Source organism: Carettochelys insculpta, chromosome 4 (genome assembly GCF_033958435.1).
Source record: "Carettochelys insculpta isolate YL-2023 chromosome 4, ASM3395843v1, whole genome shotgun sequence".
In the NCBI taxonomy this organism is placed as follows: Eukaryota; Metazoa; Chordata; order Testudines; family Carettochelyidae; genus Carettochelys; species Carettochelys insculpta.
This window is the reverse complement of record NC_134140.1, coordinates 105,015,737-105,245,082: the sequence shown is the minus strand read 5'-3', so window position 1 is coordinate 105,245,082 and position 229,346 is coordinate 105,015,737. Positions and strand designations below refer to the sequence as shown.

Below are 229,346 nucleotides of genomic sequence, written 5' to 3'. Positions count from 1 at the left end.
CCAGGGCTTTGTTTTTGTGCTATTAAAAAGCTAGATAAAAGTTGTTGTTTGTTTTCAAGGAACAGTACTTGTTCCATACAATAGAAGACGCAGGATGAATCAGCAGAAATAATGAGGCTATTAGATTGTGATTGTGAGCAGTATGCTGGGTCTCAGGCTCTTGACAATCAGCATAACCGGATTCCAATTAATCACAGTCTACCAGGACAAGGAGCTCAGTGTTTAAATAACAGGGAGACAATACTTTACTGATGGTATAAATTATGCAGTCCAATCTCAGTAAGGCTCTTTAACTGCAGGAAAGGCAGTGTATCAAAATGCCATTATGCCATGTGCATAGCTGTGCCATTACCGCTAATGTCTGTGCAGGTTATTGCCGATTTGGTTTTGTGATGAATTAAATGATGAAATCCGGAAGAATGACTGTTGATTGCTCTTCACAGATTCATCTCAGCAATTCTTCTCAGGAACACACGTATAGAGAGACACACACAAATTGTGCTCTTAATCACTTTCCCAGCCTCCATGGCAACACATTTGAGAGGTCACTTGGAAACATACAGATGAAGCAGGGAGGAGAAGGGAAAACACTGGGCCAGATTCTTGCCATACACCCATGCAGAAGACTAAGGAGCTGCTTATCTTCCTGAGCAGGATACAGATTTATAGGTAACAGTGCAGAAAAGAGAAAGACTGGTCTTAACCCCAGGCTCTTATTCCCATCCTACACAGGTAGGTGGGCAGGAACAAGAAGTGAATAGAACTTTGACCTGCCCCTCAAATTCATGAGCCAATGGTGCTGAGCTGTTGCAGAAGGGCTGGTGCCTCTTACTTGCAGCTAGAAGGATGGAGAAAAAATGTAAAAATGACTTGAGAGTCAGTTCTCTTCCAGATCAAAAGCTTGGGAAATATAGCATGTGCTACCTGTGACCTGATGTCCATTCAGCCCAACATTATTGTATTAAAAAAGTTTATTTGCACTCTCATGTTGTCTTAGCCTGATCAGGCCAATTTTTCCTCTCAGTTAAACTAAGGCAACTTCATTTAAATCTAAGTGGGCCAAATCCTACCTTGATATCTTTGCAAACCCATTGTGTCCCATTGACCTATACAAATCTGATGACTCCAGTCATGTTGAATGGGGTGTGAAGTTGGTTGATCTGATCCTCTCCAAAAGCTAAGAAAACCCTGCTATGCAGTCATAAAGCTCATTTTTAAACCTGTACCTTGACAGGGACATTGGATTCTTTTATACACCCAAATCTGCTATCCAAATTAGGCTTGGGATGCATCTTTGCAGAAGCAGAATTATTGGTTGGATTTTCATTGCACAGCACCTGATCCAAAGCCCACTAAAGACAAATGAAGTCTGACTAGTTCGACAGAGGAGAATTTGGCCAGTTGCATTTTAAAATGACAGAATAGCTATTTTGTCTTTGAGCTTTGTTTAGCCCAGTAAAATTATAAATGTTTTCTCTTAGGGGATTTTCTCTCACACATCTGAATAAAAGATATCATTTCTGTTTTGCATATAAAGAAACTAATGAGAAACACAGAGCAATTCAATTTCACTTTTTTTTTTTTTAAATAAAATGACAATGTTCCTTCAAGATGGTTTGGTCACAGCAAGAATCACTGGTACAGTCCAGGCAACTTGAAAGATTTTATAAAGGTATTCTCAATACTTTTATCACTTACAGTATCCAGATGCTATTACTTCATGGCCTTTTTATATTCCCCAACTTGATTACCACAGGTAGTAAAAAATATGTTCTCCAGCTCTGATGGAAATGCATGCAGACCCACCTATCTGAAACATTCTGGCATCTGTTTCCACTCAGAGCAGCATAGAATTAGACACCTCAAAATTCTACAGAGAAAGAAGTTCATAAGGTTGCAATACATTTGGGAGCATCTATTAATTAAAGCTGCTGTACCTCATATTCCTACAGAAAGTGTAATCAAACACTATAGCACCAGTGTTTGGAAATTAGATTATAGATGTATCTACTTGTAATGTTGAGAGCCAACCAGAAGGTGAACATGCACATAGCATTATATTTAATACCTGAGTCTGCAAATTGCCCATCCTTCTATCCCTTTCATATTGAATTGCATTTCTTTCTGTAGAAATAGTTTCCATTTCAATCTGTTTATCCAGCATCAATCTATTAGGGTGGACAAGTAACTTGTGTCACCAAGACTGTAGGTAAATTAATTGCATCTATCTCACTCATTCCAATAAGAAAGGATCTACTGGACTCTTGGCAAACCTTTCCTTTGACTTCAGATGGCTTTGGATCAGACTCACTAATCTTTTTAATGATAATAACAATATAGGGGAAAACCCAACAAAATCCTCAAGGATGGTCATGCAGCCAATAATTCTGCCATAGGGCAAGTGTTACAGGGTGTATCAACCCTGCACTGAGTGGGGCATGGGGGCCAGGTTTGTTGGGTGGAAAAGGCCCCTCATCTGAGGCCATGCTGGGCATGCTCCAACTGCAGCCCAGGTGTAAAGGCCAGGGAGGCCATTTAGTTGGGGCTGGCCACCCGGGGAGCAGGAGCTCTTACCACACAGTGGGGGCAACACTCACTGGAGGTGAAATTGTGACTGCCTGAGGAGCAGCAGCAGCAGCAGCAGCAACCCGGGGAGATGCAGACAGAGCCAGGACAGCCCCTCACATCCAGAGTGGGGTAGGAAGTAGTCCAGGTCAGGGAACTGGGAGGGCCCATGTTATGAGCTCAGCATATTGCAGTGAGGATCCCCGCTGAGCTGGTGGCTAGCGTCACATGCCCACCACCAATGGGGCCCTGGGCTGGAGCTTGGTGGAGCAAGGGGGCCCAAGCTCCCCTATCCCCACCTCCCTGTGACCTCAAGTCAGGGAGAACCAGGGCTGCTAAAGCCTTAGCTAGGCCACTGGGCTGGGAACTGTGACAAGGCTGTTAAGCCTGCGAATCACGACTAGGCCATGGAGGGTGGGGCTAGGTCACTGGGACCTGTGAACTGTGACTAGGCCACGGGGCCTGAAAACTGTGACTCGGCTGTTAAGCCTACGAACTGTTGAGACCTTGACTAGGCAGCTGGGCCTTTGAGCTGTTACTAGGCTGCTAGACTTGTGAACTTTGAATAGGCCGCTGGGCCTGTGGGGATAGATGGGGCCACGGAGGCCTGACCAGGCTATGGGGCCTGATAAGAGGGATACAGATTGGGCTGTGGATCCCTGAGGGCAGTGCAAGAGCCCTCGGGAGCAGTGCAGGGCAGAAGACCCCACCACAGGAAATCATACATTTACTTTATTATGTAAACCAAAATTCAGCCATGTGGTTGTAACAAGATCCATCACTACAGAAACAGTCTTTTATTGGGTATTCCACTGAGAATATGTGTTTTAAGTATTACGTACAAAGCCTATATACATGACACAAATATTTTAAATGAAAGTTACATGGAAATTCTTACCCGAAAGGTCTTGAGGTTTTGTAAAACATTTGAGTTGCATTTTCAGTTATGTGTTTTTTGAAGAGAGGTCCAGATATGGATATAAGAGAGCAGAATATTGTAATGAAATCACTGTGGGGCTGATCAACAGCCAACTAACATCAATAAAATTCTATTTACTTTAATAGGCTTTGAATGAGACAGAGACTGATTTGAAGCCCAGTGAAGTCTCTGCCAGCTTTGCCATCAACAACAGAGGCATTAGATCTTTCTCAGGGTGAATAATAAACAGAAGATTACTGAATATCTGAACACAGTTATCCTTTGTTTCTGTGACATCATCCTAATAAAATTGGATTATCAGTATTGAAACATGATTGGGAATCTAGATTTTAAGATCATGCCTTCTATGGGGAAGTCAGAGTGTTTGAAGATGGTCATGTTGAAAACCTTTTGCTGTGATTATTTTAATGAAATTTTGCTCATTTAACTTTAGTGTAACCAATTTATTGTTCAACCTACCATTATTCTTACACCTTTAAAAGTTAAAAAAATGCTTTTTTGTTTGAAGGATATGAGGCATGTCCAAGTGGACTGGGAGCATCCATTTGAATTCTCTAACAAATTCCATGACACTAAGAGTCTTTGATTTCTGCATTTAATTATGTCTCGATTGGCTTAGGATAATCCTATTTTCTCTCTGTTTTTTGTACTCAGTTTTTCATACTTGTCTTGCACTTAATTAAAATGCTGGTGCTGCGGCCAGGCTGGCGATGAAATTAAGGATGATACCCAAGAGAGTTTTGGATCTGGAAGAATCTTATTTTTAACCTTTAAAACTCTGCACTTATGGGAATCTTTGTGGATGGACTTTTAATCTAATATTTTGAAATCTGACCCCAAAAATACATCCATATTACTCAAGGGGGAGATAAGGTTTCCGGAAGAGCTATCCTAGAAAATGCCCAACTTCTAAAGGGATTTTAAACCTAGAGTACCATACATCATTTCGACTGCATTTTGCTCTTTAGAATAGTAATTATAGATGTGCCTGAAGGCTCAGAAAATGTTTGGAAAGTGACACAAAGAGATAAGATTCACAGGCTGGCAGATTGCTAGAGCATAGCATGCCCTCCATGATTCAATTATACCTGCTGGGGAAATGAAAGCATTATTACAGTTTTTATTGTGATCACACTAAGTGGGGCCTGTCACTTTATATGACCCTTATAACTAGGACAGTGATTTATTTCTTTCCAGAGATTTTCAGCAGGAAATTAGGAGCAATGGGGTGTTCGATGGCTCAGTAAACTGGTAATGGGATCCTGAACCTTTTGCCTCAAGGTCAGCAGTTTGAATACAGCTCATGTAACTGGCTCATTAATATCTTGTAACTCTTCTTGGCAACAAAAAAGATGCATTCACTTGTCAAAGGTTTTCCTTTGGAAAAAAAAGACCTTTATTGCCATTTTGAGCCCCCATTCAGAACCCTGGGAAACTATATACACTACCCTGAGTGTCCCTGATGGTGCCTGTAAATGAGGAAGATAAGCCTGAGTCCAGGGTTACAACAAAAGGAACTTTATCTGGAAGGCAGAAGGAAGGGGAAAGAAGACAACAGAATGAATTTGGGAGAAGCAGCAATTAAATTCTGCTATGCAAGTATCTTCCCCTGGGATCTTAACAGTAATTCAAACCTTCATCTTTGACCATTGTGAGTGGCTGATGTGTATTTGTCACTTCGTCACTTCGCACTCACGATTAGCTGTCTCGGGTAGGAGGAGTCCAAGACTTCTAGAAGATCATTGCTGCCTGGCTTGCTTCGCTACCTAACATAGCTGGAGTGGTGTTGTTGTTGTTGTTTTTGTGCAGGGTAGAGAGGATTGCATCCCTGAATAGGCTGCTACTTTCTTGGTAGTTTCAGCCCAAACTGTCTAGTTCTTCTGCAGGTCTGGGTCACCTGTCCTCTCCACTTTCTGCTATCTATTGGCTTGAAGAAGCTGTTTCTGCTGCCCTGCATCATCCATTTTCTGCTCTGCAAAGTCCAGTGCCACCAGCCTGCCACTGCTCTTCATTGCCCACTATTCAATTGTCTTACCTCAGTTCTTGGGGAGGAATCAGTCATATCTCAGATCCATGAAAGAGTCCTAGCCATTGTGGAAACCTAGTTCCTAACAACAGGCAGGAGGGTGTCTCCTTGCTCTCTCTTTCTGAGCTCTGTTGAAGTTTCTGGACATCAGTGTGCCTGAGCAGTCATATGAAGTAACTGTGGTGTTGCACCCCTATATTTTTGTGGAAATATGCTGTTGAATATGAATTATGTGTAACTCAAATAGGCTTTATGCAAAAGGGGTACGTAACCCTTCATTGAAGAGCCTGCAAACTACTGAAAGTGTATATTCTGCAGGTGTGCTGTATCATTCCTGTACTTGAAGTATAAACCTGTTTATTAATCTAGGTGTACCAGTGAAAGCTATTAGTGGTACTTTAGGAACTTAATGACCGGGTGCTCAAGACAATCATCTGTGAATAGTCTTGTGCTTCCTCCAAGCCTGGATTATACTGGGTCCTGTCAAGACATGTGACCAGGTCACCTGATGTTGGAACCCATTTTGAATGTATTACATTTCCATGGGGGTGTGAAAGGGTTGAAGCTGAATACAAAGGATTCCCACTTTGGAAAATATCTATTTACAGGTGTGGAACCAGACATCAGGGGCAGTGGCAGCTGAGACACACCAGGACACCCGTGCTTAACACCAAGATGACTGCTGGGAACATGTTAGACTGAACATGAAAAGAAAAATCAAGGTCAAACTGGGAGGCTGCCTAGCTTGTGAGAAATGGTAAGCAAAACTGCTGTTAGGATAAGGAATTGGATGTAACAAGTTTCTTAGCATATTAAGAAAAACTGGTATGTTCTGTTTTATTTAGCTTAGTAACTTACTTTGATCTGTCTGGTATCGCTTGCAACCACTTTAAATCCTACTTTTTAGATTAATAAAATTACTTAGTTTATTAACAAACTCAGTTTAAAAAAATCACCTGGGTATGTGGTGTGTGTGTTGTGGGGCCGGGGGGGAACAACAGTTGTGCATCACTTTCATTGATAAAGGAGGTGAACTTCTGAGCTTGCTCTAAGTATAATTTTATGCGGTGTAAAAGGGATTTATCTGTGATTTTGATCCCACTGGAGCTGTGCACCTGATGCTGTGTCAAGTCCCTGTGACTGAGCTTACCCAGGGCTTTACTGCTCATTGTTTCTTTTGCTCTGCTGTGGGCTGTGACCTCAACTCTATGCCTTTGCTTGTGGGAGACTGGAGCTTCTGGCTTAGCAGAACAGGGGAGGTAGGACACCTCAGAAGGCAAGTGGGCAGGTACAGTGGTATGATCAGTCCATCAGGTTACAGTCTCAGGGGATCTCTGAGATCCACTCAACATGGTAACCTGGGGCACATTCAGTATCTTGTCCTTGTATTTCCCAACAAGCCAATTGTGCTTTATGGCCTCCAAACTTAAAACCATCATATAGCTGAAGGGTAAATGTGACCTCGCATATTCAGTGAACTGCTCTACATCCAATGCAAATTGAGCCTCAGCTCATTCGCTATTCTTTAGCAACTCTGAGCTTTGTGTCTTCCATTTCACCAATAGGTGACAGAAGTGAACTCCCTGTTTCTTTAAGGTCCTGTGTTCACTGTAGTTAGAAACAAGTGGCTGGCCCATGCCGCCTGATTTGGGCTTGTGGGTGTCAGGTCTACTTAACTGAAATGTAAATGTTCAGGATCAGGCTGGAGCTGAATCTCTAACACTGCCCAGAGCTTCAGCTTCAATGTGAGTTCAATAACTACATCAACCATGCACTGGCATGGGCTGGTTACAAGTGTCTAACAGCAGTGTAGACATACAACAATGTTTCAGGCTACAGGGTTTATAATCTGGTGGCTATTTATGTGGCCTTTGTCATACCCATTGGTGATCTCAGTTCAGTTTTTTTGGATAAGAGTGTCCTCAACTTATACTCCACAATTACAATAACCATTAATTGGTCCTACATGTTGAACATCTCTAATCTGGAACTGTCTTATTTGGCAAAATCTGCAGTCTGGCATGATTTAGGTTAGACAGATGTCAACTTGGGTGTAATCTCATGATGTTTGTTTACAGCCACTAGTCCTGGCTCTCAATGATCTATACTGCCATTTAGCTCTAATTTACCCTTAAATGTCTTCTGTGGGCCCAGTAAGCAGTGGAAGTGTTAATGCTGCTTGACAATATTGATATCCTGTGGTTTGGCAAATTCGCTGGTTTGGCACTGGTCAGGCCTGAAGGGTGCTGGACTAGAAAGGTTCAACCTATATTATTCACAGTCCCAGAAGATGGCCCAGGTACTCAGTAGCTTAGGAAACTAAACTACCTTCTTGCCATTACAGAAGGTCCCTATGTAAGATTTAAGATACATTGACAAGGTAATATAATCTGATATTACCAGTAAAAAAACTGTCCTACATTAAATAGAGATTTTTGTATCACAGGGGTAGCTGTGTTAGCATTGAATATTTGGAAAGCGGCACAAAGAGATATGATCCACAGGCTGGCAGATTGCAAAAACAAAGAAGTCATGTGGTACCTTATGGACTAACAGATTCTTTTGAAGCATAAGCTTTCATGGGCAAAGACCCACTTCATCAGATGCATGTAAAAATCACATCCTTTGTATCCAAATTCAAACTTTGTTGTTTGCTGTGGGCTTTTTCCATTGCTGAGATTCTTGAATAATAAGATTCTTGAGTTAGAAAATTTAAGACAAAATTATGGCTATAATAAATGAATAAGGTTTTGTTATCTGACTTGATTTTGCTATCTGACTCCTAAATTCACCAAAATTTGGTCTTTGGCATTGCCATCTATTTCAGCTAGCCTAGGAAAACAATGGGTCTTAATTAGTGTAAAATCACTGACAAAATCACAACATGTGTGTTTTTTTTAACACATCCCCCCCATCATTTAGTTTTGTTAAAGTTGCTTTATACTCAAGAGTTTTTCAATTAGCGTTTTAATTAAAATACTTTGAGTCATTCAATTAACATCTATTTTTCCTATTGGTCTGATGGCAGAAATTGCTGCAAGCAAATCATGTAAGTGGGGAAAATAAATTATATTTTTTATGCTGTATATTCTCCAAGTATTATCTTTACCGATTACTTTCAAAGCCATGTATTATTAGAGGCTGTATTATTAGTTGCTAAATTATTAGCTGCTAATTATTTGCTGTGATAGTTGATATAAACTCTTCACATCATGCTCCTATTTAATTCTCGTTAACTCAGTTGGTACTTCTTTGCTGAGGCACAGTGCCCACAGCGCTGACAAAGATGATGGGAGCTTCTATCTATGAGTCATCTCTATGTAAGTAGCCTGTGACTATCTGTTTCTTTTTCATGAGCAGAATTCACTTACAGTAGAATCCTGATATATGCACACTCAACTTGAGTGTATCTCAGTTTAACGTGACTCAGGGTTACGGGAAGCTTGTGCCTGGCTCCAGTGCTGGTCAGTCTCTCCACTCCCCTGGGTGTCGGGCAGCCTGGAGCCAGGTGCCAGCTCTCCACCACCCTGAGTCACGTTAAATCAAGATACACGCAACTTGAGTGTGCATATCTCAGGGTTCTACTGTAACTGAATTCTGCTCATAAAAAAGAAACAGAAAATCACAGGCTAGCACAAGTAACGTGAAATTTGACTTACACATGGTTGCGCAAGAACGCAACCTCTGCGTAAGTTGGGGGTGGGGTGTCTAATGTACTCGTATATCCTAGCTCACCTGGATCAGTCAAAGGAAGGAAACCAAAGAAATACCCACAATTGCTGAACTGATTATTTAAAATTATTAAATCTATTCAAGTGTGGTTGAAATATTTTTACATTGTAGGTTTTCCTTCTGATCCACATTTGCACAAACCCACAGTTCAGGTTCCTACAAAACAGTTTGTTCCACACCACCAGTTTTGGTAGGTTTGCATGCTCCACCCCGTCAAGAGATTGTTTAGCATTGTTTCCTCCAAAGTATGTCCACCTCTAAAAGTGGCCTGAGAATTATAGTCTCTAATATTAGTACTTGATGTTGAAAAGAAAGTTTTGTACCCTTCATAACTCAGCTCCTGCAATTGATTTGACCTAGGAGAGAAGACTGAAAGAACTGGATTTGCTTAGTTTGGACAAGAAAAGACAGAGAGGACATGATGGCAGTTTTCAAGTACCTAAAAAGGGTGTTACAAGGCGGGGGGAGTGGGGAGAAAAATTGCTGTCCTTATGCTCTGATGGTAGGACAAGAAGCAATGGGTTTAAAGTGCTGCAAGGGAGATTTAGGCTGGACATTAGGAAAATTCCTAACAGTCAGGTTGGTTAACTACAGGAATAAATTACTTAGGGAGACTGTGGAATCTCCATAATTGGAAATATTTAAGATCAGGTTAGATAAACATGTATTGAGATGATGTAGATGGTGCCTGGTCCCACCATGAGGGCTGGGATTGCATTAGATAGAATAATAGAATATGATAACTGGTGGTCATGAAAACCAGTTCCCTACCTTCACAGCAGGACTAAGGACCATCTATATCATCCTTGTTAAATAATTATTTAACCTGTTCTTAAATATCTCCAATGATGGAGATTCTACCACCACCCTAAGGTAATTTATTCCAGTAATTAATGACCCTGACAAGAATTTTTTCCTAATCTCCAGTCTAAACTTTCTTTGTTGCAATTTAAGCCCATTGCTTCTTGTCCTATTTTCAGAGGGCAAGGAGAATAATTTTTCTCTCTCCTTATTATAACATCCTTTTAGGTGCTTGAAAACTACTATCATGTTCCCTCTCAACCTCCTCTTTTCCAAACTAAAAAACCCAGTTATTTTAATCTTCTCTTTTAAGTCATTTTTTCTAGACCTTTAATTGTGTTAGTTGCTCTTCTCCAGACCCTTTCCAATTTTTTGACATCTTTCCTAAAATGTGGGACCCAGAATTAGACACAGTATTCCAGGTGAGGCCTAATCACTGCAGAGTAGAATGGAAGAATTAATTCTCATGTCTTGCTCACAACGCTCCTGTTAACGTTAACACGTCCCAGAATCATGTGTTTTGTTTTGTTTTTTTCCCCAGTGTTACATTGTTGACTCATATTCAACTTGCAGTCCACTATGACTTCTAGATCCCTTTCTGCAATAATTCTTTCTAGGAATTCCATTCCCATTTTGCATGTGTGAAACTGATTGCTCCTCCCTAGGTGCAATATTTTGCATTTGTCCGTATTGAACTTCATCCTATTTACTTCAGACCATTTCTCCATTTTGTCCAAAACTTTTTGAATTCTGATCCTATCTTTCAGAGAACTTCCAACCCTTCCCAACTTAGTATCATCTGCAAACTTGATAAGCATAGCCTCTATGCTGTTGTCTAAATCATTGTTGAAGATAATGAACAGAACTGGCCCCAAAACTGACCCTTAAGGAACCCCATTTGTTATTCTCTTCCAGCCTGACTGTGAACCACTAATAACTACCATATATGAATGGTTATCCAAATAGGCATGCACCCACCTGATAGTAGTTCCATCTAGGTTGCATTTCCTTAGTTTACTGATAAGGTTATGTGATACAGTATCAAATACTTTACAAGTCACCTTTTGAGGTCACTTCTAATTCTTGTATTCTATTATTAGAATAAGAAACTTATCTACAACCAGCTTTGGGCGACCATCAACACTATTTTAGAGGCTGACTAGATCCTAGTGCACCACAGTGATGGTGAAACTCATCTAGGAAATTCTAAAGACTATGGATTCATAAAAGTAAAAGCAAATCACCCCAGAGAAAACAGTTGCTTCAGTTTGAATGAAACGCTGACAGTAAGTGACAAGCAGGCTGCCAGAATGCTCAAATGTTCTAAGGCCACAGCTTCTATTATCCCCATCTTATCTCTGACTCTTGAGCCATTACACATTGAGGTCAATTATCTCCAAACAGAAGCCCCAGTGATCAAATCTTCTAGTGAGATTCTGCCTATTGTCAACAGGCAGCTTCATTCATTTGAGAACCCCCGATTCTCAGGATACTCAGTACTAAAACACCATTAAAACATTCAGTAATATAAAATATTAAATACAGCAATCACTTTCTCATCTCATTGTTATTATAATAATCACTTTCATAGTGGGAGATTATCTAGCTTGACTGCCATTCAGCTCCCTTTACTGAGGGTTCATAATTCATGCTGTCATCAATTTTCTCACAGTATTGCTTGTAATAATACTCTCTCTTCTCTCTTGGTGGTCACTCCATACTGAGAAGGATGTCTTCATGTCACCCTCCTATTTGTGAATCTATTGATGGATGATCAGCCTGATTCTGGAGCTGCAGATTTAATCACAGAAAGAGCAGGTGTTGGTAGGTGTTGGAGGGGTGCAGAGCAGTTTTTGATGCAATTTTCTTCTTCTCTGCCTCTCCTTGAATGCACTGAGATGGGACCTGTCAAATTGCATCACCCCTTCACAGATTACCACTCTCCACTGGCGACAATCTTGGGCAGGGTTCTCCCAAGTGTCAGCAACAATGCTGCACTTTTTCATGTGTGCCTTCAGCATGTCCTTATATCACTTCCACTGGCCCCCCAATGCTCCCCTGTCCTTCCTCTCACTCTGAAAACAGAATCTGTTTTGGAAGGCACTGATCAGACATCTGAACCCACATGACCAGTCCAATGAAGTTATTGATGAATGATAATGGCTTCAATGCTGGTCTTTTTTGAGCTCTTCCAGGACCCTAGTGTTCGTGCACCTATCCTCTCAAGAGATATTTGGGATTCTCCTCAGGCAGCATTGATGATATTGTTCAAATGCCTTCAGATGACCCTTGTTTGTTGTCCAGGTTTCACATGTGTACAGTAGTGTTGGAACAACCACTGCATGGTATACAAGGAGCTTATCTTGGGATAGATGTCTCAGTTCTCAAGGACTGTTTGCCTCAGGCATCAAAAGCAGAGCTTGCATGGCTCAGATGTTGCTGGATTTCTGCATCAATGTTGACTTTAGCGGAAAGATGACTTTCAAGCTATGGGTAATGCTCCACATTTTCCAGCAATTCTCCACTGACTTCAATAGAAGGTACATGAGATTGTCCCATAGACAAGGGTTGGTGGAGCACCTTGGTCTTTTTGATGTTCAGTGTGAGGCCAAAATTCTCATATGCTTCAACAAAGGCGATTAAGATGGTCTGAAAGGGCTGCGGGAGAAAGAGCAGAAACCATGTTGTCATCCACCTATTGAAGCTCCATGATCGAGGTTGTGGTGGTCTTGCTTTTAGCCTTCAGTCTCCTCAGATTGAAAAGCTTCCTGTTCATTCTATAGACAATCTTTGCACCATAGGAAGGCTTGCCGTCAATGAAGTGAGGGCCATAGTGATGAAGATGCAAGTAAAACAATGTTATTTTTTGGCTTATTCATCTTAGCTGTGTCTACACGTGCATGCTACTTCGAAGTAGCGGCACTAACTTCGAAATTGCGCCCGTCGTGGCTACACGCGTCGGGCGCTATTTCGAAGTTAACTTCGATGTTAGGCGGCAAGACGTCAAAGTTGCTAACCTCATGAGGGGATCGGAATAGCGCCCTACTTCGACGTTCAACGTCAAAGTAGGGAACGTGTAGACGATCCGCGTCCCGCAACGTCGAAATTGTGGGGTCCTCCATGGCAGCCATCAGCTGGGGGGTTGAGAGACGCTGTCTCTCCAGCCCGTGCGGGGCTCTATGGTCACCGTGTGCAGCAGCCCTTAGCCCAGGGCTTCTGGCTGCTGCTGCTGCTGCAGCGGGGGATTCATGCTGCATGCACAGGGTCTGCAACTCGTTGTCGGCTCTGTGGATCTTGTGGTGTTTAGTGCAAGTGTGTCTGGGAGGGGCCCTTTAAGGGAGCAGCTGGCTGTTGAGTCCGCTGTGTGACCCTGTCTGCAGCTGTGCCTGGCACCCTTATTTCGATGTGTGCTACTGTGGCGTGTAGACGTTCCCTCGCTGCGCCTATTTCGATGTGGTGCTGCGCAACGTCGATGTTGAACATCGATGTTGCCAGCCCTGGAGGACGTGTAGACGTTATTCATCGAAATAGCCTATTTCGATGTCGCCACATCGAAATAGGCTACTTCGATGTAGGCTTCATGTGTAGACGTAGCCCTTAAGTTTAATATTCCAGTAAAAGAATATTAAACTAAAGATAATGAAAAAAAAGTCACATGGGAGTGGCTGTCAAAATTAAATGGATGTAATCATTTACAAATGAATAATTTTAAATCAGCTGTATACTTCCTAATTGATGATACTATAATAGAAAAACCTATCATGGGTAGGAAGCCAGAAAATTGATGTGCTGGGGGGTAACACATATCTAAATGTAGTTTCACTACAAATAATAGAAATTCAAAAGAGAAATGTCTTCATTATATCACTGTTAAATAAAGTCTAGAATTGGCCTTCTTTAAAGAAAATATGCTGGTTTTTTTTATATCTGATCATTAAACTGGTACCCACTGAACACAAATCGGCATAGAAAGTTTATAATGCTTGGCATTTTGTCAAAGCTTCTTCTTATGGAAGAAATGGAAATATCCATTTGTCAAATGCTTTTTTTTCTTTTATCTTCACCTTAATTTTAGAAGGTAAGCTTTCTGAAGGAGGATAGCAATCCATTCTGATTTGGAGAAGAAAAATGAAATGATTCACATGAAATACTGCAGTGTAGGTGCAGCTTTAGAAATGGCCATAAAATGAGGACCTTGTCTCAGTGAGCTTCTTTAATGATTAGAAATGCGTTTGAGGGATTAGAAAAAATTTTATCCAAAAGTGTCATTTACTGAACCTGTGATTTAGAAAATGATTTTGATGAACAAATACGTTTGATAGAAATATAGATAAAAAAATGTAAAAATATTTTTATTTACTGAAAAGTAGAAGAGAGATTTCATTTTGAACCTGTGGAACAGAAATAACTGAAATTTTAATGTTTTATTAAATAAGCTTTCTGTTTTTAACCATTTAAAACTGTATCTCCACACACATTTAGCAAAATGACAGTTGTACATCTGATTATCCAGATATGGTAGACTTTTGTAGATCCCATACACAACTGCAAGACATGGGCATGCCTTGTATATATACATGTTTTGCACACGGAATTCTGCTGTCTCCAGGTCTAAGATCATTTGGCTGTCGAATCCATTTGTGTGATGTTTTAAAGGTTCCCTAAGTTGTTATAGCCCATTCTGACAGGTTTAATCCAAACTATCTCACTTATTTTCTGCATCACATTGGGAAATTAATTTAGCCACCTTGCACCACCATTTTCTCATCTGTATAATGGGTATATTTATAGTTACCTTTCTCAAAAGGAGGTTATGAGGCTTAAATAAGGCCACTTCAGCTTGAGAAAATGAAATGTCTACTTAATAAATTTGTAACTGCTGAAAAGATTCTATATTTATATGACTTAAAATACTGTTCAAGTTCTAATTTGAAGATTCTAATTCTATTCTAATTTGAAGGTTCCATAGCAGTGTAAAGTATTATTACAATATTACTCAAAATTACATATTCATATACATGCCTAAAAGGTTTTGGCTGTTTGTATCTCAGTGTGTCCCCATCCCCAAAGAAGGGTGTGAAATCTGTGAACCCCACAATTGCCTCTTTTCTGTGCACTTATCACAGGCTATGTCTACACTTAAAACAGGAAAGCGCTGTCAGGACAGCTCTTTAAAGTGAAAGCGGGGCCATGGTACCAGACCTGGGAAAGAGCTCGCTCAGTGCTCTGTGTAAACCACCCAAAGCAAAGACTAGGCTCCAAGCACTGGGAATTTTACACTGGAGCTTTATGGAGATGTAATGTCCTGTGCTTGGGGCGTATGTGCATTTTTCACACCTCTGAGTGAGAAAGCTGCAGTGCAGTAAAATGTAGACAAGCCCAAAAAGAGATAGTGGGACACTTGCAATTTGATCTACCCTGTGTGTTAGTATTGTTAAAATAAATGGCACCTAGCACTGCCCACTTTTGGAAGAGAGGATACTAGCCTACATGGACCTTTGGTCTGATCTAATATGGCCATTCTTATGTTCTTAAATAATAGAAGTATAAGAATGTTTAGACTTCATTGAATGTTTGTGCATTGCTGCATGCATTAATCTCCCTTCAATATCTATAGCTGATATTTTAAGGCAATGTCTGAGCAGTGATATTGTGAGCCTTTGGGACTTTGTAAATCATGAGACAGGAGGGACATTAAAGACATGAAAGGTGTTGATTTCCAAAAAAAAAAAAATGTTTTGTTCACAGCAGGAACTATTTGTCAATACCAAATGGAATATTATGGGATGTTAAAGAAGGCAAAAAGCATAGGTTGTTCTGCTTCGCCTTCCTGTAAATACAAGTCATGCAAGTGGATTAATCCCATCAACTGATTTTTTTGCAGATCAGCACACAAAGGCCATGTCTACACTAGACCTAAACTTTGAAATAGCCATTTTGAAGTTTACTAATGAAGCGCTGAAATACATATTCAGCACCTCATTAGAATGCTGGCAGCCACGGCACTTTGAAATTGATGCAGCTCGCTGCTGCGCGGCTTATCCAGATGGGGTCCTTTTTGAAAGGACCCTGGCAACTTCAAAATCCTCTTATTCCTATCTGCTGTTAGGAACAAGGGGATTTCGAAGTTGCCGGGGTCCTTTCGAAAAGGATCCCTGTCTGGACGAGCCATGCGGCAGTGAGCCATGTCAATTTTGAAGTGCCACGGCTGCCGGCATTCTAATAAGGCGCTGAATATATATTACAGTGCTTCACTAGTAAACCTCAAAATGGCCATTTGCATGGCCATTTCGAAGTTCAGGGCTAGTGTAGACATAGCCAAAAAGGAAAGAAATTAAAACCTCTAACAAGATAAAATTGTATATTTATGCTGCTTGGACTCTGGGATCAAGATTTACTAGTCATAAGCAAAAATGCTGAGCTTGGGTTAGCCCTAAAGGTCGTCTAGATCTTGCTTATTATAGAAGTTTCTATTTGTGAAATATGCGATTGTAACACATTTGTACGTATATGTTTACCACTTTAACCATGTAAATAACTATTTAATTTCCTTCTCTGATTTAATAAATCTTTATATGGTTTGGCTACAAGCTTTGTTGTTGGTATGAGACAAGGGTCATCAACCTTTCCAAGGCCGAGTGCAGGAATTTGACCCTTTGACTTCAATGTACACTATGAGAGCTGATTTTACTTTTTAACATCACTAATAGTCCTACTTACAACAGCTTCATTAATAAAGATGCTGAGCTTTATTTACGGTTTAGGTGGTGGTTGTTAGCATTTGCTGGTCTTTTGTTAATTCACGGGTGGCATGGCTTTGAGCAAGGCAGGAGTGGGGCTAAGTTCCCGCCTTGAGTACCAATAAAAATCCACCTGTGTGCCACTCTGGGCACCCGTGCCAGAGGTTGCTAACCCTGGTATAAGATCTGATATGCAATTGGCCTGCTGTAAGTGACTAGTCACATGGAACTGGGAATAAGCTGAATATTGTTGTAAGGGACTATCCATCACATCATTTGGGTGGCGAGATGGATGGGAGTACTCATAGTCTAAGACTCCATGCTGAGGCTGTTATAGCACCTGAGGAGTTTATACCTGAGAATTAACTGGTGAAATCAATATCTAGAACTCAAACCAATATGGGGTTATTTCTCTGCTTCTTTGAAATCTGCCCTGAGGTCAGTATTTGTGGTCTTGTTTCACTGCAGGCAGCTTTAGAGACATCCCTGGACTATAATCATATTCATTCTCTCTCTTTCTCTTTCTGTGTCACCTAATGACTACCTGAGTTTTCATCCACAGTGGCACATGTCAGGGATCCATCCCTCGGGCATTATCGCCCCCGTGGGTCAGGGGAAACAGGCCTTTGGCCATTTAACAACATTACAGGTACGGGTATAAATTAAAAACCCCATAGGCTGCCTTTAGCAGCCCCTTGTAACGGTCTCTCTGAGTCAGTTGGTTTCCCTGGTAACCCTGAACTCATACACGCTTCAAACCTAGGCCTCTGATTGGACATTGGCGGAAACCTTCTAGAAACTTCCATAACCTGGAGGACCTGATTGAAAACCAGGGACAAACTCATAAATATTCAAGTAGAATCATGAATTAAACATAAGAACACCATATAAAAGGTGGCACAGCACAGCACTCAGAGTCAGTCTGGGGGGTCTGCCTGCTTTGCGAAGAGCTCTGGCTTTGTGAAGAGCTCCTGCCTGGCCTAAAGCCAGCCCCTATTTTCTAAAAGAGCTTTTAGGGCAATAAGTAGGCTGAGGGTAAGGTGGTTATGTGGCGAACTGGACTCGCCTTAGTGGCGAGGTTCTGCGTACCTGACAGCCGAACACAGGGCCTGCTTCCCGGCGGCTAGAGGCCTCTGTGGAGCGGCAGCCGAGTGTTGAACTGGCCTGCCTCGGCAGGTACTGCGCGCTCGGCTGTTTAACCCAGAGGCCGCCATCTCGCCTTCTCGGAGCAGCACCATCGCTCTCACTGCCCCGTGACGTCACCGCACCTGATTGGACAACTGGACACGACCACCGCACCTGATTGGTCCACCGGATGCGACCGCTGTACCTGACTGGACCATTGCTACTGGACACATAATATCCCTACAAGCCCGGGCATAGCCTGGGGTGTTGTCACCAGCAACTAGAACTCTTTCAGGCAATTCTAATCCAGTTAAGGGGTTTAAAAGGATTGCAGCTCAGGCCACGGCTCTGCAGGGCCAAGAAAGGGCTACGTATTGCCCCAACCCTGAAGCCAAAACTGCTCGCTCCAGCTGCACACTTGTTTAATAAGTTCCGTAGTTAAAGTTTAGGTAGTTAGGTGTTAATTATGCTTGTAAGAAAGTTGTTTCGGTAGAGGTATAACCTCCCAACTTCCTTTTTCCTTTCCCAAGTTTTGATTTCGCTTACCTACTTTTGTTCTCCAAACCCCACTGGGAAGTCCTTCAATTACTAACCCAGCTGGGAGGAGATCTTGACAGGCTGGACCTCAAGGTCTCCAGTAGGGTGGCTTAACTAACCACCCAGAGTCTAAAGGGAGAAAGCATTTTCGCCTTCCCTTGCTTGGAGAAGACAATTATCTCAACCCCTTAAAGTCTCAAGGCTCTCTTTAACCATTTTACCTTTCTGTCCAATAAGAAAACCCACATAGGCCCCCTACATGGATTTCCTGTTACTGGTTAGTGTAAGTGTTTGAATAACATACTCCTAGGCCGTGTCTACACGTGCCCCAAACTTCGAAATGGCCATGCAAATGGCCATTTCGAAGTTTACTAATGAAGCGCTGAAATGCATATTCAGTGCTTCATTAGCATGCGGGTGGCAGCGGCGCTTCGAAATTGACGTGCCTTGCCGCTGCGCGGCGCGTCCAGACGGGGCTCCTTTTCGAAAGGGCCCCACCTACTTCGAAGTCCCCTTATTCCCATGAGCTCATGGGAATAAGGGGACTTCGAAGTAGGTGGCGTCCTTTCGAAAAGGAGCCCCGTCTGGACGCGCCGCGCGGCGACAAGGCACGTCAATTTCGAAGCGCCGCTGCCGCCCGCATGCTAATGAAGCGCTGAATATGCATTTCAGCGCTTCATTAGTAAACTTCGAAATGGCCATTTGCATGGCCATTTCGAAGTTTGGGGCACGTGTAGACGTAGCCCTATAGAGATAGTAAGGTTTAGTTAAAATTGCTGTTGATATTTCGTATAATTCAGATGTTATAATGGATTGTTGCAAAGGGTTGTTTTATATGTTATGTTGTTTGTTCGTATGTTGGTGTTTTTGTTAATAAAAGCGGTTGTGGTTTAACCGATCTCCCTCTTCTTGTCTCACCCTTTCCCCCTTTGAGCGAATTAGCCTCCTGCCCGCCAGGGAATTAAGCACCCTCCAGCCTCTCCATCTACAGCGCAAAGTCAGTGCGCAACTCCCGAGACCTTCTGCCGGAGGTGGGTGGGGTTGGCCTGCAAAGGGACGGAGCAGCCTCCGCTTGTTGTCGGGTCTCTACCGTCTCCTCTTTACCCTCGTCCGGGGGCCCCTTGGGAATCCGAACGGTATGCTGGTGCGGGGTCAGTGTGGCTTTGGCCCGCGACTCTGCCTGCACCAACAGCACAGTCCTTCAGGGATGGTCCAGTGATTGGGGTACCCACTTGGGTGAAAGGTTGCAGATTCAGTTCCCCTGCTCCTGTCAATCCATATTTTATCTGTAGTGGAACTGCTTTAACAGGAGAGACTGAGAAATTCTCACAGCAGCCTATCCCATAACTCGCTGGTTAGGGTACTTTTCTTTTCTGCTTGGGGTGTGTGTGTGTGTAGAGTTGAATCTAGGTCTTCCACACTTGGGGCAAGTTTTAAGGTGAGTAACATCACCACCACTTGCTCCTACTGTAGGCTACTGCCACGGTTACAGGGCACATACTCGAGGATGATTAGAGATGATCTTGAATACAGAGCTTATGATCTGGATCCAGATCTGAATTGTTCCCAACTTTGGGAGGCTTTATGAATGAATGTGCTAGTTTACACCAGTCTCTAGTAATCTAGTAAAGGTGATAGGACCAGCAGCACACAATGCAGGCAGGAGAGGATTTGGGACGTGTGTGTGTTTTGGGTTCAATTTGAGCAGGTCTGGATTCTAAGTGGGTGGGATTCTCTGCTATCGGCAGCCTCCTGGAGATAAGCCAGGTTAGTCCTCTCTTGTCCAGTACTTAGGTCACTCCCCTGAAGACCTGGATTTAAATCTCTATTCTGGTTGATTTGACACAGGACTTGAACCCACATCTGCCTTTACCTGGAGAGTAGTCTAACCCCTAAGACACTGGGTAATCTGAGAGGAGGCACACACAAATTGGGCATACCCAATTTTAGACACAGACTGTAGGTTGGTAATTATAGAATTAACCTGAGAGAGAGGAGAGTCCTGTTCAAGTCTCTGCATGAAAGAAAATTTAGTCATGAGGGCCTGATTATCTGAGCAGCTGAAGGCCCATGGTTCTCACTGATTTCAGGTCGAAGCGCACATGCCTCATTCTTTTGAAAGCCATGCCCATGATGTATAATGTTCACCATCACATGTATTTAGGCAGCCAGATGCCAAAATTATTATTTTCTGCTCAAAAGTCAGTGACAAAAAGTGAGGCACATGATTAGGTTTATAAAAGAAAAAATTGTCTTGCAGCAGGAAGCTGTAAATATCAAAGCCTTAGAGACTTTGTGAAGGACGCATGGAGGCACAGTACAGATGTATAGAGCAAGAGTAATTGAGCGAGTGCCAAACAAGTGGCAGTATTTTGGCTTCAGCAGGACAGCTGTAGAGAGTATAAGGAAAAAAGTAATACTAAATCTAACATACCAGCAGAGGTGTTTATTCTGTAGAACTAAAAAAAGTCTATGCACAATTATCTAAACCAATTTCAGCAAATACAGGTTTTCTCTCTCCCTTCCCACACAAAAATACATTGTGATCATAATTTATTTTGCCTTTTCCCAAACCTCAGGTATATATCAGAATTAATTTGGATATGCTGTTGTGAAAAAGAAAAGACAAAAAAAAAGAAAAGACAAGAAAAGAAAGAAAAGAAAACTCATATGTGGGGTCATTAGCCTCTTCCCCATGCCTCAGAACTTGGAGGAGGACTTCTTTTTTAAATATTTCTAAGTGATGCTGATTACGTGTTATAAAAAGTATCCAGTCACTGAAACAATGAACACTTAAGAATCTCTGTTGTTTTCCAGATATGATTGTGCTGGGGGGGGGGATCCAATCTGTAGACAGGTCCGCACCTTATCAGATGCATTGAAAGGATACTCTGTAATAAAAGAGAATAATAAAAAGGTAAGAATTATTACATATACAGGGAAAATTCCTACTCTGAGATATGTCCTCCAATGTTATTTGCCTTTGGCTTTATACTATGGTACACATGATAAGAAGTATTTATTTGAAAGATAGGTTTTAACATGTGATACTTATGAAGATGGAAATATTCTGAAAGTTGCATAGCATTTCAACTTTTTGGGAAGTACTCGGTAAAGATGAGAATGCAGTGGTGCCAAAGACGATATACTATCATCCCCAGGTGCTAGTTCTGTGGCTAAACAACGGTCTTCAACTGAATTGGTTGTTAATCAAGCATTTTTGTAAGAATTAGTCTCTTAAAACTTAGTACAAAGCAGAACAAAAATTTGATGCAGGGATCTAATTTGGTAGTTAATAATCAGTGATGTTGAAAGCAAAATTTTATGAATTGCCAACAGTAAACAAAAAGTCCAGATAACTTAACAGCCTTTGTACAGCCAGCTGTTCTTGAGAAAGGCTGTGCTCATGGGCCATGTTATAGGACAGCTATGAGCCACCAATATGAAGTGGCTGTGAAAAAGGAAAATGTGATCCCAGGATGCATCAAGTGAGGCAATTCAAGTAGAGAGAAGCATTAATGCCATCGGAGAAGGAACTAGTAATATCTTGTTTGGAATACTGTGGACAACTGTGGTAATTGATGTTAAAGAAAGATACATATGAACCAGAACAGATGCGTACAAGAGCTACTAGGCTGATGAGCGGAATGTAAGCCCTGTCTTATGAGAGTAGACTGGAAAAGACTGCCTTGTTTATTCCAGCAAAATAAAGGATGAGAGCAGATAGGGCTCTTCTCCATCAATAGTTTAGGCAGGACTGTAATTAGGGCAAAGTGAGCAGGGTACAAAACCATAGGGTCAGAAAAAGGAGGAGAGAAATGCCGCCCCCCCCAAAAAAAAAAACTCAGGAGGAGTGAAAATATACTTGCTCATCTAGGCACTAAAAGGTCCTGATACAGTTCTGAGTTTACAAGGGTGAACACCGGGAAGGGTAGTGAAGAGGTATTTAAGATCAAGGACAATGCTGGCTCAAGAACAAATGGATGTATATGGGCCAAGAACAAATCCCAGCTGAAAATTAAAAGATTTCCAACTATCAGAAGGGTCAGATTCTGGAAACACTTGACAAAAGGAATTGTGGGTGCAAACACTTTACTCAGTTTTGAGAAAGACCTGGATAAATTAATGAAGGGGTGATGGGTGGGAGCATATGAGGGGGTCAAATGCTGTGAGACAGTGGGGCTGGCCAGCAGTTGGCAAGAAGGACTAGTGGGGTGGAGCTGACCTGGCACTGACACCAGGGATCTGGTCTCCCCTGCACTCACAGGAAGCAGTGGGGGAAGTAGGGCAGGGTGGCGACAGTTTGCTCTGCTCACCCAGCATGCTGTGCAAGAAAGGGCAGGGCCACCCATACTCCCTGGCAGGAACCGAAGTGATGCAGCTGGAGGAGCTGTGTTGCTCCACCTCCCCCCAATGCTGAAGGTGAGTGTGGGGGCAGGGAAGGAGTGCTGGGCCCACAGATTCACTAGTCCCTGGGCTGCCTAAGTTGGGGAAAGAGCCAGGACAAGCAGCAGAGCAAGGTTGATGAAGGTGTAAAGCAGGGCTGGGGAAAGGCAGGACCTGGGGTAGAGGAGGGCTGTCTATCTTGCTCATCACCCTTGCTCTGTTATGGTCAGTGGCCTCCCAGGTCCCGCCTCACCAGTTGCCTCTGAATTAATGAATCCAACTGTATGATTGGGTTGCTTGCAGTGGTAGGGAGCAGGGCTCAAAAACCAGCCAGTCTGTTCTAGTGACTGGTTTAAAAAATCTACAGAAAGATCATTTTTCAAGATATCCTATATGTTTGTAAATCATTTTTTATAGAGCTCAGTTTAATTTGCTTCATCTCTATTAAGTTCTATAGGCTTCTAAACTAGGCATTAAGGCTATGATCTTAGGTGTGTAGAAACCCAGTCTCTCCGTATTTTAAAGGATTTAGTGTGAAAACTATTTGCTTCCAAGCCTGACCGTGAAACTGTCAGAATTTCGCCATTGCCAGTGTGCAAATCACTCAGCTAATGGTCTGCCGAGATTTTGACCTGATGATTGTTTCACAAGCCCCAATGACAGTACAGCAAATGAATAAGATTTCACGTCCCAAAAACAGCACTGTAGGAACTAGCTGAACATGATGAAAACCATGTCCTCGGAGGGCAAAACAAGGTAAGAAGGGCAGTTCAGTGAACTGCGGAGTTTTCAGCTGGTTGGCTTCATTGACTGGTGCACAGCTTGAGGGGCTCACAGGAGAGCTGCTTTTCTGCAATCCTCACACAGCTTCAGTAGACCAGGATGCATCTTGTTTGGGAGAAAGTTCCTTTTCTTCTTTTTTTTTTAAAATCTAGCAGCCTATTGGCCAAATACTCCAGTAATTCCCTGGAGTTATGCCACAAAGAAATGTAGCCCATCCGGGCTCGAGCAATCTATGTTTTATGAGGAAAGCAACAGAACAGCATTGTTAGTTATAACCAAATAAATCCAAATAGCTAAAGCCTGAATGCCCCTGGAGTGCCCTCATTTTTCCCCTTAGTAGATCAGACCTAAGGGAAAAACAAAAAACCATAAAACCATAAATTTCAACTAACCTCACAATCCTCCGATTGATGTTTCTGTCCTTTGCTTGTGTCCTGACAGGCTGTAATTTGACATATATGATGAAGACTGTCAATCATACATACTGTTTCTGGAACGTTCTGGTAAACAGAGGGACTCAACTATGCACGAGTCCCAGGCTTGCTAAAATAGAATGCCACATAGCTCCATATTGTGTCCCAGAAGCTGACAAAGGAGTTGATGCTAATAGCTGTCAGCGCGTGCATAAAAAAGAGTTTCATATTTCTATTTCTCTTTTGAGACAGTTATTCATGAGGTCCTCTACTGACAATCACAAGTGAGTTGGGGAAATGGGGGGATGGAGGGTGCTGGTAACTGTCAGAGAGTTTGGTCCTCTGAACTTCAGTGTTATCTCACTTTCTGAAGCTCCTGTCTCAGCCAGTATGGCAGGGGTTGTCCCAATCTGTGCAGCAGTTTGGACAGTTCCACATTGTGATCTCTGTAGTAGCTTGAAAGAAAAGCTCTTGCCTGAAGGCAGAGGGGAAAAAATAACAAACACAATTGACATTAGAAATTGGCACCTGTGTGGGAAGCAATCTTGCTAAAAAAAAACAACCCTCAAACAAGGAAAAATTCCTAATGGGACAGCGTCCACATTTTTATAGCCTACAATTCTAATTCTCTCAGTATCATTTTGACAGGAAAATTTCCTGGACGAACCCTGGCTGATTTAAGTTTAACCTTATTATACTGAATTCAATATCTTAGGATCCATTGTATTACAAATGCCATTGGTTATGTTACTGTAGGATTGTAGGTAAGTTTTCTAGAAGACTGACTAATGTAAAACGTGTGGAAATGTTAGGCACATAGAAGGACTGTTTGAGACAATATGGCTGTGACTACAGGTCTACACTAGCCCAAAACTTCGAAATGGCCATGCAAATGGCCATTTCAAAGTTTACTAATGAAGCGCTGAAACACATATTCAACACTTCATTAGAATGCCAGCAGCCATGGCACTTCGAAAGTGATGCGGCTTGCAGCTGTGCGGCTTGTCCAGATGGGGCTCCTTTTCGAAAGGACCTCACCTACTTTGAAATGCCACGTCAATTTTGAATCCTGTGGCTGCCGGCATTCTAATGAGGTGTTGAATATATGTTTCAGCGCTTCATTAGTAAACTTCGAAATGGCCATTTGCATGGCCATTTCGAACTTTTGGGCTAGTGTAGACACAGCCCATTACACACAAATCTCGAAAGCTGGAACTTTGAAAATGTAAATTGAAATAAGGGATATCAAAAGAATGTGGCCACACACACAAAGTGGATCATCGTACCAGTCCGCTATTTTGAAAGAGGCCTCTGGTCTTTTGAAAGGGATCATCCACATAGCAACACGATCCCTTTAGAAAGAACAAGGCAGGAAACACCACACATGGGGTTGCATGGCTGACAAGCCCTTCCAGGTCTTGCAGCCAGTGACCCCCTTAAAGGGCCCCTCACAAACACACCCACCCTGCACACACAGAGCACTGAAGAGCTGTGGACTGCATTAGAGATACTGTGCTCTCAACACAGGCTGAAGTGTATGGAGCCCAGCAGCTGCTTGAGGTTGATGCTTCCACCGACTCTGGGGCCCAGATGGCCATGATGGAAGCCCTGTAGCCCACAAACTCCCCCACTGGGATCCTGCAGGCCCTGGTCACAGGGCAACCGCCACACCCTGTTCTCCAGCCCTTACAGCGCCTCTGGAGTCACCTCATCAGCAGGGACTGGTGGGAGAGGCTGGTACTGGGCCAGTGGGATGACAAAAGATAGCTTCAGAACTTCCAAACGTTGAGGCAGACATTCATGGAGCTGTGCCAGTGGCTCACACCTGCCCTGCAGCACATGGACACCCTCATACGGCCCGTGGTCCTGGTCGAGAAATGAGTGGAGATTACGCTGTGGAAGCTGGCCACCCCAGATAGCCACCGTTTGATTGGACACCAATTTGGGGTGGGCAAGGCCACTGTTGGAGCTGTCCTTCTGGAGGTAAGCCAGGCTGGGGTCCCACACCCACCATGGGAAGGGAGCAGCGGACCTCAGGTGGGGGAAGGGGCCCTGCAGGGGAGGAGGAAGAGGAGGTTGGCTGGCAGGGGAGGTGTGGGGCATGGAGGGCCACAGGGCTCCCCGCCATGCAGTCCCAAATGTCAATGTCCTCCCTCACACAGGTGGTCCAGGTGATCAAATGTGATCCTGCAGAGGGCCATCCACCTTGGGGATCTGGATGATGCCATGGCGGGGTTTGCTGCCATTGGGTTCTCCAACTTCTTCAGTGCCCTCAATGGCACCCACATAGCAATCTGTGCCCCAGACCACAGCGTGGGCTGCTATATAAACCACAAGGGGTACCACTCAGTGGTGCTGCAGGCACTTGTTGACTTCAGGGGTTGGTTCACCAACATCTGTGTGGGCTGGTCTGGGTGAGCCCATGATGCCTGAGTACAGTGGTAGAGGGCACATACGCCCCTGCACAGGAGCTCCCTGGTGGGGCCACCACAATACCACCCTGCATAGTGGCTGATGGGACATACCCATTGCAGCCATGGCTGATGCGCCCTAACACAGGGCACACCACCGCCAGCCAGGATGCTTTTAACCACCACCTCAACCATGTCCACAATACCATGGAGTGGGCCTTCAAACACCTAAAGGAGTACTTCCATTGCCTGAATGTGTGCCTGGACATCAGCGTCCCCAATGTCCCCAGGGTGGCTGCAGCCTGTTGTGCTCTGCACAACATTGTTGAGGCCAATGTGCAGGGGTGGGCTGTGGATGGCAGCCCCAAGTACAAGTAGCCAGACACGGCTCCGTGCCATCAGGCACGTAGGGATTGGGTTTGGGTCTGGGAAGCCCTTTGGGAGGTCTTTGAATGGGAGCCTCACTGACCATCCTCCTTGCATTCTCCGGCCCACACCCAGCCTGCACCACAGCCCCCATGTGCACAAGGGACACTAGGGTGCACAACACAACACTTTCCTTAACAAGAACTAACTACAACATGTAAATAAACTTCTCTTGAACAAACAGGTGTAAAGGTGTCTGAACTGTGGGGCTGGGTAGGTGGATGAATGGGGGGGAACTACATACAAGGGCGGGTGCATGACCCTGTAGATGGGGCCATGGGCAAGGGCAGGCCTAGTCCTCCATGGGGGTGGAGGGGCGGGACCCTTGGTGGGTGGGGGAGCCCCTGCTGCATGGATGTGGGGACCCTGTTGGGGCTGGGATGACAGGGAGATAGGGCCAGGCTGGCACTGGGGGCACTGCCTTGGTGGTGGGTGGGGGGCTGGGAGAGGCAGGGGTGATGGGGGGCTATGGAATCAGGTGGGGCTGGCTTGCCCTGGCCTGCACTGGTGATGTGCCAGTGACCCAGTGCAAGACGGGCGGCTGGGGAGAGTATGGCCAGGATAAGGGTGGTCAGTTCAGGGGCAACAGGGATGGGGCTGGGGGGTGATGGGGACAGCAGGGGGGCAGTAGGAGGGGTGGACAGGGGTCAAGGTAGCAGAGGGCTGCGACCACCTCGACCCAGACCTCCTGCCACCAGGCCCTGTCCTCCCACTCTATGAGGAGCCACTCCTAGAGGACATCTGTCTGCTCAATTATGGCAGTGGATTGTGATGGCCTGGGCAGTGGGTACAGGGGTTCCCCAGCTCTGTCAGATGGTGGGGCCGGAGTGCTGGTGCCCAGGATCAGACTGGGCTGACCCTCAGTGGATTACATTGCAGAGACACAAGGGAGAGAGAGGCCACCCATTAGTGCTGCTGCCTGGCCCCAGGGGCCCTGCTCAGCTCCCTCAACCATCTCACTGATGCAGCATCCGCTCACCCAACCCCTCCAGTGGGGCCACATCTGTGCGGGGGCCCACTGGCTGTGGTCCATCCCTCGCCTCCCTTCCCAGTCGGAAGGGTCATGGCATTGTCCATGGGTGCAGGTGTTGGGTGCCGCCACACCTGGGTCTGGGACACAGCTGGGGGATGCTGGATGGGGCACCCCTGCCCCTGGCCCAGGCTGCCCGTTCCACCCATTACCTACCTGGGGTTCTGGGAAACAGATCCAGAGACTCCTGCCTTGAGGGGGCCTGGATGGATTAGCTGGAGGTGATGGCGATCACCAGAGGGCCTTTGTCCTCGGAGGTGCTCTCCAGCTCCTGCCCCCTGGTCTGGCCCGATGGTCCTGGCTGGTTGTGCACCTCCACCTGAGGGTCTGTCTTGGGGCTGTCCGTGTGGACTACTGCCGCTGGCTCAGGGGTGTCCTTGGGGCCGAGGAGCTGGTCTAGCTCCTGGTAGTGTGGACACCTTGGGGCAGCCCCTGCCCCCAATCTCCTGCAGGCGTCCTTGGCCTGGCTGTAGGCCTGCCTGAGCTCCTTTACTTTTGAGTGCACTTAATCAGCTGTGCACTAGGAGTGGCCCTACTTCAGCAGCCCCTGTGACAGCCCATCAAAATCTACAGTATTCTGGGGCCACCCAGTGCTGTGCAGGAGCATGTCTTCATCGGCCCAGAGGCAGAGGAGGTCTTTAATCTCGGCCTCCCTCCAGGAGGGGGGCCTTATCTTCTGGTTCTGGCTCTGGCTCACCTCCAGCGATCTCTCAGGCTGGGAGAAGGGGCCTCCTGGCTGGGGGTGGCCCCAGGAGTGTGAGGGGCTCGCCATCTGGCCGGTGGGCTGGTTGGCTGCGGTGTCTGCGCTGTTGGAGGGTACGCCTGTCAAAGCTCATGCTTCTGAGGCTCTGGTCACACTCTCAGCTTCCTGCATGGGGTTTCCAGGTCCTTGCAGCTTTAAGCAGCTGGCCCTGGAGACCATAGAGCCCCACTGGGGCTTGTAAGAGCATCTCCATGCTCTCTGCAGCCACTGCCATGGAGGACCTGTTATTTCGAAATAGCGGCCCTGGATCGTCTACACATGCCCTGTTCTGAAATTCAATTTCGAAAGGGGCCGCTCTTCCTGAAATTGGATGGGAAGAGCAATTTCGAAATGTGCACCCCTTTCCTCCACAAATAATTGTGAAAGAGGCCATTATGTGTGTGCACTCTCCATGACCTTTTTCGAAATTGGGCCCTGTTTCAAAATTGATTTCGAAATATGGTGCTAGTGTAGACGCACCCTTTGGGCAAAACGGGTTTCCTAGGAAGTGCTTGGAAGGCCTTCCGAAACTATGCCCTATGGATAAAAAACCTTTGTCCCTTCTTACCTGCTCCTTGAAACTCCAGCTCAAAGACCCTTGGACTGTATTAAAGATGGACTAAATGCTTCACAAGTGTGCTAGTTATGTGATCATAGAACCATTGTGACTATTATATGACCATAGAATCCTTTGTGGGATTGAAGGACAAATCAAAGACCATGTTGGAGTTGCAGTAATCAACAGTAAGCTTATTAGCATGTGCACAGGATTTTTTTAAAAATTATTTTTAAAGATGTTTTCTCCTTTACTATAAATAATCTTGCACAGCATGGTAGCTTATTGGTGAGTTACAATGTCTTTAGTCTCTGCAGAGAAACAAAGAGGCTTGGTAGCTTTCTGAATTTGTTCTGGAAATTCACAGTTCAGTCATGGAGCTGTGCAGCCTGGGAATACCCCAGTCAGCAGGAAGTGAGACATGCATCACCACACAAAGAGTGATGACTGGGAAGCTAAACACCTTAGTATGGATGCATTTGCTCAACAAATATGGATAGGTTTCCAAACATTAAAAATATTAACCATCCTTTATTTCTGACCCCCCAAGCACAATTCTGCGTGAGATTTTCACACACTGCAATTCAGATTTCTAGAAAAGTGGTACCTCTTGATCCATTGGTGGGTATTTTCGACCTTTACTTTTTCCAAGGCATTTTGTCTTTCCTCCTTCCAGGAGCTGACACCAAAAGCCTTTCTGAGGGTCAAACCTAAAAGGGATCAGATCTTGTGAAAGGTCTACTTCTGAAAGAGTCCCTTCAGCCACTAAACAGACAATTGCCTCTCAATGATATCCAAGATACTTTATTTCTTCCAAGTATGAATAGATACTGGTATTACAATGCCTTAGATACCTATTTCTATGATTAGGCACAATTTATGAAGTGCAAGACATGTTTGAGAACATGACCAGTTGCTTATATTTAGGTCTCTGAACAGTCAACGGGAACCTCAGGTGTGAGGTTTTTGGGTATCTGTACAAAGTGTGAATTCTGCTTACTAAGAAATTACTTACATGGAACCTCTAGCAAAATACACTAGTTCGAGGACAAGGGGGAATATTTAACATTAGCTACTGGACAATGCATATGCTAAGTGAGTTTTCACAAGCTGTTTTTAATAAAACAAAATAAAAACCTTCCTCCTCTTATCTGGAGGGGTAAGAAGATGGTGAGAGTGGAAATTCCCTAGGCAGGATAGAGAGAGAAATGATACCACAGGCATTCAAAAAGAACTTGGAAGGAAACACTTATGGATATACAATAAACTTGGGCAGAAGAACAGAAGTGGTTGGACTGACCAGGGTCACTAGGCATGCTGGGAGAAAAGTCTCCATGTTTAAAAAAAAAAAGTGTGTGTGCGGGATGGGGTGGGAGGGCAGGGAAGCAAGCCATACACCAGAATGAGGTTCCTGGTTAGCTCCAGATGACCTCAATCCCATCCCAAAGAATGGTTTGGAGAACTGAGGAACTAGAAGCACAGAAATAGAGGTAGGGTTGATGATTTTTATACCAATGCTTATTTCTCATTCTGTTAAAGAAAGATCTACATGATGTTTGAATCCTGTGGAAAACCTGCATGGACTTACACATACCTTACTTCTCATAGGCACACTGAGTTAAATTGTAACCCAGCAGATCATATTTTCAACAGTTTCTGAAAAAAAGCATATTTAAGCCAGAGTGCTAGACAGTGAACTACACTGTCTACACTCTCAGGAAGGCATGTTAGACAGAGGAACTGCATCCTGAGAGCATTCTAGGCATCTCAAGCTAACGGCAGTGAGTGACTGGACTTTTAGAATCAGTTAGAATCACAGGTGCGATCATAGTCACAAATTAGATCCAGGTCAGAATTTAGTGTCCTAGGAATGCCAGAGATATGAAAAACGAAAACCACCTATGGGACCTATTCACTTCAGTAGAAGTTAGATCAGGTCTCCTCCATGCATGCACACATGTGCCAGTAATACCTTTTTAATATTATATTTCTTAGTTGTGCATGTATTTTTGAGGCAACTGAAGCACTGCTTAGATCCTATGAAAAGAGGGTTTTTTGCCACTAATAAATCATTTCACCTGGAAGGCTGGTTGCCCCATACCATTTACTTATTGATTGCACTGTTATTCCAAGGGTGGTGTCAGCATAAACACAACTGCTAAACAATCTTGGCAGAAATTTGAAGGCTGATTATCATGTTTTAAAATCAAAGAAGTGGGAATGTCAGGTGACAACATTAACATGCTAAGGAAACAAGCAAAATACAGCATAAAGTTCTGGATTTATTGCTTTGGGACATACCAGCATGCGTAAAACATAGAATGGGTTTACATTTTTTGCCGTTTAGCAGATGTTTAAGAAGGATGAAGTATAATTGGCTGAAATGTAAAGTTGATTAGTTTCAGAATGTTTTGTTGCCCTGGGCCTATTACTTAAGCACCAGCACACCTGCAATTTGCTGCAGCACATATGGGAAGTCATTTCAGGAGAAGGGGTGGGGTACCTTCTTTTCTTTCCCCATTTGCCTAGCCATTATTCCAGGAAAAATTCTTTTAGCCTAAACTGTCCCTGTAACTGTATCAATTACAATTAAACAAGTCATTGATTTAATGGATATATTGATGGTAGATTCATTCCTATTTTGGACTTTTCAATCTGCTTGATCCAGAGCAAAGTACTTTGGCTTGTACTAATTTCCCAAGAGAAAAATTAATATAGTGTGCTGTGCTAAAGGAAAATTGCAGAAGTAGGCCTGAAACATTTCTGCCTCACGATGAGTATATTCAATGTTATGTCAAAGTCCAAAATTGTGGAATAAAAAGAGTCAGGCAATACAGTTAAGCTGGACTCACCCCATTGTGCTCATGTTCTTGGTACTACATAAAGTTATATATTTTATGCACAGTATTTTATATATTACTCCATTTGGGGTGCAATGGAAATACTTAATAACAGAGCTTTAGCTGTAACTCAAATTTTCAAAGCAAACAAGACCTCATACTGTATACTTTCTCACACACTTCCATACCTTAACTAAGTAACTTATATAACCTCTGTTATTGTAGTAACTGAGAGTATCACAGTGTTTAACATATTTATTCTCACAGCATTCCTGTGACAGGGCAGTGCAATTATTCCCATTTTACAGATGGGGAATGTCAGCAAAGAGAGACCATGTGACTTCCCCAAGGTCACAAAGGAAATCTGTAGCGAATCATATAATATTCTGAATTCAGGCAAGCACCCTAACTGTGTCCTGTGAGGTAAGCTCCCTTACAGAAAAAGCTACAGATCATGCCCTTCAATTTACAACTATTCAAAATAGATGAGAGGAATCTTTGCTACTGCCCTGGCCCTGGGGTTTGCTTATCCCCCAGCTCTATGGTAGGTTAAGGGATGCTTACAAAACAGCTGGAGGCAGGCTTCATAGTGAAAGCAGAAAGATGTGCTAGCTCAGCAGAAGCCAGCACACTAAAAATACAGTGATTGCAGAAGTGTGGGCTAGTTATTCATGTACCGTTCCAGTAATTTGGCCACTGGAACATGGGTGGCAGCTGAATGCTGGGATAAAAGCTAATTGCTTGGGTACATACCCTGGGGGTTGGATAGGATTGTACTTAGTGAGGTAGCCCATGCCAGTGCTGCTGTTTTTAGCAAGCGATCTTGAGCAAAGGTAGTGTGTGTCTCTGCGTATGCTAGGAACTGTTCTCCCAGCTACTGTGTAGGCATACCTGGAGTTTCTCTGGCCATGACGAAACTTGACAAAGACAATATCTCTCCAGGCTGTTTTCTTTTCTCTGAAAAGGCTCCATGAGAGCAGAATGGTGTCACGTTCAACTCACCAACCTGTCTACTCCCAGTGGGTCAATCCCTCCTCATTCCTCCTTCCCCCATATGTGAGGAAAGATGGACAACTATTTTCAGGGTGCTGGAGAAGGTGACCCATGCATTCAAGCTTTCTTCTCTCAGCAGATCTAAATGTAACAGAGGACTCAGAGTTTGGCTTACTAATCCATTCCTCCACTCTCCAAAGTTGTCTGCCTCTGTCTCAACAACCCTGAAGCACTGTTTGACAGGGTACTTGGAGGCAACAGTACTAGTATCATGTCTGCTACAGTCTGGAGTGATGGTTAAGAACCTACTCAAAGTAGATTAGAACTGTATAACTCTCTGTCCAGATATCCCCTCTGTGAAAAGCAGCATCTTGGTGCTTCCTGGACATCTTTCTCCCAGCCTCTCCAGTCCCTTTATTCTCTGTGTGCAAAACAGAACTACTGAGCCTCTGTTAATCGTGTGAACATGGAATCCCTACTTTTCTCTAATGTTCCCTGTAAGCTGAGTGCTTGGGTGGTGCTTAGGAGAGATTCAGTTGCCATACAGCTGATTAGCAGAGCAGCCACTGCCAGCAGCATGTGTTCTATTGGTGGTGCACATTTGCACATGCTCCTGTGCACATAAAAGTTATTTCACTCATGGATGGAAAAATAATATTTGCCAGGAAATCTGGTAACTGCATTCAGACAGGTAGCTGGAAGTCTAATTTACTTGATCAACATGGCAGACTCATCCTTGTTCCCACAAATACTTATCTTTAATTTTGTGGTGAAGAGGAAATTTTCTGTAGTATTTTTATGAATCTCATGTGTGCCTCAGTTTTCCCTGTATTTTGCATGGCTAGCTGGGGTGAGATAAAGAACTCCACTCTCAGGACAGCCTGGAAGACTTCTATATGAGTGTTGCCTAATCGTCTGAGCCTGAGTGGATCATTAGTAAAGAACTGGTGAAGGTTAACTCCAAATAAATGGAAAACCTACAAAGACTATTGAAACCTGATTACTATGACATTGCCAGCAACCAATGACAAAGAGCGATGTGAATTTCCCTACTTCTTAGCAAGGAAGCTGAGAACAGGCCCCATCTTGAAAACAAAGGACTGGGAAGGAGTAAATTGGGGGAATAAGAACTGGCTGCTTGAGGGAGTTGCCATTGTTACCGGGGGCTGACCAAGAAGGTCAGACAGAGAAAGAGAGCTTGAATAAAAGTAAGGTTTTCCCATGCTCTGTTCCATTTGGCTAATGAACCCTATTGTGTTGACAACGTTGTTTGAGAATCTCTGTGAATGCCCATTAATTTTAAATGTGTGTATAAATCTCAGCCAAGAACTTATGTCAGCTGGACTCTCTGATTTGAGCTCATGGTGTGAAGCAGAAGAACTGAAGGCCCACATGTTCAGTCTAAGGCAGGGGTGAGACCCACCTTGTACACCGGTACAATGAAGGGTTCACCCTAGAGACTGTTTCAAAGCTAGAAGAACAGCACCAATCATGTGGATGGTGACACCTTTCTTTGGCATCTTTTACAAGAGGATGACAGAGCTTACTTAAAGGTAGGAAAGCATCCTTGCAATGTTAGTTTAATTACACATTTTACAAACGAATTAGAATAGGAAACCTCAAGTCTGCTTTAGTACTGTATGTGAAGGATGATAGGTTAGGATTTAATTGTTCACTCGCTTAGTGCTGGGTGAAGTACTTACTAACTACTGAATGATACTTATCTTTTTGCATGGGCATAAGCAGCATGTGTGTCTCACTTGCATCCAATTTTGAGGGCTGCCACTTCAGCAGCAGTTAAGCAGTGCACAGCCCTTTCCTTTGCACCAGGGTGAATTTCATGCTCCTGTGAGAATCCAGATTGATTTTTGTGGATTACGCATGGTAATAAGCTTGTTGCCCAGTAGTGTTTACACAGTCCAAGTAGTCCTTGGATTACATTCTGAAAATTTAAAAAATGAGTGTTGAATGCTTAATGCCTGACAATGACTTTGAAGGAGCCTGTTCAATCAATTTCATGTTGACATTCTTGATGTGAAGCTGCCATATCGTTTGATGTTGTTTCCTCTTCCATGCAACCCTGTGTGTTTCCTCCACACACTTGCGTTCTCAATTTGTCTGAACTGTGATTGTATAATTTTATGGTGTGTTCTACAATCCATTTTTCTTTTTCAATAAAGGTGATGAACCAGCTTTATACCTGGTGTGTGACTTCAGTTTAATTACCCGGGTGAATTTTGTTCCCACATATATTAAAAACATAACAAAAGGCACAGAAAAGGTGCAGTGTGGCAGAATCCATGCAAACATCAAGAGTTGAGCTATGTATTCAAAACTCCTGCCATCAGTTTGTACACATTATGAAGCAAGGTCTTACAAAATTATAGCCCCGGAAATGAAATTGTTTACCTATGAAAAGCTATTTTGGAAAGCTAGCGTTTTTAAGAGACATTTTTTTAAAAAAAGAAGCCTGAACAATTCTGGGATTACACTTAGAATAAGAATCACTATAGCCGTATCTACACGTGATTGCTACTTCGAAGTAGCGGCACTAACTTCGAAATAGCGCCCGTCACGGCTACACGTGTTGGGCACTATTTTGATGTTAACATCGACGTTAGGCGGCGAGACGTCGAAGCCGCTAACCCCATGAGGGGATGGGAATAGCGCCCTACTTCGACGTTCAACGTGTAGTCGTTGCGCGTCCCGCAACTTCAAAATTGCGGGGTCCTCCATGATGGCCATCAGCTGAAGGGTTGAGAGACGCTCTCTCCAGCCCCTCAGCTCAATGGTGGCCGCGTGGAGCGGCCCCTTAAAGGTCCCCACCCCCTCCCTTCCTGTGCAGGAAGCTGAGAGAGAGTGCAGGCAGGAGCAGTAACACACGGCTAGCCTGCACGCTCTTCTGCAGCCACCCACACCCCCAACTGACCTGATGGCTGCCTGGCAGCCCCCCCAGCGCCCTCAGGGAACCCCCCCCCAAGGGGAGCCAGGGTTCCCAGGGCAGCCAGGGCAGAAGCCAGGCCGGGAAGCGGCAGTGGGGCCCCTCCTGGATGGAGGCCGAGCTTTGGGACCTGCTGGGGCTCTGGAGTGAGGAGGAGGTGCTCCAGGTAATGGGGAGCAAGAGGCGGAACATGGATGCGTTCGCTCGGCTGGCCGAGGGCCTGGCCGCCCAGGGTCACCCTGCCCGCACTCCGGATCATGTCCGGAGTAAAGTCAAGGAGCTGCGGCAGGGTTACGCCCGGGCCCGGGATGCAGCCGGCCGATCTGGGGCCGCCCCCGTCACTTGCCCCTTTTACAGGGAGCTCAGGGACATCCTGGCTACGTCTACACGTGCACCCAACTTCGAAATAGCTTATTTCGATGTTGCGACATCGAAATAGGCTATTTCGATGAATAACGTCTACACGTCCTCCAGGGCTGGCAACGTCGATGTTCAACTTCGACGTTGCTCAGCCCAACATCGAAATAGGCACAGCGAGGGAACATCTACACGCCAAAGTAGCACACATCGAAATAAGGGAGCCAGGCACAGCTGCAGACAGGGTCACGGGGCGGACTCAACAGCAAGTCGCTCCCTTAAAGGGCCCCTCCCAGACACACTTTCATTAAACAGTGCAAGATACACAGAGCCAACAACTAGTTGCAGACCCTGTATATGCAGCACGGACCCCCAGCTGCAGCAGCAGCAGCCAGAAGCCCTGGGCTAAGGGCTGCTGCCCACGGTGACCACAGAGCCCCGCAAGGGCTGGAGAGAGAGTATCTCTCAACCCCCCAGCTGATGGCCGCCATGGAGGACCCCGCTATTTCGATGTTGCGGGACGCGGATCGTCTACACGTCCCTACTTCGATGTTGAACGTCGAAGTAGGGCGCTATTCCCATCCCCTCATGGGGTTAACGACTTCGACGTCTCATCGCCTAACGTCGATTTCAACTTCGAAATAGCGCCCAACACGTGTAGACATGACGGGCGCTATTTTGAAGTTACTGCCGCTACTTCGAAGTAGCGTGCACGTGTAGACGCAGCTCCTGGGTCCCCGGCACACCTCTTCCCCTCCGGCCACGCTTGACACCTCGGCTGAGGAGCCCCAGCAGGCCCCAGAGCCCCAGTCCGCCCCGGAGGCAAGCCCCACACCCCGGGGGCCCCCCCTGGAGCCCACCCCCGGGGCACTGGAGCAGGAGGAGGAGGAGGAGGGGGACTCCTCCTCCATCGACACCGGGCTCCAGATCCTCCTGCCATCCCAGAGCAGCAGCTGGGCGTCCGCCCCCCGGGTGTCCCCCGACCATGGGAGTGGACCTACAGTTATGTACCCCACCGGTGTACACCCCCGGGGTTGAGGGGTGGGGGTAATAGATATGTGGCCAGGGCCCTCCACATGCCCAGATGACCATGGCCCCAAGGACAGCAGTGGCATGTCCCTCACAGGAGTGCATCAGCCGCTTCCCCCCGCAGCACGACAGTGCCATGCCCCATCCCTGGGGCAGGGGGGAGCGGAACCTCTAGGGTCCCCCGGGAGGAGGGGGTGGGACACCCAGCAGCAGCAGCAGCAGCAGCAGCAGCAGCAGCAGCAGCAGCAGCAGCAGCATGTGATGGAGTGGGGGGAGTGCAAATGCGAGTCTCAGGCTAGATATGAGCAACAAGCTGAATAGCTCCCAGTGGCTAAGGATGATCCTGTGGCTACAACTGGCAGGTTACACCTCTGCCCTGGACAAAGAGGAGGGAGGAGCCGAGCTGGGTTTGAATCAGGGGCTGCAGTTAGAGGCTAGGGGAAGGGAGAGCTGGAAGGCAGCCAGCCTGAGGAGGGGGAAAGCTACACCCCAGAGGGGCACCCCTTGGGGTCTTCTCCCCAGGACGGGTTGGAAGGACTGTCTCTGACTGCTGTACTGTCACTTCTGGGAGAAACTGGGCATCTGTTGCCTAAGAAACCTCTCCTGTCAGAGACCCTGCTGAGTGAAGTGAGAGTCACTCCCGCCAGGGGACGGGGTGCAGTGCAGGGGGACCCTTGAACCCCATCACAGCAGCATCTCCCGGGGACGGGGATGGGGAACCTGCAGCACAGGCGTGGGGGGACAAGGGCCACGGCTCGGGGCCCACACTAACGCCTGTCTCCACTCTTCTTCCCCCGCTCCTGTGTTCCACAGCTGCACCATCGGAAGGACCGGACAGCGCCGGCGAGGCGTCAGTGGTCCCGGAATCCCCTCCAGGGCCATCGCTCCAGGCCAGCCCCTCGGCGGAGGACTGACCGGCCCCACGGCGGGCAAGACGGTGGACCCAGCACCAGCCGCCGGCGACAGACCCCCAGCTGCTGGCCCTCCACCGCCGGCAGGTGGAGGTTGCGGAGCAGCTCCTGCGGGTGGAGCAACGCCGCCTCCACCTCCAGGAGTGGGCGCTGGCCTGGCGCCAAGAGGCATGGGGGGCCTACATGGAGACATTCAACCACATAGCAGAGTACCTGGCCCCCCATGCCGCGCTGGCCGCCGCTGTGCCCGCCCTGACTGCTCCACCCGCCGTGCCACCCGCTGCTCCGCTCGTCGCTGCGCCATCCACCATCACCCCGCCACCCGCCACCAAGGGCCGTTCCGCCGAGGGAGACCTGGGGCCAGCTGACACGCGCCGGACGTAGCTGCTGGTCCGCCCGGGCCCCAGCCAGCCCCAGCCAGGGCTGCAGCCGAGGCAGGGCTCCCGGCCGCCCACCCCCAGTGCTGGACTATAGGGGCGTGGGGCCCAGGACATGCCCCCCCCTTGTATATAGTTGGTATTTATTTATTTGTGCCCCCCGTTTGCCCAGTCCCGCCCCCATGTAAATAGCTCTCCCCTTCCTTGTTATCCCTGGTTTTTTTTGTTAATATATACGTACACTTTTCATATTTAAGTTAGTTAGAAGTTCCTGTATATAGTTTGTATTAGTTAGTTATAGAACAGAGTTGAAGGTAAACCAGTTTGATTTCACAAACAAGTGTCTGCTTTTATTTGTGCAGGAAAAGTGGGGGTGTGTGTGCTGTTGGGTGCTCTGTGGTGTAGGAGTAGGGGCAGGGAGTGTTGTGGAGGATGTGGGGGGGTGCAGTGGGGGGGGGCCTGGCAGTGTTCACCCCGTGGCCTCATCGAAGTGGGCCCGCAGGGCCTCCCGGACCTGGGTCCCTTCGGGGTCCACCTGGCGACTGGGGGCAGCGGGTGGCTGCACGTCAGCCCTGCCGGCCTCCACAGCCCAGCCCTGAAAAAAGGCCTCCCCCTTGCTCTCCACCAGATTGTGTAGGGCGCTGCACGCACCCACAATCTGGGGGATGTTGGTGGGGCCCGCATCACTGCAGGTGAGGAGACATCTCCAGCGCCCTTTGAGGTGGCCAAATGAGCTCTCCACCACCTGGCGCATGTGGTTCAGGCACTGGTTGAAGCGCTCCTGGCTGGCAGAGAGATGGCCCGTGTACGGGTGCATGAGCCAGGGCTGGAGGGGGTATGCCGCATCTGCGATGACGCAGAGGGGCATGGTGGTGTCCCCCACAGGGCTCTCCCGCTGGGGGATGTAGGTCCCCGCCTCCAGCCAGCGGCACAGGCCCGAGTTCCGGAAAACCTGGGCGTCATGGGTGCTGCCAGGCCAGCCCACATAAATGTCCTGGAAACGGCCCCGGCTGTCCACCAAGGCCTGAAGGACCACTGAGTGGTAGCCCTTCCGGTTTATGTAGCGTCCTCCACTGTGATGCGGGGCACGGATGGGGATGTGAGTCCCATCCAGAGCCCCGAAGCAATTGGGGAAGCCCAGGGTGGCAAAGCCCACGATGGTGGCATCCGGGTCCCCCAGCCTCATGAGCCTGTGGAGGAGCATGGCATTGATGGCGCGCACGACCTGCAGGGGAAGCACATGGGAGAGCACCAATGAGGGGTGAGCAGGGTGTGTGTGGCCCTCCCCTGCCAGGGCCCCCCTCCCCTCCCCTCCCCTGCCCTCCCCTTCCCGGGCCCCCCTGCCCTGCCAGGGCTGCCTCCCCCCCACCCCCCGTGGGTCCTCTTACCTCCATGAGGACAGCCCTGACGGTGGCCTTGCTGATGCCAAACTGCTGTCCCACGGATCGGTAGCTGTCTGGAGCGGCCAGCTTCCAGACAGCGATGCCGACCCGTTTCTCCACAGGGAGGGCACACCACATGGCGGTGTCCTGGTGCCTGAGCGCGGGGGTGAGCCACTGGCATAGCTCTATAAATGTCTGCCAGCTCATTCTAAAGTTCCTGAGCCAGCGGTCGTCGTCCCACTCCCCAAGCACCAGCCGCTCCCACCAGTCAGTGCTGGTGGGGTAGCTCCACAGCCGCCGGCGTTTGAGGCGGGGGGGGTCGGGGTGCTGCAGGGTTGGGGGTTGAGTCCTCCTTCCCTGCGGGCTGCTCCTCCTCCTGTGTGGCAAGGAGGTGCTCAGCTGCCTACCGCATGTCATGGAGCAGGGCGAGCCCTGCTCCTGCAGGGGCGGCTGGGTGGACCTCTGGCTGCTGCTGCTGCTGCTGCTGCTGGGGGTCCATGACTGCATCGCCTGAGGTCTGCGTGCCTATGGCTCTGCAGACCGCGTGCTGTGCAGGCTGTGTGTGTCTGGGAGGGGCCCTGTAAGGGAGCAGCTAGCTGTTGCCCCAGAAGCGCTAGCCCACCCTGTGACCCTGTCTGCAGCTGTGCCTGGCACCCCTATTTCGATGTGTGCTACTTTGGCATGTAGACGTTCCCTCACTGCGCCTATTTCGATGTGGTGCTGCGCAACGTTGATGTTGAACATCGACGTTGCCAGCCCTGGAGGACGTGTGGACGTTATTCATCGAAATAGCCTATTTCGATGTTGCCACATCGAAATAGGCTACTTCAATGTAGGCTTCACGTGTAGACGTAGCTTATAATCCACAAACTGTTGTTTGCTCTGTAAATGATTGATGAGGAAATATTGCAGGGCTGACCCCATGTAAGAGTAGAAGCAATGTGTGGGAAATGAAAACTCCCTCCTGGAGTTCCCTTGTATCTTTCCTGTGGAGATGGTAGAGTGTATTATTTGCTTCTCCTCCTCCTGGCCCATGGAACCGACAAGGGAGCTGTACCCCAAGATACAAGAATTTTTAGGAGGTAATGGCAACCTAAGTAGACACTGAGTGGATCTTGGCTTTGGGGAGCTCCTGCAGTCCTTTGCCTTCCCGAGAGGCTGGTGGTTTCTTGGCACCATGGGGTACCCAGTGCTTGTCCCAGGGACTCAATTTCACATGAGGTTCTCCAGTGTCAAAAGGCTCAGCGTAAAAGTCTCTTGCTGATTTACCACTAGTCTGGAAGAGTTAAAATCCACACAGTCCAAATTCCTTAGATCCAAAAGCTAATGGGGAGCTCACTGCAGGGATTGCGAGAGGACAGAGAGTTAAAGTGACACTGTGGAAATCCATAATCTTAAGGTCTCCTTCATGTGTAGATCTCAGACCTGAACTGAGCTCATTACAGCCACCTCTGTAAGGACTTCATTGATCCATAACCGTTGATGTCAATGGAAACAAAGGCACACCAGACAGTGAGGATATTCCTCTTACTGCCTTTGAGTCTCATACTTGAGGATAAGCTTATGGTAAATATCACAGGCAAAGAAACTGGTGTTGCCTATGTTTAAGGCTCCACGACACATTCCATTATAAGATTCCCTTTTCAGTTGAATATAACTTCATCAAAATTTGGAGCTGAAATTCCTTAGACTAACTTCTTTGGAAGTTTCAGCCAATCTATTTCCACGATCAAGATTAGGGAAAATACATTGCTTTGCCCATGTCAAACACAATGAATTAAAGAAAACAACCAAACAAAAGGGAATGTTTCTTGATGAAGGCAATTAAATGATGCACTAGGCCATTAGATTCTATCACTGCCTCTGCCCCAGAACTTGCATGTGATGCTAAACAAACCCCTTACACTATTCTTTTCACAAGTGATTACTAATTGCATGCTCTTCATTTTCTGGGTGCCTGATTTGAGACCCTGGCATCTGATTTGCAGAGGTACAATTGCAGTCACAAGTGCTCACAAGTCAGTGGGAGCTGTCGTTTGAACAGATTAATGTTCTCTAGAGTTAAGAACTCTCAAAAATCAAGCCATATACATCTCAAATTGGGCATGGAAGATTAGTGTATACTTATGACTTTGGTGTCTGTCTCAATTCTCTGTCTGTAAAACTGGAATAACCCCTCACCTCACAAAACCTTTGTGAAAAATAACTCGAATAATGTTTGTGAAGTAGTCCAGAACTATAGCAAAGAGCACCACAGGAACAAATATAAAGAAACTAATAATTCTGTCTTCAGAGCACAGTTCTGACCGTGCAAAATAAGTAATTTCTGGGACTTCACACTGAATTATGGGAGATGGGGAGAAATTGACTAATTGTTCATTCAGTAAGTACTCTCTATCCTGCGCACTGAATGAGACAGGGGTCCTATAGGGACAAAGTATGTGACCATGTAAGGAAAGACTACACGAGGGCTGATTTTTGAATGCTTGACCATGCAATCTTAATATTCTTTGAATATCATTGGTTACAAAAAAAAATGACAAACTGTCCCTGGGAAGTGTGGATATACATAATCATATGCAACAGAAGAGATGTAGGGTACAGACTCACGTTAGCGCTTCAGAGTAATTATAATGAGGTGAGACTCCCAGAAACTTCTGCACTTCATCCATCACTGTAGCTGGGTCACTTCTCAGCTGCTGCCCATCAATAATTAGCAACTGTAAGGTAGACATGTTGTACATTTAAGAAAAGAAAAAAGTTCAATAACCTAAGCTACCTCATTTCCTCTGTGATATCACTGAACGCAAGGTGGATTTCAGGTAATACAGCATAAATAGCAGTCTGCATTTCAACTTTTCTCGCATCATTTTCTTTCGGCTCTGTATCATGCTAGAGATGTATAATGTTGCATCTGGCAATTGAGAAAATGGCTTGGACAACTACTCTGTTTTCCCAAGAGAGCTATTTTTGCAATCCTAAGCAAAGAATACAATCGAAATGGCAACTATGTTCAGAATACTGAGAGAAAAAAAGAGTTTAAAAGCCCTGATTATGTAAGTCAGATACACCAAACACTCAAAAGCATTAAACTGGACACTGAGCTTTCTGAAAAAAATAAGCACATAAATATCCAGTAATTAAACAGCAATCACTATGCAGAGTCAGTAGATTGACCGTACTGTATCTGATAATCAACATGTAGTTATTACGGATCTTTCAAAACCACGCTAGCAAAATGTGGGCAGATGCAAAACAACCTCAGTGCTGCACTGGACTTGGAGTCTAGCTGGTAAAGTTCTATATATATGATTTTGCAGTACAGAAAATAACTGACTTGGATGGGCATGTTTCATATTTATTGTGAGGTCTTATGAATTATTAACTTTTTGAGTGCACATTAGCAAGCAGAATAAATGCACTTTCTGCATGTAGACTACAAATAATGAGTGCCCATTGTTCTGTAAAATGAATCACTGCAACTAGGCAAGCATGATGGCAGCTAATTTTACAAGAAATATGTCAATGTGCACTTGCATGTTTAAGTGCAGAGTCTGCATTTGCTATGACATAACTAACTACTGCTGGAAGAAGAAAGAAACCTTAACATTTATCTTAGGAGCAGTTGCAGCCTGAACAACAGAAAAACCAAACAACTGGAATTCTGGCTCTCTTGTGGACCCAGAATCACTTGGATCTTCTAATATTTGTGGGGCTGCATTGTGTCCTCCTCCTTTAGCAGGGCCTGCGATGGAGTAAACAACTCACTGCAGGAGGTCCTATCTGACTTTCATTCCCCATCACGTGAGCATATTTTGGAGGGAACTTTGCATCCCATGCAAACTCTGTCACTCTTGGGCTCGTACTTGCTGCTGGTCAAAAGAGAAGTAGGACTAAAGGGAGAAGATGCAGGTCACTGACAAACCCAGTCCTTTCCTTACTAGCAAACGGCCTGGTCTATTTTCCCCTTTGTGGAGCAGTTGGAGGTCATGCAACAGAAGAGGCTAGCTACAGACAGAGCCAGATTCTACAGATCTTTTTGGCCTTCTAATGTGTAGACTAACTACAGGACACAGCCTGTGCTGCTTAGTTTCACCACAGATTTTCTTTAAATCTTGGTCACACTAGGCAGTCCCAGGGGAGATTACTTGTGATCGAGCATATCCCTTTTCTTTCACACTTTCCTTTGCAGAGAAGGAACATATGATCAAGAGCATGGAGCACTTTTAGGAGTACATTGTGTTAACCTCTTTTTTAGCAGGAAATAGGCATTGTGTGAGGGTTTTGTTTTCAAACTTGACTTTACCTAAGTGTGTGTTTATACAGATTTTCTTTGAAAATTTTCCAAAAATCAGTTGAACAGCATTTCAAGATTATATGTGATAATAATATGCATTGAGATTCTTGTTGTCAACATAAGTGAGTTGTGTGAAATGACTATCAGGAAATTACCTGGGAAGTGGGGAAGTGAGTTAACCATCTTTCTATATGGGTAGCATACCACCCAGGGATCAGACATCTCTTCTGGAGAGTCCTTAACTCAGAGGGAGCCCAATGGTCTGATGTAATCACTTCATAGAAATTAAACTTCAGAGCAGCAGGGTCTTCATGAGATCGCTGGTGCTAGCATACAAAAGTTGAGAGACAATTAGCTGTAATAGATGATACGTTAAGCAATAACTGAGAAAAAAGAAAAATAGTATTTTGGACTGCTAAACGGTTGAAAATTTAGCAAATTGTAGCTTCACTGCTATTACGTGAGTGTGATGAAGTATCCTAGACGGGTAATGGCTTTATCTTCAAATGTTAGTAGTGGCTGTCATACCCATAATAATAACATGACCACCACTACTAGCCAAACACCCATCAAAAACCAAAAACCTGTGGCTGTTTAAATGGATGAAGGGAATCTGTGGTCCTCTCCATTCTCAGGTGTTGTGGGTTTGAGGCAGACAAGCAGTTGGTGAAATTATGTGCCGGTTTGATGCAGATTAGATTAAGTGAGCCATTTTAGCTTAAAAAAATCTACAAGTCCTGTATTTTAGTAAGAAGAGATATTATTCAGGCACTCAGTTAATTGTTTGTAGAGACCAACAAGCCCTTGTTAAAGCCATATGGAGACAAATTTACTCTAATGTTCAGAACTGGTAGCGTTTCACATGTGCCTTTGCAATCATTCAGCAAAGGAATTCACCAGATACCAGGCAGTGGAAAAATTAGACACCAGAGGTGCAGATGCACTAACAACATTTTGACCATTAATTCTCCATAAGCGCAGCTCTACATTTTGTACCATAGTTCACAGTTGTGCTGCAGACAGCACAGAGCCTTCTGCCATCTAGGAACACAATTTAGGGGGATCAGAAATCAAGTGTGAAAAATCAGGACAGTAGGAGGGGGCATTAGTTACATGTATTAGAAAATGTCTTTAATATCAGGATAGTTCTTGCAACACTGGGGCAGCTGACCATCCTGTCATGGCTCTGTCAGCGCTAGCATTGATGGAGCTGCACTGATGGAGATTATAGGTCCAAATTCTGCCAGAGAAGATGCAACCATAGGGCCTGATTTTCCCCTGCCTTGTGACACGTGCAATCTTTGTTGAAACACAAGTTTGGGTTTTTTGAGTCAACCAATCTGTCCCCTGGAACATCTCCCAGGAAGGAGTAGGAATAAGTTACCACTCATTGCTTTTAATTTTCATTCTCCATTTCCTAGTTGCAAGGCTCCTACCTGATACCAGGAGTATGCCCGATCTGATGGGTTGATGAGAATGGTGATGATCTTGGCCTTAGGAATCAGGGAAGCTGCTCGTCTGGGAGCTTCCTCAGAATGGAAGTAATTGGCACTTTTTTCAAACAGAAAGTCAATGGTGACATTGGAAGGAGTAGGGAAAAAATCCATGTACCTAGGGAGAAGGAGACTATGACTGAAATTAAGGAAATAATTCTTTATCTTGTGCATACATTCCTGCTTTTCATAGCATGTGGAAACATTCATCTTCAAACATGATTCACAAAGGGAAGAAATCAAAACGCGACAGGTCAAGAGGTTCATTCTGCACTTGTAAGATTAGCAAATATTTTCTAGTGGGAAATGATGTGTACCATATATATATATATGTAATATAATCATGGACTATAATGGCAATGATCTCTGCTCATGATAAGGAAAGTTCTAATTGTACTTTGAAATAATATTCCAAGAATAAATAGAAATATTCTTTTTTTCCAAAGAGAGTATTTTTAACAATAAAGATGCTCACAGAGATTCACATCTAAGCACTCCTAATTTGAAATCGAAGTGTGTATGGATTAAAGAGCTAAAAATGAAATCTTAGTCCAGGGTCAGCAACCTTTCTGAGGCAGAATGCTAAAATTTGGCCTTTTGACTGCTATGTATGGTTCAAGTGCTGGTCATACATTTTAAAGTCACTAATAGTACTATAGTAGGGTTGTAACATTCGTGAGGGTTCCGTGTTGAGAACCCTTGCAAATGCTGAATTTTTTGAATATGGCAGGCTCAGAGCCCCGGGGAAGTGGTGGCCACTGGTGTTTCTGGCCCCGGGGAAGTGGCAGCTGCCAGTGCTCCCAGCCCTGGAGACCTGGGGAAGTGGTGGTCACCCGGAAGTCCTGACCCTGGGGAAGTGGTGACTGCTGGTTCTCCCTGCCCAGAGCCCTGGGAATCAGTGGCTGCTCACGAATAATTGAATTCACAAATGTTGCACTCACCAATGTCACGACCTTGCTGTACTTACAACAGCTTTTCATAATGAAATTAAGATGCAGAGCTTTACCATTTAGGTGGTGGCTGGTAGCAGTAGTTAGTCTTTTGTTAATCCACAGGTGGCTAAGCTCCCACCTCACATAATGATGAAAATAAGCTCACGTACCACTCTTGGCACCTGTGCCGGGGGTTGCTGACCTCTGTTCTAGACTGTGCTTCTAGTAACTGCACCATAGAACCTTCTGTCCAGTGGCAAGAGAGGGTAATGTAGCATTAAGACACCTTTGTGTCCTCCCAGGTATACGTTACTCTGACAAAACGAGTAGTCCGTGGCATAAATTAGACAGTAAGGTGGTGAGGGAGGCTGCTTGCATTACAGCCAGGGCCTTTTTTTCGGCTGGAATGCAATGGAACTGCGTTCTGGCACCATTTTCCCCTGGCTGGGGTTTTTGCTAAGGCTGCTGGCCAGGGCTCCATGCCTCAGTCATCTTTCAGTTGCAGGGCACCCCGCCCACCGGCCAGGGTTCTAGCAGCTGAAGCAGCCTGCCAGGGCTTCACATGCCAACTGGCTTCCAGCCATGGGGTGGCAGCATCCCTCCCCACCCCACCCCCAACAGTTGGGGTTCCTGCAGCTAAGGCTGCTGGCAGGACTTGAGTTCTGGCACTTTTTCTGTAAAAAACAAAACAAAAACAAAACGAAACCTGCACATGAGCTTTAATAGAAGTGAGAGGACAGCTAATCCCTTTGGGTCCATGAAACATGACAAAATAATTTCCTTAAAGATTTTAAAACCCATCTTAATGAGTCTGAGAGGAATGACAAGTTAAAGTTTCTTCTTAATAGCCCAGTCCTGCCACCCTTTGTTATGCTGAATAGTACTTTACTCCACAAGCAGTCTCAATGCCAAGATTATGCCACACTTGGGCATGTCAGACTCTACTTTGCAAATAGTTCAGTCTGGAAAGGGTGGCACCATCCAGCCTGTTAAAATCCATACCATTATGATGAAATTGCAGAGGAAGATATAACTCCACCAGGCCCGACGACAAGCAGGCCACAGGGGGCAGTTGCACCAGGGCTCAGCACTTCAAAGGGGCCCAGAGCACCAGCTGCCACCCTGAGTGGCTCTGAGGGAGTGACTGCCCTAAGCTCCACCCCTTTCTGCCCTTTGCCCTGCTTCTTCTGGGATGGGGTGCTGGGCCCCTCTCCCACCTTGCCCTCAGTGGCTGTCGGTGCTGCCAAATTCTACATAGGGAGAGGGCATCAGAATTCAGCTTGCTATTACTTTAGTTTACTAGAAACGATGACAGTTATTTTAACATCTACATAAAATTAAGGGCAACGCTTGTTTAAGTGTCTCATCATTATGAATTAGTTTCTAATTCATTCTGATAGTGCCAAGCATAGCAAATTCATCCGTTAATTATGTGGTTGTTACATATACTTCTATAATAGCTTCATTGTGATTTAGCATGCGCTAATAATGGACATTTTTTTTTGTTAGTCTTCTTACCAGTCAATTCCCTTATGATAGTTGTTTCCATTGAAGAACTGAACTTCTTCAAAAGTTTTTGGACTAGGTAGATTACTGATTATAGAAGGATGCATGAGGAGAAATAAATAAAGTGCTGTTGTTCCTAAAGGTGAAAAAATACAAGATGTAGGATTATTTGTCATAGAGAAGAAGGGTCAGATATATCTGAAGCTTTTAAATGTAAGGAAATTTTTCTGAACAAATAGGTTCAAATGGAGAGAAAGATTTTAAAAAGGGTTTCTATAAGATAAACTCTCATTAAAGAAAGGATGCATTTGCATACTGGAGTTTTAAATATGAACAGATCATGCATGTAAATTCATTTGTTCTGTCATCATTAGCTCATTCCCAAGAGTCCAAATTCTGCTCTGATACATGTGTGAGGTTTCTATTTATAGCTGAAGAAGCCATGTTTGTGCGTACGATAGCAGAATTTATCCCTATTCTTAGCATATTTTTATTTTAAAACAATGCATGTTTTGTTTAGTTTTCCATAAATATTTATTGTTTCCGTTTTTGTCAGTCTTTGCCATTATCTGTTGATCTCCTCTGTATTGCTAGATGTTAAGGAATATATAGTCTTTGCCCCAGTGGTAACATTAATTCTCATCAAACTAGACAAAAAACAAGTCCACAATGCAAAATTAATACAACCTATATTATGTTGGCACACAGCCACTGCAATAATTATATTACTTTTGCTTGCCCATGCAACACTCTTTGGCTATGTATAGATTGCTGAGAGCTGTCAGCAAAAGACATGCAAATTGCACAACCTATTTGCCTACTTTTTGCAGACAGCTCTGTTGGGAGAGGCTTTCCCAACATTTGGCCTGTCCACACAGGGCCAAAATTTGGAAAAAACCCTCTGTCAACACATCCCTTCTTCCTCATGGGACAAGGTGTACAGGGATGCCAACAGAACACTCTCAACCAGCAGATCTCTGCCAACAGATCTGCAGTCTGGATGCTCACACTGTCGACAAAACTTCTGTTGACAGAAGCTTTGTCGAAAGAAGCCTTTGTGTTGGCAGTGCATGCCCTGACCAGGACCAGGTGCACTCATTTATCTGGCACTATAAGGTGTTATGAGATGGTTCCTGAGGGGTTCCGATAGTTAAGATAAGCAAGGTAGTGTGTACACTATATTCACCTAAAGAACAACAAGAAGTCTTGTGGCACCTTATAGACTAACAGATATTTTGGAGCATAAGCTTTCATGGGCAAAGACCCACTTTATCAGATATTCACCTAACTTCTACACCTCTAGAAGGCAGAGTTAATTAAGTGTAGTGCAGTGGTGGACAATAACTGATGTGTAGGCTGGACACAGTTCACCAGTGTTAGCCACTAGCGGCCCATCACTGCCATATTTACCTGTGTGTCTGCATGTGTAGGCACATGTGCCAACTGTTGGCTGCATGTCCAGTGCACACCACTTCCCTTAGGTTGGCTGGGAGTGGAGATCCATTGAACATGTGAACAGGAGAACAGGAGCTGCAAGCACCCATACCTGTGGAAGTGCAGGTAAATAAAGTGGAGGCAGCCTTCCAGCAGCTGCCCCGGTAAACCACCTGTGTCTCAGTGCCAACCCCTGGCAGGCACGTACCCTAAAGTTTTAGCATGTTTTGGTCATCTAAGTAATGCCTCACAATCTGTGCTGCTATTTATAGAAGTGTTATGGAGAATGTACAGATACTTGTAGACTTAACCTATGTAACCTTGGGACAGCAATTTTAACTTATCTTTGCCTGGCATCTTTTGTAAAATGGAGATAATATTAGCAAATCCACAGGGGTGTTTGTTGGGCTTGAAGTTTATAAAACACTTTGACATTCCCAAATGAAAGGGACTACATAAGTGATCAGTATTCTTCCTCTTGTAAGGATTGCAAAAATTGTGAAGATATTTGCTCAAAGCTCTTAATAGTTATTTTAATTTGATTCACAACATAATAAGCACCTTTGTTTACTGTGAATGTTTGCTGTATTTTCTGACTTCTCCCACATCACGTATCTACAAATTCAGATCATACTGACATAAATCTTTAATTAGTTTCTAGGAAAACCTGATTATTTGAAAGCTGTGCAAGTACGTAAGTGTTATATAGTACTATTCATCTTCAGATTGCAGAGCAATTTACAAAGGAAGTATCAACTGTAGAAAATATAAAATACTTTCACTGAAAACAGCATGGGTGAAATGCTTTAACTCTTATTATCCTTCAACTCCTGCAAAAGTAATCAGCATAAAAATATCCCTTACACTGGTATATCCGGAGTTCTAATAATTGCCTGTATCTGGCTTCCAGTTTTTCTAATTGTTTTCAATTAGAATCAAATGGTTTACCTTCTGCGTGAATGAAATTCACTGCTTTACAGAACGTCAGCAGAAGCTTCTGGGTGCTGCTGAAATACCATTTTATAGCAGGGCACAAATCCTGTGCGAGCCCTTTGCAGAGGAGTCAGCTTGACCCTGTGTTCTTAAAATTGTGCCTGGGATGAGGCATGGAAACAATATTTAAAAATTACCTTGTCTTTTCTCCTTTTTCGCGCAGCCTCTCTTTTAATGCATCTAACTGCTTCCAGCCAAAACTGACCACCAAAATAATCACTCTTACTTATTGGGGGAGAAGGTATTCTTTTAGTTTAACTGGAAGGTGTGTAACTGAAAAGTATTGCTATTTTCATCTCATGAGTCTTTCCAGTTCAAAGACAGGAATTATCAAAATTATCCAAGCCCTTTGAGTTTGCACAACTGGTTGGAAATCCCAGGAGAACAGGCATTTTTGTGAGATAGGGCAATATGCCTGATGGGAGCACTATGATCACAACCTGGGCTTGGATCTAAACATGCCTGATGGTTTGGAGAGTTCCTGTTTTATCCAAGTCACTTTCTCCTCATACCCAGAGCTGTCCTGTACATAGCACATATGGGGGCAGCCACTCTAGGCCCTGCATTGTTTGGGTCCTACACTGGCTGCCCCATCTGTCACATGGATAGGAGGGACCCAGGGGATTTCAAGTCCTGGTGTACAGGAGCAGTAGGATTTGCCTCTCTCCACTGACTCACCATGCAGGTGGAGGTAGGTGGGGAGGCTCAGCAGCCTGCTGCACTCTGCTGTGCTACCCTCCTGGCCCACTGCATGTAGCTTCACCATGGCAGTGGGAAACATAGTGCCCCACCTCAGGCACTCCACTTCTTGCCATCGCAGAGAAGTGAGGCACAGCAGGCCAAGAATGCACCATCAGCAGGGTGGAGGAGGCTGCCGGGCCACTCTGGCTCTGGCCACCCATGTGGTCACATTTCTGCTGCTGCACCAGGCCCCCATAATCCCCCCGGGCTATGCTGCACAGGGAAGAGGTAGGAGGGTGGAGTGTGTGTGTGGGGGTGGAGCAGGAACATCACTGGGGTTGCCCCTGCAAGGCTCTACACCCCCTCAGAACAGACCTGCTCATAAGCAATAGAACAGGTAACGGCAGCTATGTGTTCCTACTCAGAATGTATTACCTCTATAATTTTTAATTTACTTTGTCATGCACTATTTTAAATAAATATACATAACACCAAAAAGTTGGGCTACACTATGCTTAGAATTGCATCCACTATTCAAATCCTTGCAATTCGCCATTTCTCACCTGTTTTTTGAGGTCCAATGACAAGAAATTTTGGTAGATGGTCACAAGTTTTATCTCTGGACCAGATATCCCTATGTCGTTTGTCATCACACGGATTCTAAGGGGGGAAAAGAATTATTTCAGACACAATGGAGGAATTTTCAAATGCCCTGAGGCAGCAACAATTGACATACAAGCTTCATGTTATGCAGTGGAGTGAAATCACTAGCATAGTTGAGGTCAGTTGCAACACTTTCCACATTTCACCCTAGCAATTCAGACATATAAGGGGCTAAGCGCTCTGGCCTCAGCCAAGGAATCCATTAAAAATATTGGGCACATGCTTGAATGGTTTGGTACATCAGACCAGAATGTTCCATACATTGCGGGATCACAATCTAGAGTCGTCCCAGTGAACTCAATATAGTTGAGCAATTGTGCAAAATTTTGCAGGATCACTCTCAGAATGAAAATCTTAAGAGGTTACATGGTATTTGATTCTTTCCTCTTATATATTGCAGGCATGGGACTTCTATGTTTATAGATCATTGATTTTTAAGGCCGGAAGTGACCATCACAATTATCTAGTTTGATCTCCTGCATAACAGGCTAGAAAATTTTACCAAATGATTTCTGGATGAATCCCATAATTTCTGGCTAAATTAGAACATAACTTCAGGGGTTCAGCTTCTCTCAGAATCAGGACCCCAAAATAAGCATTGTTTTGTTACAATGTTGTCTGAAATACAGAAAGAAATAAGGGTACTCAGAATATTCATTTACATTAGGTTTAAATTGAAAAGACAGATGGATTGATATAAATATAATTCACCCCTGCATTATAAATAAGCATTTGAAAACTAAGACAGAAGGTTATTTTATGGATGGGATATAAATGTTCAGAGTAAGTAAAGTTGCAGTGTTTAACATTTCCAACACAAAGACAGGAATAGGTACACTATGAGAATTACATGATCAATCACAGCAAAAACACAGCTCATATTAGAAGATTCACTATTAATTTATACACTATGGCTGTGTCTACACTGAGCTGTGGTGCCATCAGCTTGATGTAAAGGAATGGTCTCAAAATGCAAATAGACACTTATTTGCATATCTGCATGGCTAATTTGTGTATTCATGAGATATCGCCCTTCTGGCAGAGGCTGCTGCCAGAAGAAAACAAGCAGTGTAGATATGGTTCTGCTAGCAAAAATCCCCTCTGTTGGCAGTCCCTTATCCCTGATTTTTTCAAGTCATAAGGAGTTGCTGACAAAGGGGGTTTTTGCTGGCAGAACCATGTCTGCACTGCTTGTTTTCTGCCAGCAGTAGCCTCTGCCTGCAGGGCAGACTGAACTACCATCTCATTCCTAGAGGAAATCTTTCCAAGTAGGCTGAGTCTGGAGAAGATGTAACAGCTCCTTTCTGGAATCTACCACTAGCACACACTGTTCTCTAGTTCTGCAAGTCTGAAAATGTTTACAATTCCTAAGTTGCTCGTCAAGCAAATGAGTCAAAAGACTATTCGTGTGCCTAAAATTAAAGCTCTTGCCTAAGCGCTTTGACTGATTGAGGACTAAATTCTTATTAGATTAAAAAGGACTAAAAATTAAGTATTAACAACTACATTTTCACTTATGGTTAAAATTACCAATTACTGTAAATGGCTTCTCGCTATCCATATTTCTTATAAGGTGACAAAGAACTTTCAAATGTAGTGTAGTTAGTGACAATTTAAATGTATACAATAATCCAAAAGACAGGAAAAAAAGAGAAAATTAGAATGTTATTCAATCTGTACTAACTTTTTGCTACCTATTAATGCAAAGTGAAAATGTCTGAACAGAAAATCTGAAGAAAGAAGAAGCATTTTATTATTCTTTCAAGAAGTTATCAAATTGATGTCACCTTTGCATAGGCTGGCAATGGAAGACACTGATTTGATAACGCATTAAGTTAGTCAAATATAATGGGACAAATTTTTAGCTGGTCCAAATTGGGATAGGTCTATCAATGGAAGTTAGGCCATTTTAGACAGCTGCAAATCTTGGAAAAACTAGTTAAAATCCCCCATAAATCTGGAATGAGTACACAGAGTTTCTTTTAGTTATTCTATATTTAAGCTTGTGTAACTAAGTATGCTTTGGTATATTATGTGTTGAACTGGAGAGGAACCAGGAATATGTGATAATTATTTGACAATTGCTATCCTGGAACTATAGGCAGTGTTGATGTTTATTTCAAATAGAAGTGAGAACTTGTCATTAATGAGTTGGGGGTAAGACTCTCTCTAAGTGGCTGTAATGCTGAATTCTGTGCTTCTGACTTCCCAACAAAGTTGCAAATTCAATTTTTAAGCAATCTTGAGCTAAAACAGTGTAGATTAGCTAGGGTTAAAATTGTTTTTATTTGTCCTGGAAACTGTCCCACAATGCCCCTCAAGGTGTCCTTTCAAATCATCGGTCCAGGTGAGCAGGAAGTAGGAAAGAGGAAGCCCGGCACTGAGAATTCATTTGTTTATGATTAGTGTGTTGATCTCATGTAGCTATTTTACAGAGCACCAGCATGGAGCCATCAGAAGAGCCAGGGACTCATTTCATCTTGTGAGCTTGCCTTCAACCCCAATGTAGCATGTGGTGGCTTGGCTGCGAGGGCCATTGGGTGGGGTGGGGGAGAAGTCATGCTTGTGTGAGAGGCCAAGAAACTTCTTTTTTGTGCATCACATTTGTACGGGGGCAGCCCCCCTCAATTACAAGCACCATGCAATCATGGGGTATATCCTCCAACCAACCACTTCACATGGGTAGCATGAGAGGCTGAGAAAATTCTTTTCTGCAGGTCACATTTGTACAGGGGCAGCTCCCCTCTCTGACATGCACCATGCAGTGGGGGTTCTATCCCCCACCCAACCATAGCACATGGCTAGCCCCCCATCCAGTAAAAACACATGCCTGCAGCAGTGTGCAGTCCATGCTTCCAGGCAGCAGCATGCCTTGGCTTGTGTGCAGTGAAAGCTTCAAAAGTGGAAAGATTTGGGGGCTGTCTCCCACGCCGCAAAGATTTTCAGGGGCTGGCTGGCTGTTGCTGGGTGAAGTCTGCCCTTGCAGCAAAGATTTTTGGGGGCTGACTAGCTTGGTGGCTGCACCATGCTAACAGAAGCCTTGCAACCCCCTTGTTCCCCATGTCTTTGGGACTGCCCTGGCCAATGTGGAATTGTGGGGAGACCCCCTCACACCCACCACTTTCCAAACTGTTGAATAGTAACAGAGAGGAAGCCGTGCTAGTCTATACACTATCAAAACAAAAAGCAGTCAAGTAGCACTTTAAAGACTAGCAAAATAGTTATTAAAGACCTACAACCTATTCTTAATCAGGATGCTACAGTCCAGAAGGCCCTGGGTGACATGCCTGTTCTCTCCTACAGACAACCTCCCATCCTCATGAGGATCCTCACTAACAGCCACAGTCTATACCCCAGGAACACCAGTCCTGGAACCTTTCCCTGCAACAAAGCCCACTGCCAGCTTTGTCCACATATCTTCTCTGGAAATACCATCACTGGACCTAACCAGGTTACTCACAGAATCACGGACACTTTCTCATGCTCCTCTACTAACATCATATATGCCATCATGTGCCAACAATGCCCAGATGCTTTATATATTGGACAGACTTCTAACTCCCTTAGACAAAGGGTCAACGGGCACAAAACAGACATCAAAACACTCCAGATCCACAAACCAGTTAGTCAACATTTTAATGGAATGGGGCATTCTGCCAACGACCTAAAGGTATGTGTGTTACTGAAGAGGAATTATCGCACTGTTTTGGAAAGAGAAGTGGATGAGCTGACTTTTATATTCAAATTCGGCACATTAACACATGGTTTAAATCGTGATGGGAACTTTCTGAGTCACTATAGGGGCTCATCTGCATACTTGACTCAATCTAATTCTTGACCTCCCCCCCCCACCCCTCCACTCTCTGATTTGCTCACCTTGATTATCTTTTTCTGATTTGTTCTCCTTGATTACTGTTTTTGGTTCTCTGTGTCTTAAATATTGAGTCTGTTCTGGTCTGGCTATGGTCTGAAGAAGTGGGTCTGTCCCACGAAAGCTCACCTAATAAACTATTTTGCTAGTCTTTAAAGTGCTACTTGACTGCTTTTTGCTTTCCAAACTGTGTGACTCGGGGGAGCTGCACATTCTCTGAGGTATCATGTTTGCTGCACAAGTTGGTGTTCTTTCCCCAGGGAATCAGCAAGGTTCCTGTTAGCAAGACAAAAACAGGAAAGGCACCATTGCTATTCGCAGGCAGAATATTTCTTGATGGGGGAAACACAGGTGCACAGCCATACTGAATGCAGAAAAAGTACTGCTGCTTTTTACCCAGGTGGACCAGGGAGGTTTTTGTTAGCATGGTACAGCCAGAATAGGGAAAGGAGACCAGCAATGTTCAACAGGGAAGGAAGACTAACCACTAGGAAGTGAGGGACTCTGTTTCATTTTCTTATTCTTCTGAGTGATGCTAACGACTGGACACCAATGCCCTCTGGGATTTCCCAATTTTCCTAATATGTTTCTAAAAATTGGCTGTTTGGTTTCAAATGGAAAGGAATGAGGGCAATGCATTCTGGGAAGATGATGGTGGGTGCTATCAGGGCACATATGGTTAATAGGTCCATGATGCAGATGACTCAAACAATATATCACTGGGGAAAGACACTTCTACAAAATGGCCATTTGTGTTGAGAACATTGCAGTGTGGGAAGATGACATCACATTCCCAGAACCACTTTCATAGAATTTTTTCCCACAATGCAGCAGCAAAAAAAAAACCCATAATGCAACGGTGCTGAAGGAACTGTGGGATAGGTTCCCACAATGCACTGCTGCAACAGTCAAACTTTGGCAATTAGTGATGACATGTTAAGTTGACTGTGGGCAGGTCATCATCATCATCAACCATGGGCTCAGCATTGGTTGGTGTCTGATGCCTCCCTCACTATTTCCTTCCATCTTTCCCTGTCCAGTGCAGCGTCTCTTAGATTCTGTAGACTAGCTCTGCACCAATCTACTATATCATTTACCCATTCTCTGTGGGGTCTGCATCTCCTATTCAAACCATCCAATATGCCGAACAGCAGGGCCTTGACTTTTTGTTCATTATTCATTCAGCAGATATGCCTGAGTAGCTGTAACTTACATTGTATAACCGTCTGCAGTAGGTTCTCTTTCAGCTGTATCCTCTTATGTATTTCCTTGTTGGTGACCACGTGCATCCTTCCTGTTCTCAAGATCTTTCTATAACAATGCCTCTCGAACGCCAATATCCTTCTCTTCGAATCTGTCAATATCACCTATGACTCCCATCCATAAAACATGCTGCTGAGCATACACATTTTCAAGTCATTCAGCTTTGTTCCTAAGCCAATCGCTTTGCTTTTCCAGAGCTTTTCCATTGCCTTCAAACTCGCTCTCGCTTTCACTATTCTAGTCGGTATTTCCTTCTTCCTGTCTAGATCATACATCATGTTTCTCCCCAGATATGTGAATTTCTCTGCATTCTCTAGTTTGATCTGCTCTACACTGATCTTCCTTCCTATTTCTTATCTCCAAATACCATTGTTTTCATTTTATTGATGTTCATGATCAGTCCATACCACTTCCCTTCCTCATTTAGCACTGGCACCATTCTCGCTAGCTTCTCCATCTTCATGGAGGAATTTTACGGTCAGGTGAGGACGATCAACTTCCAGTTTGTAAAATCCAGCATTACAAATTTGACTGTGATAAATTCAACTTTCTTTCAAAGTGTAGACATACCCATAACTCGGTATGAGAATGATGATCTCCCATGTAGGAATTTTTCCTTGCCTTTTAAAGAGAGGGATTCCCCCCAACCCCCAGGAATTCTTACTATAGCTGCAGTGACTTAATGCTAGTAATTCCATATCAATGGGCCCAATTAATCTGCATTGTGCAGCGGGGCAGACAGTGGGTCTGGGAGCAAAGGGGGAGGGGGGCCCTTCTCTGTTCAGCAGAAGAGGTGGGGCCAAGTGTGGAAGGGACAGGACCAATGGCAGTCATCCTTAGTGCTGTTGGAACTGTGGCACTGGGCCCACTAGAGCTGCATGGAGAGGTAGAACAGTGCTACAGGTTCTTTAAAGGCCTGGAGCTCCAGACACTACCACTGGTGCTACTTTGTCAGCAGCAGCATCTGGAGCTCCAGGCCCTCTTGATGGGCCAGGCCTCAGGGAAACTGCCTTGCTTTGTCTCCCCCTCCCCCGGTTGGTATGCCTCGCATTATGCTAGATCTCACTCATCTATTTTCATCCTAATGATTATGCATCAAGTTAACACTATGGAAAACATCAAGAAAACACAAGAGAGAGAAGTGGGAAGGGAAGTCCAGATAAACTGTAGCCAACAGCTCTTAAAGTGGGTGGTAATCAACTGAGCTTTACCCATGTAGACCTGACAGCTAACAAATACACAAACATGTTTTAGTCAAAGCTGTTCTCTTTGAAGAAAATTAAAGTAATCCCAAAAGGCTTTTAAAACAAAATAAAATATCTTCATTTTAATGTGTCTTTTTGCAAGAGATTTTAGAAGTACCTTGTAATTGCATTATGAGTGGGACTATTGACGGGTGTTGTGTATTACCTGCCAGAGAGGGTCCTTTTGCTCAGGGAACAATTCAAAGTACTTGTGAGCCAACTGAATTGGAGGCAAGGTCTGTAGTTTTAGGTTAGTCCAGCTCTTAACAAAATTGGCCAAATTCAAAAAGGTGTATAAACCCAGGCGGTCATTCCCATAGTTGGACAAATGGGTCATGAAGATGCTGATCTGAAAAGTAAAAAAAAAGCATTTAGTAAACTTTACAAGAACAGGACCTCAGCAGATGTCAATAACTGTATTTCAAAATTTGAGTCTTGCGTTTTCCTGTAACTTAAAAAAAAATCTAAACTAGCTCTTCAATTCATTTTTCACTTTCACTTTCTAACCAGGAATCATGCATGTCTGCATGTTTTACTGCCCTGATATTATCTGCCTGTCCAACATCTCTTTACAGCTCCCCTGTCCCATTCAAGGATTTGCTCCCTCGTCAGCTTCCCCATGAACTGGCATTAAAAACATTAAATTTAGACATTTTTTCCTTCTCTTGCAAAACAAACAGGCCTCTGCCCCATTTTGTCTGTTGATTTGAATCCCTGACCAGTCTTAAATATTGTCCAGAAATGGATTTTTTCAGACTTTCCTCAATTGTCTTTTCTGCTATAATATTCATAGATTTCTTGCATTTCCACAATTCATTACCCTCCTATTTTTCACCCCAAGAAGCCGTGAAATGCATTTTCTTGTCATGACGATGCTGATAGGCTAAACCAGTTCTAATATGTTCATGTGGGGTTCCTCACACAGTACTTAAACCATACCTCCTTTCCTGAATTTTTGCTTGTGGAGGAGTTCCAGAAAAAAGAAAATGGGATAATTTATTCACGGAGACCATACATTGTGGGCTACAGGAGTAACCAATCTCTCCCTGTAGTGAAGGGGCATGACCGTCTGTAGAGTGGGATAGTATGAAAGGTCCAGATACCCTCTGCTGGCAGAAGCTGGAAGATCTTCCACCACCGTGCTGAACAGTAACAGAGAGGGAGCCATGCTAGTCTATATACTATCAAAACAAAACGCAGTCAAGTAGCACTTTAAAGATGAGCAAAATAATTTATTAGGTGAGCTTTCATGGGACAGGCCCACTTCTTCAGACCATAGCCAGACCAGAACAGACTCTATATTTAAGGCACAGAGAACCAAAAACAGTAATCAAGGGGGACAAATTAGAAGAAAATGATCAAGGTGAGCAAATTAGAGAGTGTGTGTGTGGGGGAGAAGGTCAAGAATTAGATTAAGCCAAGTATGCAGACGAGCCCCTATAGTGACTCAGAAAATTTCCATCCCGGTTCAAACCACGTGTTAATATTAACATATAGTTTGAACCGGGATGGGAATTTTCTGCCCGAGATGGGCATTTTATTCTACCCTCTTAGGCTACGTCTACATTAGTCCAAAACTAATGAGGCGCTGAAATGCATATTCAGCACCTCATTACCATGCAGCTGGCCACGGCTCTTTGAAATTGCTGTGTTTTGCTCCCATGTGGCTGTTCCAGACCAGTGTCCTTTTCGAAAAGGGATTTCAGCAGATATAAATAAGGGGATTTTGAAGTTGGTGGGGTCCTTTTGAAAAGGACCCCCGTATGGAAGAGCTGCATGGGAGTGAAATGTGGCAATTTCGAAGAGCTGCGGCTGGCAGCATGCTAATGAAGTGCTGAATATGCATTTCAGTGCCTCATTAGTTACCTTCAAAGTGGCCATTTGCATGGCCATTTTGAAGTTTTGGGCCCGTGTAGACACGACCTTAATTTTATGTCTGAATAGAAATAAAAAATGAAGAACATGGTCAGTGTTCATTTACCGGTCGTTATTGACAAGGCTATGATCATTTTAGCCAGTGAGCCATTTACCTTTATCACAGTTCTGTGGATCACACAAATGTGAATGTGTCAGCACAATGTGGCTCTTTCAGACCATAGATCCATTCAGTACAGTGACCCTAGCTCCCCCTAGAAGCGTCAAGCGTGGCATAATGCTCCAAAAATAGCCATCTTTTTGTTTTTTGGGGTGGGGGACATCTGTTCTTCACTGAAGTGACCATTAAATGCTGCACTAAACTATATGCTGCTCAAGAGAAATATGGCAGCATCTCTCAAAGTGAGTGAGAGCCTGCTTGGAAGGAAGAGTTGGTTAGTAATGAACTGATAAGGGATGATTTAGCACCTTAAATATCAGATTCCCTAGAATTTTGACCTTATTATATAGTTTTATATATATCCACAAGGCAATAGTGTTTGATATGTAATCATGAGGCACAGTGTCTTTCTGCTACTCTATTCCTGCAAGTTGCAAGAATCTTTCATCCGAAAAGAAAGGGAGTTGGATTATCTGCATGCCTAACTTTAAACACATGGGCTGTGGCCTTTTGGAGGAGCTATGCTAATGTGGCACTTCAGGATATGCTACCCTAACCCACATCTGGTTTTGGGAATAAGGGGCTTTCGAAATCAGGGGGTCGTTTCAAAAGGCCCCCTGGCTACACGGGTGGCTGCGTTTCGAAAATGGCAGTTTTGAAGCACATTTGGCAGGCGTCATGCTAATGAGGTACTGTATATTCATGGCAGTAACTCATTAGCACCTTCCAAAGTGTCTCGTTAGCATCCCCATTTCAAAAGAGGGGTGCTAGTGTAGACATAGCCATGCTGAAATGCACTGCTACAGCATGGTCAAAGTGCTGTGTCTTGAGCCATAAAAGAGCACAGGTACTGAGAGAGGCTTCATTCTCACATTTCACTATGGCTGTGTCTCCGCATGCTGCTTCTTCCAGAAGCAGCACTCTAATGAGTTAACTGGAAGATGCTAATGAGGCATGCATGCAAATTTTCCGTATCTCATTAGCATACTGGCACATGATTCGGAGTCTGGACGAAGCTCTTGAAGACTATGAAATACACGTGGAGATGCGAGGCCCATGGGGATCTTACAAAGGATACCCAATTTTAGGGGAAGAAGGGGCTTCTGGAAGGAGGGTTTCCTTCTGGAAGATCCCCGCGGGCCACACATCTCCACATGTACTTTGGAGTCCGGAAGAGCTTCTTCTGGACTCTGAACCACGTGCCACTCTGCTAATAAGGCATGGGAAATCTGTATCCCTGCCTCATTACTTCTCCCGGTTAGCTCATTAGCGTGCTGCTTCCGGAAGTAATCACAGCATAGAAGCTGTGCATTTTCCATTTCCACCCTCACAGATCTACTCATGACCCTCTTTCTTTAAGAGCAGGACCACACTGTTTAAAAACCACATCTATTTTTTTATTATTGTTGCTAAAGTTTTGAATGTTTCTATGAAGTAAAGGATGGAATTTAAGAAAATGTCTCTCTGGGCTTATCCCCAGTACACTTCTAAAGGAATCTCGTTCAAGTTACGCACAGAAGTAACTTTAAGATTAAACTGCTATGAGCGATGCGTATTAAATGCATGCACATTACAGGAAGCTACTGAGTAAAGCCCATTCTCAGTGCTATATGCTGAATAAAACCCATTGTGCTTTTGCTTACTGCAAAGCTTGTTTATGCTGATGCTATTTGTTGTGATGGCAGTACCTGGAATACATATGCTTTGCAAGAAAGCAGTGTTCATTCTTAATGATGGGATAGCTTATTAACCTTGACATTCAACAGCCCCTGAGCTCAGGCTAATTATGGAAGAAGAGGAGGACAGATCATTAAATGCTGCGTGTGTGCAGCTGTAAGTATTCTTTTCACTCCCTCCCACTTCTAAATTTCTTCTTCTCCTGCTCTACTCCTCAGCATCCCCTCTCCTTCATCTCCACCCAAAACTCCTTTCCCACTTGAAGGCCATATCTACAGTAGTGAGCTTACAGTGGTGCAGCTGTTCCATTACAGCTGAGCTGCTGTAAATTTACCTGTGTAGCCATGTCATATTGACCGTGGCTTCATTAGCACCCGCCTTTCAAAAGAGGGATGCTAGTGAGTCACTTTGGCAGATGCTAATGAGGTGCTGCCATTCACATGCAGCCCTTCATTAGCATAATGGCAGCCGTGCGCGTTTTGAAAGTACCGCTTTCGAAACGCGCGCCACGAGTGTAGGCGGGGCCCTTTCGAAAGGACCCCCCAGATGTCAAAAGCCCCCTTTTCCCAAAACCAAACGGAAAGAAGGGGCTTTTGAAATCTGGGGGTCCTTTCGAAAGGCCCCGTCTACATCGGCAGCATGCGTTTCAAAAGTGGCACTTTCAAAACGCGCACGGCCACCATTATGCTAATGAGGCACTGCATATGCATGACAGCTCCTCATTAGCATCTGCCAAAGTGGCTCATTAGCATCCCCCTTTCAAAAGGGGGTTGCTAGTGTAGCCACAGCCATTGTTAGGAGAGAGCACTCCCAGTGACATAATAACACCACCTCTACAAGTGACTGTAGCTCTCCTGCCAACATACGGCTGCCTACACCAACACATCTGGATGTAACTTGTGTCACTTGGAGGGATTTTTTTTCTTTTTTTTAAACACCCTTGTGTGACTAGACATGGCCTTGCTCTGTTTTCCCTATCCAGAGTTCCCTTTTTCTACCTAAGCCATTTTGTCTCCTCCCTCATCATCTTATAAGACTAATTATCCTCTTACCCAGCACTTTTCATCTGTCAGTCTCAATACACTTTAAAAGGTAAATATCTTTCTCCCTATTTTAAAGACAGGGAAGCTGAGGCAGAGGGAGGAAATAAGCTGCCCAAGGTGACTCAGCATGTCTGCATATTCAGTGCAGGTCTCCCACTACACTGCTTGTCCTCTAGACCAAAAGGAGACGAGAGACCAACCTTATCTAGAGGAAGTGGAGTCAGGAGCCATAGAGCTGTCAGAATTGCTGCCCGAGTAATGCCAAAAAACCAGCATATAGAATAGGGACCCACTCCTTCATGTCAATGTGACTTACTATCCCACATCTAGCTCAGTCCACTGAGAAATGAGCTGGCCTACACTCCTCAGTCCACAGTAACCCCTACCCTCTCTTTATCTGCACTCAGGAAAAGGATCTAAGGGCCAGGATCTTGCAAAAACTTTAGTACTGTTTTACATCAAAACACAGTTCAGTAGTTTCTAATGAACAGGCATCCACCCCACAGAGCCCACATTTCAGTTATCTGATTGACATGCTTAGTTGCAGTCCCAGCAAAGAGGATCAGGATTAAATCAACACAAAGGCTGAACCATCATCTCATATCGATCTACTTGAGGTCATTATTAATAATACACTATTACCACAAAACCTAGGTGCCCCTTACGGATGGCAATTTCATACTTCAGGAACATTATAAGGCTGTTGCTGGAAAGCTTGCACTGTCATTGCCTTTTGTGGTCATGAATAGACAATCTTGAGGACTGTTCATATTACTCTTTTGAACACTGAATTACTTTAAATGAAGAAAAAAATGCCAAGATTCAGTTCAAGGGTTCAGGCAGTTCTGGTCTTATTACTGTAATTGGTTTACTTCTCTGTTTTGATGTCACATGCTTTATGCTGATACTATGAACAGGTGCATGATAATAAAGTCATTTGACTATCAACTCTTTCCTTAAAAAAACATAAAAAGAGATTTATTTTAAAGTTCAGGCCACCTGTGCATTTAATATATCAGTTTGGTTAGTAAATTACATTTTTTTCCATTTGGATAGGAAGAGGTGAAAAGGGGTGGTTTTAAATTTCTATAACAGACAAAATTCAACACAAGCTCCTGCTCTGGTTATGTATCAAACTTCCAGTAATAATATTTGCTCAGTGACTTCTTAACAAATTAGAACTGTTTTGATTTGAGATAGGAGAGCATATATACAGTGATCTTCCTGAAAAAAGAAGCAGGGCAGTGACTTAATCAAGACAGAACCAAGATGGCAGCTGTCCTAGCAGAACAGAGGCTTCTGCAATATTTTAAAGAATTATTGCTTAACAACCCATTATTTCACTTTCAGTGTGGGCAAATTAATTCTAATAGCAAGACATGCTAAACCCAGTAACAAATTCTGTTGCAAACTTTTTGGGGAGCAATTTGGCTGTGGCTTAAGCCTCCCTCAGCCCTGTCCTAAAAGCAACACAATGTTAGAAGGAAATTTTACAGGGAGCCAAAAGTGACTTGCAGAGAATAAAAATTTAATCTTGTATTACTGGTTGAAACAAATGCTTTTGTTTACTTAGAAGAGTTTAGTTTAAGTACACCCAGACTATGCAGCTGCAGTCCCTAATCATCCTGGCTAATAATCATTGACAAACCTATCTATCTTCCATGGTTATCAAATTCTTTTTCATAAGCCAGTTATATTTTGGCCTTCACAGAATCCTCTGGCAAGGAGTTCCACAGGTTGACCATATATTGTCTGAGGAAATACTTCCTTTTTTTTTTTTTCAGACCTTCTGTGTATTTATTTCATTGGGTGATCCCTGATTTCTTGTGTTATATGATGGGGTAAACAACATGTTTTTTCACCTCATATCATTCATGATTTTATAGTTCTCCATCATATCACTCCTTGGTTTTCTCTTCTCTAAAATGAACAGCTCCAGTATTTTAATCTCTCCTTGTATGGAAACTGTCTTATATCCTTAATCATTTTTGCTGCCCTTCTTTGTACCTTTTCAAATTCTCATAGAACTTTTAGAGATAGGGTTGCATACAGTGTTCAGGGTGTGGGCATAGTATTGATTATATAATGGTATCATAGTATTTTCTGTCTTGTTATCTGTGCCTGCCCTAATGGTTCCTAACATTCTGATACCTTTTTTGACTGCTGGTGCATGTTGAATGGATGTTTCCAGAAACTTATCCACCATGACCCCAAGATCTCTTTCCTGAGTGGTAACACCTAATTCAAATATTTTGTATGTCTAGTTGAGAATGTTTTCCAATACACATTGCTTTTCATCTGCCACTTTGCTGCCCAGAGAGCCAGTTTAGTGAGCTCTCTAGGTAACTCTTCGTAGTCAGTTTAGGATTTATCTTGAGTAATTTTGTATCAGCAGGCTTTGCTGCCTCTTTGCATACCCTCTTTACTCAATCATCTATGACTATAATGAATAGCACAGGAACTAGCAGAGTTTCTTGGAGAACCCCATGATTTCTCTCTTTCCACTGTGAAAATAAACCATTTATTCTCATGCCTGACAGAAGTGTTTATTCCTGGGTCTAAATACAAATATCAATGCAGTCTAAGTCATGAGCTATCACAATGACTGTAATCTTTCCTAATTAAAGTTTATAGATTTATACATCATACATTTATTTTATCTGATGTGTAGCCTGAATGTGAAAATAAGTTAAAGAAGTGTGACCCAGATCAATAAGTGTACAAAAGGTATATTTTGTAAAATTAAATTTTAGTGCTTGAAAGAGCCTGGCACTTTTTAGTACCAATTAAGTGTAGTATGTAATGACTAGTCTACAAGGAAGTTCTGCTATATTTACTCTTTTTTGACAATATACTTTATATAATGTTCAAGTGGTTTAAAATATATTAAAATATAAAATAAATGTTTTTGTAAATTACTTTACCACAAAGGATGTTAATTTCAATTACAGATGTACAACTGTCCCTGTACCTACTGGTTTCTTATATAGTACTTTTCATCAACATGTCTCAGAGTACACCATGGTGTTTAATGTACTTCTGCTTACAACACCTCTGTAAGGTAGACATTTGACAGTCAAGGAACTAAGGCAAAGAGTTTGCCATAAATGTACTTAAGAGCCTGAACTCCAGACTTTGGTGCAAAAAGATTAAGATAGGCACCTTACCTACTCAAGTACTTTTGAAAAAGCCAACTAGGTGCCTAATTCCCAGCAACATTTTATTTCTCACTTCAAAGCATTTATCTCAAGAGATTCTCCTGAAACATCAGTTTGGAACAGTGTCTCAAGGGTTCTTTATCACTGGCAAGACTGGATGTTATTCTGAAAGGTGTGTACTAGGAATTATTTTGGGAAATTTATATGATCTGTAGTCAATAGTAGGACAGTCTAGATGATCAGAATGGTCCCTTCTGGCCTTGTAATCTACAAAGCCTAAAAAGAATGGGTAAGATCCTCACTTGGGGCAAATCACTGTAGTTCCGCTGAGGTCAGTTCAGTTATGCTGATTTGTACACCAGCTGAGAGCATTGCTATAAGTGTTTTCCAGAAACATGTGGTCTACATGCCATAGCTATCAATCCCTCTGCTGCTCAGTGCAGCCTCTCTAAGTGAAACCAGCACATGGCTTATGTTTGTCTTACCATCTGTTGAGACAGTGGAATAAACTACCCAAATAATGGCTGGAAAGTGATTTTTAAACTGAATTGATGACTGAGTCAATACAGCCAATGCAGAAGGACAATCTGAACCAACCCAAGTATCTTAAATATTGGAACCAAATATTGGTTGATATCTTTATGCTGTGTATCCATGCTGATATTTAAAAAGGTGCCTATGCATTGATTTAGCACTTGCACACTGAAGATGAATACAAAATGTAGGTATTCATAATATACAACATCTCATGCCATCAGTTATTCTGTAATTTAAAATAAAACAGCATAGCCCTTAATGCTAGGGTGACCATATCTCAACCCGGCCAAATATAGGACATGGGGAATGGGAGAGATGGTCACCATATCTGAGGCACCAGGAACAGGGCTGCCACCCTGCCAGCAATGCTCTTGGCTTCCCCAAGCTGCGGGGGGCAGCCCGCGGCATCGCTTAGTCCAGCTCCCGGCTGCCCCAGCTGGGAGAAGCCGGGTGGCTCCAACTCCAACCCCACTGTGGCCATGTTTCATGCCTCCCCTGCTCAACCCCCCACGACTCTGGCTCCAGCCCCCACTGGGGGAAGCTGGGCAGCAGTTGAGCCACTGTCCTGTCTGGCTCCCAGCTCCCCCAGGTGGGTGAGTGAGAGTGACAGTTACCCTGTGAAATATGGGGCAATTAGCCCCTTTCGCAAAATAAATCGGGATGCCAGAATGGTGCCTGAAATACGGAGCTGTCCTGCTGTAAATGGGATGGATGGTCATCCTACTTAATACCCTCACCTTGTTCACTGCCCACTCACTTCTGAAAAGCCCAAAAATCCAAGGTAGGCCATGTAACATGCTGCCAGAGAATTGGCTGTTGCATTTGTTCAGTTTATTTCTCAACATTTTTTTCTCTTGCCTCTGCCTCTCTTAAATACAATATTACAATTTTATTCTTTGTGTTGCAAGTAAAGTATTTTAGGATATATTTACAGATGTTGTGAGACGAAATGAATTTCTATTTTATAATATGCCTGATAAGAATATTCATGTCATGTAGTTGCAATAAAATCCCTTAAATACGAAATGTTAATGTATAGTTGTGGCCACTCTCCATTCTCCCTCCCAGAGAAATGTCATAGGAAAATGAGTTTTGCTAATCTGATTTTTCACTGTGCTACGAAAGTGTTCTGTATTTATGTCAACTTCAGCCTGTCATAATTGGAGGTAGCTGGCAGCATGTTGTATTTTAACGTGTTTTAGTGTAGCATCATTAAGAAATATCTTGTTAAGTGTCCACTTACCAAGAGCAAATAGCTCTGATAGGTAGGCCATAGAAATCCCTTTGTGTTTCAAGTGTTCAATGTATTCTGAATCCTGGCAGTTTATCAAAGATTACACCTATCTATTCTTAATTATTCTCAGTTTCATTCACTGATGTTGAATTCCAGAACACTGAGACCCATTAATTGAACAAACAGGTACAGTAACCCAACAAGGGAGATGAAACTGATATTTTGTGTTGGTAAAGCAGTAATAGTAATAATGACAAATTGTTTCTCCAGAATTCAGTACTATTTATGTTTATAACCCCTCTGCTACTGAAGCAAAGAAATTTGTGGCTGAAATTTGTTCCTTTACTTTTATTCTATCCTCTTTTTGAACTCATTTTTAACCATACCTGAATACATTTCCTTTGAAGAAAGCATCTCAAAGGCAATATTTGTAAGGAACCGTTTTTGTCTCTATTCTAAAGCAGCAAAAATTAGGCTGATGCACAAAATATTTCCCATGGTCATTTTTGTTACAATACCGAGGCTACATCTGCAGTGCTCCCATTGCTGTCAATGAAAACTGAGAGCTCCAATGAAAAATAGTATTTGGCCTTTGGTTCCAATTTTCCTTAATTTGATTGATGTGACTAAATGAATTATTCTTATAAACTCCTCCACAGCACTTCTTTTCCAGTGCGATTAAGGATATCGTATTTATACCTATGAAACAGCTTTTAAACACGGAGTAAATCATTAAATATTTTATTGACTTGGCTGCTGTCTAATATAACCATTGTTCCTCTGGTTATACTCATTGTATACTAGCTTGCCATTATAAATGTCTAGGATTTTAGATACAGAAAGATAACAACTTCTCCATGAATTATGATGGGCCCTTTTCTCTTCAGCTACCTATAACAAGCATCTCTCATCTCCAACCCTTTCCCCACACAATGCATGGTACTATCAGTGCTGGTACAACACAGCAAAAATAACCTGTGCCTCTGTTAACATTAGCAGTCTCACAGTATATCTACATTTGGTGACATTTAAGTAACTAAAGCTTTGGGTCCATACATTTCTTAGCAAACACAATCAACACTTAAGTGTTTGAACCTATGGCCCCAAGGTACCATATCTAAAACTCCTTGAATCCCTTGAAAGTGCTTCTACTGACATGAGTAATCACATGAAGGCTACGTCTACACGTGCAGCCAACATCGAAATAGTCTATTTCGATGAATAACGTCTACACGTCCTCCAGGGCCGGCAACGTCGATGTTCAACTTCGACGTTGCTCAGCCCAACATCGAAATAGGCGCAGCAAGGGAACGTCTACTCGTCAAAGTAGCACACATCGAAATAGGGATGCCAGGCACAGCTGCAGACAGGGTCACAGGGCGGACTCAACAGCAAGCCGCTCCCTTAAAGGGCCCCTCCCAGACACAGTTGCACTAAACAACACAAGATACACAGAGCTGACAACTGGTTGCAGACCCTGTGCCTGCAGCATAGATCCCCAGCTGCCGCAGAAGCAGCCAGAAGCCCTGGGCTAAGGGCTGCTGCCCACGGTGACCATAGAGCCCCGCAGGGGCTGGAGAGAGAGCATCTCTCAACCCCCCAGCTGATGGCCGCCATGGAGGACCCAGCAATTTCGACGTTGCGGGACGCGGATCGTCTACACGGTCCCTACTTCGACGTTGAACGTCGAAGTAGGGCGCTATTCCTATCTCCTCATGAGGTTAGCGACTTCGCCGTCTCACCGCCTAACGTCGAAGTTAACTTCGAAATAGTGCCCGACGCGTGTAGACGCGACGGGCGCTATTTCGAAGTTGGTGCCGCTACTTCGAAGTAGAGTGCACGTGTAGACACAGCTGAAGTCTTCAAAAGTCTAGAAGAAATTCAAAATTTCCAGCAATGTAAGACTGGAAACAACTTCCTGAATGGGAGCATCTTTCTTTGGAAGTCATGATACGGGAATTTGTTTTGTTGCCAGATGTATTTTCTCAATGGATTGTAGAAAGCTAAAATATCCTCATCCTTGCAGTATCAACAAGTGGGTCCTTACTGAAACTTCAGATTGGATCACATCAGATTATTTGGCTTTACTCTTATCCTTTTCCACTGGCAGTTTCTTATTTTCCTCACTGGAGAGAATATTAACCTATCCTTTAGAAACTGCAACTTGGAAGAGGCTCATTTACATACGATTTGCATGCAGAGTATAATCAGTGGTAATTAGTATAACTTGAAGATATTTGTTTGTGCAAACTAGTTAGGTGTGGTAGAATAAGCACACAAGTTGTGTGTGTCATAGCTACCCTTTAAAGAGGGCTGTATTTGTGTCAGCTCCACATCCTGTGCCAAAATGAACAGCCAATATAAACCAGCTTAGCTTTAGGATCTGCCCCCACTTTTGTATTGTGTTAGCCTCTAAAACCAGATTACATCCCACTACAATAAGCAATAAAGGAATGTCTGTGGTGACTTCACTGTGCTTGTGGTTAGGTAGGATAAAACCTACCTTGCTCCTCTTTGTTCTTAACTTTATAAGGCATATTTCCCAGAACATTGTCTTAGGAGAGAAATATCTTTGTAATGTTCTCCCAGGTAATTCACATGAATGTATTTAGCATTATTCCATATAATGGATCACAATCCTAAATTATACATGACACAGACATTTCTGTTTATTTTTAGTAGGGTAATAATATTTGAGTTTTGGTGCTGGTACCATTGAACTGAAAGAATGACAACAATGACAATAGATCAATGGCTATTTAACTTTCTCAAGGTAGCTTCGTCAATGCACCACATTCCTGATTTGCAGGTTCCTGACTGTTCTTATCCAGGGCCACTGCAGAGTAAAGACTGTCAGCCTTGGCAAATATGATGGTTTTTAATGAGGATTCGTATCTAATCTAGGCTACATATGGTAACTGTTCAAATTTTTATCATTTGGGTAATATCTCACAATGGCCGTGTCTACACGAGCCCCAAACTTCGAAATGACCACGCAAATGGCCATTTCGAAGTTTACTAATGAAACGCTGAAATGCATATTCAGCGCTTCATTAGCATGCGGGCGGCCGTGGCACTTCGAAATTGATGTGCCTCGCTGCTGCGCAGCTCATCCTGACGGGGCTCCTTTTCAAAGGGACCCTGCCTACTCCGAAGTCCCCTTATTCCCATGATCTGATGGGAATAAGGGGACTTTGGAGTAGGCGGGGTCCTTTCGAAAAGGAGCCCCGTCAGGATAAGCCGCGCGGCTGTGAGGCGTGTCAATTTCCAAGTGCCGCGGCCGCCCGCATGCTAATGAAGCGCTGAATATGCATTTCAGAGCTTCATTAGTAAACTTTGAAATGGCCATTTGCATGGCCATTTAGAAGTTTGGGGCTCGTGTAGACGTAGCCAATGTAGCCTATGACTCCCAGGGTGAAGGGCAAACCAATTCATGTCACCTCGCTTCAAATGTAGCAGATATTATTCAAAAATAATGTTAGGCCAATTAGGAGATTGTTAACTGAGTACATTCTTCTTCAACCAATACTGCAAATGGGATGGGGAAGAAGGGACTTGTATTTTAAAAAAAATAAAAGACTGCAGAAATAGTCCTTTAACGTCATTTGGATTAATAAACAGTACATTTGTGGAATTTTTTTCTGAGAAAAGAAATGCTGAGTGAAAGAGTAGTGGTGGAGGGAAAAGCAGATCTATTTAGCAAATCAAATAGAAGCAGCATGTTAGCGGTGCCATTATTATTTTCAGCTGAACTGATTGGAAACTGAGCAATTGGCTCACTTTAGTAGCATACTACCTCTTATTTTAAGGAATTAGAAAATAAATTATATTCTTGAACACCTATTTTCCACTCAACCTTGGGCTAGATGTGATAACATAGCTAAAATTTTAAGTTATACACTTGTCTCCTATATCCTACACATAATACAGCTTTCCTGGGTAGATACATTACAAAAATTTGAATTACTCAAATAACCCATCTAATCCATTTAAAAAAAAAAACTTAAGCAGTTGTTCGACTATTTGTTAAACTATTTCCCCTTCACACAGTTTGAAATCTTCAACTCCAACTAAGTGTCATGGAAAAAACAAAGCATTATGATGCCTTACTAAATTCCAGATTAGCTATACTAGTCACTGCTTTCTAATTATATGGCCAGCAGCAGTGCAATATCTGAGCATCTCACACTTAAGAGTGAATTTTATCCTCATAACACTCCTGGGAGATAAGGATATATTACCTCCATTATATAACTGAGAAACAGAGGCACATAGGTTCAATTAAGGGATCTGTCACAGTTTATACAGGAAGTCATTGGAGAAGTTCAGAAGTCTCCTGAGTTCTAATCCAGTGCCCTACATCCAACACATTTTCCTTACTACCTCATTGCACACATCGACACATTTGTTTTCTCTGCCTCCTCTGTAACCTAAAGTCCCACTTCCCCAAATTGACTGTTTTAGTAATTCCAGAAAAATCTCTCCCAAATATTTAATCTCATTCTGAAGTTTAAGATATGTTCATCATATCATCTTGAGAAATGTAAATATACAGTTTAAATGTTCATTAACCCTGGGCTCATCTAGTAATATTGTAGCTACCTTATCCACTTTAGGTTTTGTGAACTGGGTTCTATTCAAAAGAATCACTTTGGAAGAATTGCAGAAAAATCAGGTATTAGGTTGCAAACCTTACAAGATTTTGGTTTGCTGTAAAATCTGAAGTGCCCGCTTTATCACTACCCAAAATGGATAATTCTTTTACGAATATTGATGAAGTTTATTGTTTATTTATTATTAACCCTGTGGTTTAAACAGAAACAATATTCCTACACAGAGCGTTTCCCAAAATTTGACAAGTTTCACAATGGAAAGTGTTTAAACTAAAAGAGGGTACATGTTACAAATACTGGGGCAAATGGCTGTCTGTTTTTATTTTAAAATTGCATTTTAAAATCTCTTATTGAATGCTACTAATATTAATTTGATGCATGTGACCTATAGGTTGCCTTTATATATAATGGCAAGATTACTCTACAGCACTTTTTCTCTTTCCTCCTCTCTAGGGCCCGATAAGAACTGTAAAGTCCTTTGTATTTTATACTAAATTAACCCTTTTTGTAGGAATCTAGTTTAACATTGTACAGTGTTTCTGATGTTTCTAAACCCCAGACCCTTTCCTCTTAAGGAAAGTAACCTGACAGCCCTCCTTCTGGGACCTGACAGCTATTTTCCCTAATCATTCACCAGCTCCAGACAGACCTGCAGCAAAGCCCTTCGCATGCAGAAATCAGGAGCATCTCTCTTTTCCTAGGCCCTAACAACCAAAGTCTTTATACCGGTCTCACTAAACTAAAGCTCAGTGATGTAGCTCTGATTACTAAACTCCTCTGTTACCAAAATCTTCCCTGAAGCAGCCCTTCCATTACACTTCAATTTCCTTAGCTTCCTTTTCTTTCTATAGCACCCTCCTGCCCTTCATAGGAGAAGGACCTGATCCAACAGGTGTTTCTTTTTAGTACTTAAGGTCAGGTAGCCTCAGGCCCCCCAGCTTTCAAGAGGTGTCAGCCTGCTACATGGACATAGGTATAAATGGTTTTTAATTACAATCTCCATCCAAAACCAAAAACAATTCAGTAGCAAGCATTATCCATTTATTTACTTCAGCAGAACTATCACTTCTTAGTTCCTTGATGACATCATTGACAAAAGGAAGGAGAAGAAAAATTACAGAGGGCTGGACTGAGGAATTTAAAATAGTTTCCAGATAATGAAAGGGAACGAGCTTCTTCCTTCATATTGTCTCCACAGTCCTTTGAGCTCCTGCTCACTCTGAGTAGTCCTCACCCAGATGCAAAGGAACCTTGCAAAGACACATGCCCCAGTTAAACTCCACAGTGGGGTGTATGTGTTGGGCATTTGGGGCATGCAATAGCTGAACAGGGGACCATCACACCTATATATCATACAAAGGTAACAAGTACCCTACAGGAAAGTTGAAAAGAACTTTGAAGAGAGAGTTCAAGAGGGCGTGAAACCGTTAAGAGGTGCCCGTGGACGGTGTGAGGCTGGTAGCGGCCCCCGGCGTGCTGGGATCGGGTCTTCTTGGAGTCGGGTTGCTTGGGAATGTAGCCCAAAGTGGGTGGTAAACTCCATTTAAGGCTAAATACTGGCACGAGACCGATAGTCAACAAGTACCGTAAGGGAAAGTTGAAAAGAACTTTGAAGAGAGAGTTCAAGAGGGCATATATATCATACAGTGGGTTTTGCACTGACCCTGAATTGAGTAATTAAGAGGCAGCAATGGAGTGGGTGTGAAAGAACCAATAAAATCCACATTTAGGTATCTATATGGGTACGGGCAGATACTGGCTACGTCTACACGTGCACGCTACATCGAAATAGCTTATTTCGATGTAGCAAATTTCGATGAATAACGTCTACACGTCCTCCAGGGCTGGCAACGTCGACATTCAACCTCGACGTTGGGCAGCACCACATCGAAATAGGCGCTGCGAGGGAACGTCTACATGCCAAAGTAGCACACATCGAAATAAGGGTGCCAGGAACAGCTGCAGACAGGGTCACAGGGCGGACTCAACAGCAAGCCGCTCCCTTAAAGGGCCCCTCCCAGACACAGTTGAACTAAACAACACAAGATCCACAGAGCCGACAACTGGTTGCAGACCCTGTGCATGCAGCATGGATCCCCAGCTGCAGCAGCAGCAGCCAGAAGCCCTGGGCTAAGGGCTGCTGCACACGGTGACCATAGAGCCCCGCAGGGGCTGGAGAGAGAGCGTCTCTCAACCCCTCAGCTGATGGCCGCCATGGTGGACCCTGCTATTTCGATGTTGCAGGATGCGGATCGTCTACACGTGCCCTACTTCGACGTTCAACTTCGAAGTAGGGCGCTATTCCCATCCCCTCATGGGGTTAGCGACTTTGATGTCTTGCCGCCTAACGTTGATTTCAACTTCAAAGTAGCGCCCACATGTGTAGCCGTGACGGGCGCTATTTCGAAGTTGGCGCCGCTACTTTGAAGTAGCGTGCACGTGTAGACGCAGCCACTATGTGCTATGTCAGTCTGCAGGCCAGAACAATGGCTAGAGAAAAGCTACTATCCGGTCCTGTTACCAGCCTGCATGCTGTGGTTCAGGTGATTTTACCACCCTGCTCCATTCAGTATCCTCTGAAAGATCAATCAATGAGGCTTTTTTTTCAAGGAAGGGTAAATGTCATCCTTAGCTTGTATACGATCATTTGTAAAATCCTGACACATTATTAATAGAGAGGCAGCTTACTCAGTACAATTATTTAAGATTGTCCAGCAGGGATCAGCATTTAACTTAAAATTAAATATCTCTACAGTAAAAGTAATTCATTTTTTAGAACTTCCAAAACCTCTTAAGGGAAGTATTGAATGGGTCCCATTTCCTCCTTTTATAGTCACTGAGATATTTCATTCAGTATGACTTTTATGTGGAAGACAACAAATTGCTCTTACATTCCTTTGAAGAAATCAAAACAGGATGCCCATGTGCAAAGTAATAAGTTGTGTAACCCCAAAGGTTATGGAGCTGTATAACTAAATGCATGTTTGGTGAATCCATGTCAGCCTACATGGTTATAAATTTTGTTTAAAGACAACACGTGCCAGTCAAGACTGTATGTAAACAATTGTATGCCATTCAGTAGAACCCAGCAGCAGATATCAATAACAGCAGCTGTAAATAGTAAGAAACATTTCATTTGATCAGTGTGGTTGATATACAGCTATTTATGCATCTGACACTATGCTTGCTCTGTGATCATGCAGATCACCTAATCCAGCCAGAGTGTATCTCATGTTAGAGTTTTCTGTGCCCTGAGCTGCATTGCCAGTGACCCCAGTGATTCTGATGACAGTACTTGGCCAAGACAATATCTGTGCAAAGTATTAAAACAACTCCTGAAGTGAACAGGGTGAGGATGAAAGATGTCAGAGTGACTACTTTAATGAAAGATGTTTTAATGAGCATTGCAAAGGCAGTTACAGCACAAGATTTACCAAACAGTGGCCATGGTGCCTGTAACCAACTAGCTTCATTCCCTTAAGATGTGTCTACACTGCAGTTAGACACTTGTGGCTGGCATTTGTCAGCTGATTCAGGCTTGTGGGGCATAATCTCAGGGGCTGTTTAATTGCAGTGTAGATGTTTGGTCTTAGGCTGTAGCTCGGGCTCTAGGACACTCCTACTTTGCAGGGTCCAAGACCCTGTGATACAACCCAGTCTCAAATGTCTGCACTGACAGTAAACATCTCCTTAGGCTAAGCCCCATGAAATGGAGTCAGCTGGCACTGGCCAGCTGCTAGTTTTTAACTGCAGTGGTAAACAAACCTTCGGTTCTTTAATTTAGTTATATGCTTAATCAAGCCTTAGTCAAAGAGTGCATTTAGTCCCTCTTTCTCTGTTAAACTTTGAAGGATACAAAATTGTGTCATTGGTGGAAGTGGCCATGTGTCTACCAAAACTAAATGGTGGTTGGACTGGGAATTCAGTTTGGATCAGAATCTGGTAGCTTTTCTAAAGCTCTTCATGACCCTCTAATCCTCTGAAATTTACTAAAAATGAGCTGGAACGAAGGGTCCTGTGGCACCTTATAGACTAACAGAAAAGTTACAGATCCAGACTAATGGTTGCTGTTACAGATCCAGACTAACACGGCTACCCCTCTGATACTAAAAATGAGCTGAGAGTCTTAGAGAAACAAAGCCATTATTTGCCTAATAGTGTCATACTTTCCCATAACCCTGAAAATCAAATGTTTGGTATTAAGGCCCTGGGTCTTTTCTGATCCCAACCTGGAACCTATGGCCATTTCTACACATGCCACTTTCTTCTTATAAAAGGCCTGAAATATGCTAATGAGGCACAGATGTAAATTCCTGGAGCCTCATTAGCATAGTGTCACATCATTTGGAGTCTGGAAGGAGTTCTTCCAGACTCCAAAACAGCAGAGGCCTGGCCCCTGGGGGATCTTCTGGAAGGAAGTCCTCCTTCCGGAGGCCCCTTCCCAAAAAGTTTCAGGAAGAAGGGGCCTCCGGAAGGACGACTTCCTTCCAGAAGATCCCCCAGGGCCGTGCCTCTGTACGCTGTTTTGGGGTGTGGAAGAGCTTCTTCTGGACTCCAAATCATGTGACCCTATGGGAATTTACATCCGCACCTCATTAACATATTTCAGGCCATTTATTAGCATGCCCCTTTCAGAGAAAATAGCATGTGTAGAAACGGCCTATGAGTGTGGCGGGACATTGAAACAAAAGAGTTTAGACAAACCTCAAAGCCAAATTAATTTTTAGGTTTCTCAAAGTTCAGTTAACTTTGTGCCTAAAGGGTTGGGTATGGTTCTTATGGTATCTGAACTAATATGTTCATCTCTACCAAAAACTTGATTGAGCTGACTGTTTCATGTTAAACTGAGATGAACCGCCAGGTGGTGATTTTAAGTCCTCACCAATATGAATAAGACCTAAATTGGAATCACTGACAAGGAAACATTATTTATTACTGAGTCACCTTTACAAGACCAGTATAGATGCAGTGCTATCCATGTCTGCATCAAAAGTTCTTGACAATATTCTAGACTAGTAGGGTTGACATATATGAACTTTCAGAAAAGAGGACACCCCGGAGAAGTAGTGTATCTGTATCAGTATCTACCAACTCATGTTGTATTAATGTGCATTGGTAGATACTGGTACAGATACACTACTTTCCCACGGTGTCCTCTTTTCTGAAAGGTCCAGGGTGAAATCCTATTCCAGAGTGAAATGTTACTCACATGAGAACACCATATAACCAACTGCTCTTTTTTATTATGCCTAACACTGTCCTTTTTGTTGTACAAACAAACAGGGCAGGATTCTTTCTTGATTTACATATATTTTACACCAATGTAATTCGATTGACTTGAACCACTATTCCTGCTGTACACCATTGTAAGTGATGGGAGGAGACAGGCTCATAGTTTGCAGCTTGAGAGGCTTACAGTTCACCACAGTCTAAACAGGACAGACATAGTAATTGGTCAGGTGCTAGCAGAAGCTGCAGGTAATGGAGAAGTTCTGTACTGGTGATCCTTGAAAGGTTTTGTGGAAGAAACAAATTATGAGAATAGAGGCAAAGAAAGAGAAGGAGTTTAAAAAGGGAAACTACTTAGTATGAGGACCATTGATTTGAGAATAATGTCCAAAGATGAGAGTGGGAGAAAAAAGGGTGTATGGTTTAGAAGATGAACTTAGGAAGAGAGAGAACAGCAAAAGAAAGAGTAAGGAAGAATTAAAGCACAGAGGTAAACAGAAGCAATACTGTGCTTACGTTTCTTAATGTATGGATGGAAAGCTTCAACTTGTTGATGGAAAACCAAGAGGGACCCATGAAGAGGTTTGAAGAAGGGAGTAATATGAACAGGGAAGCCAAAGAAGAAAACACTTTTAGCAGCAGGAGTTTGCATGAGTTTTGGCAGCAGAAGTGATGAGAAACGGACACATTCTAGGCATTTTCTAGGGGTGGATTTGAGAGGAAAGATGAGTTCAGTTTTTGTCACACTGAATTTGATATGGAAGCGGTACAATCATGATTAGACAGCAAAGATGTGGTGCTTGATTTGTGACAAACCAGAGCTCAAGTAATTAGACACTGGGGTTCAGACAATTTATTATTATTATTATTACTACTTTCACAACTAATATGGCAAGCCCGGAGGTGCTGGGGCTATGAACCAGCATATCGAGAGGTGCCAGGGCTCACATCTCACAAAAATGAAGCACTGCTCGATGGAAATGATAATGAATTACGTCTGTTGCCACAGATGCAGCAACATGTGGTCTCCATGTGGAAGTGCCTCTGAAGTATACTAATATTGTATCCAATAGAAATATTATGCAGGTCCCCATAAAGAATATAAATGGCTATAGAACAACAATAAATAGCTGCCTTTAATCTGATACCTCTCATAAACACTGATTAAGCTTTTTCATCAACAATATTTTCTTTTAAACCATGTAGAAATCTCAAACAAGTTGATGTAAGCTGGAGATAGGAAAAGCCTATAATTCATTTTCATAACTCTCCCATTGTCAGAGTGCTCGTCTTGCAGTTTTGTGAAAAGCTGCTTGCTTTTTGCTATACAGTATCACTAAATGATGATTAATTAATCCATTTTGGTGCCCTACTATGAGCAAACAAACCTCTGAGTTAATTTAATTCTGCACTCTGGGTTTCGGGAGGGGGGGCACAGTTCACTGGAGAATATAATATTCTTAAATCAGCGATTTTCCAATTAATTTTGAATGGTGAATACAGCAGTTGCAATTTTATTTTTGTCTATTTACATCCATTAAGGATTCATTTTTGGTAATTAGAATTTTGAATCAGCTCTTTTTTACCTTACAGGTTTGTTTCTGACACTTTAATGAATTAGTTTGTAGCATGTGCTGGAGGGTAACCATTTTTTAATCCAACTACTCTCGAGTTGACACAGTCATTTATTAGTATTTCTGCTATCACATAACTTACTTGTGACTAATTCTGATGAAGTACTTTCAAAAATGTGGTGAAGTATACACTTACAGAAAAAAAAAGAAAATGTTATGTAATGAAATTGGTAAGGCAGAAGGAAAACACATTATCCTTAAGAGCTTTTTCTTTTCTATGTTCTGAGTTGGAAGTTAATTAGTTTCAAAATATGATGCTACTAAAGACATGAGTCTTTGCAGACATACTTTGCTGTACAATTTCTATTCAGTTACAGTTGGGCGGGTGGAGTAGATGAAGTGGAGGGGTAGTAGAGAGAAAGATTTATAAAGAACAACTGTACAAAAAGCTTGAGCAAGAAGGAAACAGATTAAATCATGCACCTGAATTTGGGTGATAAATTGGCCTCAACTTTCATGTTTGCGCCATAATTTTTCTATCATGTTATCTGCACTTTCAGAACTTCCTTTTATGAAAGACGGTATCATCGGAAGGGGGAATACTTGTGCAGTAGATGTGTCCATTTGTAATGTGCTATCTTTCAGTAAAAATGTAAGGTGGTTATATTGAACTGAAATACATGTAATGGCAGAAAAAATGAAAGTGTTTTTACTGCCTTATATACTAAGATATTGATGTATAGGAGAAATACAACACTATGATGGTCTTCAATTGTGAGTCACATCTTCATGTAAAATGCAAGGATTGCCTTCTTTGCATACATCTACATGGCAATTAAAAAAAATAAAACACAGCTCCAAGGCTCAGAATTGAAGGTAGACTATCTGAGGCTCATAGGGCTTGAGCTGCTGGACTAAAAGTTTCAGTAGAGTTGTTCAGGTTATGAGAGCTACTCCTCTCATGAGGTTTTAGAACCTGGGCTCCAGCCCAAGCTTGAATAATTAATTGTAGTTTTTTAGGTCTGCAGTCTAAGACACACAAGCCAAGACAGGTAACCTGTACTAGCTATGTCTATGCCATGGAGCTTTTATAATATTGCAGAGGTATCCTTTAATTCTGTCACTTGAACTGTTGTCACAGCAAAGCTGCTCTGTACTAGGTGACTCCTGAGATAACATCCATTGTGGATCTGCCAATGTGGAGAGGATTGTAGAGTCAGGGCTGTAGTTCACATTAGTTACACTATGGGCCTAATTGTCTTACAAGGCACCTTTACGCTGCTCAAGTGTAATTTAAATCCACATCAAGGGCCACACTGCCACAGTGGCTTAATGGGGATTTAATGCAAGTGATATTCAGGCACTTTTATTTAAAAAAATCTGGTTTGTTTATTTTAATGATCATAAATATATCAGTGTTCTCAATTGCATTGGGAGAAATTCTGACCCCACTGAAGTCAATGGAAAGTTCCCATCAAGTAAGGTAGTTCTAGGATTTCACCCATCATGTCATAGTTCCCTGAACACCTCAACCCACACTATCACTTAATGTAAATTACTGGGCCTAACAGCTCTTAATATTCAAGAGTATTTTGCCTGCTGTCTTTTTTAGTCTTTTTTAAAGGTGTGAGGAGTCATTTTATTTGCAGGACCCTGATTAGAACTGTATTACAAATCACTTTTGGATTACAGCCAATTTCCTATGATGCCCAAGGTTATCTTTTATTATTTTTTTCTGCAGATATACTCAGAGAAACAAAGCAAATAAAAAGGAAATATTACTAACACGCAAGAAGTTTCATAATAATATCCCCAAATCTCCTGTGAAAAGCATAAATTCACCCCCCCCTTTCTTTTAATATTCTGAAACAATACTGTGCAATTCTCATCTGCTTTAGCAATGAGCAAGAACTAGGAAATAAGATGAACAAAGTGTTCTAAGTATGGCACATGTGGGACACGCACAATCTACATCTAACAGACTCAAAATGAACAATAACCCTTTGGTTACCGTGACATGTTTAAAATGTAAATATATTTAAGTAGCCTTGAAAATTAAAAATTGTCCCATGATGCTTACAAAGAGTTTGACTTCCTTTGCTGTGGATAATCATGTTTGGTTCAAAGTTAGAATAATATCATGTCTTGCTATGAATTGGTGATCTCTCCTGCATAGCGGAGTTTGAAATTAGGTGCCAGTCATAAATCTGACATTCACCATCCCTACATAACTTTTCAAAGAAACCAACCCTTCTGAAATTTTATATGCCACATCTCATCTCAGGATAGAGCATCTCAAGGATGTCTGGTTAAAAAAAGGAAAAATGGGATTTAAAGTTATACTGTTTTAAGTTCTTTTTATTACTTACTTGTATTGACTTTTCTTTTTCTTTTCCTTTTCTTTTTGACTTTTAATATTTGTAAAATGGCTTGGACTACAAATTCCAAGTGTGTTTTGTGGTGGTTAGCCTGAGGATAAGAACTTTCTAATCCTGGTCCACATTAAGGAATTAGAAGAATTCCATTATCAGCCCAGCTACTGACTGTTGGGTAGGTGGATTACTTATGCCATGGTGAAAGCCCTCCTGATAGCATAAATAGCATCTTTGTTGAAGTGCTGCTGTAATGTGGCTGCAGCACACAATATACATGGTGGGTGAAGCTTAGGTGGTACTTTGTAGAGGCATATACTAAAACCTAAGACCAGCCTGTGGTTTACCTTACACTGAGGGAAAGAGTAATTAAAGCAAGGTTATTTTAAAATGAGATAATGGAAGGATAAGGTGGGGAAGGAGGGGAGAAAAAGGAAGTGGCTCTTCAGCTCAACTCATGTGTGCAACTGGGCAAGGGTCCTATTTCTCAACTAAGCATACCAGAACACTGTTTGCCCTTTGTCCTTGTCCTCTGATTATCAGGGAGTGAGGGGAAAGTACACAGATTCCATGACTTACTCCTCTGCCCTCTCCCTTCATTTGCCATGAGTGAGGGGCATGTGCAAATGCCACGTCCTTGCCTCTCACTCCCTGACAGTCAGGGAAATGGGAAGAAGAACAAGCAGTGTCTTGGTATGCACAGCTGCTGCCTCCCCACAGCCTCCAAAATGGTGGCCTTGCCATTGGGTCAGGAAGCAAGGAAGAGCTATAATTCTCCTACCGCCACCCAAATTGCAGCTTGCACATACCTCTCTGGCTGAAGCAGATTTAAAAAATTCTGTTGCTTTCTGGAATGCTTGAACCAGACTTTAGAGAAAACCACTTCAATATATTATGCTTGTGATAGAGACAGAGGGCGTGTTTGCCTTAAATGTCAGTATGGTGTGTTTTGTTTCATTTCTCCTTGGTTTTCTGCTTTTCTCCTTTAGCTTTGGCCATTGCTTGTACAGAGCTGTGTTGAAATATACACACAAGGTTTACAGTTATTTTACATGTTTGTAGGCTGACAATCTACAGACTCTGGGAATGGAGAGCGTGAGGCATACATGATGGGGAAATACAGAGGAACATGAGGCCAGGGGGAAAATGCTTCAGGAGACTAGTGGACTGTAAGGAAAGCACACAGAGGAGCTGCATGGATTTGCAGTTAGCTGATTTTGGACTGTCCTCATGAAACAGAGCCAGGGCTGCTGACAGACTTTGCTGGGTACTGGGCAATGTGGGAAGAGCTTGGCTCAGTGCCTCAGGAAGGGGCTAGAGGCAACCAGTGCTCAGCATCAACCAGACTTCCCAGTGCCTTCCCCAGCCAGCTCTCAGCACCGCTTGGACACGACTGCATGAGGCTACAGTAGCAATTTAAAGGGCTTGAGGCTTGGACCACTGCTTAAGGCAACCCAAATCTCCAGAACCTTTTTAATTACTGGGCTCTGAGGCAACTTCTTGCTTGCCACTCTCCCTCCCCCAACCATTAGCAACCGTGAGTAGAGCTGTAAACTGTAATGAATTGAAGAAGTGAAGTCGCATTACGTCAGAACAAAACATCAGATCAGTTTTGCCTACTTTTTTCTGAACACAGATGTAATTGTGTTGACATTGGGCTATGTCTAGACTGCAGGTTTCTGTTTTCAAAATTTCTGTCAACAGAAGTTTTGCCGCCAGAATGTGGGTTCAGACAGCAGATCTGTTGGCAGAGATCTGCCGGTCGGAAGCGTTCTGTTGACATCCCTGTGCACCTTGTTGCATGAGGAAGAAGGGATGAGTTGGCAGAGGTTTTTTTTTCCCTCCCCCCAACATTTGGCCCCGTGTAGATGGGCCAAATGTAGGAAAAGCCACTCCCAACAGAACTGTTGGCAAAAGATATGCAAATACGTTGCGCAATTTGCATGTCTTTCGCCAACAGTTCTCAGCAATGGAGACATAGCCTGGCTGTTAATTTCTAGAGTGATGTTGCTTCTGCCATTACTGACTGCCTTAATAAAAAGATCCTTGGCTGCCTTAAATATTTTAGGAGAAATAACTCTCTTGCTCTTATTTGTGAAGAGATAAATATTCAGATCTGTATTTATTAGCTTATCTTGTCTGCTAAACATTCATGAGTCTGATTTTTATACGCAGTGAAGCAAGGGAGTAAGTCAGATGAGCTTGAAAGTAGCTACTGAGAGACCTTGTGGACACTGAAGATGTGATATAGAGTACATTCTGTGTGAGTGTTTTAAATATGTGTGAACACTTCTCTGGTAACTGAACAAAGAACACTAGAAATATTGGGTAATCATACATGGTTTTGAACTTGGTTTGTAGATATAGAAATATTCTTTAATTTTATTCTTTCAGAAAAAGATTCGTTAATTGAGTGGCTGAATTAATTTTTTTTCTTTTTAAAGTATTTCAGTTTTGGGAGATAGTTGTGTTATGTTTCATTGAACTGGAAATGTGTACATTCTTATAAAAAAAGGAGTTTCTGGAGAAAGCTCCCAGTTATGAAAAATAGCTGTACATATTGTAGTTCACATATTTTAAAGAAAAATAAGAGGCTTATTTCATTAATCCTATTAGTTCCACCAATCTTTGTTTCAGTCTTCACTGAGAAGTCTGATGAAGGAATGCCCAACATAGTGAATGCTAGTGAGAAGGGGTAGGGTTAGAAGTTGAAATAAAAAAAGAACAAGTTAAAAATCACTTAGGAAAATTAGATGTCTGCAAGTCACCAGGGCCTGATGAAATGCACCCTAGAATACTCAAGGAGCTGATAGAGGAGGTATCTGAGCCTTTATCTATCATCTTTGGAAAATCATGGGAGACAGGAGAGATTCCGCAAGACTGGAAAAGGGCAAATATAGTGCCCATCTATAAAAAGGGGAATAAGAATAACCCAGGAAACTACAGGCCAGTCAGCTTAACTTCAGTGCCAGGAAAGATAATGGAGCAGGTAATTAAAGTCAGCTTAACTTCAGTGCCAGGAAAGATAATGGAGCAGGTAATTAAAGAAATCATCTGCGAGCACTTGTCAAACTAATCTGATAGCTTTCTTTGATAGGATAACAAGCCTTGTGGATAGGGGAGAAGCAGTAGATGTGGTATACCTAGACTTTAGTAAAGCATTTGATACGGTCTCTCATGATATTCTTATCAAAAAACTAGGCAAATACAATTTAGATGAGGCTACTATAAGGTGGGTGCATAACTGGCTGGATAACCATACCCAGAGTGTAGTTCTTCATGGTTCTCAATCGTGCTGGAAAAGTATAACAAGTGGGGTTCTGCAGGGGTCTGTGTTAGGACCAGTTCTGTTCAATGTCTTCATCAATGATTTAGATATTGGCATAGAAAATACACTTCTTAAGTTTGCAGATGATACCAAGCTGGGAGGGGTTGCAACTGCTTTGGAGGATAGGGTCATAATTCAAAATGATCTGGATAAATTGGAGAAATGGTCTGAGGCAAACAGGATGAAGTTTAATAAGGACAAATGCAAAGTGCTCCACTTAGGAAGGAACAATCAGTTTCACACATACAGAATGGGGAGAGACTGTCTAGGAACGACTACAGCAGAAAGGGATCTAGGGATTATAGTGGACCACAAGCTAAATATGAGTCAACAGTGTGATGCTGTTGCAAAAAAAGCAAACATGACTCTGGGATGCATTAACAGGTGTGTTGTGAAGTCATTCTTCTGCTCTACTCTGAGCTGTTTAGGCCTCAGCTGGAGTATTGTGTCCAGTTCTGGGCACCGCAGCAAGGGAGGTTTAGGTTGGACATTATGAAAAAGTTCCTAACTGTCAGGGCAGTCAAACAGTGGAATAAATTGCCAAGGGAGGTTGTGGAGTCTCCGTCGCTGGAGATATTTAAGAACAGGTTAGATAGATGTCTATCAGGGATGGTTTAGCTAGTACTTGGTCCTACCATTGGGGCAGGGGGCTGGACTCGATGGCCTCTCGAGGTCCCTTCCAGTCTAGTGTTCTATGATTGTGTGATTCTATGGTTCTAGTACTTCTGGAAAATGAGGACAGTAGATGACTGAGCTGACCATGAACACTTTAATTTGAAAATATATGAGTCTGTGATTATCACATCACAGTTCTTAGACCAGCCATGTAAAGCTCTATTTCAGATAGAAACAGGTAAAGGTTGAATTTAATGCTAATTAGCTTCTTTTCTATCTGTACGAAGAGTGGCAAAGAGGGGGGCACACACTGTCAGTTAAAGCTGGTTTGCATGTGTGTATTTTTGTTGTGACAGGTTGAAGTGGGTGGAGCAACTTACAAGGGGAAAAGCAGCTCCCAAAAGCAGACACAGCCCTGGCAATCAGGCAGAGTGGGATCAGCAGGGAGAGAGGCTGCTATCAATCAGTTAGGTATGGCTGGTCCCACTTGAAGCTGCCAAAGGGCTTTTAAAAAAATCTTCCCACAGTAGGGAGCGGGGTGAGAATGTAGGAGGAGGTTGGAGAGGAGTGTGGAGAGTCAAAGAAACAAGGATGGAGTTAGAGAGTGGTGCAAACAACTAACAGGAGTACGAGAGGCAGCAGAGGAGGTGAGCAGCTGCTACAGGTAACCTCAGGGCTCGGCCAAAGGCTGAAAGGACTGGGTACTCAGCCCAGTTACAGCAGTGGTCAGTTACCTGCTGCCCTTCAAGCCCAGAGACCAAAGCCTGAATTCCTGAGAAGGCAACTGGGACCATGCTGTGGGACTAATTAGAGGTCTGGGGCCCAGGAGTGACACGGACCCTGCCATATGTGGTGCCAGTGTGGGATGCTCCACTGCTATGAGACCCATTGTGGTGGGCCCATCTAGTGCACATGAAGCTGCCTCTGTGAGAAAGAGGAAAGACAATGTGGAGGATGTAGTAAAAGTGTTCATGCAGGGCACTGCAACACAGCAGGAGGCCACCAGAGTTCAGATGGCTGCCCAGCAGGAGTCAGTGGGGCTATAGCAGGACACTAACCAGCTGATGATGAGCCAGGCTGCACAGGACCAAGCCACCCTGCAGGAGGTAAGGATGCAGCTGAAGACTCTGACCGCCCAGGTGCACGGCCAAGACTTGACCCGTGTGGGCCAGCAGTTACCTCCAGAAGATGACGAGGGAAGATGACGTGGTGGCATACCTCTTGGCCTTTAACAGGACAGCCAATCAGGAAGGCTGGCCCTGTGCCCAGTGGGCCAGCATCCTGGCACTATTCTTGTCCAGTAAGGCCCAGAAGCCCCACTTTGACATGCCCCAGGAGGCTGCAGCTGAGTACACCCAAGTGAAGGCTGTGTTCTTGGTCAAGTCTGGAGTAACAACCACCATCAGACCCCAGAGGTTCCATGAGTGAAGTACCGGGAGGGCAAGCATCAAGGTCCCAACTATTCAACCAGATCCATCTGGCCTCAGAATGGCTGCAGTCCAACTCCCACAGCCCAGAGAAGATTGTGGAAACTATTGTTCTGGACCAGTACATGTGGCTGGGACAACTAGAATGACTCCGATATGACTATGACATAGTGGTCCTTGTAAAGATACAGTTAATGTTTAAATATCTCTCACAGCCCCTGGGGGCAGAAGCCTGGTGGGGTAAGAAGCCATCCCCAGTTCTAAGGACCTGCATCCCTGGCCCTTGGGCAGGGCTTGGCATGGGAGAAAGGAGATGGAAGAGCACCTTGAGACAATGAAGGGACTTACGGACTGAGGGAAAGAAGGCCAGGGGGCAAGACCCAGTAGTCCAAAGAATAGGGGGATTCCTTTTGTGAGGTATTGGCATGACGCATGCAGAGAGGTAGGGCATATAGCTCAGGGACCAAAGCCAAAAGCCTGGCAAGGGCAACCGGGCTGCACACTGTGAAACTGTGCAGAGGTCTGGGGCCCAAGCGTGACACGGACCCTGCCACTGTGTGTAAAAGCAGACAGATGTTAATGGGAATGAGAAGAAAATTTGCAAATATACCATGGGAATGGGCAAATGAAAAGCAGGGAGCAACTCAGAGATTCCATCTCATGCATGGGGCTCACACATGCTCAACTGGCAGGGCAAGCTGGACTTCAGTGGAATCCCCGGTTGCTAGGCAGCTGGATCTCCCAGTCTCATGTCCCCCAGACACCTCCTTCTCTTCCTCCTTCACCTTCACCTCCAACTCCTTGCTGTTCTTGGCAGGGCCCTGAGACTCTGGCTTCTTGGAACTATCCATGGTGCTGGTGGGGTGGGGTCTTCACTGTGTTTGGCTTGCAACTCTTCTGGCTTGGCACCAGACTGATTGTTGGCCTCCCTGGCTTTCTGGTATGTTTGTTACTGCTCTTTTGCTTTCCTGTAGCACTGTTCCTGGTGCCTGTTGTAGCTCCTCGCCTGCATCTTGTGAGCAATCTGCTTGTAGATGTTTGCATTTCTGTGGCTAGTTTGGAGCTGTGCCTGTATAGTTTCATTTACCCACAGGCCAAGGAGATCCAGTAATTTCTGCTTAGTCAAGGCAAGCATGCCTCAGAAGTGGGTAGCCAGCATGGTCAGCTGGACAGATGTGTTCATCAAGCCGGGCAACCAGGAAAGCAATTGCAGAATGATCACAGGGAAGGCTGCTTCCAGTCTCCATTATTGCTGGGCACTAGTAATCAGATCAGTCAATGGAAGTCATTGTAGGACAGCTGTCTGTAGCCATTATTAGTTGATGTACATAACACAGTACCTATCTTTGCACTGTGTTGACCAAACTACATCAACTGTGAATTTATGCCTCTTAAGGAGGTGTTGTTAAGTTGTAAAAGCAGGGCACTTACATCAGCAGGAGCCAAACTTAAGTGAAGTTATGCACAACTAGGTTGACATGAGCTGCTTTGTGTTGAAGACCACACCCTATAAGGCTTTGAAACTGAGAACTAAAATATTTACTAATAATTGTATATCTATTTATACACACAGTACTCGTTTAAATTTTAATAGAGTTAAACCAATGGAGAAATGTTGATTTACCCCAACAGAGAATCTGTGCTCATCATATAAAAACAATTAATTTTTCAGTACATCTAGATTACTGGTGGGGGAATAAAATTCCAGGGCCTGTTTGTAGTCTGAGCCTTATCCAAGTGTTTCAATATCTTGTGTTTTCCAAACCAGGGTTAAACGTGATGTGTGCATATACCTGCTCGTGAGACAGTTCCATTAAGTCCAGAAAGAGAACAATGTTTTGCTTATTTCATAACACCCCTTTCCTATCATATCTGAAAGCAGGAAATGAAAAAATGCACAAAAGTGAATGCTGACTGAGAAAATACAATTTTCAAACCTAAACAAAAGGGTTTGTTTTAAGGTATGGGCTAAACTTACAGTTTATAGTGATCATAACTGGTTAACTTATCCCTAATTTCCATGAGTTGTTTCCTGCAGTGCAACTGCCTTCCTGTAATACGTCAGAAAAATGCATGATCAAGTAGGGCTGGAAGGAGGTAGTAATGTTTCCTCAGCATACCTCTCTCAGGCTGTGTCTACACTTACCTTGAAGATCAACAGCTGTTAATTAGTTTTTGGTACGTAAACTCCTTACCAAAAATCAACTTGGCAGCCATCGACTTCTGTGCCTACCTTCAGTCGATGGGAGCACTCCTCCTGTTGACCTTCCTTACTACCATGTGGCTCAGGAGGACTTCCAGAGTCAACATTGACCCAGGAACACAGGCAAAATGGTAAGTGCACATGTAGCCTCATTGTCTCAAACTTACGGAAGTCCCTTACTTCACAGCTCTGTGGGATCAGGATTGCAAAAGGCGTGTGTTCTGTTAAGGGACTCAGAATATGCTCTTAAAGTTGAAAATTGTTTGTGAACATTGTGTGGCTCAAGTACTTTTTACAGCCATCCCATCTCCTGTTTACTTTTTAACTAATAATCCCTACACCTATTTCCCAGTATATATGAAATACATTTATGGCTAGCTACAGGACTAGTCAAGTAAAACTGAGCCTTCTTTGGTCATCTTCATTCAAGGAAGCTAGGGAAAATAATAGATATCTGAACATTATTTCAAATCTTCTTTTACACTTCTATGTGATTTTGGGGGAAGTGTAACTGAACATCTATTCTTTGCAAAATACATGAAGTGCACTAACTTTAACAGCTCTCCTCAAACTTCTTCCTTCTATGCCTTTGGTTTCTGCCTGTATGTCCTGTACCTCTAATTTATGGCATTAACTGTGGCTCTGGACAGCCTGAGACCTGAGCTACCTACTGACTTTGTGACAGTACCTCAAGTGAAAAAGTCCTAATGAAATGCTAATGGGGAATAAGCAGCTGCTGTTGCCTTTTAATGATTAACATAAAAAACCTGAAATTCAATTACTACACATCTCAGTTTACTTGGGAACATTGCAAAGATTTTGTTTGTGCTGATGCTGGATGTGGGAGTTTCAAAGAAGCATTAAGAAAATGCATTAATAATGTGAAGGGGCCCGTGTTATGATGTATCTTGAAGGTTTCCTTTTCCCAGACTTCAGTTAACTGAGGGCATGTCTACACAATAGCCTTAGTTTGAAATAAATTATTTCAGAATGGCCTATTTCAAAAGAATGCTGCTACACACAAAATGCATTTCAAAATAGAACTTAGCTATGTTTAATTAGAGCATCTGCACACACAGGCTATGTCTACAAGTGCACACTACATCGAAATAAGCTATTTCGATGAATAACGTCTACACATCCTCCAGGGCTGGCAACGTCGATGTTCAACTTCGACGTTGGGCAGCACCACCTCGAAATAGGCGCTGCGAGGGAACATCTAGGCTACGTCTACACATGCAGCCAACATCGAAATAGCTTATTTCGATGTTGCGACATCGAAATAGTCTATTTCGATGAATAACGTCTACACGTCCTCCAGGGCCGGCAACGTCGATGTTCAACTTCGACGTTGCTCAGCCCAACATCGAAATAGGCGCAGCGAGGGAACGTCTACACGTCAAAGTAGCACACATCGAAATAGGGATGCCAGGCACAGCTGCAGACAGGGTCACAGGGCAGACTCAACAGCCAGCCGCTCCCTTAAAGGGCCCCTCCCAGACACAGTTGCACTAAACAACACAAGATACACAGAGCTGTCAACTGGTTGCAGACCCTGTGCCTGCAGCATAGATCCCCAGCTGCCGCAGAAGCAGCCAGAAGCCCTGGGCTAAGGGCTGCTGCCCACGGTGACCATAGAGCCCCGCAGGGGCTGGAGAGAGAGCATCTCTCAACCCCCCAGCTGATGGCCGCCATGGAGGACCCAGCAATTTCGACGTTGAGGGACGCGGATCATCTACACCGTCCCTACTTCAATGTTGAACGTCGAAGTAGGGCGCTATTCCTATCTCCTCATGAGGTTAGCGACTTCGACGTCTCGCCGCCTAACGTTGAAGTTAACTTCAAAATAGCGCCTGACGCGTGTAGACGCGACGGGCGCTATTTCGAAGTTGGTGCCGCTACTTCGAAGTAGCGTGCACGTGTAGACGCAGCTCTACACGCCAAAGTAGCACACATCGAAATAAGGGTGCCAGGAACAGCTGCAGACAGGGTCACAGGGCGGACTCAACAGCAAGCCGCTCCCTTAAAGGGCCGCTCCCAGACACAGTTGCACTAAACAACACAAGATCCACAGAGCCGACAACTGGTTGCAGACCCTGTGCATGCAGCATGGATCCCCAGCTGCCGCAGCAGCAGCCAGAAGCCCTGGGCTAAGGGCTGCTGCACACGATGACCATAGAGCCCCGCAGGGGCTGGAGAAAGGGTGTCTCTCAACCCCTCAGCTGATGGCTGCCATGGCGGACCCCACTATTTCGATGTTGTGGGACGCAGATCATCTACACGTGCCCTACTTCGACATTCAACTTCAAAGTAGGGCGCTATTCCCATCCCCTCACGGGGTTAGCGACTTCGACGTCTCGCCACCTAACGTCGATTTCAACTTCGAAATAGCGCCCAACACGTGTAGCCGTGACGGGCGCTATTTTGAAGTTGGCGCTGCTACTTCGAAGTAGCGTGCACGTGTAGACATGGCCAGAGCCTATTTTGAAATAGAGCCACTGGAATCACTGTGGCTTATTCTGAAACCTGCACTATTTGCTGTCTTAATAAAACCTATTTTGAAATAGATGCTATTCCTCATTCAGGCTGTGGCTACACTGCCCTTCCCTTTCATAAGGAGCATGCAAATATGGTCAATCGGAAATGAAAATGAGGCATGGATTTCAATATCTTGTGCCTCATTTGCATGCTTGTGTGGGATCTCGATTATGGAAGAGCTGATTACAAAAGCCAAAAGAGCTGCGTAGACAGGGTTCATTCAAAAGGAAACTTCGCTTTTGAAAGCACCCTTCTTCCTAATTTTTTTCAGGAAGAAGGGTGCTTTGTCAGTTTTTACAGTGTGGTGAAAAAGTTTTCTAGTATAATTTTCAGCTTGCAGTGAATTTTTATCTCTGACATAGAATGGAATAAATCCAAGCCTAGAGGGGTTAATATTAATAATAGCAGTTCTGACCCAATCTTATCTACAGAACAAAAAACATAGCACTGTAATTTTGTTACCTTCTTGTTTACTACACAGACTGCTGGCAAATGGTATTTGCATAAACATCTCTAAGACCATTTCATAGTTCGTTACACACACGTACACGCAAAATGTTGCTGTATTGCCTAGAAATGGTTGAAGCTATTGCTGGAGTGATAATAACATAAAACCCCAGCAACTCTTTTTCCCTTGTTAACTGTTTTGTTGGTGAATGTATTGCTCCAAAAAGCAAGCAACTATAAATATGATAATATTGGCAAAAAGAGTGCAAGATGGGACCTCTCCACCCATCTTCATGCACACAGGCATACAAACAGACCCAGACAACTTCTTTACTTTCCCTTTCTACTCAGCTATGCTGTTCTCAGATCCAAGTATTCTGGTGTACCAGCAAGGCCAACTAGGTGGACGGCAGTGTCACAGTTAAAACTCATGTCCCCTGAAGCCTAAAAAAGGCTTTGAACACAAGTACAAAGAAGACATTGCAGTGCCTTTATCCAGACGTTTTCCGTGTATATATGATTTTCACTCTGGTATTTCATATTTTATTTGTAATGGGGGGTGACAAGGTCAGCAGTGAAATGATTACTATGCTGGACAACAGTTGAATATAACTTGTGCCTTAACACCATCATGAGCAAAGAAACAAGACAACCTGACAATTCGTGCATTGGGAGGGGCATAAATTATTTCTGAGGCACAGACATTCATGTAGATAATATGAGCTCAGGAGCAGAACCACGTACGACCAAGTCAAATCTGAATTCCATTTTCAGACTCTGAAGTAGAGTATGTTCTTCAGTCCCACTGCCATTGAGCCAATATAATTCTGCACTACAATGCATGTTACACAACAGGTCTCTGGTCAGTCACCTCTAACTGAGCACACAAGCTGGTGCTAGAACAGTGTGTGAGGAGTTAAAAATGAATAAAAGGCTTTGATCCCACACCACCTGCATTCCAACTCTATCATGCATTGGAAAATGACTAGCCTGGATAGTTTTACGGGCAATCAAATATTTTTTAATCAAGGTCCAAATTTCTTGATCAAGGTTTGGTCGAGGTCCAGACTTCAGAAAAAATAATACAAAAATAATGATAAATAAAAAATTCCATCGGGTGAAACGGGTTTTTACCCACAAAAGCTTATGCCCAAATAAATCTGTTACTCTTTAAGGTGCCAATGCTGACTTGATTTGCAACTCTCCTTTTCTTTTGAAGAGAGAGTTCAGAGATTCAGCGGTATGGTGTAGGGGAAATGAGGGAATTCTGTGATCTTCTAGAACTCTTATTATACCCAGTTAAACTCTATCACTTTATAGTAGGGTGCACAGTGGGCCAGTTAGTGATGAGGGTAGTGGGAGGGGACTCTGGGCCTGCCTAATGTACTAGGGTCTGACCCGGGATCCTGGGAAAGTCAGTAGCCCTCTGAGTTACACTTTAAGTTTGCCAACTGCTTAATCACACAATGGCCGCGTCTACACGTGCACGCTACTTCAAAGTAGCGGCGCCAACTTCAAAATAGCGCCCGTCACGGCTACACGTGTTGGGCGCTATTTCGAAGTTGAAATCGACGTTAGGCAGTGAGACATCGAAGTCGCTAACCCCATGAGGGGATGGGAATAGCGCCCTACTTCGAAGTTGAACGTCGAAGTAGGGCACGTGTAGACGATCCGCATCCTGCAACATCGAAATAGCAGGGTCCACCATGGCGGCCATCAGCTGAGGGGTTGAGAGACACTCTCTCTCCAGCCCCTGCGGGGCTCTATGGTCATCGTGTGCAGCAGCCCTTAGCCCAGGGCTTCTGGCTGCTGCTGCGGCAGCTGGGGATCCATGCTGCATGCACAGGGTCTGCAACCAGTTGTCGGCTCTGTGGATCGTGTGTTGTTTAGTGTAACTGTGTCTGGCCCTTTAAGGGAGCGGCTTGCTGTTGAGTCCGCCCTGTGACCCTGTCTGCAGCTATTCCTGGTACCCTTATTTCGATGTGTGCTACTTTGGCGTGTAGACGTTCCCTCACAGCACCTATTTCGATGTGGTGCTGCCCAATGTCGAAGTTGAACGTCGACATTGCCAGCCCTGGAGGACGTGTAGACGTTATTCATCCAAATAGACTATTTCGATGTCGCTACATCGAAATAAGCTATTTCAATGTAGCGTGCACGTGTAGACATAGCCAATATTGAATACTTCTGCCGTGCACCATCTCAGTGGTACCATCTTTCACTCGCTCCATCCCCACGCCCTCCATTTCTCGCTCTTCCCCTCCTTCACTCACTTTCACTAGGCTGGGGAATTGAGTTGGGTGCAAAAGGAGATATGGGCTCTAGGCTTGGAGTGCAGGCTCTGGATGGCATCATAAATGAGGGAATCAAGGTACAAAAGAGGGCTCCAGGCTAGGGCAGGGGGCTGAAATGCAGCAGGAGGCATAGGCTGTTGCTGGAGGTGTGTGCTATGAGTGGGATCAGGGATGAGGAGCTTGGGATGTGGTGGGGGGTGGTCTCCAGGCTGGGGCATGGAGTTAGGGGTGTGGAAGGTGATGGAGGGTTCCAGTGGTGCTTATTCCAGCCCCTAGAAAGTGGGTGCCAGGCCCCTGGAGCCACCTAGGCACATGCTTGGGGCCAGGGAAGCTCTGTGAACAGCCCTTAAGCCTGTAGTCACCATCCATTGGCTATAGCTTCCATTGGCTAGAACCTGTGGAGCCAGTATCCAGAGTGGGGTTAGCACATGGAGCCTCCCAGCCTCTGGCCACCCTAATACCAAGAGACAAGAGGGACCAGACAGCTGCTTCTGGGCACAGCACAGATCCAGGGCAGATAGGACACCTGCCTTAGCCCCAGGCCCCTATTATGCCACCAACCAGACTTTTAATGGCCAGGATGGCAGTGCCAGCCAGCTCCTCTAGTGTCTCTTTTAGTCTAGACATTCCAGTAGAAAACCAGCTGTCTGGCAACCAGTGCTCCATATAAGCTGTGCACTTGGGCAGCCAGCTAGAGAGATTCAAATGTCTCCCAGCTGATTTGAAGATCACCCACAGCTAGCAGCATGCATTACTACTGATAGTACACATCTGTGCATGCCTGGTGATCATCAGTGAATATCGCACTGACTGTGTCCATGATATTCAGTACCTATTCTGCGATTAAAGAACACAATGAAAACCCCTTTAAAGTCAATATAAAGATTCCCTTTGAAGTCAATGAACTTTGGATTAAATCCAGGTAAAGTAACTCTCTTTCAAGAAGTATAAAACTATCACCTTTCATAAGCACTAATTTCATCTAAAGGTTCAAAATAATAAAATGGAATTTGAGGGTACTTGTGGATGTTGATTTATCAGGAAGAAATAACATAATGGTAAGGGGAAGGAGCACTGGTGGTACCAAAAACTGGAAGGTTTGCTCTGGGAGTTGGATAAGGTTCTCAGGTCAACTCAATTTTATAGATGAAAATTAAGAATAAAGGAAAACTTTCAGACTACATCTACACTACATTCCCCTTTTGAAAGGGGAATGCATTTGAGGGAGATCGAAAATAAATACGAAGCGCTGATTTACAAATCTTGTGTTTCATTTGCATAATCTCACGCAATTGCATTTTTGGAAGACTTTTTTGACAGCAAAAACAGCCATTCCTTCCTGAAACAAAATAGGAAAAGGGTTCTTTCGAAAACAGGGTTTATTTTCAAAGGAACCCCATCTACACAGCTGTTTCTAGTTTTGAAATTCTCTTCTGAAAATGAGATCACATGACATTATGCAAATAAAGCACTTCATATGCATTTTCAATCTCCCTCATTTGCAGTCCCCTTTCGAATGGGGAATGTAGTGTACACACAGCCTCAGCCCTCCACCTAAAAGAATGAACAACGTGGGAGAGTATGATTGTCTATGGAAAAGAATCACGTAATGTAAATGCTCAGTTGCCATTGTAGCCTGGTAGTGCTCACAGTACACACACATGCTAAATACAGTTTTCAGTCTGCACACCGCATAGGGGCCTATTCTCTCCATCGTTAGGATCTCTTTTTCCCTGTATGCATGATTTAATTCACATTAATGCTAAACTGAGTTAATCACACACATCTAGGAGAGAATAGGCCCTAAAGAGCATGAAATTAATGCAGACAAGTCACATTACTATGAACAGAAGTTACAGTACTTCTGCAGACAGCAGGAGAAACCCCTCTGTGCTTTTGTATGCGTAAAGCAAAGATTAAACAGTGCTGTTTATAAAAATAATGATCACAACAGTCATTTTGTTGCTATGGTTTTCTGGAGGATGTAAGTCTTCCTACAAAACCACATCATAAAGACTAAGTTACATCTAAAAGGTTCCCCCCCGCCCGTATCACAGGCTCCTACACTGTGTCCCTCCCAATGGCACCATAGTACCTTTAAAAAAAGATATTAAGACAAAATTACAAGCAACCACACACCCACAAGCAGTGGTTTGGAACAAACCATACTGAGAAAGGAGCTATGCACCAATTGGCAAGACAAGTGAAACTGATTACCCATTATGAAAAAAATGTAAGAAAATAAGAGAGACTGGAAGTTCAGGGGGTGGGGGTGGGGGTGGTAGGTGAAGCGGGCGGACAGGCAGAAGAGCAGGTCTGAGAAGCCGGGTGAAATTAGTTTAACGGGGAAATCTGAAAACATTAAGGATGATTTTAAATTAGCTTTGGAGATAAATTGGAACAGAATTTAGATGACCAAAGATTTGGGTCATAGCAAAGCTTTCACTTCCAGGAATGAGAGGCTACTCTGGCTTCAGAGTTCTGAATGCTCTGAAAATAAACTAGTAGCAGTTTATGAAAATCATAGGTTTTCCTAAAGAAGGAACTGAGGGATGTGTGATGGATTGGATCACAGGGGTCCCCTTGGGATAGTCACTAGGTGTGCTGGTCATGCCACTGAGCCCTCTTACCTGCCTTTTGGGGCACCCTCCACCACCCTGTACTGCTAGGCCAGAATATTTCCCACACAAGGCACAGAGTTGGGGTAACAGCCACCCGGCAGAACAACACAGAAACTGAACCAGCTCAGCTCTGGGGGTGCTCAGTTATGAGGCTGTTGGGAGCATCCAGGAATAAAGTGGACCAAATCCCCAAATAAATCCATCCCTCGCTGTATAAAAGTTTTACATGGTGAAAGCTCATAACTTCACCCTCTTTATCAATGAAATAGAGAGGGACACAGTGGCTGCTCTCCCACTTCTCCCCTGCTCCTTGTAGCCATTATTTAAATTGTATTTGATAATAAACAAAAGTGTTTTTATTAAGTATAAAAAGTATGTTAAGTAATTGCAAGTGAAAAGTAAGTTACCGAGCCAAAATACACAAAACACTCCAGCTAATCCTAATATACTAAGAAACTTGTTACATACAAATTCTAAGTCTAACACTGTGTCTACACTACTGAGTTTTTCAAAAAAGCCAGGGCTATTTTGAAAAATCCAGTGGAGAGTCTACACACAAAATGCATTCTTTCTATATTAAATCGGAGGAACACAGCACTTTTTCCGGTGGCCCTCTTCCTCTCCCAGAAGAGGAAGAGTGCCTTTTTTCTGAAAGATTAGTTCAGAAAATAATGTGTGTGGATGCCCCGGGGACCCTTTTTTTTTTTTTTTTTGAAAAAGCAGTCCTCATGGCGCCGGATTTATCCATCTCTGGCCCGTTCTTTTGAAAGAGCCAGGACTGTGTGGATGCTCTCTATCGAAAGAGCAGATCAATTTTTTGACCCACTTTTTAGTGTGTGGACGCACTCTTCTGAAAAAAAAATCATAGGAGATCTTTAAGGAGAACTTCTTTCCAGGTATGTCTACACACCAACCTTATTCCTAAGTAAGGTGTTCCAAAATACCTCTTCAATGTGTGTAAGGAGGGATAGTAGATGGGGGAAGAGTTACTGGTATATAATTTTCACATCTCTTATATCTTAGTTCTCACATATTACAAACGGAAGCCATGAGAAGAGAGGGTGACATGGGACCTAATACAAAGTGCATTTAAGTCAAAGGAAAATAGCCCAAGGAATTCCATGGGTTTTGGATCTGGCTCAGAGTGAACAGTGAGCTAGAGGAGGGCTCACTTTAGTTTTGAAGAACCTTTCAGACAAAAAGAGTTTGTTGATAAATGCATGCCAAGGCACTTTGGAAAACATATCCCCAACTAGACACACAAAATTGGGGTGGAGAATCTTTTGGGGTTCAGGGCCACTGACCCACATAAAATATCAGTTGGAGGATACATAAAAGTGAGAGACAAAACCTCCCAAACTCGTCACTGATGTGGCCCCCAACTGAAATGTAGAAGGGACATTCTTGTCATTCCACTTGCACAACAGCCCCAGAGCCTGGTGGGGTGGGTTTTAGATTTATGGGCCCCCTAGGCTCTGGGATGGACTAAAATGAGGGTTCAGTGTGTGGGAGGGGGCATGGGGTGTGGGGTTTGGGCAGAAGCAAGGATGCAAGAGTGGTCTTGAGGTAGGGGTGTGTGGTTGGGAGGGGGTGCAGGAGTGGTCTGGGTGTGGGTGGTTTGGGCGTGAGGCAGGGAGTGGGAGCAGGCTGGACTTAGAAGGTCTGGGTGAGAGGGTGTGCGGGAATGGGCTTAATGTGGGAGAAGGGAGAGTGGGTGCAGGAGCACACTAGGGTGCGGCAGCTGGGAAATGGGGAGTTCTTATCCACACAGATCCCCAGGCATGCACATGGCTCCACCATCCCAATCACCACCCCCTGCTGCTCCTGTTGGCTGTGATTGTGGACAATCAGAGTGGCAGGGAAAAGCACTTCCCCACATTGCCATTTCCTCAACAGGAGGGAAGAGGTTGTAGGATTGGCAGTGTGCAGAGCCACTTCCTCTCCTTGTCAGGGAGAGCCTGTAGGCTGGATCTGGATCCATCTTGCTTGACTCTGGCCTATGAGGCTCAAGATTCCCCTCCACACACAGCAAGGAGCAGGAGGTGGTGCTCTAGCCATGCAGGGGTGAGGGGAAGCTGGAGCCCAGGCATGGCCTCCCTGATATTTGTGAGGAAGAGAGTACTGAACCTCAAGGGCTTGATCCAACCTACAAGCTGTAACTTCCCCACTCCTGTGCAAAATGAAAAGGTGTAAATTAGCTGTTACCACTCAGAAGGAGATCTTGGAGTGACTATAGATAGTTCTCTGAAAGCATCCACACAGGCTACGTCTACACGTACACTGTACATCGAAATAGCTTATTTCGATGTAGCAACATCGATGAATAACGTCCACACGTCCTCCAGGGCTGGCAACGTCAATGTTCAACTTTGACGTTGGGCAGCACCACATCGAAATAGGCGCTGCGAGGGAACGTCTACATGCCAAAGTAGCACACATTGAAATAAGGGTGCCAGGAACAGCTGCAGACAGGGTCACAGGGCGGACTCAACAGCAAGCCTCTCCCTTAAAGGGCCCCTCCCAGACACAGTTGCACTAAACAACACAAGATCCACAGAGCCGACAACTGGTTGCAGACCCTGTGCATGCAGCATGGATCCCCAGCTGCAGCAGCAGCAGCCAGAAGCCCTGGGCTAAGGGCTGCTGCACACGATGACCATAGAGCCCCGCAGGGGCTGGAGAGAGAGCATCTCTCAACCCCTCAGCTGATGGCTGCCATGGCGGACCCCGCTATTTTGATGTTGGGGGGCGCAGATCATCTACACATGCCCTACTTCGACGTTCAACTTTGAAGTAGGGCGCTATTCCCATCCCCTCATGGGGTTAGTGACTTCGACGTCTCGCCGCCTAATGTCGATTTCAACTTTGAAATAGTGCCCAACACGTGTAGCCTTGACGGGCGCTATTTCGAAGTTGGCGCCGCTACTTCAAAGTAGCGTGCACATGTAGACGCGGCCACAATGAACAGCAGCAGTCAAAAAAGTGAACAGAATGTTGGAAAGAACTATACAACTTATAGAACTGGAAGGGACCTCAGAAGGTCATCAAGTCTAGTCCCCTGCCCTCTTAGCAGGGCCAAGCATCATCCCTTTTTAAATCTATTGGCCCCAGATCCCTAAATAGCCTCATCAAGGATTAAATTCACAACCCAGGGTTTTGCAGGCTAATGCACAAACCACTGACCTGTCCCTCCCCATTAAGCAATGGATAGGTACTGAGACAGAAAATGCCATATTCCCTCTATATAAATCCATGGAATGTCCACAGGTTGAATGAACTGTGTGCAGACATGATCACCCCATCTAAAAAAAGATATCTTGGAACTGGAAAAAGTTCAGAAAAGGGCAACAAAAATCATTAGGGGCGATCAGATTCCATATGAGGTAAGATTAATAAAAGTGGAACTTTTCAGCTTGGAAAAGTGATGACTGAAGGGAAATAACAGAGATCTCCAAAATCAGGTTTGGTGTGGAGAAAATAAATAAATATTTCTCAAAACTTTATAACTAGGGATCACCCACTGAAATTAATAGGCAGAAGGTTTTAAGCACAACTGAGTATTTTTTTCTCACAACACAGTCAATCTATCACACTCCTTGCCTGAGGATGTTTCGATGGCCAAGATTATATCAGAGTTAATTAAAAAAAAAAACAGTCCTTCAGCGGCTATTAGCCAGGATGGGCAGGAATGGTGGCCCTGGCCTCTGCCTGACTGATACTGAAAATGGGTGAGAGAGGATAGATCATTTGATGATTACCTGTTCTGTTTATTCTCTCTGGGGCACCTGTCATTGGCCACTGTTGGAAGACAGATTATTGGGTTAGATAGATCTTTGGTCTGTCCCCGTATAGCCTTTATTATGTCCTTAACTTTCATACAAAAATAGCCATTGCAAGTGGCTAATGATTTACAAGAGTCTCTTGTAGGGTTAATCGCTTTATACCTGTCCAAACAGACGATTTAGCCCTCAGAAGGCACAAAGTTGCTATGCATCTAATCAAATGATAACTTACAACTGAAAACTGTGGACATATGCGTTCATTACATTTTTAAAAAAACACCCCATTGATTAGCTTTAAAAGTATTGGTACTTTTTTGAGTCTGCTCTACCAATTTTGCAACATATGAAACAAAATTGCTGCAAGTATCATGGGGTAGCTGTGTTAGTCTGTAGCCACATAAACAACGAGAAGTCCCATGGCACCTTATAGACTAACATATTTTTTGGAGCATAAGCTTTCATGGGCAAAGACCCACTTTGTTAGGTGCATCTGATTAAGTAGGTTTTTGCCCACAAAAGCTTATGCTCCAAAACATCTGTTAATTTATAAGATGCAACAGCACTTCTCATTGATTAAGTTGCTCCATTCTCTAAAAACTCTGGATATAGATAATGGAATGCATTCATGATCCCTTAATATTCAAGTAATGGCGTGCCAAGGAGGAAACTCATTCAGGACACAACTAACGGAGAACAATGAGATGGTATATATTAAACTCTGTATTCATCAATTGGAATGAATTCTGGTGGGACCCATCCTACATCCTTGGACAGGAAAGAAAATTGAGGTGGAGATGAGATAGTTTTCAAGTTTTTTTTCTTATTTAACCCCAGTGAAGTTGATGGTATTGAACAGAGTGTAGTTCAGAGCAGAAGTTGACTCTAAAGAACTGAAAAGGAAAAACCTCAACTCAGTGACAGAGGTTCCTGTCTCAAATACTGAAAGGAATTTTAAGTACATTAGCTTTAAATGTCAGAATTAACCCATTTTTGCATCCTTGATTCTTGGTTAGTGAAGTGACATGACTATGATAGTATAATGTGTGAAGGAGTGTTTATTAGTATAATTTGGGATGGCTTTATTAGTCAAGACAAATGACATCAGAATATAATTTATACAAGTCATTCCAAACGAGTGACAGTGACACTTTCAAACAAGACAGAATATATCTTTATAAACTCTGTACAGAAAAAGCATCATAAAAATGAAACATTATGACCTGAGCAAAATGAAATGTTCTGTAATTATAATACCATTCCCCCACAACATTATCCTGCACCCCCATTATGATGGCTTAATAATCTTGCTGTTGTTCTGTGGCCCCTTCTCCCACAATGCTCAGGCACTATTTCTCTTTTTGTCTTATTTTCCTTTTCTACCTGTGTTCATGATTAACTTCCCACACAGAGTAGACTATAAGCACATAGTGTGTTGTGTGTGTGTCTGGCTTCAGAGAGTTGGTTTACCTGTTCTTTAGCAGCTTTATCCTGTGCATGTGAATTTGCTTCTATAGTTAGCCATATTAAGGGATGCTGTGCAAGCAGAGATGAAAGATGTGCAGCTTTCAAGGAGCCAAAGGAGAATGTGTGGGAGGTGGGGTGGGGGGTAGAGAAGATGGGAGAGAAAGAAAAGGAAGAAGCTAAACAAGCATCATGCAGCTTCCTCCATCCTCATTGTTTTCCTTTGTTCTTTTCCTCATGTAGCTTGTTCAGTAGATTCTTGTCTCTACAGGCCTAACTTGCAGGTTGGGAAATTTGAAAAAAAAAACCGAACAAACCACTTTTCTTTCTTATTTGTATCACCTGGGATGCCCATTACTTCTCACAACACAGTCTTTTTCCGATTTTTTTTTTAGAGGCACACCACCCCTGAGCAAAAAAGATTTGATTTATAAGCATGGAATAAAGAAACACATAGTTACTTCCCCCCTTCACCTTCAATAGTGACAGCTAAGGTACATCACAGAGGTTAGCAAACAAGATACATACGGGATTCAGGAGGATGGTGAGGAAGAGTTCACCTCCTTGGATGCTTTTGTCCAATTCTTGAGGCCCCCCAGGATATTCCTTGTAGAAAATTGTGTGTGTGAAAAGGCCACAGGTTTGTCGAGGAAGTACCTGACAACAAAGTAAAAAAAAAAAAAAAAAGCTCTAGCATCATTATCCTATTTCTGCAAGCCCCCATGCCAAGTGGAAAAATAAAAACCTCTTTTTAGTCCTCATTCTGCTAAACTCACATAGGCTGGGTCTGCACTTGCCCCCAACTTCAAAGCAGGCATGTTAATCAGGGCGACAGGAAATTGCTCATGAAGTGCTGCAATGAATATGTGCTTCATTAGGAAAATTCTCCCCTGTGGCAACTTCGAAGTGTCAAACTTCAAAGAGCCAGCATGCCCTAATTTTGCCCAAACCCAAAATTTTGAGGACTAAAGGCACTTCAAAGTGCCCACAGCTACATGCATGCCAGCACTTTGAAGTTTGACCCTTCAAAGTTGCCTCGGGGGAGTATTAGCCTAATGAAGCACTACATACTCAATGCAACACTTCATTAGTAATTTCCCATTGCCCTGCTTAACATGCCCCCTTTGAAGAAGGGGGCAAGCGTAGACAAGCCCATATAGATTCCCTTGTCTTTTGTCTTATTGTAAGAAAGCATGGCTACGCAGATATTGAGACTTCCAGCTCCCACAGAGATATTCCAAAGCCTTTGTCCAGACTATGATCCATGTTTCATGCAGTAAGAATTAAAGTTTTGTTTTTAGGGATTTGTAAACGAAATAAAAGAGCTTCCCTTCTTTTCACAAGGTTAGTTAGTCACAAGACAAGTAGCGCTTCTCAGTTGTCTTCACTATCTTAGACTATTTATCTTGCTGGTGAGATATAGTGTGTAATTGGTATTCTAGGTTACACACCCAAAAAGAACTAGTTCATACTTTCATTTGCCCTGCAAATCAAGTTAGACCCCAGTAGTGAAATATATTCCAGGCTGATAGGACTATTAAATGAGTATATCCCAAGGTCAGCTCTACATACAATCATCAGTCAGAAGACTGTCAGGATTCTGAAAACCAGCAGATGAAAAACCAACAAACAAACCCCAAAATCTCTGCTATTAGAGCTATTTTCTTTACTCTTTAATCGCAAGTACATCAGAATCCTTTTAGAAAAAATAACACTAAGGCCTATAATACTATTCAGTATTTGCACAGACATTACTCAATTTTGGCTTAGTTTTTTTTTTTTTGTCAGTTTTCCAGGTGAGTTTTTTTTTTAAATTTAGTACAAAGGAACAAAAATAAAAATAAACTAAAATTCCACTTCAGCAAAGCACCTAAGAATAGAGTTAAGTGCTTTGCCCAGTTGAATCTTATGTTGTAACTACAGCACAAGCTTTGTTATCCTGCAAGCATGGGGAATGGGGGATTCTGGTTAATGAACTATGCCAGTTAGTCAAGCTTTTTCATCAAAAGCAAACATTTTTAATAAAAAAATGTAGTGTTAAGTAAGGTTATTTCATTTAACAGTATGACTAGATACAGTACTGCAATTTATTGCTCCTCTACTGCCTTTAGTGCCATCATTATCAACAACTTCTGATGTCAACGGTGATTGTGCTGGACATGTGGCACAAGCTGCACAAGTTTTTTGAATCATCTTATGGATATCTGCCTGCCTACAAGTCAGTTGCCTTTCCTTGAGGAAATTTTTGTGGATAATGTGTAGCTGCATGACTTTCTGAGATGAATAAGATAACTAATGCTCAGTAAATTTCACCAAAGTCTCCAGACACCCTGCAGCAGTAGCCCAAGATACTTTGGTTTCTTCACAATGGTCTTCTTCCTCTGAATTTATTTCATCTGAAGCACAGGTACTCTGGATGGATGGATGGATGGATGAATGGATAAACATGGATGGATGGATGGATAACCATTTCTATATTTTTAGAGTCTGGTAGTTTTTTAACATCTAGATCTTGATTGACATTTACCTACTCTTCAATTTCATTATCCTTCAGTTTAGTGATTGGGTTTGCTCTGGGTCATCATTCTGAAGGACATCAAGTATCTACTATAGCACTCTCCTTTCTGGTCTTATGTTGAAACCTTGAAATTCTTCATCATAGGACCCCTCCATAAATATAACTTCTGCCAACAGTGTTTTCCATGCTGTCTTTAAAGTTGAAGCATTGACAGCAGACCAGACACATGCCACATTTAAGACGTTATCCTGGATGCTGTACCGTGACTGAAAATCTTGGCTTGCTCCTTTAGAGTTGAGCAGCTTCCTTATAAAATCCCTTCTTCAGATGACTTTTAGGTTTTGAATAATTCCCTGATCCATTGGCTGAATAAGTGTGGTAATATTTGCAGGCAGGAAGACTTGTGTTGACATCTGTGGAATTTTCCAGATATCTAAGTGCTGGTCAACAAGGCTTTCACTGTAGTTAGAGTCTGCCCTGACTCTTGATTTCATGGTGTTATTTTTGCCAAATAAATATACTAGATAAAATTGTTATTCTAATTTTTATGCATTTGCTATTGAAGGAAAGATGTGAAAAGCCTCCTTTCTCCCCACCCAGCGTGAAAATGTCACTGGCATAACTCCAGACCCTGTCCTCTGAGAGTTGCATAGGTAATCTGGCCCAACCAAAGTATCTGTCAAGCTAAAGGATCATATTTTACCTTTCTTCCTCTTCCATTTTGGAGGGTCCCAGACCATTATGCATTGTGGAGAGTAAGACCCTTGGATATGGGTCTAGGACATTTTGATGAACTGTAATGGCACATAAAAACAGTCCAGGTTTGGTATTCTATCAATACTTCTTATTTCTTTTAATTACACTGGAAAGTTCCAAATACCTCCCTTTCCTGCCCTTGGCTATTATTTCTTATGGAAACTGGCTGCACACTGGTAAAACTGCTTTGGTGAAATCTGCCATCTTGAAGGATTTAAATACTCATTATAAAACTTGGTGCATCAGTAAAACAACACATTTTTTAAGTCCTGCATTGAAGTAATGGAAATGTAGTGTACCATGATGCCATTGTGGATGAAGCCCCGTCTGTGCCGTGCAGGTTTTAGATGTGGATATTCTTCTGTGCTTGTGACTTTGATACCCCAGACCTTCTTCCAGGCCTCATAAAGCTGAACATGTACAGGGTAGACCCCAGAGTGGTGTGGAGCCACTGCATAGCCCATGTCAGTCGGAATACCGTGTTCCTGAAGTAAAGGAAAAGAAACATATTTGCATATACAGTCGTAATGCCTTATACCATCAAATTTATTCTTATCCTGTCCACCAGTAGCTTTTTCTCTTGGTAAATCCTTTTCCTATCCACAAGAAACACTTGCTCTTGGGCAATCATGTATTTGCGTGTATTTTGTACATACAACACTCACATTAAAAATAAGAGACAAAGGGTCTTTTATGTGATAATCACAAAACAATTAACTGGAATTTCTGATATCTTCTATACAAATCTTCAAGTAGTAATCAAGACTGGGCCTGTTATACAACTGTACATTCTGCACTGTACCTTTATATAAAAGAGACAAAAGACAGGAAAGCAAGCCAAGTTAGTAATAAATCAGGGATTTATTAAAAAAAAAAATCAGCTTCCAGGATGTGTCATTGGGTCATCACAGATTTAGCCGAAGCTCCTACACCTTGTACATCTACAATGATGATTCATATTGATAATGATGACCAAAGGTACTGCAAGAGTTTAAGTGCCTTCTGAATTGAGGGAAGATTAAACTATGTTCAGTATATTTTTTAGTGTTAAGAGTATTTTTAGTGACCTGGAGTACTCTGCACAAGGCCTGCCAATGGGGAGTGGGCATGGGGAGAGGACAAAAGAGGCAGTTGCCCCAGGGCTTGGCGTTTCAAAGGGGCCTGGAGCTTCAGCCACTGCCACTGCTGTTTCGGCAGTGGTGGTGGCCAGAGCTCTGGGACTCTTTGAAGTGCTGTGGCAATGCAGCTCTGCCACTACATGTGGCTGTGAAAGCACTGAGGTCTGGGCGGCACTAAGGGCTGACCACCCTAGGACCTGTCCTTTCCTCCCTTGGTCCCGCCCCTTCCTGGACATGGAGTTGGGGGCCCTGTCCCACTTTGCCCTGGGGACTGCCATGCACCACCAAGAGCGATATGTAGTTTCATAAAATAACCTACTGTGTAGAACACTTTATCTGTATACAACTAAGTGTTTAAAGAAACTAACCCCTCTACAGTGTGGAACTGCTACTGGATTGGTGAGTATTGTGTACCACCTTATACTTAATTCGTTTTATTTTATTATAATTATTTGAAAATTGGTATTCCATTGGTGAAATATAACTCTCAGTTATTCAGAATATTTGAGTAACTGCCTTCCTACCCCCCAACTCCAATCATGCCAAATAACGAAGCCTTTACTGTAATTGGCTTTTCCATTTGATAAATGGGGAGGAAGATAATACTATCACATAATATTGAGCTACCATTGTTTAGAATACATTTGACTGCCAGTGTGTTATGTGTATTTATAAAATATGCCCTATCTGGTTGGATTTTTTATAGTACTTCTCAAAGGGATGGAAAATCACCCTGTTTTATTTAGTCACATTTCAAATTGTCTTGCATCAATAAACAAAGAAATGTTGACATGACAATTGCCATTTTTAATACTGCATATTACAAAAAGCAGAGGGATATTTTCTTAGCCAGTAGCATATTTGCTGTAGCTGTTTATGATATGTAGCTCCAGCAAATTTCCCTGACATACGGTATTGACTCCCAAACTAAACCTAACCTTTGAGAGTGAACTTTTCAGTCTGGGCAGTTTTGGTCCATATCTGTTGTAATTCATGGCAACACACCGAAGTCATGCTTTGCAAATTAGCCCTGAAATAGTCCACTCCTTACGGTCCCTTGTTATGTGGGTTATCCATATTTTCCCCCTTTTTTCATACAGATCTCACTTTGCCACCATATTTGTTACTTATTTAGTACTTTATAATTTATAGAGTTAAGTGTGTGTACATGGCACTTTATTACAGGCAGAAGTTATGAAATCCTTTATCTGAAGAACTCACAATCTAAAAGGTGCACAGTGCAACACATGAAAAACAGTTACTATATGCTGCTGGGTAGACCCTACAAACTTTTGAAAGTTTAGGTATTATCAGCATTGGTACCACAGGATAACACATTCTTCTTTTGCCAAAAGAATAAATGCCAACTCACAGAATAGATAAGCCATCTGCTATTCATGTATAATTCATACTGGAAAGAATATTGCTAAAATACTGAATTATAATTGTTGCCTGTTCTCTTCTCTACCTTGTCTAACAAATGGCCGTTGCGTCTATAATTACGGAAAGAACATATTTTGCCAGGCATCTTTAAGTACTTAAACTTTGCAAAGAATGGCTTTTATTCCTTTGAGAAAATTAAATAAAACCTACCGGAAATGTTTATTCACACTTCACAGAATATAACCAGTTGAATCATCAACTTTCTAATGCTAAAGATAGCCTTCTAAGGTCACTGATTGATAGGAAAACAATTTCATATTTTGACCACTAGCAGAGTATGCTTTTTGCTTATCAACGAAGTCACTCACCTGCTAGATCTATATGAGGCATAAGAGTCCGTTTTAGATGTGAAATCATGCATGTCCGTGTAATGAAGGACCATTTAGAGGTATCAGTGACATTCTCCATGGAATCATGTAACAAATTACATATCAGTGACATTCTCCATGGTTATGCATTGATAATCTGTATCAGGGTCCATCTATGCTAGAAGATATACAAATATGTAGCAAGACACAGTCCAATGGTGCCCAAATGGTGGTGTGAAAGCTGCATGTGGCACTTCAGAAGTTAATATGCTTCTCCTTGAATCTTTGTACAAGTGCACAGTGACACCTTCCATAGCTGTTATTTTCACGTGACACCTGTGACATTATGCCACAGCTAGAAGCAAAAGTGTTACTCAGTTTGGACTAAGAAATGGGAACAGGCCTGCTGACAGAGGGGGCACAAGTAGCAGTTGCCTAGGGGTCTGGTACTTCAGTAGCAGCAGCCAGAGCTCCAGGCCCCCTTGAACAGCCATGGCAGTCCCAATCTGTGCAGATGTGTAGGTAGGGGGCAGCACCATGGTCTGGGTGGTGCTAAGGGCTCAGGCCCTTTGCCCCACTCCTTCCATCCTTCGCCCCACCCCAACTTGTCCTGGAGTTCACAGTGGGTGTCAGCTTCACTGAATGGAAGTGTAAACACCATTAGTGGTGCTATGGAAAGTTTTACCAACATTTTTCTTACGTCATCTAACTATGGAACACAAGTGCAAACAGAGAAGAAAATACACAGATGAAAATCATGAATGGGAGAAGTACTTTTCCAATGAGTGTAATGGTAGGGCCATATGTCTTCTTTACCAGACATGTATCTCTCAGTTCAAATCTTCAGACTTGTAGCATCATTTCACTTCAAGTCATGTACACCTGCATCTAGAAATCCCACAAGGTTCTGAACTCTGCACTTCAAAATGAAAAGCTTTGAACAAAAAAAAGACTTAGAAGCCCAGTTCTTCACCAGATTTGGCAACTGATTACAGACTGTGATTTTAGTCTTCTATTACATAATTTGGCACACAGCCTATGCAAAAAGGTCTCACTGTAAAGTTGTTTATAGAAACATGCCTTCCTGTGATTTCAATCCAGTCATCAGAGAACAACAATTTACGGAAGAAAATTTCTGCCTCAACCATTTACTCTATACAACAGAACACAGAATCTCCAACCTGAACAGCAATATCAAATTGCAGCTGCACTCACAACTTCAGCAGTGTTATTTGAGCATTGCTTGTGATGACTCATGCGATGCACAGATAAACCTCCATTGTCGATATTTGTCAGCACTAAGTGTATGGTGTAAAGCAAGAACTCCTCATGGACGAGATCTAAAGGAGGTATTGATGTTGGTCATTGAGAAAAACAACTTGCCTTTATAGAAGCTCATTACCATTGCAACGGACGGGACTCCAGCCTTGTGGGAATCTGCAAATGGATTCCTAGGGCTTTGTAATTCTGACAAGAGCTTTCCCAGATTTTGGGCATTTCACTGTATGTTCATTGAAAGCAACTGGTATTTAAGAATTGAAGATTTGATCACATAATGAAACCTGTCTTGCGCCTTGTGAATTTTGTTCACTCAAATGCACTCAATTATAGGCAACTTCAAAATCTAATTGAACAACTGTATGACAATGACTCCTCTTATGATTTGTCATTTCATAGTGCATTTTGTTGGCTCTCAAGATTTAAAGTTATTTCCCATTTTTGAGCTTGTGCAACCAGGAAAACTGTTTATGGAGGAGAAGCTGAAAATATACCCTGAGATTAAGGAGCCTGGGCAGATTCTATATTTGGCATTTTTTGCAGACATGCTGCTGCATTCCAGTAAACTAAAGATGGACTTGAAGAAAAAAAAATTGGGTTGCTGTCTGATCTAATGCAAAGAGCGTATTTGCATTCATGAACAAACTGCTGTTGTTTCACAGACAAATGCTTGAGGAAGAGCTGACACATTTTCTTTCAATGTCACAACTTCAAGCCATGAAATCAGATTTCTGATTGACCCAATAAATGCTTAAGCCGCTTGTCTGAAGCCCCCTTTAGTCACTGATGACCCAACATCCCAGATATGAATAATAGAACTTTTGGAAGGTGACAGATTGAAAAATGATGGAGGGAATCCTTACATTCTGGAATTCTGTACCAAAGGATAAATACTCCAACAGTAAAGATCCAGCCCTCAAATTAATCTCTATATTTGCCTCACACTCTCTTTGTCAATCTGTTTCTCTGAACACTCGAACAAGAGCATTTACCTCTTGCTGCCTCTGTTTTGTAGGAGGATCAGTCTCACAGGGATGGGGAGTGAAGCCCTGGTCAAGGCTCATTTCTTTCTCCAGTGGGGCTCTGCCTTTCCCAAGACACCAGCAATACCAATGCTAGATTCTTGAGCGGGACTTGCCTGGCTACATCCTGCAGAGCAGAGCCTGCTTTCTGAGTGGGCAGAAAGGACTCGGCCAGTACGGAATTATCTGAGTATGTTGCTATCCAGAGCTGGGGGCTTCCCGGTGTGGAATAATGCAGGGAGTGTGAGAGAATCCCAGTACTACTGTCAATATTTTTAGGCTTGAGGAATGCTGGGGAAATTCACAGAAACAGCTTTATCGATGGCTATAGTTAAAATTTAAAGTAAGAATAGTAGCTTTGCCAACTGAATAAACTACAGATTGAACCACTGGACAGCTCTACTTTTAGCCTCTGACCTGCTGCTGCACCAGCTGCTGTTCTTCCCTAGTCAAGCAATACTCCTGTTCTTAGCCCATTGGTTTTCCCCATGAGTTCTCCAGCCTATGCTGAACTATGCTGACTATGCTGAACCAAGGCGTTTCCAGACTAGGGAAGTCCAGATTAAATAGATTCAACTTGTAGTAGATCAATTTATAGACACACAAGATAAAAAATTGTTAAAGTGGGTCAAAAGCAAGAAATACACTGATTAAGAGCTGTTGCAAATATTGAATTCAATACAAAATTATTTCTTATGAAAAAAATCAGACTTTATTCTCCGTATCAGAAAAACTGCATCAAGGAAAAGGCTAATATTTAATGATATTATTTTCTTTAAAATAAATCCATCTTGTACCTTGAACTTTGAAACCCATGTAAGGATCAGTGATTTGTCAGTCTTTTCTTGCATATTAGGGCCTCTTATGTACTAGCAGCCCAAATGCTTTCACAAGTGACAAAAGCATGGATATGTGTGACCTTGTAAGCTAATTAGGTACATATAGACACTTTTGGCTTAAACTTGGAAAATGGTGACCATTCTCTGTAAAGCTTCTTTTACAAATGAAGTTTCATACTTTCTAAAGGAAATTATAAAGCATTACAATACAGTACCATTGTCCTGATGGACTATACCATTCGAAATATCGTCAACCTTCAGGTCAATCAGTCAAACCTTCACTTCATCTTGAGTTTGCCCCATTGTGCACAGTTTTAATGTTTATTACTTGTATGCAAAAGTTCCAGTCAACCAGATAACTCCTTCATTTCAAAATATTAACAAGTCCTCATAGGAATTTGCTGATGGACTAATTTATCATATGTATTTTAAAAACAATCATTTATTTGGGACCCAGGGTTTTCATGGAGAAATTGCAGAACAGAGACACTGAAGATATACCTGGTATTGGAAAAGGTTCATAAAAAGGGAAACAAAAATGATTAGGGGTTTGGAATGGATGACATATGAAGAAAGATTAGAAAAGAGCTTAGAAAAGAGGAGACTAAGGAGGGATATGATAGAGGTCTATAAAATCAAGACGTGTGGAAAAAGTGAATAAGGAAAGTTACTTATTTTTATACATAACATAAGAACTAGGGGTCACCAAATGAAATTAATGCGTAGCAGTTTTAAAACTAACAGAAGGAAGATTTTCTTCACGCAGTGCACAGTAAGCCTGTGGAACTCCTTGTCAGAGGATGTTGTGAAGAACATGATTTTAACAGGGTTCAAAAAAGAACTAGATACATTCATGGAGGTTAAATTCCTCAATGGCTATTAGCCAAGATGGGTAGGAATGTTGTCCCTAGCCTCTGCTTATCAGAGGGTGGAAATGGGTGACAGGAGAGGAGTCTCTTGATGGTTACCAGTGCTGTTCACTCCCTCTGGGGCACGTGACATTGGCCACTGTTGTAAGACAGGATGCTGGACTAGATGGACCTGTGGTCTGACCCAGTATGACCGTTCTTATGTTCAGTCAGTAGGCAGTGATCCATATAACCAAGGCCATCCTCACGATTTATGCAGCCCTACATGGTATTATCAAGATCCCATCCAGAATGCTCTCCCTCCCTGACCCCATTGCTGACACACTCCAAGCTTTGTATGCAGCCCAAAGGAGAAGGAACAAGACAACACACTCTAGCAAGCTGCCCCAGGCCACAGAGTTACAATTCCGCACAGAGAACCCCACGCCCTATCCCTAATATAGAATGCACTGCACCGGCACATTTGGCTCTGGGAATACTGTTTACACAAGGTCTATGTTTAAAAATGCTCCTACAAAGGAGGGAATATGAAAGTGGAATGGACACTGCTTTCCAAGAACTCAGAACATTTTTGGAGCAATGAAGGTTATTATGCATATTTCTACAGCTTTAACTTTCAAGAGGGCAATAGAGATTCAGACAGCAACAGTAGGGATAGAAAACTCAACTGTTAGATTCACTAGATAACTTCTGAAAATCAAACTGAGTGTACAAATAGTTACACACTTCTAAAGAAAGCTATATTTTGATAAAACTGACATTACGATCATTATCTGCTTTTGATGAAATTCTGAGTATTGGCCATTATTAGAAGCAGGACTGGAGCTACAGGAACCAATCATCTTATTCAGTATGGCATGCCATGGGTTTACATAAAATTTTTCATATATTCACTGAAGCTATTTAGTTCACTATTTATAGTGCTATGTTAGATGATGAAGTGGTTAAAATTCGAGATGCAGGCAACTTGCTGGTTCTTTTTACCTTGTCAAAAAAAGGGTAATATCCTGGATATACTACATTCCAAACTGTCACCTTGCAGTATTTAGGAGATTTACATATGCTATTATCAACTTTTAGCAGTGAGATATTTTCTAATATTGTTGGTCCTGAGTGAAATTTCCCTCAGGAGATTTTCTTAACCTGTCAGGTTAGTGTACTTTTGTAAAATTTCTTTTATTATTTTATTTATAGTGATGAGTATTTGTGCCAGGTCAGGCCAGAATTGAAAACATGTTGATGCTATGACTATAAGCGATACAACCTGTATCAATCAAAACCAAGTGCTGGGCAGTGGCTAATTAACCTGAAAACCTCAGGAAGCATCAACAGCTTCAGGTGGATGAGTGCCTGCTCAAGGTAGTGGAACCATGGATGAAGGTTTTGCCAGCAAAAGGCAGATGAGCAAATTCACTCAGTGGTTTTGCTAATGATATAACCTATCTAGCAGTGGAGCCCCTGTAGGCAGGCAGATGGAAGATCTTTGTACTGGCAACTCCTGCAGCACAGCTGGTTCCAAATGACACGGGCAAAGCTGTTGCAAGCACACACACTCCATCTTTGCAGGCAACATTAGCACAACACAGATGGTGGCAGTTATGGGTGATAATCTCTCTCTTAACAGGTGTAAAAGAGGGTGTCACAGGTCAGTTTTGATGGTGGGAGGAATCACTGCCTTACACTGGCCAGCCACCATCCTTCACAAAAACATGCAGAAGCCCCCTAGACTGTCAGGCGATGACTCACGATGGTCTGTCTGCCTCATCAGGTACATGTGACTATACCCAAAAGTGGAAAAGCACATGGAAATGTTGCACCTGACAAAAATAAGAAATGAAGAACTTTCCAGCATGGAAGGTGGAATCTCAGGACTACATGCTTGGATTGACGGATGACTACTTATAATGCACAAACAGCATATGGAAGCCAGTTTTGATAAACCGTGACCTGGACAAACTAAATGTTGCTATTGCAGCACTTCAGGAAATAAGACTTGCAGATGCTGCTTCTGTCCAAGAGGCCAATTACACCTTCCTTTAGCAGAGTAAAAGCAGAAAAGAAAATCATCTGCATGGTACCAGTTTCACAGTGAGAAACAAGTGGGTAAAGCTCACGGAAACACCTACTGGGATATCCGAGCATATCTCCCTTAAACTTCAGACATTCTCTGGCTCTGTGAACATCGTTTGTGCCTATGGATCAACAGTCAAATCTAGCTTTTGAGAAGAGTACTCTTTTTTAATTGTTTGCCTCAAGTTACCAAAAGAATACCATTGACTGAGCAACTTTTCCTCCTTGATGACTTTAGTGTATGAATCAGTGCAGACTATAGATGGGCAGATTGCCTACAACATGTTGGCAGCAGGAAGAAGAATGAGAATGGCCAACTACTTCTTGATTTCTGTTCCCGAAACTAATGTGCACTTCTATTCAGCACAGAGAACCACATGAAACAGCCATGCTCTGGGGTTGCTGGCAGGCAGGAAAGCCTAACAGAGTGCTGCTGGTCAGGAGCTTCTTAGGCAAGTGCCTCTCAGGCTATGTCTACACTAGAGGGTGTTGTTGAAAAAAACCCGTGGAGTGTCCACATTACCAAGGTGGCCTGTCGACCATGAATTGACAGAATGCAGCACTTTTGTTGACAGCTGTATCGCACTCCGCATGAGGGATAATGCCTCTGTTTACAGCGACCTGTTGACAGAAAGCCATTCCGGGGAGGGGGCTTCTGTCAACAGAAAAGGCCTCCAGAGTGCCACACAGGTGCTCCAGGGGAAACCCTGTCCACAGCATTCAGTGCTCTATTGTGTCTGCCTCTGGCCCTGCCCCTCAGGAAGCCCAGGAGACCCCATGGCAGGAAGCTGAGAGCATGCAAACAGTAGAGCTACATGCTGCTGTGCAAGCGACCTCACAGCCACTCCTTTTCAGACAGTGTTCTCTGTGGCACACTAGCAAGGAGCCTCAGACCCATCCCTGAGCCCTCAAGGGACCAGCTGGAGGGGTTCCGGGAGTCACCCCGGAGCACAAAGAAGCAGGCCCCCTCCTGGACCAGGCCAAGATGCAGGTATTCCTGGACCTGTGGGTCAAGGAGGAGCTATTTTAAGACCCCAAGGCAAAATGCTATAATGTCCCTGCCTATTCCTGAATGGCAACTGCCTTGGAGAAATGGGGCCATCCACTCGGCAGCATGGAACAGGTTCAGGCAAAAGTGAAGGAGCTCTGGCAGGGCTACGTTCAGGCCTGGGAGCTGGCCATTACTCAGGGTCAGGACCATCACCTGCCCTTCTTATAAGGAGCTTCAGGACATCCTGGGAGGGGACACATCACCTCCAACATACACCTCTGACATGGTGCCGGAGGCCCCTCAAGCACAGCTGGAGCCCCTGGAGAAGGAAGAGCAAGGCTATGAGTCCCAGCCCCTGCGGGAGCCAGAGGCAGACACGGCCTCAGAAGCCAGCAGCAGCACCTTCATAATAAGCCTAGAGCCAATCCCTACCAGCCAGGCCAACTCCCGGGTATCTTCCAGTCTGGGTGAGGGTCCCTCCTGTGAGTACCCCACACACCCGGTCATGGGAGGTGGGTGCAGATGGGGCATGGTGTGAGCGTCAGCTGACAAGCAGTAATACAGATTTAATGGTAGTAACTGCTGCCACGAAAGAATGGGAGCAGAGTAAAGGATGTAAGTCTGAGAGTCAGATACACGGAGTGGGAATGCTGTCTCTGTCAGGTAACAGGCCAGCTGAGGATAGAGCCAAAATGAAGTATGGTGGGAAGTAGTGAGTGGGGAAAAGACCTGATTAGAAAAAGAATAGAGTGGGTAAAGGGACAGGTTGGAAATCCACCATAATTTGTTGAGCACACAGTTGGCTCCTAGAATAAAGTATGCTCATTGTCTTGATAATTATTCAGAACTACGTACTAATCACAGACAAAAACAAAGTTGTGCAGTCAGTGGTGGATTCTGTGTATGCACAACAAAACGATCACAGACACTAGAAATCCATAAAAATATATGGCATCCAATTTGCCAGCACGAAACTACACATATTGAAATTCCAATGGCCCAGAAGCCTGTGGATGTGTAGACAGTCAGCACTTGGTATGTCGTGCACCTTTTGCACAATTTGTATTTGGTGGGTTTTTTTTTTAAAGTCAAAGGGTTTTGGCAGTCTAAGGAGCAAGGAGTGGTGAGAATAGAATTATATAGGAGAAATTCAAAATAATGTACAACAGACAATCTCAATCTGCTATTGTTGTTTTGCATAATTTCTCCTAATATTAATTCTTGAATAAGCTCTTCTCTTTTGTGACCTATAGCCAAAAAAAACCCCAATGCTTGTCTTGTCTCTGCATGATTTTCAGTGTCATCTGCAATTCAGCACTCCAAGGAACTACTCACTAACTGAGACAAAAGAAAAAAGATAAAGCCTTGGGATTATATGAATTCAGTATTCTTGTAATCTAATGAGGAATAGGGCAAGAATACTACCCACTGCCAACAACATAAGGAAGAGACAGAATGAGAATATGAATTTACTGGGTCATTTACCAGGGAAACAAGGCTTCAAGCTTTTCCCTTCCCCATGCAAAGTAATATTGCCTAGATCAGACAATGGCAAACCATGGTAGATTTGTGTTAATACATTTTGACTGATGCGGACGGGGGTTCATTTTCTTCCATTATTACTTTCTAATTCTCACAGAACATTCTGTCATCCTTAGAGGATGAAAATATTGCCATTAAATTGCCTCTTGACAGGTAAAAGATGCAGCATCTGTGGCTAAAACAAATTCCATTGCTGATACCAGCTGCCATACAAATCATTCACATACATGTAAGATAGCTTTGTTCTTACAAGGAACTTCCTTAACTTTACACCATGTCCTGTGTTGTTGCATAATTTTCAACCCCACTTGGGCTATGTCTACACTAGCCCCAAACTTCGAAATGGCCATTCAAATGGCCATTTCGAAGATTGCCAATGAAGTGTTGAAATGCATATTCAGCACTTCATTAGCACGTGGGCGGCCACGGCGCTTCGAAATTGACGCAGCTTGCTGCCGCATGGCTCGTCCCGACAGGGCTCCTTTTGGAGAGGACCCTGCGTACTTCGAAGTCCCCTTATTCCCATGAGCAGATGGGAATAAGGGGACTTCGAAGTAGGCAGGGTCCTTTCGAAAAGGAGCCCTATCATGACGAGCCGCGCGGCAGCGAGCCGTGTCAATTTCGAAGTGCCGTGGTCACCCGCATGCTAATGAAGCGCTGAATATGCATTTCAGCGCTTCATTAGTAAACTTCGAAACGGCCATTTGCGTGGCCATTTCGAAGTTTGGGGCTAGTGTAGACACGGCCTTGATGTTAGAAAATATCATTCATTCATCAGCCAATTGTTAAATAGTATATTAACAGTCCTTTTTGATATGCAAAACATTGAGTGCACTTATCAAAAGTTTTATTTTACCGTTGCATTTAAGTTTCAAACGTTTCAACTTTGTGTTGATTTTTAGTATTTAACTGATTGTAAATATAATTTTGCAAAGCACACAGGGGAAAGGATTATTATTTCTATTTTATAGATGGACATATTGAAGTACAAGTCAAAAGGCAAAGCCATTGCAGAGCTGAGAATAGAACCCTGTCATTATGATTTGATTCAGTCACGTACTCTGAATCACAGAACTTGCTCCCTATTTGCAGTGGAATTTGCATATGCAGATCCTTGGGAACAATAGACTGTTTTTACAATCCAAGAAGAAAATGCAATGCACATTTAAAATTTCATGCAATAATTTAACTATTACTATGTGTTTCATAGGAAGTTCTGAATTAGCTAGTGTCCCTGAAGCTTGGCTTTAATTCAGAGTAGGAATTCTGTTGCAATTAAGAATATTTATTATAAAATTATTGTTTCTCCCAGAACAATTGACCATGCTGGGCCTAATCAAAAGCCTATTGAAGTCAGTGGGAATCTTTCTATTGATTTCAGTATAGATTTACTGTAAAAGGAATCTGCAAACCAAAAGGCACTGTAGTGATTCAACGTATGTTCTAGTTTATTATAAATAGTTTCCCAATATGAGATCACAGAAAGTAGGTGTCACGGTTTTTCATGTAACATGTTAACATTAAGCTGTTCTAAGAAGTCCTGATGTGAAGCAATTGCTGAGCTTAAGATTTGCAATAGCATTAATACAGCCTTCTAGGATAGAATGTGTTCCTTTCAAACCTTTAGAAAAAGAAAAAAACAAAAACAAAAACAAAACGAAAAAAAACCCCACCCACACTTGACTATCCCACCCTCAATCAACTTCTCTTAGAAATGGACATATCTTTACTTAAAAGCTTCCAAAGTAAAGATTGGGCTCAGTGGATGGATGAGTGATGCAAGGGAAAACAGCACAAAAATATGAGGACTCTAGGGGACATAAAAAATACAAAATGAAAAACGTGTGTGGAGACATCTGCTTAATTATTGTCAGTGCTTTTTTTAAAAAAGAGGAGCTGGTACTCAGCCAGCTCCCCCATTTCCTGCCCCTCTGCCTCCAGCCAATCTCACAGCTGGGGCTACCAAGGTGCCAGCAAGTACAGCACAAAAAAATTTTATTATTCTTGTTAATTAAACTACAGGTTGAACTTCTCCAGTCTGACACTCTCTGGTCCGGCAACTTCCATGTCCAGCATGATGTCAGCCAGATGTGCACTTATGGTGAGTGTAGCCAAAAAGTCCCATAAAGTGTGTTTACAGCCATCAGTCCTGTCTCTCAATGTTCTGTGTTGTTAGCTCTAATTTACCCCCAAATGTCTTCTCAGACCCAAGTAAGCAGTGCAAGTATTCAAAATGCTGCTATAAAATATTTATTTTCCAAATTCTCTGGTTTGGCACCAGTCTAGACTAGAGAGGTTCAACCTGTGCTAATTTGGATTTGGAACCTAAATAAGTTTTTGACATAAAAAAAGTGTACTGATTCTTATAAAAGGATTTGCTTTTGGTTATTGTATGAGATATGAAAGCATGTCATAAAGAGGTGGGGAATGCCATTCGCAAACACAGTAACATATAAAATAAGAGAAAGGAGAGGAGAATTCAAGATTGCTCCAAGTTCATGGCTGCCAGAACTGTGTTAGAGATCAGGGAGGTTGTCACGTCAGGAAGATAAATTTCTCCCACAGAAAGGATTTCACATGAAGCCCTTTGAAAAGAAGTGTTCTCATAAGTAAATTGTACAGCTTTTATAGAATTCAGTGCGGAGAGGTCAGTACAACCCATGGCCAACCATTAGAAGGAAATAAAACTATAATGACAGCAGCCTTTCACTTTCTTCTGTTCCTTATTTATGGGTACCCTTAAGAGCCCCTGCCACTCAGTGAAAATTACTTTGGAGAGAAGGTATTTCCTTTGTAGTTAAAACTGCAACCTTTTATCCCATCTTATAACTTTTTGCTATTAAATATAGTTTGACCTGCACATTGGCAGGTTTAATCCAATTACTGAGGGGAAAAATTGTGAAAGGTTGAAAGGAAGTGAGTCAAAAACGTTTGAGTTACATGTCACAAAAATTACTTTGACTTGAATGTGAACTGTCTAATATTTGTTCATGTCCCTTTCCCTCACAAACAGGATAACACAACCCCTCCAAATGTTCTAAAAAGCTGAATCTCAGAAGAATTGTACATGAATTAAAGTGAAGAAACAGTCTGTAATTATACATAGTTATATTGTTCTACTGAATGTTCTATTGAATGTTAATTATTGTATAGAAGCATACCAGAGTTATTTACCTGTTATCAGTTACTTCTGGTTTAAAGGGAATATGAGGATCTTTGTATGGAGTGGATGCACTTAAATGTACACTGGTGTATTATTTAAGACGAGATTCAGTAAACATCATAGTAGCATGTGGGCCAAGGGTGTAGTTACAGCTTTGGGATCATTTTCTAAACTAGTCCCAAAATTCAAAGTACAGTTTGCATAAAATTCCCACAATTTGGTTGTTTCCTAAAGCATATTATCCCTTTAATCCATAAGTCTGCAAAGGGGCTTGGACGTGTCCAAGAGCATCATTTCCTGATTTTTGGTTTTGCTTTGGGTTGCAGATGGAACCAGCAATTTATAACCAAAACGAAATAGAAAATACTGTAACGAAAAGCCATGTGAATGTCTAGGTTTGTTTGAGTTCAACTTTTGAATAATGTTCCAGTCTGGTTCTTGTACCTGATTTGATTTGCCCATTGCTAATCATGATGGGAAAAGACATGGATTCTACAATCCATGAATGAATCAACTCAGAAAAGAAAGCTGATAAAAGAACCATTCCCAGTCTGATCTACTAAACAAATATGATTCCATGCAAATATCCGGGCAAACAAAAAGTTGAGGGCGAAAAAGAAAAAACTACAGGAAGAATAGGAGGCAATTACATGAAGGCTACGTCTACACGTGCACCCAACTTCGAAATAGCTTATTTCGATGTTGCGACATCGAAATAGGCTATTTCGATGAATAACGTCTACACGTCCTCCAGGGCTGGCAACGTCGATGTTCAACTTCGACGTTGCTCAGCCCAACATCGAAATAGGCACAGCGAGGGAACGTCTACACGCCAAAGTAGCACACATCGAAATAAGGGAGCCAGGCACAGCTGCAGACAGGGTCACGGGGCGGACTCAACAGCAAGTCGCTCCCTTAAAGGGCCCCTCCCAGACACACTTTCATTAAACAGTGCAAGATACACAGAGCCAACAACTAGTTGCAGACCCTGTATATGCAGCACGGACCCCCAGCTGCAGCAGCAGCAGCAGCCAGAAGCCCTGGGCTAAGGGCTGCTGCCCACGGTGACCACAGAGCCCCGCAAGGGCTGGAGAGAGAGTATCTCTCAACCCCCCAGCTGATGGCCGCCATGGAGGACCCCGCTATTTCGATGTTGCGGGACGCGGATCGTCTACACGTCCCTACTTCGATGTTGAACGTCGAAGTAGGGCGCTATTCCCATCCCCTCATGGGGTTAGCGACTTCGACGTCTCGCCGCCTAACGTCGATTTCAACTTCGAAATAGCGCCCGACGCATGTAGACGTGACGGGCGCTATTTCGAAGTTAGTGCCGCTACTTCGAAGTAGCGTGCACGTGTAGACGCAGCTGAAGTTTGCAAGAGTATGGACTTCATTAGAAAAAGGAACACATTGATAAGCAAGGAAAGCGTTTTCTTCCAATTCCCTGTTAAATGTTAAGCTTCCTGGACTCTCTTTATTTGCTCTGTGCTTTCAGAGAAGGGAAGCGTACTGGCATCTGCAAATGGAAGATGCTCTGAGAGTTTAAGTAAACAGCAGGCTGTGTGACAATGTCATTCTGTTCCTTTGAGTGATTTTAGTTGTTTGGTGTTGCAATGCTTTGCTAAGAGCCATATAATGTTTTCTTCCCTAAAGACAGGGCTTATAGATTTTGTTTTTCCTCTTGTTATGCTGACTAACGAAGTGGAACTGTCCTGGATTTGTTCTAAAGAGTTTTCAACATTACTTTAAAATACAATTATATTGAGCTCCATATAATGCTGTCAGTGACGGCTCTTAAAAGTTAACAGTGCGAACAGGCTAAATCAAACATCATTATGCATCTCCAACACCAAGAGGCAGCTTAAATACTGAAGGAAATACATTTTCTTTCAAAGATTTTTAACGAAGCCTTGTGACATCCAACAATTTCACTTCTTAATTTGTTTATCAGGTTGAGGTATCTTCCCAGAAAACCTCAAATTCTATGCAATATTTTAAGTGAAACTCTCATTTTGCTTATTATCTACTGTCTGGTCCCTGACTCCACTCCCCCCTCCCCCCATATCTACATTATGTATCGGGAAGCAGATTGCCTCTTTATAAGTGCCTTCTTTAAGCTACAATGTACAGGGACAAGCTAAGTGATGCTCTCTGGTGGCATTACATAACCAATTGGCTACTTGTAGGCCATTGCATGCTTACAAGGCCAGTATAAAAAGGGACAGGGCAGTGTTCTCCTAAACAAGGGACAAGGTAGTAGTAAACTAAGTCCAAGTTCCTTTTTCAGATCTGAGTTTCCAAAGCCAGGCTTGGGTCCACATGGTAGATAAAGCCTCACATTTTTTTCCAGCGCTTCCCAACAAACTAGGTGAAGAGTCTGTACCCTGGTGACCACGTACACTCTCCCCATGCACATCCTCATGGCATGACACAGTGCAGTAAAGAACTCCTTACTTGTTCTTGCACTGACTTATCCACTCTCCAATGCCTTCAGAGGTTGGGGAACATAGCTCTCACACGTCCTTTAAACTTAAACATGAAGAAATGCAAACTCTCCTTCTCTAATGGAAAAGCTAATAAGCATTAATCTTCCTTAGTTTCTGGCCCCAGACAGAGCTCTTTTCTACCATCAGAGCTGAAGTTATTCAGTCCCTCTCATCTAGGCAGCAACTGAGCTGAGCTTTCCCTTCTTAGCTCACCCACATAGCTTACACCAACTTTAGGTGTCACAGGGCAGGACTGATTGCCACCCTGGGCTGCCCAAGTATAGCCCATTAAATTTCCTGACTCAGGAGGGCCTGCAGCCTATCAGACTTTATACTTTTTACTCACTAATGCAAAATCTTTGTTGAGAATCATCTGCTCCACCAGGGATGACTCATTATGGAAGAGATGAGGCTGCATGTGACTCCACATATGGGGAAACCACCAGAACTCATCCACGGAGCCCAATAACAGGTCATCACCTTCATCTTCCTCTTCAGTTCCTGCAACATAAGAAAGAAACATTAACAACTATGAAGTGAAAGGTGCATTTTTTTAAACCGGACTGATAACTGCGTCATCACTGTAATGTCATAATTTTGGTAAAAGTACATTGCTCTGTTAAGGAAAGGATGTTAGGAAGTGTTTTCTTTGCTATTTCTATCCTCCCATGTTAATTTGTAACAATGACAGCTGACTTTTAAGGGCAGGCTCAAAGGGAAAACCAAGGTCCAGTTGTAACCATAAGTCCATGTTGACTGCTTTTGGAAAGCAGGTGATCACAGTTTCTCTCATTTGGTCTTCAAGAGCTTTAAACTGCTAGAGAAGAGGACTAGAGCCAAACTATTTTCTCATGTTCTATGGCTGGCTCCTGGAGTTGTATTAATGCAGGGGTCTGCAAATGAAATAGGGAGAAGAGCCATTTTTTCAACTTCAATTACAAAATCAATAAGTCAAGAGCTTCAGTGCACATGAATACAAGTCAGGCCTTAATAAATAATATCAATCTGTGCTTTTTGTCACTCCTATTTTGAGAACAGTGCACACAAAATGATTTGTACCAGCTAGAAAGCTGTTACTCCCATCTCCAGGCTTTACCCACTTCAGTCCCGTAAACCAATCTTCTATCCTCAAGCTTTACCCGGTCCCACCAACCACACCCAAAACCCCAGGCTTAATCCCCTTAGCTCCCAAACCACCCTCACCCTCAGGCTTAACCCCTATCAGCCCTAAATCATCCCCTCATCCCCAGAATTTACCTGCCTGAGATGCCCACCTCTCCCGCTGCTCCCCCCACTACCTGGGTGTTTACTTTAAGAGCTGTTCAAAGGGAAGTGACTGATTTCAGCTTGGAGAAACTGAAAGCCCAGGGTGGGGGCAGACAGCCTGCAGTGCCCCAAGGTGGCAGGGAGTCACTGTACTGGGTGCACATCCTAGCCTCAATACGACTGCATCAAGCCGCACAGTCCAGCCCCGCTTGCATTGGTTTGAGCATGATGGGAGGTTCAAGAAACACTTCTTATTGGACAGCAGCACCCACATGACTGGGAGGCAGAGCCCCCATGCCTTCCCTCTGTCGGCCGGCAGCAGCCAGCCTCCTCCTCCTCTTCCCCAGTGCAGCTCTGGCAAGTCAGGCTTGGCTGCCCTTCCCTGCAGCTCCCTTCCCCCCTGTACAGCATATGGGTTGCTGCTGGCTTCCTCTTCCAGTAGTCCCTGTCACCACTGATCCCTCTTGTGGCTCTGGAGGCTGCCACTGCATAAAAAAAAATCCTTAAGCCCGTTTTAATGGTGGGCTTTCCTTAAGCGATGGGCAGCCTCCGGAACTACAAGAGGAGTCACCAGTGGCAGCACTCAGAGCTGCAAGTGGCTCCTCAAAGAGCCACAGGTTGCCAATCCCTGTTCGAATGTGATCCTTAGATGAAAGAACATATTTATCTGGCCTGGTGTACACGTAGAGGCAGCAGTAGAAACCTGATGTTTGCATTTTATGAAAGCTCTGAAGAAAGCCAAAAGAAATTGCCCCTCAAAGCCTTATCATTCCATGCCTCATGAAACTAGAATCTGAAAAAATACAACCCTGTTTTATAAAAGCACTAGGCAGGAAAACAAAGCTGTAATAGTCAGAACTTTGAAAACTCTGCTCTCAGATTTCAAGTGTAGGGTAGAGTTTTCCTTGATATTATGTCTCTTTTGGAGAATTTAAACTTTCATTTTAAAATAAAAAGTAACAGTCTATGCAGTGCCATTTTTGTGAAAAGAAAAAAGAGATGCTGGTAATCAGCCTGCTCCCCTCCCCCTCTCCTCAGCCAATCCAATGGCTGGGGCACCTTCTGGCACAACAAAAGCTTTGAGTCTTTGTTAGTGAAGATGTGTGCTGAGGTTCAGACAGCAGAATGGAAATTTTTGTCTGAAACAATTTTTCTTTGAAAACTGCACAATCATGTCAGCTGAACCACTTTGAAAATTTGTGTCCGTTTCTGACAATTGCTTCAGGAGAAAATTATGAAAATGTCAAAATAATGCATTAAAATTAAATATTTTCATTTGGTGCCATCCAGAAAACCACATAGAAGAAGGTGATACCTCTTTCCCCTCGACAAATGGTAACCCAGTGGATAGACAAAAGACTCACACGACATGGGGGAGACTTAGGTTTGAATCCGCGACATGAAGACTATAGTTGCAGCCTGGTCTTCTCCTCCCAGGTGGGTGTTGTAACAACCAGATATAGAGTCACTCTATTTATCACTGAGGCCTAATGAATATTTCATTTTTAAACAGAGTGGAACAGCTTCAACACTTCAATAGAAGTGATTGAGAGAGTCTTACATGGGAATAACCACTAGTCTATAGAGACACTTATTTGGAATAAGTCCCTGATGGGGGCACCATCTCTAATAGTATGTCTACACTTATGGGAAGATTGATGTACTGGAGATTGACCTTCCTGGGTTAGATTTTGTGCCATGGTGCTGCTCTCAACCCCGGTACTCCTGGCAGTCAAGAGGAATAAAGGAAGTCGACATGAGAGTTTCTCCTGTCAACCTACCATTATGTGGAGGGTGGCAAAAATTGATTTTAAATAAGTTGACTCCAGCTATGCAATTGTTAGAGCTGGATTTGTGTATCTAAAATTGATTTTTCCTCCCAGTAGACCAGGTCTAACACAAGCACCATTCACAAAACAATGATGAAGTCCCCTAGAGAATCTAGCCCTTCCAGTTTCCAAATGTCCTTGACTTTTATTAAACAAAACACTAAAAAAGTTTCATTTTGATTGACCTGAAACAAATGTATTCTTCTATTTTTCAGAATTGCTGATGAAATGAAAAGTCAGTTATTTGCACAACACTGTGAGAAATGATGTAGAGCTACTTTCTGGCATCTGGAGACAGATATCCAACACTTTTTAAAAGGTGGCTGCCTACATTAAATCTTACTAACTTAATCCAAATCAACTATTTAAACGTCAGTCAGTTTACTGGCAGCATTTCTTCTAGTTCATTCTTTATTTGTCACAAACAGATTGAGTGTAGCACCCACAGATAGCTTTCTTTTTTAGAAGTCTTTCAACACTTTGCAAAACTAATTACAAAGAAAGTGGTTCCTTGTCATCCTTATTCATTTCCACAGAAGGTATTAGGAAGATAAATCTTCAGTGTAAATCATCAATGTACTATTTACATTGGTATTTAATCTCCTCAGTGGTTTGAAGAGTATATCTTTACAATGAGTGTAGCGCTCTCTTTTTCTTTTGATTCCCCACTAATCTATTTATACATTATTTGTGGCATATTACAGGTGAAGAAAACATACCAAAGATTCTATACCACACTATGGCCGTGTCTACACGTGCCCCAAACTTCGAAATGGCCATGCAAATGGCCATTTGGAAGTTTACTAATGAAGCGCTGAAATGCATATTCAGCGCTTCATTTGCATGCGGGCGGCAGCGGCGCTTCGAAATTGACGCGCCTTGCCGCTGCGTGGCGCGTCCAGACGGGGCTCCTTTTCGAAAGGACGCCACCTACTTCGAAGTCCCCTTATTCCCGTGAGCTCATGGGAATAAGGGGACTTCGAAGTAGGCAGGGCCCTTTCGAAAAGGAGCCCCGTCTGGACGCACCGCGCGGCGGCAATGCGCATCAATTTCGAAGCGTCGCTGCCGCCCGCATGCTAATGAAGCGCTGAATATGCATTTCAGTGCTTCATTAGTAAACTTCCAAACGGCCATTTGCATGGCCATTTCGAAGTTTGGGGCACGTGTAGATGTAGCCTATGAGCTGTGTCTACACAGGCACAAAATGTCTAATACATGTGTCCCTCTTGCAAAAGAATGGGAGGTGCATCTACACATGCAACATCTTCTCTTGAAAGAAAATCAAAAGAATGGAGAACAGATGTCAGAATCCAAACCCTGATCCCATATCAAGAAGATTGTCCCCTTTCAAAAAGCTAAATCAAAAGAGTACACTTGTAGATGTTCCACAGTCCACTTTCTTGAAAGAGGGGTCCGCCATGGCACCAGTCACCTTAAGCACAGGGCTTCTCCAGCTGGCAGCAGTGGGGCTCTATGATCCCTGTGTTCATCCACCCTTAAAGCAGCATGGATGCAGGAACCCTGTGGCAGAAGCTAAAGGTATGCTAGGAGCAGCCTCAGCACAAGCTCCAGCAGTGCGGCTTCTGTGAAGCCCAGGAGCAGCAGCAGGCAACAATGGCCAGTAGCCAGCCCCTGCGGGAACCCCAGGGCTCCCACTCCAAGACCTCGCAGGGCTCCCAGGGTTCCGGGGGTAAGAAAAAAAAACAGGCCCCCTACTGGACCAAAGGGGAACTGAGGAACCTCCTCGGATTATGGAAGGAGGGGGAGGTCCTCCTTGAAATGGGGGTAAAGTGGTGAAATGCCACAGCATTCACCCACCTGGCCCAGGTCCTCCTCATGAATGGCCACCTGGAATGTACTGCTGACCAAGAATGCTCAAAAGTTAAAGAACTTCAGCAGGGTTGGGCCTGGGCCTGGACCTGGGCCCAGGCTAGCCACTCCAGGACAGCTCCAGCCACCTGCCCCTACTTCTGAGAGCTCAGGGGCATCCTGGGGCCCTGGGACAGCTCCTCACCCCCGGCGGTCCGGGATACATCAGCAGATGAGCAGCTGCTGGATGAGGAGGAGCAGCCCAGATCAGGGACCCAGAAGGCTGAGGGCACCACCAAGTGGTCAGGCAGGGAGGGAGACCTAACCATATACTTCCCCTCCCACTCGTTGAGCCAGGTGACTGGGAGCCAGGCATCCCTGGACATCAGCGAGGGACCCTCTGGTACATACTCGGCAGGGTGCGCACCTGGTCCATGGGGTAGGGGGTGACGCACTGGCTAGCTGACTGCACACAGGACCAGTGGTCCCGGCCCACACCCTTTCTGCCCCAGCATGGTACACCACTCCCCGTGGTGGCCTGCCGGTGATGGCCAGCACACAACCGCAGTGGACAGTGCCACTAGCTGCATGCAGCGTGGCAGCTAGTCAGGGCTGGACAGTACCCAGGCACCACATGCCACAGGCTGGGAAGTCCTGCCTGCCTGAGTTGACCCCAGGCTGCTGAGCTGTCAGATGGGATGCCAGGCCTGGGAGGGGGTCGGGTGCCCTGGGAGGATGCCAGTCTTGGGAGGGGGGATGTCAGTCTTGGGAGGGGGGCAGGTGCCCTGGGAGGGGTGATCCTGGGCCATAATAAGGTACCAACATGCTGTCCCTCTCTCCATACAGCTGCATCATCCAGGGGCCAGGAGAGCCCTGTGATTTCTTTGGCCCCAGAGACCCCCTGGCAGATGTTGAGGGTGGCCAGGCCCCACCCCACATGGCACGCCATCACGGCTGTGGCTGGAGGGCTCCTTGGTGGGCAGAGGAGGACCCAGCCAGCCACCACCAGGCCACGGTGGATGAGTGGCACCCCTGGCTAGTGGAGGCTGGCCTGGAGTGGTGGAGGGCAGTAAGGGACAGGCTGCTGACCACCCTGGAAGGCATCAGCACCATGCTCTGGGAGCACACAGCCAATGTAGCCTGCCTCCTGGCCTCCCTGTCTGTCCCCCACACACCAAGCCTGCTGCTGCCCTTGCTGAGACTGCTGCTGCCCCCCCATGTCCTTCCATGGTCTTACCTGCCAGTGCTCGCCACCCCTTCCCCACCCGCCACAGACCCTGCACCTGGGAGGAAGGGATCCCAGGGCCAGTGGGGCTTGCAGCTCATCACCCCAACCTTGGACTGAGCCGTCCCACCCCTCCCCTCTAGATTAGAAGCCCTCTCATCCCCCTGGTGCACCATCTTTCCTGCAGCTGCACATAGTTGCACGTATGTTTCAGTTGTACATAAATGTTTATTTTCCATATACCCCCTTGTGGTCCTGTGGGAGGGATGGTGGGTGGCAGATGTGTGGGTGCGGTGGTGGTGGTGAAGGTGGGGATGGTAGTGGCAGGGACAGTGGGAGGCAGATGTGCTGGGGGATGGGTGTGGGTGGGGTGGGGGTCACAGGTGGCCATCCGCAAAGGCCTGCCTGAGGGCCTCCCTAATGTGGAGGCCCTCCTGGTGGGCCTGGTGGATGAAGATAATTCCTGGCTGCTCATACCCAGCGCTGGCTGCATTGCTCTCCCGCCCCTGGACAGAGGCATCCCCCTTGCCCTCCACAATGTTGTGGAGGATGCATCAGGCACCCACAACCTAGGGCACACGGAAGACCCTGACCTCCAACCTCACGTGGAGGCACCTCCACCACCCCTTAAGGCACCCGAAGGCTCTCTCCACAATGTTATGGGCATGGTTGAGGCGCTTGTTGAATGCCACTCAGGGAGGTGCGGTGAGGTGGCCCATGTACAGCTGCAGAAGCCATGGCTGGAGGGGGAAGGCTGTGTCTGCCACCATGCAAAGTGGAATGGATGTCACCCCACCCCCCCACCGGCATCTCGTGCTGGGGGATGAATGTGCCAGCCCCCATGTGCCAGCAGAGCCCAGAGCTTCTGAACATGTGGGCGTCATGGGTGTGGCTGGCTCAGCCCACACAGATGTCCGAGAACTGGCTCCTAGCATCCACCAGGGCCTGAAGGACCACTGAATGGTAGCCCTTCTATTAATGTACTGGCCGGTGCTGTGTGCCGCGGTGCAGAGGGGGATGTGCATGACTTCCAATGCACTGAAGAGGTTCAGGAATCTCAGGTTGTTGAAGCCCATGACAGCATCATCCAGATCCCCCAGGCAGATGACCCTGTACAGCAGTATTGCATTGATGGCTCTGATGACCTACATCGGGTGGGAGGGGGACAAGTGCTCCCATGAGGGCTTTGCAGGCCATAGGGTTGCCCCCTGCCCGCCTGGCCCCTGCCCCCACCTGCCTGTCTGCCCCCTGCATCCGAGGGTTCTCCTTGCCCAGGCCCCCCCACCCAGATGTGGGGGGCATGTGACCCTGACTTACCTCCATAAGTATGGCCCCAACAGTGGTCACGCCCACCCCAAACTGTTGTCCCATGGAGTGGTAGGTGTCTGGGGTGGCCAGTTTCTGTTTCTCCAGGGTGAGAGCCGGAGGGGGGTCCCCAACAGTGCCTTGGGTTGGGGGACCCCTACAGCCCCAGGAAGGTTGCTCAGCCACCCAAGCAGATCTGGGGCAGCTGGTGCACAGTAATGCCAGGAGGGTCTCCAGGATGAGAATGTCCTCATGCAGGAGCTGCTGCTGGGACTCCATCCTGGAGCATGCGTGGGCTCTGCTGGGCTGGGAACATCTAGGCAGCACTCAGATCATGTGGACTGGAGGGTGGAGCATCTGCAGCATTTCCTGTCTCCTTCTTTCCAAGGAGTTCTTGGAGCAGTTTGAACGCTCCCTTTTGAAAGAACACAGTGGCCCTTCAAATGGGCAGGTTGACCCTTCAATCCACTTTTAGCGTGCAGGTGCTCCCTTTCAAAAGCCGCGCTTTCAACCACCCTCTTTTGATTTTTGCCCTTTCAAAGAAGTGCTCATGTGTAGACCTAGCTATGTTGAATAGTCACAGAGAGGTAGCCATATTAGTTTGTATCTTCACAAAACAAAAAAGCAGTCGTATATAGCACTTTACAGACCAACAAAAATAATTTATTAGGTGATGAGCTTTCATGGGGTACACCCATTTCTTCAGAGCTGGAAACAGTGCTTAAAATGAATGTTATATATTCATTGTGCCAGTTCACTTTCAGCACTGTTTCCCGATCTGAAGAAGTGGGTCTGCCTCACAAAAGCTCGTCACCTAATATATTATTTCATTAGTTTTTAAAGTGCCACATGACTGCTTTTTTTGTTTGACTTATGTAGGTGAAAGTTCCTATTAACATATGATCCGTTCAATTTTTTTAAAGCAAAACAATGGCTTATTCGGGAGAAAGCTGGTGGCTATTTCTGTACACACTGGTTAATAACATGTACACTGAATGGTTCATAACTGATCACCAATTATGGCTTTCAGAAGTCAGAAAATCTAGCAGGAAAGAAGGTTAGACCTAGGATGACTTGGAAGCGTAGGATTAACACTGAGACAGAATTTTTTATGTGTTGTTCATGCACACACGTATGTACAGGTGGGAGACATTATTAGAGAGGTAGGATAGGATGGTGATATTAGAAAAATGTTTTTGAAGGGGTCTAGCAGAGTTAGAGATGAGAGTCTGGGAAAACTGTGAAAAACACTTGGATAGTACAAGTAGATAAGACTCAAGTTTGTTTCAGGGTTTCTAAAATAGGTACAGAGAGGAGGAAGACAGGGATTTTACAGAGGTATGAGGGTAAGTATAAATCAGGCATATAACATAATATATGTAAGAATGAAATAAAGTTAGAACACAGGAAGGAGTAATATGTGAATTTAAAACCATATAGATTAAAAAGTTTCCTTTACAAAAGTCATATTTTGTGTTCTGATTTTCCCAGGGTATTCTAAAATGATTTATTTTGTAAAGTTTGAGTATAATATGGTAAGCATTTTTTTTTTTACTGTGGTGAAGGGTGAGGAAAGTAACACACAGTACTTCCTATTTTTGTAACCCCCACCACACTTAAAGAAGAGCTGCAAGAAAAGAACAAAAATGGTTGAGGTTTGAAATGTGGCATAGAGACCTATTAACTTTCTATGCCTTTAAAAGAAAATTTTAATTTAGTGAAATAATAGAATGTTATTGTAAGTTATTCACACAGACTTTTTTTAGAATGCAAAATTGTTGTGTGGTTTTTCAGCAACAAAAGCTTTTCAGAGGAAGTATGCAAAAAACAAAAAAGATTTCAGTTTTCTTTTCTTCTATGTTATGAGAAAGTTAATTTGTCGGCTCCTGGGAATACCAGCTCACATATCCAGATAAGAGTATACACGTGCACAGGAAATGCATACCTACCCTGTATTAGTAATACACAGGAGTCAACTCTTGCTGGTGCCTTTTTGTCTACAAGAGCACAGTTTACTTGTAGCCTAAAAGGCTCCAGAAAAGGACATCCATTTTCCTATATCACTCCATTGCCTGCTAATAGAAATAGGTGTCAGCAAGAAAAATATAAGCAATTAGTATATAATGTTAGTATATAGTCATTATAATTATATGTGGGCACCCAGATGAAGAGTACTGTGCAGTACAGATCAATGATGTCTTAATTAAAAGAAATATTTAGTTGGCCAACAGATTCACATGCTTATTTTCTTCTTGTAGTTTTCAGCAGATCTGAGCTTTGGAAGGGAATACAAAACTGTGCATTAAGGAAAAGTCAATAAGGCATAGCAGTTAATGCCCTAATAAAATATTTTGAGCATCTTTCATTAATAGCCTCTTTTGGATAAACAAGCCATGCTTACAGTAATTAAAGAATACCTTTCCATATTTTATTTATAAGGAGTTGATATAGTGCATGTTTGCATGGAGAACACTTTGGCCATGTCTACACTAGCCCCAAACTTCGAAATGGCCATGCAAATGGCCATTTTGAAGTTTACTAATGAAGCGCTGAAATACATATTCAGCACTTCATTAGCATGCGGGTGGCCGTAGCACTTCGAAATTGACGCGACTTGCTGCTGCGCGGCTCGTCCTGACGGGGTTCCTTTTCGAAAGGACCCCGCCTACTTCGAAGTCCCCTTATTCCCATCTGCTCAAAGGAATAAGGGGACTTTGAAGTAGGCGGGGTCCTTTCAAAAGGGAACCCCTTCGGGACGAGCTGTGCGGTGGCGAGCCGCGTCAATTTTGAAGTGCTGCGGCCAGCCACGTGCTAATGAAGCGCTGAATATGTATTTCAGCACTTCATTAGTAAACTTCAAAATGGTCATTTGCATGGCCATTTCGAAGTTTGGGGCTAGTGTAGACATGGCCTTTGACATGTTTCCATTAAGCTGATATGGCAAAACAATAATATTATCCTACGAATGAAGTATTCACTTCAGAACTCACATGCAACACCAAGTACAGACTGCAGCAAGTTTCTTAATGGAGCTGATGATGCCTCATCTCATTAAGGGAGTGTCTACACTTTCATTCCTCTTTCAAAAGAGGCATGCAAATGAGGCAAATCAAAAATGCAAATGAGATATAAATTTGCAAATTCAGTACCTCATTTGCTTATTCTAATTTCGAAAGAGCTTCTTTCAAAAGAAGAAAGCCATTGTAGATGCTGCTCTTTCAAAGCCTTAATTTAATGGGAAGAAGGATTCTTTCAAAGATGGGGTTTACTTTTGAAAGAGCAGCATCTACACTGGCTTTCTTCTTTCAAAAGAAGCTCTTTTGAAATTAGAATACGCAAATGAGGTACAAACATGCAAATTTGAACCTCATTTGCATTTTTGATTTACCTCTTTTGCATACTTTTTAAAGAGGAATGCAAGTGTACACACACCCTAAATGACTTTATGCTATTTTAGGAAACCTTATTAAGTCCCAGGAGAACACACACACATTCACATGAACATGTTCTCTCTGCACCAGTGACAAATGAAATATTGATAATATTAAAATCAACTGGGAAAAGAAAACCTGAAGATAGCCTGTGAAGTAATTGTTAGTGGGTTGAGGGGAACTCAAGATTAACAAAAATAAAAATAGCAAGTTAGTATTTTGAACTGAAAAAATCTCCCTCATATCACCATTAATATTAATTTCCCATTAGTGTTTTTAAAAAAATGATCTTTTCCCCATCAATTTTCTTCCCTTCTTGCACTTGCTGAGATGGGTGGGCTAACTGTGTCTACATGGAGAACTGACATCTATGGAACTTTGTGCCTGGACATTTTTGGTTGTGTCTACACTAGCAACTAACTTCGAAGTTAGGCACTTCTTTGAAGTAGCCAGCAGAGAGTCTACACACATTTTTTTTCTTACTTCAAAGTTAACTTTGAAGCAGGGTACCCAGTTTCCAAGTCCTTACTACATTTGCAGGAATGGAGTAGTGCACTACTTTGAAGTTTAACTTTCAAGTAGGCTGTGTATAGATGCCCAACTTTGAAGTTGCTTACTTCAAAGTAAGCAACTTCGGACTTATTTTTGTAGTATAGACACAGACTTTAAGTAGCATCTTAGCATCCCAGCACAATGTAATGGTCTACTATTGTTTGTTACCTTATTATAGAGAACATCAATAAGAAATGGTTACACAGGCAAGTTAAGCTGCAATAGGCAAAATACTGGCATCCTTATGTAGTCCTCCACACTCGGGCAAAACTGATTTCACCAAGAGTTTCCTAATAGAATACGCAGTAAAATGTGGGTCTTTTGGAACTGCACCATGATCATGAAGAGCTATGTAGGCAACAGCAGCTCCCTCCATTTTTCCTTAATATTACTTTATTCCCTGCCCCCTGACAACTTTCTGTGAAAACAAGCTTTCAATTAGTCACAAGAGACCAAAGTCTATAGCCAGCTCTGACACAGAGTTGCTGTATGATCTTCAGAAATCATTACATCTCTCCTTTCCTTCATGTTTTTGTCTTGTCTACTTAGTCTGTAAAGGGATGGTCTCTCACTACATGTTTGTGCCGTGTCTAGCAAAATGGGTCCCAAAATTCAGCTGGGGATGGAAGGTGTTACAATAACACAAATACATCATCATCTTGGTTTCTTCACTCTATTCCTCTCTTAAACCTCTTCTCATCTCTACCCCATACTTTTTATTCCCCAAGTGAACATACATATACTCCATTTCCTAGATATTTAAAGTTCTCCCTTCATTCTTTTGCTTCTCTAATTAATTTTTACCTCCTCCTGTTGAGCCTTTCCCTCCCAGTTTTTTTAATATAATGCAACCAACAGTCCCCTTTGCAGTATGGTTGACCTAGTTGTGAAACTGTGTATTCCAGAGGTGACACTTCAAACAGAAAAAACTGCTAGGCTTACAACTTATTTGAACCCCTCAGTTCAAATAAGTGCTTGACTGTGCCTCCCACTGATCCTCTCATTACTGGGTGTCATATAAGTGAGGGTGAGGGAGGGAACACTAAAGAAAACAGGCAGCCTGATGACAGCATGAGGCAGAGGGGTTACAGAGAAGATTTAAAAATGCAAGGAAGAGGAAGAAGGTAGAAGGGGCATTGTAGAGAGGAGCAAAGTTGAGGGAAAGAGAAGTACATACGAAAGAAACAGTTAAGTGCATTGAATCAGGCAATGCTAATCTTCCAGAGAAACATGGGATATGTAAGTGGAATTTTTTGTTAAGAGTTAGTAAGGAAAAACACAATTATTTTCATTAAATTTGCTTTAATGAAGGTTTTGACATAACCAGGACTTTAAAGGCAATTATAAATGTTTTTTTCTCCTAGTATTATTGCTTTCCACTCACACTGAGATATGACATGATGTGTGTCACATTCAAATACCGCAGCTTCTTAAAAGGTTGTGGAATTAAGTTTTCAGTCTTGTGCTTTTCATTGCACCTGTGATACTGCAAAAAGCCTAGACTGACAACGATGCTGTCCTGTAATTACCAAAATGTTCTCAGTTAATTCACCTTCCTCTCATCCTAAATCTGACAGGTTGCGCTTCAGAAAATGCAGAAACACTTCATATCCTTCAGTGCCTAATCAAAAGGCTTTTGAAATCAATGGGATTCCTTCCATTGCTTCAGTGAGCCTTGGATTGGACACTTAGTGCCTGGGATGATGGAACACAGCACTTTCCCATTGCTCTACTGAGTCAGCAATGATACATAGACAGTGCTAAAAACTAGGTTTAAAATCTTGATACCTATTTAATTGTAGCTACCTGAGAGCACAAAGTTCCTTCTTACCTGTGCTGTAAAACTTTCCTGAAAATCCAAGGTTGAAGGTAAAATTTGCAACCTGAGTGCGCAGTAAATTTTGAGTCTCTAGTAATGCCTGAAATAAATAAGAAATTAACATGCATTTAGAAAAATAAATATAAATTTAGGAAAGCCTTATGTCAAAATTTGTGTCTGTATATGTCATAAAATTAAGGGCTTCTTTAAATGTGTTCTGTGGTTTGTTGTTGGGATCATTCTTTTTTTTCCTTTTCTTTAGTCTACTAGTGAATAAATTTGGAAATCTAAGAAGGAGAGGGACCAATATCACTGGCAAGAGCATAACCAGTTACCAATTTATTTACTGGCTCTGTAAATTAGAGCAATAGAAACAGGGCAAGATCCTACATCTACTTTTACATGTTATTATGCTCCATAATATTTGACCTTAGGTTTCTAAATGTAACAAATTACTAACCAACTGAATCACCTAAAGCCTGGGTTTATACATCAAACTTGAATACTGAAATTTACTAAAAATAAAAATACAATAAAGGTATTGCTTTCCAGGCTAGGCATTCATGGGTTTTGGTTTCACTTACCTGTAAAAACATCTTTAAAATTGTACCTTGTGGACCAAATTAAGTTATGGTGTACACGGACAATTCCCTACTGACTTCAGTGGGAGTAGTGTCTACTTTACCTCATGGCTCTGTTTTTATTAGGTTTTGGGGGATTCTTTTTCCCTAATAAAAATTTATGCTAAAAGGTGCCAGTTTAACTAGATTGGAGACAGAATTGCTTCTGTCATGTAGCCTGACTGCGTCGTAACTGTGCCTCAAGTCAATACTCTACTTCTCTAAAAATAAAAGACAGAAGTATTTCAGTCTCTCTGCATTTTCAGTATTTGACCTCATAAATGAAACTACCAATCACTGATGCTTCCAATGATAATTTTTACTGAACAACTGTTTCTCCAGTTGGGTCTGGTCTGAGAACAACAAGCATCTAACACCCAACATCCTACAGATGCCAGTTGGATAATGCTTTTGTGTCTCCACTGGCTGGTCAAGTGTGAAGTGAAAAGTTCTACTTATCAGTAAGCTTTTGAATCACTATGATGTTGCTCCTAGGAAATAATCTAAAGGTACATTAACATTTCTGGTAGTCAGATATTTTTCTACTGTTCGGAGAAACAGGGAGGAAGTGGTCTATGGTAGTTTAAACTCCAATTAATACCTCCTTTCATGGCATAGACATTTCACTGTTAAAGAAAAAGGCTAAGTTCAGTTGTTCTAATGTTTGAAAGTTAAAAATTATTTCTTGTCACCACTTAACTATGAAACACATTTGAAAATAAAATGTATCTTAGCAGCTGAAATCAGGCTTTCTGATAACAGACAACTCACTAAAGATGTATGTCATTTGGAATATACACTGGATGTCCATACAATCTAAAGAAACAGTCGCCACATATTTATTTTCCTGTATTTTTAAATTTATCTTTATAGAGAGTTTTAAGACAGAGGTAACAAGTAATATAAAATCGTAGGAAATATATTATTAAGGGACAATAAAATGAAATTAACTACAACAAACTGTGTGCCTTAGCACTGAATGTAAAGAGATTAATATTGTCTCCAGCCTATCTTGTTGTACATTTATTAAATAGGCTATGTCTAGACTGCAGGCTTCTGTAGACAAAACGTCTGTCAACAGAAGCTTTGTTGACAGAGTGTGCGTCTAGACTGCAGATTTCTCGGCAGAGGTCTGCTGGTTAGGAGTGTTCTGTCAGTACCCCTATACGCCTCATTCCATGAGGAAGAAGGGATGTCTCCACCAAAGGGGAGTGTCCAACATTTGGCCCACTGTGGGTGGGCCAAATATTGTAAAAGCCTCTCCCAAAGGAACCGTCAGCAAAAGACATGAAAACGCGTTGTACAATTTGCATATATTTTGCCGACAGTTCTTGGCAATGTAGACACAGCCACAGATGATTTCCCTTTTGTGCCACTGCCCCAGCCCCCATACATTAGTATGTCAGTGCTTGAACCACACGTTGTGATGTTACACATTACGTTTTATTAAATGAAATACAGTAATCCCCCAATATGTGCAATTTTGATTTGCACTTAACTCACATTAACCAGGAGTTAAGTGCAAACTGAAAGTGTTCCAGCCCCCGGCTCCCTCAGCTGGGGGAAGCAGGGGAGAAGCCCCACAGGAGCACCTGTCTGCCCACTGGGATCTGCCAGATGGGGGAAATTGGGGTGCAGACAGCCAGGCTGCTGCAGCTGTCTGTCCCCTGTCTTCTCCCAGCTGGGGAAACTTTGGGGGCTGATAGCCACACCATTGTGTCTGTCTGCCTGCCTGCCTGGATCCCCCACCTGTGGGAAGCCAGGGGGAGGGGCAGAGAGCTGCACTGCTAGCTCTGTCTGTCCCCTGGCTTTTCCCAGCTGGGGAGAAGCCAGGGGGACAGACAGACACACCTGCTGTGGACATCTGTCTGCTGGCTTCCCCCAACCATGCCACTGCGGTTTCTCCCTAGCCTCGCCCAGCTGAGGAAAGCTGGGGAGAAGCTACACCTGGCTCCCAGACTGGTGGAGAGCTGAGTACCAGTCAGTTTCCTGGCTCCCGCCAATGGAGGAGATCTCGGAGGTCCCCTCCACTCACTGGCTCCCTCATATTTTGTGGGAAATTTGACTTACATGGGGGTTGCAAGAATGCAACCTCATGTAAGTCAGGTGTCTGCTGTACGAAGGGGACTGCTAGACAAATGTGCTAATTACGCTCCAGTATAACAAAATTATGAAAAGAAGATTGGCAGCATGAGAAATATTCATTGGGACATTCCTCAGATGATTGTCATAGCTCCATTTAAGTGAATAGAGCTATGTGGAATTCTCTGTAGAATCTGGGCCCATATTTTTCGAACCATAGTTTTTCTATGTATGCAGCATTTAGCAATTTTGAAAATTGCTTCTTATTTCAGACTGATGTTCTCAGCAAAATCAATGTTTGTCTTTGTGGATGAAACATCCTATAACATTATCAATTAAGACATGGTTTACCAAGATATGTGAAATAAACTTCTTGTTCTATCAGCTCATTTTTTCTTTCCAAATCCCCTTGCAATGATATGAGCTCATCTTATTTTGTAAGATCATAAAGGGACGGGGGAGGGGGAGAAAGCACAAGAGGAAAAAATAGTCCACCCCAATAAGGTCTCATTAAAGGAGTAGAACAAGGATTAAGTTATAAATCGTATAAACTATGGTACGTCACGTGATTTTTCAATCTAATGGGTAAATCGATCACTCACTGTTTTTTGCTGGGCACCAAAGATTCTTGCCATTTCAGTAAAAAGCATGTCACACATATTCATTTATGTGGAAATGAATTTCATTTCCATTGTCTCTCTGTATGTCAACATTAAATGAACATTATCAGATAGGTGACTCCTAATATTTAATCAAGCATTATATTATTTATAGACTGGGGTAATGTCTTTACATAGTTTTCAGTAACCAATTAGAAAAGAAACAAAAAAAATTAGTTCTACCTTGGGAATAATTGGACCATTTCCCCATTTTTAATTATTCTTTTTCCAATCAAGATTTTCATTGACTCCAGCTGGCTTCAGCAATAACTTTGCTAGCTGAATAATGAATTCCGTTGTGCTTTGTAAGCACAGTCCATAATAGGGAACACAGACTGCACCACACCAGAAGAGCAGCACGTGGCATTCAGAATGTCTCCTGGGTGCACGTGCATGGCTGCTCTTTTAACAAATGAAACTTTTTACCATCTCTTGTGTCACGGTCCATTCTCCACTACTCCCTTCATGGTATTGTGTGATAGCAGGTCAGGAATGGTGCAGTCCCTACATTCCCTGAGAGCAGGACTGGGCCTGATGCATAGGGTGACCAGAGGTCCTGTTTTTAAAAGGATAGCACCAAATATAAGTCCTCCAGCATATGTTTCAATTTTTTCTTAAAAAAGGGCAAATTGTTCCATATTTTCTGTCTCCTCCCAGTTGGTACTGACAGGCTTTGCTGCTAAGCGGATCCCTGATCAACAGCTGCCTACCCCCCAATGGTGAGCAGTCGACAATAGAGGTGCGTGTGCAAGATTGGTGGCAGGGTAAAGCGGCAGCATGAGGGTCCAGCCATTCGCCCTGCTGGTCTTTCACGTCAGTCCTGACTGTGTGCTGCTCTCGCCCAGCAGGGCTCCACCCACAATACTATCAGTCCACATGAAATCTGGCTGCCTTACTCCCAAATCTACTCTCAGCAGTGTCTCACAGTCCTGGGCTTTCTTCTCAGAGGAGGCATTCCATCTTTCTTACCACCACAGGCTAGAGAAACCCTCCCCTTCTCTTTGGACAAGCTCATCAAGCTCCTGAACTGCCCCACTCAACTGAAAATGTTTCTGTCATCAACCTTGCACTAACTCTTCAGCTGTGTCTACACGTGCATGCTACTTCGAAGTAGCGGCACTAACTTCGAAATAGCGCCCGTCACGTCTACACGCGTCGGGCGCTATTTCGAAGTTAACTTCGATGTTAGGCGGCAAGACGTCGAAGTCGCTAACCCCATGAGGGGATAGGAATAGCGCCCTACTTCGACGTTCAACGTCGAAGTAGGGACAGTGTAGACGATCCGCGTCCTGCAACATCGAAATTGGCGGGTCCTCCATGGCGGCCATCAGCTGGGGGGTTGAGAGACGCTCTCTCCAGCCCCTCAGCTCACTGGTGGCCGCGTGGAGCGGCCCCTTAAAGGTCCCCTCCCCCTCCCTGCCTCTGCAGGAAGCTGAGGCAACGTGCAGGCTGCAGCCTGCACATGCGGGCAGCTTGCAGCACCCTCAGCCACTCACCCAGCAGCGATGGCTAGCCGGCAGCCTCCCCAGGGGACCCCCCCCAAGGGGAGCCAGGGCAGCCAGCCCAGCCAGAGGGCCAGCCAGTCTGGGAAGCGGCAGCGGGGCCCCTCCTGGACAAAGGCCGAGCTGCGGGACCTGCTAGGGCTCTGGAGCGAGGAGGAGGTGCTCCAGGTAATGGGGAGCAAGAGGCGGAACGCGGATGCGTTCGCTCGGCTGGCCGACGGCCTGGCTGCCCGGGGTCACCCTGCCCGCACTCCTGACCACATCAGGAGTAAGGTGAAGGAGCTGCGGCAGGGTTACTCCCGGGCCCGGGATGCGGCCAGCCGATCTGGAGCCGCCCCCGTCACTTGCCCCTTTTACAGGGAGCTCAGGGACATCCTGGGCTCCCAGCACACCTCCTCCCCTCCGGCCACCCTTGACACCTCGGCTGACGAGCCCCAGCAGGCCCTGCAGCCGGAGTCCGCCCCGGAGGCAAGCCCCGCACCCCGGGGGCCCCCACCGGAGGCCATCCCCGGGACATCGCGGCAGGAGGAGGAGGAGGAGGAGGAGGGGGGCTCCTCCTCTGCAGAATCCAGCCTGCAGATCCTCCTCCTGCCATCCCGGAGCAGCAGCAGGGCCTCCGAACCCCGGGGATCTCCGGACCGTGGGAGCGGACCCACAGGTAGGTACCCCTCTCTGGTGGACACCCCGGGGCTTAAGGGGCGGGGGTAAGAGATATGTGTCCTGGGCCCCCCACGTGCTCACATGGCCATGGCCCCAAGGACACCAGGGCCATGGCCTTCACAGCACTGCAGCCATCAGCCCCTTCCCCCGCCCCCCAGCATGACAGTGCCATGCCCCATCCCCGGGGCAGGGGGGAGCGGAACCTCGAGGGGCCCCCGGGAGGAGGGGGTGGGACACCCCGCAGCAGCAGCATGTGATGGAGTGGGGGGAGTGCAAAAGGGAGACTCAGGCTACATATGAGCCACAAGAGCCGAATACCTCCCAGGGCCAAAGGGGGATCCTGGCGCTACTGCTGGCAGGTGACACCTCTGCCCTGAACCAACAGGAGGGAGGAGCCGAGCTGGCTTGGAATTGGGGGGCGAGGGCGGGGGCCACAGGTAGAGGCTAGGGGAAGGGAGAGCTGGTAGGCAGGCAGCCTGAGGAGGGGGAAAGCTGCATCCCCGAGGGGCCCCCCTTGGGGTCTTCTCCCCACGACGGGTTGGAAGGACTGTCTCTTCTGACAGCTGGTGCTGTCACTCCTGCCAGAAACTGGCCATCTGTGGCCTAAGAAACCTCTCCTGCTCTCAGACCCTGCGGGGTGAAGTGAGAGTTGCTCCCACCAGGGGACGGGGTGCAGGGCCGGGGGACCCCAGAACCCCATCCATCACAGCAGCATCTGCCGGGGACGGGGATGGGGAACCTGCAGCACAGGGCTGGGGGTACAAAGGCCACGGCTCGGGGCCCACACTAACGCCTGTCTCCATTCTTCTTCCCCCCCTCCTCTCCTGTGTCCTGCACCTGCACCATCACAAGGACCGGAAGAGAGAGCTGGCGAGGCATCAGTCATCGCAGACAGCCCTCTGGGACCCTCGCTCCAGGGCAGCCCCTCGGCCGAGGACTGACCGGCCCCGCGGAGGGCTAGACGGCGGACCCTGCGCCACCAACCGCCACCGGCGACGGACCCCCAGCTGCTGGCCATCCTCCGCCGGCAGCTGGAGGTCGCGGAGCAGCACCTCCACCTGCAGGAGCGGGCGCTGGCCTGGTGCCAGGAGGCATGGGGGGCCTACATGCAGACATTTAACCGGCTTGTGGACTACCTGGCCCCCCATGCCGTGCCGGCTGAAAGATCGCCCGCCCTGCCCGCTCCTGCAGCCCCACCACCAGCTGCTCCGCCCGTCGCCGGCCCGTCCACCGTCGCCCCGCCACCCACCCGCGAGGGCCAGAGCGCCGAGGGACCCCTGGAGCTACCTGACACTCGCCGGCCCCGATACCTTCCGGTCCAGCCCGCTCCCACCCAGCCGCGGACCAGGCTGCAGGCGCGGCGGGGCTCCCGGCCAGCGACGCCCAGTGCCGGGCTATAGGGGTGAGGGGCCCGGGACGTGGCCCCCCCCCTTTGTATATAGTTGCACCCTGTTTGTTTGGCCCCCCAGTTTGCCCCGTCCCCCCCATGTAAATAGTTCTCCCCTTTATCCTCCCTGGTTTCCTTTTTATTATTTATTGCACACTGTTGTTTATTTGCATTGTTTTATTGTTGTACATATTGCTTTGGTTGGATGTTTGTCCCTGTTTTCTGTTTGTGGTTGACATATTTCTTTTTACATCCCCCAAAAAACAGTTTCAGAAAGACCCAAAAAAAGTTTACGTTCAGTCACAAGTGCATGCTGTCATTTGTCCAGGACAAGTGGGAGGGGGGGGCGCTGGGGTGCTCCATGGTGTGGGCGTTGGGGCAGGAGTGTGGGGGAGGAGGGGGTGGGCAGTAGGGGGCCTGGGCAGAGTTCACCCCGCGGCCTGGTCGTCGAAGTGGGCCCGCAGGGCCTCCCGGACCCGGGTCCCCTCGGGGTCCACCTGCCGACTGGGGGCAGCAGGTGGCTGGACGTGTGCCCTGCCGGCCTCCGCAGCCCAGCCCTGCAGAAAGGTCTCCCCCTTGCTCTCCACGAGGTTGTGCAGGGCACAGCAGGCACCCACAATCTGGGGGATGTTGTTGGGGCCCGCATCCAGGCGGGTCAGGAGACATCTCCAGCGTCCCTTGAGGCGGCCAAATGAGCACTCCACAACCTGGCGTGCACGGTTCAGGTGCTCGTTGAAGCGCTCCTGGCTAGCGGAGAGATGGCCCGTGTAGGGGTGCATGAGCCACGGCCGGAGGGGGTAGGCCGCATCTGCGATGACGCAGAAGGGCATGGTGGTGTCCCCCAGAGGGATCTCCCGCTGGGGGATGTAGGTCCCCGCCTCCAGCCGGCGGCACAGGCCCGAGTTCTGGAAAACCCGGGCGTCGTGGGTGCTGCCAGGCCAGCCCACGTAAATGTCCTGGAAACGTCCCCGGCTGTCCACCAAGGCCTGGAGGACGACAGAATGGTAGCCCTTGCGATTGAGGTATCGTCCGCCACTGTGATGCGGGGCGCGGATGGGGATGTGAGTCCCATCCAGAGCCCCGAAGCAGTTGGGGAAGCCCAGGGTGGCAAAGGCCGCGATGGTGGCATCTGGGTCCCCCAGCCTCACGAGCCTGTGCAGGAGCATGGCGTTGATGGCACGCACGACCTGCAGAGAAAGCACAGGGGACGGCACCAATGAGGGGTCAGCAGGGTGCGCGTGGCCCTGCCCTGCCCTGCCCTGCTCTGGCCCCCCTGCTCTGCCCTGCCCTGCTCTGGCCCCCCTGCCCTGCCCCCCCTGCCCTGCCCTGGCCCCCCTGCTCTGCCCTGCCCTGCTCTGGCCCCCCTGCCCTGGCCTCCCCCCGTGGGTTCGCTTACCTCCATGAAGACAGCCCCGACAGTGGCCTTTCCGACACCAAACTGCTGTCCCACGGATCGGTAGCTGTCCGGAGTGGCCAGCTTCCAGACAGCGATGCCGACCCATTTCTGCACCGTGAGGGCACGCCGCATGGCAGTGTCCTGGTGCCTGAGTGCGGGGGTGAGCCACTGGCACAGCTCCAGGAATGTCTGCCGGGTCATCCTGAAGTTCCTGAGCCAGCGGTCGTCGTCCCACTCCCCAAGCACCAGCTGCTCCCACCAGTCGGTGCTGGTGGGGTAGCTCCACAGCTGCCGGCGTGTGAGGCGGGGGGTGGAGCGGGGTGCTGCAGGGGTAGGGGTTGAGCCCTGCTGCCCTGGGGGCATCTCCTCCCCTGGGGCAAGGAGGTGCTCAGCTGCCTCCCACATGGCATGGGTCAGGGCAAGCCCTGCTCCTGCCGGGAGGGCTGGGTGGACCTCTAGCTGCTGCTGCTGCTGCTGCTGCTGCTGCTGGGGGTCCATGACTGCGGCGCCCGGGGTCTGTGTGCCTATGGCTCCTCAGACTGCGTGCTGTGCAGGCTGAGTGTGTCTGGGAGAGGCCCTTTAAGGGAGCGGCTAGCTGTTGCCCCGGAAGCGCTAGTCCGCCCGTTGACCCTGTCTCCACCTATGCCTGGCATCCCTATTTCGATGTGTGCTACTTGGGCACGTAGACGTTCCCTTGCTGCGCCTATTTCGATGTTGGGCTGAGCAACGTCGAAGTTGAACATCGATGTTGCCGGCCCTGGAGGACGTGTAGATGCTATTCATCGAAAAAGCCTATTTCAATGTCGCAACATCGAAATAGGCTACTTCGATGTAGGCTTCACATGTAGACGTAGCCTTCGTGTGTTATATCAATTCCATTGCTAATGCTTATTTCTTTACTTCCGAACTGAACACTGTCTGCAAGCCCCCCTCAACAACATCAGTAGTTCACATCTCTCTCTTCATTATGCATCCCCTCTGTCACCTCCACTCACGCTCAGCATCTTTCACTGTCCTTCACATATGTCAAAGCTCCAACAGATAGATTAGCAGACCTCCTCCTCCACTGACAGTCTGGGCACCTAACTTGAGACTGATGGTTGCAATGAGCAGCAGGGCACCTAACTTTAGATATTGAAATACTGAGCCTGAGTCCTCTTTTGTGGTTCTAGCCATAGATCTGTGGTGATATCTTTGGCCAGATAATTTGGTGTCTTTTAATTTTTGCTTACGATGTGGTCATTAAAAAAAAATAAATGGCAGTTCTTCTGAGTAAGGATTAATGAATAGGGCCATAAGCATAGAATAACTATTTAGATGTGGTGATCCACTTAACAATGGCAGATTTTAAGGTAGATTCAAAGCGAGTAATTGAACTATCATTTTATTCTAAATAAAGAAGCTAAATAAATCTAACAACAATCATTTTACAAGAAAAGAAGCACTATGCATATGTAAGTTTGGTGAAACCTTGCTGGGTTAAGCACTTTGTAAAACAAGATAATCAAAATGTTTCCCATGTAGGGCACTTAATTGGATGGAATCTTTGAAAAATTTTAGGTTTCATTTTATTCAGTGAGTTTTTGCTTTGTTGGTAAGTGTCTCTCTCCCTATGACATCATAAAATAAATCTTTTTTCTTTATATTGCTTTTACGCTCACCAATATTTTACGTTAATCCATGTAATTACTTTTCGTAGGTTTGAGTAGCTTTGTCTTTATTCTTCATAATTGGCACATCTATTAAGTAGGAATGATATTTTCTCATAGTGTCCTTGTTAATTACAACTATATCCTTCATTTGCATAATACACTTTTTGGGGAAATTTCTGCAGTAACATTTCATGGCTAATAGAAAGCAATTTGCTTTTCTTTATTAAGTACATTAAAACTTCATGCCCTAGACATCATTGACTGTAAACATTTGATTCTGCTCAAATTTAATGCACCAAGGCATTTTGCTGTGCCATATTAGGTTTATTTATGTGCTATGTTCTGGACTGTTAGCTGCTAATGAGACTTCAGCTCTTTTAGCTCTAAGGCCTAAACACTAACCTCATTTTAATGAGTTCATTATTTGCTGTCTTCGAAATGGAAGACAACAAATTTTCCTTTTAATTAAAGGTCAAAACACCTCTGGCTAGGGAAACTGAAGAGGTTACCAAGCCCTTAGAGAAATTGAAGGAAAGGCTTTTCTTTTCTTTTTGATATCTACTCCAAGCAGAGGCAAACCAAATTGTGGTGATAGGTTTTACTCTAGGGACCAAAGTTCTAATGTAAGCTAAGTAACAACAATGCTAAAACACCGTAACGAGAATTCCTCACTCATTGTAAATCCCCCAATCCCAAGCAAACAAAAGTCCCCAAAGTCAGTCGAAATAATTAAAAAGACTTCACCGCTAACCCAGAAGTCTGCACGGATCAATACCACTGCTAAGACGTGATCTATTATTTGAATGAGGAATAATTTATACATTGCCAAAGACAAGTGCTAGATTGGTTTTTGCAACACAGTTTATCTTGTATACCTAATCGGTGCTAAGTGAGTTACCATCAGTAGTTTTGGTGCTGCTTCTAATAAGGCATAGAACTAGATGATGGGGTTCAGGATCATTTCTTTTTTATGAACATTCTATGTCTATTCACGTGACATCAAAATGGCAGACTGAATAGAGGTACGCAAGTAATAATACAGGTATTCCTGTGCATAGCACTTTGTATTTGAAATGGTATACACTGATTAGTGAGTTAAAGCAAGATTTGCTGCCCCAACTCATGCTGAGTATGTCTTACTTCATAATCCTTTCCCCTGGAAACATAAGACTATTTATTAGTAAGCTATGCCTTATGAATAAGGGAATCTCATTCTGATCCTCAACTGGCTAATGCAAAAGGAGCAGGAAAAAAGAACTGACTCATGAAAGTATAGACTTCTTGACACATTTGTGAAAGGATAACTCCTTGGTGACATGATCACAGTTGGTGACACTAGAATGAATCTTTGGCGACAGGATCACTGCTGGGCTTCTGCTGCTGGTACAAATGAAAGGTTTTCCTGAAACTGTCACTACCTTCACGTTGAGCAGCACCTGCAGCCAGATAACCCTGCAAGAAATAAGCCACTGGCCACAAATGAGAATGATAGTCCAGCATCAGTTCTACCTTTCCCCAGTGAGGCTTTGGCTGGTAGTATAGTCTGTGATGGGGCTGTCACAGAAGACCTCTTGAAAACATTCCCTGATGTGCTGATTGTGCCACTGACACCCACCTTCTTGCTCTCTGGTGCTCCCCATGACACTGTCCTGCTGGGCCAGATCCTCTGGTCTCTCCCAGCCAAGATACAGAGTTGGGGTTACCATCTCCTAGCACAGCAATGTAGACACTGATTTGTTTCAGCTAAGAAAGGATACAACTCTAAGGCACAGGAACCAGGAAACCACCCCTCAAAAGGGATCAAAACCCCAAATAAATACATCTCTTTCTGTACTCATTAGGCAAACACCCTTTACCAATGAAAGTAAAATATACATAGTGTTCCCCACACCTAGCCAGGTAATAATTGCTTACACTGGGGTTGATTATAAACAAAAGAGATTTTATTAAACAAAACTGGTAGGATTTAAGTGGTCCTAGTGAAAACAAACATATCACATTTACCAAAAAGAAATGTAAAAAACTCACATAAATAGTTCTAACTTACCTAAGAGTCTAGACTTGTGGTATACAGATTCTTACCCTACAGAGCTGTTCACATGTCAGGTAAAGTCTTCAAACCAGAGCTGTTCTTTTCCTCTGATTTGGGTCAACAGCCTTTCCTAAAAACATGAGAAATCCTGTGGCATCTTACAGGCCAACAGATTTATTGGAGCACAAGCTTTCACTGGCAAAGTCCATTTCATCAGAAAAATTGATCTGAAGAAGTGGGTCTGTCCCATGAAAGCTCATCACCTAATAAATTATTTTGTTAGTCTTTAAAGTACTACATGACTGCTGGTTTGTTTTGTTAGAGTACAAACTAATATGGCTACCTCTCTGTTCCTTTCCCAAACATGAAGAGCTTTTTGTAGCCTGAAAACTTGTCTCTCTGACTAACAGAAGATGATCTCATAAAAGATATTAATTCACTCACTGTATCTTTCTGAACTCCCAAAAGCTTGTTAATTCTTTCCTAACCAAAGTGGAATTTTCATATGTCCTCACAACAATACTGAAAGATATGGGGGTTGGTGAGGAAGGTGTTTCTATTGTCAAACCTATCTCTAATTTGCTACTACCATATTGACTTATGCCATTTCCAAACATTGGCAGTAGAATATATCCCTTATTTTGAAACGTGTTCCTATATTTGACAAATAAAGACTAAGCAGTTAATGCTGTGATATCTTTCATGGTCATGTAATCATTTAAAGGTGATATGACAGAGTATTGTAAACATCTGGTAGCTTTCCCAGTTCTCATTGTCATTGTTCCCTCTATTTTCTTCTATTCATGAGTAGAATAAATTTTATTATGTGCACCAAGGCACGTGTGGATATGTACCACCAATAGAAACACATACTACCAGTGCTGGGCAGCTGTGAACACTGCCAATCAGCAGCTGGGCATCACCTGAATCTCTCCTAGGTGGCCATCCAACCACTCAGCTTACAGGGAACACTGCTCATACTTCACGGTGGAGAAGATCTTTGTGTACAGTAGTTATTCTGTTATTCCCAATTTCTCTTTCCTCTACATATCTTCTCCCCCTTACCGTCTCTAGGGTCTAATGAAACCCTACTTGTGCTTTGTATTTCCATATATCCTGCCAGTTTTCTGATGCTTTGTACTTACTATTAATTACAAAAAAATCTAATCATAAGGATAGTTCTTTAACATCTGATGTTAATACTTTGCCATAATACAGCACAGAAGTCCCCCTTGCTGTGGGCCAAACTGAATGCTTGCTAGAAGGTTGTGAAATGCTCACACAGTGCTGGCTCTCTTCCTCATTATCAGCTACTAATTTGCAGAAGGAAGCTAAAAACACAGGAGATAATTTCTCAATTTTTTTTTCTATGTAAGCAACTTTTGTAGTTGTTACAGATATGTGCAAGGTTAGCCTGTAAGGACAAGAGGTGAATCCCAGTTCCATCTCTCACTGATCTATGCAGTGGAAAAGCTCAATCTCTTCTGATATAGTTATTATAATCTTCAAAGTAACATTAGTTCCCACACCTCTGAAATACTTAACCAAGTATCAGTATCACAGAGATGAATATAAATTAAACTGTATAACACTACAGAAAGAGTCAGGGTTCACAGTCCCATGTTTGGGCCACTGTCTTTCTTAAAAAGGACAATCCATTTAGCTGCAGCTGTACTGGTCCTTGCAAAAAAACAGACAGAAGTTTACATCTGGACCCCACTGAAGTCATGGGTAGTTTTCTCATTTATTTCCATGGGCCCACTTGAGAAAGAAAACATGATTGTAATACAATGGTTCCTTCCCTCCAGCTGGCAAGAATACTTGGTTCGACCTCTTATCATTTTGATAATAAAATATCCCCTTACAGTGCTGGCTACCAGACAAACATAGCCCCATTTGGCCCCAAAATTTAAATACCATCCCTTCTCACATATCAGCATTGTATATTAGGGCAATCGATTGTTGAAAATGGGCAAGAAACCATTAAGCTGGAGACATTGCCTCCATGGAGAGAAATCTGGCTCACCATTCTGGTTGACCTGGGAGGCAGAGAGTGGATAATGCTTCAGAAAGATGGACCTCAGACAAATTAGAAAATATCTGGGCAGTCTTTTTAGAAACATTTGATTAATTCATAGCAGAGAGAAAGAAAGATGTCACTGTCCTTTTCCATCTCTGATACCCACCCCTATTTGCTATTTTCTATTTCCTTTCTCTGTATTTCTTTACTTTTTTTTCTTTTGTCATTTTCTAATCTCCCCTTAGTTTGGTTTAAAAAAAGTCAACACAATATAAATAAAGAGAAACTTTTTGGCAGAATAATGTGTGAATTATGAATTTTGGAGTCAATATTATGAAGTTATACATAAAATTTTAAAGGTATTCAGACGTGTAGATAGTACCTAGTGGGATTTTCAAAAGTGCTTCAGCAGGTAGGTGTCTATCTGGCATCAAAATCAATCATCTTCTTTCAAGATAAGATTTTGTGCAACATTTGCACAAAAGGTGAGAATAGAAAACCCACTCTTTCATAGACTCAATAAGATTTTGTCTTTTTCAACAAAATTAAGTTTGAATGCACATCTGTTTTTATTAGCCTGTTTACTCTAAAACAGTCATTGATGATTTAGTATCTGTTATCATCCAATGACATAAGTAATGTTCCAATAATACAATACAGTCCAGTTAAACTCTTCCATACAGATAATTAAGTCATAAGAAAAAAATGGCGATCACCAAAAACTTGACAGGAAAGGAGACTGACAAATTATTCAGGGGAAGCAGGAAGAGGAGGAAATTGAGCACAAATTTTCTGTAGGCAAGTGACTAATTATAGGAAGGCATGCCAATTTTTACAATGATTCACAGTTATGCAACAGGTCATTATGTTATTTAATATCCTGAACACCTAAAGAATCCTTCAAATAAGGAAATAATATCTAAAGCAATGGAAAAATATTTTGCAACCAACCACTGCAAAGAAATCAGTAGACATATTGGCTGTGGCCACACTATCCCCCTCCTTTTCGAGGGGCTATGGAAATTTGGCACTTTGGAATATGCTAATGAGGAGCTGCCAGGAATATGCAGCACCTCATTAGCATAAATGCAGCTGTGCACACTTTGAAAGTACCTGTTTTGAGATTCATGCCACCTGTGTGGCTGGGGATCTTTTGAAGGACCAAAACCAAATGAGGAGATGGGGCTTTCGAAATCAGGGGGTTGTTTTGAAAGCCCCCGACTACACAGGCAGATGCATTTCAAAAGCAGCACTTTTGAAGCACGCACGGCTGTCATTATGCTAATGAAGCACTGCATATTCATGGCAGCACTTCATTAGCATCTGCCGAAATCTCTCATTAACATGCCCCTTCCAAAAGGAGGGGCTAGTGTGGCCACGGGCATTGAGATATGGACTATATGTGTGGGTACAACTGAGGTCCGAATGTGGCTGTGGGAACACTGAACAGGGCTCACTGTCTTAGGTAACATTAGCTCAGTATCAAAGACAAAAATGGACTGTCTCAAGAATGACACAATATGACTATGGTATAAACTGTGTGTAATATGAGCAAAACTTAATATAATGTAATAAATAATTGAGTGCCTGAAGGACTTTTGATAAGTGTCAGTATTTTATATTCTAAACATAAGCAACCTCTACAGTTACGCTGATGATCTGTCTCTATGACATAAAATAAATTCCTGCCTCATTACATGCCTCAGCATAATGTCCACTCTCCCACAGTTTGTCATTCAATTTGTCTTTTTCTCGTACTTTCTTTGTGTTACGCCTAACTGTTGTACATGCTCTTTCAAGATCATCACATTCCTCCGTCTTTCCCTTCAAGACTTCATTGGGGCAATGGGGGACATACATCAACATTGATTCTGTGCTCCCCAGCAATACCTGGCCTGGACTGAGGAAGCTAAAGATCCAGCCAGCAGACCAGAGTTCGTGATGAACTCCTGATCTTTTGCTATCTAAGGCACATTGCACATATGTCAAAAGTCCCCCCTTGTAAACCCAATTGTTTTAATCAGCTTTCTGCTTCTGACCTTTACCTGAGAGTCATCTCATTCTCTTCTTCTAATTTAAATTACCAACCAACCAACTGCACCACAATTCCAAATCTACCAATTCAGAACTGAAACACTTTAGGCCTGACTCTGCCCTTCATTACAGGCTGAGCCCTACCAATTTCAGGGCCATGGAAAACAGGTCATGGAACGTGAAATAAGTCCTTCCCTCTGAAATCTGACATCTGTTTGCTCCTAGGAGTACCTCATCAAAGGTAACTTCCTTTTTCTGACTGGGCTGGGGAAGGACAGGACCAGTCCCCCGCCCCTGCAAACTACTCTGTTGATGGGAAGGTTGCGGGGAGACCAGACTTACTTCTGGGTGCTACACTCTGCTGTAGGATCCTGTCTGGGATGGGGCAGTTGCCTGAGATTTTTCCAGCTGGAGAAGACTTGTGGAGTTGGATTGCATATTCCCTGTACTGCTGGAAGCACCCCATCCAAGGGGGCTTTCTAATGCTGACTGGGCAGGAGGAGCACAACAGCAAAAAGTGACTGAGAGGGTAGAAGTGCAGAGCTTTCTGCAGCTATGCAGAGAGACCAAGTATTGTCCTTTTTAAAATGGCCAGGACTAGGAGCTAGGAGCCCTTGGCTGGGGTGCCCCCAGATGCGATCAGATCCACCTCTACCTCTTGGAACCTCCTGCAGCATCAGGAAGGTCTGCAGTTGTTGCCTTCAGAGTCAAGCTCTGAAAGCAGCTCAGAAGTGAGGTGGAAATACCCCGACCCCCCATCACAGGTTTGTGGTTCCCCGTCTCCTTTTGGATAGGGACCCCACAATTATAACTCCATGACATTTCAGGTTTAAAGTGCTGAAACCATGAAATTTCCAATTTTCAAATGCTATGGCTGTGAAATTCATCATAGCAGACCGTGAATTTAATAGGGCCCTAGTTACAGGTTGAACATCTAATGAAGTGGCATCTGTGTGACTGAGAAGAGGATTCACCCCTCATACTCATTTATAGAGCACCTGTAATTTACTTTTTTAATCCTTTCCCCTCATTCTTTTCTCCTTTCTTTATGTTCTGTCATCATAACTTGTGTTTGTCTAGTTTTGTGATGTCATCTTATAAAGTGATACACACTCTCAACTGCCACTTAAAGTCCTGGATCTGTATATCCACCTAAATCAATGGGAGCTGAGGGTAATTTGCTTCTAAAATATTCTAAACCTTTCAGTATTGGGCTCATTTAAATCAATGAGAGCTGAGGATAATTTTCTTCTCAAAATATTCTGAACCTTGCAGTATTGTTATAAAGGGCATCAAAGTCAATGGCAGTTTGTTCATTGAAGTCACAGGACCAGGTTCCTCGATTGTGAATTGGGACTGTATCTTTTCTATATTTATTATTTCTTCAAGATGCTGTGATAATCTACAGTGCTGTATAAATAATTAAAAATGTCTTGGATGGTATCAAACACAGACAGCCTGTCTGCAGGTCTAGTTTTTATTATGGAGCTACGACTCCAAGCTTGACTTTCTACTTCAGACTGCTCAGCATTTCCCTTACTGTGAGATCCAGTGGGGTATGTCTGTTTATTATATTCATTAAGGAGTAATATTTTGTCTTCATCCACAATAGATGTATTACAAAGAGAAGAACTTATTTTTCTTGAGTAGAATCCTCATTTTAGCACTACAGGTTCAACCTATTTGTCTGGCGCCATTGGGACTTGACCAGTGCCAGATGAGAGAATTTGCTGGACAATGGGAAGTCAGTATTTTCTACCACATACCAACACTTCCACTGCTTATTGGGTTCTTAGAAGACATTTTGGGGTAAATTACACCTAAATAACAGCACAGAACACTGAGAGCCAGGGGTGGCTTTAAAGAAACTTTATGGGCCAACAGGAAACTTGGCCACACCCATGATAAATGGTCGTCTGGCTAACTACAGTCATGCCAGAGTACAGAGTTTGCTGGATGAGAGAGTTCCAAATTACAGAGTTTCAACCTGTATTTGTGATGCTATTTGATAACTTCTAGATTCAGAAAACTGTCAGGATTCTAAGTGTTCCCAATTTAATTACAATAGGGCTACGTCTACACGTGCAGCCAACATCGAAATAGCTTATTTCGATGTTGCGATATCGAAATAGTCTATTTCGATGAATAACGTCTACACGTCCTCCAGGGCCGGCAACGTTGATGTTCAACTTCGACGTTGCTCAGCCCAACATCGAAATAGGCGCAGCGAGGGAACGTCTACACGTCAAAGTAGCACACATCGAAATACGGATGCCAGGCACAGCTGCAGACAGGGTCACAGGGCGGACTCAACAGCAAGCCACTCCCTTAAAGGGCCCCTCCCAGACACAGTTGCACTAAACAACACAAGATACACAGAGCCGACAACTGGTTGCAGACCCTGTGCCTGCAGCATAGATCCCCAGCTGCCGCAGAAGCTGGGCTAAGCGCTGCTGCCCACGGTGACCATAGAGCCCCGCAGGGGCTGGAGAGAGAGCATCTCTCAACCCCCCAGCTGATGGCCGCCATGGAGGACCCGGCAATTTCGACGTTGCGGGACGCGGATCGTCTACACGGTCCCTACTTCGACGTTAAACGTCGAAGTAGGGCGCTATTCCTATCTCCTCATGAGGTTAGCGACTTCGACGTCTCGCCGCCTAACGACGAAGTTAACTTCGAAATAGCGCCCGACGCGTGTAGCCGAGACGGGCGCTATTTCGAAGTTGGTGCCGCTACTTCGAAGTAGCGTGCACGTGTAGACGCAGCTTAGGTGAGCAGCCATTCCAGGAAAGGTTTTCCCATTTTCAGAAGAGTGGGATGAGGGGGTAGACACTTCACCACAACATCAACTACTCATGACTTATTGACTAATAATATTGCTAGACAGTTCTGAACACTGCATTTATTTAAGCTTTTCATACTATGGTAGTGATACTTCATCTTAAACAACCACATGGCCCGGTATGAAACCTAGACACCTAGTCACTAAGGATGGTAAACAGCATCTGTTTTTCCTTTCTTAGCATAAACACTGAAGCTCTGGTTTATCCACTTGCTCTGATTAAACTTGTAAGTTTTAGGAATTAGAGGCTCAAATCCCAGCAGAGCGACCATAGGATTAATAAGGAGTTATATACTAACAACAAACAACTGCTAGGTTTAAAATACAGAGAAGATTTTTTTAAAGTTTTATCAGGAAGCCATTTCAAAGATTCAAGGCAGTTCAATTTGATTGATCTTATTATAAGTCACCCAAGAAGAAAAGGTTAATGTGGAGTTCACAGCCTGGACCCAAGTAAGCATTTGACCTGCCCCTTATTCATCACAATAGAGATAAAGCTGCTCTTTATATAACTGCCAGTAAGTAGCAACTGTTTCTGGTATTGCTACAATATGTGCAAGAGATCAGTAGCCTAGTTTTCAAACTACTGCTGGACTCCATATAAATGAGATTGATTATTTGAAGTTATTTGAAAAATACTGATACAGGTTCAAGTTCAGCTGAATACATTTACAGCAGTTCAGCTAACTGAATTCAATAATGCTGGGCAAACAAAAGTGCAGAATCTGGCCCATGGCATTTATTTTCTAGCTGAGCATGGGTATCAGTCTATAGATACTAATGGGAGTTACACACAGCATTCTTAGATGGATGCAGCTTTAAGGCATTAATCTTCCTACAAAACAATGTTGTGTACTATGCAGTGACCTCCAGTAGCTGTGTTCATTGCACTACCAGCACTGCAGGTGAGGGTCTTACGGAATGTCCATTATCAGGCCATATTTTCATAGGTTTATGTAGTTTCAGGGAGAAAAAGAATGCCAAACAAATTCCTTTTAGGTTTACATTTTGTATAAATAAAACTAACATTCTTGGAGAGGGGAAAAAAATTACCAACTATTTTGTTATTCAGAAAATTTGACAGGTGTGCCATCTTCAAGATCCTACCACTTTTGCTGTGTTTTTCCAGTGTCAGGAAAAGCAATTACAGCCTGATATCTATATTTTCATCTTTAGAATAAGTTTTTAATAGCTTTGTTAAGAGTTCTCCATTCTGCCAGGTGCCTGTTGGCATTTTCTTCTGATTTTTCTACTGATCGCATTGGATAATAATGACAAATGTCTGCCTTTCTGTTTATTATTTGTTTGGTTGAAACTAAATACTTGTCTCCACAGAAAACAGGCAATGAAGATCACCTGAAAGATCATCACCAATTGGCAATATCCCCATTGGACTTTCCACTTTTCCCATCCTCCCTCCGAGCTGGGGCTGCTCTTCTCAGATTTCAGTACGAATGTGATACTGGATTCCAAATTCCACCTTTATGTTTGAGGATGTTCTAGTTTTCAGGATTTTGATGGTCTACTACTAATCTGATTATTCTTTTATATTTACTTTTGGCTAAATTATGACATTTAATAACAGTCTTCAGTAAGGGATGATAAAACCTGTTCCACCTCAGAGCAGGCACTGAAAGTCATTCTGCTCCAGGAGGACAGAAAGCCTCTTGCTGCTTCCAGTTGTGTAGATGGCAACATATATCTGGGAGGAGGAAGAGTTTTAGTTTGTTTTTTTTTTTTTTAGTTTCCAACTGGCTGACTCTCTCAGGTGATGCATAAAAGAATAGAACCATTGTCTCAGCAGGGCTGACAGACATCACGAGCGCTGGGGCAAGGTGGGAGGAAGGCCTGGCTTTGTGTCCCCTGAAAGGGCAAAGTCAAGGGTGGAAGGAGCCTTAGTGCCAATCAGCCCACAATGCTGCCCACCACACCCCTCTTCTTCAGAGCATCCCAGAGCGGCAGAGCAGCACCGACACAGCATTTCCAATGGGACCAGAGCTCCAGCCAATGCCATTGCTGTAGTAGAGACAGCACCCAGAGCGCCAGACTCCTTTGTAATGCCAGGCCCCATGTAACTGCCCCTCTGATGCTCCCTCCCTCCCGCTGTTGATGGGCCTGATTGATCAATCTCTCAATTCCTCTTAACCCTTCTCGGACCCTCTGAGTTTCCAGGAGAGTAGACATCAGTCCTTGTGCCCACAGAGCACCAGGGCTGCAGATTTTCCTGGCCTTTATGCATGCAGAGAAGAGTGATGAGGTTCCTTACACAATTTCTGATATACACACTGTGATTCTGCGTAAGGGCTAGCCAAAATTGGGCATCTGTAATCAGATCTGATCCCCACACAAGAGCCACCTGAAATATTCAGAGGTAGACAAATAATTTAAAGTTAGATCAATCCAATCAAATTAAAATAATCTGAAGTAAAAACACCCCATCAACGGGACATTGACTAGAATAAAATGTATGAATGCATAAAAAAGAGCCACAGCTCTCTCCATTTTAAGGATTTGTCTTGGTGCCCAGTCACTAAGCTGTGTCACTAATGTTATTAACATTTACTTTTTATATTATATTTTTCAGCAATAAACAGAAGGTCCTAGCCAAGACTGAATTACCATTGTGCTAGGTGCTATATTAGGAGACGTGAAAACCAAGCAAGCATTCATAAGATAGAATAATTGCTTTAATGGTATTTGTTTACTATGCTGGCGTGTTTTTCAGGCACCCAAGAAGGACAAGCGTCTGCAACTTGTTTTTAAAAATTAGGGATTCTGGATTGTCTTCTGGCTCCCATACACTTTTGGGATTTACATCACTCAGCTATAACCAGGACAGTTTCCTTAATTCTTTACTACCCCAGTAAATCCCTTGTGTAAACTAGTTCAAAAAACAAACAAACAAACAAACAAACCCCAATCCTCAAAACTTCTCATCAAGCATATTTATATTTAAAATGCACTGCTTATAAACTGATGTATATGTCTGAGGGCAGTATCAAGTATTATAAACAGCAGTGTCTCAGTAATAAAACCAGTTTGCAGCACAGGAGATACACTCAAAATTCAGAGCTGTTCTTCAGTTTTCACAATGGGTGTGTATATGCTGTGAAAGACACAACTAATGGCTCACCTGAGGATGTCTCCATACATTTAGATCAGGGGATGCTTAATTTTTTTTGACGGCAAGAGATAGTGGAATCTGTAACAGATATTAAATGTTCAAGGAAGGGGACATCAGCAATGTCCAAAGGCAAAAGGACAGTGTGGAGCATGATCTTTCCATTTGTATTCCTCTCCTCCAACAACCAGTTATTTTTAAAAGCAAGATTTCAGCATCCTACCCCTTACACTTTTATTGGCTCTTGTTGAATCTGAGTGTTCTTAAAGCCCTAGATCCTAGGCTGAAGCAATTACATGAGAATCTTTGCTTTCACTTGACTAAGCCATTTGTGCTGATGGCTAGATGCACATCTCCAGCCCCTGCCACGGGAATCCTAGATAGTCTGCTGGTAATTCTCCCCGTACCAGGACTGCAAAATCTTACCCCCTCTGCACAACTCAGAAACCATGGAGACAAAATAAGTGGTCTTCAGAGGAGCATTAACTTCAGCTGTGTTTTGAGGAAAAGGCTTACCAGGTAAACATGCAATTCCTAACATCTGCTTCCTCTAGCCAACGGCCTAGGTCTCTGGGCTATCCAAACATACTTTATCTCCCTACAGGAGCTTCCAGAAGCTTTGGGATGGGGACGGGATAAAAAAGAACAACAAAAACAAAACAAACACATGACAAAATGGAAATAGCAAGTAATTGCTAATTTTGACCATTTGCTTCTATGGGGGAGAGATCATCAATCCCAACTGGTGAAGTGACTACAATTTTTCATTTTAGCTCTGTAATTAAGAGTACTTCTGACATGACCATGTAGTAATTTTATGAGTGCATGACAATACGCTTTAAAATCAGTACAAGATTTTCATTTTCATGGTTTCATACAGCATGGCCTATTGTTTTCTCTTCAGAATTATACTTAATATAATGATACCACACAAAATCTTGTTTGCACTATCTTCTATATCAAGTAATGTTTCTATTTTACAGAAACCAAAGTTATGTAATCAATGTGTAATGTTTGTAGATTTTCTTTGTCTTCAATTGATTTCAATTAGGCATCTGGCTGCCTGTAAAGCGTAATGCAGTATGGAAATGACAGTCTCTAAAATTCTGTATACTACCCTTAGTTTGTTCCAAGATAACGGGGTTGTTTTTTTTTTGTTTTTGTTTTCGCTTTGATGTCCTTTCACAGGAAGCAAACTCAGTGAACGTACTTTTGTTTGTCACTGCAATCCATGTAACAGCTTCTTCTGGAGACCCATAATGTGGTGGGCATTCTGAGAGCTGTAGCTGTCTAAGTCTTGATGAGAAGAAGCCATGCCATGATGATTATTTTTGTGCAGTGCTAGCCTTATGTATATTTGAGGATAGTGACAGACAGAAGTGTAAGAATAATTTAGAGAGGAATCAGTTTCTTCATTCCTTCTCCCCTAAGGATGTCTTTCACTACTTAGTAAGCTCACCTGAATGGCCTGATCCATGAGGGCACCACACTTTCTGGGGTTCATAATACAAGGGGAATACTCTCAATTTGCAGTATGCCTTTTTTATCTCTTATCAGCTTCCAGGCTATTCTTCAAATTAATGGTGATCTTGAGAGCAAAGCTATGGGAAGAAGGAAATTAAAGCTATGTGCCTAGAAGACTTGCAAATGAAAGCTCCATAATTCTGGGACATGGCCATTCTTACTTCACAGGCAATCTAGCTGCTTGGAAACCCTGGACTCGTTGTCAAGACAAAGAAGAAAACATTGAGTTCCCAAAGGTTCAAGAGATATAAAGATCTACTTATGCTCACCATCAACCAGAGCTACAGCTGCTAGATCTGACAAACTGTGTTCCACTTTCACATGCAATTGTTCTTTCTTTCTCACAGAGGATAACCTATCCAGAGCTGTAGAGTTATTCTTATTTTATCCCTCGCTTCTCCAGCTAGTGGACCTCAACTGCTATTCCTTCTGTGAGTGGAAGGCTCTTCTCCCCTGAAAGGGGAGGGTTTGGCTGTAGAGGCTAGCAGCCCAGACTGCAGAATGGGGAGAAGGTATCTTGGGTAACTAGAGGGGTTACTTGGACCAAGAACCATAACAAGAAGGTGGTGGTAATTGTTATTCATAATAAAACCACAGGTGCTTGCAAACAGAGGTGTCTACACCTTGTTTGTGGACAGAACAGGGCCATGTGCTCAAGGATCCTGGGAGGCCCCACTGGAATATATAACATCTGTATCACATCAGAGGTGGAGAAACAGGTTTCTTATACAACACGGGTTATTTATTTACCTGTCCGTCTTGAGCTGTAAATTAAGTATTGAAGCTAACACAGTGGATGAATATTTACAAAATCAGCAGAGAGATGTGAAGTCAACAGAAGGGAACTAACTTTCTTAGTGAAGAAGGTCTGCTAAAGAATTAGTATTATGATGATGATTGTCTTTCATCTGAAGTTAGGATGGGGTTCTTGAAAGTCCCCTAAAAATCTCCCCTGCAGTGAAATATAGGGTATGGATAAATTTCCCTGCTTCCAATGAAGCTTACTCTCTCTAGACATTGCTAAATCATCTCTAACAGAATTGACTTACCTCCTGGATTCCTAGGGCTGCTTCCAAAAATTCAATTTTTTGCCATTGGAAAGCACTCAGTTGCACCAATTATCAGACATTTTCAGAATATTTCCTTGTATAAAGATGTGCTTTTTTTCATACAGGACCTTCATTTTTCTTTTCTTAAGTTACTGAAATTGAATTCCTTGCTATGCTATCAATACACAAAGTTTGTTATTCAGGAACAAAGTATAAATATTTCTAGCAAATCTTCATGTTTGCTAAGTAATTCTTCCTTACTTAACTACTGCAAAAGCTTTATGTTTTAACAGGGAATAAGTTAAACAAACCTTTTTGTTACCCCATCGTTTCTATTCATGCACACATCTGGTATGCAAGGTTTTTCACAACTTAATTGAAATATTTTTGATTAGCCCTCTGTTACAAGATTAAGATTAGCAGTGCATCACTACAAAGAGGAACACCTATTAAGTTTACTTGGGAGACTCACCATACATTATTTTTCTTAAGGCCCAGCTAGAGGAATCAATAGACTTCATGAGAACGTGAGCTTCTATTTATTTTTAAGAGTCTGATCCTCCTGGTTGCAGAGAAAAGCTTGAGAGTATGAAAAAATGTGTACCCAAATGATTCAGAAACCAGCACAAAATAACTTCAAATGTATTATTATTTTATATATTTTAAGTCACTGTCATGATTTTGGGAAAGTTGACTCATGATTTTTGAGCATGTGGTAGTGTCAATACTGAAATCATTCTCACTTTTACTTCCAGATTCTGCCATCCATAATCAAAATCACATTAGGGGTTTGTGGGGCCCTGGGCCACAACACAAGGGGCCTCGCCACACATCTTATGCCTGCAGTCTATCCCCACACAGCACTCTTGCTGTGGAGTGGAATGGGGGCCTCAGATTGGCCAGGGCCTCTGGACACAGGCCCTGTTGACTCAGTGGCTAATCTGACATTGATCCTACTCATGATGAGTAGTATTTCATGAGTATTCCTCCTGTAATGAATGGAGCTATTTGTTGAGTAGGACATTTTGCATATGAACAAGCATATCCTTGCCTTTAATCAGAAGAGTTGGTGATCAACAGACTATGCATTACTTTTCTATGAAAGTTACAAATATTTGACATTGGGTTCTACACATGCCAGAAGAAAAAAGTGTTTAACATTCTTTATATATCTCACAGCAAAACTGCAGGAGTTGCAGATGAATTTTGTATCACTAACAATTTGCTACAGGAAAAAAAAATCACAGAACTTCTGAAAGAGGCACAGCCTCCTAGTGTTCTGGTAATTACATCTGACAGCGCGCGTTTTTGTATTGACAAAAAATCGCCAGGTTTTTCAAACAAGAAGGTTTCTTTTTGTTTTATCAGTTCTTCCAAATACCCACTACTCACAGTCAGTATCATACACAGAAAAGTGGTGCAACCATTGTGCTGATTTCTAAGGTCTTATATCTTTAACCCTCTCAGTGCTTTTTTACAAATTATACTTGCTTTACTGCTATCAGCCATCAGAAACCCTACAAACTGCTGCTGAATCTTCTAATTTTCTTTTAGTCATTACTAAATTGGTTGCTTTGTAAACCAATGATATTTCTGAAAGTTAGGATGTTTAGATGCAGAGAAGACAAAACAATTTATATTCAGATTAATGGCAGAAATTTCAGCCTCTATCTCCAAGAAGTTGCTATAGCAGAGAATATTGTTTTTAGGATAACTAGGTTAAGCGCTGTTCAGGCTTTTTCCATCCTCCAGTGACCCATGGATTTTCACATTTCCCAGGCTTGCTCTTTTACTCTAGCATAACGTATGATATTGACTAATGAATGGAATAGGCAAGGAGAGTAAGAACAAAGACGGTCCAAAAATGCATGATTCAGTGAAAAATTCCCCATGAATGCTTTTGTTTAATTTAACTGTATCAGGTTATTTTACTCAGCATGTCTTTAACACAGTCACTAGTCTAAGTGAAAGCTCTAGAGGGTATGAGTCCCACAGAAATGAAGTTGAGCGAGTACTTTGAAGTGCCCACGCTACAAGGCATGCTGGCGCTTTGAAATTTGCGACTTCAAAGTTGCCACAGGGAGAATTAGCCTCAGGAGGTGCTGCATATTCATTGTAGTACTTCATTATTATTCCCTGCTCAGGCTGATTACCATGCCCCCTTTGAAGAAGGGGGCTAGCGTAGACACAGCCCAGTGTAGATTTCAATATAAATTGTATGTAACAACAAAAACAACTGTCTTCCCCCCCGCCCCCAGCTACTGCTCATTCTAAAATGAAACCCACATTAACACTTTGACAATGTGACAAATTTGTTCTTGCCCTTAATAAAATATGAGAAAGGAGCCCAGGACAGTGGGAAACTCATTTATGGGCAACTTTAATTACTTCTGTCCCATGTATCCACATATTTGGAACTACATAAATTTGCCAGAGGCATCTTTTCAAACCCTCAAAACCAACTTGTACATCATAAATGCATCAGTTCCACTCCACTCAGAAGACAAACGTTGTATGTTTCATTAGTTGCAGGATTATTAGCCTTAAACTCCCCGTACCTGGCTTAAAAGTGTTCTCTTTACCTCACTGCTCAAAATCAAAACCCTGCCAGCTTTTATTAGTGAACCGATCTAGCCCACCTAGTGATATTTACAGTACATATGGGTAGCCTTTATTTCAGGATAAAGTACTTGCACCATGTTTCCAGTTATAACAGAAAAAATGATGAAAACATATGGGAAACCCTATTCCCATCCCTAATAACAAATACAGTGGAATTACACTTTCTAATACCACAGACTTATTTGTTTATGATGCACATTAATCTAGAGATGTACCATTGGGAAGACACAAGCAAAGCTTCTTATACTAAATAATTCATATGTTACAGAAGATATTTTTATTTTAAAAGAAAATATCTATTTGTTAACTATGTACAGTAGAACCTTGCTCATTTATGACTGAAAAGTAATTGAGAGTTACCTACATGAATAAAATGATCATTTTAAAATATAGAACTAAATATATGCCCATGTATTTGGAAAGCTTTAGTTTAATTTATTTATTTATGATATTTCATAACATTCTTAAATGTTTTTCAGCCTAGACTGTGACAGGAATGAATGGACCCACTGTAGTTTTAAAGTATTAAATATAGTTTTAGAAGTATACTTTTCAGCCAAAAATAAAGTATGCAAAATAGCAAATTATGGATTAGGAAGGGTCTATTGTACATATATCATGGTTTTTGCTCATGAAGTCTTATGACTTTACAAAATGGGGTATTGGGACCTGACACTTGTCCAGAAAGGGTTAAAAGACAATACTGGGCCAAGGTAGCCCCTCACCTACAACTCTACAGAGCATGTTCTAACTGAAGACAGGTTTGGAAAGAGAGCAACCCAGCTTAGACGGGAAGAGACTGGAGAGAAAAATACACATACCTATGAGACTTGTGACAAAGGTGCTGGAGGAGCTTCCCTGAAGAAACAGAACTATGAGCAGAGCCTAGCTGGGGCTGCCAATTTAGTTTCTTTATCAAAGGTTGCTTGTCATGTTAGAATTGAAAACCTGCTGTGGCTATGACTGTATAAGCAATAAAACTGGTATTGGTCAATGTCAAGTGCTGGGCAGAAGTTAATTAACCCAGAAACCTTAGGAAGTGCCAACATCTTCAAGCTGATGAATGCCCAAGGAGGTAGATGATCAAATTCACTCAGTGTTTTTGCCAACAACATGCACACAGGACAAACTGGACCATCCAGCTGTGTCTGATAACCTATCTGGGATGAAGTCCTGAAAGGCAGGCAGATAGAAGATCTGGTTCCAAATGTTCATTCCTTCCTTTAGTCCAAATCAGTGAAACTGAGAGAGGAATGCTGGCATATGGGCAAAACAGCACCTCTGTATCAACTGCCCAAGCTCTTGCAGCCACATCCCATGGAGAGGACACTCTCTCCTCACTGGCAACATGGACACAACACAGAAGATTGCCAGTTATGGGTTATGTGCTCCAACTTGATTGGCATAGAGAAGGATGCCAAGGGTCACTTTTGATTAAGTTCTCAAAAACTTTGTCATCATATGCACTGCAGCTTAACATGGAGATATTGTCTGTAGACTATTTCCTTCATAGTCATGTCTGAACAAGCCCCTTCCCCCTCCATTCACACCCATGTAGAACTCTTTCTCTTTCTATGGCGAATCGCATAATTTATCTTGGCCAGCTACTGGAAACTAGAAATACATCATCATATACTATGCATGCACATTAGTTATCAATAGGGTGAAGTGAATATAATACTATTCCTTTTGAAAGTACTTTATCTCCTGTCCCCTTTCACTCATTTCCTGCCAAAATTTGATCTACCTATTGCTTATCCCTGCATCCTTCCCTTCTTCCCTGAACATCCTGCCTAATCTTTTCCTTTACTTCCTTGCCCAGTTACCTTCATCCCTGAATAGTCTTCTCCTTTCAGGTTCTGGCAGCTCCTGTGACGTTGATGATTCCTATTTCCTTCACTCCTTATACTTTATATAGCAACAAAGCTGGTAGAAGTAGCTGGACTGGCTCTTCTTCCTTGTCTACAGTTATATTGACAGGCCTACAGGCTCTTCCTTTGCAGCATGGAATGAGTCAGATTTTGTAAATCGGCAAGTCCTATACAGACTACCAACAGACCATAGCATGAAAACTTCTGAAAGAGAATTTGAATGGTCTTTGGCCCTTAAAACATTAGAATTTATGCCAAAAGCCCCACTTACTACAGAGGTGTAGTTGTGGCTTACAATGTTAAGATTAAATGAAACTTTTAAGATGTATTTGATCAGCCTCAGGGACCATAAGAAAACATTGCATGCTACTGGAAAGTTGTGATTTCAAACTTTATGTATTAGGCACTTCAATTCTACTTCTACCAAGCTGTAAAATCAAGAAGATCTTGAAACTCATCGTTTTGATTCCATCTTTGATTCAATCCGTCACATTTCAGCTATGTATCATGCAAGCTGGTAGACGCAGGGGTTGGGGGAGGGGGTGCACAGTCATACCCAGGGTGGCCCACAGGGACATCACCCCGCCCCCAGGGCATGGGCAGGCCAGACGGCCCCACCACCCTGGCTACACAGGGCTGACCAGCGGCACCCAGCGCCATGCGGGCCCAACAGTACCATGGGCTGCCGGGCTGCAGAGGGACCAAGGGAGCCAGAGGAGAGCAGCGCTCCCACAATCAGACCAGGAACCCCAGATGTGATCCCTGGAGGACTGCTGGGATGGTGTGGGTGGGATGGGGGGTGGGTTCAGGGGGTCCCTCAATAGGACTAATGGCCCATTCCTCTCCCCTTTTGCCTTCACAGCTCCAGCAGCCAGACCAGCCCCGCGAAGGGCCCAGGGAGCCCCACCACTGAGGGCAAGGGGAGTGGCCCAGGCCTTGGACAGGGCCAGCATGGGGCTGTTGCTGGTCCCTCCGTTGGTGCCACCAGGCTGGGGAGGAGGAGGCAGGGGACACAGCCCACATGGCTGCCCTGAGGGAGCTGTAGAACATCTTGTGGGAGTTGCTTGCCATGGAATGGAAGGCATGGGACCAGGTGGGGTCCAACTTGGATGCCCTCACCCAGGCCGTGGTTGGCCACCTGGACCCTGCCACTGCTCCGCTGGGGGTCACTCCCTCACCCACACCCCCCGTCACCCCTCCACTGTCCCCCATGCCCCCTTGCCCATGCACCCCCCCAATGTTCCCCCCGCCCCAATCCCCCATCTTCCTGCTTCACCCACAACACCCCCCCCCCGAGGAGGTTGACCTGGAGGCCCTGATCCCTCCCCACCTCACCCTGGCCAGACTCATCTGCCTGGCCCACAGCCTGTTGGCCAGGGCTGGCCAGGTGGAGGACGAGCCCCTGCCCCTCCTCCCCCCCGTGCTGAGCCTGGCGCAGGTGCGGGGACCTCACCCGAGCTGTGCCCCTACCTCCCTGTGCCACTGGCCCCAGCCCAGCCCTGGCAGGGCCCCCAAGACCTGGGGAGGAAGGAGTGGGTGCGGGCGATGGGGCTCCCAGCCCTCGAGCCCCCTGGAAGGCTAAAGCCCCCCCACCTGGGCCCCCATCCACCTTCTCCGCTCCCACGTAAACAGATCTCCTCATTCACTTTCCCCACCCCCATGTAAAATAGTTCTCCTCACATCTGTATATAGTTCTGCCTGTTCACCCTCCCTCGACATGTGTAAATAGTCCCCCTTGAATAATGAGGGGCACAGTTTTTCATTATAATAAATGTTTATTTTTATGGTTTAACCTGTGTCCCCCATGCATGGGTGCTGGTGGACGTGCGTGTGTGTGGTGTGTGTGTGTGTGGGGTGTGTGTGTGTGCAGAGTATGGATTGCAGGTGTGTGTGGGGGTGGGGGAGTTACTGTGGCCCCTGCTCAAAGGCCTGGTTCAGGGCCTCCCTTACATGCACCACGTCCTGCTGGGCTTGGTGGCACAGGGCAGCAGGGGGCTGTTCATACCCATGCCCTGCCTTGGCAGCCCACCTCTACATATAGGGCTCACGTTTCATCTCCACCAGGTTTTGGAGGGTGCAGCAGAAAAAAATTTTAATTTTTTCAGTCATTTCTGTTTCACTAAAAACGAATAGCGAACAGGTTCTTCAAAACTTAACGTAAAGGTCAAGACAATGGCTTCTGTGGTAGGAAATTTGAGCAACATAGACTAACTGGCTACGTGTACACTAGGCCCTTCCTTTCAGAAGGGGCATGGTAATGAGCAAGTTGGGAAGATGCTAATGAGGGGTTGCTATGAACATGAAGTGTCTCATTAGCATAAGGGCGGCTATACATGATTCAAAAGTGCTGTCTTTGAATAGTGCAATGCCTTTGTAGATGAAAGGACCCCCTGAACTTTGAAAGTCCTTTCTTCCTATTTGGTTTTAGGAAGAAGGGGCTTTTGAAGTCCAGGGGGGCCTTTTGAAAGGCTCCTGTCTACATGTGTGGCAAGTGATTCAAAAGTGGCACTTTTGAATTGCGTGTGGCCACCATTACGCTAAAGAGGCACTGCATATTCATGGAAGCACCTCATTAGCATCTTCCCAACTTGCGCATTACCATGCCCCTTCTGAAAGGAGGGGGCTAGTGCAGACATGGCCACTATCTTCTCCCTACTCCCCTTGAGATAACAAAGAAACAACAACCAAGAAATAGCAGTTTAGTTTGTTTTCCAGAGAGATTGAAAATGTGAACAAGATGCAATATACGAAGAAAAGTGTATCTCTTTTCTGGATTTGCCAGATAATGGTTTGCAGCATCAAATAACCCTGAAAGAACACATCATATCTTAAGTGAAAGACCTGGGAATAGGAGAAGCCCAGATTTATTATAATTCAGGTAAGCAGCTCAGACATACAATTAATCCTCCAGGATACCTCAAAGAAAGGGCAAGGTTTAACTGCTAACAAAGAATTTTTATTTTTAACTACGTTTCTGCTAGGATTCAGAATGCAAGAATAGCCTTCAATGATGCAAGGAAAGGATAAATCATTTCATTTGCTGGATTGGTCAAGATATTTGACCAGTACAAAACTCATTGTCTTGTAAACTATAATTGAATGTTTCTAGATACCAGAATGGGGAGAACACTGAAGATACATCTACACCAGCCCCTTCTTTTCAGAAGGGGCATAGTAATGAGGGAGTTTGGAAAATGCTAATGAGGTGCTGCCGTGAATATGCATAATGGCGGCCTTGCGGGATTCAAAAGTGACTCTTTTGGAATGCACACTGCCTGTGTAGATGGGAGCTTTTAGAAAGGACCCCACCTCTGGACTTTGAAAGCTCCTTCTTCCTGTTTGGTTTTTAGGAAGAAGGGGCTTTCAAAGTCCAGGGTGTTCTTTCAAAAGGCCTTTGTCTACATGTGTGGCATCCATTCTGAAAGCAGCACCTCATTAGCATCTTCCAAACTCCCTCATTACCATGCCCCTTCCAAAAGGAACTGGCTAGTGTAGACATAGCTTGAATGATCTCTGCTGAAATAATAGTGGGCTAGACCAGAGGTAGACAATTACTTTTGTCAAGGTCCAAATTCTTTGGTCAAGGTCCTGACTCCAGAGAAAACAATAATACATAACATTAATGGTAATAATAAACAAATAAAAAGATGTTGATGTCCATTCAAAAGCAGCTGGAAGTCTGGATTTGGCCTGTGGTTTGTCTATTTGCTATCTCTGGACTAGATGCTGCCATTTCAGAGAAGGTTGATTGAATCTTATTTTTCCTTACTTAGTCCAAATCTAGCACTTAAAATATATTAAAGCGTTTTTCTTCTATTCATTTAAAATGTATTTAAGATGAATCCCAAGCAGGAGTCTTCTGTATCTCTGTACTTCATTTTTCACTGTCATTTTCAAATGACTAAGATAAGTCTGGCTAACATATGTCATACGTAAATAAGGCTAACCAATCATCTACAATGTCTTGAAGGAAGCACATAGGAGATAGGAGGAGACAGCCAAAGCTCTTGTTCTCCCTTTCTAACTGGGTTGTCTGTTGAGACATTTATTGTGCTCGAGAGGTATTTATTGTAGGAGGGTTATTGAGAGAGGAGAGTTTTGCATTTTGCCATAAGAAGACTAAGGTGGGTTGTGATTTCTAATATTTTATGGAACAAAGTTCCATATATAGAGAAAGATGTGCACCCCAAAAACTCTTTCTTCTGTTATTGTCAGCCTGCAACCTCTCTTTTGTTCTGAGTGATGATTGCTGTCATGTTAGAATTGGATGTTGGAGAGGAAAACTTGGTCTCTGAGAAGAGCCCACTGAAGGCTTGCATTGCTTTGATCTATGTGGCTTTCTGAATGGTGATAAAAATCATTAATTTTTCAATTCATTGCAAATGTACTTCATTGTCAAAGCCTGGAGATCATGAGTGCATGATAATCATGGCCAGGATGTGGCCCACCCTTCTAGCTATCTCTTTCCAGAAGGAATTTCAGCAGCTTTTGGTAGAGTAGGTGGAATTCCACATAGGTTCTTAGATTAGGAAAGTGAAGAGCCCAGGAGGACATTGAAACTGTGCTCTACCTTCACAATACTGGTATTTTTGATCGCAGGTGAGATCATGGTGTTGGGTCTTCCAGATACTTCCTTCTTTTCAACCCGTGAATTCCAAGTGTGCGTGTGTGTAGCATCCACCAACCTGTCTTCATTCAGATGCAACTGTTGTGGGATACACTGTGTGTACTGCAATGTAAAGTAGATGCACAGTGAGATGTTGCCTAAATACTGCTGCTGATTGTAAGACCTCTCACAATCTCCTCTACAGATTGCATAGGTATAAGAAATAGAATGTCAGGGAAGAGTCTTGAGATGTCAGTTTATAATTCTATCATGATCTCCTGAATCAATCTAACAGATTTTTTTGACAAATTTCTAAGGTGTGTCAACCATATCATGGGATCTACCTTCTTAAATTCAGCTGAGAATTCCAGGAATGTCATCTTCCCTTTATCCAGTATTAAATGACATTTGCTCACCAGGATGACCCCCTCTGTTTCTGCATCACGATCTAAAGCATGACTCTGAAAGGTGTAGTATCTTGCCAGAGACGAAATTTGGTTGGAGAGCGTTCTTCAACGGCCTCTCAGTGGCCTTGCTCAGAAATTGATGTTAGACTGAATGGACATGGAGGAGGAGCTGCACTGAGCAGTGGGAGGATTGAGGCAAAGTAAAGCAGTGCTTTCTGTGCCAGTTTGCTACAGCTGAGGATCTGGCCCAGATATTTTTACCTAGTCTACTACATATCAATTCTCCTTACAGAAGGATCACAAAAGGTATGAGATGGGAAAAAAAAACTTTTTAGATTATCGAGTAGAGGTGGTAGCCTCTTGATGCAGTCACATTATTAAATTCTGTATTATCAGAAGAGCTGTGACTCCAATACAAAATCCTGTTATAGTAGTGGAAGGAAAGCGAAATTATATCAAAGAACTTTTTAAAGAACAAAAAACCAAAAAAGGACAAAGATAATTATCAGATCTCTAGAAAATGGAGAGTTGAAAACTTTAATGTGTTGGTTTTATTTTATTTTAGAAGTAAGATAAGCGAGTTGATGCATAAAGTATGAGTGGTTGAGAATGCTCACAAAGTTGGCTCACAAAGTTATCCAAGATAAAGGACTGGATGTAGTCAAGCAGTGCAAATGGCACTCTTAAACACTGCTCCGTGAATTTATATAAGCTCATTGGAGAAGGGCAACCTTGTTCTTGTGTCAGCATTTCAGAGAAAAGGTGTCACAGTAAGATACCAAATGTCTTCATCAAAAAGGCACCAAGTGATTTGACAGTAAATACTTTTCTGTTTGGTTAGAGAAAGCATTAAAGGTGAGAAATAAAGCTCTGTATTCATTGCATATAGCACAAATGTAGGGCAACCAGATATTACCAATTGTTTTCTCTGGAGCTTAGATGTCAGTGAGATTGGAGCAGTTTTTGTGATTGAGGTCCAATACAATTTAAAGCTAAATGAACTATGTAATTCTGCAGTAACTGATGCATTTGTGGATCTTTAGCCATTCGAAACCAGAAAGATAATATGTTGGAAGGAGGAGAAGGGAGAAACTAATTTTCAGAAACTCTCCAGACTCAAAAAAGACACCCATGAAATTGAGAAAATAGCTTCCCATGGCTCAGCTGAGTTTCTGTTTAATTACTCAGCCAGATATGACTTTGCACAGTTTCCACAATAAAGGGTACTGCATGTCTTTTGTGGTAACCACAAACCATAATAATGCCATTCTCTAACCTCTGACTCACTAATGCTCCCTTAACCAAAAAAAAAAAAAAATCCAAAAAAACCCATCCAAAATGCATCCCTGTCAGCATCTAACTGAGAAAAGACTCTATATGATGAATAAAAACATTTGAGTCACAGTAGTGTTGCTCCGGCTGCACATGGCTGTCAGGGAGCAAGTGGCGGGAGGGGGGTGCAGGGGGCAGCTCCATGGTCCATGCAGTGCTGTGGACTGGCTGCCTTTGGCCCTGCCCCTTCTGCTGTTGACCCTGCCCCTTCCGGGGCACAGAGCCAGCCCCCATGTCCCACCTTGCCCCAGGACCCATGGTGGCTGTTGGCACTGCTGAGTAGCAATTATGGCAAGGTTACCTCTCTTCCTCCTTTATTCAGCCAAACATGCCATCTGATAGTTTCTCTCTCAGTCTTTAATGTTTCAGTGAGGATCATTAATCATCCCTTCCCTGTCAGAGTCAAGTGGGTCAGGAGTCTCATAATCCTTATGAATGGTCAGCAGTCTGCAGCCTGTTGGAATTCAGATTTCTCTCCTCTGCAGGCATTAATACAACACTGCTAGGGTTGTCAGAGGAACCCAGTCCCATCCATTCCTCTGTGCTCCAGTCTAGGCATCCCGTATGAAGGAGCTGGAACAATGCCTTACTGTTTCCTACAACGCCTTCTTGTAAGCCGTTTCCCAGACTTATGTTCTATTAAAAGTACTTGGTTGGCGGCTGACCAATCTGCTACTGAAGGACTCTGCTCTCAATAGTTCCTCAGCCTCTTTTCCTGTCTGACCTGCAGACATTTCATCTCCCTTGCTGTTGCAGGGACACCATTCAGGCCTAACAGAGGAGGCAGCTGGTCTCCCTATTAATACAGGTTAGCACAGGCTTTTTATGCCCCACTTAGTAAAGAATTTGATAAGTGATTTTATGAAACAACAAGAAAAAATGATAGTGTTAAGGGATAAATAGTACTTCATATGAAAATGGTATTTTGTTTTCTCTTCCATCTGTACTAAAATCAATAAAGGAAAATATTAATTTAACAAAGATCACAGTTTGCAGGGTATCACATATTAAACGTTGACTGTCAGGGTCAAGCTGAGTTGATTGTTGATCTGATGTCAGGTAAACATAGCCTGTGATGTTAGTGCTACATTATAGCATTACAAGATCTGACTCAAATACTCCCTCACCACTTGAACCAGATGTGTAGAGTCAGGATGTGGTCTAGAACAATTTGAAATACAGGAGCTATGCTTATCAACACTCTTCAGATTCACACAAAAGACATGCACAATCAAACCATAAATAGCACAATGCCGACATGTTTCAGACAAAAAAAACAAAGGGACTGTTTTATCTGCCACTGAAATGCAGCCACCTTTGGATGACAGGTCTCAGCAGTTGTTTAAGAGTGCAAAGAAACACTACAAAAGTCTTCAGAAAAAACACAGCTTCTTGAAGATTGCCTCCTCCTGATATTTTTCTTTCCTACTGAGAAAGCTGTTCCAAACTGAGGGGTAAAATTAGGTCCACAAGTCCATAAATGCATCACTCCCTAGCATAGTGAGAGATTATTCTCTAATTCCTGCTAATTATTCTTTACTGTAAACTAACCAAAGTATATTCTGATTTTAGTGTCATATTCATTAGCAAGCAACCTGTTTCAACTGCTATGTATTCTGGGGAGTGTCCAGTCTATAAATAAAGACAGATTTACATGGCAAATATTTCTAAAATATCTCAAGAAGCAAACCCTTATTTGGCAGCTGGCATTTTTTTTAAAAGCCCCAATATTTAAACACAGCATGTTACTGTGTGTTGGCATGCAGAACAGTTCATATGCAAATATTGCTTATAAGTAAAACCAATCTCCTTTCCATGAGAAGTTCAAAGAATAAAAGTCAATATGATAGAAACACAGGTATTGAGCCAATTTTCAATTAAGACTCTAATGCTGTGTCTACACTGCACTGCCATTCCAGAAGAAGCATGCTAATGAGTGAAGGGGAACATTCAAATGAGGCAAGTGCCTCATTTGCATAGTCCCACAAGCTCATGCTTCTCGAAGATCCTTTTCTGAAAACAAAAGCAGCTGTGTAGATGGGGTTCCTTCTGAAGGAAACCCTCCTTCCGAGAGACCCCTGATTTCTCAAACTTTTGCCAGTTTAAATTATACCCACTTTTCTTTGGTTTTAAGTTGCCGTGAAAGATTACGGGTGGAAATCTAATGTTGTCATCTTACTAAACAGAGTCAGGAGAGTGACTCTGGATTATTGATTCTATGGGCAATCCAATAAGTTGTTTAGGGCTTGACTACAAGGGGAAGTTTTCTGGAATGAGGCAGGGGATGAATTTAAAGTGCTATTTCTATTCTGAAACAACTGTCCTTATGGACACTCTAAGAATATGTTTTTCCAGATGACCTAATCCACTTTGGAAGTACACTAAGATAAATCAGAAAAAAAATCACTCCTTTTCTGGGAGAAGTGTTCCCACACAGTAAGCTACTGAAGAATACTTTACTACGTAGTGGATGCTCCTGTCCATTCCCTAGTATAGACAACTCCTTAGTCACTGGATTGTAATGTACACTTCCACTAACTAACAACCTACAAACCACCTAATCTCATTACTGAACTAGTACCAAGAGTAATGACAGGAAGGTGAGGGAGGAAGGGGGGCAGTTGCTCTGGGGCCCAGTGTTTCAAAGGGGTCTGGAGCTCTGGCTGCTGTCGCTCCTACTGTGGCAGCGGCTGCAGCTGGCACTCTGGACCCTTTGAAGTGCAGCAGCAGCACTGCTCTGCTATTCCATGTGGCTCAGAGGACGGGGCCCTTGCATTGCAGTCTGAGCCACATTAAGGGATGACTGCCATAAGCCCCACCCCTCCTTCTGACTAGTACACTCTGTCGCTAATAATGACTACAGGTGAGTAATTTTTTCCAGTCAAATAATGAGTTCAATGAAAAACACATATTCAGGGCAATCAATATTTTCTGAGAATTTGAGTAATATTAAATTAATAGATTTGGCAGAATAAAATGTGCAAAACACTGAAAGTGTAAATGTTTGATTTTCTCCTTCAAAATGCAATTTCATTTTGAAATTTGGTTAAAATTACTTTTAAATAAAAAGATTAAAAACACATCATGCCTACAACATAACAAAACAAAGAACCAAAACAAAATTAAAAATGATTTTTTGTGTTTTTTTTGTTTCAGTATGATAAAAACAAAAGGTTTTGTTTCATTTTCAAATATACTGATTTATGTTGAGTTTTTAGTGCGTTTTTCAGTCTGGCTATTGAGTTTTGGGGGAAAAAAGCAACCCAGTTATTTCTTGTTACAGTAATTATCAAATTTCAAAAGGTTTGGAATTTGGGAGTTTCTTCAGTGTCCTTGATGATGATAAGAATTGGATTGGGCATTAGTTTGAGCTTCAATAAGCATTCTAAAGCATGGTTTCCTGATGCAATTATATGAACTTTTTGGGTCTGCAAAACTGGGTTGGAAATTTCACAGGCATTACTTCTGGTGAAGTTTCAGATCATCTGGTTTTGCTACTGGCCCCGACCAGGATACCAACGGGTAGAAAACACACAAAAATAAAATAAAATAAAATAAAATAACACCTACCCCTCCAAAAAATCAAAAACACAAAAAAACACAAAAAACCCCCCAAAAAACAAAAACAAAAACAAAAAACCCTTATGTCATAAACTTAGGATGTTCAGAAAAGAGAATGTAGATAAAGGCTTTGTGTGTGTGTGTGTGTGCGCGCGTGTGCATGTGTGTGTGCACGTTCGTGTGTGTGCATGATTAATTATGGAAACATTTCAATGTTTACAACCAGAATTCCCATTGTATAGGGAATAGGGAACATAATTTTAATATCACTGGTATCAATTCATCATTTTTAATTCCTGAAGATATTTCTAAGAATCTTCCAGAACTCTTTGTGAGAATTCCACAGATAAACATCCAGCATGATAGTGCTTTGTGTTGGAAACTTTGATTATTAGGTTTAAACAAGACACAAAATATTCAAATACCAATAATTCGGCCAACAAACACTGTAGATCAAGGAGAAAAAACAGCTTGGCTACATCTACACAAGTGAGTTTTTTTCAGAAAAGCCGGGGATCTTTCAAAAAACTCTACAGAGCATCTACACACAAAATGCATTCTTTTGATATTAATTCAGAAGAATGTGGCACTTTTTCCAGCAGCCCTTTTCCACTCCCAGGTGAGGAAAAGTACCTTTTTCCAAAAGATTTTTTAGGAAAAAAAAATGTGTGTAGATGCCCCGGGGGCGCTTTTTTTCAAAAGAGTGGTCATGCATAGCACTGGATATTTTGATCTGTGGCATTTCCTGGCCCATTCTTTGGAAACAATACAAGGGTTTTGCTGCTCTCTATCAAAAGAGTGGGTCAATTTTTTGATATGCTTTTTTGTTTGTAGTCACGACCTTTTGAAAGAACTTTTTTTGGAATAGATCTTCAGAAAGAACTTCTTTGGAAGAACTGATGTAGTGTAAAAAAAGGGATGGTGCTTGGTCCTGCCAAGGAGGTGAGGTCCCTTCCAGTTCTATGAGATATGTATCTCCATATGATTACTATTATGACCATAACTAGAGATGTATAAATGTAAAGTGTAAAGGATATGTTTTGATCCTGTTTTGTGAATGTTTAATTATGAAATGAGAATGTTCCTCTAAGTCTCATTAGAATGAGACTATACTTCCTAGTATTTTAGAACTGCTTAAAATTCCCTGTGACTTATAACTTCACTTTGTATTAGAGAAACAAAACAAACATCTTTTGTGTAGTCTGTTAGTTTTCCAGGAATACCACTTTTTTTAAAACTCAGTAACACTCTGGTTAAAAATAAATACCTGGAAATTATGTGCATCTGTCTGTATGCAAATGCTTCCAGATATACGATTGGGTACATGCATTTGGATGATACATGAGGGTATTGTGGATGCCACTTATTACAAATTTGCTGTCATATGGGTCTTTCCTATTCTTAGCAAGGTAAGCAGTTCAAAAATCCTGATGTAACAATTCAGAGAAAAAGCCAGTCTATGTTAAGTGAAACACTAATACGATTAGTCATGGCTCAGCCACTAAGTGCAACATAATAACAAACTGTTGAGCACATCTGACATTAGTAGAGAGTAGCCCACATACAGTGACTGATATATGTGATACATACATTTGAGAGTATATTTGGGCATGCATAGCTGTACATGTATGGCAATAAGTGTAGGAGGGACGGTAAACTGACCCTTTAACCAGTTCCAACAATACAAAATGTAACAAAATTCAGATTGTGCTTTCAAAATCTGTCGGATTTACTTGTAACTTTGTCACATTACTATGAGGCTGATTCCTCCCAGGTCTCCCTTAGCTCTTTCTCTGTCTTTTTCTAGATGTATTAGTGATTTGAGCCATTTATCTGAGATGCCATCCCCAATTCTTGACTTACCTTCACATCCTGGACATTCATCCTTGTTCCCTCCTTTCCAACAAAGATGTCATCTATATCGACAAGAATGTACCTATCCAAGGACAAGGTGAGCTTCTTCCCTGACAAAAAAGTAATGGCATCTATAAAGATCAACTTGTGTAGCCAAAAGGTCAAGTTGTTTCCAAAAAGAACTCTCTGAATCCCATCGTGAAGCCCCAAATCCTGGATCACTGTAGCATACAGTGGAGCCTTAGGTAATGATGCTGGGATGGATCTTGAAGTCTGTAATTCAGTTAAAAGCACAGGTTGGTAGGTGGAGTGATTAAATAGGAAAACTGTCCAATCTTCCCCAGGTAGTGGGCCTTTCTCAACCCTTGGTGCTTTGGTAATGTGCAGCAGAGGAGATTGAGAGTTTACAAAGCAATCTTTGAGGGCTACATTATTGTAAAGGTCTAGTGGAAATCCTTTTAATTTAGTATTGGGTGAGCTGTTCTCATTGGCTTTATGAAAACCAATTATGCTAACACTGTATTCCACACAGTATTTTTCCAGAAGCTCTCTATTCCAAGAGTCCATGGATGCATACTTTAAAACGTTCTCAAATATAACAAGCATGTATTTCCCTTTGCTACTATCTGTAAGAGGAGGAATGTCCCCTTTTCCAGGTGCAATCGCCATATGGTACTGGAATCGACTAGACTCAAGAATGGCTATGATATCTTGTCCAAGCTGAGAGTACTGACTCTCCACAAATAGCAGGACAGTAGGGTCAGTATTAGATGGCTCCATCGGCTTAGCAGTCTTCAGCTCCATGGACCTGTATGGTAAAAGTTTCAGGCCCTCACACTCTGTTTCTCCAGTGGCCTCCACCAGGGTCATCTCCTGCTTGTAGCCTGTATACAAGTAATAGGCGGAAATGACTATGCTTCCTAAACAGAAGGTGGTTAAGAGAATTACCAGTGTTCTGAAACTTCTATGAAGTTTCACAATCAAATTCATTTTTTGGAATACTTTCAACTTTTTTTTTTTAAAAAAAAAGTTTTTTTGGCTTTATCCTCTTAAAGTGCCAGAGTAGAGAGGACAAAAAATGGTGCTGGTACCACGTCCCAAATTTTCATGTGACCATTGCAATGCATGTATGAGGGGATTTGGGGAGGTTATTAAGTTGTTAGAGCTCAAAGTCAAAGTGTCTGGAAAACTAAAGTGGAAGAGATCTTCTCTGAATGCAGCACTTGCAAAAAATCAATGGAGATGATGCTTAACATTATCTGCAACAAAGGGTGAAATTAGAGTAAGTAAAAACAAAATCCATAAAGCAATTAAAAATAAACATGTTAATTAAATAAAGCTAGTAAGTGACGTGAAATTTGAGGGAAAGAAGTACAGTACTAGCTAACTGCTGCTTTTTAGTATAGTTAACTTTTAAAATATTCATTTTAAATAACTTACCAAAATGCTTATGACTGGAAATAAAATCTGAATACAGCAGGTTGAATAAAATGACAATATTCATTCAGTCACTTCTCCTTTCTTGAAAAGAATTGTGAACAGGGATAAATTAGAATAATGGGATGAAATTAAGAAAAAGTTTTGACAGATTTATCAGATTGTGGCATAATCTTGTGAAAAGAGTTATGATTTGAGATATTTGAAACAAATCATAACAAAGTATTAGACAAATTATGGAACCATCCTGTCATTACAGTGAGGCTATAGGCTAGGAGAATGAAAAAGCATTCTCTATCTCTAATTTCTATGTATTTCTAGATACTTCTGTGATTTTAGGAATCAGTTGGATCTACTCATTCATGGTTTGCAGGATATGAACCCAAGACTGCAGAGTTACATGACGTTATCCTTGAGTCAAAGTGTCCAAAATATTATAAATTTTAATTAATCAAAATATTGTTATAATCTAGACATATTTAAAATAGATAAACTACATTTTACTAAACTCTTCTAAACAATTAAATCACGTGTTGAACCTCAGAATGCTACATTTCCCCTCAACAGGTAATTTCCAGTGGTTACAAGCTTCTAAATATTGGACTTAATATGAATTCAAGGCCTTAATCTGTCTCTCTATTATCAAATAAAAGATGGAGCTAATGGATGCATAAGGGTCAGATTCACTGGCCATCTTTGTGTAATTCTTTTTAATTCCAGTAAAATTACTGTCACATTAGCATTACTTATTTGTAATCCACGTGACCCTTGATAAAGCAGGTGTGTCTAATCCAGGAACACCCATGGGTTGGACTCTGGCAGGGGGATGAGGAAGCAGCTAGGGGAACAAGAGCACAATAAGGTGGTTCTCTAGAGGCTTTTCCCTCACTGCTCCCATAGTGGCAAGGGGCAGTGCCTGAGAGTGGCAGGGGGTACATAGCCACATGTGCACCCAAGAGCAGCGTGCCAAGTAAGATCCCCACCCACATCCCCCTATGCCCAGAGCCCATCCTCGTAGTCCCCGTACACACTCATCCTCCCTCCTTTCCAGATACCCTCCCTCCCCTGCATGGACACCCTTGGTTGGGAAAGTTCCATAGTTGAACATAGCCTCTTTCCTGAGCTTGAGGTTGCTAGATTAAAGAAATTCAAGTGTAATAAATGCTACACATGAATATTACAGTGAAGAGCTGGTTATACTATACCCTTGGAGGGCTGCAGACTATGTCTAACAGTTCCAAAGTGGTTTGCACCTCCCCGGTAAGTTTTTAGGGGATATGCAAATGAACAATAATTTGAAAACCAGTTTCTTATGGGAATCCTTCACACAGTTTAAGCTGCATTTTAGAAGCCTTATACATAGTCACTGACACCAGGAACAGAGTTGCAGCTTGAAGGAAATTTGGACAATTAAGGAAATGTTCCTTACAGAGGGCCACCCACAGACATTTAACTATGTCTGAGTTTCTCAGTTCAGAAATACACAGTGAAGTTGGGAAGGATTTGGGGAGCTGTTTTCACAAGTGGAAAGGTGAAAAAAAACCAACAGAAAAAATAGATGATTCTATTTTATGGCCTTTAAAAAGGACAAGTGAGCATCTTTTCCTTCTGAATTATTCATACAGTCTGCCCACCGGAACAATGTAAGGTTGTAAACCATGGATTATTTTTAAGTGCCAAGAATTAAAATTCTTTTTAAATGAGGCCTGTTGGTTAACTGATATTCATTTGTAAAACTAGATGGAAGAATAAAGATGGGAAATGCTCTGAGCTGTCAGGAAGAATTAAATTTGAACCTGAGGAAATGTAATAAATATAATATATGGGAAATCTCTAAAAGTATATTTATCTAATAATGGAGTGCCATCAAAAGGGGCCTTTTCTGAGCGTTTAAACATACAGAATGAACTTCTCTCATCCAGCACCCTCAGAATCTGACCAGAGCCAGACAAAAGAATTTGCTAGACCATGGGAGGTCAATATTGTCTAGCACATTACCAATACTTCCACTGCTTGCTGGACTCTTACGGGACATTTAAGAGTAAATTACAGCTAAATAACATCAGAGAACACTTAGAGCCAGAACTGGTGACTGTAAACAAATTTTGTGGGACCACAAGAAATTCGGCCACACCCATGATAAGTGGTCATCCAGGTAACTAAAATCATACCAGATTACAGATGTTGCTGGACAAGAGATTTCCAGATTGGAGAGATTCTGCCTATGAGTAATATAAAGGAAGGGTATCAGTGGTCTTTTAACATTTTTATTCTGTTACCATACTGGTAACATATATCAGACCTCTTCCAAAGTCCAGTTGTTAGGCAATTTTCTTTGTTGTCAAAAAATAGAGAAAAAAGCTCAGCAAAAGAGAGAAACAAAGAATGATAAGATGTGAATAAAAAGGTTGACTTGATCAATATTATACTATTCAGTGAGGCCACATCTATACTAGCAAGTTTTTTAAAAGATTTTTCAAAAGAAGGGGGCTGTTTTGAACGATTTCTCAGAGCATCTACACATGAAAAGCATTCTTTCGAAAGTAAATTGAAAGAACGAGGCACTCCTTTCAAAAGTGCTCTTCCACTCCCGTTTCAGGAAAAGTACCTTCTTTCAAAAGCTTCTTTTGAAAGAAAACGTGTGTAGTTGCTCCACAGGCCCTTTTTTGTGAAAGAGCAGTCCTCATAGAACCTGATTTTTCGATCCTTGGCCCATTCTTTCAAAAGAGCGGGGCCTGTGTAGACACTCTCTTTTAAAAGAGCAGATCACTCTTTTGATCTGCTTTTTGTGGACTCTGTCTTTTGAAAGAAGTTCTTTTGGAAGAGATCTTCTGGAAGGGCTTCCTTCGAAAGATCTCTGTAGTGTAGGTGTAGCCTATGAGTATGGGCCTCAGAGTCTGATTCATTTACACATAGAAAACACCTATAAAGGCAGGTCATTATGTCCAGTCCTGCCAATATAAGATTTTCTCTGAAGTTTATTCTTGAGTTAGAGGCTTGCTGCTATATACTGCATATTCTTTCATGCTTTGTCACAGTGTTCCAGCAGCAGGACAATCTTTGATTCAACTTTATATTATATAGCCACTAGCAAACAGTAGCAAGAATGATATTGTGCTTTATTCATGTGTAAAGTATTTAAATGGAAATACTTACAAATAATAATGGTAATAATAAGAGGAAAGAAATATTCGTATACAAGATAATCAAGATTATTATATGAACAATAAAAGCTGTTTATTGATTTATAATCTTTGAGGTTCAAGGTGACTTATATTTCAAAAGATTTGATTAATATATTTCATGAAAAGATAAAATCTGATCAATAGAAACTGTCTTTATGAAGCTGTGTTTCAGTTTGTGAATTTGGTCACATGGATGAATCTCTCATGTCTAACTCTTGGGTTTTTTCAAATCACTATGATCTTTCTGGGGAACTGCAGTCTCACTGTGAGTGTACACAGACCACAGAATAATTAATGCTTACAACTTTTGGTTTTGGAGAGATTCTAAAATGTAGAAATAATTGGACTTCCCATTGTGTAATTTCTTTCAACACTAGAGGGCAATATTTTCTTGCTTTTGCCAAACAAAGAATGGCAGCACCTGTTATCCACCAGGACAGCTTACAAAACAAATGGCACTACAATCAAGCTGAGTCCAAAAAGGTCACAGCAATCTGTACCAGCAGGTAAAACACCTTATTTTAGACTTTAGTGCAAAAGCATCATAATTTAAGTGCTAAGAAATCTGATCCTGCAACACATTTTATACTTCCTAAATTTCTTAGTCCACTTCTGTACCACAGGTGAATAGCAGGCAATTAGTAGATCTAAATTTTCTCCTTTTTTCTCTCCTCCTGCGTCTCTCAAGTACTGGAATTATACAGTGCTAAAATAATGTTTGGTGGTGTTGGTCATTATCCTTTCGCATTGTGGTAGCAACTAGCACTTCCAGTAATGGACTGGTATCTTGTTGTGTTATAAAATGCACAGAAACAAAATAAAGATGGTCTGTAATCCAAAGAGTTAATAATATAAATACAAAACATACAATAGATAAAATATACAATACAAAATATAATATCACATCTGAGTGAAATATATGTATCTCAATCTAATCTAATACTGTTCATCTATAGATGGTGTTATAAACATTGGATATATGTTTTAAGTTTCTTACATATATTTTATTAAATAAAGGTATTTATTTTAATCTGGATGGCCCAGAGAGCAAGATTCAGTTCTAGCTTTTGGCACCTTGTTAGACTTCTTCTATGGAACCGTTAATATTGCTCAGTAAGAAGCAGTACAATGTAATTATATTCTATTGAAGTAAATCAGTTATACTAAGCCATTGGGGAGATTTTTTTCAAGGCACAACTGGAAGTTGGGAACTGCCATTTGTGTATTTGAAATTCTCCCTCTTATGGTTCAACAGCTTTATATGCAGTCAGTGCATCAATTTTTCTAGGAGCATCTTTATACTCTATGAATCTATTATAACTCTGTAAAACTTAAATAAGTATCCAAATCTGGATACCTGTTTAATATAATTTAGCATTATTGAAACTGTTTCATTTCAGAGTCCAGTATTTGAGTTCTCTGATGCCTCATCTTGCAAGATAGGGTCCACATTTTGATAGAGCGATCGAGGAAATGAAGTGATATTCACTCAAAATAGATCTGTAGTGATGCAAAGACCTTGCACTAGTTATCAGTAAAATGTTAATTTTATCGAGAGAGCTGATTTCTACACTGTCATATTTCGCATTAACAAATTCATGTGCTAATACAGTAATTTTCCATTTGCCCTAGAAACAATTATACTGGCATCATGTAGCTTGCAATATCACTGAAGTCTTCGAACTTGTCTGCACTGAGCCCCTATGTTGTTATAGCTGTATTGGTAAACCCTAATCATGTACATACATCATATTCTAGCAAAAGTTTGCTTTACTTGGTAAGCCTTCTTCAAGTTCCCCAAATCCAATAAGTTGGTGTAACAGCATGTGTGCTTGGACTTTTGTCAGTATAGAAATTTAAGAGCTAACACAGAAGTTTCCAGTGCAGACCTATTAACCACAGTGGTTAATATAATAACCTAATAACCACAGTGGCTTATACCAGAACGCAGTTTGGCCAGAAAAAGCATAATTAACAAAATACACAGTGAATAAAACATAAACCAATAAATGTTCTAAATGAGAAAATTATTTTTGAGCAGTATAATGTGCCATTAAGCTTTAGTTCATTTGTTGCCCGAACTGCAAAATTTTGGTATCAGATTTCAAATCTCCCAAAACTCAGAAATACTGGGGTGTGAGATGTTTGTTCATCCCTTGTAGAGGATTGGATATGAAATCCTGGAAGATGCTAATGACGTGCTTCTCAGTGAATATGCAGCACCTCATTAGCATAATGTCGACCATGAGGAATTCGAAAGTGCTACTTTCGAAATGCATGCTGCCCGTAGAGACAGAAGCCTTTCAAAATGACTTCCTGATTTAGCAAGTCCCTTCTTCCAATTTGGTTTTGGGCAGAAGGGGCTTTAGAAATCAGGGGGTCCTTTTGAAAGGCCCCCATCTACATGGGTGGAGTACATTTCAAAAGTGGCAATTTTGAATTGTATGTGGCTGCCATTATGCTAATGAGGTGCTGCATATTCATGGAGTGCCTCATTAGCATCATCTGAAATCCCTCATTACCATGCCCCCTCTGAAAGAAGGGGGCTAGTGTAGACATGACCCAAGAGTTTATTTTTCCTTGTCAAGGCAAGTACTAAATTTTCATAAAACCAGTTCAACGCCCCCACTTATCTGGTCAACGATCTCCAGTTTAAAAGTATTTACTTTTCCATATTTAGCCAAAGCAACCACAATGATTTATTGGCACAGTGCAAAAAGACAAATGAACTGATCTCAGTAAAAGAGACACACACTCCTTCTTCAACATAAACGGTAAATTTAAATCAAAGTTCCAAGTCTGCAAAAACGATTTTTATATATTATTTTTCTTTACTGAACCTTTGCAATTTTGGAATAGAACAGCTTTTTTAAGTGGAAGTACCAGCAATCTTACAAATGAGAAATATCTAGACTTTGAAGATCTGAATAAGCTTCCATTCAACTAACTTTTGGGTACCTATCCAAAACAACATTTTTGTCCATCACTACTTCAGTAGTGTTATATCTACACAGCAGCATTATTCCTGAATAAGGTATTCAAGAACAGCACAGCTGCACAAAAAATGCATTTAGAAATAGCACTCAGCTATTTCAAAAGAGCGTCTACACACAATAGAGCCTGTTTCAAAACAGAGCCATTGGACACACAGGCTGTGGCTACACTAGCTCCTCCTTTCGGAAGGGCTATGGTAACGTGGCACTTCAGAATATGCTAATGAGGCACTGTCATGAATATGCTGCACGACCACGTGTGCCTCGAAAACTGCTGGTTTTGAAACGCACACTGCCTGTGTAGCCAGGGACCTTTCAAAATGGCCCCCTGATTTTGAAAGCCCTTCTTCCCATTTAACCCACACACAAGATAGCAGATTGAAAATAATCCATCCACTCTTTTGATAGAGAGTGTCCACTGAGCCCCTGCTCTTCCGAAGAAAGGGCCAGGGGTCAAACAATGTGGCTCCATGGATGAATATTCTTTCAAAAAAAAAAAAGGGGGCACTCTGGGAGAGGAAGAGGACCACTGGAAAAAGTGCTGCATTCTTCCGATTTAATATCAAAAGAGTGCATTTTGTGGGTAGATACTCCAAGGGATTTTTCAAAAGATCCCTGGCTTTTTCCAAAAACATGCTAGTGCAGACATAGCCACAAATGAGGTTTACCAATTTCAAAATATGAGATCTGCTATTTTGAAATTATTTTAAAATAGTGGTTGTGTTGTGTAGACATTTACATACATATTTTGAATTAGCAGCTATTATTTTGAAATATCTTTGGTATGTAGACATACTCTCCATGTTCAATGAATACTGCTTTGCTGCTGAATATTTTCGTAGCCCAGGACTGATCACAAGCTCATCAACTTACATTAAAAAAAGTGCCTATAAAAGCAGATCCTCTGCAGGTAGAAATTGTCATAGCTCAACTGACTGCAGTTATCTTACCTTCCTCTGACACATGAGGATCCTGCCCTAGTACATTTATTCCTTCTCTTGTTTTAAGCAAGTTCAGACTTCACTTGTCATTAGAGAAAGCTAATTTTAGCAATTGTTTTCAGTGATTAGAGGTTTCTATAGTCAATGTATAATTTCCTGCACTTTTAGAAAGTAGACAATTTGCCAGGGTCATGGCTAATTACTATGGGATAGAAAGCAAACAATGTATAATTCTCATGAAATGAAAAGTGTCCAGCATCTGTGCCTTGAAGGGCTATTGGAAACAATGAACACTTGAACCTCTTGACTCTGCTCACTAGATTTTAGCTTTAGATTTACAGATCTTTTTTCTTAGCGTTTAGGAAAAAAGATTATTTGCAGTAGAGAAACTGTAAAAATTGTGTTCCAAAAATGTTTTGCATAAACAGTAAACCCTCGAAATACATGGCTTCAAGTTGTGTGTAACTTGCCTTAATGTGAGTTAAGCACAACTTGAAGGTGCTCTGTGGCCCCTTCCCCCTACCTTCGCCCAGAACTGTGGCTGTCAGCCTGACAGCCATGCATGGCTGGAGGAAAGCAGAGGGAAGTCTTTTAGTGTACCTAGCTGCCTACAGCTGGGGGCAGCTAGGCATGCTAAAAGCCTTCCCCCTGCTTTCCTCCAGCCACACACAGCTGGGAGAAGATAAGGGGAAGGGGCTTTTAGTGTGCCTAGATGCTCACAGCTGTGGGCAACTAGGCAAGCCAAAAGCCTTCTCCCTGCCTTCCCCCAGTGGTGCGGCTGGCAGGATGACAGCTGTGCCAATGGACGAAGGCAGGGAGAAGTAGCCAGGAAACTGATCAGCCAGGAAGCTGACCACTCTGGGAGCCAGGAAGCTGACCAGCCCTGGTATGCTGGTCTGGTTCCTGGCTCCTGCAAGCCAGAGTAGTCAGGAACCAAGCTTAAGCGAAAATTCGAGTTATACTAGGTTGCAAGAATGCAACCCCCGCGTAACTAGAGGGTTTACTGTATTGTTAATCATATGGATTGATTGATTAATTAAGAAATGAAAACTTGGGAGATAAGTATCAGAGGGGTAACTGTGTTAGTCTATATCTTCAAAAACAACAAGAAGTCCTGTGGCACCTTATAGATTAACAGCTATTTTGGAGCGTAAGCTTTGGTGGGCAAAGACCCGCTGCATCAGATGCATGAGTATGGGGTGGGGGTTCAGAGAAGGATTTAAAGAGGGGGTCTCGGTAAAGGGGAGGGCCAGAGCTGACAAGGTCTATTCAGTCAGGGTGGAAATGGCCCATTATCAGCAGTTAATGAGTAGTTGTGAACATCAAGAGAGGAGCAATCAAGTATTTCAGTGGGTTTTTCCTTCATGTTCCTAGTTTGAATTTAGCCCAGGATGATTTGCGCCCAAAATGTAGAACAATTTAATGGATATTAAGTGATATATACAAACTTAAGAGCTTATCTCACTTCATGTTCCAGGGGAAACTTTCATTAGCAATGGTCCTGTTAGTAGATTCACCCGAGGGACCCTCAGCTCCTTTGGGTTTGTTTTGAAGCGTATTAATGGAGTAGGACATCTGGCATGTTTGCCTTGTCTTTGCCTGTGCTCTCCATACTGATTCAGGAAAACTGCACCTGGATTTCCCCTGAGTGGTCCCATAAGAATACCCACTCCCAATCTTATATCTGTGCAGACATTTTTTTCTGGGCAGAGATTCACATCTCTTTCCCTTCTGACCGTGGCATTCCAAATCTGTACTCTTCCCTGACCTCACTATGTTATTCCCAACAAAGACAGGTTGCCCAAGGAAAAATTCTTGCTTTCTAATTAATAGGTGCAATTACTACAGTTATAAGTTATCACATAGCACTTCCTATGCAATCCTGCTTTATTCTCAAGATAAAAGGTGCTAAAGATAAAATATATTAAAAACAATAAAAGCTTTTTACACACTTGCTAATACTTAAACACTTGCTAATAAGCTTGTCAGAGCTGATCCTAACATGGATTACGGAAGGAGCAGCCCTTCAAGCTCTCACCCACTGGAAGTCCTTGTGGTTACAGCTTCATTATAGATTTGGCTCAAAACAAATCCCTATTCTTATGGGACCTCCGTAGACCTTGTCGTTGCAACCCTACACTACGGATAGAGGCCCTCCATGGATCAGGGTCCTGCTTGTTTGTTGAATCAGGAAGAAGACATTAAGTAAATTTAAAACTAGACTTTTTATCCCGAATCTCATTCTTTGCGTTGGTCTCTGGAGAATCAAATTTGAAATAGCATATTTTTACACCTATCCTACATCTTTGGAGATGCAACAGCCTAAGTGAATATGCCTAATCATTCCCTGCTGATCCACTGTTTACCTTTCCCATGCAGATATAAATGAATCCACAATAATATGTACACAACTGAAATTTTAATCATACAATATACTCTAAGTAGCCCCACTTCAGTAAGGCTTAATGGAGTTAAGTAAATTTTATCTTTGCTCCATAATGTTGTTGCCCACATTAGAAAATCTTCTCAGTCTGTCACACTCTACCTATCCCATGACTAAAGAGAGGGTTCCTGCTTAGAGGCAACATTTTAATAAGTATCCCTCTTATCTTCCTTCAATAATTTCTAAAGATATGCAAATATCCACAGCTGGCTTATCATAAAGCCCTGATTCTTGAACACATGTTCTAGCTGTGCTGTCATAACAGCAGGTCAACTCATATAATTCCTTCTCATTAATTCAGACCTGATCCACGATTGCTGACTCACTAAGGGGCCTTTTCTTTCCTCCTGCTGATGCATTTAGATAGGTAATGATCATCATCACTTATATGTGCATAGAAATTCCTGATATATCGATGGGAGATTTCTACAAATATTTAGTTGTAAGGTCAGAAATAAAGTTCTGTCTTTTGCTGGTGCCTCCAAAATCCCTTTCTTTGACACTGAAGTTGTGTTGATTCCCTCTAGTAAAATCATAAAAAATACAAAAATTAGATCTAGATAGCACTTGCTCAGTCTTCTAGTCAGTATCCTTGTGTAGTATTTTTCTGTACCTCATTTCTCCAGCCTAGTTTGAAATAAATAAAGTGCTGGGGCTTTAATCACTCCTTTTGGAAGACTATTTACACTTCGTATATACCTCAGAGCTAGGATATGTGTGCTGATGTTCAGACTTATTTTATGCTTTACTCACTTTGACCCTGCTACTCACAGTCAGGGTCCTTTGAATCACTCTATATGTTCCTCTGTTTGGTGTTTATACGTGTCAAGTAATTGCATATGATTATCAGAGTATTTTCCTCTTAGATGTTTTTGACCAAGTTGAGACACTTTAGTTATATAAGTAATGCCGTATTAAATTTACGATGCTGCAGAAATTGTGGATCTCATAATATTAGGCTTCCACCACATTTTTTATTTAAATTAACTTACTTTGCCCAATCCACAATTTTGCATATTTATTGAAGTTTGTGATTCACATTTTTCCCATTAATACAGTAAAACCTGTTTATCTGAGCTGATGGTGGCTGAAACTCAGGATGCCAGCCCTGGATGAGTGGCGCTCAGACTGTCAGCCCAGTAAATGTTGGGAGCTCCCTCTATAAGCCACGTGCATTTATGACTATATTACAGTGGCAGCAAAATGTCTAGTTATTAAAAAAATAGTGGTCATGACAGAATATTTGACTATATATACTATTCCAGTATTTTTTCTAAAAGAAATAGGCTTTTCCAACTTTATGCAATTAATAAGGCTCCATTATTATTTCTTTCTTGATTTTCCATTTCTTATCTGCTGTTTAGCCACAATGATTTGACAACTATCCTGCATTACGAATAGGGTCTTATTTATAACTTGTAACTCACTGTCTCTAGGCCATATTCTGTTGATTTTCTTTGAAAGTCTCCCAATTTGTAGATGTCTTTTTAAGACTTCAGATGCCAAAAAGTGAAAGTAGGAATCTAAGTGTGGTCTTGGCATGACCAGATAAAAACAGGCAACATCGGTTCCCTGATTTATGCTACTAGGCTTCCGCAGGGCAGCATCACCGGGGGGGTAAATCCAGACGGCTTTATTCATGTTTTATTCAGTCATTACATAAATTAAACTCCTATCGATTTTAATAGGCTGCACATCTTTAGTTCATCATCAGGCAACCACCCTCAGTTTTGACTTGTCAGCCAAAATACAGTAGTCTCTCTAATTCCTTTCAGCAAAAAGTTTCAGTATTTTCTTGAGTAGTACCACTACTAATAATTGATAATACTTTGCACTTATGTAACACCTTCCATCTAACAGTCACAAAGGGCTTTACAAACATTAATCAGTTTATCTCCACAATACTGTGTGAGGCAGACCAATATTTTTACATTCCCATTGGTTCTGTCCACATGACTGGCATCTAAAATTGAATTTAGGCACCAATACAGGCAGTTAGGTGCCTTTGTCCCTTTGTGAATATAGCCTTAAATGACTTGCCCGGGTCACAAAAAACCTTTAGTTTAATGCTAATGTTGGAACAAATCACAGGTGAATCACCTTGATCTGAGAGAAGATTTCTAATGATCTCACTCTCAAAATGACTCTTCAGCCACTTTTCCATCCATGTTTTGATACCACAATGAAAGCTAATTTTATTTAACTTCATTTTCTGGTAAGATCTGGTGAACACTGTATCAAGTGCTTTGTTACAGTCCAGATTTTACATTCATTGTGTTACCTCTGCCTATTAATGTTGAAATTCTGTCATCTAAGCAATACAGGTTCTGTAGCATGATTTGCTTTTTTTCAAATTTGGACAAGAGACTGGAACTACTGTAACATCATGATTGCCTTATTAGCAATGCCAAATGTCAGTCAATGCAAATGTTGATATTCAAGTAGCAACTTCAACTCAGACATACATGGTGTATATATGATAGCATACATCTGATGACATAAAGCGTACTATACTACAAGCTAAAAAATTAACAAAATATTACAAATATGCAATAACTATTGATCTCTTAATATTTGTTCCATTATTTTATTAAGTTTTCCCAGACATGCCTGATAGTTACTGCTTACTCCTTGGAAACTGTCAAGAAGTTCGGTTTTAGCTGCTTCTTAATAGAAGTAAAACCACCAGCTCTATCCCACTTTCTTCTTATAGCTGGTCTGTAGTTGTTCCTCTGGTTTACATGACAATGGGTGTGTCTACACTAGCCAGCTACTCGAAGTAGCTGGCACAACGTTGAAATAGCACGCATCGCGTCTACATGTGCCGTATGCTATTTCAACATTCAAATCGACATTAGGCGGCGAGATGTCAAAATCGCTATTCCTATCTGAAGATGGGAATAGTGCCCTACTTCGACATTCAAAGTTGAAGTAGGGCGTGAGTAGATGATTTATGTCCCACTACATAGCAATAGTGGGGTCCTCCATGGTGGCCATCAGTTGAGGGGCTGAGAGACACTCTGCCCAGCCCCTGTGGGGCTCTGTGGTTGCCGTGTGCAGCAGCCCTTAGCCCAGGGCTTCTGGCTGCTGCTGCTGCATCTGGGGGTCCATGTTGTGTGCATGGGGTCTGCAACAGGTTGTCGGCTCTGCGGACCTCGTGCTATGCAGGTCGAGTGTGTCTGGGAGGGGCCCTTTAAGGGATTGGCTTGCTGTTGCCCCAGAAGGGCTAGTCCAGCCTGTGACCCCGTCCGCAGGATTTGCTGGCCCCTTATTTTGGCAGAGAATGCATGTATGTGTGTAGACGCTCTGCATTTCCTTCCGGGGAGGCTCCTTTCGACGTTCCCCATCACTACTTTGACGTTGAACATCAACAGCATCAGCCCTGGAGGATGTGTAGATGATACGCATTGAAGTAGCCTATTTCGATGTTCTTACTTTGAAATAGGCTACTTTGACGTAGTGTGCTAGTGTAGACGTAGCCAACATATTATATACGTCTTGACTCAGTTACCTGTTGTGGAAAAGGTTTGATGTGATGATATCCCTAGTGTGGACTGGACTGAGACAGGCTACTGAACTTCTGTATCTCAGCAATGGCCTAGCACTACCACCGAACAGGATGATTTAAACCTAGATAGGAAGGGCTCTGTATACTACTACAAATTCTTAGAATAACATATTCCCTTAAGTAAAGTTGTATTTCATTTAGAGCAGCAGTGGGAAATAATTTTCAAAGGTGGGGGAACTCTAAGATGTTGGTAAGTGGTCAATGATTGCACTTCTGTAGGGAGGCGGTGCATAGTCTGGGATGGAGTTTGGGAGCAGAAGGAATCTTAGGGGATTGGTTTGCAGGAAAGTGTGTGGGGTCTGAGAGGGAGTTTGGGTGAAGAAGTGGAGGTTGACCTGGAGCAGAGTATTGGGATGCAGGGTCCAGGAGGGGTTATGAATGCAGGAGAGGATTCTGGCCAGGGTTAGGGGTTTAGGAGGAGATGCAGGGTCTGGGAGGGAATTGGGGTGCAAGAGGTGATGGGGTGCCAGAGGCAGGCTTTGTCTGGGAGGCACTTACCTAAGTAGCTCCCGGCTAGCAGCACTTTCAGGCAGGCTTCCCTGCCTGCCAGCAGACACAGCTGACTGGCTGTTCCATGTGGCTCTCTGCACTGGGAGGAAGGCTTCACGTGCTGTCCCCACCCCTACTAAAACCTTTCAGCTCCTACTGGCTGGAAACAGGCTGCACCCTTCCCACACCCAGCAAAATGTCTTAGCTTCCATTAGCCCTTTTCCAGCCTCTAGGAGCTGAGAAATTTTTTCTGGGGGCACAGCAGCATGTGAAGATCTCCCCTTCCACAGCACAGAGAGCTAGAGGGAGCAGCCAGCTGTTTGACAGTGCTGCTTCCTGCTGCAGGGGAGGCTGAAGGCTGGATTAAAAGGCTTGTCAGGAAATATCCAGCCTATGGGCTATGCATAGCTTGCCTGATCTTGATTTAGAGAGAAAGTTCTGCGTTTCTCAGGTTAGATCCCAGAGTCCTGTGGAGCTGGGTTGCTTGGAAGATTGTGGGTGGCTTTCCCCTAACCCTCCCCATTCTTAGAGTATGCAAGGGGTTGATCCAGTCCCCAGCACCAGTTAAAGCATTATCAGCGATGCTCTAATTTATTCAAAAGGAAAACAATTTCCAAAAGGCCACTCCATTTGTCAGTGTCACTGGAGTACTTTCCATCTTTCCCTTCTCCTGAAACACCCTATCTGAAAGCTTTCGGAGGGGGCAAGAAGTCCTCATGGAAGGTTGGCTAAGGAAAGCCTTAGCAGCAGTTCTGAGGGGCAACAATGCAGAAGGGAATTAAAAAGGCCAAAGGATCTAGCCCATCCTGTCTCACTGAGGAATTGCAGCAAAGGACATGTTACATACCTCATACAAAGTAGATTCAGTGAGCATGATTAAAGACAGGGAACCTGAGGCTTCTTTCACAGCCATTTTTCAGCCATGTAATTCTGATTTGCACAGGCCCATGGTATTATTCTTGCTCAAAATATAATGGCTTTTATGAAACCCTTATTACTTGCACGATTGTTTTGGGTCATGCACTTAAGGTCATATTATACTTTTTCTGCAAAATGTTTTCATGGATTCCGGGAGTAAGGCAACGTCAAAGTGGCAGCAAAATGTTTTGGGAGTAAGTGAACTTTGAAGTTGCACAGGTACTTCAAAGTGCCTATGGCTACATTGCTTGCTGCCACTTTGAAGTTCAAGTGGCAAGAATTATGCTAATGATGTGCTCCATATGCAGCGCTGCGTCTCACTGTTATTCTCCAATCGGGCTGATTAGCATGCCCCCATCTAACAAGGGGACTAGTGTAGACAAGCCCATAGCATATTAAAAATATTACAATAGTCAAGAGACTACATCTCACTTTCCCTTACTACTGATTGCAAACACTGCCAAGTGGACATGAGGTTGAAGTGATTGTCTGAGGAAGTTTTATGCAAGAGCCTGATTTAACTTAGCTTTCTCATCTTGGCTATGTCTACACTAGCCCCCCCCCCTTCAAAAGGGGGATGCTAATGAGACACCTCAGGATACGCCAATGAGGTGCTGCAATGAATATGCAGCACCTCATTAGCATAATGGCGGTTATGGCACTTCAAAAGTGTTGCTTTTGATTGCGCACAGCTCATCTACACAGGGTCCTTTTCGAAAGGACCCTGAACACTTCAAAATCCCCTTATTCCTATAACCAAATAGGATTTGGAAGTGTGTTGGGGTCCTTTTGAAAAGGACCCTGTGTAGATGAGCCATGCACGATCAAAAATGGCACTTTTGAAGTGCTGCAGCCAACATTATGCTAGTGAGGTGCTGCATATTCATTGCAGCATCTCATTAGCATATCCTGAAGTGTCTCATTAGCATCTCCCTTTTGAAAAGCAGGGGCTAGTGTAGACATAGTCCTCCTAACTTGTGCCTGACTATGCTCTGCATAATTGGAGAAAAGATATCTAGTGGTTGGAACACAAGACTGGAAGTTAGTTAAAATGCCTTGGCCAAAATGTACTTGAGAACTGCAAATTGTTATGACAAAATAATCTATTTGAATTAAACAATTCTCGGGAGATATATATTTTACATGAGCCATCAAATGGCACATATGCTACTTGTTTTGTTTTCTTATTTGTGCCGTTTCTATGTATTTATTTCTGCTGCAGTTAAATTGGGCTTCTGTGAGAGTGGAACGCCATTCGGTACATCAAGTGGAAGATCTCTTTTGAGATTTCTGATGCAAATATGACAAGTTCCAAGGAAATTCCAATTAACTTTGACCTCTGAAGAAAAAAAAACCAGTAGAGTACAGAAGTTTCTTAGTAAAGAAAATAACATGTTCATCTGGATGATGATCAGTTTAGGATCCCACTGGGCCACTCCATGTACACTTCATTAAGTTTGTCCCAGTATGCTAACAAGAATCCTCTGTGAAGCCACAGTAAATTCAAGGAAAGAAATAGCTTCTTTTGAAAAATTAATCAAAACTATTGGTAAAATTTGTTTGCCATTAAACATTTTTGTTGCAAAAAGTGTTTGCTGTCTTTGGAAAATATTGATTTCCATAAGCAAAGTGAAAGGTTTTGGTTTTGATTATAAATGTTTTGATCAAAACCCAAAATATTTGAATTTGGATGCAATACCTGAATTCTTCATGTGAATCACGGCTCATATACCTCATGACTGCTCATGATGCGCCATCTTCCCTCACTTAAAGGATACACCAGAGTGTATATGGAAGATGAAAAGTCTCAGAAGGAGAGCGGTGTTTATCTGTAAAAATAATGTGGAATTCTGTAGCATCTTAGAAACTACTAGACTTATTAAGGCATCAGCTTTTGTGAGTGAAACCTACTTCAGCAGATGTTTTTATAGAAGATGGAGTCCAGCCAGAGAGTCCAGCCCACACTAATAATAATACCTAGGTCTTATGCAACACTACTTCTACCATAGGCACTGTCATGGCATTTCATAATCAAAATAGTTCAGTTCTCAATTTTTTTCCAGGGGATTTTTGAGTAGCTTGTAGCACCCAAGGGTCTCAGATTCATACCAGGAGAGATTAATAAGCTTGTGCTCCAATATCCATGACCCACTGTGGGCAACACCATGGGAAGTCCTTTCTCAAAGGTCCAATGGGCAGCCATTTCATCATTCCTGTTTGGCTCCCAGTCCAAAGTAAACTCAAGGAATGTTTCTGGAAGTGTTTAGGTAACAAGAGCTACAGGAAACGTGAGCTATAGCCACTTATTTCCTTTTCTTTACCTCCTAGTTTTAACCTGGCCTTGATTTGGACCATATGTCCTGACCTGGATGTGAAACCTGATTTAGCCTCTGATAATTGGTATTGACCGTGGCCTGGAACTTGACCACAAACTTCTCTGCAACTCTCAGCCTTATGTTTGAGCCTGTTCTAAACCCACATTCCAAATTCCCTTGTCAAGATCATGATACTGATCTAATTAGAACTCTGACAAAGGATTTAAAATAAGTGCTATTTATCCATGCTGCTATGTGAATTCCTTTACTTTTAAACCTGCTAGAAGAGGTTTAGAAAATGTCTCTCCTGGACAGGTATAACTAAGGTCTTGGGCAGAAAGCCCTTGGTTCAAAGTAACTCACCTCTTTGATACTTGACTATACAGGAGCCTAAGACAATGGGATCCTGACCCATGATTAAAAAGCAGACACACACTGGTAAAACATAACTCCAGAGTCATAAATAGCATTATCATGGGGGCATGAGTAGTGATTCAGATAGGCATATATATTTCAAAACACTTCTGAGTGTGACAACAAGATGCCAGCAATTGCTCACATCCAGTGTTTCTTTGTAAAAAAAAAAAAAAAAAAAGGAGTAACCAGTACTCAGCAAGCTCCCTGCTCCCTAATTCCAGCCAATCTCACGGCTAGGGCTGCTGATGTGCCAGTACTCAGCACCTGCAAGTACTGGCACAAAAAAGCACTGCTCACATTACATGTACTGATTTTGTGTTCCCTAAGTCCTTACCAGTCTTACACCATGGAGTCCTAAATTAAGTCCTGACCTAAAAAATGTCTATGATTGTCCATGTTTGAGATCATACTCTGTGAGCAAAAACATGTGTAATTGTGTATTAGTATGATTCTAATGTACTTCAAGACAAAACATCAGCCAATGTGTGCATTCGGGTTTCAGATTGCTGATTGCATTACCTTGCCTTTATGGGATTTAGCCACTCGGGAAACTGTATTTATAACCAACATAACAAGAGAGAGAAAAAAAAAAGGAAACAGGGAGGGAGCAACAGATGTTGAGGTGAAATATAGCAAAAGATGAGTTAGGAAGAGTGAAAATAAATGTAATTTTTTTTGTGAAACACTATTAAATATTCAGAACAATTAAATTACAGGTGAGCTTTCTTTTTAATCCCATGACAGTGATTTCCTCAGTCAAGTTAAGTCCAAAGTTCTAAACTATGAATCACTTCAGACAAGTACCAAAAAAGAGAAGGAAGGTCTCCAGATTCCCTCCATTTCCAGCCCTACACCTGAAAAGAAACCCATCCTCCCCGACTCCATCTCTCAAACTTGACTCTCGGCTCTCTAGAGCACTTCATTAAGCTTGTGTTCAGTGTGAATTAATTCATTCTCCTCAGCTGACTTGGAAAATCCCTGCACTTGAGGAAAGGCACCTGTAGTTCTCTATGTAGCCAATGGGAGGGACTTTTCTTGTCACTGGCCAAATAAAGCACCTTATTTTTGCTTCCAGCATGCTTGTTTGTCAAATAGTGACATGTATTCTACAGTACTGGGCTTTGAGCATATAATTTTGGTAGTACAACTATTAAAACACGATCTTAGTAGTCATTTACTTTAGCAATTGTTCTTTTGAGAGGAATCTGGCATACCTTTATTATAATAATTATTACCTACAGAAGTAGTAGAAAATGGCTTGGTTTGACATGTATGATTTTCATTTTCTTCTACTAGCCTATTTTTATAGGTCAACCACTACTCTAACTTAAAAGTTGATATTCAAAAATAAAATTTTATTCTCCCTGTTTATGAGTAGCATTTTCCTGGCTGATTTTCACTGTCTAAAACTAAACATTTTTATGAAAGATTATTAAAATGGTATTAAAACCTTAACACCCAATTAATAGAAAAAAAGGTTTGCCCCTATAAGAATTTTCAAACATTAGAGAAATCTCATATAGGCTAGGATCCTTCTAATATTCTAAATGAAATCCAGCACAGAAAACAGAATCTCTGTTCTGGCCTTGAGCCAATCACTAATATGCTGATTTATTGCCTGAAGTTCCACAACTTCCTCCCAGATTTGGGAGTTAAACAGGACACCTTTAACCGCTTTTAAATAAATGCAAAGTGAATTAAAAATAATGTGCTTGATCTCATACAGTAGCAAAACCCCTAAACCCTCATTTAATTCCATGTCCTGTCCATTAAATGTGCCCTGAGACTACAAAAAGCTATCAATTTAGCTTGGGGCAGAGTTCTGTATTAGCTCTTTCTTTATCCCATCCACAATGCTTTACATGTTTTGCTGATTTTCTTGTTTTTTTTATTTTGTTCATAAGATTCATTTTACATGTTCAGAAAAGAGAGTATGTCTAGAAAACCTGAACTTGCTTTCAAAAGTTAAGAGAGAAGAAGTGAGAATGCAGCATATGCACTGCACAGGGGGCACCTAATAATCAGATGTATAAAAAAAGAAATGGGATGAAAATCATTCTTTTGTCAAACTGAAGAGATTCTGCTTTGTTTTTCTCTCATATTCATGTACATTTATTTTTGCAGAGATGTAAAATCAAAGAAAATGAAATAAAAAAGAAATCCATGTTGGTAACACAAGACTGTGCATTCTTCCAATCCTGTTTTACTTTTACATAACTAAAAATTGATGGACAGTGTTTGCCAGTACTTCTCTTAGAAATTCATTATTATGGGCTTGCAATCTGTTACCGTATTTTCTTTAGAATGGAACTCATTATACCATTGAGATGATGATTCCTGTAATAAACGTTTGTAAGACATAATCTTCACTGCTAACATATTTTGTCTTTTACTCATTCAGAATGATAACTGAATTCCAACCCAGCTCTGCATTACATGATTCCCAAAATACCACCAAATTAGCCAAGTATGTTTTGTGTCATCACACAGAACAATATTGCAGGTACCACAGTCTCTAGAGACCCATTAAGACTTAAGGGGAGTTGGCAATTTGTAGTATCTGTTAATGTTTAATTTGGATACAAATTGAAGTTAATTATATGCAAGTGGTTTGTGACTCAGCCATTCCTATCTATATTTAAATCTAATTCTCCAGCTTTGTTTTATTCCTGTCAAATTAGCCATATAAAGTAAAACTACTCTATAGTTTTACAGGATATGATCTGGTAGTGCCAACTTAGCACTGAGGTGTGACTGATTTCCTCTCTGATGTCAGTTACTCATTAGGAATTTGTTGCAAATAAAGAAAAGTGCCTAAGCCTTAAATGTGCCACAGAATAACAGTACATAATCATTAAAGATTTTCCATAAGAATGAATCAAATCAAGCAAATCAGATTGTTTCGCTGGTAAGGTTGAAAAGAAATTTGAAAGCGAAAAACCTCCATGGAGTTAAGTGAAAGTTAGCTATGACTTGTTTTTCTTTTCTTGCTTTTCAAGGTTTAGCTTTGTTTAGAGCAGGCTTTGAGGAAAGTGCAGATGTACAAAGTCAAGATAAGAGATGCACATGGTAACATAACCAACTATTTAAACTTTGCAAAGGGACAGATTCTGACATCTTTCCTTAGAGAGAATAACACTCTAAGTGAATCTTACACTTTGTATAGTTTCATGGTAGAATAGAATATTAGAATCTGGTCTGAAATTACCTATTTTAAAAAAAAATAAGGAAAAATAGCCTATTGTATATGAAAGGGTATTTTCATCCATGCTTCTTCAGTGTGAGTACTAATTTACTTTGCAAATAGACCTTTATTAGAACCTCACTTTGTGAGTAGTCCCATTAATGTGACTACATGTTGCATAGCTGCACCCCAAATTTGTAAGCTACTAAATTTAATAAAGAAATATAAATATTGTGACTCTTAATTGGTTACATAGATTGAGAGTGCTTTTATGAACAATTGTCCTCTGAGTGTTTATTCACAGCAACAATGACTTGGAGCCATTGTGTCGACTGAAAGATAAAGATGCTCTGCTGTTGTCTACCTTGTATAACATTGTAGTGGCAGGCATATATTCCTGGAATATCTTTTATGGTGTATATTGCTTGTTAAACTTGCAAATAATAAATGACTGTGCTGTTTTAAATAAAGTAGACAAATATTTAGATATTGGAGCACTGGAATAGAACAGACCTGCAGATCTTGGCTTTCTAGTGGATTAGTTACCCTAACAAATACTTTGAATAGTACACTTTTGTTGCATCTGCCTGGAAAACTGTCATTGTTAATTGTTTTCATTTTTATTTTTCATTGTTTTCATTGTTAATTTTGCTGAACTTTGCATATGGTAAACTAGCAGATATAAACAAAGCAAGCAAGTCAATTTGAAGAAGGCTGGTTTTTTTTCATCCTAGCATCCTGATAACTAATCTAGCACTCCAAGTTCTGTATCTTCAGGGAGTGAAGTGAGCATCTATTCTCAGCTCATCAGACACGCAGTGCTGGCAGTTACATACATGGCAGAGATAACCTCAGAAATGTGAATAAAAACATTAATTCTTTCAAGTCTATGTAAAGACTATTCAAACATGTTTGCTGTGTATTTACTCTGTATGTGTTGCAGATGGATATATTATATCAAGAGACATTGTACATACATACATAATTAGGGGCACTAAAACATAGATATTAATTTAAAAAAGATATAGAGGTTCATGAGCCAATATGTGCACAAACTGAACAATAACTTACCAATAGAAGAATTTCTTCTTTTTTCCTTTCACTTGAATGTTTCTAGTGTGTGGGAAAGAGACATCCACTATTCAAATTTCTTCACTTGGCTCAGATAAACTGGAGAGAGTTTTAAGTTCATACTAGCAGTGTGAACATTATCCCAGGAAGACTCCTTTTGCTCCAGCCCCCTGTAACTGCACACTCCCAGCTCAGTCACATTTTATTTATACACATACTGTCCTTTTCAAAACAAGCAGCCAGCTGGACTGATTCAAACCTCCGTTCGGCACACCGTTAAAATGCAGCCTCCTTCTTGGACATAGGACTTACACCGGGGAGCAGTCAGAGAACAGAAAAAGGCTATGAGAACTATTTAATCACCCGAATACCAGCTGCTCCTGCTACTACTGCTGCTTCTGGTGCTGCTGAGGCTGGTGCAGCTGTGTCTCTTGTTTAGCTGTAGTCAGTCTCCCTTTCCTTTTCTCTCATATCTGCTGAACTATAAAGGCAGCTTTGCACGATTATGATTGGCAGAAACAGCCAATTCCTTCAGCTAATCAACCTCAAGACTTTCAAGGACTGGAAGCTATTGTGATGTCATTCGGAGAGTGACATGTTGCAGATGAATACATTCCATTGGAGGCTAATCCAGAGATCAGCTGCATTTGTCTCACACCACAGTGATTGATTAGGTACTCCTGGAAGATTTGCATAATCTTTCAGTGTACAGTTGGAGCATCTCTGTTACAACCATTAAATGTGGGAGTAAAATACCCGCTTGCTGCTTCTTAAACCTATTCTGGAGGTTTTAACTAAAATCATTGGGGAGTGCAAAGTTCAGTGATTTTCCTGGCTGGAGTATGTTTCAGGTGAAAAAAAAACCACCTGATTGTAAAAAGTATAGCAGCAGAGTCACACTTGTGTAAAAGTGGGAACTTCATTCCCTAAAGTTAGGACCCTTCAGAGAAGAGAAAAGCTTCTTTGTTAAAAAGCAGAGGGGAGATAGCCAAAGTCAAGTATCAGTTTAATTACAAATAATTTTATCGATGGGTGTGTTTGGTGTGGATGGGTCCACCCAGCTGTACTTTATCATTTCACTTCATCTGAAAAACATACAATATCCTTCCATGCATATGTGATATAAACATTGCCCACCTCCCTACTGTACACTTATTTGTCAGAAATGTCTGTCCCATACACTTAGAGATGAACCCTCATCACACAACGATAGCCCAGGATCACAACTGTTAGGCAACTTTCTTACATTACATGACAGGAAAACTTAAGCTGTCTGCTGTAACGCTGAGTTTCCAATTTAAACTTGTTTGAATAAGGTGCATATATATCCTTTCAGCCCCAAATGTTTCATGCATGATATCTTTAAACACTGAAATACAGTCACTTCTACAATACCCAGACATAACACAGCCCATAGTAAGGCAAGGGTCATTGGGAAAGGCCATTCTCCTGCTATATCCTTTCAGTCCAAAATGCTTCATGCATGATATCCTTAAATACTGAAATTTAGTCACTTCTACACAACTCAGACGTAACACAGCCCACAATAAGGGACAGGTACTTTTTAACAAGGGATATGTGCAAGCCTATATTTGTCTAAAAATGAAACAGGATCTCTGATGTTCGTACAGTTCAGGCACATCTCTGGTACCCAACATCCCATCTGAATGACCTGAACAGCAAAATGCAGGGAGAACTCAGTTCCTTAGAATGTTTAAGGGCTACCCTGAATCTGCCATGATTTGAATCTGAGATCCGGATAGTAAGTTTTTCTAACCTGTTGCTTAGAACCTTAATTTATCCCCTCCAGTTGAATTTTAAGATTCAGTTGGAATTAAAAACCAAACACACTTCTGGCTCATTTGCTGTATCATCATCATCTTCAACAACTATGGGCTCAGTGCCCATTGGTGTCTGATGCCTCTCTCACTATTTTGTTCCATCTTTCCCTGTCCTGTGCAGAATGGCTTAGTTTCTGTAGACTAGTGCCGCACCAATCTACGATAGCATACAGCCATTTTCTGTGGGGTCTGCCTCTCCTATTAGAACCATCCATTATACCAAATACCAGGGTCTTGATTTTTCATTCCTCATTCATTCTGCAAATATGCCTGAATAGCTGTAACTTGCATTGTATAACCTCCTTCAGTAGGTTCTCTTTTGGCTGTATCTTTGTACATAATTCCTCATTGGTGACCTTCTGTACCCATCCTATTCTCAGGATCTTTCTATAATAACTTGTCTCAAACGCCAATATTCTTCTCTTTGAATCTTTTGTTATCACCCATGTCTCACTCATTTGCTGTAACCCCTGGATTATGCAGAATCTGAGGGGATCATAAATACTCCTAACATTTCATAACCTCCACAGCTTCCTTGGAACAAAGGCTACAATTGTCATAGCACCTTTGAGGAGTTAGAGTTCCTAATTACATAGAAATTCAACAGAAGTGGCCCAATCCCTTTAGACCTCTTTGAAAACCACAGTCTAAACCAAAGCCTCCATAGCATTTTACAAACTTGAATTAAATTGTCCTTTCTGAACCTGATAAGGAGAGAGCCCACATCTAAACTAGATAACCCTAAGCACTTGAGCATAACTGTGTCCTATCTTAAGCACTCAAAGAGCTTCATGAAAATATTAATCTCAGACATCAACTTACATTTACTCCCATTCACACACATCACTCCCATTTGCACACATAGGCTATGTCTACACGTGCACGCTACATCGAAATAGACTATAAGCTATTTCGATGAATAACGTCTACACGTCCTCCAGGGCTGGCAACGTCGATGTTCAACGTCAACGTTGGGCAGCACCACATTGAAATAGGCACTGCGAGGGAACGTCTACATGCCAAAGTAGCACACATTGAAATAAGGGTGCCAGGAACAGCTGCAGACAGGGTCACAGGGCAGACTCAACAGCAAGCCTCCCCCTTAAAGGGCCCCTCCCAGACACAGTTGCACTAAACAACACAAGATCCACAGAGCCGACAACTGGTTGCAGACCCTGTGCATGCAGCATGGATCCCCAGCTGCCGCAGCAGCAGCCAGAAGCCCTGGGCTAAGGGCTGCTGCACACGGTGACCATAGAGACCCACAGGGGCTGGAGAGAGCGCGTCTCTCAACCCCTCAGCTGATGGCCGCCATGGCGGACCCCGCTATTTCGATGGTGCGGGATGCGGATCGTCTACACGTGCCCTACTTTGATGTTCAACTTCGAAGTAGGGCGCTATTCCCATCCCCTCATGGAGTTAGTGACTTCGACGTCTCGCCGCCTAATGTCGATTTCAACTTCGAAATAGCGCCCAACACGTGTAGCCGTGACGGGCGCTATTTCGAAGTTGGCGCCGCTACTTCGAAGTAGCGTGCACATGTAGACGCGGCCATAGTGATATAATATTGGGCAAGGCCACATGACTTTTGGATGAGCTTCTTAACTTCACCACTGGTGAAAAGAAGAAATACTGTACATCTGGCAGAATGCTCCTCTGCTGCAGCCAGATGTACTAGGCACATCATCCTATTCCTCTGAATTTAATAGCACATCAAAAAAAGGCAATAGCACAGATGCTCCTTTGGAGGGCCAGCAGCCAAGTGGTTAAGCATGTCCTCGAACATTTATTTTAATTTAGATGATAAAGTCAATACACTCAGCCATTCCTAGAGCTTTATTCCTTGGGTTAACGGCATATCATAGTAGAGGAAGCCAATATGAAGCAGCATGGCTATTAATTTGTACCATCTCAAAACTCTGTTTACCTATCCAATCCTTCATGGACCTTCTTGCATGGAATTCACAGCTTCTTACTGTATCTTTTTGATCATGTCCACCCCCTGACACAAATTGCCACAAATCAATACTCATTTCAGCTCTCTCCTGCTGTTCAGGATGATGTTCCAATCCTGGTCTGTTCATATTACTGTCTGGAGTTTCAGAGATCACTGCAAGATTAATGTTAGTTGGACAGACATATTTGCACAGATCAAGTGGCTGGCCTTCCCAAATTGGAATTATATCAGAAAGGTTATAAACTGGTCTGTCATGTCTTCTTTTAGAGTTTGAAACAAAGGCAAAGCTGTTACTATTTTTAATTAGGGATAAACAAACTCCCACTTGTCAAATTACTGTTTCTATTTGTTCTAGGTAATGGGGATAAGCAGACTTTTTGTACACTTTCTATTTCACTAACCATGAGTTTGTCTATACCAACCATGAGTCAGTTTGAAGGTCCATTCATATTAGAACATTGTTGGTTTCCAATTCTATTTCAGAGATACTTTCTAAAAGATAAGGAACAGGAGAGAGGAAAGTGAGAAAAAATTTAGTGAAGAAATACGGTGAAAAAACACCCAGAGCAGAAAAGAAGGAATAGAGGAATGAAAAAAAACAATCTCAGCTTTCATTTATAGCCCATGACAGATAGTCTTCTATCACATACGGTATGGACTTCTTATTATCTAATTAAATATTTTAAAAATAGAATTGTCTTTGGAAATAAAATATTAGTTAATTCAGGTTGAATCTCTGTAATTCAGCACAGACTGGACCTGACTGGTGCCAAATGAAAGAATTTGCTGGACCACAGGAGGTCAATATTGCTGAGCAGCATTACCAAAGCTTCTACTGCTTACTGGGCTCCTAGAAGACATTTATGGGCAAATTAGAGATACATAACAGCATAGAACACCAAAAGCCAGGATGGATGGCTGTAAACAAGCTTTATGGGACCACTGGAAACTTGGCAACACCCATGATAAGTGGTCTTCCAGCTAAATAAGATGATGGTGTATTACAGATGTTGATGGATAAGAGAGTGCCAGACTAGAAAGGTTCAGCCTGTACCACTATCTTGTTTGTCCAAGTATTTACACTTAATTGCTTGTGAATGCTTTCTGCCATCTATGTTTGCTAGGAAATCATATACGAAATCATAAGACCAAACTTGATCCCTCTGTCAATAATCTCATTTTTCTCTCCCACTCCTAGCTCCTCTGACTGTGTAAATCCTTATTTCAGTCACACAATTTGTTTCTGAAAACCTTATAACTTCTGGAAACAAGTTAAACCCTACTGCCTTCTGCCAATCCCTGTATTACTCCACTTAGTACCTTGTTGATTTCAGCTTTCATCAGTCCAAGATGTTCAGAAATGCATGCATAAAGTGAAATTGACAGGGACTGCTGAAGATGCAACGTTTTTAACAATCATGCCTTTTATTTTGTTACATGGGTAAAACCGGGATTTGAGGTCCATACTTATCTGTCCTTTCATAGGTACTTGTATTGGCCTTCATTACTTTAGTATGTCTATGCCTCATGTTCCTTAATATATTCATCCTCACAACACCCTCGTTAGGTAAGGAAGTGCTCTTATCTCCATTTTACAGCTGGCAGCTGAGGCACAGAAAATAAATGTCTCATCTCAGATTACATAGTTCATTCATGGGTGGTGTACGCCTTGAAAGTGGTACTTTTGAAGGTTGTGTGGCTGCCATTATGCTAATGAGGCACTGCATATTCACAGAAGCACCTCATTAGCATCTGCTGAAGTGCCACATTACCATGCCCCCTCTGAACGGAGGAGCTACTGTGGCCACAGCCTCTCTGAGGAATAGCATCTATTTTGAAACAGCTATTTCAAAATAGGTGCTATTAAGACAGGGAATAGAGCCTATTTCAAAATAAGCCACAGTGCATTCACTATGGTTATATCTATACAGGAGAATTTTGTGGATAAAACTCTCTGAGCATCTACTAATTTTAATCCCAAGGTCCTAGCGAACATCCTAATGACACCATCATATTTTCTCTATTTAATAAAAAAAATCCCAGACTTTTCAGGAGTATAAATGGAATGTTTGGCCATTGTTATATATGTTTTCTGCTTTCCACTGTTTTCTTCATCCATTTGTTGCAATATTTCTCCTTGAGCTGTGAAGGCATCTTGTGAGCTTTCACACAAGAAGACAACTGAGCATCGGTTGATGAAACTTATTTCACTGAATTTGCACAAAAAGATTTGGGGACAGTTCCTTAGCTAGTATAAATTATTATTGCTACTTTGACTTCAGTGGAGTAACGGCAACATACACCAGCAAAAGATCTACTCCTAAGACTGCCCCTAAGTCCATCAGATTGCTCCAGATCCATGGTGTTTTGCATTTGTATTAAGATAACATGAAATGAATAATAAATTGAAAAAAAAAGCAGGAACCTAGTTTGTTTTTCTATACAAACTCAGGATAAGTATTGTTGAATGCATATATACTTATACTTAAATCACACCTAGTAAAAGATGTGAATGCCTTGTTGTGTGTCTGTGTTCTGTGTATATATGTAACCAAGACATTCACATCTTTTACTAGAATTTCCTGCATTATTATGAGTTATTCTTGACTTCCACCCTGTAGACCTTCTTCAATCACGCTGCTTCTGTTATTCCACTGTCCACATGGTACACAACTCCCACTTTTCTACTGCAGGTGGCAAAAGCTAACTGGATGCCTTTGTTCTTCAATAGCCTTTATCATTTCCTCCTTTGTAAAGTAACTTTCATTTCCAGGTGTGACTTTTTTACTCTAAGGGCTATGTTACCTTTACAGACTGTGTTGCTATAAAGCCATATTCTTTTATATGTTATACAAATATTCATTAACATAATGTTAGAATTGTCTCACATAACTAATCTTTCAATATTTCACACCTTAAATGCTTACATAACTGAAAATATAACCTTGTGTCTTCTAAATCCTGTAAAAAAAACACATACAATCACAGAGGAAAATAAATGAACTTGTACCTCTTAATCCAAAACCTAATCTAAGTTGCTGCTTGCTGCACAACGAGGTCATTTTGACTTTGAGTGCTATAGGAAAGACAACAACACTTCTTATCTAAGATAATTGTTCTTGTACATTATTAAATAAATAAATTGATCCCGTGGGACTCAATCCTTTTTATTTTTCCTTACAGAAATAGCCATCAGGGATTCAGATCCTGCTTTCACTAGTCAACTCCCATTAATGTGTAGTAGGGTTGGATCCCAGAAAGAATTTTCATAATGTGAGAAACTTTTTAAAACCATAAACCTATTTACTACTCTCATTTTTAAATTAATGGAGATAGCTGTATGTTAAAGATATTATGCTGCTTTCCTTTACTCATTACATGTTCTCCTGTGACATAAACCTGAGTTTATGGTTTTTAAAATTAATTTAGATCATCTGAAGAAATGGGTTTTGCCCATGAAAGATCATGACCTAATAAATGTATTAGCCTCTATGGCTATGTTTACACTACAGAGAATTGTCTACAGAAGCTCCTGTCAGAAGACATCTTCAGACAAAACTTCTGTTGATAGATTGCAGCCAGACTGCAAAGTGGATTGAAAAAGTGATCTGCTCTCTCAACAGAGAGCAGCCAGACTGTTTAGCCACTCTCTCAACAGACCAGCCAACAAGAGCCACAGCAGATGAGGCTGCCCAATGACCCAGAAGCCCTGCCTGTCAAAGGAGGCCTCCTCTTTTCCACCAGAGAGTCCACACACATTTTTGGTGAAAGTTTCTGTCAGGAAAAGACGTTCTGCCTCATGGGGGAGAGTCAGAAGGCTGTTGACAAAAGGGCCATCATTTTGTCAACAAAACTCTCTAGCGTAGACATAGCCTAAGATGCTACATAATTGCTTGTTATTTGTGAAGCTACAGACTTACACAGCTATTCTCTTGAGATAATTTCACTACTGACATATAGTAATGTCACAAGCATAGGATGAATATAACCTTAGCAAAATATATAGGAGCATAGAAGCAGAATACAGAATGAACACATTTTTTGCATGAGTAATAATATTGGAATTAAAAACCAAGGGAAAGAAACAAATGACTGATATACTTGAAAAAGTTTGTTATTTACTTAGTTTTTCTAATTTGCTTCAATATGAAATTCCATAAATGAGACTTTCCGATCCATTTTTCTCCCTATGATAAGTGAAGAGTTGTATTCCACATTTCTTCCTGATGTGAAAATCAAAGGACATATACCAGCATCAGGCTGATATAATGATACAGAGAAGCAGGCTAGTCTTGTCTTCCTCACTGAAGTTGAATCAGCCAGCAGCACAATCCACCAGAAGCTGGTAAACTGGAACTTCTGTAAAAAGCACTTTTCTCCAGAAGATCTGTTCTTCTGGCTATGGTTACACGACAGCAGTCCGTTGATAAAAGTCACTGTCCACTGTCAGAAGAGATTTCCCAACAAAACTTTTGTCCACAGAGTGAAGCCACACACAAGCCTATTAGGAGAATGCTCTAGTCTGTTGACAGAGCAGCTGGACTGCTTGGCCACTCTCTCAAAACAACAGGCACCTGGAAGCACAGCAGACAGTGCTGCCTATTGTTCTGTATGCCCTGTCTGTCAAGAAAAGCCCCCCTCCCTAGCCCCCAGAGCATTCACACAGCTTTTTTGTCAACAGAATCTGTTGACAGCAGTGTTATATGTAATCACTGAGAGGCAGAACGCTGCTGGCAAAAGTGCTGAGTTTTGTTGACAAGCTGTCAACAGAATGCATTGTGTGTGTGGACGTTCCACCAGTTTTGATGACAAAACAGGAGTTTTGTTGGCAAAACTTGCTAGTGTAACCGTAGCCTCTGTGTATCCAGAATGATGTAATTATTGACTTAAGGGACTGACAATATGTTGGGCTTTTTGGAAGATTTTTCTCCTCTTAGTTTGCAGATCCTATAAAAGTAAGACTGGGTGAGTTAAATTTTTTTCCATCTGAGACAGCTCCATCGAAATTTTGTATCAACATCCAAGTGAGCTACAACTGCACAAACCCTTTGACAGAAATTGGGTTGTACAGGCATCAGCTAATGATCCAGCCGGCAGACAAATTTGGTGATGAATCCTGACCTCGTGTCACTTGAGGTACATTGCATATATACTAAGAAGAAGACTCAAAGAAGAATTTGAAGACAATCAGGTTCCATAGGTATCACCAAAGGCCTATTACCTCCTGAACCTTTATTAAAAAATCAGTGCAAAGATGACACCAAAGCCCCTCTGATATGTATATTGGACAAACTGGACAATCACATAACCAAAAAATAAATGGACACAAATCAGACATTAGGAATCTGAATACACATAAACCCATCAGTGAGCACTTCAATGGAGCAGGCCATAGCATCCAAGACCTGAAGACCTGCATCCTAAAACAGAGACTTTAACAGCAGAATACAAAGGGAGACATGTGAATTGGAATTTATTCTCAAGTTTGACACTTTACACCTGGGTCTCAATGAAAATAGCAATTTCCTTACACATTAAGAGGACAGTTTCCCTATCTTTGATATTCATAGTGACCTCAGACAACTCACTTAACTTAATAGACACTTGCAGTATGTAATTTTCTCCCCTCTGCCTTTGCTCCCCCTTCTGTGCTATGTAGCTGATTAGTCCATTTTCATTTATTTTTTCTAGCTTTCTGTTAAACACTCATTGTGCCGGTTTTCTTTTATCAGAATTTCCAGATCTGAAGAAGTGGGTCTGTTCTACGAAAGCTCATCACCTAAAAAATAATGTTGTTATTCGTTAAAGTGCTATGGGACTGCTTCTGTGTTTTACAGCGATCAGGCTGATTTGTAAGCTAGCAACAAAGAAAAAACATCTTTCCAAGTGTAAATTGATCATAAGTGATACAGAAAGCACCAAAAAAGAATGTATTTCCCCATAAGACTGCTTTTAATGAGTGAATTTTCACTCAAAAGAAAGATTTTTATAGCCCTTTCTTTTTTGACCACTTTCCTTGCATGGCTCCACAGTCTTTCTTCACATAACCTACATGTCAAATGTCACACGATTCAGAACTCAAGTTTTATTTGGACTATTTTTTTTTTGTTAAAGAACAAAAAAGTGGGAAACTGCCATGATGTGCCTTAGGGAAAGGCTATAATTGGATTGTCATGGACTAATGTAAAGTACTTTTATTAAAAGGAGTAATTATACCATAAGATAAAGAATTTTGTTAGGAAGGCAAGAGAGTTAAGTCATTCTTTCTCTGCTAGGAGCATAGCACTTAAGAATGGGGGGAAAATTGTTCCAGTATAACATAATTCAATTGCCATGCTCATCAATTCCATCTGTCTGCCATGATAGGCTTCCAGTACTGAAAGAGAGATTGCCTATATCACTGTTGCACATTGTTTTACTAATGGGTCAATCAGCATGTCAATGTTTCAAATGAATCCTTTGAAGATCCAACAGTTAAAAGCTCATCCAAGAGAACAAATAGTCAAATTGTACTTGGGCTCCCAAGTTGCCTACAGGCACATAGATTCTAATAAAAAGGAATCAAAAGCAGCTGCTGGCAAAGCCGTCATTACATCAGACAACATCATCTGGCAAACCACACAGTGGTATACAAATAACAAACTGCTTTTTTTCCCTTGATTTTTAAATATGCAAGTTTGACGGTTGCACTTTTGGTTTATGAGCTTAAGTGATTCTTTCTTTTCAGCGTTGTGGAAGGATTCACAAATGCCTTAATTAGACTCCAGGGGGAGTCTCCTGTAACAGGTCCACAGAGGAGAATCTTAAAATACTGTAAGACACTTCTGAAATAAAAGATGAAACTACAAAGGACATTTTCAAAGGTGAAACTACAAAAAACATTTATCTTTCCTTTTTCTTTCTTTGTTCTTTCTTTGCAATCCAGATGTCAAACTTCCACTGCACTTTAATGATGTGTTTCTTTTAGGTTGGCTCTCACAATCCTAGCTTTTTTATATGCTGTAATTTAAAGTAATGAAAAATCCACTGTTAAGTCACTTGCAAACTGATAAACTAGCACCACTGTAATACAATTGTACAAACTGATCCTGTCATAGAGGGTATTTGGTTTCATCTGTTAGCAAAGGTCTTTTATCTTTGGAACCCCAATATCATTTGTTTTCTGTCTGCTCTAGTCCTCTAGGGAAAGGCTTCTCATTTATGAGCTACTCCGGTAATGCTCCAACAGCAGGAGGAAGCTTAAAGTTGCTAAGCTTTCTTAAATCAGTTTCTATTCTCTTAGGTACCCTTGTCTTCTGTAAATTACCAGCACTCGAAGGTAATGCACTGGATACTCTGTGGGACCCACTCTTTCTTCTGTTTGACAAATTAATTTCGTAGTAGTGAGTAGGGGATGCATGAACATTGTGTATTTGAAAAGTGTCTAAATGAGATCTGAAAATCTCCTTGTATTTTGAGGTTGGAAAAGAGACGGGAAGGAATTCTAGTTGCATTCTTTTTATGTGTCATATCCCATTTTTATTCCTCACATGTAGTCTTGCTAACACCAATGCAACTACTCGAGTGAGTACAATGAACACTTTGGGCCCTAAATTCATCTTTGTTACATCATCAACCACTAAGTATAGCCTGTAGTGCCTTTGAATGTATCATAGCATCCCATGCTATATGGGGAAAAAGGGCAGACAATTTCTGCACTGAGTGATCATGAAAGGCACCCATTGATATCACAAGGAGGTTTGGAATCTTCTGAATGGTTACATTCCAATGCCAAAGAAAGGAAAAAGAAGGAAAGAAAGAAAGGAGCTGTTGCAAACCTGTGATCGACTGATTTTTACATTGATATACCTGCACTCTGAGTCAGTATTAGAGACAGTCTGAGGAGACTACAGCCAAAAATTTTGAAGTCAAATATACTTTCAGAGAATTGTCATCTGATAAGAAAATTAGGGTCATGATTTTTCACATTTGAAGTCTAGTGGATTTTCTCAAGGAAATAAAATATAATAGAGGTACCTAATGGGCCTTTAAAGAAGATTAAGTTTATTTCCAGCTATTATTATCTATACAGTTTACTTTAGATGGGAATGACTTACAGAATTTCATTTTCATAAAAATATAAGAGTAATACAGGGCACTGTCACTGAAGAAGATGTGGTATAATTATAAAAAGTGCATAATCATCTCCATCTTTCAGTCCATTATCATTCAATTCACAATCCTAAAAATGCCACTTCTGTCATGATGCCTAGTAAGAAGTGAGTTATGAAAATAATTAATAAAAATAAAGAACGAGTGCATCAAGACGAGCATTCCAAAGATGAATAACCATGTACTTCTTAGCTAACCAATACATGCTTTGTACTGCCTCTTTCCATGTTTATTATCAGTTACATGATATCTTATTGTAGATGGTTAGATTTTGAAGATTTCCATAAGACTTCTGAAAACTTACCATCAAACTATTGTTTGCTTATGTATATCATTAATGAAGAAGCTATTACTTTATGTATAGTTGTAGTTGAAATATTTACTATAGAAACATGAAATAATTCTTGAACAGAGAGTGTAGGTACTAAATACAGTGTATAAAAGCTAAAGCACTACATAGATTGGAATGTAGACTGTTATTACAACATCAAAGGTAGGTTTGAAAGAAATAGATTAAACAATGAAGGGATAATATGTTTGTTTTTCAGATAGAGGGCTTGTTTTTTATGATAAAAATATAATCATTTTAAGAAGCTAATCCTGTAACCAAAATAAAATAACAGGACATAAAATAAGATCATTCTGATTTTACATGTTACATCTTGTGCTCCCATAGAGGGCAATATTGCATAAAAGATTGACTTCAGCAAATGAACCAGATATTTGCCAATTCATCTGTGTTAATATACTTTAAAGAAAAATGTTATTACAATAAATTTGATGCTGCATTTCCCCTCAGTCAAGCTATGACTAATACATGCAATAAAGTACACAAAACCATGTTACATAGCCTCATTAAAGGTGAAGGAAATTAATTTTGTAGACTCCTTACTAGAAGATTACAGAGGATAAACAGTCACATTGTAACTGATAGGTTTCTGTTTGGTAACTAAATCACAATAAATACTCATTTTTTGAAATTAAAGTCAGTTGGACAAACTACTGATGTGCATAAAAGAATGTGTTGTTAATCATTTAGATCAGAATTTAAAAATATGTGCCTTAGAGAAAAGAAAAATCCTGGGACTTTTTGAAACATGTTCATCTTATTCTACCTTATTTTAAAGATAGAATTGGGGAAACAAATATATAGTAGAATGAGCTGTGGCACATTTAGCTACTGTATACCAGTCCAGTGGGAAAAGAGAAATACAGGCATATTGTGAGTCACCGCTGTGAATGCACAGGTGAGATTATAATAATGTATTCATGAACTCATCTACTCCTCTGTTTGTTGTGAGACAGAGAGAACCTTTGTCTTGCCCATCCCCAGGCCTCAAGGCTTATATCTTCCTTTGCCTCATAGGAAAAGTGAATACACTGTAAAACATTCATATCTTCTTTAGAATAACATTACACAGGAACTCGTTGGATGGTATGTATATGTTCCAGCAGTACTACAGAAAAGTCAAACCAGAGAGCTTTATTAAGAAACAATTATAATAAGAATGAGAACAAATAGAATAACAAACTAAAAAAAAAAAAGAATTAGCAATCATTTTGATATTTTACAATGGGTATCCAAGTCTAGTTTCAGCCAGATTTGAAACTGTTGTTATTACTGGGATGTGTGAAGTGCCCTGAATTTCTATTGAAACCAGGTGGACTTGTGGTTGGGTAAAGGCCCCTAGTTTGTATATGAATATTTATTTATCTTGCTCTTAAAAGTACTGTACACAAGTCTCCAAATGGGTAGATCAATAGTATTTATTGAATAATCACTTTTTCATAGGAAAGATTTGTCAAAGACTTAGAGCCTGATTCTGCCAGTTTGTTGCATGTGGATTGTCCTAAGATCTGCATGAGATGACTTCCTTAAATTGTGTATAGCTCATTGAAGGCCACATTCTAATAGTCTTACCAATACTGAAGTAACAATTTATTCAATTAATAACTTCAATGGGAACCACTCATGGAATGGCATTCTCTACAATGTGAGCGAGAGGATCAGCTTCTGACCCATTTCAAATAAACTGACATACACCTCTCTCATTGGTACAGCCACTTAAACAAGTCTTCCTTCCTCATTCCCTCCCTTAACTGATTTTGTATAAGAAATGTATTTCTTCTTTCAGAGCTCTATTCTAATATTACCTTACTACAATTGAGACAAATTCTGAACCCCATATACATACGGGTGAGCAGGCTGACTAAACTGAGCGGAGCTGCTTGTGTAGTAATTGCTCACCAATGTAAGTGGTTCCAATCTGGCTTTACATCATTTAATTTTCCTTTTCACCACTTTTATTAATTATTATTATTACTACTACTATCACTGCATGCTTTTTCCATATATAGGATTGGCGCTTAAAGTATAAATAAAGAGAAAAATAGCAGAGGTATAGACACATAGGCTGTGTCTACATGTGCATGCTACTTCGAAGTAGCGGCGCCAACTTCGAAATAACGCCCGTCACGGCTACACGTGTTGGGCGCTATTTCAAAGTTGAAATCGACGTTAGGTGATGAGACGTCGAAGTCGCTAACCCCATGAGGGGATGGGAATAGCACCCTATTTCAAAGTTGAACGTCGAAGTAGGGCACGTGTAGACGATCTGCGTCCCACAACATCGAAATAGCGGGGTCCGCCATGGCGGCCATCAGCTGAGGGGTTGAGAGATGCTCTCTCTCCAGCCCCTGCGGGGCTCTATGGTCATCGTGTGCAGCAGCCCTTAGCCCAGGGCTTCTGGCTGCTGCTGCGGCAGCTGGGGATCCATGCTGCATGCACAGGGTCTGCAACCAGTTGTCGGCTCTGTGGATCTTGTGTTGTTTAGTGCAACTGTGTCTGGGAGGGGCCCTTTAAGGGAGCGGCTTGCTGTTGAGTCTGCCCTGTGACCCTGTCTGCAGCTGTTCCTGGCACTCTTATTTCGATGTGTGCTACTTTGGCGTGTAGACGTTCCCTCGCAGTGCCTATTTCGATGTGGTGCTGCCCAACGTCGAAGTTGAACGTCGACGTTGCCAGCCCTGGAGGACGTGTAGACGTTATTCATCGAAATAAGCTATTTCGATGTAGCGTGCACGTGTAGACGTAGCCATATAGTGACAGCTCATTTGCCCATAAATGTACTTCTGGGCAAAAATAAGGATTCATGTGTCACCACCTTTCAATCATTGTGACACAGAGAAGCAAAAGGGAAATGTAAAATATATGTTAAATATGGTCTGATTACTTATTTCTTACTGGTAAAATAACCCAATAACTCCAAAATGGGTGTGAGAGCTTACCTGTGGGGATGTCTACACAGCAAAGTTATTTTGAAATAAGTTATTTTACAATAACGATTCTAGCCGCTACACAATGCAACTGCTATTTTGTTAGTTTGAAATAATTTTGAAATAGCGGTAGCTTTACTTTAAAATAGGTAAACTTCATTTTGGCTGCAGCCACACTAGCCCCTCCTTTCAGAGGGGGCATGGTAAAGTAGCACTTCAGTAGATGCTAATGAGTGGCCGCACGTGCTTCGAAAGTGCCGCTTTCTAAAACGCATGTCGCCTGTGTATTTGGGAGCCTTTTGAAACAATCCCCTTACTTAGAAAGCCCCTTCTTCTCAAAACCAAATGAGAAGAAGGGGCTTTCAAAATCAGGGGGGCATTTTGAAAGGCCCCCGGCTACATGGGTGTTGTATATTTCAAAAGTGACACTTTCCAAGGGTACAGCTTTCATTATGCTAATGAGGCACTGCATATTCGTGGCAGTGCCTCCTTAGCATCTGCCAAAGTGCCACATTACCACGCCCTCTCCGAAAGGAGGAGCTAGTGTGTCCACAGCCTCTATGAGGAATAGAATCTATTTTGAAATGGCTATTTCAAAACAGGTGTTGTTAAGACAGGGAATAGAGCCCATTTTGAAATAAGCCACTGTGACTGTGTCCACACTGGCACAAAACTTTGAAATGGCCGTGCAAATGGTCAAATTGAAGATTACGAATGAGGCACTGAAATGCATATTCAGTGCCTCATTAGCATGCCGACAGCCACAGCTGTTCAAAATTGCTGTTTTTCACTCCCGTGCAGCTCATCCAGACTGGGGTCCTTTTTGAAAGGACCCTGCCAACTTTGAAATCCCCTTATTTCTATGAGCTGATAGGAATAAGGGGATTTCAAAGTTGGTGGGGTCCTTTTGAAAAGGACCCCAGTCTGGATGAGCCACCTGGGAGCGAAAAGCAGAAATTTAGAAGAGCCGCTGCCGGTGGCATGCTAATAAGGTGCTGAATATGCATTTCAGCGCCTCATTAGTATTCCTTGACTTGGCCATTTGCATGGCCATTTTGAAGTTTTGTGGCAGTGCAGATGTAGCCAGTGTATTCACTATGGTTACATCTGTACTGGAGAGTTTTGTGAACAAAACTCTCTGAGCATCTATGCTTGTGGACAGTTTGTCAACAAAACTCAGCACTTCTTCTGACAGTGTTCTGCCACTCCATGATGAGGAATAACACCTTTGTTGGCAGTGTCTGTTGACAAAAAAGCTGTGTAGATGCTCTGGGTGATCCTTTTGTTGACAGCGAGATCCTCCATGGTGCCAGCCAGCTGGACCCTGGAGGTGGCTTCCCACCTCAAGCACAGCTCTATGCTCTCTGACTCCAGGCAGTTTTAAAGGCACAGGCAGCCCCAGAAACCCCGTGGCAGGAAGCTGAGAACATACAAGCAGCAGAACCACCATGCTGCCTGGCTGCACCTCCCACACAGCCACTCCCAGACACCACAGGCATGTTGGAGGCCAGACAAGACCCACCTGGACCCTCGTAGGACATGCCCAAGGGGTCCCGTACCCATCCTGTGGGTCAAAGAAGCGGGTGCCCTCCTGGTCTGGGCCGGGGCTCCAGGACATGCTGGCCCTCTGGGGTGAGGAAGCCATTCTTCTGGACCACAGTGTCAAGAGGTGTAGTGCCCCAGGATATTCCTGCCTTGCAGCAGCCTTGGTGGACCATGGACTCCTATCTTATGTTTGAGGCTATAGATTTAAGAGGAGCCAGGAGACACCAGGGATAACTTTTGCTTCTACTTTATTGGTACAGGAAAGAATAATGCAGGCAAATAATGAAAAGCCATACATCCCTTGTACTAATTTGGGAAGTAACAGTGATGGTACAGTAATGTCTACACCCAGGACAATACACAAAAATACATAAGTAATATGAACATACATGAGCTTGGTTTTAGAAATCAGACATAGTTCTATTGTTAACAAACCTGGAATTGTCAGATGGAACGTTGTAGTCTCTTCCCTTTCCCACATACAGAGGTGTCCACAATGCATTTGCCAGTAAGAACAGGTTACAGCTTCTGGTTACAGCAAATAAGGCAGTGGGAGTACTTATCCAATCCCTTCTGATTACTTTTTGCCTATATTTATACTCAACTTGGTTGTTATAATAGTATCTACCAATCAGCTACTAATTACACCTACACCTGTGGGACTACGCATTGCTGAGGATGGTGCAAAACTATGTGCTTAATTAGCAGTTCTATGGCTGCAACTGGACTTTTTCTGCTTATCAGAAATGGGATGTGCTAGTGCTAAGCTACACTGAGGCTGATGATGTAATACTGTTCTTTAAGGAAGATGGAACATAATTCTGCTGTGTAGACACAGTATTTTGGATTAATCTGAAATAGGTTGTATTGTGTGTAGACACACAATTTCAGAATAATTTTTGCTTATTCCGGGGCTTCCCTGTAGTGTAGACATTATTCTGAAATAGTATGTTTTTTAATAATAACTCTGGAATAAGGTATTCCAGAATAACTTTGCTGCATAGACATACCTTATTAAAGCAATAGGCCATAAGCAGAAAGAAGTATCTAAACATACATATAAGAAAGGAAAATTCTATGGTCAGTGAACAGGACAGTCCTCTGATTTACCAAGACATACTGCTCTTCAATCCAATGATAATATTAATGGATGAGTCACAGTGGCTATGGTTACACTACAGCGCTCTTGTCGATAGAGCAGCCTGACTGCCTGGCCACTCTCTCCACAAAACAGGCACTGGGAAGCACAGCTGAGGATGGTAAATAATGTATGAAAATTGCTTGTCTGAACAATGGAGGTTCAAGTAGGGCTTCAAATAGGGCTCTGGGATCAGAGAATTATGTGAGAACAAAGAAGCTGTTAGCTGCCAGAATGTCCTACTGCTAATAAAAAGAGAGTAAGTAGGATTGAGGCAACTTTTCAACCAGAAAAAGACAACAAATGCCATTGTCAAGTTCAGTGAAGGATCCCAAGGAAGCCAATAATTTAGGAAGCCTAAGGAAGACAATTAATTTGCTTAGAATTATTGAAATTAATAGAGATAAATGCTAAAATTCATGCTTTAGCACTACAGCAATGCACAAATGATGTTTAAGTGATGAGACTGACCTCAGTCCTTTCACAAGCCATTCCACATCACACAATGAACCCATGTAGTGTGATAAACAAGCAATTTGACGGCTGAGGTTCTCACATCAAATATAACAAAATAGGATTTATTTTTCTACATTAACATAATAGATACAAATATATCAATGTTCTACAAAGAATTTGCTTTCCAATGCAAAAAATAGCAACTAAAAGGAATAGTTCCTGTTCCTTGAGGAATGTACCCAACTGCATAAAAAAGTGACTAAATATTTATCCAAAACTTGACCTGAGCATAAATGAAATACTATTCTGAGTTTCAGAACTATTTAGATAATATTTTTTTCCATGTGCTTATGTTTGTCTATTCACATTTTAGTTCTGGACTAAATGGGAATAGATAATACTGAAAAAGTGAAGTGAGCTTCTTTCCTTATACATGCATATAGTCCTTCAAAGTCATTTGAATCTATTATAGAGGTAAAACAAATAAATAGGATTTTGGTCCAAAACTCAGATTAACAGATTTCCTGTCTATTGGTGCAATTCTGGTTCCATTTTATGGGAACAACATAAGAATCCAAGTTTGCAAACCTAATATGTTTGGAGAGTTTGAGTAAGAGTGAGATGATTATCTAAACATTTGTTTAGCTAAACTAAAAGTAGCTGCTGAACATTATGAAATTTTCTATAGGCACCTGATATATAGAACTGGAGATAAAATAAGGGCTAATAAGCGAGATTTAGGATTCCCTTATTCATTTTTTCTGAAACGTCAGTATGAAAGAAAATTTCCATTTAAATCCAATACCTGAAGATTAAATCTTACTCACAGAATCCCAATGTGGTGGCTGAGAGGAGGGTGAGGAAGCGGGCGAGGAAGGGGTTCCTTTGAGTCAAGCTCTCCTTATTCATGGCTATGGTTACCATACAGCGATCTGTCAACAGATGTCACTGTCAGAGAGATTTCACAACAAAACTTCTGTTGACAGAGTGCAGCCACACACGAAAACCAGTCGTTAGAGTGTTCTGCTCTATTGACAGAGCAGCTAGACTGTCTGGGGGCTCTCTCAAAAAAACAGGAACACAGAAGCCCATTCTCTTGCACACCCTGTCTGTCAAGAGAAGGCCCCAGAGCACCCACACAGCAAAAGGTGCTGTTCCTCATCTGGGAGAGGCAGCAGGCTGTTAGTGGAAGTGCCAACCTTTGTAGACATACTGTTGACAAAACACATTTTATGTGTGGACATTCTGCTAGTTTTGTCAGCAAAGCTCACTAGTGTAGCTGTAGCCCATGTGTATGTGTGGGACTGAATTCTATGCCCCATCTGTAACATCTGCAAGCACATGAACAGGTAGGGAGAGGTTGAGCTCCTGAAAAATGAAAATGAAAGTGAAGCAGAGCACTTCTCTTGATAGGCTCAAAAATCTGGGATCATCTTCAAACTTTGTTAGTTTATGTTTAAGAGTGGATGTTAGTTTAGGATGCAGGCTAATTTTAACCAGTGGTAGCTAGGAGTATGTTTTAACTTGTCTTCCTGTTACTTAGCTCTTCTGTTGCTGACCATGGTCCTGCAGAGCACTAGTAATGTCTTGGACCATTAGGCTCCTACAGTCTGAAGTACTGAGTGCCTCTCGAAAGGCTGTGAGACCAGCCGGAACACTTACTTAGCAGGAAAATCACACATGTTCAGTTACAGCAACCTCTCTGCTGTTCCAAGATATAAAATACTGCCTGCTGGAGACTTTCCAGGATGTGGATAGTCACGTAAAGCCATCAGGCAAATAATCATTGAGCCTATTTAATTTCTACCCATCTCCTTCTCTTTTTATGGGGGCAGCAAAATGTCTGTCAGAATTCCAACTTCCATAAACAAGTCCCTTCAGTCTGTTGAGTTCACAAATTTGGCTAACAGTAAAAAGTGGACCAAAATCATGTAAGTTAACCACAAATACAAAAAAAAAGATATTTTAAACATCTCTGAAAGCAAGAGCCTATAAAATCATTTTTACATTTAAAAAAATCGCATTCATTTGTGAACTGAGGTGTACACATATGAGACAAAGAGGTGTGAGAATACAGAGAAGCTGCATTTAAATAATTATTACCATTACCTGTTGGGGACACAGGGTAAAATTCAAATTTTGTCTATATTAAGAGGTGTAATTCAGTTCAAGACAGAGATTTTACCCATTATGTCCAGGTCTAAATGAGTCTGCTAGGCTTTGCCACTTTTATGGCAATTATCAATGAAGCAATTGTATGGTATCTACTCTATGAATAGAAGGTATTTAGTAGGTCAGCTTTCACCAGCAGGAAAATTTACCTTAACACATTTTTGAAAATAGGTAAAAAGTATTCAAGTCTGAAAGCCAACATCACCACTGAATGAGGTGTTTGTTAGTTTGTTGTTAGTCACAAATAGCTTTCTATCTTTCTATCACAGGGTTGGGCAATAAGCAACCAATGGGCCAGACACGGTTTGGCAAAGTAAGCCACGATTGGGCCACTGGAGCTTTATTTGTATACACAGATGTGGCTGCTTGGAGCTCCCATTAGCTGCAAATTGCCATTCCTGGCCAATGGCAGCTGTAGGAAGTGGTGTCCCAATCCACCCCACTTTCTGTAACTCTCATTGGCCAGGAACAGTGAATCATGGCCAATGGGAGCCATGAGTAGCCATATCTTTGGACATGCAGGTCAATAAAACATCTGGAGGCACACCAAGAACTAACCTCGGTGAACGATGTACAGCTCTGAGACACATTGCCCATCCATGGTCTATCACCACATGAGAATATTTTTACCTATGCAAGCGGGTGTGAAACTCTACCCAAATAAGTACTGGGTACATTATATAACCGCTTTGCAGATACATTGAAAAATAAAAATGAATACAAAGGGGTAAGGTAGTGGGGAATCAGAACTAATTATCAGGCTGTAGCGGATACTAAACAATATGGAACACAGTGGAGATTTAGGCCAGGTCTAAACTACAAACTTGTATCAATATTCCTACATCTCTTCGAGGGGTGAAAAATCCACATCTTCAAGTGATGCAGTTGTACCAACCTAACTCCTGGTATAGACAGGCCTATACAGATTAAAGGGTTTCTACCATTGATAAAACTATCATTTTGAACAGAAATTAACTATGATGATGAGAGTTGCTCACCCAGATGCAGATGCATCAGAGCAGCATTTTTAGTGTAGATCTTTCCTCAGTTCAGGTTACCTGGTAAAATGAGTTACAGTAAAATATCTGTCTCTGCATTGTCTGTGCAGAATTCACATTGTGTGAAGACAACATATAGAATCTCACAAGGGCTGTTATTTTAAGACACAGTAGTCATTGTTTGAATTTATTGGAATTTATTGGACTGAATATAATTTTTCTGAGTCAGTCAACTGAAAGGGAATATTTTCTAATGGCCAACTGGGACCAACTTGCTCTGTTTCAAATAAAAAAGTTCTGTGCTTTAAAAAGAATTCTACCTGCATTTAAAAGCTAAATAAATGAAGTGGCTGATATTCATAATTTGGATGCATTCTTCCCACTTTACCCTATTGCCTATTTGAAGAGGACAGACATAATTTTGGTGCAGTTTAAAACTTTTGGGCCTTGTCTACACTAGCCCCAAACTTTGAAATGGCCATGCAAATGGCCATTTCAAAGTTTACTAATGAAGCGCTGAAATACATATTCAGCACCTCATTAGCATGCGGGCGGCTGCGGCACTTCAAAATTGACGCAACTCACCACCTTGCAGCTCGTCCCGACGGGGCTCCTTTTCGAAAGGACCCCGCCTACTTCGAAGTCCCCTTATTCCCATCTGCTCACAGGAATAAGGGGACTTCCAAGTAGGCGGGGTCCTTTCAAAAAGAAGCCCCGTTGGGACGAGCCAAGTGGCGGCGAGCCGCGTCAATTTCGAAGTGCTGCGGCCACCCGCATGCTAATGAGGTGCTGAATATGTATTTCAGCACTTCATTAGTAAACTTTGAAATGGAAGTTTGGGGCTAGTGTAGACATAGCCTTGTACGCTTTTCGTATTGGGGGAATGCAATAAACCAAAAAAGAGAACAGTTTAAACAAAAATATGTGTTTTGAATCCAACGTAGAAGATATGAACATGAAAACTGAGACACTGGAAAGGGAAAGGCTTTCATTCTCAGTATTGAAACATAAATGTTTGTCGTTGCTATGCTACCAATCTCTGCACCAACCCTGCAGTGTTTTGCACTATGACATGAATCAAAGGCTACTTTTTGAAAACAGCACTTGCCTTAAATGGAAAACAAACTTGGGACTGGATCCTACAATTTTTACTCTCGTGGCTAAATCTTACACATGTGAGGAGTTTGATTTCAGTTAATGGGGCTACTTGCATGAGCAAAACCCTACTCAGCATGAAGAAGACATGCAGCACTTGGCCATTGGCACTTTTCACTTTTACAGGCTCTGTATATTTAAAAAAAAACTTACAATGAATGAAAGTTAAGAAGACGGTGCTGAGCTCAGATGAATCTTGATTACTTTTTAAAGCTGCTCTACAACTGTTTGAATATTTAACAGCTCTTCCATATAGCACCACTCTACCATTTGCTTTCCCTCTCCCAGGCAGTAGGAAGTCTCTGCTTACCCCAAACATATTTTCAAATAAAATATCTATTTATTTTCTATTTCCAGTACTACACATACAGTAAACTCTTTCATATCCAGTATTCTATTATCCAGAACTCTCAAATAACCAGCATTGTAACCACAAATAAGTTTTAAATACTTTTTGCTTAAGTACAGTATAGTGCAAGTAAATACAAATAAATACAGCAAACACAGTATTGCTGAATCAACACAGCACCTCCCTTTTAGAAAAGTCATGCAAATGTGGCCAATTGGAAAAGTAAATGAGGTGCAGATTTAAATATCTCATGCCTCATTTGCATATTCTCGCATGATCTAGCTTCCGGAGGAGCCATTTCCAGAATCCAAAGCAGCCGTGTGGACAGTGTTTCTTTGAAAGTAAACACCCCCGCTTTCAAAAGCATCCTTCTTCCTGAAACAAAACAGGAAGAAGAGATGCTTTTGAAAGGGGAGTTTCCTTTTGAAGGAACCCCATCCACATGGCTGCTTTGGCTTCCAGAAATGGCTCTTCCAGAAACCAGATTACGTGAGAATATGTAAATGAGGTATGAGATATTTCTAATGGGCTATATTTGCGTGACCTTCTGAAAGGGAGGGGCCATGCAGAAGCAGCTTATAAGTTTACAGTATACAGCACTACTTTTGGTAAATAAAATATTCTGCATACATTGTTGTTTATTTCTTAATAATGAGTCTTATTTTTCTTTCGTGTTATGCATTGCTAGGTATACATCACTGTTATCCAGAATATTTGAATATCCATCAACCTCCAGGTCCTGGGACTTCCAGATATGAAAGAGTTTATTATAGTCTGATTAGACTATAAACATGTTTATATAAGGGCCAGGAACATTATTGGTTGGAGCCCAGATTTCAATGTATATAAAAAGAGAAAAGAACCTTCAGTAGAACACATTTGTTTTATATAACATAAAACACCCTGGGTATTACATCGTAAATCACCCTAATATCCTGGGAAGTACCTTGGCACTAGAAGAAGAAGAAAACTTTATGACAGCCAAAGGTATCAAAAAGAGTTTAGCAAGTATAACAGTATTGTAAGAAGTACTGGAGGGAATGCAAATCCTTCAATAAATTTTGGGGGGCGGGTGACAGCATGCTTGGGCAGCAGTGGGTGATCTAGCACTCTGATCACTGCAACGTCAGCTGTGCCAAACTGATAGATGGAGGTTAGGCTGCGGAGAGTTAAAAGCTAATTGGCACATTCACTCAAAAGGGACAAAGGCTCAGGAAGGAAATGTGAAGGGAGCGAGAGCTGGGAAAGAGACGCATGAGGGCTGTAGGGCCAAGGATACAGGTCTTTCACTTGCTGGGTTTATGAGCATTGAAGCCCCAAGGATACTGATAGAGCTGCTGCACAATCAATGCAAAGAGAGGGAAAAAAACCTTAGTAAATAAATCACTGGAGGGTATATTTATTAGTAAGAAGTTTCCCAATTGGCATGTTTGCCTGGAAAAAAGACAGGAATATTAGTCTACCCCAATTCTAAAATGTTTGTAAATAAGTCCTTCAGGAAAAAGAAGAAAACACTAAAATAAGGAAAAGAAAAAAATAATTAAACCAAAGAAGAGACAAATTAAGATAGGTAGCTTGTATTTAAGAAGCTTAAGTACTAGAGTTGGAGAAGAATTATTAGGTCTAGGGAAAAATCATAACTAATACTGTTAAGGCTTCAGGGGATTGATTTAGCATGGCATTTAAGCATGTCTGTAACTTGACCTGTGTCAGCATTGCAATGGGCTTCCCCAGGACCACTACTATGTTAGAATATCTTGCTCATACCAGTGCTCATGTAAGGGGAAAAAACTTCCTAATAATGAGTTCAAGTGGATTGTGTGAAGGGAAGAGAATACAAGCCCTGTTGCTTTGGAAGCAGACTGCACAAAATAGAAAATATTCAAACTGAGCTTGCCATAAACAACAGACAGTCCTGTAGCATGTTGAAGACTAACAAGTTTAGTAGGTCATGAGTTTCCATGGGTAAGACACTCTTGCCATGGCAGAAAGGTGGACCACATGATCAAATGTTTTTTACAGCCCTGGTTTGTCATTGCTGTAAGTGAAACTAAATAGCATATGTTTATTTAACTAGATATCATATGCGTGGCTTACACTTTCAAAAGTGATGAGTTATTCAGAGTGCCTCAGTTTTTGGCTACCTAACCTGAGACATCTCAAAGGGGCCTGACCTTCAGAGGATGAGAGCACTAGCCAGTTTTGAAAACCCTTCCCCTTGCCTCACTCCAACAGTGCCATACCCTCAGCCTTGGGCTTTTCTGCGTCTGCCATCCCACACGATTTCTGAATGTATCACATATATTTGCACAGTTTACTATATGGTTCTGACCTCCCTAAAGTAGAAGCATTAATGTACCAGCCTATAAACATCCAAGGGGAGTAAAAATGAAGATGGGATTACTGAGCACTTTAAGCTTTAATGACCTGAAGCTGAAAAAGGAAAAAAATGTTACAAATTAGCAAAACCAAACCAAAACAAACAAAAAAAACCCCAAACCCTTCATGAAAGGTCAATCAAGAAAAGGAATAACTTTACTAGAAAAAGTCATTAGGTACTATCACGAGCGAAGGGATGTGAAAAGTACACATAATAAGTAGGAAAGTATTGTGAGAGTACACATCTGGTAAATATTCTATCGGGAAATATCTTGCCTTGATAAGGGGGCTGAACTAGGGGTCATAATGATTATTTTGCACCTTCAGTATTTAAGAGTCTGCTCTTCTAACTCCAACTGTTGTTAACAAATGACCCCAGAAGCCCCTTTTTGGCTATGACATCTAAGCTGTGTCTACACGTGCACGCTACTTCGAAGTAGTGGCACTAACTTCGAAATAGCGCCCGTCGCGGCTACACGCGTCGGGCGCTATTTCGAAGTTAACTTCGACGTTAGGCGGCGAGACGTCGAAGTCGCTAACCTCATGAGGGGATCAGAATAGCGCCCTACTTCGACGTTGAACGTCGAAGTAGGGACCGTGTAGACGATCCGCGTCCCGCAACGTCGAAATTGCCGGGTCCTCCATGGCAGCCATCAGCTGGGGGGTTGAGAGATGCTCTCTCTCCAGCCCCTGCGGGGCTCTATGGTCACCGCGGGCAGCAGCCCTTAGCCCAGGGCTTCTGGCTGCTGCTGCTGCAGCTGGGGATCCATGCTGCAGGCACAGGGTCTGCAACCAGTTGTTGGCTCTGTGTATCTTGTGTTGTTTAGTGCAACTGTGTCTGGGAGGGGCCCTTTAAGGGAGCGGCTTGCTGTTGAGTCCGCCTTGTGACCCTGTCTGCAGCTGTTCCTGGCACCCTGATTTCGATGTGTGCTACTTTGGTGTGTAGACGTTCCCTCGCTGCGCCTATTTCGATGTGGTGCCGTGCAACGTCGAAGTTGAACATCGACGTTGCCAGCCCTGGAGGACGTGTAGATGTTATTCATCGAAATAGCCTATTTCGATGTTGGCTTCACGTGTAGAGGTAGCCCTAGAAGAATAAATTCATCCCTATGTTGGTCTTTGGCAAAAGGTTGAATTACCCGCACATTGATTTATATTTTCAAAGTTTTTATGTAAATACCTCTGTTGTGTGGAGGGGGAAACACAGTATGGACCCCAGCAGGCCTTTTTGAAAGTTACCTGACATTCAGTGAAAGGAACTCTCAGTACTGTCAACAGGTATTGCCTATTTTCTGTCTACTGTCCACAAGTACATTAGGTACCGTGTAGTGATAGCACCAGTTATAAATAATTATTATAAGCTGCAAAAATATGCTGCTCAGAGACTTCTAGCAATCACGAAGATTACTTTCTCTTCTGTCAGATTTTCATGCTATGGATTTGCAAGGATTTATTGTACTGAAAAGAGAAAGCTGTCTGCTGATAAGATCACAGATAAAAATGCAAAAAAGTTCCTTTTACATTTGGCCAAAGCAGAGCCAGCATTCATCTTCTGCATCCTAATTTTTGACTCCAAATAAAAAATAAAGGTGTGGTAATGTAAAGAGCGTCTCTCCAATCTGCTTTTACTGCATTCAGTCACAGAGACCCACCATCTACTTATTCCACTTACAAGGAGCTGGTTGAATAGAATTAATTGGTATATAGGGTATGTTTCTATCTGGCCTCTGTATTTATGTGCAATGTGGGTGCATCTGCCCTTCTTTGTGTTTTCTGGACAAAATCCAGGCAGAATTAAATTTCTGCCCCCTCCCTACTCCTTCTAAAATGTATACTACACGAAGAGGGAGAGGGAGAAGAGGCCAGGTAATGTTCCCATTTCTCCTATGTATTGATCTATGGAGAGGGGGAGTAACCTGTACTTCATACTACTGAATAGAAGTATGCATACTGCTCCTGTTTGGTGGGCAAATAGCTCAGTGTTTCAGAGGTGATTTAGCTCTTACTATGGGTTCTGGCATAAGACATGGCCTAGCCCCAAGTAATTAATTCTATAACTACTAACACATTACATTTCTGTAGTGCCTTTTGTCTGAAGATCTCACAGAGCTTTACAAATATAGGCCTATTTTATATCAGGCCCTTCTTCTGGTTTGCATCGATAGCCATGAAAAATAACTTCAATTTCAATTCTTGGTTCAAGGATTCAATTCTTGCACTTACAACTGCAATTCCTGTGCTAATCTTATTTCAGGGACTAGTCCCTCTGATTCGTTCCCAGGGTGCTACAGTCTTCACAGGGGAAGATGGACATAATTACTCTTCATGCTTCACACTTTAAACTGCATTTTTGTAAGAATAAAAGAATGGTCATGCTGGGTCAGACCAAAAGTCCATCTATTCAGATATCCTGTCTTCTGCCAGTACCCAATGCCAAGTGCCCCAAAGAGAATGAATGGAACTGGTGAATTATCAAGTAATCCAGAGGTTTTTCCTGAATGTTCAATTTCCTGCAACTGCAAAGGAATAGATTTGTAAATCTTGCTCTTTACTGTTTACTTATAAGTTTCTGTCTTTTACTTTCCCCAAAGCAGCTTCCACTCTGCTTTGTTTTCCATGGTGATATATGGCTCTTGCAAGCTTTATCCCAATAAAAAATCTGAATATCGCTTTCACTTTGCAAAAGCCAATACATTTCTCTTTCTCTCTCCTTTACAGTTAGAAAGACAAGAATGCATACAGAATAAAACTCAGCTAAGAAAATAAACTGAAATCTCATTCTACAAAGAGTGACCTTTCCATTCCACCTTTTCTACCCAAGCCTCTCTCTACTGACTATTATATTCTTTAGCTTTAATTTCAGCTTGTCCAGTTTCTCTGCAAAGTGTTCCATGAAATACTTTGCTACATCTCTGCCTTTATCTTTTCTAAGAACATCTCCTGATGTCTACATTCACCTTGAAATTTTTCTTCCTGATCTCTTGCACGGCCCAATCCTATCATGTCATTTTTAATGCTGCCCTTATGCTTGAAACAGGCTTCCAATTCATGTGCATGAGAGGTTCCTTCACATTCCTTCAAGATATAAAACCTTTCATCATCCGTGATGAGATCAGGCCCTAATGATCACATGACACAAAGTTTATTCTGAAATGTGCTTGATTGAGCAATTAAATTTCAGGTTGCTCAAGGCAGGGACCTGTCATTTATTTGTCAGAATTTTTCTATGGTGCCTAATGTTATGCACACTCATAGCAGTGCATGAATAATTAATAACAAAAAGTACAAAGTATTGCCATGATATAAGAAAAAAGTGCGTTTGCAATAATACAGTGTAAGCCATATGTAAAAGACCCCAGGCTCCCAAAAAAGTGATTTTGCCTCACCCTGGCTACGTCTACACGTGCCCCAAACTTCGAAATGGCCATGCAAATGGCCATTTGGAAGTTTACTAATGAAGCGCTGAAATGCATATTCAGCGCTTCATTAGCATGCGGGCGGCAGCCGCGCTTCGAAATTGATGCTCCTTGCCGCCGCGCGGCGCATCCAGACGGGGCTCCTTTTCGAAAGGATGCCTCCTACTTCGAAGTCCCCTTATTCCAATGAGCTCATGGGAATAAGGGGACTTCGAAGTAGGCGGCATCCTTTCGAAAAGGAGCCCTATCTGGACGCGCCGCACGGCGGCAAGGAGCATCAATTTCGAAGCGCGGCTGCCGCCCGCATGCTAATGAAGCGCTGAATATGCATTTCAGCGCTTCATTAGTAAACTTCCAAATGGCCATTTGCATGGCCATTTCGAAGTTTGGGGCACGTGTAGACACGGCCCCTGACTGTAAAGGCTGAGGTTCATAATCACAGGAAGCTACTCAGGAACTTCTGTGAAATTAACAA

At 42.7% G+C, this 229,346-nt stretch overlaps 1 protein-coding gene across 2 annotated transcripts; it reads right to left on the bottom strand.

The window, feature by feature from the left end:
* Positions 1-24,370: 24,370 nt before the first annotated feature.
* On the bottom strand, positions 24,371-178,070 carry NDST4 (N-deacetylase and N-sulfotransferase 4). Of its 2 annotated transcripts, XM_074991959.1 has the most exons (13): positions 177,090-178,070; positions 136,260-136,347; positions 123,358-123,512; positions 106,182-106,367; positions 103,137-103,265; positions 58,587-58,769; positions 51,943-52,039; positions 48,284-48,407; positions 45,777-45,951; positions 44,496-44,666; positions 42,654-42,763; positions 29,821-29,923; positions 24,371-24,523 (listed from the first exon to the last, which is right to left on the bottom strand). In XM_074991959.1, the coding sequence occupies exons 1-13, from the start codon at positions 178,068-178,070 to the stop codon at positions 24,404-24,406; spliced, it is 2,622 nt and encodes an 873-aa protein (XP_074848060.1). In that variant the 3' UTR covers positions 24,371-24,403. The 2 variants fall into 2 exon arrangements, with proteins under 2 accessions (XP_074848060.1, XP_074848061.1); XM_074991960.1 differs by lacking the exon at positions 44,496-44,666.
* Between the last annotated feature and the right edge of the window lie 51,276 nt (positions 178,071-229,346).

Bases quoted from the DNA above. Each gene is read 5' to 3' on its own strand.
- NDST4 (XM_074991959.1), bottom strand. From the start codon at position 178,070: ATGAATTTGATTGTGAAACTTCATAGAAGTTTCAGAACACTGGTAATT. The intron at 103,266-106,181 runs GTACACTACATT...CTTTGTTGTCAG, and splicing joins TCATCCACAATGGCATCATG to GTACTTCCTCGACAAACCTG. The intron at 52,040-58,586 runs GTAATACACAAC...TTCCCCCCTTAG, and splicing joins AAAAGGACCCTCTCTGGCAG to AATCCGTGTGATGACAAACG.